This window comes from Neoarius graeffei, chromosome 3 (assembly GCF_027579695.1).
Source record: "Neoarius graeffei isolate fNeoGra1 chromosome 3, fNeoGra1.pri, whole genome shotgun sequence".
Lineage (NCBI taxonomy): Eukaryota > Metazoa > Chordata > Actinopteri > Siluriformes > Ariidae > Neoarius > Neoarius graeffei.
Genome location: NC_083571.1, coordinates 3,160,566 through 3,448,923, shown reverse-complemented (window position 1 = coordinate 3,448,923; position 288,358 = coordinate 3,160,566). Strand labels below are relative to the sequence as shown.

Sequence of the window (288,358 nt, the reverse complement as noted above, 5' to 3'; positions counted from 1 at the left end):
AATACGTAGTGTTACCATGCTTCTATATTTACTGAAAGGCTGTATAAATAAGATGTGCTGAATCTTTATCTGAAGCAGATTCATCAACACTCTTGAGCAGTTACAAGTTTTAAGCCTTTGTCATATATCCCTTAGTCCAGGGGTTCTCAACCTTCTCTACTTTAAGGCCCACCTACTCATACTTGTAACGAGTCAAGGCCCATTAAAAAAAAAGATCCCAATTATTTTGGCTCATCTATTCTATTATAATCTATTGTAAAGTGCATTAATGGGACGCGACATCACTCCCCGTTACAGATGGGAGCCCAGGAATTAAATAACTGCAATAAAAACAAACTGTTATTGTAGGTTTTGTATTTAAAACTGTATGGATGCACCAGAAGCCAAACCCATGCATGCATGCAGGGGATTCTCAGTCAAAAGGGATTAATGATCCAAAAGTGGAGTCTGGTCCATTAACACAAGAACTTACTGCCATGTGTGTGTTCAGCAAACAAACAAGTTATTAAAACCAAGAAGTTCACTCAAAAGAAGTGGATAGAGAAACCACTCAATGGGATGAGATCCTTACACGCTAACAAAGAAGGATTTTTCCTGAGTTGGAAAATTATCCATCCGTTGAGTTCCCTGACATCTCAAACTACCTGGTGCTGCAGACATCATTCTACACGGACACGCAGATGAAAACCTGGAAGAGCATGGAGGAGAACAACTTTGTGTGTGTGTGTGTGTGTGTGTCTGGGCTAAAGATCTGGGGATCACGACGCTACAAGATAAATCCTGGATTGTTTTTGCCTGGGTAAGGAGGACTTTTAGGGCTTTTTGTATGTATCTTTCTGATGGTTGCTAGGACGCTATAATTTTTGAGTATCGGGTGTACACAAACCACAGCGACTCGATTCTCAATCCTCCCTGCTCTTCTCTTCCAACTAAATCATTCATGAAGATCCACAGAAACCCTTTTAAAGACCTGTGGATTACATACGCATTAATTTACAATATGATGATGATCAAACAGTGAACAAAAACCCATCCGAGGACTTAAGCATCTCCTGAACTTCAAAACATCACAAAACGGCGAGAAAAGTGATTTGTGAATCCAAACAAAATAAAATCAGAGGAATTTACAAACCTTTCACGAAGTGATCACTGCAAACTTGAGCGTTCTTCGACTCCGCTCCCTTCCATCACAGCGAAAGGTTCAAGAGCCACATCTCTTGTGTTTTGGTAAAATCCTTTGCTTCTTCACCCTTTTTTATTACTTCATGGGGAACCCCGAAGAAACTTTTCAGTTTCACAGTTTGATTTGAGCCCAAAACAACACAAGCATAGGGCATTTTAACAGCTAGCAAGGCACCCCAGTGATAGCAACGGTGTGTGAACAGTGAGCTCAGCTGACCACCGCTTCACATCTGGAATATCTAATGAGGCGGATGTGATGTCGGATGCAAGCCAGCAATTGTATCCTTCTAAAAATTAGCTTCAACTTGGAAAAAAAAAAATTTTGCAGCCCACTTATGGGCCGCAGCCCAGTGGCTGAGAAACACTGGATAAGGGATGGATGGATGCTTCAGTTTTAAGTAAATAAATAATGAATGTGTTCTCTTTAAATATGTTGTTTTCATATTCACGGCTCGAAACTCGTGGTGGTCCGGTCGCCTGAGGCGACTTAATTTGTCATTTGGCGGGTAATTCCTGTCACTAGCCAGCCCAGCTGGCTAGTTGAAAATAAAAAAATATATATATGAAGCGAAGATTCAGACACACCGTCAACTAAAGCCGCCACATATTAAGCGCGTGCCGTGTCTGTGTTAATCGGCAGGACGGAAAATACCGAAGAATTCCGAATCACATCGTGTACGAGTCAGGCTGTCGGTTTTTTCACTACTGCGCATGCATATAACGCATCTTGTTGAATATCGCGGTAATCACGTTATCAAATTCAACAGATGTGGCCACATTATCACCCATTTAAACATGTGTTTTTGTTGTTGTTTACATCTACATCTGCCAAAGCTACATTGCGATGTGGAATTTTCTGAAAGGCGTACAGAAACCGCCAGAGACGGGGACAAAGCGACCTCGGTCTGAAGAGGAGAAAAAGGCCGCCGATAAAGCGTACGAGAAGGAGGAACGATAAAGGACTTATAAGCAAACGTGGGAGCAGGGTAGGCCTTGGCTGCGATATGATTTTTATGGAATAATTAATTTTTTTCAAGTTGATTCCTAGTCAATATGAAGCTCCGAATGCTTTCTCTCTCATAAATGGTTAAATACAGAAAGCATGTTGGACATATTTTGGGTGCTATAGTCATGATAGTCAGTATATTTATTTTCAATACTCGTACACCAAGTTGCCAAGTTTTCCAGTATATTATTATTTGTTGATATTATATTATGGTGCTCTGTGTTGTTCTCATTTATGTATTTAACAACAGGATCAAAATACTCGGGTCTTGAAATAAATGCGCATTAGTCATGAACAATGGGAACGACTCTCTTTTGTGTTATTTTTGACAGAAGTAAAATTCATACATGAACAAATTTTGGTGAGTTGATTTTCTGTTTGGCGAGTTACTTTGGAAGGGAACGAGTCCGGCTGGCTGGTGAAAAAATATATTAATTTCTAGGCCTGATATGAATATCAATTGTAAGCAACAACATCCTATTAAGAAGAAAATATAATCTAATTATTGTTATTGAGAAAATCCCAGAAAGTATTGAGACATACACTACCGTTCAAAAGTTTGGGGTCACCCAGACAATGTTGTGTTTTCCATGAAAAGTCACACTTTTATTTCCCACCATAAGTTGTAAAATGAATAGAAAATATAGTCGAGACATTTTTCTGGCCATTTTGAGCATTTAATCGACCCCACAAATGTGATGCTCCAGAAACTCAATCTGCTCAAAGGAAGGTCAGTTTTATAGCTTCTCTAAAGAGCTCAACTGTTTTCAGCTGTGCTAACATGATTGTACAAGGGTTTTCTAATCATCCATTAGCCTTCTGAGGCAATGAGCAAACACATTGTACCATTAGAACACTGGAGTGAGAGTTGCTGGAAATGGGCCTCTATACACCTATGGAGATATTGCACCAAAAACCAGACATTTGCAGCTAGAATAGTCATTTACCACATTAGCAATGTATAGAGTGGATTTCTGATTAGTTTAAAGTGATCTGCATTGAAAAGAACAGTGCTTTTCTTTCAAAAATAAGCACATTTCAAAGTGACCCCAAACTTTTGAACAGTAGTGTAATTTTCTGTCAATACCACACAGCCCTAAAACAGACCTGCAGCAGGAGCAATGATGCACTCATGATCAAGTCCAGGTCGCTCAGAGAGCTCATCGTCAGCCTGACATCCTGCCTCAGAGAGCTCGGGCTGAGCGTCATGACCGAGGAGTTCTGTTGCTCGATCCCTTTGTGACCCATCCCAGTTATTCCACCAGAACCGGGCCGGCACTGAACCGAGCTTTAACCGCTTCCGGCCGATGGCTGGAGTGGAGTCAGCTTCATGAAAGCGCTGGCGACAAACAAACCGACTCCCTCGGAGTATCGTGAAGTCCGGACCTTCATCCCGGCGGACCGCTCGAACCCATCCGCTCCGTTCAGAACCGCTGTTCGGGAAGCCATGAAAACTCAGCTGCGGCTGCTTCTGTGTGTTTGTTTGACAGCCAGGTACAGAACAGGGACACTGAGATGTCGCCTCTGTTATTATTATTATTATTATTTCTTGCTGCATTAACCGGAAGTGAGTTTACACAACAACGAGTTTCCGCCTTCTCAAACCCGGAAGTGTGAAAAGAGCGAATCAGGAGAAAGCTGCCTTGGGCTTCATCCTTAGCTGCTAATAAACACTAATAATTTAACAAACACTGTTTAGTGACCATGAAACAAGCTGCACTTTCACACACCTCATCTCCGGCTTTAACACACACCTCATCTCCGGCTTTAACACACACCTCATCTCCGGCTTTAACACACACCTCATCTCCGGCTTTAACACACACCTCATCTCCGGCTTTAACACACAACCTCCAGCACAAACACAAACACACACAACTCTGGGCTTTCACAGGAGTTCAGCTTTTTCTCTGAACTCTATCCGCGTAACCCCGCCCAGGAGGATTTATTCCCACAGAGAGGAGAAGGACGGAAACCCTGCCGGTGAAACACACCAACAGGATCAATAAACCCATAGACATATAAACAGACGCCGCACTGATCTGGTGGCCCGTTGCTGGGATACGTCAGAGTGTCCGCCGTATTGGATGTGGCAAATCTTCCCCGTAAACCAATGCAAGTAAATGGACTGAACTTCATAAAGCCCCTTTCTACAATAATATTTAACTCGATGCCTTTTATTCACCCATTAAGACACACACGTATATATTTGGGAAACAAACAGGCATCAAAACAACACAACTTTTAATGTGATGGTTATAAATAGTGCGCGAAATACCCGTCAATATTAGCTCAGGTAAGCTAATCAGTTAGCATAGCGTAGCAAGCTACCAAAACCTGAGGCCACAATAAATAACCAACCGACAAGACTGAATATGATAAATGATGGAAATAGTGAATGAAAATAAAAATGTACTGTTTTATTTATTGAGTCAGCACACAGACCTGCTCTCGCTGAATAAAGTGAGCTGAATGAGCGCCAAACTGAGTTCGGCCAGGTTCTAACGCCATACCAAAACAAAACACATCACTGATTCCTTCCCATTCAGAAAGGTTAAAAACATTCATCACACGTTCAAAAACGCTCATCATAGTGTGGCGCTGTATTCTCTAATTCTCACCGCTTATAACTCTACACCTACCCGGTGGAGATGAGCTGGGAAACTGAAGACTGAAGGAACAGTTCCCTCTCTGAGCCTGACTGTCTGACCTGTTCGGTCCAAATCCTCCGTTCTGAAGTGTTCACTGCACTTCAGAAAAGCCTTCCCGCCACACAGCTGTCTCTCACTGCTTTTTCATGGCTTCATTTTTGGGAAACCTACATAGTATGTGAAAAGTTAGCTAAGCAACTAACAACAATCAGCGTAGTTACGAAGGAAATACTTCGTTGTTTGGAGACAGGTTTCACCGAGCGGCTATTATGCGCGAGACTTCATATTAGCCACAAAGTCAGAAAAATCTGTTCGTAAAATTACGTTATAATGACCAAATAAAATGAGAAGTATTTTTCCAGTCTCACCTGTGAAAGGTAATCCCATGTGAGCTCGTTTGGACGGTAAACCTGTTGGTGCAGTTAAACGCAGCACATGAATGAGGCATCTTTATTCTCGGCTACTGTCTAGATCAGGGTTTCCCAAAGTGTGGTGCGCGCACCCCCGGGGGTGCGCGAGCTGCCACTAGGGGGTGCGCAAGATAAAAAATGTAATGGCGATTTTTAACTCTTCTTCTACGCCGTAACAGTTCTGCAGTAGTTTGTGGCTTCATTCATTCATTCGCGATGCTCAACTGGTTGAAATCGGCAAAACTAAATGCGCCACCACAAATCAGGGATGAAGGAGGAGAAACCCCAACAGATAGGGAGGAATCGGGGGCAATTGGTGAGGAGGAGAGAAGAGAGGGAAACGGGATTGCAGCAGATATGCTCCTTAATTGTTGTATCTCTTTAAAATGCATATGTTCATAATTATCATTGCTATTTTTACTGTTATTACATGTTAACTTTTTTGCAAATTAAATTCATTCTCAATTCATTTTCATAACCTTGTAATGACAGGGTTGTGTTGCTAGTGTTTTAAACACGGATGAAAATCATATATTTTCCCCGTATCTGGCTGGTAGACGACATGCCTCGATGTGATCTCCCTTTGGAATGAATTTGCGCATTTACCGTGTTGCAACGTTTTAAAACTGTTACATTTCAATCAAATTCTATCTAATTCAAATACGAGAGCGCATAATATGTTAATGTGATTCGATGTTCTCGTTCGAGCACGACGTGCTGCCTTTTTTTTTTTTCACTTTTGTGGTTTCCTGCAGGTGTGGCAAACGATGTTTGTTATCATTTTAGCACAATTAAAGATGCTGCCTTTATAAGAAAGCGTGTGTTTTTTTGAAACTGGGGAACTGGGGGTGCGTCAGCCTGGTTGGAGTATAGAAGGGGGTGTGCGGCCAAAAAAGTTTGGGAACCGCTGGTCTAGACGCTATACCAGAGACGGCTGAAGAATCTCCACTTTGCCACATCCAATATGGCGGCGAGGATGACGTATGATTCTACGCAGAAGACAGCGTCTATGTTTATATGTCTATGAATAAACCCTCCAGCTGCTGCTTCTTCTGTGGTGAGTTTCGGTTTGCCTAAGAGTTCTTGTTCACAGCGCCGCCTACTGGAGACCTCTGTTCATCACAGCACAGACACACAACCCGTCCACTGCTCTCCGGTTCCGAGTCGTGGGTCATGGCGGTGATGATTTATTACATTACACACCCTGCTGGGGGGGGGTGAGATGCGTGACGCGCGCCCTGCTGGGGGGAGGGGGGGGGGGGGCGAGATGCGTGACGCGCGCCCTGCTGGGGGGGGGGGGGGGGGATGCGTGACGCGCGCCCTGCTGGGGGGGGGGGGGGGGGGCAGATGCGTGACGCGCGCCCTGCTGGGGGGGGCCAGATGCGTGACGCGCGCCCTGCTGGGGGGGGCCAGATGCGTGACGCGCGCCCTGCTGGGGGGGGCCAGATGCGTGACGCGCGCCCTGCTTGGGGGGGGGCAGATGCGTGACACGTGCCCTGCTGGGGGGGGCCAGATGCGTGACGCGCGCCCTGCTGGGGGGCGGGCCAGATGGTGGCGGTGTGAGTTTCCTCAGCAGCGCCTCCTGGAAACTGACCGCACCGACAGATGTAAACAGTGCAACCGGAAGCGTGCGGGCGCCAATACTTTTTCCACACCAGAAGCACGAGAGAGCCAATACTTTTTCACACAGGACACCATCTCTTACCCAGTTTAACAAAAATTAGATTACACTCGGAATAATAAATCATAATTGTTAATAATAAAAATGCAAGTATGTATTATTTATAGTATTTATTATAAATCGATATATTATTTATAACAATAGCTAATTTATTATTATTTTCATACTTTCATTTTTTTAAATTCTATTTATTACACTATTTTACTCCTTTTCTTTTTACTAGGAATGAAGGAAACTTTATGTTTGAACATTAACTGAAGATTTGTATCTGCGGGATGTGATGCATCGTGCTGCAGTCGAGGGATCGGCTGATTAGAGAACAACATCAAACTGCTGCAGGTGGATGGAGGGGTGAAAGAAAGAAAGCACAACTTTCACACATCACACACTTGTGAAATTTCCTCTCTGCATTTAACCCATCTGAAGCAGTGAACACATACACACACACACACACGTGAGCAATGAGCACACACACACACACACACACACCCACAGCAGTGGGCAGCCATGCTAACAGCGCCCGGGGAGCAGTCGGGAGTTCGGTGCTGCGCTCAAGCGTACCTCAGCCCAAGGCCGTCCCATATTAACCTAACTGCATGTCTTTGGGGGAAACCGGAGCACCCGGAGGAAACCCACGCGGACACGGGGAGAACATGCAAACTCCACACAGAAAGGCCCTCGCCAGCCCCGGGGCTCGAACCCGGACCTTCTTGCTGTGAGGCGACAGCGCTAACCACTACACCACTGTGGTGTTCCAAATAAAAGTGGCCAGTGAGTGTAGCTTAGATCTGACTGGATCTCTCCGTTTATTTGTCCTGATATATGACCTGTACAGACAAGGGCGTAGGTTTGGTTTTAACATTGGTGGGGACATAAACCCAATGCCTTGGATAAGATGCCATTGTAATGTATTTATTAGCAGTAAGGGGAAACTCTTTTCCTCGAGTGACTTACACTTTGTTTTGAAAAATTGCTGCAAATGTCCAGCTTCTTTTCTTTCCTGACCTCTCGCTCGAAGATCTCTTCGCCATTCACTCTACAACGTTCGCATGAGAAAAGTTTTTCGCCACCGCTTTCAAATGAACCGCCTCGAAAACCAATCAGCTCAGCGGATGTGTGGACTCGGTATGTGATGTTTTCAAAAAAGAGGCGGAGTCACCAAACATTTCTGATCCAGAAGGCGGAGTCTGTTCTGCTTATTACGTGAAAATGTTTGATTTGATTAAAAGGTGTCTGGGCCTCGAACAATGTCCACATCACCATCGGGTTGTTGTTGTTGTTGTTGACACGTGTCATGCTACCCGAACTCGGTCAGGGCTCTGCAGGTCTTAACTTTAGCGGGCTGCTAAAGTTTGCAGGCACTTCACAAGCAAGACTCGGTGCAATATTAGCCAACATTAGCACAATCTGATATGATTTAATAATGTCTTTGTGACCTTAACGAACACCAGTTGTTGTAGTATGAAGTCGGATTGTTATTTACACGCCACACAAACTCAGAAAACAGTCATATTCGAATGTTGTCGTTTTTACAGACTGAATACAAACTGTTGTTAACTGATTCATTTTCCGAGCTAATCTAACACTACATTCCTCAAGGACAGTTTGCTAGTGAGCAGCCGCTCACCACTGCAACCGCACTTGCTAACTGACATGGTAGCCAAAAAGCTTGCCGTTTTCGTGACCACGCCCCCAGAGTGAATATTCATGAGCGAATTTTGCGTGGTGTTTTGCCCAGTGGAAACCTACAGGAACCCTTTGTGTACCGCGCATGGAGCGGGATTTTTTTTTTCTTCAATCAGAAATATTGGTAGGGACACGCCCACACCCAATTCTACGCTTATGTGTACAGATTTTACATTTTATGGTAAATGTGCATAAATCTTTACTGCCAAAATTTTGTACCACGTTAACCAAAATATTTTGTGAAATTTCAAGGTTTGGTTCACAGCTGTTACACACGATACAGTTAATGCGGTCTAATGCTCTCCGATTACGATTTACATAACCGTAATCATAACCATGTGAAATGTGAGGAGTAGACGGGCGTTCATGACTGCTGCTGCTCTTCTTGTGTCTTTTTTTATGTGAATGAAATGTAACGCGATCTTTAATGAGAGGGTTAAAGTGACAGCGTTACCACAAACTGTCGCTGTACAGATGCTGCCTTCATCATCAGACTCTTCCTCTTTCACAAGCATGATTTGAAATTCTTCATTCTGTTCATCCACAGGGCTGCGGTGTACCACAGGGATGGATGTTTCTTCACCTGAAATTCCATCATTTATAGTTAAATATTTCCATTTCAATTCAAGCGCAAAAAGAATAATAAGTGGAGGAAGAAACCGTGCTGTGGTAGCTCAAAAACAACGTCTAATTAAAACTAAATGTGTTCCAGGGATCATACTGTAATACAGACTTTTTTTCTTACAGTGGTAGTCTTCATCTTCAGGTTCTTCCTTTACTACAGGTTTCTGTTCATCCACAGGTGTGATGGCTCCCACAGCGCTTGATGTCTCACCACCTGAATTAAAAAAAACAACAGTCATTTAAAGAAAAATATGGAGTACAAAACACAAGCACAGCTCGATCCATCACTTTACTCATCCCAGAAGGGAATTCATCTATTACAGCAGCACAGAGACTTAGAAGTATACTGAAAGTCATAATGTTATACAACCCCGATTCTAAAAAAGTTGGGACAAAGTACAAATTGTAAATAAAAACGGAATGCAATGATGTGGAAGTTTCAAAATTCCATATTTTATTCAGAATAGAACATAGATGACATATCAAATGTTTAAACTGAGAAAATGTATCATTTAAAGAGAAAAATTAGGTGATTTTAAATTTCGCATCATAAAACGGAAGATACGACAAAAAAGACCTAAGACAGTTGAGCAACTAGAATCCTACATTAGACAAGAATGGGTTAACATTCCTATCCCTAAACTTGAGCAACTTGTCTCCTCAGTCCCCAGACGTTTACAGACTGTTGTAAAGAGAAAAGGGGATGTCTCACAGTGGGAAACATGGCCTTGTCCCAACTTTTTTGAGATGTGTTGTTGTCATGAAATTTAAAATCACCTAATTTTTCTCTTTAAATGATACATTTTCTCAGTTTAAACATTTGATATGTCATCTATGTTCTATTCTGAATAAAATATGGAATTTTGAAACTTCCACATCATTGCATTCCATTTTTATTTACAATTTGTATTTTGTCCCAACTTTTTTGGAATCGGGGTTGTAGAATCCAGAGAAATCTCCATATGTAAGGGGCAAGGATGCAAACCAACCATGAACACCCAATGTGGATGTATTGGTGCCCATGGTAAGAGTAAGTTGAACATCTGTGAAGTCTCTGTTCATGCTGAAAGGTACATCCAGGTTTTTGGAGCAACATATACTGCATCCAGACGACACACCCACTTATTCCAGCAAGACAACATCAAACCACATTCTGCATATGTTACAACAGCGTGGCTTCACTCTAAAAGAGTGCAGGTGCTAAACTGGCCTGCCTGCCTCCCATTGAAAATGTGTGGTGCATCATATGAAGTGCAAAATATGTCAGAGACCCTGACTGTTGAACAAGAATGAGAGAGAATTTCACTTTCAAAACTTCAACAAATTAGTGTCTTCAGTTTCAAAACACTTACTGAATGTTGTTAAAAGAAACTGTGATGTAACACAGTGGTAAACAAGCCCCTGTCCCACCTTTTTTGGAACATGTTGCAGGCATCAAATTCAGAATGAGTGTATACTTACAAAAAAACCAAAGTTTCAGTTTGAACATTAAATATCTTGTTCAATAGAATATCGGTGGAAAAGGATTTGCAAGTGTGGAGGATGTGAATCTCTAGGATTAGCAGTTAATTTGAAGGTGAAATCAGAGTCCGGTGTTTTCAGTCAATGGAATGACAATCCGGTGAGTATTTGCCTTGTTTTATTTAAAGAACAGAGGTCCATCAAAGTCCGATCTTCACAACATGTTTATCCGTAGGCGCTAAAGAAGGCAACTGGACTTGCTTAAAATCCTTGAAGAGATTTCACCTCTCATCCGAAAGGCTTCTTCAGTTCTGTCTGATGAGTGGGGAGTTCCAGGTATTTATCCTCTAGTGGACCAAAAGCAACCCTAAGGAGAGTTGTTGAGGTCACATGGGTCATTAACCCTCTCAGTCATCCTGTAGGTGTTTGGGTCACTGGAGGCCAGGTGTGAACGGTGTTAGCAGCCTCAAGGGTCATTAGGGTGATCTGTGGGTCATTGGCTCTCTCTGCCATCATGTGGGTCATTGAAGTCAGCTGAGTTTTGGTGTGGATGTGTATTCAGTTTTCTGGGACATTTGCCAAGGGCTGCATTGTAGGTGGCTGAGAAGTGGGGTCTCAGATCACCTCCTCTGTTCAGCGATGGTCATTCCAGGTTGATTAAGATGGCTTCTTTTACTCCTCTTTCAAACCACCGGTCTTCTCTGGCTAAAATGCGTACATTGCAGTCCTGAAACAAGCATCCTTTGTTATTGAGATGAAGATTGACTGCAGAGTCCTGGTTTAAGGACCTGGCTCTCCTGTGTTGAGCCATGAAGCAGTTGTTTTGCTTTCCCAATGTACAGGTCTGTGCATTCCTCACTGCAATGAATTGAATACACCATGTTGTCCTGTTTGTGCCTAGGTATTCTGTCCTTAGGGTGGACCAATTTCTGCCTCAGAGTGTTACTGGGTCTGAAGTGTACAAGGATGCTGTGTTTGTAGAAGATCCTCCTGAGTTTCTCAGATAGTCCAGAAATGTAGGGAATGACAATGTTCTTGCGTTTGTTGCCGTTTTCTTCCCTGTCTGTTAGGTTTCTTTTTCCTGGTCTTGACGAAAGCCCAGTTGGGATACCCGCACTTCTGAAGTGCTTCCTTGAGGTGTTTTTGCTCCTTCTCTTTTCCCTCTACCGTTGTAAGAACGTTTGGAGCCTGGTGATGTAAGGCCCTAATGACTCCCAATTTGTGTTCCAGTGCGTGGTGAAAGTCAAACAGTCGGTAGTGGTCTGTGTGTGTGGGTTTCCAGTAGACCTCGATGCGAAGGCTTCTGTCTTGTTCAATGTGCACGCTGTAGTCCAAAAAGTGACAAAATACAAGGCTTTTGCAAAGTTTGTGTGTTACTAATGGCCCTTTTCCACTACCCTTTTTCAGCTCGCTTCAGCTCACTTCAGCCCGACACGGCTCGCGTTTCGACTACCAAAAACCAGCACGACTCAGCTCGCTTCAGCCCTGCTTAGCCCCTAAAACTCGCACCGTTTTGGAGTGGGGCTGAAGCGAGCCAAAGCGAGCCGAGTGAGGCTGGGGGCGTGAGCAGACACTCCCCTGTGCACTGATTGGTGAGGAGGAGTGTCCTCACATGCCCACACACGCCCCGCGAGCGCGCTGGGATCTGTAAACACCGCAAACCCAGAAGGAGAAGAATTACGAATTACGAGAATTTCTGAAGCCTTATGCGCCTCGTCTCATCTATACGCTCTTGCCAGTATCTGTCCGCGTTGTCGGTGACAACAAGCCACAGCACCAAGACCAGCAACACTAACGACTCCATGTCCTCCATGTTTATTGTTTACTATTCGGGTCGTGAGACTACCGCTTAAAAGCTCACTGATGTCACTGTTTGCGCTGCTTAACGACATCACCTGACGTCCACCCACTTTCGCTAACTCCACCCAGTGTGTCCACCCACTTCCAGCCAGCACGGTTCAGCGCGGTTGTAGTCGAAATGCAACTCCAACAGCCCCGCTCAGCCCGACTCAGCACGGCACGGCTCAGCCCGACTCAGCCGCGTTTGTAGTGGAAAAGCGGCATAAGAGTCCTTATATAAATGTCTGCGCTGTGACTGAGCTCTAATCAAGAACAGATGCACGGGGATTAGTCCGAATGGCGCTGCGAGATGTGTGGCCATGACAGATGAAACCAGACACCTGTTTGACGTATGTAGTGTGATATTGTTTGGTAACTCTACAGTAGTGGTGTAAAGTGAAAGTGCTGGTTCACTGCTGTCCCCCAGGCACCCAGCAGAGTCACACCATAATAAATGTGCTGGTGTCGTTTCTGGCACATGGCATGCGGCGTCAAAGAAAGGAATAAATATGTATTCGTAACTGCGATGAGCATCTCATTATTGGTTTCACCGTCACAAGACGGTGCAGTGATTTACTGAGGTGAAAAACATGACACGACAATTCGATGGTTCGTTCATGGTGCTGTAATAATATTCTATTCAGGGTGATTTTGTGCTCATAAACTCAGCAGGAGTTCTGATTTTATCCAGTGACTAAATACCCATCTATATTAGCCCTGTGACAGACTGCCAAAACCCCGCTTCACTCCTGAAGTCAACTGGGATTGGCTCCAGCTTCTCCACGACCCTGACGGATGAGTGGTGTAGATAACAGATGGATGGATGCTTCAGTTTTAAGTAAATAAATCCCTTTAAATATGTTGTTTTCATATTAAAATCATTAGTAAGCAACAATATCCTATTAATAAGAAAATATCGTCTAATTATCGTTATTGAGAAAATCCCAGAAAATATCGAGATACCATTTTCTGTCAGTATCACACAGCCATAAACCATACCTGAAACAGGAGCAATGATGTAGCCATGATCAAGCCAGGTTCGCTCAGACGAGATGCCTTCTGGCCAACATCCTTCCACAGAGAGGTCGGGGTGAGCCTCATGACCGAGGTGTTCTGTTGCTCGATCCCTTTGTGACATGTGGGCTAATTTTGTGACAGTAGATGTTGCTCGTTTTGTTATGGCCATTTCATTCAGGACAGCGTCTCTTTTTTGTTGCAATTTCATCCTTGATAATTTCAGCTCAATGGCAGCCTTCCTCATGAAACAATACTTCTTAAGGAGATTGTTAGCCATCAAGACTTGTACAAGCTTTTTTCTTTTCTTTGAATTAGTCTCAGACATTTTCTTTTGGATAGAATGAGCAAGACAGAAACCTAAAGTCAACCGTCTTCGGACTTCAGTTCTGCTGGCTGACTCAGTAAGTTTCTTGGCTTTTGTAGCTGGGGAATCACTAACCCATAGTTTGGTACATGCATTACTGGTAGCACGAAGGTTAGACTCTTGGATTATCTTTTTATGGCGTCGTTTGTATCTAGCAAATTCATTTTTGAGGTTTTGAACTTGTTGCTGCCATTTTTCAATCATTCGATAGGCCTTTCCGTCTTCACGATACATCTTTCTCCCTGCCCTTCTTTGATGGGATGGGGCTGGGGAACCAATGTTTTGATGGGCATTTCTCACTGGTGTTATAAGCAAAGCTGGTTCAGCATTATTTGCATGCCTCTCTGCTTCTTTCTTGGCCATGCGTTCTTTACGTTTTGACTCGCGCCACTTTTGAAGCTGTTCTCTGTACGAGCAGTCAGATAAGTCATGGACAGTTTTGATCTTACCAGCTGCTTTTCTTTGCCGATACCTGAAAAATGAAGAATATTTTGTAGACCATCCATTTCTCAACATGTCTGCACTTCAGAAGTAAAAGTGCCTTGATTTTGAATATTCCCATACCAAACCAGCTTTTAAAAGCTGCCTATTTTCATAAAGTTCATAGTTTGTAATATTTCTGTAATATTCAGGTTCAGTTTTGAATATACTAACCTTTGCCTTTCTCTTTCTTTGTATAGCTCATGAGCTTCAGGATCTCGGTATAGCCTTGCTCTGCGTTTAGCCATAAGGATCTTTTTTGGAATCCAGTTCTCTTTGCCTTTACCACCAGCCATTGTTTAGGCCTAGATATGAAAAGAATACATCATTAGGCTCAAGCAGATCGATATTTTAAAGCTGTACTGCCTTTCAGATTTTTCAAGCGTAGTTCATAAAAAGAATTTTCCCGACACCCAATTATTTTTGTTTGTGGACCGAAAGCTCGAATCACAGACTTCCAATTTTATTAGTTTTTTCTTTTTTTAATACAATGATTAATGAATTTATCTCTGTGTGGCCCTAAATTCTCCGCTACTTTTTCCTGCTTCACCATGACCCAATTCAACATACTATGTCCTGCATCACGTGGTGGGCTTTCCCCGTTCATGCAAGACATTGCGGGACACAAATTTGAAACAGGAGAGAAAAATGGAGGACGTGAGTGTGCGAATGAAGTGTCAAAGAGCGACTACAGTAACAGAAAGTGAGAAGAAAAGATGTTAATTTTACATACGAAGGAAAGGAAACGCAGGACCAAACTAATAAATATGGGCGCTCAGCGAGCACCTCGGTGTGATCAGCTGTTCGTTTAGCAACAGAATGATGGAACAGTCAGTGCACGCTCAAAGGGAAACCTGTAGATGGCAGTAATGCAACACTGTGGATGCCAGCTGCCGTAAAACCCAAAAGAAGAAGGTAAACCTGCGCATGCGCACACGGACTTCCTCTGTCTGCTTGACTGCGCCAAGTGAGCGATGTCATGCACATTATTTGCTTTAATCCGCTCAAATTAAATAACTTCCCAGCCACAGAATGGTCTGATATTTTGTGATATATTACAGAAATAAACATATCACAATCACCACATTTCAGACGCAACTAAATTTCACCGTCTAGCTTTAACTGAACTTCTGTGACCTATAAACATTAGACCAAGCCATAAGTCTAAAAAAAAAAAAAAAGGCTATTCAGGAATTAAACATTTTGTCTTTACCGTTACCCTACAGAGTAACGGTAAAGACAACACTGGGTAATGGTAAGGACATCTCATGGCATTTTTAGGTTACTGAGTGCAGAATAAATGATAAATTATGCATTTATTATCCCATCTTAGTACTTAGTTAACTAAACTTTTTCAACATGCAGAAGCATTATATTTATCATTCAGGGGTAACAGGAGAGAGAGTTCATTTCCCTGACATCTCAAAATTTCATATTTACCTGATCACTATCCTGGATTCCAACACTCATGCACCAGTGATTTTTTTCAAAATGGCTGCTCAACATCCTGGTCCTTCTTCATGGAGTTGCACTGCCCTCTATCATCAAAGCCCTGAATTACAGCATGATTTTACCAGTTGGGGATCAGGAGAGTGCCCATTCCTGCACGTGTATTTCAGTCTGTACACCAAAATCTGTGGAAGCAAAGATCATGATATTTTCCACAATAAAGAGTGGCGGTATCGAGGTAATATTTCAGAAAGAAAAGTGAAAATTAAAAAAGAGGATTATTTGCATTCAAATTCCACTAATCTTCGTTTAGACACATGGCGGTAATAACATTGTTATATTTAGGCTAAATAACATTTTTGCACTGTTAAATAATAAATGTATAATAGACAGCCAGGATTAATGGTTTTAAAGAAAAAACAAGCTATATGTTTAAAACTGAATTTGTCACATTTTCTGAGAATGACCCATCCCAGCTATTCCACCAGAACCGGGCCGGCACTGAACCGAGCTTTAACCGCTTCCGGCCGATGGCTGGAGTGGAGTCAGCTTCATGAAAGCGCCGGCGACAAACAAACCGACTCCCTCGGAGTATCGTGAAGTCCGGACCTTCATCCCGGCGGACCGCTCGAACCCATCCGCTCCGTTCAGAACCGCTGTTCGGGAAGCCATGAAAACTCAGCTGCGGCTGCTTGTGTGTGTTTGTTTGACAGCCAGGTACAGAACAGGGACACTGAGATGTCGCCTCTGCTGTTATTATTATTATTATTATTATTATTTCTTGCTGCATTAACCGGAAGTGAGTTTACACAACAACGAGTTTCCGCCTTCTCAAACCCGGAAGTGTGAAAAGAGCGAATCAGGAGAAAGCTGCCTTGGGCTTCATCCTTAGCTGCTAATAAACACTAATAATTTAACAAACACTGTTTAGTGACCATGAAACAAGCTGCACTTTCACACACCTCATCTCCGGCTTTAACACACACCTCATCTCCGGCTGTTCTCATAAACTGTCCTACAAAGCCCCACTGCGCATGCGCAGAGCACAAAACGTCATTTCTTGGCATTGTGTGGTTGGTTGAAGAGAGCAACTGGACTTGCTTGAAGATTCTTGAAAACATTTCGCCTCTCATCCTAAAGGCTTCCTCACTTCTGTCTGACTAATAGGGAGAATCTCATCTCATCTCATTATCTGTAGCCGCTTTATCCTTCTACAGGGTCGCAGGCGAGCTGGAGCCTATCCCAGCTGACTACGGGCGAAAGGCGGGGTTCACCCTGGACAAGTCGCCAGGTCATCACAGGGCTGACACGTAGACACAGACAACCATTCACACTCACATTCACACCTATGCTCAATTTAGAGTCACCAGTTAACCTAACCTGCATGTCTTTGGACTGTGGGGGAAACCGGAGCACCCGGAGGAAACCCACGCGGACACGGGGAGAACATGCAAACTCTGCACAGAAAGGCCCTCGCCGGCCACAGGGCTCGAACCCGGACCTTCTTGCTGTGAGGCGACAGCGCTAACCACTACACCACCGTGCTGCCCTTAATAGGGAGAATCTGTGAAGATAATCCGAATCAGAATGCTGATGGCTGATAAAAGATGTCTTAGACCCCCACCTCTGTTCAGTGATGGTCGTTCCAGGTTGACAGAAATGAACGATCCTCTCTGGCTAAGATGTCTGCCAGTTTTCTGGAAGTCCTCTCATAGGGATCTCATCCCAAAGTGCGTAGAAACATATCTGTGACGAATTACATTACAGATTACTATGGACCTGGATGACTGAGATTCGTCACAGATATATTTCTTGGCATTTGAACAGATTTTTGTCCTACATCAGCTGTGCTATAAACGGTGCAGATTAACGGCGTGCATTCAATCTTTACTACTTAATCTAACATAGTGCTGATTTCTAACCATTGCGTGAGTCTTGCAATGGGCAATTCCATGTAAATGTCAACCTCACCATGCAAAAATAAAGCAACATGTAATACATCAAAACCACTCCCAGAGATATCACCTACGCCTGTATTTTACAGATGTGAATAAGTTGAACCAATTTGTAACCAACCTAATACAGTCTTTCTTTCTTATAATGTAAACCCCAAGCTAAAATCAACTTTGATCATGTACAATTCTATATTATTCCCACAAGCCACAGAAATGTATGCTAAAATCCACAAAACAGCAAAACAATAGCCATCCTAAATATTATTTAAGAACTTTGATAGTTTTAGCTGATATTTAGAGAGTTTTTCAAAGGGTTATGGTGGTTAAATTGCTGATTTTCTAAACATACGCCATGTCTATTTCAGACGCGTCACATCCATAACGGAATTTCGTCACATCCATAACGCTGACTTTTCCTTCCGAAACTCTGCATGAAATACAAAATATTTTAAACAAAGATTTTTTAATATTCACCTTGGACCCCTCTATCAAATGGATATCTCCATTTCGACATTAGGTTTACGATTTCACAGAGTTTGATAAAAATGTACAGTCACCCAAGAAAAGTGATACTTTATCTGTCACATCCATAACGCATCTTTTATTAGCATTTTCTGGCATGCCCTAGATGTACTATGGGAATTGTTCTTGTTCTATCACTTCTCCAGTATGGTACAGCCTTAAAATATGCAACACCTGTTTAAATACTGGGAGACAATAAAACATGCACCGGGTCATTTGTTGCCATTTTGAGTTCAAGTGTCACATCCATAACGCTGGAATTGCTCCAATACATCTGAAATATCTCCGCTTCACGATCTTCCACCAAAGCGCTTCAACTTCTGACCTATCTGACCAGCTGTTGGAGTTGTTCTACACCCTACTCGTTCTTCAGAGCCCCACTGCGCACGCGCACAACACAAGTTTTGTAAGATTTGGTGCAAATCCGTAAACCTGTTCAAAACAAATAGTTGGCCATCTTGAAGTGTTCCAATAAAATGAAATCATTCAAAATGAGTTGTGGAAGTTTGTTTTCTGTGTGCTGTTGCGTCGCCAGACAAGGAGAACGGCTGGATGAACAGGAGAAAGGTAAAACTCAGTTATTTAACTCGAGTGGAGGTGGAGAAAATGAGTTTAATTCCAGAAATGGTGGACTGACACTAAGTGGAATGTTATGCTTCTCTGGGTTGGGTGTGTTAAATGAAAGTAAGCTTTAAAAAAGTTATTGACTGAATGAAAACTGTGTTGATGCTCCAATATGTTGTTATGCCGTTTTATGTCTTGCAATAAAAATAACATAACATTTATTGTGTAAGTGAGACATTAATTGTTCAAGTTGCTGATACTTACAAATAAGTAAGGTGTAGATTCTGCAAGTAAACCTTACAATCAGGAATTAGGTTCCATTACACAGCTGAAAGTAAGAGAAACCCATTTAACACCAGTAAACACAACTTTGCTCCAAGTAACCTTTACTAGCTGGTATGAAGTAAACATTACGAGTTGGTTTTAAGCAACCTCAACATTCAAGTTCCAAGTAAGGATAACAAATATTTTCAGTGGAGATTACTTTTAAACGTAAAGATAACTTGAAAGAGAACAAGTTATATTACTTCATTTATTGGAGGCAACGAGTTTCCACCTTTTTTCAAGTAAGCTTAACTTATTCTTTTTTACAGTGAGTGTAGTATATTCTGGTGGGGTCATTTGAATTGTCAAAACTTCCTACATTCATATGTTAATGTAAAGGCGTATCTGATGGTCATTGAGTTGTCAGAAAGTCCTGCATTCATATATTAAAGTAAAAGAATATTCTGACGAGGTCGTTTGAACTGTCAGAACGTCCTACACTCCTATCCTGTAGAAGCATATTCTGACGGGGTCATATGAGTTGTGAGAACGTCCTGCGGTGTCATTTGAATTGTAAGAACGTCCTACACTCATTTTAATAGAGCAAATGGTACTTGTGAATAGTGACAAAAATAAAACCTATTAATTCTACATATTCTGACGGAGTCGTTTGAATTGTCAGGACGTCCTACATTCATATGAATTCTGACAGGGTTGGTGGACGTTGTATCAGTGTAGAAGCTGTTCTTTGCAGAGGGAAAAAACGCGAACTATAACTAAAAGTTAAAGTTGAATCACACTGTAGGATTTCCTGCAATGTAGGACTGCTCGACAGACATGTCTGACATCCCCTCCTACCGTAGGACGCTTCGTGGATGGAGGACCGTTTATCAGAACACCGGCTTAACACAGAACCTCCAACACAAACGCACACAACTCTGGGCTTTCAGAGGAGTTCAGCTTTTTCCCTGGAACTCTATCTGTGTAACCCCGCCCAGGAGGATTAAACCCCGCCCAGGAGGATTTATTCACACACAGAGAGGAGAATGATGGAAACCCCGATGGTGAAAGACACCAACAGGATCAATAAACCCTCCAGCTGCTGCTTCTTCTGTGGTGAGTTTCGGTTTACCTGAGAGTTCGTGTTCACAGCGCCGCCTGCTGGAGACCTCTGTTCATCACAGCACAGACACACAACCCGTCCACTGCTCTCCGGTTCCGAGTCATGGGTCATGGCGGTGATGATTCATTACATTGCACGGCCTGCTGGGGGGCGAGATGTGTGAAGCGCGCCCTGCTGTGGGGCGAGATGTGTGACACGCACCCTGCTGGGGGGCGAGATGTGTGAAGCGCGCCCTGCTGTGGGGCGAGATGTGTGACGCGCGCCCTGCTGTGGGGCGAGATGTGTGAGGTGCGCCTTGCTGTGGGGTGAGATGTGTGACGCGCGCCCTGCTGTGGGGCGAGATGTGTGATGCACGCCCTGCTGTGGGGCGAGATGTGTGACGCGCGCCCTGCTGTGGGGCGAGATGTGTGAGGTGCGCCTTGCTGTGGGGTGAGATGTGTGACGCGCGCCCTGCTGTGGGGCGAGATGTGTGATGCACGCCCTGCTGTGGGGCGAGATGTGTGACGCGCGCCCTGCTGTGGGGCGAGATGTGTGACGCGTGCCTTGCTGTGTGACGAGATGTGTGACGCGTGCCCTGCTGTGGGGCGAGATGTGTGACGCGCGCCCTGCTGGGGGCGAGATGTGTGACGCGTGCCTTGCTGTGTGACGAGATGAGCTCTAGCTGGCATCGTCATTGGACAACGTCACTGTGACATCCACCTTCCTGATTCGCTGGCGTTGGTCATGTGATGCGACTGCTGAAAAATGGTGCGGACTTCCGCCTTGTATCACCTTTCATTAAAGAGTATAAAAGTATGAAAATACTGCAAATACTGATGCAAATACTGCCCATTGTGTAGTTATGATTGTCTTTAGGCTTGCCATCCTTCCACTTGCAAGTGGTAAGTGATATGCGCTGGGATCACACACACAGCGGCTCAGTCCCGAATCACTGCTTGTTCACTTCACTCGCGCGCTCTGTGAGCTGCGCAGGGCCGGAGTGCGCACCCTCCAGAGGGCACTCGCTGTTCAGGGCGGAGTGATTTGGAGCGCAGGATGCCTGTGGAGCCGAGCGTATCCGTGTATTGGCGTTGCTGTGTGCACACTAATCGTTTTAAAAACGTTAATCTGATGATCCGCTGATACGGTCTAATGTAAACCCCACCTAACAGACCAGCCCCTGTGACCTTGTAGAAAATGTACATGCATGAGATCTAACATACATGTAGTGATCTCCGTCTCAATACACAACAGTGAAAATGACAAGTCGAGTATTTTAGTATTTATTATTGTTGTTGTTATTATAAATAAAATCACTGGCATTTGAAACAGCAAGTACAAAACAGTTTTGGAACAGGGAGTGGGAAAAATACACCTCAAGATTTGTGGTTGGAACGATACTATTCTCATGATCTACAAATGATCAAACTATTACAAATTAGCAGTGCTTCAGGTCTACAGATTCTGCTGCTCAATCTACTTCATCTTGAACTAACATCATTATCATTACCGTGCCGTTCCATTGGCTCTCGGCTTCACTCAGTAAGACTCCGACGCTGTAGACGTGTGGGCCTAGCCCCGGTGCTGAACACAGCTGAAGTGAGATCAGAAGAGCGAATACAACAGTGTTCGCTGATTATTTTGTAATGTGGTAGTTTTTCGAACTAAAATCTGCCAGAAATAGGGGTACAGTCGGAGTCCATTTCTGTCCCCCAAGGTACAATCGACACTAAAGTACCCCAGGGATCATTATTGGACCTCAAGGTAACTATGTGTACGTTTTTATATTTGTCTCAGTGTTTTTTTTTTCTTCATGTACTTAAGGTCATGAAATGTTCTCCTGAAGACCAGGGAGACAAACCTGCATGAACACACCACCACATTCATCCGAGTCTGAACACTTCCGGTTTGGTTTCCATGGTAACGGACAGTTACAGAGTTCTCCAGCAGGCGGCGCTGAACATTAACTGCGCTGTAAAATCACAACAGAAGAAGAAGAGCTGCAGCTTTTCTTTTCTTTTCTTTTCGACCTGAGTAAGCAGCTGAGCAGTCTGATGAGGTTCATTGTTCCTCCTGAAGCTCCTCCTGGCTGTGTTTCCCTGTCTGGGAGAGCGCAGGGCTGCAGGGCTGAGAGGAGGAGCAGCACTGCACTGCACTGACAGCCTGAGCTGCTGGGGTTCACACACACACACAGGTACACACACACACACACACTCTCAGCCTGCTTCAGGGAAAACACACACTCTCAACATACACACACTCATTCATGAGTGAAAACTTGCTGAATTATTGTTGTTTATCAGTGAGAGAGTGAGACACTGGTTAATAATAATAATAATAATAATAATAATAATGTAGTTATCCATCACTAACATCAGGCCTCATTTAGGATCTCAATCTTTTCAGAAAGTTGTGTGTAAATGTTTGTGTGAACCAAACTGAACTAAAAGTGTGTATGTATTGATTTTATTTGAGTGATTCCACGCTTATGGGTACTGAAATGGGGACATGAACTTATTTTTAAAAATTCACCTAAAACCATTTCTTTTTTTTACCATCAGGTCACAAAACATGTAATCTTTAATGAATGATATGTTAAAAGATAACTTTAATTTTCTGAGATGTAATAAAAACATATTTATATGCCAAAGTCAGAACGTAACAGAAGTGTTGTGGACATATAGATTCTCAATTTTAACAATGTAGAATTACTTTTTGAAACATAGGAAGGTGATGTTTTAGCAAATATAATTAATAAACATGGGTGCTCCGGTTTCCCCCACAGTCCAAAGACATGCAGGTTAGGTTAACTGGTGACTCTAAATTGAGCGTAGGTGTGAATGTGAGTGTGAATGGTTGTCTGTGTCTATGTGTCAGCCCTGTGATGACCTGGCGACTTGTCCAGGGTGAACCCCGCCTTTCGCCCGTAGTCAGCTGGGATAGGATCCAGCTTGCCTGCGACCCTGTAGAAGGATAAAGCGGCTAGAGATAATGAATGAATGAATTAATTAATAAACATGTGTAGTAGAATAAACATACACATTCTTTCAATAAGATTAACATGGTATATAGCTAGATTGTAATTAATTTGTAACAGACACGAGATGGACAATCGTAACGGAAGTAATGTAACAGACATCATTTTGGAACTCATAGGCTTGACTTTGGCATATAAATATGTTTTTATTACATCTCAGAAAATTAAAGTTATCTTTTAACATATCATTCATTAAAGATTACATGTTTTGTGACCTGATGGTAAAAAAAGAAATGGTTTTAGGTGAATAAGTTCATGTCCCCATTTCAGTACCCATAAGCGTGGAATCATATATATTCCAAAAAAGTTGGGACAAAGTGCAAATTCTAAATAAAAACGGAATGCAATAATTTACAAATCTCAAAAACTGATATTGTATTCACAATAGAACATAGACAACATATCAAATGTCGAAAGTGAGACATTTTGAAATTTCATGCCAAATATTGGCTCATTTGAAATTTCATGACAGCAACACATCTCAAAAAAGTTGGGACAGGGGCAATAAGAGGCTGGAAAAGTTAAAGGTACAAAAAAGGAACAGCTGGAGGACCAAATTGCAACTCATTAGGTCAATTGGCAATAGGTCATTAACATGACTGGGTATAAAAAGAGCATCTTGGAGTGGCAGCGGCTCTCAGAAGTAAAGATGGGAAGAGGATCACCAATCCCCCTAATTCTGCGCCGACAAATAGTGAAGCAATATCAGAAAGGAGTTCGACAGTGTAAAATTGCAAAGAGTTTGAACATATCATCATCTACAGTGCATAATATCATCAAAAGATTCAGAGAATCTGGAAGAATCTCTGTGCGTAAGGGTCAAGGCCGGAAAACCATACTGGGTGCCCGTGATCTTCGGGCCCTTAGACGGCACTGCATCACATACAGACATGCTTCTGTATTGGAAATCACAAAATGGGCTCAGGAATATTTCCAGAGAACATTATCTGTGAACACAATTCACCGTGCCATCCGCCGTTGCCAGCTAAAACTCTATAGTTCAAAGAAGAAGCCGTATCTAAACATGATCCAGAAGCGCAGACGTCTTCTCTGGGCCAAGGCTCATTTAAAATGGACTGTGGCAAAGTGGAAAACTGTTCTGTGGTCAGACGAATCAAAATTTGAAGTTCTTTATGGAAATCAGGGACGCCGTGTCATTCGGACTAAAGAGGAGAAGGACGACCCGAGTTGTTATCAGCGCTCAGTTCAGAAGCCTGCATCTCTGATGGTATGAGGTTGCATTAGTGCGTGTGGCATGGGCAGCTTACACATCTGGAAAGACACCATCAATGCTGAAAGGTATATCCAGGTTCTGGAGCAACATATGCTCCCATCCAGACGACGTCTCTTTCAGGGAAGACCTTGCATTTTCCAATATGACAATGCCAAACCACATACTGCATCAATTACAGCATCATGGCTGCGTAGAAGAAGGGTCCGGGTACTGAACTGGCCAGCCTGCAGTCCAGATCTTTCACCCATAGAAAACATTTGTCGCATCATAAAACGGAAGATACGACAAAAAAGACCTAAGACAGTTGAGCAACTAGAATCCTACATTAGACAAGAATGGGTTAACATTCCTATCCCTAAACTTGAGCAACTTGTCTCCTCAGTCCCCAGACGTTTACAGACTGTTGTAAAGAGAAAAGGGGATGTCTCACAGTGGGAAACATGGCCTTGTCCCAACTTTTTTGAGATGTGTTGTTGTCATGAAATTTAAAATCACCTAATTTTTCTCTTTAAATTATACATTTTCTCAGTTTAAACATTTGATATGTCATCTATGTTCTATTCTGAATAAAATATGGAATTTTGAAACTTCCACATCATTGCATTCCGTTTTTATTTACAATTTGTACTTTGTCCCAACTTTTTTGGAATCAGGGTTGTGTGTGTGTATATATATAATATAGAGATGCACCGATTGACCGGCTGCCAATCAGAATCGGCCAATTTTCACGTGATCAGCCATGACCAGCGACAGGCCGGTCAAAATCAAAATATGGGTTGTTTTACAATCAGGGTCCGCAAGCTAAAAATCACATTTAACACTTATTATCTTCAATATCAAAAGGCTTGACTAAATAAACTTGGTTGTTTATTGTAGCCCTGTGATCGCTCTATTTACCATGCAAAAAAACATTTGGTGATAACGTTATTTTTGGTGAATGTATGGCAATATATGTCATATTTAGCAAAATTACTCGTGTCATTTAGGCCGAATCCCATTTCACCCCTTGGACCAACCCCTTGGCCCTTCCCCTCCATTTTGCGCGTTCACGTGAAGGGGTAGGGGTATCCCAATCCCAGTTAACGCGGAGGGGTAGGGGAAGGGGGAGGGCTTCTGTACCCCTCCAAACGGAGATTTTCCTGGAGCAGACTCAGAACGAAGGGGTTTGAGTGATTTCCCACAATGCCATGCGGATTTCAGCGAGATTTCATGCGGATTTCATAAAGATGGCGGTTCCCGCGGCGAAAGATTGTCATAAATGTATTTTCTCCATTATTTACGTGTTTTAAGTTGTTATCCAGAGGAAACACGCCGCTTGATTCGCTTTCGAGCTGAGAATGAGCAGCGATTTCTGAAATCCAAGCTGCTGCTAAAAAGCTTTGGGAGTGAGTATTGTTTTCGGTTGCTTTACTGCGTACGTTTTGTTCTGTTATTCTCGCTTTTATTGTTTACATGAGTGTTCTGACACCTCATTCTGTCGGATGTGGTGCACGAAGCGCCAAAGATCTCCCATTCAGTGGTGTTAGTTAACAAATCACACCCTGCCAGCAGAGATTTCTGGCTCTGACTGTAGCGGCTGGTCGCAGCCAATGACGCATTTGGTTGCGTTTTGCTAACGTAAACGCTGACGGAGGTACGCGATGACGTATGCGATCATTGAAGGGCTATCCCAATACGTAAGGGTTGAATTTCAAGCCCTATCCCTTGTAGCTCAGTTTCAAGGGGAAGGGCCAAGGGGAAGGCGAAGGGGGAGGGGGAGGGGTAGAAATTAGAATTGGGATTGGGCCTTAGAAAAAGTGCTTTTTTTGCCCACAGGTAGCTCCAAAAGGGATGCACTTAAATCATTCTTTATACCATAAAACACATATTTGGTTCCATATCATTGGAAACATAGTTAAGTTTTAATGTTGAATGCCAGTAAGTTTTCAGACTATTTTGATCAAATTAGTCTGTAATTGTGTCAAAAAAACGTCCTCTCCGAGACAGCTAATTTTTCAATATAAAATAACATATCTAAAATTATTATTTTCATCCTATAATGTGGTCAAGATATTGGGACATAAATATTAGAGACAACTAACACAAAGCTTACAGCCTTATATTTAAAAGCACTATGGAAGTAGTGGATTCTGAATTGTCAAAAAAAAAATGTCCTCTCCGAGAATCACTTCATTTGTTTCTCCCACCTTATAGCAGATTACACAAAACTACCATCAAAAAATTACCTGAAATCTGTTCTTTAACTTGTCCTTCACTTAAACACTGGTACAAGAACCAGTTTGAATCAATTTGAATTTTGGACCCCTGTGACACAAACTTTGTACCCTGATTGTAAAACAACCCATCTGCCAATTTTCTGCCGATCAAAACTTGTGTATCACATGACCACACCACGCGCAATACCAAACTCACACAGCCTAGAACTCACTCGAGTTAACGGTAACCAAGATGTTGGCTATATGGAAGTTCTTTAGTGTGTCTGAAGAAGACAACAACTTTGCAATTTGTGACACCTGCAAATGCCAAGTAAGGCGTGGAGGGACCACGGCAAAAACATTTGGTACAACCAATTTGATCCGGCATTTAAAACGGCATCACCTAGCTGATTTCGCAAAGTTTGAAGATGCTAACAAAGGCTGCCAGACTAAACGTCAAGCTGATATGAGCTCTGAACCAGGTGATGATCCATCCACTAGTCAGCAACCTCTGGTAAATTTTTTTCAGCAGTGAAAAGAGTAAAGCCATAACAAGGAAAATTATGGAGTTCATTGCTCTGGATGATCAGCTGTTTTCCGTGGTTGAAAATATCGGTTTCAGAAGTCTTATTAACCACCTGAGCCCAAGATATGAATGAAATACCAAGCAGACGGTATTTCTCGGATGTTGCGCTTAAGGAGATGTTTGAGAACGTCTCACAGTTCATTCACAGAATCTTGCATGCAAATCCCAAAACTCGTTTTAGTTTTACCATGGACATTTGGACGTCTAATGTAAGCCTGATGTCGATGCTGAGCCTAACTGCACAGTGGGTGGATGACAATTTTCAACTCCACCATTGCCCCTTTTCCACCAAAGCAGTTCCAGGGCTGGTTCGGGGCCAGTGCTTAGTTTGGAACTGGGTTTTCTGATTCCACTGACAAGGAACTGGCTCTGGGGCCAGAAAAACCAGTTCCAGGCTCGCACCAACTCTCTGCTGGGCCAGAGGAAAGAACCGCTTACGTCAGCGGGGGGGCGGAGTTGTTAAGACCAACAACAATAACAAGACCGCGAAAGATCGCCATTTTTAAGCGACGAGAAGCAGCAGCTGTACAAACGCAAAGTCAGCCATTATTATTACTGTTGTTGTTGTTGCTGCTGCTTCTTCCATGTTGTTTTTGCTTCGATATTCACGCTAAGGTTTATGCAAACGTAGTGACGTAACTGACGTATACAGCAACGTAACTGACGTATACAGCAACGTAATGACGTGGCTTCCCTTAGCACCGCGAGCTATGGAAAAGCAAACTGGTTCTCAGCTGGCTCGCAAGTTGAACGAGTTGTGAACCAGCACCCGCACCGGCCCCGAACCAGCCCTGGAACTGATTTGGTGGAAAAGAGGTACATGTCATGCTACAATGTCAAGAGATGACCGGGTCCCACACTGCCGCGAATCTGGTCTTTGCCTTCGAGAGAATGCTACAACATTGGGGAATCGACGAGACAAGGGTTCATGTGGTGTTGCGGGACAATGCGAGGAACATGATTAAAGCAGTGAAAGACGCTGACTTGCCAAGCTTGCCCTGCATGGCACACACGCTGCAGCTGGCAGTGAACGAGTGTCTGCTGTCCCAACGCAGCATCATTGACACGGTGAAAACGGGGAGAAAAATCGTTGGACATTTTAAACACTCACCACTGGCCTCCTCACGTCTGTATACTATCCAAGCAGAGCTCGGTCAACAAAGGAAATGCCTACAACAAGATGTCATTACAAGATGGAATAGCACCTTCTATATGCTACAGTCATTGATTGAGCAGAAATGTGCGCTAGGGGCTTTCGCAGCAGACCACGAACTACCAGCCACTCTAAGTGCGAATCAGTGGGGGTTAATTGAGAACGTGCTCACTCTTCTCGCTCCTTTGGAACAGCTTACAAAGGAGATAAGTTCATCAACTGCATTAGCCTCAGACGTCATTCCATCAATCACTGTACTGAAACGGCTTTTGGAGAGAACAGCTGATACAGGCCATGGAGTGGGTACGGCAAAATCAACCTTGTTGGAGGCAGTTCGGAGAAGGTTTGGTGACATCGAAAAGGAGCCCCTTTACACGTTGGCCACGGTTCTTGACCCAAGGTAAGTTGGTAATGTAGGCCTATGTATGTATGTAATGTAGCCTATTTAAACAAACAACTCATGAAACAATTATTTTTGAATCTTACTATTGTGCAAAAGGTATAAAAATCGTTACTTCTCGAGAGAACTGAAAGATCAAGTGATCCAGGAGCTTCAGACTGCACTGCAGAGGGAGTTCACATGCACACCAGAGGAACCTGCTGAAGAATCCATAGCCTCTGAACCTGACCCAGAGGAAGCATCTGCTGCCAAAAAGCCATGCAGCATACTGCTTTCACTTCATGATGAAATCTTGAAGGAAAATACTGAGGTGGAACAACATCTGGCCAGCCCCTTGTCTGTGCAGGTACAGAGCTACGTGCCTATTGGCAGAGGTGAGAATGCACTGGCCTATTGGAGGATAAACAAAGACCGTTTCCCTGCTCTAGCTCAGCTTGCCCGTGTGCGCCATGCACAAGTGTTGACAGTGAGCGCTTATTTAGCTTGGCTGGACATGTGGTAGATGACAGAAGAAACAGACTCTGGTGACAAGGTAGAAATGCTTCTGTTTTCAAAGAAAAACTTGCCATTAATGCACAAGTAATTACAATAGTCAAGTGTGCATTCACTGGCTAATAGATTAACACTCTTACATGCACTTTTATTTAAGTTTCACCTATTTATTTTTATTTACTTGTTAATTGTATATCCTTATATGGCAAGTGTATCACCTGTTTTCATTGAAAAAGACCAGACAAATACACATTTGTCAAATATGATATAATGGCAGATGGCAGTATGACTGAAAATTATTTTTGTATTTTTTGTTACTGAATGTGGGAAGAAGAAAAGGGCTGTTCCATAAGGGTTAAGTTTTCAGACCTAAATATGAAAGTGTTCCAAAGCAATATATCCAAATCTAATGAATTTTTTTTGTGTGCCAGATATTGGATGTGAAAAGAAGAATATGTTTGTGGTTGTATGAATTTCCCATTACAGGAATTAATACATTAGATTTGTACAAAGAGAGAGAGAAAAAAAATGTCTTTGTTTGTTTTACAGGCTTGGTTGCACTTGATTCCATGGGAAATTACTCTACAAATACACATTTGACAAAGATGATAGAATGGCTATGGTATAAGTATGACTGGAAATTATTTTTGTATTTTGATACTGAATGAAGAAATGGGTTGTTCTATAAGGCAGAAGTTTTCAGATCTAAACAGGCTTATGAAAGTGTGTTCCATTGCAGTAGGCAAATAATATATGAGGGGGAAGTTGTTTTTGTGCCAGATATTGGATGGGAAAAGAAAAAATGTCTGTGTGAATTTCCTATTTCAGGAATTAATATGTTAATATTAAACATGAAGAAAGATTTTACAAAGAACAATGTCTTTTTGTTTGTTTTCAACCTTTGAGGTGTTAAATTTATTACTGAAAATCTGGCAGAATGTTCTATTAAAGAAAAGATAAAAAGAAAATAGTCTGTGTGTGCTGTGAAGTGGTTTGAAAAAATGAAATCGGAATCAGCCAAAATCGGTATCGGCAGGTCACACTCCATGGGAAATCGGAATCAGCCCAAAAAATTGCAATCAGTGCATCTCTAAAATATACACACACACACGGGCAAAAAAGTATTTAGTCAGTCACTAATTGTGCAAGTTCTCCCACTTAAAAAGATGAGAGAGGCCTGTAATTTTCATCATAGGTACACTTCAACTATGAGAGACAAAATGAGAAAAAAAATCCAGAAAATCACATTGTCTGATTTTTAAAGAATTTATTTGCAAATTATGGTGGAAAATAAGTATTTGGTCAATAACAAAAGTTCATCTCAATACTTTGTTGGCAATGACAGAGGTCAAACGTTTTCTGTAAGTCTTCACAAGGTTTTCACACACTGTTGGTATTTTGGCCCATTCCTCCATGCAGATCTCCTCTAGAGCAGTGATGTTTTGGGGCTGTCGCTGGGCAACACAGACTTTCAACTCCCTCCAAAGATTTTCTATGGGGTTGAGATCTGGAGACTGGCTAGGCCACTCCAGGACCTTGAAATGCTTCTTACGAAGCCACTCCTTCGTTGCCCGGGCGGTGTGTTTGGGATCATTGTCATGCTGAAAGACCCAGCCACGTTTCATCTTCAATGCCCTTACTGATGGAAGGAGGTTTTCACTCAAAATCTCACGATACATGGCCCCATTCATTCTTTCCTTTACACGGATCAGTCGTCCTGGTCCCTTTGCAGAAAAACAGCCCCAAAGCATGATGTTTCCACCCCCATGCTTCACAGTAGGTATGGTGTTCTTTGGATGCAACTCAGCATTCTTTCTCCTCCAAACACGACAAGTTGAGTTTTTACCAAAAAGTTCTATTTTGGTTTCATCTGGCCATATGACATTCTCCCAATCCTCTTCTGGATCATCCAAATGCTCTCTAGCAAACTTCAGACGGGCCTGGACATGTACTGGCTTAAGCAGGGGGACACGTCTGGCACTGCAGGATTTGAGTCCCTGGCGGCGTAGTGTGTTACTGATGGTAGCCTTTGTTACTTTGGTCCCAGCTCTCTGCAGGTCATTCACTAGGTCCCCCCGTGTGGTTCTGGGATTTTTGCTCACCGTGCTTGTGATCATTTTGACCCCATGGTGTGAGATCTTGCGTGGAGCCCCAGATCGAGGGAGATTATCAGTGGTCTTGTATGTCTTCCATTTTCTAATAATTGCTCCCATAGTTGATTTCTTCACACCAAGCTGCTTACCTATTGCAGATTCAGTCTTCCCAGCCTGGTGCAGGTCTACAATTTTGTTTCTGGTGTCCTTTGACAGCTCTTTGGTCTTGGCCATAGTGGAGTTTGGAGTGTGACTGTTTGAGGTTGTGGACAGGTGTCTTTTATACTGATAACGAGTTCAAACAGGTGCCATTAATACAGGTAATGAGTGGAGGACAGAGGAGCCTCTTAAAGAAGAAGTGTGGCAGTTCGTATGGGTGGGTGGAGCACAGAGGACGGCAGGACAGAGATCAGGTTTTGGAAATAGGGCTTTTATTGCCACACTTTTCAGTGAACAATATTTATTCTAAGCAGACAGACACACACGACAGGCGTCTTGTTCGGGGATCATTCCCTCTGCTCTCACTCTCCCTCCTTAAATAGGGCGCGGTCACTGGGAAGACACACAAACACAGGTTAATTGCTCTCAGGTGTAGTGATTCTGCCACTTACCTTCCCTGACTCCGCCCTCCTGTCACAGACCGGTGCTTGACCACGCCCCCGCTGCCACATACCCCCACCGCCCGACTCAGGCCGGGCAGCCGTCTGGCCTGCAGCCGACTCCCCCCCCCCCCCCCCCCCCCCCCCCCCTTGACGGGAGAGGAAGTCCACCACGACTATCTGCGCCCCCGGCCTGTGGACCACCTTGAAATTAAAGGGTTGGAGTGCCAGATACCAACGGGTGATCCGCGCGTTGGCATCTTTCATGCGGTGGAGCCACTGGAGGGGCGCGTGGTCCGAACAGAGGGTGTAGGGGCGCCCCAGCAGGTAGTAACGGAGGGCGAGGACCGCCCACTTGATCGCTAGACATTCCTTCTCAATGGTGCTGTAGCGCCCCTCACGCACTGACAGCTTCCTACTGATGTAGAGGACGGGGCGGTCCTCCCCCTCCACCTCCTGGGACAAAACTGCCCCCAGCCCTCTGTCCAACGCATCGGTCTGCAACACAAAGGGGAGAGAAAAGTCAGGGGAGTGTAAAAGTGGCCCCCCACACAGTGCAGCCTTTACCTCTGAAAAAGCCCGCTGGCATTGCTCCGTCCACTGGACCGGATCTGGGCCCCCCTTTTTAGTGAGATCAGTCAGCGGGCTGGTGACGTCCGAATAATTAGGTATAAACCTACGGTAATAGCCAGCCAGCCCCAGGAACTGTCTCACCCCCTTTTTGGTCTTGGGCCTCGGGCAGGCCGCAATCGCGGCCGTCTTATTAATTTGGGGACGCACCTGCCCGTTGCCCAAGTGGAAGCCCAGATACCGTACTTCCACCCGCCCAATCACACACTTCTTTGGGTTGGCTGTGAGCCCCGCTCACCTCAGCGACCTAAGGACAGCCCTCAGATGTTCAAGGTGCCTCGGCCAGTCATTACTATAGATGATTATATCATCTAGATACGCAGCCGCATAAGTGGCGTGGGGGCGGAGGACTCTATCCATCAGCCGCTGAAACGTCGCGGGTGCCCCAAACAGCCCAAACGGAAGTGTGACGAATTGGTGTAAACCAAACGGTGTGGAAAAGGCCATTTTTTCTCGGGATAGTGGAGTCAAGGGGATCTGCCAATATCCCTTCGTCAAATCCAGTGTCGAATAAAAGCGAGCCGTGCCGAGTCGATCGAGCAACTCATCAATACGAGGCATTGGGTACGCATCAAATTTAGACACCGCGTTGACTTTTCTATAGTCCACACAGAACCGGACCGACCCGTGGGCCTTGGGTACCAAGACCACCGGGCTGCTCCAGTCACTGTGGGACTCCTCGACGATGCCCATTTCGAGCATGGTCTCAAGTTCTTCCCGAACTACCTTTTTTTTTTGTGTTCGGGCAGCCTGTAAGGGCGGCTACGCACTACCACCCCCGGGGGCGTCTCTATGTGGTGCTCTATGAGGTTCGTGTGACTGGGCAGGGGCGAGAACACATCCGAAAACTCGGTCTGCAACTGGGCGACCTCCGTGAGTTGGGTCGGGGAGAGGTGGTCTCCACAGGGGACCGGAGAGGTACGGGATGCCAATGCCCCTTTTTGAACCTCCGGCCCCAGCTCCGCCTTCTCCGGAACCACCGACACCAACGCCACAGGGACCTCCTCATTCCAGAGTTTAAGCAGATTGAGGTGGTAAATCTGTAGCGCCCCACCCCTGTCCATTCGCCTCACCTCATAATCGACGTCCCCGACTCGCCGTGTGACCTCAAAGGGTCCTTGCCACTTGGCGATCAATTTGGAGCTCAAAGTGGGCAACAGTACAAGTACTTTATCTCCCTGTGTGAACTCCCTAAGGCGCGTACCCTTGTTGTACAGGCGGGCTTGCCGTTCCTGGGCCTGCCGCAAATTCTCCTGGGTTAGGTGGGTGAGCGTGTGGAGTTTTGCGCGCAGGTCCATAACATATTGAATTTCGTTCTTGCTTGGTGCAGGTCCCTCCTCCCAATTTTCCCGCAGCACGTCTAGGATACCGCGTGGCTTGCGCCCATATAATAACTCGAACGGGGAGAACCCCGTGGAGGATTGTGGAACCTCTCGCACTGAGAACAACAAGGGTTCGAGCCACTTATCCCAATTACGTGCGTCCTCGCTTACGAATTTTTTAATGATATTTTTGAGGGTGCGGTTGAACCGTTCTACTAAACCGTCCGTTTGTGGGTGACGCACACTGGTGCGGATCGGCTTAATCCCCAATAACCCATACAGTTCGCGCAGTGTTCGTGACATAAACGTAGTGCCTTGATCAGTCAGAATCTCTTTTGGGATTCCGACTCGGGAGATGACGCGGAAGAGTGCCTCCGCAATACTGCGTGCTGAGATATTGCGCAGAGGCACTACTTCCGGGTATTGCGTTGCATAGTCCACCAGAACTAATATAAAGCGGTACCCCTGTGCTGACCGATCTAATGGCCCGACGAGATCCATCCCAATTCTCTCAAACGGGGTCTCGATCAATGGAAGAGGGCGCAAAGGCGCTTTTGGAATGGCCGCTGGATTCACTAACTGGCATTCGCAGCATGCCGTACACCACCTACGAACATACGAACATCGCCGCGAATCCCCGGCCAATAGAATTGAGCCATTATTCGGGCTAGTGTCTTATCCTGCCCTAAGTGTCCAGCCATGGGATTAAAGCGAGCCGCCTGGAATACCAATTCCCGGCGGCTCTTCGGAATCAAAAGCTGCGTGACTCGCTCTTTAATTTGAGTGTCCTGCGTCACTCGGTATAACCTATCCTTCATAACGGCGAAGTAGGGGTAGGACGGGGTGGCGTTCGGCTGGAGCGTTTGACCATCAATTACTCTCACTTGGTCAAACGCATGCCGCAGAGTCTCGTCTCGCGATTGTTCTAATGGGAAATCCACGAGGGATTCCCCAATAGAGAAAGGAGGAGCCGGCGGCCCCTCACTCTGATGCGGAGATGACGTAGACGGCTCTGTGACAGCTGCTCCCGCCAAAGCGACACCAGGACCTCCCCCTGTCAAATAGCAGGACCCACTCTTTACTAGGCGTGTCATTAAACCCCGAAATCCCGGCCAATCAGTCCCCAAAATTAAAGAGTGGGTAAGGCGAGGATTAACCGCCACCTTCACTATAAATTTTTCCCCTCTGAAAACAATGTGGACCGACACCAAAGGGTAGCTGTGAACATCCCCGTGCACACACAACACCTTCACCCCCTGTGCTCCCCCCAGTGCCTCATTTTGAACCAGGCTTTGGTGAATTGAGGTCTGGTTACAACCAGAATCCACCAACGCCTGATATGTATCCCCTTGGATACTCACCGGTATGCGATACGCTCCGGCCCGATCGAGGGCGGCCTCTGGCGCGTCGGGGATCCAAACCACCGCGCCCACTTCCATCGCCGTGCACTGCTGTTGAAGGTGGCCCGGCTCCCCGCAGCACCAGCAAACCGGCCCGGGCTTTCCCTCTGCACCGGTGATCTGGGGCTCACTCACCTGAGGTGGGGGAGAGACAGACACAGAAGGGAGAAACGGTAGGACACCGCGGGTCACCGCCTCCGCGGTGGGGGAATGGGGCGAGGACGGGACACAGGAGGAGGGGGAGAGAGAGAGAGAGAGAAGAGGAGAGAAGAGAAGATGCCATCTGCTGTCCTGCCGCCGGGACAGCCGCCAAATGGTCCTCCGCCAGCTCCACTGCCTGATCCAGCGACGCCGGGCGGTGGCACTGGACCCACTCCGCGGTTCCTGCTGGTAAGCGAGCGACGAATTGTTCCAGCACCACCTGATCGATGACTCCCTCGGCGTCGCGGTTGTCGGCCCTCAACCACCACCAGCAGGCATCCCGGAGCTGCTGGCCAAACGCGAACGGCCGGCCGACCTCCTCCAAGCGCAACGCGCGGAAGCGCTGGCGCTGCTGCTCTGGGGTGTGCCCCACGCCCTGGAGGACGGCCCAGCGGAGGTCCGCGTAGGCCAGCCGGCGGCCAGCTGTGCCTCTCCCGTTAGCAGGGGGAGGAGGCGCGCCGCGCGCTGCTCCATCGGCCACCCCGAGGCTTCGGCAACTTGCTCGAAGAGCGTGATGAATGCCTCGGGGTCGTCCTGCGGGCCCATCTTGGTGACGGTGAGGGGAGACGGGCCCGCGGTAGGAGCGCTGGTGGCCCCCGCCGACGCGAGGAGGTGCTGGAACGCCTCTCGATCTTCTTGTTGGGCCAGCACCAGGGCCTCAAAGCGTCGCTCTTGCTCCTTCCGGAGGGTGACGAGCGCCTGGTGCTGGCTTTGCTGGGCTGTGGCGAGGGAGAGAGAGACCAGGTCGGCGAACGGGGAGGACTCCATGGGGCTGCTCGGCTGGTGCTCCACTTTTCCTGGGTTTCAGCACCACTGTGGCAGTTCGTATGGGTGGGTGGAGCACAGAGGACGGCAGGACAGAGATCAGGTTTTGGAAATAGGGCTTTTATTGCCACACTTTTCAGTGAACAATATTTATTCTAAGCAGACAGACACACACCACAGGCGTCTTGTTCGGGGAACATTCCCTCTGCTCTCACTCTCCCTCCTTAAATAGGGCGCGGTCACTGGGAAGACACACAAACACAGGTTAATTGCTCTCAGGTGTCGTGATTCTGCCACTTGCCTTCCCTGACTCCGCCCTCCTGTCACAGACCGGCGCTTGACCACGCCCCCGCTGCCACAAGAAGTTACAGGTCTGTGAGAGCCAGAAATCTTACTTGTTTGTAGGTGACCAAATACTTATTTTACCGAGGAATTTACCAATTAATTCATTAAAAATCCTACAATGTGATTTCCTGGATTCTTTCCCCCCATTCTGTCTCTCATAGTTGAAGTGTACCTATGATGAAAATTACAGGCCTCTCTCATCTTTTTAAGTGGGAGAACTTGCACAATTGGTGTCTGACTAAATACTTTTTTGCCCCACTGTATGAGGGGGAAGTTGTTTTTGTGCCAGATATTGGATGGGAAAAGAAAAAATGTTTGTGTGAATTTCCTATTTCAGGAATTAATATGTTAATACCAAACATGAAGAAAGATTTTACAAAGGACAATGTCTTTTTGTTTGTTTTCAACCTTTGAGGTGTTGAAAATTTATTACTGAAAATCTGGCAGAATGTTCTATTAAAGAAAAGATAAAAAGAAAATAGTCTTTGTGTGTGCTGTGAAGTGGTTTGAAAAACTTAAATCAGAATCGGCCCAAAAATTGCAATTGGTGCATCTCTAAAATATAATATATATAAAAATATACAGGGCTCGAAATTCATATATTTTTTCGCCAGCCAGCCGGACTCGTTCCCTTCCAAAGTAACTCGCCAAACAGAAAATCAACTCGCCAAAATTTGTTCATGCATGAATTTTACTTCTGTCAGAAATAACACAAAAGAGAGTCGTTACCATTGTTCATGACTAATGTGCATTTATTTCAAGACCCGAGTATTTTGATCTTGTTGTTAAATACATAAATGAGAACAACACAGAGCACCATAATATAATATCAACAAATAATATATTGGACTTTTTCCCCACCAGCGGGGGGGGGTCTGCAGGTTGGGATGTCTGTAAACCAATCAGGATGCTCTTTGTCTAGCATGCGCTACATGAACAGGCACACGCGCAGTCTCTCCCTCGCGCACTCCGTCGTATGTGCGATGCAGACGTTAATGTTTCGCGTGCACGCTCTTGCTCGCTTGCGCTAGATTCCGGGAGATATTCTCCAATTTGTGGGCATCAGGGAGCCACTATCAATATGCGGGAGACTCCCGGAACTTCCGGGAGACTTGGGATGTCTGTTATAAGCAGGGGCGATTTCTCAGAGACAACAAGGGAAGCAGAGCTTCCCCTAAAATTCTCTCCCCAAACTGCGGCATCTATGACGTTGAATTCTCATTAAAACAATAACTTGCATAACATAATATATGCCCAAGATTGTATTTACGTTCATAACTATCCTGTAACTTATTTGAGTGATGTCTGACGAACTTGCAGTTCACTACGAGAATCACCTTTGCTGCCAGGCTGTAACCAGCGTTGCCAGATACTGCTGACGTTTTCCAGCCAAAATATGTTCAAAACCCGCCAAAATGCACTTAAAACCGCCCAATCTGGCAACACTGGCTGTAACCTTTCTTATTTCAATGGGCTCTATGCGCTGGCAGCCGGGTTTCCGTTGCAGTCTATGAGAGGGCTCTGAACAGCCAATTTCGGCTAGTTGTTATTGGTTAAAATCGACAAAATCGTCACTTCCAGGGAAGCCGGGCTTCTCTGGGACTAAACGAGACAGTGGGAGGGACAAGAAGCCGGGCTGATAAAGGATTATTGGAGGTAGTGTTTGAAAGACATGAGGAGGGCGGTACTTCGGTGAGGAACACAGAAGTATGATCAGTCAGTCCCTAGCGGATGTCGAGAAAGTGTAGTCGTGTGCCAAAGTGCTGTCCGAATTTCTTTTCATATAAACGTTTCTTCTCATTGATGTCTCTGTACATTACTCTGTAAATAAATGTAAATATTACTCGTTGTGCTCCGTTAACTTTCATCCATTCTATCAGTTTGATCATTCGTGAATTCACTCGTTTATTTCATTTGTAGTTCAATCTGGTTGTAGGCTAGCTTGAGCCTTATTGGGATCTGCAGTGCTAGCTGCTAACAGAAATTGGTGAAGTCTCTGGAAAGCACAACCAGCTGGTATGACAGGGTCACAGACCATTTTCTGGAAAAGGAGCGGAGGGCAGAATTTGTGTATAAATAGTGTTCATGTTCATGAATGTGAAGTGTGTATATTGTTCAGTAATGTTAAGAGAATGGTGGGCTCTGTGTTATAGGTTATACCTGGGTATAATATTCAAGGTTGTGTGTGTTGCATAGCCTACCTGGTTATGAATTTCCAGACTGTGTTGCAGAAGATGTTCAAGGATGTGTTGCACAGCTGGGTGTTGTGTTAAAGACTCTGTGTTGCATATCAGGGTATGATGTTCAAGGCTCTTCGTTGAATAGCCAGTGATTTTTGGATGTTTGATATTTTTGATTAAGGATATGAGGCACTAGCCTGGCAAACCAGACTATAACATGAAATGTACAAGCAAAAATACTTTCTGCCACTAGGTGGGGTTGTCTAGTTCACTCTGCTAATGGGGCACACCTTTCTATGCTTTGATATCCGGCCTACAGGTTTTACGATGAATGCGTAAAATGGGCTTCCCCGTTTTAAAAACCAGCAGCCGCCACTGGTTATAAGCATGCGCAGTAGTGAAAAAACCGACAGCCTGACCGTCCTGCCGATAAACACATCGATTAACACAGACACGGCACGCGCTTAATATGTGGCAGCTTTAGTTGACGGTGTCTGAATCTTCGCTTCATATATCTTTTTTTTTTTTTTTCAACTAGCTAGCCGGGCTGGCTAGTGACAGGAATTACTCGCCAAATGACAAATTAAGTCGCCTCGGGTGACCGGACCACCGCGAATTTTGAGCCCTGATGTGTGTGTGTATGTGTGTACACTGATTGAATACCAATCACCTGTAAAGTGCAAAGGGAGTTCCTGCCGCATCTGATTTGCATATAGCGACGCCCACAAAACTCCATAAAAAGTCACAACTGGGAGCACAAAATGAACAATCAGGGTAAAGGCTGAAAACAGGAGTGTAAGAGGTCGTTCACATTAACAAATATATGCGACTTGTATGTGATCCTCAGTATGAACGAAAAGCGACCTAAAAGTGTTCCGCATGCGCACTGCAGGATACGACGACGTCACACGCAGTGAGCATGGCCAGTGTTTACGGAAGTAAAACCGCCCGGTTGCGGTATGACTCATCCAATCTAGCTTGAATAGCTGCATCCCCCCAAATGGAAATCAGCTCCCTAACCTCTGCGTCCTTCCATTGAGAAGATTCAGAACCTTCACAGCCCGAAGCGTCCCTCGCATTGATGTCATGCGCAGGGGCGCAGATACGTTTTTTGAACTGGGAGGGACAAAAAACTGGGGGGGGACAAAGCTGCCAGCAAACCAACCCCAACCCCGATATGCCTGTCAAACTTGTTGTTAGTAACCATAGCAACCAAGCTCGAGCTCGCAACCTGTGCAGTCTGCGCAGCTCAACCAACCGAATATCAGTCTTTGTTTTGTTTTATGTGAGTTGTTGCAACTATGTATACACTGCTGTGCACCTCAATAAACCGAATGGTAATTAGTCTTTTGATTTTTCCGTGAGGTTTGCCTTATGCAAAGAAAGACAGCATAGACGTTTTTCCTCCCTATAAGTGGGGGGGACCGAACGAGGTGAATTTAAATATGACTCGTCCCCCCCTCTATCTGCGCCCGTGATTATGCGCCATGTTGTTGTAACTTTTTTGAGAGACCCGCCGCCTACTTCAGCGCAGAATAGTGACGTTTGTGGCTTGCTGATGACGTGTAAGTCGGATGAATGCGACCTGGCGGTTCAGACTGAAGTCGCATATGAAAAGAGCGGATAGGAATCGGAATTAGGACCACATATCCAAACGGCCTGGGTCGGATTTGAAAAAATCGGATCTGTGTCGTTCATATTGTCAATAAAAGATCGGATACAGGTCACATATGGGCGAAAAGATCGGATTTGAGTCACTTCAGCCTGCAGTGTGAACGTGGCCTAATTATTTTTCCACTCTTTTGACTGGCTGAGCAAATAATTGCCTACAAATGATATTACAGGCATTTAACACACACTCTTATCCAGAACGACATACAGCGTACAGGGAACAGCCTGGGGAGCAGCCATTCCAAGGAACTGAACCAGCAAACTTCTGGTCCCAAAGCTGCTTCTCTAACCGTTAGCTCAAGACGGCCCCCACAAATAACACTCTGCTCATGCACAGTGACGTCACACTTCTGTATTTTGAGTTGTATGAGATGTAAATAAAACAGTGATTGCATTGTAAATCAGTTAATTTGTAATAATTTTTTTTTATAATCAGTATTTCAAAAAATAATAATAATTGGAATGGGAAAACCATGGCTTAATGGTTGGAGAAGAAGCTTTGGGACCAAAAGGTCATCAGTTTGATTCCCTGGACCAGCAGGAATGGCTGAAATGCCCTTGAGCAAGGCAGCTGACCCTCAGGCCGCTCTGGGTGTGTTGTGTCACTCTGGATAAGAGCTTCTGCTAAATGCCTGGAATGGAATGAGAACTCGGTTTTCACAAAACATCGTGATTTGCTAGTGTTTGCATTCGGCGTTGGTAAATAAATCATTGCTGCTTGCTCACCACTAACGTCACCATATTTTGTTCAACTTTGTCCAATAATTGCTTATTCTTGTAATAATAAACGAGTGCTAAATTGTTCATTAGCCGAGACCTTTGTTTATGGTTTATACTCCTTGTATACAGCTCCACTTCCTTTGTCATAATTGAATGATTAGTTTTATTTCTCGGAATTTACGGATTTGTGTTTGGGCAATTCCATGTAAATGTCAACCTCACCATGCAAAAATAAAGCAACATGTAATACATCAAAACCACTCCCAGAGATATCACCTAGGCCTGTATTTTACAGATGTGAATAAGTTGAACCAATTTGTAACCAACCTAATATGTCACAGTCAGTCTTTCTTTCTTATAATGTAAAACCCAAGCTAAAATCAACTATGATCATGCACAATTCTATATTATTGCCACAAGCCACAGAAATGTATGCTAAAATCCACAAAACAGCAAAACAATAGCCATCCGAAATATTATTTAAGAACTTTGATAGTTTTAGCTGATATTTAGAGAGTTTTTCAAAGGGTTATGGTGGTTAAATTGCTGATTTTCGAAACATACGCCATGTCTATTTCAGACGCGTCACATCCATAACGGAATTTCATCACATCCATAACGCTGACTTTTCCTTCCGAAACTCTGCATGAAATACAAAATATTTTAAACAAAGTTTTTTTAATATTCACCTTGGACCCCTCTATCAAACGGATATCTCCATTTCGACATTAGGTTTACAATTTCACAGAGTTTGATAAAAATGTACAGTCACCCAAGAAAAGTGATACTTTTTCTGTCACATCCATAACACATCTTTTATTGGCATTTTCTGGCATGCCCTAGATGTACTATGGGAATTGTTCTTGTTCTATCACTTCTCCAGTATGGTACAGCCTTAAAATATGCAACACCTGTTTAAATACTGGGAGACAATAAAACATGCACTGGGTCATTTGTTGCCATTTTGAGTTCAAGTGTCACGTCCATAACGCTGGAATTGCTCGTTTGCAAATTAGCATCTCTTTCTTGTACCTTTTCCCCCATCGAAGGCAGTCAGTGTGTGTTAAGGGCCTTGCTAAGGGCTTGAATCCCCAGTATTCCGATCAGTAATCCAAAGCCTTAAGCCACTGAGCTACTACCTAGCAGAGCGCAACGTTAACCTTTTAATTAACTTGTACAGTCGGGAAAGCAGCAAGATGTTTCACTTGTTTATTCCGATGTATTTACTAGCTCAGTGAAAGGAATGTGATGAACAAAGGTTATCAAAAAGCAGGTCTAGTTATGATAATCATTATACTTTTAATGATGTATTATTTTTCAATAAAACTTTAACTGTAACAATAAACAGAAACTATTCAAAGCCCCATTATGGTCTGTATGTGTGTGTTCTAACCCATTACCTGATCCACAGTCTTCAAAGTTAGACTCACCCAAATTCAACGCTTCTGGAGGAAATAAAGTTAAGTCTTTTATTAAGTAAAACCTGCAGTGTAAATTAATTTAAAGAAAATGTGTTGGGCATGATGAGGGAGACAGAATCACGCTGAGGGGGAAAACAAACCGTGAGTTCGCGTTTACTATCGTAAAATTCCTCTGAAATATTTTACCACATTTGTGATGGTTAATGTGAACCGTACAAAAGAAAAATTCACAATGTCCAAATGAAATGAAATGATTCATTACATATGTTTATTTTATTAAGGTATTTGATCACCATTTCTCCGATTTCAATGAAGTCTAATAATCTATAATTAGAGATTGTCGTGGTTATTTTTACACACGCACCTACTGGACTCGGCTTCCCCGGAATTTCGTAAACAGTAACACGGCCAGATCACCGAGGGGATTGAACTCGTTTTGTTGGAACTCTGTTGATATACTGAATAATTACTATAAAAATAGTGGTTTTCAGCAAATATTCGACTCGTCCCATCGGACAGGAAGATGCGGATTTGACTTCTCCAGGCTGAACATTTTGATTGTCCCGGACAGTCGGGCTACTGTTAATGTCAAGCCCTGTTTGGTAAATTAGCATGAGCATGATACGTTTTTGATAGAGGCACCAAAGTGCTTCTGGAAGTTGCTCTGTTACATGCTCTAAACATAATAAAAACAAGCAGTTTAATCTCCACAGTACAATCCAAATATAAAAGTGCAGTAATCCATGTAGATTATACGATCTGAAGTCGAGTTAGTCGTCTTATGCGTAAATGTATATACACGCACGAGTAGGGTACGAACCATTTTCAGAATGTACAGTATTTTCATGAATAGCAAATTTCATAAATCCATTCATGTCCAGCTTGATAAATGAGGCCTGCTGTCCTTTAAGTACTACCGAACACTGAATTCATTTATTCACAATTATTTAAAAACCCACCTCTGTATATGTGGAATTGTGATTCCCTGGTTTTCTTCTCCATGGAGTCTGTTATTCTGCAGTATAGTCCACATTTCTGCTCACAAAGGTTTGAACCTCTTCTTCTTCTCCCAGATCATTGATTTGAACCTCTTATTTCCAGATCATGGAACCAGCAGAAGTACGACTGGGCCGCTCCGGAGAACCTCCACATGCTCCTGCTCACTCACAGGTGAAGGTTTTCCACGTGTTGGTGATAGTTTGGTTGTTATTTGGTTTCATAAAGCTTGGAGCAACAAGTGACAAGCTAGAAACATCTCTATCGCTACGTTCACACTGCAAGGCTTAATGCTCAATTCCGATTTTTTTGTGAAATCCGATTTTTTTGTGAGGTCGTTCACATTAACAAATATATGCGACTTGTATGTGATCCTCAGTATGAACGAAAAGCGACCTAAAAGTGTTCCGCATGCGCATTGCAGGATACGACGACGTCACACGCAGTGAGCATGGCCAGTGTTTACGGAAGTAAAACCGCCCGGTTGCGGTATGACCCATCCAATCTAGCTTGAATAGCTGCATCCCCCCAAATGGAAATCAGCTCCCTAACCTCTGCGTCCTTCCATTGAGAAGATTCAGAACCTTCACAGCCCGAAGCGTCCCTCGCATTGATGTCATGCGCAGGGGCGCAGATACGTTTTTTGAACTGGGGGGGACAAAAAACTGGGGGGGACAAAGCTGCCAGCAAACCAACCCCAACCCCGATATGCCTGTCAAACTTGTTGTTAGTAACCATAGCAACCAAGCTCGAGCTCGCAACCTGTGCAGTCTGCGCAGCTCAACCAACCGAATATCAGTCTTTGTTTTATGTGAGTTGTTGCAACTATGTATACACTGCTGTGCACCTCAATAAACCGAATGGTAATTAGTCTTTTGATTTTTCCGTGAGGTTTGCCTTATGCAAAGAAAGACAGCATAGACGTTTTTTCCTCCCTATAAGTGGGGGGGACCGAACGAGGTGAATTTAAATATGACTCGTCCCACCCTCTATCTGCGCCCGTGATTATGCGCCATGTTGTAACTTTTTTGAGAGACCCGCCGCCTACTTCAGCGCAGAATAGTGACGTTTGTGGCTTGTTGATGACGTGTAAGTCGGATGAATGCGACCTGGCGGTTCAGACTGAAGTCGCATATGAAAAGAGCGGATAGGGATCGGAATTAGCACCACATATCCAAACGGCCTGGGTCGGATTTGAAAAAATCGGATCTGTGTCGTTCATATTGTCAATAAAAGATCGGATACAGGTCACATATGGGCGAAAAGATCGGATTTGAGTCACTTCAGCCTGCAGTGTGAACGTAGCCAGATTTTATGTGGTTTCTTCTGCTTTAGTGAACTGGTTTGGATAACAGTCATCCAGTCTGCATGGCACTATAGGGAACTTATGAGACACATCAAGGAACTCTGTGGTGCATCCTAACTCTCTTTTTGTTGAAATGATCATTAGAATCAGTTCAGTGAGGAAGAGCCTGAAGGGACCATCATCATCATATAGGGGTGATCCTGTGATGGTGTCTTATGGAATTGAGGCAGATTGATATCCATGGCTGCTCTTATAAAAGTCATAAATCTTTGAGTCCTGGTACTGTGGGGCACTGCCATGGCTGGGACATGCATCTTTTACTGTTTGTTTGGAATTGGGAAATGCACCAGATCCAGCTAATGAGATACAAGGAGACCCATCCCTCCCCGGCCACTTTAATAGGAACTTGTTGTTGAGTCTAAGATCCCTGTTCTTGGCTGCAGGAGTGGAACCCAATGTGTTCTGCTGTTGCATGCTGAGATGCTTTTCTGCTCACCACGGTTGTAAAGAGTGATCGTGAGTTGCTATATCCTTCCTGGCAAAAAAGCTCAAACCACCTCAAATCTGTCCATTTTCTGGTCTCTCACCTCTCTTATCAACAAGGCGTTTGTTACCACCCACAGAACTGTCGCTTTCTCACTCACGTGATGTTTGTTTTTGGTTTTTTTGACACCATTCTGTGTAAACCCTAGAGACTGTTGTGTATGAAAGCCCCAGGAGATCAGCAGGTTCTGAAATACTCAAACCTCATACTCATCTGGCTCAAACCAACACCCATACCGCACACAGTGAAAGAAAGTCACACTTTGAGATCAGTTTTTCCCATTCTGATGTTTGAACATTAACTGAAGCTCTGATTGGCTGATTAGAGAACTGTGGATGTCGGGGTGTTCCTAATAAAGTGGCTGGTGAGTGTATAAAGACTGCTGACTTTCTGTGCTAAATAAGCTCTTTTTTCTCTCTCTCTCTCTTTGGTTATTAGCTTTGTGAGGACGTGCAGACAGAAACTTATACAGCTTCACGTGGAGGAACATCAGGCTCTGTGGGACACATCACCCCTGTGGACCATCAGAAACCTCTAAAAAAGGAAGAACCTGATGATGGAGACTACCCCTGTAAAGCAAGACGGCACATTAGTCCATTTTTATTGTTAACTACGCTTAATTTATTACGGAACAAATGATCCAACTGTTACTTTTCACTCATTCTTCTGTTTTTACTTCGCACAACTGTGTTGTAATTTAGCTGATGGATTTTCAGGTGGATGGAAATCAAGCTTCGACAGAGACATCACACCTATTGATGAAGAGAAACATCATAAAGTAATAAAGGAAGAATCTGAAGATGACGATTACTACTGTAAGAGAACAGGGTGTATTTAGAGTCTAATCTCAAGCTCAGTAATCCGTCACTGAATTAACTCAGCCTTATTTGGGACTGAGTAAAGAAAGCTTTCCCACATATTCTTCGTTATTTGTCTTCACAGTTTTGATTGAGATGAAAGTATTTACATGTAAATAACGGAATTTCAGGTGAAGGGACGTCAAGCTGCGTGGGCCACAGCACCCCTGCGGATGAACAGAGTGGTGGAAGTGAGCATATAAAAGAGGAAGAGCCTGATGAAGAAGGCTACATCTGTACAACAACAGTCTGTGGTAATGCTATCACTGTAACACTCAGTTTTCAGTTCACTGACATGTAGAGAATTAACACCATTACCCTCTACCCTTATAAACAACACCCTCCACCTGCGTCTGTGGTCTGCGGAAGTTGGTCAGTTTAGCCGACTTTGGAGCTCTATTTTTGCTACAGAGCTCATTCTCTTTCAGTCGATCGTTTTTCCAGGGTCAGACACTTTGCTTATTCAGTCAAAATTTTGGAGAGAATTTATAAATATATTTATTTTTTAATATACAGTGAACCTGTAGTACATCTTGCTTCCAGCACTTTTTATTTTTGCATTTTGTTATACAGAAATTAAAGTCTTTTCAGTCATTTTTCTTCACTTAAATTTTGTTCAAGTTTTCTGAGAATTAAATAATAAATGCAGTATCGTGAATCAACTCGAGTCGTTAACAGTGTATTGTTACACCCCCACTACCCATGACATCTTTCTTCTAACCATATCATACGTCATACTTGGTTGTAATCACTGTGTCTTCCTGGTGGTCCTTTAGATTAGCTTTTACAGCATGCCGCTGTGCTGATGAACCTCCCATACGTTTGTATGGGAGAACGGCATGGTTTCCTTTGGCCTTTAAAGACGTTTTTGGTCTGTTAATTTCTGATTGAGGTTTTTTCTCATGAATGGAAAATTAAACCAGTGGAAAATCAGTGCTGGTTTGTGACCGGGGCAACGAACAGAAAGGGAAATTTTATAAGACACTAGATTTTCAAATGTTCATAACTTTTTGTTTTTTAAGACATATTTACAAGATTAAAAAACTTTCAATTCAGCTCTTCACACTCATTAATTTGATACGTTACACAACACTATGATAACTACTGTGAAAAAATGGTCTGTCATTTAGGGATGGGCAAAAATATCAATACGCCGATATATCGCGATACTTTGTCTTCCGATTCAATATCGATACTCAAAATTTGAATATCGATATTTTTTCAAATAATAAATCATGTTTCAGACGGGTTGTAAATCCAGTACAACTTCCGCACCTCCGCTCCGCAAGGTGTCGCTGTGCCACTACCTCACTGCAAGGCACTCTTCGTCTTCTCTTTTTTTCCCGGCGGTTGCAGTGAGGGAAAAAAACAAGCAAGCATGGCTGTTAACGTAAACCGAGAGACGCCGCCGAACTTTAAGGCAGATGTTTGGAGGTACTTTGGATTCCAAAGGAAAGGAGAAAAAAAAAAAAAACAGTGAGCTGGACAAAGAGTACGCACTTCGCAAAACCTGTTTCGCTCCAATTAGATATTCAGGTAACACAACAAACTTGCGAACTTACTTAGCACGACACCGCCCTGACATATTAGCTCAGCCGGAGCCGCCGAAACCCGACCCGAAGCAAACTACACTGGACAGCGCCAAAGTCCTCCCGTCTACTTCAGTGATGTGTGACTTACTGTAACTGTGAACTTAATTTTGTCATTTAAGGCCAAAGGCAAGAAGCTGCACTTTATTTTGCATTTTCAATTTTAGTGTGTGTGAGACACTGCATTTTATTTTGAGTATTTACTCTAAGTTCAGAAGAAACATGATTCACTGAGGTTTCAGTGTGTGGACACTGACCCACACTGCACTTCGTTTCATAATTGTGCTCAGGGAGACTAAGATGCCCACTGCACTTTTCAATGTGTTCCAGACAGTGTGTTGTTCCTGCAAATATGTTGCAACTTGCGCTTGTATAGTTACAATAAAATGGCATGGATAATTTGAATTGCATTCTTTTGACTCAGTTTGTCCCATGAATCATCACTATCATCTGATGTACATACAACTCAGATTTTAAGATGCATTTGACATTTTTCAGTGAACTATGTAGAATATCGCAATATATCGGAAAATTTTGATATCGCAATATCATATCGTATCGTGACTCAAGTATCGTGATGCGTATCGTATCGTGACTCAAGTATCGTGATGCGTATCGTATTGTGAGGTCCTTGGCAATACCCACCCCTACTGTCATTGCAGTTTAGATGATTTGATTGATTACTAAGGGTGTACTCACACTAGGCGAACCGTACCACACTCAAGCGTGTTTGATCTCTAAAGTCCAGCTCATCTGTATCAGTAAAGGCAGGTTGATGGGAGGTGGAGATGGCTGTACTTGCTGAAAGAGAGTCTTTATTAGAAAGGAAGCAATAAACGGGCATAAAGTCCAAAACGGCAGGCTGAATCAATTATGATGAACAGGCTAAGGGTCGGGTGAGGCACAGATGGACTAAACTGGACTAAACAAGATCAGAAATGAAACACAGAACAAGAAACAAGGAAGATAATATGAATACAAAGACTGAGTAATGATCAACAACATAATGCTTTGCAAAGTCTAGGTATGTGCAACGTTTTTACGTGTGCACTGATTGGACCGTAATCTGAGGCAGGTGCTAGTCATTACAGGTGTGTGCATGTAAGAGTGAGTCTGTTACACATACCAATGTGGGTGGGTGTGACAGAACCCCCCAACCCAAGAGCTCCAAAAACCCAACTTTGATAGCCCCAGGGATGAGGGCCTGGTGCTGGACACCATGCCATCAGCACTCTGCTCTGGCTCTGGGCAGACATGGCACTGGATTCTTGGCTCAGTTGGGGGTCGGGGCTTGGGTCGGGCCTTGAATAGATGCAAGGACACGGACAGAGGCTTGGGTTCCAGACGAGGCTTGGGGTCTGGACAGGACTTGAGCTCTGGACTGGATGTGGGCTTGGGCTCTGGTGAGGAGTTGGGCTCCAGCCAGGGCATGGATGAGGGCTCAGGTTCTGGACTGGACATGGGCTCTAGACAGGACTTGGGCTTTGGACAGGACATGGGCTTGGGCAGCACTAGGCATGGCCTTGGGCTCAGGACTAGGCATGGACTTCAACATGGGTCAAGCATGGACCTCACCCGACCCTTAGCCTGTTCATCATTATTGATTCAGCCTGCCGTTTTGGACTTTATGCCCATTTATTGCTTCCTTTCTAATAAAGACTCTCTTCTAGCAAGTACAGCCATCTCCACCTCCAATCAACCTGCCTTAACTGACAGAACTGATGTCAGCATGGGCATAAGTGTCAGCATGGGCATAGGTGTCAGCATGGGCTCAGGGACAGACATGGGCCTTGTCTGAGTAATGTTCTTATTTTTGCTGAAGCCGGGTAGTGTGGCGGTGAGGTCTTCCTCTAAGCTTAAGCCAGGTGGTGGGACGATGACATTGTCTTCAAAGCCACGTGGCAGGGTGAAGGGCTCGTCTGCACTGAAATCTGGAACAGAGGCCACCCTGTTGACCTCTGGCTCTGGAGCATAGACTGCCCTCTTGGCTGCTGGTGCTGGCTCTGGAACTGGCAGTGGAGCAGAGGCTGCCCTGTTGGCCTCTGGCGGAGGCACTGGTGCTGGAACTGGCTGTGGAGCAGAGGCTGCCCTGACGGCCTCTGGTGCAGGCTCTGGAACATAGAATGGAGCCAGCATCTGGTGCTGGCTCTGGGACTGCAGCCTCCTTTTCTGCCACTGTGTCAGCCTCTGGAGGGAGTGCTGGAGCGAAGACCTCCTCTTCTGCCACTGTGTCAGCCTCTGGAGGGAGTGCTGGAGCGAAGACCTCCTCTTCTGCCACTGTGTCGGCCTCTGGAGTGAAGGTCTCCTCTTCTGTTGCTATGTCAGCCTCTGGCATCTTAGACCCCCAAAAGATTTTATGGGTGTCCTCCTTCCCTAGAGCCTGACACAGGTGCCTAAGCATAGTACCAAATGACTGGGAGTCTCAGAGGCATGGGTGTTCTACTCGGATCAGGTATTTAGCCCATTGGCGTGCTTGCCCTGTGAGCCAGTAAATTATACAGCCGACCCAGATGTGCTCTGAAGGTTGGGCTCCACCAGGTTAGAATAAAAGGGCGCACAGTGAAGCAGGAACTCATTTGGGGGATGCTCCACCCCATCATAGGGTGCCGGTATGTCCAATCCTAGTCGCTGCAGGAAAATGGTTGATCTGGGTAGAGGCACGGAAACCCGGGCATGGCGTTGCGCAGCATATGGCTCTCTCTGGCCACATCCATGGTACGGTGAAGTATTCTGTCAGTTAAGGCAGGTTGATTGGAGGTGGAGATGGCTGTACTTGCTGGAAGAGAGTCTTTATTAGAAAGGAAGAAATAAATGGGCATAAAGTCCAAAATGGCAGGCTGAATCAATAATGATGAACAGGCTAAGGGTCGGGTGAGGTACAGACGGACTAAATTGGGCTAGACAAGATCAGAAACAGAACAAGAGTCAATAAACCAGGAAGACAATATAAATACAAAGGGTCAGTAAAGGTGATCAACAACACAATACTTCGCAAAGTCTAGGTCTGTGCAGCATCCTTTTATGTGCCCACTGATTGCGCCTTAATCCGAGGCAGGTGCTAGTCATTAGAAGTGTGCGCTGTTCAGAGCACTTGCGAGTGATAGTTCGTTGTGCATGCCATTCAGAGTGCACGTGAGAAGTCTGCTACATGCACCAATGTGTGTGGATGTGACAGTTTGACTAGTGTAATTGTTGCATACTGCGCTTAGGTGTGGTTAACCGGGACCACTTGGAAGAGGTGCATATTAGTTGATCTTGTGCACAGCACGAGTGCTAACCGCATGGAACTCGAACACTATAGTATGCACTTTCAATTCATTGGCGAATATCTGGGTGAATAATGGGTCTAGTTCTCGCCTTATTCATGAACTCCAATTGTAATCAGCAAGTAAAGCTGCATTATGATGTACCGTACGCACACTCAGGACCAGAACGTTAAGTGCAGTGTGAGCACAGGCCAGCGGGGGGCGGGGGGGGGGAATCGCTCTTGGGAGCAAATGTTCCTAGTAAGAGTACACCCTAAGATGTAAGACTAAGTTTACCTTATTAAAATAATTTTCCAGGTAACAAATGTTTACTTTCTCATATTGTATGACTTGCAATAATCTATAATCCATAATCTATCTATAATTAATACTACTGAGATTGTTAAATTCATATTTTATTGCAAAAAATAGTTCAAATTTGCAATAAGTTTATAACACTGTTCATTTTCTGCTCCAGAAATGAACGATCCCCAGTTACAAGTCTTCTCCTGCTCCTGGTGTTCACTTTCCTATCCGTCTCAAATTTACCTCCACAAACACATCAGACAATGGCACTGTGATGAATATCAGAGACCCACAGAATCCGGAGAAATTAAATATGAGGATCTGCCCACAAGAAGCTCCAGTGAAGAGCAGATGACCTCCAGTAGTCTGAACAGAAATGCCTCTTATGAACAAATGCAGAAAGAAATCCATCCCTGCTCAGTGTGCGGGAAGAGTTTTTCCCAGCATAGTAACCTCCAACGACACCAGCTCATTCACACGGGAGAAAAACCACACAACTGCCCAGAGTGTGGGAAGACCTTTGCCCACAAGTGCAACCTGCAACGACACCAGCGCATTCACAATGGAGAGAAGAAATACAACTGCTTGGAGTGTGGGAAGAGTTTTGCCCAACAGAGTTATCTCCAACAGCACCAGGTCGTTCACACAGGACAGAAACCGTATCAGTGCTCAGAGTGCGGGAAGAGTTTTATTCGACAGAGTGACCTCCAGCAACACCAAGTCATTCACACGGGAGAGAAACCACATCACTGCTCGGAGTGCGGGAAAGGTTTTATTCGACAGAGTCATCTCCTCCGACACCAGCGTGTTCACACAGGAGAGAAGCCTTATCACTGCTCGCAGTGTGGGAAGAGATTTGCCCAGCAGAGTTATCTCCAACAACACCAGCGCGTTCACACAGGAGAGAAGCCGTACCACTGCCCGCAATGTGGGAAGAGTTTTATTCGACACGGCAACCTGCAAGATCATCAGCTCATTCACATCCAAGTGAAGCCGTATTGCTGCTCGCAGTGTGGGAAGAGTTTTATTCGACAGAGTGAACTGCAAACGCACCAGCGCATTCACACGGGAGAGAAACCGTATCACTGCTCAGACTGTGGAAAGTGTTTTAGAGGCAAGAGGCACCTCAAAGCACACCAAGTCATTCACACAGCGGAGAAGAATTATTATTGCACAGGGTGTAGGAAGAGTTTTAATCGACAGAGTGATCTCCAGAACCACCTCTGTCTTCACACTGAGGAGAAGCCATATCACTGCTTTACACTGTGGGAAGAGTTTTACTCTGCCGAGTGTCCTTGAACAACACTGGTGTGTTCACACGGGACAGAAGCCACATCACTGCTCACCAGTCATTCTTTCTGATATTCAGATGCATTTAGGATACATGTGCCAACAGGGAGCCATCAGATTCGGCTGCATGACCTCAAAATCATAAATCCAAGTGATCATGTTGGTACGACTTGTTTAAACTACAGTACTGTGCAAAAGTCTTAGGTACCCTATTTTTTTTCCATACAGTCTTTGTTATAGATTTCTGTTTTATGACTTCTACATTGGGGCGGCACAGTGGTGTAGTGGTTAGCGCTGTCGCCTCACAGCAAGAAGGTCCGGGTTCGAGCCCCGTGGCCGGCGAGGGCCTTTCTGTGCGGAGTTTGCATGTTCTCCCCGTGTCCGCATGGGTTTCCTCCGGGTGCTCCGGTTTCCCCCACAGTCCAAAGACATGCAGGTTAGGTTAACTGGTGACTCTAAATTGAGCGTAGGTGTGAATGTGAGTGTGAATGGTTGTCTGTGTCTATGTGTCAGCCCTGTGATGACCTGGCGACTTGTCCAGGGTGTACCCCCCCTTTCGCCCGTAGTCAGCTGGGATAGGCTCCAGCTTGCCTGCGACCCTGTAGAAGGATAAAGCGGCTAGAGATGATGAGATGAGATGAGAGACTTCTACATTATCGAGTCAGTAAAAAAAAAAACATTTTAGAGTTCAAAATGTTTGTTTTCCACCACAAAATGAAATGTTACAGAAAAAAAAAGTTTGAACAGTATATTCCATAAGAGACCACTTTTCAGACTTAATAATAAACTTTTTATTAGGAAAGTCGCACGGTGGTGTAGTGGTTAACACCGTTGCCTCACAGCAAGAAGGTCCGGGTTCGAGCCCAGTAGCCAACAGGTGCCTTTCTGTGTGGAGTTTGCATGTTCTCCCCGTGTCCGCGTGGGTTTCCTCCGGGTGCTCCGGTTTCCCCCACAGTCCAAAGACATGCAGGTTAGGTTAACTGGTGACTCTAAATTGAGCGTAGGTGTGAATGTGAGTGTGAATGGTTGTCTGTGTCTATGTGTGTCGGCCCTGTGATGACCTGGCGACTTATCCAGAGTGTGCCCCGCCTCTCACCCATAATCACCTGGGATAGGCTCCAGCTCGCCTGTGACTCTGCACAGGATAAGCAGTTATGGCTCATCTCATCTCATTATCTGTAGCCGCTTTATCCTGTTCTACAGGGTCGCAGGCAAGCTGGATCCTATCCCAGCTGACTACGGGCGAGAGGCGGGGTTCACCCTGGACAAGTCGCCAGGTCATCACAGGGCTGACACATAGACACAGACAACCATTCACACTCACATTCACACCTACGCTCAATTTAGAGTCACCAGTTAACCTAACCTGCATGTCTTTGGACTGTGGGGGAAACTGGAGCACCCGGAGGAAACCCACGCGGACACGGGGAGAACATGCAAACTCCGCACAGAAAGGCCCTCGCCGGCCACGGGGCTCGAACCCAGGACCTTCTTGCTGTGAGGCGACAGCGCTAACCACTACACCACCGTGCCGCCCCAGTTATGGCTCTTTTAAGAAAAACTTCCATTCCAAACCAAGTGTCATCAGGGCTGTCCAACAGGTGGATAGTGTCCCATGGTTGACTTTGTAGATTTTGAACAAACGCAGAGGAGTTGAATGATTTGAAACTGCATACCTCAATTGCTTTAGGCTTTGGTAAAGAATAAGTCCTATTAGAGTAAACCATGTAATGGTCACTCATCCATATTTCTATGACTCCAGAATCATAAACATGATGGCGTTCGTGAAAACCATATTAATAACCATTGAGTTAGAAGAAAGGCCCAATCCCAATTCTAATTTCTACCCCTCCCCCTCCCCCTTCCCCTTGGCCCTTCCCCTTGAAACTGAGCTACAAGGGATAGGGCTTGAAATTCAACCCTTACGTATTGGGATAGCCCTTCAACGATCGCATACGTCATCGCGTATCTCCGTCAGCGTTTACGTTAGCAAAACGCGACCAAATGCGTCATTATTGGCTGCGACCAGCCGCTACAGTCAGAGCCAGAAATCTCTGCTGGCAGGGTGTGATTTGTTAACTAACACCACTGAATGGGATATCTTTGGCGCTTCGTGCACCACATCCGACAGAATGAGGTGTCAGAACACTCATGTAAACAATAAAAGCGAGAATAACAGAACAAAACGTACGCAGTCAAGCAACCGAAAACAATACTCACTCCCAAAGCTTTTTAGCAGCAGCTTGGATTTCAGAAATCGCTGCTCATTCTCAGCTCGAAAGCGAATCAAGCGGTGTGTTTCCTCTGGATAACAACTTAAAACACGTAAATAATGGAGAAAATACATTTATGACAATCTTTCGCCGCGGGAACCGCCATCTTTCTGAAATCCGCATGAAATCTCGCTGAAATCCGCATGGCATTGTGGGAAATCACTCAAACCCCTTCATTCGGAGTCAGCTCCAGGAAAATCTCCGTTTGGAGGGGTACAGAAGCCCTACGCCTTCCCCTACCCCTCCGCGTTAACTGGGATTGGGATACCCCTACCCCTTCACGTGAACGCGCAAAATGGAGGGGAAGGGCCAAGGGGTTGGGCCAAGGGGTGAAATGGGATTCGGCCTAACTCTGGTAGGACTGTTAAGTTGTGAAAAGCCAATGTGAAACATTAGCTTCACAAAGTTTATCCCATTTGAAGATTTCGCATCCAAGTTGAAATCACCAAGTAGACACATTTCAGAACAATCCAAAGGTAGAGGCTGGAGGTATTTGATGAACATCGATACAAAGTTACTAGCATTGAATGGATGGTACACACTACCAATCTGGATCGGCTGAGAACGAAGAAATTTTAATTGGCAGATGAACAATTCTAACTCTTCGAAGTCAGATGGCAAGAATAGACAATCGTCGGATAGACGCTTGTGTAAATAAATTGCTGTTCCTCCTCCGTTTCTGTATCAGTCACGACATTCCACACAGAAACTTTCAATATGGATTTCTTCATTTGTAATCATTGAATCAAGCCAGCTTTCCGATAGTGTTTTATGACATCTCCTTTGTACGAATAAACTGACGGAGCTCTTCAATATTCTTTAGCAAACTTCTAATATTCATTGTCAGTCCTTTTAAACGCTTGAGCTGAACCAAATGATGCAGAAAGACCAGAGTTTGACTTTAAAATATCATCCGTATTTGTTTCTTCTTTAGACTCAAAGAAAGAATCACTCAGAGGGGGGAGTAAATATTTAGTGCAAAACCAATCACTTCCTGCAGGCGAAGTACCAAACTGAAGTTAAGATGTATGCATTTCTGATGAAATTCATGCGTGCAACCTGAACAAGAAACATGGCACTGATTTCTCCTTCTAATCGAAGTACAGGCTCCACAATAAGGTCTTAGTGCTTTAGGTCCAGGGTTGAGGTGAACATCATTTGATGATAACAGGATGGTAGACGGCAGATACGTGTTTAAGGAGACTGTTTCATGACCAGATGTAAATCATCGATGCTTCAGATTTGAATTTGCTGCCTTGTAATCAATGCAAGTAAACTTTGCAAGGATTTCTTGGCTAAGTAGATGGTTGGGATAGCAAAAGCTCCCATGAAGTGACTGCAGGCAGTTATGTTTTGAGCTAGGAATATCCTTAATGATGCATTTAAGTAACGTCAAAGCAGGAAAACTTTTGAGAGCAAGCAGGAGCCCTTTTACTGCCATGATTGCAGGTCTTATAAAATATTTATATCTATATATGTTTAGATCTGGCTAGTTTGTGCTCGCAGTTTTTAAGCCAGTTAGCTAATAGCTAATCCTTTGCTTTAGCATATGAAGCTGACAATTAAAGATGGCTATTAAACAGCAGTCAGAGCCAGTGTGGTTCAGGTTCCACAGAAGTGTGTTATAAATCACCTTTGGTGAGCGCGACGGTGGAGTTTTCGGTGTCAGTGGTGTGTAATATTCCCTTATAGCGGGTCTGGGTCTTGGAGATCAGGCGGCTTTATGCTGACGATTTAAGAAGTCCGGCCACTCGTGGCGTCCTTGTTATCGAAAAGAAAACATTATGAAGGCTGCTGGGTTTTGGTGTAAAATGAAGAAGTGAGTGTGACAAAGTGCACGGATTAAAGTTTTCCGTCGTGTGACGGATTTCCGTCAACTGAACTCTCCCAAGGCCAAATGTGAGGTCGGTGCTGATCCGAGGAGAATTAAAATGACGGGTGGTTGGGTAGAGATTGGGTTATAACACTGATGTGTTGCAACACCATCAACTATCAGCAGGGTTTATTTAACTTTTTTGTTTTTGAGCCATGCTTTGTGTCGTTCATTTCCTATGTTTGATCATGTTTAAACGTTCGCTGTCTACGGTGCGGCATTAAAAAAACATGCGCTGTCAAAATTGGCAAAATACATTCCCGCGTGCTTGGCGTGCTTGTGTCTGACCATTTCTGTTTTGTATTAAATTAAATCTTGCCAAAATGACTTAATTCAAACCTGGGCATATAGAAATAGAGCATGTTAAAAAAAAAATGAAAAAATAAAGCCCGGAAAGCCCGCTCCTCTGCTTCAGCCAGACTTGAAGACCCGACGGTGCAATGCTTGCAGACTGTCAGAAGTAATTAGACCTAAATTTATAGCTAACAAATCAGCAGACGCCCCAACAATTATTATTTTCGTTAGGCCAGTGTGTAAGGTATGTTAGAACCGTGCCTTATAGCCTACGTTATATCACAATTTAACGGACGTTTGAGGAGTTGGAGGCTGCGAGCGCAATGATGTTCCGACACGCGCTAAACTTTATTCCCTGAAAATCGTACACCAGCGTTCAATGCCCCAAACAGTCAAAATGTCTAGAAGACTACGGTTAAATAATAATCATAGCCTACCAAGTTAAATTACGTCAAAACATCTGTTTCTGGCCTATGAAATGATGGAGGAAAATGAGAACGAACGCAAAGTAGATAGCAGCCAACTTCACGCGATCTTTTAGGTAACTTAACACTCGTGTTGGCCACAATATTTCTCTTAATAAAATCTTGAATTGTTTTTGAAGTCGTATTCAACACAAAGTAAGGTCAAACCCCAATTTTAATTTAAGCGAAGATCCAAACTTTTTTCTATATTGACGTCGAGCACAGAGGAGCATGTCATTCTGCTTTCGGTTTCGGCAGCATGGAGGCGCTTTACATGAAAGAAGGCACTGATGTGTCTGCCATCGATAAAGGTGTAAAAAACAAGTGGAGGTGGGCTTGGCTGTACGAAATAGGTGAAAACGGAAAGCCATTTAGGCCCTGTCCACATGGCAACGGATTCAGGTGACTCCGATACAATTGCTTATCGTTTCGGCCTGGCGTCCACACGGCACCGGCGTTTTGGGTGCCCAAAATGCAATCTTTTTGAGAACGGGTTCCAGAGTGGAAAGATCTGGCAACGTTGCCGTTGTGAAGTCGTCTGGATGAGTAGAACGGATTTGTTTACGATGACGTCACAACCACATGACTGTGAGTGCTTCACGCCGGGTAGAAGTGTAACGAACTCGATGCGAGTTGTCAACAAATCCTATAACTTGGTTCATGAAACACGCTTACAAAATATTTTCACTGTGAATATTTATTGTGTAATGGTGCAAAGTGAGAGAGAGAGACTCTGCCCTTAGGGCAGAGTCAATCCCGCCAGCAAAAATAGGGAAAAAAGGAGCGATCTCACCTCTTCAGATGTTGGTTTACAGTAAGTCCTACAATACATTCCTCAAAAAGGGCGTAGAAGAGCAAATTAATCCATCAACGTGTAGCATTCAATTTATTCCGGACCATTAAAGACGCCGCCTTCCGCGTAGAATCATACGTCATCCTCGCCGCCATATTGGATAGGTCAAAGCGGAGAATAAAGATTAGCTGCGTTTAACTGTACCAACAGGTTTACCGTCCAAACGAGATCACATGGGATTACCTTTCACAGGTGAGACTGGAAAAATACTTTTCATTGTATTTGGTCATTATAATGTAATTTTACGAACAGATTTTCCTGACTTTGTGGCTAATATGAAGTCTCGCGCATAATAGTTTATGCGCATGCATCCTTCTTCTATTCTTCTGGTGTCTCCGAAGGGACCGTCTTACAGCGCCCCTAGAGGTGTGGCATGTGTATTGCATCGTTTTCAGCAAGCGTTGCGTTGCCATATGGACCTGATATTTTACTGATCGTTGCCCATTTGGACGCGATATATTTTTAAATAACATCTCGTTGCCGTTGTCGTGTGGATGTAGCCTTAGTTCATGGTGCAAAAAACTAAACATTCCAGGCGCTTGCATTTGTGTGGTAAACCCACGCCTTCTGGACGAAAACCCCGCCCCCAGAAACGGGCATCAGGTGTCCTGAAGTTAGATGACTTTGGATTCACAGACAGAGGTGTAGCCTCGTCAGTGTTGTTACACTGTTGTGTTTATTGTTTGAATATGGTCAATTCAATACAATTGTGTTGAAAGCACTGTGCAATACAGCAATAAATGTTTGCACTTAAAACTTCAAATGCTTTGTCATTTGTAGGCCATTAACAAGTAGAAGGGCACTCTGACAGTGCACCACAAGGCAGCTGAATTTAACCCCCCAGTGCTTTGTTGTTTTTACAGCTGAATATCTCAAAAACGAACAATGGTGAAGAATCACTCAACAATAAATTGAATATATTAATCCATTAATTAATTGATGATAAAGTTATCAGTTCTAAGTTAACCATTCTCAGAATTTCATCGAAATCCACCCATACACCCCCCCCACCCCCCCACCCCCCGTAAATTTTCAGTCAAATAATTTTTTTTTTGCTTTAATCCATGAAAGTGTTCAGAAGAACTGTGGCTGGTTCTGTAAGGGTGTATTCAGACCAGGATAGTTCGATAGTTCACTTGCTTTGGTCCGAACCAAATGTTTTTTTTATTTTTTCATTTTGGTGCGGTTCGCTTTCACACTGTACATTTTAGTAAGCGGACCAAAATCTGTCAACAAAGCCACGCGCCCTGAGGTCGTTCAGCTATTGGTCAGAGACGACACGCGCACAAAGCGTTAAGTTCAAAAGTAGTCATGGAGGCTTTCCGTGCTGTTATTCTTTTTAATGTCATCAAAGCTATATGTTTTTTCCAGTTTTTACTGTTTTCACAATTGTGCAATTACTATGCTGTTGTACAAGTAATTTATCAACGACGACGGCAAAGGGCAAGGCGGCTACGGAGGATAGCGCTGATGAGCGCACATCATGTTGTGACAGTTCTGGCTCTTCACGCAATAGATGAATTTCTTTTTTGCGTCGCTAGTACCGCCACTTTTTGAAAGAATGTCCCTGATTTTAATGTCGGTCTGACGGAGTTTCTTCACTTTTAGCCGACATTGTTCTGGGGAGCGCGTGAACCCCTTCTCCTTCATTTTCTCACTGAATACAGCAAACACGTCGGCATTTTTGTGTGTTCTCTCCAAAAGCTCAGATATGTGGACATCTGCCCAGATATCCACAAGGGTGCGCGTTTCTTCCTCGGCCCACGTTTGCCCCCTACTCATTTTTTGTACTCTGTAGTCTAGCCTACCACTGGTCTGAATGACTGAACGACTGTTGTAAGGTTCCCTTGACAACCGAAACAGTGTTTGCACTTTGCGGTGGAGTGTCAAGACTCTGTTTCCCATAATGCTCAACAAACGACGGAAGCTCCCGAGGTACAAAAAAGCAAAACTGTCGGATTAGGTCCGGTCTGCTTTCACACCTCCAAAAGATCCGCACCAGGGTTCCTTTGGTCCGGACCGAGTCCGACCTTGCAGCTCGGTCTCGGTCCGCTTGTTTGGTCCGGACCAGAGTTCGGTGGTTTGTATTCAGGCCAACCCAAAAGGTCCGGACCAAGTGAAATTTGGTTCGTTTGGTCCGGACCAAACAACATAGGTGTGAATACGCCATAAGATGCTCAGTAAAACCTACAGCTAATTTCCGCATAAAACTGACCTCATTGGACCCGAGACTACTTTTTTCTGGTCGTCTCGCACCAAATGCTGACTTTTTTTTTTCATTTATTATGGCTTACTGGTTAATTCTTTTTTTTTTAATGTTGAAACATTTCATTACATGCACCTAAGGATTTTGCACAGTACTGTGTGTGTGTGTGTGTGTGTGTGTGTGTGTGTGTGTGTGTGTGTGTGTATAAACACACAATTACTGTATACTTGTTTGTGTATATTATAAAATTATGCATATAAATATAATTATACCATGTATTTGTACTGTTCATGACCTGTGTGTTTGTGTTGGAACTGGACTTCATCAACTGGATGTTTTGTTATTTAGTATAATGTTTTGTATAAAGGAATTAGCGTCTGCTGGAAAAATAGGTTTTGATGACTGGTTCCATTCTCTCCATCCTCAAGCCTGATACACTTTTATGGCAAATCAATCAATCACCATAGCTACACTATATGGTCAAAAGTATGTGAACACCTGTACGTAGCTCTCAGCGTGGGCTGTGTAAATGGGCGAGCTGGGATTAGTCCCCCCAGCTTTCAAAGATAAAATAAGGTGTAATTTTTAGCATCCATGCCAGTTTATTTGTGGTTACTAACCCTCTAAAAAGGATTATTTTTATACCTCAAGTGCAATAGAACCACCACCAGCAGTTACATGCAAATGGTCTGAGGAGAGTGTGTGGGATAGGTATAACCAGCCCAGTCCTGTAGCAGTTAATCAGTGGCAGTTGTGTCACGTGATTACACAGTGACACACCCCTATATAACCTCCACTCGGATAACACCGCGTCCAAGCATTGTAATCCCCCATCTATAACTGGTAAAAACCACAGAGACACCCCCCCCCCCATGTGAAATTTCAACTCATCAAAATGGTGGCACCTTCTCAACTCCCAGTTCCTACCCTGCTTACAGAGTGACCTCAAGTCAACATGGCTTCTCGCACTGTGAAGAGTGTAAAGTAACTCTTTCTCTGTTATTAAATTGGTGTATAGCTGTATTGGGCTTAATCATTTAATATACAGATGCTGCACTTGTCTAGTTAAAGCTAAAAGATTAACCACACTAATCACCATTTTGAGAAGGTAATCATCATTAGCGTTGGGATTAATGTTAGCCACTTGCTAATGGTACCTGCTATTATCTACTTTTGTTGCTTTACTGCACTTTCAGTCCAAAATGGATGAGTGTTTGTAGTTTATTATATGAACCCAGAATTTACTTATTAATTTCCATAAAAGCTGGGATATTTTCTGAAATGCAATAAAAACAAAAATCTGTCATTTGTTAATTTGTTTATTTAACTGACAAAAGTACAAAGAAAAGATTTTCATTACTTTTACTGACCAACTTAATTGTATTTTGTAAATATAAATGAAGTTAAAATTTGATGCCTACAACACACTAAAAAAAAAAGTTGGGACAGAGGCATTATCACCACTGTGCTACATCACCTTTCCTTTTAATAATGTTTTTTAACCGTATGGGATCTGAGGATACTAATTGTTGCAGTTTTGCAATTTGAATTTGCCCATTCTTGCTTGATACAAAACTTGAGCTGCTCAACAATCTGTGGTCAACTTTGTCTAAGTCTTCTCTTCATGATGCGCCACACACTCTCAATAGGAGACGGAGCTGGACTGGCAGCAGGCCAGTCAAGCACATGCACTCTGTCTACGAAGCCACACTGTTGTTGCCTGTGCAGAATGAGGTCTGGCATTGTCCTGCTCAAATAAGCATGGTCTTCCCGGGAAGAGACGTCACCTTGATGAATATGTCTCTCTAAAATCCCAACATATGCACCAATATATGAATGGTATGTTCATATATAATGGCAATTTGGCCAGAAGGACCAAATTTTTACTAAGAGACAGAGTCATAGAGAAGAGAGACAAAAGAGACAGAGAAAACAAGAAAGGGAAAGGGGATAGATAAAAGAATAAAAAAGCAAAAATTACAATAACCGTACCGTATAACTCAGTTTAGTTCACTATGTAGAAACTCTCCGTGCACTCCTCTAACATTATACATACCATTTCGCTCCTGTGGAGGACGGCCCCATATGAACAGTCTAAAGACACACTTAGAAGACGGCTCTGGACACTTACAGTTTTGCCCCGATGGTTTAGGACTACAATCAATCACCACGATAAAGTTCGGACTGCAGTTGTAATGAACAGTTTTACATTCAAGTCTCCATCAATGAAAAGTTGATAACGTTAACAAGACAGACTTCATGTTAAAACTATAATGAATTTCCTGGTTACACAGTTGTACTTTGTGACTCTACAGGACACAGTTATAGAAGTGAGTTATTTATTTATAATCATGCTATCTGTTATCACCTAGATGGGGATGGATTCCCTTTCGAGTCTGGTTCCTCTCCAGGTTTCTTCCTCGTATCGTCTGAGGGAGTTTTTCCTCACCATTGTCACCTCAGGCTTCATCGTTAGGGATAAATTAATATGTTTAAAATCTTTATTTTTCTATAAAGCAGCTTTGTGACAATGTCCATTGTTAAAAACGCTAAACAAATAAAATTGATTTGACTTAACTTTTACAGCTACAAAAAAGCCATTCAAATGTAATACATATGATACGTGTACAGAGTGAGGGTAAAGAAATTTTCAAACACCTCAAATTAACATTAGTACGTTGATGCGAAGTTGTTATTGGCAATTACAGCTTTGAGATAACTACGGCAAGAAGCTATTAGCAACATTTGGGTTCTAGTTTGGGCTATTCCTCTTGGCAAATCGTCTTCAGTTCCGCATGGTTACAAGGGTCCTTCTGATGGAGTCGGTTTCAAAATCTCATCTCATCTCATTATCTCTAGCCGCTTTATCCTTCTACAGGGTCGCAGGCAAGCTGGATCCTATCCCAGCTGACTACGGGCGAAAGGCGGGGTACACCCTGGACAAGTCGCCAGGTCATCACAGGGCTGACACATAGACACAGACAACCATTCACACTCTCATTCACACCTACGCTCAATTTAGAGTCACCAGTTAACCTAACCTGCATGTCTTTGGACTGTGGGGGAAACCGGAGCACCCGGAGGAAACCCACGCGGACACGGGGAGAACATGCAAACTCCGCACAGAAAGGCCCTCGCCGGCCCCGGGGCTCGAACCCAGGACCTTCTTGCTGTGAGGCGACAGCGCTAACCACTACACCACCGTGCCGCCCCCGGTTTCAAAATTCTCCATAAATTTTTAATGCCATTCAAGTCAGGACCAAGCACCTTCACTTTCCATTTTTAGAAACCTGTCTTTAGTTGAGTTGAGAATATTCTCTCAAGTTTAGTTTCAAAACAGATGAGATTAAATTATCTGATAATCTGTACTTATTGACTAGTTTATTCATGTTTCCTTCAATGACATAAATTATCATTTCCATGTCATAATGCTCCCATTTCATTGTGGTTATGGTATTTTTGGAACCATACGCAAAACCCTTCCTTTTCCAAAATCACTGATGTATCATTGTCAAAGAGTTATATTTTTGTTTCACGTGGCCAGAGGATATTGCTGGAAAAGTCTTCTGACTTGTCTAGGTGCTCATGTATAAATTCAGCTTGTCAGGTTCAGAAAAATATCCCGAGAATCCCACACCCACAGTGAAGTACAGAGGTGGAGCAACATGACACGAGGCTGCTTCTGTACAAATGGTCCTGGGGCATGTCATGTCATCAAATGAACAGGAATAGACTGATGTACTGGTACATATTAGAGGAGAATTTAATCGCCCTGGCCAAGACACTCAATCTGGGGGAAAAGATATCAACAAGACAACAATCCCAAACATGCAGTCACAATAACCCAAGACTGACCTGGATATGTTTGTGGTAATAAATACATAGGTTTTGGGTCACGTTTATAGTATAAAGTACAAAGTGTGTAGCTGAAGTGGATATATGTACTGGAGGTATATAAATTACAGAAACAAAAGTCTGTATACTTTCACCTCACTGCATGTACACCCATCAGCCATAATATTATGACCTTTGAGAGGTGAACTGAATAACATACATTGATCATCTCATGGGGCGGCACGGTGGTGTAGTGGTTAGCGCTGTCGCCTCGCAGCAAGAAGGTCCGGGTTCGAGCCCCGTGGCCGGCGAGGGCCTTTCTGTGTGGAGTTTGCATGTTCTCCCCGTGTCCGCGTGGGTTTCCTCTGGGTGCTCCGGTTTCCCCCACAGTCCAAAGACATGCAGGTTAGGTTAACTGGTGACTCTAAATTGAGCGTAGGTGTGAATGTGAGTGTGAATGGTTGTCTGTGTCTATGTGTCAGCCCTGTGATGACCTGGCGACTTGTCCAGGGTGTACCCCGCCTTTCGCCCGTAGTCAGCTGGGATAGGATCCAGCTTGCCTGCGACCCTGTAGAACAGGATAAAGCGGCTACAGATAATGAGATGAGAATGATCATCTCATTACAGTGGCACCTGTCAAGGGGTGGAATATATTAGGCATCAAGAGAACAGTCAGTCCTTGAAGTTGATGTGTTGGAAGCAGGAAAAATGGGTAAGTGTATGGATCTGAGTGACTTTGACAAATAGTGAAGGCTAGATGACTGGGTCTAAGCATCTCCAAACTGGTACATCTTGTGGGGTGTTCCTGGTATGCAGTGGTTAGTACCTACCAAAAGTGGTCCAAGGAAGGACAACTGGTGAACCGTTGACAGGGTCATGGGTGTCAAAGGCTCGTTGATTTGCAAGGGGCATGAAGGGTAGCCCATATGGTCCAATCCCACAGAAGAGCTACTGTAGCAAAAACTGCTGAAAAAGTTAACACTGGCTAAAACAAAAGGTCTCAGCATTAACTTTTTCAGCAGTTTGTGCTACAGTAGCTCTTCTGTGGGATTGGACCATGTGAATCAGTGAACCTTCAACACCCATGAACCTGTTCCCGGTTCATTAGTTGTCCTTCCTTGGACCACTTTTGGTAGGTACTGCACACTGCATACCAGGAACACCCCACAAGATGTGCCATTTTGGAGATGCTCGGATCCAGCCATCACAATTTGGCCCTTGTCAAAGTCACTCAGATCCTTACGGTTGCCCATTTTTCCTGTTTCCAACACATCGACTTCAAGAACTGACTGTTTTCTTGCTGCCTAATATATCCCACCCCTTGACAGTTACCATTGTAATGAGATAAATCAATCAATCAATTTTATTCAATTCACCTCTCAAAGGTCAGAATGTTATGACTGATCGGTGTATACATACCTTAAACAAATCATGCTAGCTCGATAAATTAGCTTTATAGCAACGTTCCTTAATTTACGTTACGCTACACAAGCTGATGGCTCCATTTTGGGGCATTTGTGTACTTTAAATGCACCAGAATAAGTAAATCTCTGTCCACATTGGGAACACTGAATTGGCTTCTCTGCTATGTGAATGCGCTGGTGTTGTTGGAGAGAACTCTGCTGCGAAAAACTTTTCCCACAATCTGTGCAGCAGTATGGTTTTTCTCCTGTGTGAATGCGCCAGTGTATCTGGAGGTTTGACCGTCGAATAAAATTCTTCCCACACTCTGAGCAGTGATACGGCTTCTCTCCCTTGTGAATGACCTGGTGTGCTTTCAGATACCGCTTAGTAATAAAACTCTTTCCACACTGCGAGCACTGAAATGGCTTCTCTCCCGTATGAATGCGCTGATGTTGATGTAAAGTACTCTGTCGACCAAAGCTCTTGCCACACTCTGAGCAGTGGTGTGGCTTCTCTCCTGTGTGAATGTGCTGATGTTGCTGGAGAGTGCTCTGCCGACCAAAACTCTTCCCACACTGCGAGCAGCAATACGGCTTCCCTCCTGCCTGAATGCACTGATGTATTTGGAGATCACTCTGTTGAGCAAAACTCTTTCCACACTGTGAGCAGGGATAGACTTCTTTCTGCACTTCATTAGATGTGTTCCAGTTCAGACTGCCAAAGATTGTTTGCTGAATATTGGAGCTGCTAGTAGGTATCGAATTCTCATGTTTAATCTCTCCTGATTTCATCAGTCTCTCATGTTCCTCATAGTGGTATCTTCTGATGTGTTTGTGGAGGTAAATTTGAGATGTATAGGAACGCGAGCACAAGGAGCAGGTGAAGACTTCTAACTGGGCATCGTTCCATTCTGAAGCAAAAAGAAAAGATAAATATTAGAAAATGACTGTGAAATGGAACACGACCATTTGTAGGAAATTACAAGTGTAACAGTATTCATAAATTATTCATGATCAAAACAAGTAGAAAGCATTACATAACACTCCCACTGAACTTTCACTGATTGACTAACAAGATTATATAGTGCGATACAACAACTAAAAAAAAAAATATTATTCAGATGTCCTCTACTAATCTTTTTGCAGAGCATAATGCCATGGATGAATAATCAAAAGTCAAAGTCCCTCTCATGCTAGGATCTGGTCTTCTCAGGCAGTCTCCTGTCCGAGTACTAACCAGCTCTTTGAGGCACATGGGTGCGGTGCTGATCTCCGTTTCTGTAGCCCTCGGCCTCTCGCCTATACAGCTAGGGTTACAGTGGGGGGCTGGTCCTCTGGTAACCATGAGAGTTTGACTTCCCCACTCACATCTGTATTGCAGTGTGCCTTGCCAGATGGCAGTAGGTACCATTTTTACAATGGTCTTTGGTATGGCCTGACCGCGAATAGAACTCGTGATCTTCCGGTCGAGAGGCGGACACGCTAACCACTAGGCCAGCTCACGGTCATGGATGAATAATAGTACAGTATAAAACAACATACAGACATAAGGCAAAATGGGAATATATTGTACATGAAATTAAAGAAATTTTAAAGCTCAGGGGGATATAGAGATCCATGTTACGGAACTGTTTAGGAAACTTGGTGCAGCCACAAAACACAGCTGTGAAAGACAGATGCTCCATCTGACAGGGGCTGGAAGATCCAGAAGGTGGAGGACAAGAAGAAGCTCTATTGAGAAAGAGGGTCTGGGAACATTACAGGCATTTAGCAGATGCTCTTATCCAGAGCAACAGATAACGTACCCAGAGCAGCCTGGGGTTAGGTGCCCTGCTCAAGGGCACTTCAGCCATTTCTGCTGGTCCAGGGAATCGAACTGGTGACCTTTTGGCCCCAAAGGTGCATCGCTAACTGTTAGGCCATGGCTTCCCCCAAATACTGTTTCTTGAAATGAGTCCAAGAAACAAACTGACCTCAGAAGCAGCAGGAAAGAAAGGTGGAGTGGAGGACACTGACCTCACCTCAGAAGAGGCGGATACCGTCCTGCACCCAGGTGCAGCAGAGGATACCTACATTATCAAAAGCCCCAGTACAGCACATAGTGTCAAGCCATCATGGGCAGCCATACCCTTCTGATCATTCATGGGATGACTAAACACTGGAACACCCCAAACAAGAGCCAAAAAAAGGAAAAGCAACATGCTTGACTTGTGTTTTCTTTCTCCTTCGCAGGGCTAAAACCAAGCAGCCTACTGTGATTCCAATGCAAAGGATTACTCCTGATTTTGTCAAGGAACTTTAGTGATCACATGAGAGGGACAACATCAAAATATCTCAGTTTGCCTACAAACTCAAGGCATGTGAAGATTTAATCCCAGCACCCACTAACAAAACAATGGACGTCATTAACAGACTCGACCAATTCTAGATGTTGAACAGCTCTGGGAAGAGCCCATGGCACCTCCAGGCTTAAGGTCCAATCTGGGATATTTATTACATTATAGGCATTTAGCAGACGCTCCTATTCAGAGCGATGTACAACATACCCAGAGCAGCCCGGGGAACAGTTCAGGGTTAGGCCTTGCTCATTCCTGCTGGACCAGGAAATTGAACCTGTGACTTTTTGGTCCCAAAGCTGCTTCTCTAACCTTCAAGCCATGGCTTCCCCCATAGATATGGCTGCAGCCCTATTACCATCTCACAATCCATCAAATGGAGAGATTAACTCTGAAATTCTAAAATGACCCCCAAGCCCCAGCCCTTATTACCTCCATGTTAGATGTAGTTAGCTTCTCTACCCATGGGAAGAATCCCCATACAACACACAAGCAGGACCTGAGTACAGATCTGAAGAGCCAACTGAATGATCGAAACACACACGCCGAGTCACCTGTTATTCATAACGTTGTTCAAATGCTTTTTTGTGGCTTGGTGTAGCTGTGAAAATATCATGGACATGCACAGAAAGGTGACAGTGTGACGTAAATATCAAAGCCAAACATGCTAAGATCTGGACAGCTTCCAGAGGTGTGCTGTCTGACCTGATCACATTTTTACTTCAGTGTGTGCGGTGTTACACATGGTGTTCGTAGTCTCATGCTGTTCAATCATGATCAAGAGACGTACCTTAAGTTCGATGGGATGGAGATGACTGTAATATAATTTTCTCAAGGATCAACCAAACGTTTTTACATCTCTTCCTATACCTTTTTATTTTTAATAAATTGTGAACTGACATTTAATGTTAAAGTGATGGTGATACTTTACCACAGACTGCTGGTGTACAGATGAAGCCTTCATCTTCAGACTCCTCCTCTTTTATGTGCTTACTTTGAAATCCTTTACTCTGTTGGTCCACAGGGGTAATTTGTCCCACGGTTGTGTCTTCACCTGAAATTCAATCATTTAAATTTTAAATAATTTAATCTCGAGTAAAACTTTAAAAAGTGCAAAAAAGAACAATAATGTGGGCAGGGGGAAATTTTGGCAAAGGTCCAGTCACATTGCCCAGTCAATTATTAATTCTAAAACGTGTTCTTGAGCTCCAGTTTGGACCCCAATACACCATGTGGTCTTACAGAGATTGGGTTCATCTTCAGGTTCTTCCTTTTTTATACGTTTCTGCAGGTCAACAAGGGTGACGTGTCCTACAGGGCTGGACGTCCCAGCACCTGAAAAAATTATATTTAAATGTAAAAAAGTACAAAATATAAAAAGCAGGCCAAGGCAGCGATGTACTTGGCGGCTGGCTCAGTAAAAAACTGGCCCACATTTGAATAAAAATAATTTTTTCAGCATCAGACAGGACTGTAACGTGCCATGTTCTCTTACAGAGGTAGCCTTCATCTTCAGGTTCTTCCTTTTTGACGCGTTTATGATGGTCCCCAGGGGTGATTTCTCCCAAAGAGCTTGAAGTCCCTCCACCTATTTCTGTCTGTGCATCCCCCAAAATCTAATGATCAAAGAGCAATAATATTTATTTAGCAAAGAAAGTCAAGTCTTTATATACAGTTAGGTCCATATAAATTTGGACACTGACACAAATTTTGGTTTTTTTAACTGTTTACTGAAACATATTCAAGTTATAATTATATAATGAACATGGACATAAAGTCCAGACTTTCAGCTTTCATTTGAGGGTATCCACATTAAAATTGGATGAAGGGTTTAGGAGTTTCAGCTCCTTAACATGTGCCACCCTGTTTTTAAAGGGACCAAAAGTAATTGGACAATTGACTCAAAGGCTATTTCATGGGCAGGTGTGGGCAATTCCTTCGTTATGTCATTCTCAATTAAGCAGATTAAAGGCCTGGAGTTGATTTGAGGTGTGGTGCTTGCATTTGGAAGATTTTGCTGTGAAGAAAACATGCAGTCAAAGGAGCTCTCCATGCAGGTGAAACAAGCCATCCTTAAGCTACGAAAACAGAAAAATCCCATCTGAGAAATTGCTACAATATTAGGAGTGGCAAAACCTACAGTTTGGTACATCCTGAGAAAGAAAGAAAGCACTGGTGAACTCATCAATGCAAAAAGACCTGGACGCCCACAGAAGACAACAGTGGTGGATGATCGCAGAATGAAGAGAAACCCCTTCACAACAGCCAACCAAGTGAACAACACTCTCCAGGAGGTAGGCCTATCAATATCCAAATCTACCATAAAGAGAAGACTGCATGAAAGTAAATACAGAGGGTTCACTGCACGGTGCAAGCCACTCATAAGCCTCAAGAATAAAAAGGCTAGATTGGACTTTGCTAAAAGACATCTAAAAAAGCCAGCACAGTTCTGGAAGAACATTCTTTGGACAGATGAAACCAAGATCAACCTTGACTAGAATGATGGAAAGAAAAAAGTATGGCAAAGGCATGGTACAGCTCATGATCCAAAGCATACCACATCATCTGTAAAACACGGCGGAGGCAGTGTGATGGCTTGGGCATGCATGGCTGCCAGTGGCACTGGGTCACTAGTGTTTATTGATGATGTGACACAGGACAGAAGCAGCCGAATGAATTCTGAGATATTCAGAGACATACTGTGTGCTCAAATCCAGCCAAATCCAGCCAAACTGATTGGTCGGTGTTTCATAATACAGATGGACAATGACCCAAAACATAAAGCCAAAGCAACCCAGGAGTTTATTAAAGCAAAGAAGTGGAATATTCTTGAATGGCCAAGTCAGTCACCTGATCACAACCCAATTGAGCATGCATTTCACTTGTTAAAGACTAAACTTCAGACAGAAAGGCCCACAAACAAACAGCAACTGAAAACCGCTGCAGTAAAGGCCTGGCAGAGCATTAAAAAGGAGGAAACACAGCGTCTGGTGATGTCCATGAGTTCAAGACTTCAGGCAGTCATTGCCAACAAAGGGTTTTCAACCAAGTATTAGAAATGAACATTTTATTTACAATTATTTAATTTGTCCAATTACTTTTGAGCCCCTGAAATGAAGGGATTGTTTTTAAAAAATGCTTTAGTTCCTCACATTTTTATGCAATCATTTTTGTTCAATCCACTGAATTAAAACTGAAAGTCTGAACTTCAACTGCATCTGAATTTTGTTCAAAATTCATTGTGGTAATGTACAGAACCAAAATTAGAAAAATGTTGCCTCTGTCCAAATATTTATGTACCTAACTGTATTCAGAGGATACGTTCTCATGAGACAAGAAATAACTGAAAGACCACTCGACACAAAATGGACTAAATTTAGCAGCTACAAGTGATGAGCAAGATGAACTCATCGTCATAGCTTTTATTACCTCAAGACTGGACTATTGTAATGCACTTTACACTGGCATTTGTGAATCATCTCTTGCACGTTTACAGCTAGTCCAAAATGCAGCAGCTAGGCTACTTACTGGAGCCAGGAAAAGAGATCACATCACACCCATATTGGCGGACCTACATTGGCTCCCTGTGAAGTTTAGAATCCAGTACAAAGTAGCACTGACAGTTTTTAAAGCATTACATGGACGTGCTCCAACATATATAGTGGACATGTTAAGTCCATATGTCCCTTTACGGTCACTGAGATCTGCATCCCAGGGACAGCTGATGGTCCCACGTGCACGGCTTTCCATGAAAGGGGACAGGGCCTTTAGTGTCTATGCCCCACGTCTCTGGAATAGTCTACCACAGGAACTGAGATCTGCATCTGAGGTGTCAGTGTTTAAAACCTCTCTCAAAACACACCTGTTTAGACTTGCCTTCAATGACCTTTGAAATTGTGGGATTCTGGGATGGAGACCCTATTACTGTATGTATTGTTGTATTGCTGTGTTGTTGTTTCTTTCCTGTCTTGTTTGCTCTATCTCATCTGTCAGTACTGGTACCTGTATATTTCTGTATATTTTGTATTTATTTCTTTTAATTTATTTTATTCTATTTTATTTTTCTTACTATCTTACATAGCTACTGTAGGTAAGGAAATGTTTAAGCATTAAGGTATTTTTCTAAGAAGTAAAATACAGAAACCAAAAGAAAAAAAAATTTAATATCATTTTAACAATATAGGCATCTGTAAGGAAAAATTTAGATTAAATTAAAGGTGAAATTAAATAGTAACACAGGATTATTCCATAACCTAAACAGGAACTATTCCATCCACTGAAATTAGTCATAAATAGGTGTCTGTAATAAGACTGTAGCAAAACTCCTTTTACTGCGCAATCAAAAAGAGTTCCATTGTAACTTAGGGGAAAGATTAATTTAGTTAAGAGGTTAGGTAACGAACCGCAAGCAACCCAGGAACTGAAATCATGATGAAACAAAACGGTGAATCACAAATCTTTATAAAGACACACGACATTTATTTTTAAAACACAAAAAAATATGAAAGGATTAGATCGATTGTGAAAATTAAATGATTAAAGTTTGACTTGACTATAAGACCAAGTTACTGTCTTAACCAGTTTGAAGCCTGAGACTCAATGCAACACCGTGGCGGTAGATTTAAACGCAGGAAACATCTTATGCTGAGAAGCTTTTAAAGAAAAACATCAAAAAGCACCGAGGTTATCAAAATCACTGGATGGAAGTTTGTTACTTGTGCATTTTCTGTAAATTCTCGTGCTGCTATGAAGATGAGCTCGCCGCTGGACTGTTTAAAGTGTTCCTGAGGTTTTAGTTCTGTGGGTCTTGTGGCTAAAAGTTTCTTGAACATTGCAAAGTTTCTTTGTGTTGCAGCTGGAGCAGTAAGTTCACAGAGGGGAGGTTTCGTCTCGATAGTATGCCCAACAAAGCACTTAGAGTTTCTTGACAGGTGAATCTCTGCATAGTGGAGATTCGTAGAATGGGTCAGCGAGGTTTCCATTAAAATGAAGAGCTTGAAGTTTCTTGGACTCTTTACGTTGCAGCTGGAGCGGCGTGTTTGCAACGTTGGAGGTTTGTGTCGATGTTACACAGTGAAGAGCTCAAAGTTTTGGGCATGCATGGCAGTTTTGTTGTGAGCTAGTCATTTATATTTAATTATACAAAAGAGCCATCTGGCCACTGGGCCTTTGACCTCGCCCCATTGGGAATGGTCTGGGGGAATGTGATCCAGACATTCCAGAGGTGCAATTTTTTCAAAGTAGTTTTATACATGGTTATAAAACTCATTGATAAGCACACACTAATGCCAATTACATATATGTGGGTTATTTGGTCTGGCGGGATGATTCTCGCTTAGGGTGTGAGAGGTCTCCTGTTCAAATCCCGGATGAGCCCTCAATTATGTTACGGCCGACAACACTGGTTGCAACATAAACGAGAAAGTCAGAATAGGCTTGTTTTCTAGGTCGGAGTTTTATTAAATTATAAAACTTAAAGGTCCCATGGCATGAAATTTTCACTTTCTGAGGTTTTTTAACGTTAAAATGAGTTCCTCTGACCTTCTTAAGTCACCCCAGTGGCTAGAAATTTCATAATGTGTAAACCAAACTATGCCCAACATTTGAGAATGGCGCGTCAAAACGGCGCGTTGATAAGCTCTTCCCTTTACTACGTCAGCAAGGGAGATGATCCCCACGCCCCCCCCTCTGGATTCCCACCCACTGTATGGATTGCCCCACCCAGTTGTAGTGAGGAGACCATAGAGGACACAACAACATGGCATCACCTAAGCGAGCGAAACATGGAAATTGCGCTGTACATGGATGTGACAACACAGAAAAGAGTCTGTTTTTACTGCCGACGGGAGAGCCCCTGAAGACGCAGTGGCTTAATTTTATTTACTTCAATAATACGCCGTCGAGTCTACCTAAGACGGTGTATGTTTGTCGGAAGCATTTTCCTGAGGAATGTTTCCACAACTTGGGACAGTACAGGGCAGGTTTTGCACATCAACTGTCACTGAAGCCTGGGTCCGTACCAAGCATCCCTGCCGCATCAGCAACAAACACCGAACAAGTAAGTGTATAACTGGTCGTTTTGCCGTGTTTTAAAATCGGTGCGTTAGCCTAGCAATGGCTACATTAGCTGTGCAGCTAACTGCTTCCTGCAGTTAGCCAGGTAATCTGCGCTACAAAACTAAAGAGCATGCAGCATGCTCTGTTAAACTGAGTTTAGTCTGGAAATTGACTGTAACTTATGAGCTTATGTTTGACTATTGCTCCGCAATGCATGTCTTCTGTTGGATAAGCGATATGTTGTTGTAGTTGCTGCTTCTATCCTCTTTGGTTATGGAGTGCGTGTTCAAGCCTAGGGTATTATACGTTCGTAAACTACCACTCCGAACACTCTCACTCTCTGTTCTCTGTGTCACATTGAGTTTACGAAAGGAGTCCGAGGGAGAACGGGGTTTTGTCTTAGCAGTGTGGCTACAGGCGCTAATAGCAGCGAGTATGTGTGTGCGCAGCTTGGTCAAGCCCCTCCCCCTCCCCCCATGGCCCGCCCCCACCCTCTACCCTTCCCCGCCTCCTGCTTCTCATTAGCAAAACGACGCACTGAGAAAAGCGCTGAAATGGGGCTTTCTCCCAGGAGGCTATATTTACGTGCCGAGGGTTCATTTCGAGAAAGCCTGAGGATATAACATCCGGAAGCCTCCACGAGCCCGTTTAAAGCATCAACAAACCACCATGCCATGGGACCTTTAAACTATAAAAAGAAAAATGGGAAGAAAATGATAAAGTACGTAAAGACAAGCCAACACTGGTGTGGTGGCCATTCAGCTCCAAAAGTTCTCCACCAGATGTCAGAACAGAGGAGGTTTTAAAGACCAGGCTCCACCCACTCCTAATAAGTCTCCCCTGCAAACAATAACAGCAACCAAAAAGGAAAGGATGCCCTCAATATGTGGAAGGGGACATCATAATATCTGACTGAAATCATGAAGAATCAGAGCTTCACAATGAATCAAACACACGTAAATAATCTCTAACTATTCACAAATTATTAGACATAAGCATACTTATTACAACCCCGATTCCAAAAAAGTTGGGACAAAGTACAAATTGTAAATAAAAACAGAATGCAATGATGTGGAAGTTTCAAAATTCCATATTTTATTCAGAGTAGAAAATAGATGGCATATCAAATGTTTAAACTGAGAAAATGTATCATTTAAAGAGAAAAATTAGGTGAGTTTAAATTTCATGACAACAACACATCTCAAAAAAGTTGGGACAAGGCCATGTTTCCCACTGTGAGACATCCCCTTTTCTCTTTACAACAGTCTGTAAACGTCTGGGGACTGAGGAGACAAGTTGCTCAAGTTTAGGGATAGGAATGTTAACCCATTCTTGTCTAATGGAGGATTCTAGTTGCTCAACTGTCTTAGGTCTTTTTTGTCGTATCTTCCATTTTATGATGCGCCAAATGTTTTCTATGGGTGAAAGATCTGGACTGCAGGCTGGCCAGTTCAGTACCCGGACCCTTCTTCTACACAGCCATGATGCTGTAATTGATGCAGTATGTGGTTTGGCATTGTCATGTTGGAAAATGCAAGGTCTTCCCTGAAAGAGACGTCGTCTGGATGGGAGCATATGTTGCTCTAGAACCTGGATATACCTTTCAGCACTGATGATGTCTTTCCAGATGTGTAAGCTGCCCATGCCACACGCACTAATGCAACCCCATACCATCAGAGATGCAGGCTTCTGAACTGAGCGCTGATAACAACTTGGGTCGTTCTTCTCCTCTTTAGTCCGAATGACACGGCGTCCCTGATTTCCATAAAGAACTTCAAATTTTGATTCGTCTGACCACAGAACAGTTTTCCACTTTGCCACAGTCCATTTTAAATGAGCCTTGGCCCAGAGAAGACGTCTGCGCTTCTGGATCATGTTTAGATACGGCTGCTTCTTTGAACTATAGAGTTTTAGCTGGCAACGGCAGATGGCATGGTGAGTTGTGTTCACAGATAATGTTCTCTGGAAATATTCCTGAGCCTATTTTGTGATTTCCAATACAGAAGCATGCCTGTATGTGATGCAGTGCCGTCTAAGGGCCCGAAGATCACGGGCACCCAGTATGGTTTTCCGGCCTTGACCCTTACGCACAGAGATTCTTCCAGATTCTCTGAATCTTTTGATGATATTATGCACTGTAGATGATGATATGTTCAAACTCTTTGCAATTTTACACTGTCGAACTCCTTTCTGATATTGCTCCACTATTTGTCGGCGCAGAATTAGGGAGATTGGTGATCCTCTTCCCATCTTTACTTCTGAGAGCCACTGCCACTCCAAGATGCTCTTTTTATACCCAGTCATGTTAATGACCTATTGCCAATTGACCTAATGAGTTGCAATTTGGTCCTCCAGCTGTTCCTTTTTTGTACCTTTAACTTTTCCAGCCTCTTATTGCCCCTGTCCCAACTTTTTTGAGATGTGTTGCTGTCATGAAATTTCAAATGAGCCAATATTTGGCATGAAATTTCAAAATGTCTCATTTTCGACACTTGATATGTTGTCTATGTTCTATTGTGAATACAATATCAGTTTTTGAGATTTGTAAATTATTGCATTCCGTTTTTATTTACAATTTGTATTTTGTCCCAACTTTTTTGGAATCGGGGTTGTAGATTAAAAATGGGTCAGCTTGAGGTTAGCAGCAGTCGTAAAGTTTGTTGAGCCCATCTGCTGGTAAGGCGCCAGAAAGACTGGGATTTATGACTTCAACTATCTTCACTTAATCTTTAAATATTTTTTTGTTCTTGTTTAGGTCATCTTTTGGTGATGCTGAACAGGCTCTGTTAACAGGGGTATAAACTCCAGATCCCCCTGGTCCTGAGAGCTGTGTGATGCTTAAACAAAGGAAAGTGGGGTTCCCCCCCGACTCAGCAGTTTCGACTATCTGGAAGGGGGGTTTGTGTGAGGAGATTTTCCTGTGTCCTGGCATGTCTGGGGGACATGAATTTGCAAGCTAAAATTGACACTGACAACACTGATATTGGGGCATGGCTAGGTTTATTTTGTTCCTGCATATCCTAGCCCAGGGCGGCACGGTGGTGTAGTGGTTAGCGCTGTTGCCTCACAGCAAGAAGGTTCTGGGTTCGAGCCCTGTGGCCTTTCTGTGCAGAGTTTACATGTTGTCCACGTAGGTTTCCTCCGGGTGCTCCGGCTTCCTCCACAGTCCAAAGACATGCAGGTTAGGTTAACTGGTGACTCTAAATTGACCGTAGGTGTGAGTGTGAATGGTTGTCTATGTGTCAGCCCTGTGATGACCTGGCGACTTGTCCAGGGTGTACCCCGCCTTTCGCCTGTAGTCAGCTGGGATAGGCTCCAGCTTGCCTGCGACCCTGTAGAACAGGATAAAGTGGCTAGAGATAATGAGATGGGTTATTTCTAGCAGTCATTTTATAGAAGGTAAAATACAGCATAAACTTTCCAAACACATGCACCCAGGGCGTAAAAAATTACTGACTGATTCAGATGGGATTAAAATCCCAGATATACTGCCCGATGTAAAACTAATCCAGTCTGAATAGGGCTTTATGCTACTTTACTTCTTTCAGATTTACTGGGGGAGTCAGAACATGAAATCATTTAAACACACACACACACATTACCAGTGAGCGAGCAGGAGTGTGTGGAGATTTTCTCAGCGAGCCCAGGTAGTCCTCTGGTGGTGATTCCATTATAAGAGGTCTAAAGGGTTACAATTCTGGAAACACAAGTGCAGATTATAAAATGATACACCTCATACAATCCAGAAAGTTTGCTGCTGGCAACACCAAAGACACACTCTGTTGAGCTGATCCTGAATAAAGATTAGTACTTTGGAGATCAAGCATTGCATCAGATCCAGTTGATGAGATGCACATAACTTGTGGAACAGCTTCCACTTAAGGGGATCTCAGGCAGGGATCATGTTGGGGGAAAAAAAAAAACTGACAGCAGCACAGCATAACACAACACTCAGACCATAATCAATCTATTACTCAAAAAACGTTCCCTCTCGTTCCTAAGTGATGTGAAGCGCTAACATTCTGTACAATGATAAAAAAAAATTACTTGGAAAATGGATACAAGTAGGTTAGCGCTGTCGCCTCACAGCAAGAAGGTCCTGGGTTCAAGCCCCGGGGCCGGCGAGGGCCTTTCTGTGTGGAGTTTGTATGTTCTCCCCGTGTCCGCGTGGGTTTCCTCCGGGTGCTCCGGTTTCCCCCACAGTCCAAAGACATGCAGGTTAGGTTAACTGGTGACTCTAAATTGAGCGTAGGTGTGAATGTGAGTGTGAATGGTTGTCTGTGTCTATGTGTCAGCCCTGTGATGACCTGGCGACTTGTCCAGGGTGAACCCCGCCTTTCGCCCGTAGTCAGCTGGGATAGGCTCCAGCTTGCCTGCGACCCTGTAGAAGGATAAAGCGGCTAGAGATAATGAGATGAGATGAGATGGATACAAGTAATACGGGTCAGCCAAGATCAGATGGACCTTAAAGGTTCCAAAATAACAAAAAACCCAAGGTTACCCAAAATGGTCAAAACTGTGATATTATGGGCTTGAACATATTGGGGTCCCATACCTAAAATTTCATGTAGCATTCTCTTTCCGTTTTGAAAATATACCTCATTTTATACATGCCCCATTCTGCTAGGTTGTTGACGTTACGGACACTACATTAAAATATATAACGGGACAGATCCACTTAAAACACCTCAAAAGCAAATATTGATGGGGCAACGAACTGTTATGCCATAAAGTGCCCTGTCGAATGTTACAATTGAGTATAGTTACATATATTTGCTGGGTCTTCTAGTTATGTGACACGTTATCAGGGACCCCAATATTAGACAAAGAAACACAAAATTTCACAACACTTTATTAAAGCTCCAATTATTGGGCTCACAAAACATTTTATGCGTAGTATCGGCTTATTATACTAGTTCCTTAATTAATTGACAGTTGGTTGTCCTTTCCATCAAAGATTACATAGCTTATATACTTGTTGAACAATGTTACACATAATGTTACGGACACTACACAATGTGTCTTGGGTTATTCCCAAAGTCACAACATGGGACGTGTTTCAGAGAAATGTTTTTAGTACAATTAGTCATGACACACTGCATCTACTACACATTACACCTTAACGAATTATTAAAAAACAAGGGTGACTACTCGAACATTGCATCATGCAGCAGGGCGAAACCTACCGGGTAATACTAGTATATCAATATCAACACAGGATCAACACCACATGTTATACATACTTAAACACGCTTTTGGAAAATACTAGTAATTGTAATACCTCTCTAGAGAGGTCACTTATGTGAGCAGCCACCTCTTATGAAAGGCCACATTTGGCTGTCTCACGGATGCATTTGGACCTCTCGTGAACAGCCACCTCATTTATAAGGCCACTTTTGGCCGGCAATAGGGGAGGCCACTCAAACGAGGTTCAACTGTACATGAATAGCCGTCTCAAAAACAAAAGTGTTAAAAAGCACATTATGTAAAAAAATATGTTATTAACAAGCCAGGGCTGTATCTTGAATGGTCAAAATATGTCTTGGTAACATCTTGATTATAATAATTTAATGTTCAAATAGTTGGCCTGTGGGGTCTTAATTCAATCAATTACAACTTTGAGAGAAGAATATGATTAATTTGCGTCATTCTCACATGAAGGTTTCATTTAAATTTGTCAAGAAGTCTCAATTAACTGGCTTTACCAAAATATCAATTTGGCGTTACGGACACGACACCCATTACGGACACTACATATTGCAAATATATCTATTAATATAACAACTAAAGACGTATGAATATGTAACTAGAGCCCTACATGAGGCCAACAGGACCAATGCATGTCATAATCACCAAAAATGGTAAAAAATTCTGCAGCATTCTGTTACAGCAAGACCGTTACGGACACTACAGAAAACAACGGAAATGACACGCAAAATTTTTGGCATGTGAATTTTGCAAACATATGCCCCCAGCAACAAGGTTTTTGTATCAAATCATATCACATACTACATAAAATGTCTGTATTTAATTTCAAGTGTTTATTAAAATGCATTAAATAAGATTTCTCAGGCCATTTTCAACTTTGCAGTGACAAAGAAAACAAATTAGGTTCAGCACCCCCCCATTGACAAAACTATTGTGAAAGATTTCATCTTTATCGGAATTCCGTGATTCAGCTGTCAATTTGTTCCTCAAAAATCTGCTGATTTACTAAAACAGTTAGTGTTTGACAAATTATTGCCAAGTTTAAGCAGCAATGATGCATTCTGGGGTATTAAATCAAATGAACATGCGTTACATGGTGAAAATGTGCAATATGAAGAGTTTGTCTGATAAAAAAAAACTGAAACATGGATTCAGTGGTGGTAAATTATGATCTGGCTTTGAAACGTCATACATTGGCAATGATAGTCTACCATTACAACATATGAAATAGTTTAATAAACATAAATAGAAGGCTGTTACATAGTGTTACATGATCTCAAACAAGTAGGTACATCTGACTGTGGCTGACCCGAATAGAGTTTTACCTGATTTTTCAAGATATTTTGATATTTTATTTGTTAGAAGACATGTTGTACAACTTGTGGTGTCCATTGGTGTAAATGGTCTTCTTGTAATTTCAGACATCCCACCCCATGAGGATCTTACCACTTCGATTTGTCAAAATGCCTGAAATGTTCCAAAGAGACACTACACTGATGAGCACTACGTTCTGGCTGCTCTTACTCGATAAACTTGATAACCTCCAAGACTGTGGGTGGTAAAAGAGAGCAACTGGACTTGCTTGAAGATTCTTGAAGACGTTTCACCTCTCATCCGAAAGGCTTCTTCAGTTCTGTCTGACTAATAGGGAGTATCAGGTATTTATCCCCTCATGGATGAAAAGCAATCCTAAGGTGTCGTTGAGTCATCCTGTTGGTGTGGGTCACTGGGGGCTGGGTGTGAATGGCCTAGAGAGTCGTTGGGGTGATCAATGGATTGTTGGTTCTCTCTGTCCTCCTGTGAGTCACTGAAAACAGCTGGGTTTTGGTGCGCATTCAGTTGTCTGGGAAGTGTGCCAGACATTCCTACAATGGTAGAGGGAAAAGAGAAGGAGCAGAATCACATCAAGAAATCACTTCAGAACTGTGGGTATCCCAACTGGGCTTTCTTCAAGAGCAGAAAAAGGAACATAACGGACAAGGAGGATAACAGGAACAACCGCAAGAACATTGTAATTCCCTACATTTCTGGTCTATCTGAGAAACTCAGGAGGATCTTCTATAAACACAACATTCCGGTACATTTCAGACACAGCAACACCCTGAAGCAGAAACTGGTCCACCCTAAGGACAGAATAGCCAGACACAAACCGGACAACATATGGCCCTTTTCCACTACCCTTTTTCAGCTCACTTCGGCTCACTTCAGCCCAACACGGCTCGCGTTTCGACTACCTCAGAACAGCACGACTCAGCTCGCTTCAGCCCTACTCAGCACCCAAAACTCGCACGGTTTTGGAGTGGGGCTGAAGCGAGCCAAACCGAGCCGAGTGGGGCTAGGGGTGTGAGGAGACACTCCCCTGTGCACTGATTGGTGAGGAGGAGTGTCCTCACATGCCCACACACGCCCCGCGAGCACGCTGGGAACCACCATCTGTAAACACCGTAAACCCGGAAGAAGAAGAATTACAAATTAAAGCCGCAAGCGGCCTCGACGGGCCCTCGCGCCAGCGGCCAAGGGGGGCGGGGGCATGCGTCCCCGCGAAAGACCTTCCACAGCTTCTTCGGCAAGAGACATTACTCCCACAATGGCGACAAAGCACAGAAATGGACACAGAGTACACGGTGCGCTGAGATGTTGTCATGGACAGAACATTTTATGCCATGGCTTCCCAACCAAATTAATGTATTTACCTCATAAGTCACCAAGCTAGAGCTACATAGGATTGTCTTCTGTTAGACATCTATTAGTCTGTATGTAACGCTACAACACTTGCTCCCGACTGCCTACCCATTCCCCACAAGTTATGTGTGTTTAAGGCAACCAAAACAACATACTCCTGGTGCCTCATGATTGTAAACACCTGCCCTGCAACTGCTACAGCGCAATGAGCGCCCCCAGTGGTGAAAGTTCACCAAATTTGGTATACATGTCAAGAGACCTATGAAGAGTTGTTGTGTCAAGTTTGATCAAGTTTGACCAATCAGAAGCCGAGATATAAATTGTTGCCTGAAAACAGCGCCCCTAGTGGCAAAAGTTCACAAAATTTGGCACATATGTCAGGTGACCTGTTAAGAGTGTGCGTATCAAGTTTGATCAAGATTGAGTAAATAGAAGATGAGATAGTGATTTTTGAAGAATAAATTTTTTGGTTTTTCCCATGTCAGTAGGTGGCGCTATGCTGTACATGAGCGATTATGAGTTGGAAAAATAAGTGTCTACAACAGCAACGTACTAACACAAGGTAGTGGTGTGAAGGAAAAGCATTATGGAATTATTTACCAAAAACCCGTTTTGGAGCAATTGCGTCGGCCAAAAACAGCGCCCCCCAAGGACGAAAATTCCCAAAATGTGGTATACATGACATGGGAGGTAGTAAGAGGGTGGCCGTGAAGTTTGACCAAATTTGAGGAAAGACTGGATTTTTTGCCCAAAAATAGTGCCCCCAGTGGCGAAATATCACAGAAATTGGGTAACATGTCAGAAGCCCAATGAGTGATTTGCCTGTGAAGTATGAGCAGTTTTGAGCAATTAGAAGATTTGTTATGAATTTTTAAGAACGTAAAATTTTGCATTGAAAATTGATTGACGTATAACTTCTGAACGGTTCATCCTACGTGAAACGAATTCAGTAACTTTTGTCAGCCATGTCTGTAGATGAAGTCTATCAATTTTGGTGACATTCCTATGAACGGCCTAGGAGGAGTTGCGCCGTTTTCGTGGCCATGCATTTCGCACAAAAGTGAAATTACCTCACTTCCTGTTGGGCGTGGCTAATGCATTGGCATTACATTTTTGTCCAGCTTAGTGAGATACATATGCCTACAAAATGGCATGCCACTACTACAAACTACATGGCAACCAGGCACCGTAATGCGGGAGGCCAAAATCACAACGACTTAGGGGGCGCTATAGAGGCCCTGAGGGCCGCCTGGATCTGGGCTTCTGGTTCTCAGTAGCGGTGGCAGTCTAAGAAAAAGGAGCCAAATTTCGTGCGTTGTCGACCATGGCAAGCGCCCCAATAAGGGTCTTGTAAAGAGTTTGCTTGCCAAGTTTGACAAATCAGAAGCTGCAATATCATTTTTGCCATAACCAGCACCCCCAGGGGCGAAAGTGCACAAAATTTGGCGTACATGTCAGGTGAGCTATGAAGAGTTTGCGTATGAAGTTTGATGACAATTGAGTAAATAGAAGATGAGATATAGATTTTTGAAGAATAAATTTTTTGGTTTTTCCCATGTCAGTAGGTGGCGCTAAGCTGTACATGAGCAATTATCAGTTGGAAAAGTAAGTGTCTACAACAGCAACGTACTATCACAAGGTAGTGGTGTGAAGGAAAAGCATTATGGAATTATTTACCAAAAACCCGTTTTGGAGCAATTGCGTCGGCCAAAAACAGCGCCCCCCATGGACGAAAATACCCAAAACGTGGTATACATGACATGGGAGGTAGTAAGAGGGTGGCCGTGAAGTTTGACCAAATTTGAGGAAAGATTGGATTTTTTGCCCAAAAATAGCGCCCCCAGTGGCGAAATATCACAGAAATTGGGTAACATGTCAGAAGCCCAATGAGTGATTAGCGTGTGAAGTATGAGCAGTTTTGAGCAATTAGAAGATTTGTTATGAATTTTTTAGCATGTAAAATTTTGAAGTGAAAATTGATTGACGTATAACTTCTGAACGGTTTATCCTACGTGAAACGTATTTAGTAACTTTTGTCAGCCATGTCTGTAGATTATGTGTATCAATTTTGGTGACATTCCTATGAACGGTCTAGGAGGAGTTGCGCCGTATTCGTGGCCATGCATTTCGCACAAAAGTGAAATTACCTCACTTCCTGTTGGGCGTGGCTAATGCAGTGGCATTACATTTTTGTCCGGCTTAGTGAGATACATATGGGTACCAAATGGCATGCCAGTACTACAAACTATATGGCAACCAGGCACCGTAATGCGGGAGGCCAAAATCACAACGACTTAGGGGGCGCTATAGAGGCCCTGAGCCCCGGCCAAGTTTGGGCTCTTGGTTCTGAGTAGCGGTGGCAATTCTCGGAAGTGGTGCCAAATTTCGTGCGTTTTCGCCCATGGCAAGCGCCCCGAAAATGGCCCAACAGCGGAGAAAAATAAAGAAGAAGAAGAAGAAGAAGAAGAAGAAGACGGAAGAATAATTAAAGCCGCAAGCGGCCTCGACGGGCCCTCGCGCCAGCGGCCAAGGGGGGCGGGGGCATGCGTCCCCGCGAAATACCTTCCACAGCTTCTTCGGCAAGAGACATTACTCCCACAATGGCGACAAAGCACAGAATTGGACACATGGCAACAATAGGGTTTGCCATAACCAGCACCCCCAGGGGCGAAAGTGCACAAAATTTGGCGTATATGTCAGGTGAGCTATGAAGAGTTAGCGTATGAAGTTTGATGACAATTGAGTAATTAGAAGATGAGATATAGATTTTTGAAGAATAAATTTTTTGGTTTTTCCCATGTCAGTAGGTGGCGCTATGCTGTACATGAGCGATTATGAGTTGGAAAAATAAGTGTCTACAACAGCAGCGTACTATCACAAGGAAGTGGTGTGAAGGAAAAGCATAATGGAATTATTAACCAAAAACCCGTTTTGGAGCAATTGCGTCGGCCAAAAACAGCGCCCCCCATGGACAAAAATTCCCAAAATGTGGTATACATGGCATGGGAGGTAGTAAGAGGGTGGCCGTGAAGTTTGACCAAATTTGAGGAAAGATTGGATGTTTTGCCCAAAAATAGCGCCCCCAGTGGCGAAATATCACAGAAATTGGGTAACATGTCAGAAGCCCAATGAGTGATTTGCGTGTGAAGTATGAGCAGTTTTGAGCTATCAGAAGATTTGTTATGAATTTTTAAGCATGGAAAATTTTGCATCGAAAATTGATTGACGTATAACTTCTGAACGGTTTATCCGACGTGAAACATATTTAGAAACTTTTGTCAGCCATGTCAGTAGATGATGTGTATCAATTTTGGTGACATTCCTATGAACGGTCTAGGAGGAGTTGCGCCGTCTTCGTGGCCATGCATTTCGCACAAAAGTGAAATTACCTCACTTCCTGTTGGGCGTGGCTAATGCATTGGCATTACATTTTTGTCCGGCTTAGTGAGATACATATGCGTACCAAATGGCATGCCACTACTACAAACTACATGGCAACCAGGCACCTTAATGCGGGAGGCCAAAATCACAACGAGTTAGGGGGCGCTATAGAGGCCCTGAGGCCCGCCTGGATCTGGGCTTCTGGTTCTCAGTAGCGGTGGCAGTCTAAGAAAACGGAGCCAATTTTCGTGCGTTGTCGACCATGGCAAGCGCCCCAATAAGGGTCTTGTAAAGAGTTTGCTTGCCAAGTTTGACAAATCAGAAGCTGCAATATCATTTCCGCCATAACCAGCACCCCCAGGGGCGAAAGTGCACAAAATTTGGCGTACATGTCAGGTGAGCTATGAAGAGTTTGTGTATGAAGTTTGATGACAATTGAGTAAATAGAAGATGAGATATAGAATTTTGAAGAATAAATTTTTTGGTTTTTCCCATGTCAGTAGGTGGCGCTATGCTGTACATGAGCGATTATGAGTTGGAAAAATAAGTGTCGACAACAGCAACGCACTATCACAAGGTAGTGGTGTGAAGGAAAAGCATTATGGAATTATTTACCAAAAACCCGTTTTGGAGCAATTGCGTCGGCCAAAAACAGCGCCCCCCATGGACGAAAATTCCCAAAATGTGGTATACATGACATGGGCGGTAGGAAGAGGGTGGCCGTGAAGTTTGACCAAATTTGAGGAAAGATTGGAATTTTTGCCCAAAAATAGCGCCCCCAGTGGCGAAATATCACAGAAATTGGGTAACATGTCAGAAGCCCAATGAGTGATTTGCGTGTGAAGTATGAGCAGTTTTGAGCAATAAGAAGATTTGTTATGAATTTTTAAGCATGTAAAATTTTGCATCGAAAATTGATTGACGTATAACTTCTGAACGGTTAATGGTACGTGAAACGTATTTAGTAACTTTTGTCAGCCATGTCTGTAGATGTTGTTTATCAATTTTGGTGACATTCCTATGAACGGTCTAGGAGGAGTTGCGCCGTCTTCGTGGCCATGCATTTCGCACAAAAGTGAAATTACCTCACTTCCTGTTGGGCGTGGCTAATGCATTGGCATTACATTTTTGTCCGGCTTAGCGCGATACATATGCGTACCAAATGGCATGCCACTACTACAAACTACATGGCAACCAGGCACCTTAATGCGGGAGACCAAAATCACAACGACTTAGGGGGCGCTATAGAGGCCCTGAGCCCCGGCCAAGTTTGGGCTTTTGGTTCTGAGTAGCGGTGGCAATTCTCGGAACTGGTGCCAAATTTCGTGCGTTTTCGCCCATGGCAAGTGCCCCGAAAATGGCCCAACAGCGGAGAAAAATAAAGAAGAAGAAGACGGAAGAATAATTAAAGCCGCAAGCGGCCTCGACGGGCCCTCGCACCAGCGGCCAAGGGGGGCAGGGGCATGCGTCCCCGCGAAATACCTTCCACAGCTTCCTCGGCAAGAGACATTACTCCCACAATGGCGACAAAGCACAGAATTGGACACATGGAAACAATAGGGTCCCGCACTGAACGGTGCTCGGGGCCTAATAATAATAATAATTAAAGCCGCAAGCGGCCTCGACGGGCCCTCGCGCCAGCGGCCAAGGGGGGCGGGGGCATGCGTCCCCGCGAAAGACCTTCCACAGCTTCTTCGGCAAGAGACATTACTCCCACAATGGCTACAAAGCACAGAATTGGACACATGGCAACAATAGGGTCTCGCACTGTACGGTGCTCGGGGGGCGCTATAGAGGCCCTGAGGCCCGCCTGGATCTGGGCTTCTGGTTCTCAGTAGCGGTGGCAGTCTAAGAAAAAGGAGCCAAATTTCGTGCGTTGTCGACCATGGCAAGCGCCCCAATAAGGGTCTTGTAAAGAGTTTGCTTGCCAAGTTTGACAAATCAGAAGCTGCAATATCATTTTTGCCATAACCAGCACCCCCAGGGGCGAAAGTGCACAAAATCTGGCGTATATGTCAGGTGAGCTATGAAGAGTTTGCGTATGAAGTTTGATGACAATTGAGTAAATAGAAGATGAGATATAGATTTTTGAAGAATAAATTTATTGGTTTTTCCCATGTCAGTAGGTGGCGCTATGCTGTACATGAGCGATTATGAGTTGGAAAAATAAGTGTCTACAACAGCAACGTACTATCACAAGGTAGTGGTGTGAAGGAAAAGCATTATGGAATTATTTACCAAAAACCCGTTTTGGAGCAATTGCGTCGGCCAAAAACAGCGCCCCCCATGGACGAAAATTCCCAAAATGTGGTAAACATGACATGGGAGGTAGTAAGAGGGTGGCCGTGAAGTTTGACCAAATTTGAGGAAAGATTGGATTTTTTGCCCAAAAATAGCGCCCCCAGTGGCGAAAGTGCACAAAATTTGGCGTATATGTCAGGGGAGCTATGAAGAGTATGCGTATGAAGTTTGATGACAATTGAGTAAATAGAAGATGAGATATAGATTTTTGAAGAATAAATTTTTTGGTTTTTCCCATGTCAGTAGGTGGCGCTATGCTGTACATGAGCGATTATGAGTTGGAAAAATAAGTGTCTACAACAGCAACGTACTATCACAAGGTAGTGGTGTGAAGGAAAAGCGTTATGGAATTATTTACCAAAAACCCGTTTTGGAGCAATATCGTCGGCCAAAAACAGCGCCCCCCATGGACGAAAATTCCCAAAATGTGGTATACATGACATGGGAGGTAGTAAGAGGGTGGCCGTGAAGTTTGACCAAATTTGAGGAAAGATTGTATTTTTTGCCCAAAAATAGCGCCCCCAGTGGCGAAATATCACAGAAATTGGGTAACATGTCAGAAGCCCAATGAGTGATTTGCTTGTGAAGTATGAGCCGTTTTGAGCAATCAGAAGATTTGTTCTGAATTTTTAAGCATGTAAAATTCTGCATCGACAATTGATTGACGTTTAACTTCTGAACGGTTTATCCTACGTGAAATGTATTTAGTAACTTTTGTCAGCCATGTCTGTAGATGATGTGTATCAATTTTGTTGACATTCCTATGAACGGTCTAGGAGGAGTTGCGCCGTCTTCGTGGCCATGCATTGCGCACAAAAGTGAAATTACCTCACTTCCTGTTGGGCGTGGCTAATGCATTGGCATTACATTTTTGTCCGGCTTAGTGAGATACATATGTGTACCAAATGGCATCCCACTACTACAAACTGCATGGCACCCAGGCACCTTAATGCGGGAGGCCAAAATCACAATGACTTAGGGGGCGCTATAGAGGCCCTGAGCCCCGGCCAAGTTTGGGCTTCTGATTCTGAGTAGCGGTGGCAATTCTCGGAACTGGTGCCAAATTTCGTGCGTTTTCGCCCATGGCAAGCGCCCCGAAAATGGCCCAACAGCGGAGAAAAATAAAGAAGAAGAAGAAGACGGAAGAATAATAATAGTGAACTCTTACAAGAACAATAGGGCCTTCGCCCATAGGGCTCGGGCCCTAATAATCCTTCAAAAACAATAGGGTCTTGCACTGGACGGTGCTCGGGCCCTAATAATAATTATAATAACTAGAAACTATATGCCAAGCAGGCACCTTAATGCGAGAGGCAAAAATCACAACACGTTAGGGGGCGCTATAGAGGCCCTGAGGCCCGCCTGGATCTGGGCTTCTGGTTCTCAGTAGCGGTGGCAGTCTAAGAAAAAGGAGCCAAATCTCGTGCGTTGTCGACCATGGCAAGCGCCCCAATAAGGGTCTTGTAAAGAGTTTGCTTGCCAAGTTTGACAAATCAGAAGCTGCAATATCATTTTTGCCATAACCAGCACCCCCAGGGGCGAAAGTGCACAAAATTTGGCGTACATGTCAGGTGAGCTATGAAGAGTTTGCGTATGAAGTTTGATGACAATTGAGTAAATTGAAGATGAGATATAGATTTTTGAAGAATAAATTTTTTGGTTTTTCCCATGTCAGTAGGTGGCGCTATACTGTACATGAGCGATTATGAGTTGGAAAAATAAGTGTCTACAACAGCAACGTACTATCACAAGGTAGTGGTGTGAAGGAAAAGAGGAAAGATTGGATTTTTTGCCCAAAAATAGCGCCCCCAGTGGCGAAATATCACAGAAATTGGGTAACATGTCAGAAGCCCAGTGACTGATTTGCGTGTGAAGTATGAGCAGTTTTGAGCAATTAGAAGATTTGTTATGAATTTTTTAGCATGTAAAATTTTGAAGTGAAAATTGATTGACGTATAACTTCTGCACGGTTTATCCTACGTGAAACGTATTTAGTAACTTTTGTCAGCCATGTCTGTAGATGATGTGTATCAATTTTGGTGACATTCCTATGAACGGTCTAGGAGGAGTTGCGCCGTCTTCGTGGCCATGCATTTCGCACAAAAGTGAAATTACCTCACTTCCTGTTGGGCGTGGCTAATGCATTGGCATTACATTTTTGTCCGGCTTAGTGAGATACATATGCGTACCAAATGGCATGCCACTACTACAAACTATATGGCAACCAGGCACCTTAATGCGGGAGGCCAAAATCACAACGAGTTAGGGGGCGCTATAGAGGCCCTGAGGCCCGCCTGGATCTGGGCTTCTGGTTCTCAGTAGCGGTGGCAGTCTAAGAAAAAGGAGCCAAATTTCGTGCGTTGTCGACCATGGCAAGCGCCCCAATAAGGGTCTTGTAAAGAGTTTGCTTGCCAAGTTTGACAAATCAGAAGCTGCAATATCATTTCTGCCATAACCAGCACCCCCAGGGGCGAAAGTGCACAAAATTTGGCGTACATGTCAGGTGAGCTATGAAGAGTTTGCGTATGAAGTTTGATGACAATTGCGTAAATAGAAGATGAGATATAGATTTTTGAAGAATAAATTTTTTGTTTTTTCCCATGTCAGTAGGTGGCGCTATGCTGTACATGAGCGATTATGAGTTGGAAAAATAAGTGTCTACAACAGCAACGCACTATCACAAGGTAGTGGTGTGAAGGAAAAGCATTATGGAATTATTTACCAAAAACCCGTTATAGAGCAATTGCGTCGGCCAAAAACAGCGCCCCCCATGGACGAAAATTCCCAAAATGTGGTATACATGACATGGGAGGTAGTAAGAGGGTGGCCGTGAAGTTTGACCAAATTTGAGGAAAGATTGGATTTTTTGCCCAAAAATAGCGCCCCCAGTGGCGAAATATCACAGAAATTGGGTAACATGTCAGAAGCCCAATGAGTGATGTGCGTGTGAAGTATGAGCAGTTTTGAGCAATTAGAAGATTTGTTATGAATTTTTAAGCATGTAAAATTTTGCATCGAAAATTGATTGACGTATAACTTCTGAACGGTTTATCCAACGTGAAACGTATTTAGTAACTTTTGTCAGCCATGTCTGTAGATGATGTGTATCAATTTTGGTGACAGTCCTATGAACGGTCTAGGAGGAGTTGCGCCGTCTTCGTGGCCATGCATTTCGCACAAAAGTGAAATTACCTCACTTCCTGTTGGGCGTGGCTAATGCATTGGCATTACATTTTTGTCCGGCTTAGTGAGATACATATGCGTACCAAATGGCATGCCACTACTACAAACTACATGGCAACCAGGCACCTTAATGCGGGAGGCCAAAATCACAACGACTTAGGGGGCGCTATAGAGGCCCTGAGCCCCGGCCAAGTTTGGGCTTTTGGTTCTGAGTAGCGGTGGCGATTCTCGGAACTGGTGCCAAATTTCGTGCGTTTTCGCCCAAGGCAAGCGCCCCGAAAATGGCCCAACAGCGGAGAAAAATAAAGAAGAAGAAGAAGACGGAAGAAGAAGAAGAAGAAGAAGAAGAAGACGGAAGAAGAAGAATAATAATAGTGAACTCTTACAAGAACAATAGGGCCTTCGCCCATAGGGCTCGGGCCCTAATAATAGTGAACTCTTACAAGAACAATAGGGCCTTCGCCCATAGGGCTCGGGCCCTAATAATAGTGAACTCTTACAAGAACAATAGGGCCTTCGCCCATAGGGCTCGGGCCCTAATTACGAGAATTTCTGAAGCCTTATGCGCCTCGCCTCATCTATACGCTCTTGCCAGTATCTGTTGGCGTTGTCGGTGACAACAAGCCACAGCACCAAGACCAGCAACACTAACGACTCCATGTCCTCCATGTTTATTGTTTACTATCCGGGTCATGAGACTACCGCTTGAAAGGTCACTGATGTCACTGTTTGCGCCGCCTAACGACATCACGTGACGTCCACCCACTTTCGCTAACTCCACCCAATGTGTCCACCCACTTCCAGCCAGCACGGTTCAGCACGTTGTAGTCAAAATGCAACTCCAACAGCCCCACTCAGCTCGACTCAGCTCAACTCAGCACCGCATGGCTCAGCCTGACTCAGCCGCGTTGGTAGTGGAAAAGCAGCAATAGTGTATGCAATTCAGTGCAGTGAGGAATGCACGGACTCGTATATTGGAGAAACAAAACAACTGCTTCACAGGCGCATGGCTCAACACAGGAGAGCCAGTTCCTCAGGCCAGGACTCTGCTGTCTACCTTCATCTTAACAACAAAGGACACTCATTTCAGGATTGCAACGTACGCATTTTAGCCAGAGAGGATCGTTGGTATGAGCGAGGAGTTAAAGAAGCCATTTTTGTCAACCTGGAACGACCATCACTGAACAGAGGTGGGGGTCTAAGGCCCTGTCCACACGGCAGCGGATTCAGGTGACTCCGATACAATTGCTTATCGTTTAGGCCTGGCGTCCACACGGCACCGGCGTTTTGGGTGCCCAAAACGCAATCTTTTTGAGAACGGGTTCCAGAGTGGAAAGATCTGGCAACGTTGCCGTTGTGAAGTCGTCTGGATGAGTAAAACGGATTTGTTTACGATGACGTCACAACCACATGACTGTGAGTGCTTCACGCCAGGTAGAAGTGTAACGAATATCACCAGGAAAAAGCCTTACAGAGCACTAGTGAGAGTGAAACACGAGCTTGGATATTATTATTATTATTATTATTATTATTATGTTCAGTGTTAGTTCACAGTAGTAAGGCAAGAAGCAGAATAGTGACAGTAATAGTGAAGCAAAAACATGCAATTGTACAAACACTGCAGCTCTACAGCAAAATATTCATTTATAAAATGGTCTGATTCTTAACACCAGTAGTGCCAATGATCTCATTGCGATGCGATGCGAGTTGTCAAGAAATCCTATAACTTGGTTCATGAAACGCGCTTACAAAATATTTTCACTGTGAATATTTATTGTGTAATGCCTGGTGCAAAGTGAGAGAGAGAGAATAGCCCTTAGGGCAGAGTCAATCCCGCCAGCAAAAATAAGGGGAAAAAAGGAGCGATCTCACCTCTTCAGATGATGGTTTAAGTCCTACAATACATTCCTCAAAAAAGGGCGTAGAAAAGCAAATTAATCCATCAACGTGTATCATTCAATTTATTCCGGACAATTAAAGACGCCGCCTTCCGCGTACGTCATCCTCGTCGCCATTTTGGAAAGGTCAAAGCGGAGAATAAAGATTAGCTGCGTTTAACTGTACCAACAGGTTTACCGTCCAAAGGAGATCACATGGGATTACCTTTCACAGGTGAGAAACAGCAAATTAATCCATCAACGTGTAGTATTCAATTTATTCCGGACCATTAAAGACGCCGCCTTCCGCGTAGAATCATACGTCATCCTCGCCGCCATATTGGAAAGGTCAAAGCGGAGAATAAAGATTAGCTGCGTTTTACTGTACCAACAGGTTTACCGTCCAAATGAGATCACATGGGATTACCTTTCACAGGTGAGACTGGAAAAATACTTTTCATTGTATTTGGTCATTATAATGTAATTTTACGAACAGATTTTCCTGACTTTGTGGCTAATATGAAGTCTCGCGCATAATAGTTTATGCGCATGCGTCCTTACTTCTATTCCCATACGAAAAAGAACAGTAAAGAACTTATAAGAGTTTACCACTGTCTTAGTAGTAAATCCTTATAAATATAAGGATAAATCCTTATAATGATTTATAAATAAATATATATGCCATGTATGATTTACTCCTGAAAGTGGCCCATTTTGCATTTTCCTCATACAAATTTTTTATGAAAATCTAGTATGTATGAAGTGAACATTGTGCATGGTTTTTACAGATAATGTGTATGATGAATTACACCGTCTTTGTATGCTTCATGTAATGTTTGTAGTTTTAAATTATATTTTACAGTTTAAAATGTATATGCCTTTTATATGTAAATCCACATGTTTGTGTTGGATTTACATATAAAAGGCATGTACATTTTAAACTGTAAAATATAATTTAAAACTACAAACATTACATGAAGCATACAAAGACAGTGTAATTCATCATACACATTATCTGTAAAAACCATGCACAATGTTCACTTCATACATACTAGATTTTCATAAAAAATTTGCATGAGGAAAATGCAAAATGGGCCACTTTCAGGAGTAAATCATACATGGCATATATATTTATTTATATTTATAAGGATTTACTACTAAGACAGTGGTAAACTCATAAGTTCTTTACTGTTCTTTTTCGTATGGGTTGTTCTGGTGTGTCCGAAGGGACCGTCTTACAGCGCCCCTAGAGGTGTGGCATGTGTATTGCATCGTTTTCAGCAAGCGTTGCGTTGCCATATGGACCTGATTTCTACTGATCGTTGCCCATTTGGAGGCGATATTTTTTTTAAATAACATCACGTTGCCGTTGTCGTGTGGATGTGGCCTAAGACATCATTTACTGTATCAGCCACCTACAATGCAGTCCTTGGCACACTTCCCAGACAACTGAATGCACACCAAAACCCAGCTGTTTCCAGTGATCCACAGGAGGACAGAGAGAACCAACAACCCATTGATCACCCCAACGACTCTCAAGGCCGTTCACACCCAGCCCCCAGTGACCCACACCAACAGGATGACTCAACGACACCTTAGGATTGCTTTTCATCCATGAGAGGATAAATACCTGATACTCCCTATTAGTCAGACAGAACTGAAGAAGCCTTTCGGATGAGAGGTGAAACGTCTTCAAGAATCTTCAAGCAAGTCCAGTTGCTCTCTTTTACCACCCACAGTTTACTATGACCTGGATGACTGAGAATCTTCACAGACAAACTCCAAGACCAACTTTACTCTTAAAAAAAAAAAGTCAAATGAAAGCTAAATTTATTTACTATTTTTCATTAAAAATTTTGTGAATTATCCTGTTGCATTATATGACACTAATTCAGTTTGAAATATTGGTTTTAATCCAGGGCGGCACGGTGGTGTAGTGGTTAGTGCTGTCACCTCACAGCAAGAAGGTCCGGGTTCAAGCCCTGTGGCCGGCGAGGGCCTTTCTGTGCGGAGTTTGCATGTTCTCCCCGTGTCCGCGTGGGTTTCCTCCGGGTGCTCCGGTTTCCCCCACAGTCCAAAGACATGCAGGTTAGGTTAACTGGTGACTCTAAATTGAGCGTAGGTGTGAATGTGAGTGTGAATGGTTGTCTGTGTCTATGTGTCAGCCCTGTGATGACCTGGCGACTTGTCCAGGGTGAACCCCGCCTTTCGCCTGTAGTCAGCTGGGATAGGCTCCAGCTTGCCTGCGACCCTGTAGAACAGGATAAAGCGGCTACAGATAATGAGATGAGATGAGGTTTTAATCCATTGGGTTTCTGATCCCAAAAGTATTTAAATGTACCAGATTCAGTGAACAACCACTTCTAAAAGTTATCTTTATTTAAATAACTAACTAAATAAAAATAAATAAATGAATGAATCCATTAATAAATAAGTAGCTAATAGTTTCTCCTTCTCCCCCATTATTTGGATATTTACTGTCCAGAATAAATACATTTATTATCAGATGAGATAAATATTAGCTTCTGTTAAACTAATCAGTGTAAATTTTAAAAGTAGAAAGAAAAATGGTTAATTAAACACAATATTTTTCTCTGTCCGTTTCTGACAGTTAGCTTCACCACACAAAACCAAAGCCCAAATATCTCCAGACACACACTTTCACTTCTAAAACCTTCAAATCAAACTTCCAGAACAATCCAGCCAGATGTTTTAGCATGATGATGATGATTACCTCAGCGAGAAAGCGCAACTGTTTCCTCCGGGAAGTGAAACTGCAGCCTGCTTTCTTCTGTGGTGAATTGACGGAGGCGTTAAAGCTCACAGCGCCGCCTGCTGGAGGACTCTGTTTATCACCGGCCCGGTACCAGAGAACCCGAACCGGAACACAGATTCATGGAAAATAAAAAATAGAATACAATGTACGGATCTTTTATTCACGGATATGTGATATTTTCAGTGAAATTAATAAACATCTAAACACAGGCGAGATATTTTAATTATGAACTTCAGCATTCCAAATCTGTTTGAAGGAGCTGAAGTTGAAGACTTTGGTTTAATTTGTTCAGCCTGTCTTCCTGCCTAAAGTTACAATAAGATCCAGAAAAGTTGCAATGAAATGAACAGATCCTTTGTCTTCATATGCAATTACTTGCAAATGTATTAGTGCATCTTTAGTCAGCCTTTCTTCTGTATGTTTTTCCTCTTTGAGGGAATGGATTTGATGTACGTTCCGTTGCATGTCCATGATTTCCGCGGCTACAGGCTCTTTGTCTAATTTATGGGCACTTTTGAACTGTCGGGGAAACTGGAGCACCCGGAGGAAACCCATGCAGACACAGGGAGAACATGCAAACTCTACACCGAAAGGTCAGCCACCGGGCTCAAACCCAGAACCTTCTTGCTGTGAAGAAACAGTGCTAACCAATACACCACCATGCCACCCTTTTTAAATATCTCACTTATTTTTCTCATGCCGCGTGGGTTTCCTCCGGGTGCTCCGGTTTCCCCCACAGTCCAAAGACATGCAGGTTAGGTTAACTGGTGACTCTAAATTGAGCGTAGGTGTGAATGTGAGTGTGAATGGTTGTCTGTGTCTATGTGTCAGCCCTGTGATGACCTGGCGACTTGTCCAGGGTGAACCCCGCCTTTCACCCGTAGTCAGCTGGGATAGGATCCAGCTCGCCTGCGACCCTGTAGAACAGGATAAAGCGGCTAGAGATAATGAGATGAGATTCTTCAGCATATCCAGCATTTACCTTGATGATGCTTTACACACTGTTAGCATTATGCCAAAACCAGCTTCATGAGGGAGTCACCTGGAGTGCTTTTCAGTTAATAGGTGCCTCGGCAAAAGGTAAGAGTTTCTTGCCTTCTGAATGCGTTTGAGATCAAACAGTAAATTGTACAACCCCGATTCTAAAAAAGTTGGGACAAAGTATAAATTGTAAATAAAAACGGAATGCAATGATGTGGAAGTTTCAAAATTCCATATTTTATTCAGAATAGAACATAGATGACATATCAAATGTTTAAACTGAGAAAATGTATCATTTAAAGAGAAAAATTAGGTGATTTTAAATTTCATGACGACAACACATCTCAAAAAAGTTGGGACAAGGCCATGTTTCCCACTGTGAGACATCCCCTTTTCTCTTTACAACAGTCTGTAAACGTCTGGGGACTGAGGAGACAAGTTGCTCAAGTTTAGGGATAGGAGTGTTAACCCATTCTTGTCTAATGTAGGATTCTAGCTGCTCAACTGTCTTAGGTCTTTTTTGTCGTATCTTCCATTTTATGATGCGCCAAATGTTTTCTATGGGTGAAAGATCTGGACTGCAGGCTGGCCAGTTCAGTACCCGGACCCTTCTTCTACGCAGTCATGATGCTGTAATTGATGCAGTATGTGGTTTGGCATTGTCATGTTGGAAAATGCAAGGTCTTCTGTGTCTGTGTCAGCCCTGTGATGACCTGGCGACTTGTCCAGGGTGAACCCAGCCTTTCGCCCGTAGTCAGCTGGGATAGGCTCCAGCTTGCCTGCGACCCTGTAGAACAGGATAAAGCGGCTACACATAATGAGATGAGATTTTTCTCATGCATTTGTTGACAAACTGGAGATCCTCAGCCCATCTTTGCTCCTCAAAGACTCAGCCTTTCCTGGATACTGATTTTGTACCAAATCATGGTTACAGTCACCTGTTGACATCACCTGTTTCAAATCACATCATTAGTTCATTGTTTTACCTCATTACTCGCCCTAAATTGCCCCATAACAACTTTTTTTGGAACGTGTTGCAGGACTGAAACGCAGGAATGGATTTATATTAGCAAATGAAATGAAGTTGACCGACAAAACATGAAATATCGGGTTCATTCTGTCTGTAATGAAATACAAGTTAAAGTACATTTAGAAATCACTGTCGTCTTTTTTTATTTATTTGCATTTTCCACACCATCCCAACTTCTTTTGATTGGGGTCATAGTTTTACAGTTCACTGGGGTCTAGCTCGACCTAATGAATGAGGAAGAATGATACAGAGTCATTCTTTTAAATCTTTTATCTAATTATTGCTTTAGCATAGTCATATAACAGCCAAAAAACGTAAGGCAATTTTACAGTATCACATGCACTCTCTGGTACAAACACACTTTCCTGGTGATAATTCCACACATCAAGAATGGTTTGATGAAATCCAAGATGAAGTCAAGTACATCGCATGACTTTCCAAATCACCACATTTTAAATTAAGTTAAATCTTTATGCGAAATTTGGGAACACAGACTGCAAAAGCAGATCGCCACCTTCTTGTTTCCCCCCAAAAAACATTTTTTTTGTTGTTGAAGAAGGGTCCATCAACCCACCATAAAACATTCAAGACTTGCAGGACAACATTCCAGATGTTCAAAACACTCTGAGATTCCAGAGATCTTTCAGTGTCATTTATCAATCAGCTACACAAGCCCATGCTACATTTCTTTCTTTCTTTCTTTTTTTTTAATGTACATGTGTTAAAGGAACAGTCCACCGTACTTCCATAATGAAATATGCTCTTATCTGAATTGAGACGAGCTGCTCCGTACCTCTCCGAGCTTTGCGCGACCTCCCAGTCAGTCAGACGCAGTCAGACGCGCTGTCACTCCTGTTAGCAATGTAGCTAGGCTCAGTATGACCAATGGTATTTTTTGGGGCTGTAGTTAGATGCGACCAAACTCTTCCGCGTTTTTCCTGTTTACATAGGTTTATATGACCAGTGATATGAAACAAGTTCAGTTACACAAATTGAAACGTAGCGATTTTCTATGCTATGGAAAGTGCGCACTATAATGACAGGCGTACTAACACCTTCTGCGCACTTCGACAGCACATTGATACGGAGCTCAGATATCAATGCGCTGCTGAAGCGCGCAGAAGGTGTTAGTACGCCTGTCATTATAGTGCGCACTTTCCATAGCATAGAAAATCGCTACGTTTCAATTTGTGTAACTGAACTTGTTTCATATCACTGGTCATATAAACCTATGTAAACAGGAAAAACGCGGAAGAGTTTGGTCGCATCTAACTACAGCCCCAAAAAATACCATTGGTCATGCTGAGCCTAGCTACATTGCTAACAGGAGTGACAGCGCGTCTGACTGCGTCTGACTGACTGGGAGGTCGCGCAAAGCTCGGAGAGGTACGGAGCAGCTCGTCTCAATTCAGATAAGAACATATTTCATTATGGAAGTACGGTGGACTGTTCCTTTAAATGATGCATGAACTTGATACACACTGATTTGAACTTTTACTCAGTTTGGGTGTGTAGCCCAAAAATATCCTGTCATTTTTGGCAAGATAGCCCTCTGGACTCTGAGGCGAGGCAAAGTGGTGTACTGGGAACTTACAAGAAGTTTGGTTATGCAAAAAAAAAAATTATTCAAAACAACAAAACATAAAAATGCAAAACACTATGTACAGTAGCTCACTTAAAGTGCTGCATAATTTGTTTAAACAGTAACTACAATACTTAATGTAGAGATCATCCATTACACACTGATAGCTCCATGTAGGTCCACGTGTGTATCTTCAGTTCTAAACAACTGAATCTCTGTCCACACCCAGCACTGAACCGGTTTCTCTGATCTGTGAATGCGCTGGTGTTTTTCAAGTGGACTCCTGTAACTAAAACTCTTCCCACACTCTGAGCACTGATACGGCCTCTCTCCTGTGTGAACGCGCTGGTGCTTTTGCAGCTGATTCTCATGAATAAAATTCTTTCCACACCGTGAACAGCGATGTGGTTTCTCTGCTGTGTGAATGCGCTGATGCCGTTGGAAGTTACTTGTGGTCGTGAAACGTTTCCCACACTCTGAGCAGGTATACGGCCTCTCTCCTGTATGAATGCGCTGGTGTATTTGGAAATCACTCTTGTACATAAAACTCTTCCCACACTCTGAGCACTGATGTGGCTTCTCTCCATTGTGAATGAGCTGGTGTGTTCGGAGACCGCAACTGTTTATAAAGCTCTTCCCACACTGTGAACAGTGATACGGCTTCTTGCCATTATGAATGCGCTGGTGTCGTTGGAGATTACTCTGTTGGGTAAAACGCATCCCACACTGTGAGCAGTAATACGGTTTCTCTCCACTGTGAATGCGTTGGTGACGTTGGAGATTACCCTGCTGGGTGAAACTCTTCCCACACTGTGAGCACTTATACGGCTTCCCTCCACTGTGAATGCGCTGGTGTCGTTGGAGATTGCCATGTTGAGCAAAACTCTTCCCACACTGTGAACAATTATGTGATTTCTCTCCTGTGTGAATGCGCTGGTGTGCTTGAAGTGCGTCCTTCCCAGTGAAGGTCTTTCCACACTGTGAGCAACGATACAGTTTCTCCTGTGTATGAGGGCACTGGTGGTGTTGGAGTTGGCTCTGTTGGGTAAAGTTCTTCCCACACTCTGAGCAGTGATGTAGCATCTCTACTTTGTGAATACATTGGTGTTTTTGGTGAGTACTCTGGTCAGTAAAACTCTTCCCACACTGGGAGCAGTGAACGATTCCTTCTTGCATTTGTTGATGAGTAATATTACAGTCGAGAGGACCAGAGATTGTTTGCCGGCCGACTGATCTTCCTGTAGGCATCGGTTTCTCATATTTCATCTCTCCTGATTTCAGGAGTTGCTTATATTCCTCATAGTGGCATCTTCTGATGTGTTTGTGGAGATCAATGTGAGATATATGGACAAGTGGACACCAGGAGCAGGTGAAGGTTTGTAACTGGGTGTTGTTCATTTCTAGAGCAGAAAATAAATACCATTAGAGCTCAACATGAAACTCATCTCATCTCATCTCATTATCTCTAGCCGCTTTATCCTTCTACAGGGTCGCAGGCAAGCTGGAGCCTATCCCAGCTGACTACGGGCGAAAGGCGGGGTACACCCTGGACAAGTCGCCAGGTCATCACAGGGCTGACACATAGACACAGACAACCATTCACACTCACATTCACACCTACGCTCAATTTAGAGTCACCAGTTAACCTAACCTGCATGTCTTTGGACTGTGGGGGAAACCGGAGCACCCGGAGGAAACCCACGCGGACACGGGGAGAACATGCAAACTCCACACAGAAAGGCCCTCGCCGGCCCCGGGGCTCGAACCCAGGACCTTCTTGCTGTGAGGCGACAGCGCTAACCACTACACCACCGTGCCGCCCAACATGAAACTAAATACAATATTTATTTAATTAATTTAAAAGATTAGCTACTGTATTAGCTAAGGATGATGAAAAGTGGCAAAAAAAATCATGGACACCTCCTGTAAAGCTGAGCAGAGAGATGCTAAATAGAGGGTTCTTCTTCTATCACATATACATTACAGCACAGTGAAATTCTTTGATTTTGCACATACTAGCTCGTTAGGAAGTTGGGGGTCATGATATTAACAAAGTGATACCAAAAATGTCACAAGAAATTGGACTTGTATACAAAATGACCTTGAGGTAAACTCTGGTTACACTACCAAGGTCACGATACCACAAATATGCTATAGAAATGGAATACTGTGCAAGTAGATCAAAAGGCTGCAACACAGATGTCCACCAATCAAACTCCTCTAATCACTGCTCAGGATACATCCATGCTCCAGGTTGCATAACAATCAGCTGGTATCCATGATAAGTCAGTGGATTGTCCACTAACAGGCCCACTGTGAGATGAGAAAGCCCATTGTGTCCTACCTTTATAACAGAACGACAGTTGGATTGAGGATTGGATGGCCATAGGTCCATATACTAAGGCCAAGTTTACATTAGACCGTATCTGTCTCGTTTTCTTCGCGGATGCACTGTCCGTTTACATTAAACCGCCTGGAAACGCCGGGAAACGGGAATCCGCCAGGGTCCACGTATTCAATCTAGATCGTGTCAGCTCCGGTGCTGTGTAAACATTGAGAATACGCGGATACACTGTGCTGAGCTCTAGCTGGCGTCGTCATTGGACAACGTCACTGTGACATCCACCTTCCTGATTTGCTGGTGTTGGTCATGTGACGCGACTGCTGAAAAACGGCGCGGACTTCCGCCTTGTATCACCTTTCATTAAAGAGTATAAAAGTATGAAAATACTGCAAATACTGATGCAAATACTGCCCATTGTGTAGTTATGATTGTCTTTAGGCTTGCCATCCTTCCACTTGCAAGTGGTAAGTGATATGCGCTGGGATCACACACACAGCGGCTCAGTCCCGAATCACTGCTCGTGCGCTTCACTCGCGCGCTCTGTGAGCTGCACAGGGCCGGAGTGCGCACCCTCCAGAGGGCACTCGCTGTTCAGGGTGGAGTGATTTGGAGCGCAGGATGCCTGCGGAGCCGAGCGTATCCGTGTACTGGTGTTGCTGTGTGCACGCGAATCGTGTATTGGTGTTGCTGTGTGCACACTAATCGTTTTAAAAACGTTAATCTGATGATCCGCTGATACGGTCTAATGTAAACCCCACCTAAGGGCACGCACTGGCAAAACAGAGAATGCTCTCCAGGTTGACCTTCATGAAATGCTGCAATATCAAATGGCTTGTTTAACAAATGGCGCTAAATGACCCAGGGGTACCCCAGTTTTTGCCACAAGGTCAATCATCTGGCCACTAACATCTGGAACATGAGCTTATTGTCAAGGAATGAAGCTCTCCCAATTTTTTTCTGAAGTGAAACTAGTGACAGTTAATCATATACTAGACACCACACTCTCAGAAAATAAAGTACATTATTGTAACTTTAGGGGTACAATGGCTTGTCACTTAGGCAGTACCTTCCAAGGTACTTATTTGTACTGTTTATATACTGCTTGGGAACACATATGTACCTTTTTGGCCCTAAAAGACCATGAGTTGGCCAAGTGGTTAGCATGTCCACCTCTCAATCGGGAGATCGTGAGTTGGGTCACACCAAAGACCATTATAAAAATGGTACCTACTACCATCTGGCAAAGCACACTGCAATACAGATGTGAGTGGGGAGTCAAACTCTCGCGGTTACCAGAGGACCAGCCCCCCACTATAACCCTAGCTGAGGGCTATGGAAATAGAGATCGGTGCTGCACCCATGTGCCTCAAAGAGCTGGTTAGTACTGGGACAGGAGACTGCCTGGGAAGACCCGATTCTGGTGTGAGAGGGACTTTGACTTTTGTTGGCCCTAAAAAGATACACATTGTTACCTTGAGGTCCAATAATAAACCCTAAGGGGGTACATTAGTGTAGATTGTACCTTGGGGGACAGAAATGGACTCCTACTGTAATCCTATTTCTGGCAATGCAGATACTAGATAGGTACCATTCAAACTTTGGACACACCTACTCAAATCATAAGGTTTTCTGTAGTCTAATTATTTTTTTTCTGCATTATGGAGCAGTATGGGCGGCACGGTGGTGTAGTGGTTAGCGCTGTCGCCTCACAGCAAGAAGGTCTGGGTTCGAGCCCCGTGGCCGGCGAGGGCCTTTCTGTGTGGAGTTTGCATGTTCTCCCCGTGTCCGCGTGGGTTTCCTCCGGGTGCTCCGGTTTCCCCCACAGTCCAAAGACATGCAGGTTAGGTTAACTGGTGACTCTAAATTGAGCGTAGGTGTGAATGTGAGTGTGAATGGTTGTCTGTGTCTATGTGTCAGCCCTGTGATGACCTGGCGACTTGTCCAGGGTGAACCCTGCCTTTCGCCCGTAGTCAGCTGGGATAGGCTCCAGCTTGCCCGCGACCCTGTAGAACAGGATAAAGCAGCTAGAGATGATGAGATGAGACGTGAAGTGACTTTTAATTCATAAAAATAAAGAAAAAACATTGAATTCGAAGGCGTGTCCAAATTTTTGACTGGTACTGTATGTGTTGCGCTGCCTGGTGCTGCTGTTTGTTCGCTATCTGTTTGGTGTTTGTGTGTTAGATCGCATGGCACTTGTCATTTTTAGCCTTTACCTCCTTTTCACAAGAGGCTTTGCCTTTTGCCAGGCCGCCACTGTAAATATGAATTTTGTTCTTAGTGACTTGCCTTGTTAAATAAAGGTTAAAAAAGAGAAACTAGATACTTAACCACAGACTGTTGTACAAAGGTAGTCATCATCTTTAGACTCTTCCTCTTTTATTTCCTTCTTAAGAACTTCTCCACTGTGTTCGTCCACGTGGGTCACGTGTTCCGCACAGCTTGATGTTCTTCCACCTAAAACGTCAAAGCTTATTTTTAAATACACTCTAGAAACCCTGTTCTATTACAAAGATAGTCTTTATCTTTACGTTCTTCTTTTATTCCATGCTTCTGTTGGTCTGCTAGGGGGAAATGTCCGCTAAAGCTTAATATTTTTAACCTGAAATTCCATCAATTTATGTATCGTACAAAACGGAAAAAAGTCTGAAATCATTGGTTGTGATTGTGCCCAGTCAGCAGAGAAGTCTACGTGAGAGTAAAATAAGTTATTAAACCCCATACAGGACTATAATTCAACCTGATATCTTACTGAAGTAATCTTCATCTTCAGATTCTTCTTTCTTCTGTTGGTCCACAGGGGTCATTCCTTGAGAACCTGATGTCACTTTGCCTGAAAGGCGATAATCAGAATTTAAAGTAAAAAAATGCAACACGTAGAACACAATAAAGTAACGTGGACTGGGACACTTATAACTCACAACCTGATTACTCAGCATCAGTTTGTACTATAGCATGCTGTGCTGACTTACAGACGTAGTCTTCATCTTCAGGTTCTTCCTTTTTTACATGTTCATGATGTTCCACAGAGATGGCGTCTCCCAGAGAGCTCAAGGCCTCTCCAATTAAAGCTGCACACGTTTCTCTCTGCACATCGTCACAAGGCTAATTACCAAACAGTAAGAACATGTACAGTACTGTGCAAAAGTCTTAAGCACCCTGGTTTTTTAATCCAAACTTTGTTATAGATTTCTATTTTATGACTTTTACATCATCAAGACAAAAACATTTTAGAGTCCAAACGTTTGTTTTCCAGCACAAAATTAAATTTTACAGGGGAAAAAAAAGTTTGTATCTGAGCAGCATATTCCATAAGAGAGCACTTTTCAGATGAAAACATAATGAAGGCTGCTGGGTTTTAGTGTAAAATGAAGAAGTGAGTGTGACAGTCTCAGGCCCTGTCCACACGGCAACGGATTCAGGTGAATCTGATAAAATTGTTTATCGTTTCGGCTTGGCGTCCACACGGCACCGGCGTTTTGGGTGCCCCAAAACGAAATCTTTTGAGAACGGGTTCCAGAGTGAAAAAATCTGGCAATGGTGCCGTTGCGAAGTCGTCTGGATGAGTAGAACGGATTTGCTTACGATGACGTTACAACCACATGACTGTCAGTGCTTCATGCTGAGTAGAAGTGTAACGAACTCGATGCGAGTTGTCAACAAATCCTATAACTTGGTTCATGAAACGCGCTTACAAAATATTTTCACTGTGAATATTTATTGTGTAATGGTGCAAAGTGAGAGAGAGAGAGAGAGAGAGAGAGAGAGAGAGAGAATAGCCCTTAGGGCAGCGTCTTTAGTCCAAACACTGCGGAAGCAGTACCAAACCACGCACCGCCCGTGCTCTTTCCAAAAATAAAAACAATCCTGCCAGCAAACATAGGAAAAAAAAAAGGAGCGATCTCACCTCTTCAGATGTTGGTTTAAGTCCAACAATACATTCCTCAAAAAGGGTGTAGAAAAACAAAGTAATCCATCAACGTGTAGCATTCAATTTATTCCGGGCCATTAAAGAATTCTGGAGGATATCAGAATGTTGGCGTACCGGCTTCCATCTACCCCCGTTCATTCCTCTTTCCATGTCTTTCGTTTTACGCTACTGATTAATAATCAAAACTTTATGTGGCTGATGCTACAGAAGAAGGGGTTTATGCGCATGCGTCTACTTCTTCTATTGTTCTGGTGTCTCCGATGGGACCGTCTTACAGCGCACGTAGAGGTGTGGCATGTGTATTGCATCGTTTTCAGCAAGCGTTGTGTTACCATATGTACCTGAAATTTTACTGATCCGTTGCCCATGTGGACGCGATATTTAAAAAAAATTATCTCGTTGCCGTTGTTGTGTGGATGTAGCCAAAGTGTCCAGAAGAACTGCGGCTGGTTCTGTAAGATGCTCAGTAAAACCTACAGATCATTTCCGCATAAAACTGCACTCACTGGACCTCAGACTACTTTTTTTTTTTAAAGCAAAGGGTCGTCTCACACCAAATATTGACTTTGTTTCATTTATTATGGCTCACTGATTACTGTTTATAGTATTTTTTTAAATGTCGAAACATTTCATTTCATTATTTTTTGAGCCAGTTTTGGTTGACAGCATTTTTTTTACATGCGCCGAAGACTTTTGCACAGGACTGTAAGTAGCAAAGAAATCAACAGTGTTTATCCTGAGGCTGGAATCGCATATCTTATCCGTACATTTCAGAATTAGCTTCTACTTTCATGTTTACTTAAGCACATCTTTAAGCTAGCAACAGGAAAACGCATTACCATCGAGTTACACAGCAAGTACAGTAAAATGCGTTTTCATGACTACTGATTATCAGTTCACTCCACAGTAACGAGGTTCATGCAGGATGCATGCTCATCTCATCTCATTATCTCTAGCCGCTTTATCCTTCTACAGGGTCGCAGGCAAGCTGGAGCCTATCCCCAGGATGCATGCTTTTTAATCAAATTCCTTACCATTAAAATCAGTTGCTTTGCACTCAACATTTCCATAAACTTGATTAGTTGTACATTGTAAATAATTACAAGTTTGAATATATGAAAGCTTTCTATATTTCTATATCATGAGTAAAATGAATGTATATATAGTCTTACATTGCTTACACATCTGTACTGAGGGATAGACAGGTTCTATTAGCTTTCTAGCTTATATAATAGCTCATGAGCAGGTTTCTGGTGAACGAAAGACAGTTTGTCTTTCACGGTGGTGTAGTGGTTAGCGCTGTCGCCTCACAGCAAGAAGGTCCGGGTTCGAGCCCCGTGGCCGGCGAGGGCCTTTCTGCGCGGAGTTTGCATGTTCTCCCCATGTCCGCATGGGTTTCCTCCGGGTGCTCCGGTTTCCCCCACAGTCCAAAGACATGCAGGTTAGGATAACATGGGGCGGCCAGGCCTGAAGTGTGCTTGAGCGAGGCACCGAACCCCCAGCTGGTCCCTGGGTATGTGTGTGTGCTCATTGCTCACCTGTGTGTGTTCACTGCTTCAGATGGTTTGAATGCAGAGGACGAATTTCACTGTGCTTGACTGTGCATGTGACAAATAAAGGTTTTTTTTAGTGAAGCCATATGATACTGTCATGTGTAGCTCGCACTGGTAATATGGTGTTTTAGTGCCAACATTGGAACAATTGAAAAATTATGTAAAAACAGATCCTCTTTGGGGGAACTGATCGATACGTTACTCCTATCACTGGGACAACTCTCTGTTTGGTCTCGAAATCTGTGCTCCAATTTAAAATGGATGCTTTACACTTTTTGCTTTAAGACTTTATTGTTCCCATATTTAGTTCTGTGAATCAGCAGGAGGAGTGTTTGACGTTTTTCTGAACGAACATGGTCTAAACTGTTGTGACTATGGAAGAAAGAGCCCAAAGTCTTTATTAGCAGACACTCTAGAATTCTGTAAACTAATACAATTCAAACAAAGAATGATTTAATTTAGAAAGAATAAAGGAGACGCATTATTTCAGTAAAACAATGGCAGCTCAGTCTGAACTATTAAAAACATCTGTATAAAATGTTTTGTTCTCGTATTTATGAATTTGAAAATATTACAGTCATAATCTACAAGAGTAGATGGAGTGATGGGTTACAAATCAAAGCCATAAAGATTTTCCCCGTTCTGTCACTGAGTCGCTTGATTGCTCTTCATTCTCATGTTTCCTGTGAGCATCATCTATACCTGTATCTATCTACAAGATCTATCCAGGTATTTAGCAGACACTCTTATCCAGAACAACATACGACATACCCAGAGCAGCCTGGGGAGGAGTTGGGGGTTAGGTGCTTTCCTGAAGGCATCAGCTTCAGCTATTCCTGGGAACTGAACCAGTCAGTGCGTTTACATGCACATCCAAATCAAGCTACTGTCGGTAATCGAGCTAAGGGTCCCAGCAGGGGTGCCAGAGAAATCCAATCCTACATGCACACAAGGAAATCGAGCTATTGTGTGAGGTACATTGTGCACCCGAGCCACAGGTGGCGCTACACGCCCCATCGTGTTGGTACACTTCCGGTTGTCGTCATGAAGAAGAGCTATTCAAGAGTATAAACAAAGTTATCAGTTCCGTGTTCCGTGTTCTCTTCTGCTGCTCGCTACTACTACTGTTGTCATGCCGACCGAGGCTTTTGTGTTTCCCGCTTGTGGTCTCGTCACTCGTCACTTCCGGAAGGGGCAGTGCTGAAGTAAGTAGCTCGACTACGTAGCTCGATAGGGTTTACATGCACTAAGTAGCTCAGCTACAATCGCATAATCTAGGTCGCGTAGCTCGATTACGAGAAATCCAGTTTGGTTCGATTTCAGCCGAGCTAAGGTGTTTCCATGGCATTTAGAACTTCAATTTCAGTCGAGCTACGGCAGAAATTCGATTTTCTCTATGTGCATGTAAACGCACTGAGTGACCTTTTGGTGCCAAAGCTGCTTCTCTAACCTTCAGGCCACGGCTTCCCTGCATTACATATAGTGCTGTTTACTGTTCTTTATTAATCTAAAGAACAATAAACAGTACAAAAAGGCCAATATTTGGCACGACTATCCTTTGCCTAAAGTAGTCTTGGGTACAATTAATATCATTTTATAAGGAAATTGGTTGGTAAATTTTTCCAAACATCTTGGAGAATCTGTTCTTGTAAGTGGTCTATTATGTAATGCATTATTTTCTTTACTGACACATTTTTTGTGTAGCATTTAATTTTTCTTTTTTTTTTTTAACTGATCCAATAAAGCAGAAGTCATCAAAAAAAACCAACACTCATTCATTCTCTTTCTGTACCGCTTATCCATTTGCGGGGAAGCTGGAACCAATCCCAGGTGACATCAGGTGAGAGGCGGCGTTCACCCTGAATGGGTTGCCAACACAGAGAGACAGACAGCTGTTCACACTCGCATACACATCTATGGGCAATCTAGAGTAGCTAATTGAACTAATCTGCATGTCTTTGGACTATAGATAGTTTTCACTGACGTCACGGCATTCCAGGGAACGCCCTCCAGCCGCCATCTTGTGGGGCAAACAAAACGGACCATCGCCATTACCGGCTACGTTATCTCGGACGAATTTATGAAGTTATATAGTCAGTCTTCTAAAATAAAGATCAATGTCGGCAAAATCAAGCAAACAGAAGTATATAGATACATTAGACAACATCTCACGACAACGGTATGCAGCCAAACTGGCCTTGATTGGGAGAATTGACCCCTATGAAGTGGACAAAGATGCATTTTCAAGTGATTATGCAGGGCTGCCAAAGCCTGAAACTGACTTCATCAAACTTTAAAGGCTGTCTGATATATACAACTTTATATATTCACAGCGCACCTTTTGGCGGATGCCGCCTGAATCGCGCAGATCCGATTTTTTTTTTTTTAGGGGGGTCGTTGGAGTGTCTGATTATAATTTCAAAGTAAATTCTGTATTAAAATAACTAAATAAGCAAATCCATTACAGTCCATGAAACAGGAAGTATAAGGATGAGAAAAAAACAGTTTAAATCGGAAAGCTGCGCACATATGCGCAGTCCTGCACACCGCTCGGGCTGCGCAAATGTGCGCAGCTTTCTGATTTAAACTGATTTTTTCTCATCCTTATACTTCCTGTTTCATGGACTGTAATGGATTTGCTTATTTAGTTATTTTAATACAGAATTTACTTTGAAATTATAATCAGACACTCCAACGACCCCCCTAAAAAAAAAATTGGATCTGCGCGATTCAGGCGGCATCCGCCAAAAGGCGCGCTGTTTGCATCCCAAACACAAATCAAATCATACAGAATAGACCTAAAATGTTTTTCAAAAATGACCCTTGCGTGAGTGAAGTGACAAGTGTCAAATAGAAATGTGACAAACGAGCGATATTAAGTGTACATTACAATGTAAACGTACACAGCGGTTCCAGTTAGGCATTCTCCAGAGATTGTTCACATGATGTTTTGGTTTCCAAAAACAAACTTAAACACAATTGATTGTTTATTTAAACAACTTACCACTTATAAAATGATCGGAGCAGACTTTGCTGTGTTTGGAAGGCTGATAATCCTTGCGGTTGATTCTTGCAAGCCATAGATTTCTCCGTTGTATGCTGAGTTTCTTTGTTTGCTCGCCTTCGTGCTCCTGTACAGTGGGAATTCCATAAAAGCTCCGCTTGACTTCATCATCTGACCTATTACGACAGCCGTGAATACAACAGGTGTGCACCATTGCTAGCTTTAAATAGCCTGCTTGGGTTCTTTTGAAGACTTTGTACTCGTGCGTTACAATGTGTGCTCAGTGACCCGTACGGTAAGCTTGACCCGCAAGATGGCCGCCACTAGGGAATCCCCAACTCTGTGACGTCATGTGAAAACTATCCATAGGAGGAAACCGGTGCACCCGGAGGAAACCCACGCAGGCATGAGGAGAACAAGCAAACTTCACATAGAAATGCCCCTGTCAACTGCGAAGCTCAAACCCAGAACATTCTCGTTCTGAGGCGACAGTGATGACCATTACACCACCATCCGCAAAAAAATAAAACACAGAAGACAACAACATTTTATTTCAAGGAACTATCTCACAAATAAACAAACTGAGCTAAAAGTCAGTCTTTATGTCTGTCCTTTATAAAAAATCTGCATGTTGAACTTAACGATATAAACACTAAAGTGATGAAAATGGACGGGACTATTTTTTTTTGTCAGAGAGGCCGCCATAACTCCATCGTGTGTGATGTCATTTCCCGCGAGCACAGCGGAGGTGTACAAGTGCTATACTAGACTATAGTATAATATTATAGTCTAGCGTGACTTCTCGTTCAATTTGTTTGCATTTCTCCACAAAAAAATATGGCAAAGCAGTATGAGAAAAGGAATCAAAATAAAGTAGTGGCTAGTTTATTGCCTGTTTATTTAAAAATATATATACTTACCTGCTTATCTTCCATCTGTTTGATGCATGACACAGTATGTTGTCGTGCTGTCTGTGCTTTGTGGTGAAACAAAGTCGGGATCGCGTCTGGCTTCAGTTGTCGTTTCTGCCTCGTGTCTCGCTTCTTCCCAGTGATTTTTTCATACAAGTCCTCCACAAAACAATCTTCTGTAAAATGCTCACTGCACAATTTGCTACTTTTTCCAGGAGTAAAGTTTTCTCGCTTTACTTGATGAAGCCACTCGGCCAAACGTCTTGGTTCCTTCAAAGGATAGCCATGCCATGATAGTCCCAGTGTTTTCTTGGGTCCCGAATCATGGTTTTCACACTTGTAAGCGGTGCATTTACCCATCCTTGAGAAGATATAGATGAAGACACTACTTCTTCACAAACCACTAGAATTATATGACTTAAAATGTAACACACAGACAAAATAATGCTTGTGATAATAGCTCTGGCTGCACGCAATGGCAGATCCAGGATGGAATGAGGAAGACGTGCGGAATCCTACGTCACGCAGCATCACCCTTGTTTTCATCTCCTAATACATCCATACATTTGGCTAATCCAGTACGGCCGCACCCAGGGAAAAGGCCCAACGGACTAATGTTACAACGTTAACATGTTTTTTAAGCTCAAGTCCGCATAACTTTTTTTCATCTAGAACATCTTGTATTAATATATAATGATGACATTTCATAACCTCGTAATTTCCAACTTTCCTGGTTAATTGCTTTAAAAAAATCAGGGCACTAAGGCTTTTTACACTAAGGTACTGGTGTGTGTGTGCGTATGAATGTACACAGTATATAATCTATAATGTAAAACTCCTTGCAGTGTTTAAAGAAATACTTACCTCAGTCTTAAAAGCAGAACACAGTGAAAACCTCAAACACAAAAACAGTAAGTTTTTATTTTTAAATCTATCAAATCAGTTACAGTAAAACCCTGTCAGATTTTAACGGAGGCGTGATTAGCGCAATCAAAAATCTCAGCTTTTGACTCCATGAAATAAAAAAAAAACAACAACAACCATTCTGCTTCTTCTTCTTCTTCTACTGTGGTTTATTTGGCAGCTTGAACACTATTCAGCACATTACTGCCTCCTACTGCAAGAAAACAAATCTGAGGGATCTATGGGTGTTTCTTAATGCCAGTGATGTTTACTTTCTTAGGATGGTTCCTCCCAAGTCAGAGCCTTCAAAGGTTAGGCATGACTCATTCCTAGCATTCGAAGCACCCATAATGGAGCCGTGTAGAGAGTGTGCAGGCGTGTGTCTTCTTCTGCTGAACTTTTTAGCAGCTTACAACCTTAGCATGTGGGCGGCACGGTGGTGTAGTGGTTAGCGCTGTCACCTCACAGCAAGAAGGTCCGGGTTCGAGCACCGTGTCCACGTGGGTTTCCTCCGGGTGCTCCGGTTTCCCCCACAGTCCAAAGACATGCAGGTTAGGTTAACTGGTGACTCTAAATTGAGCGTAGGTGTGAATGTGAGTGTGAATGGTTGTCTGTGTCTATGTGTCAGCCCTGTGATGACCTGGCGACTTGTCCAGGGTGTACCCCGCCTTTCACCCGTAGTCAGCTGGGATAGGCTCCAGCTTGCCCTCGACCCTGTAGAACAGGATAAAGCGGCTAGAGATGATGAGATGAGATGAGATGAGAACCTTAGTGCATTAGGGCATCATAGTGGTGCAGTGGTTATCACTGTTACCTCACAGGAGGAAGGTTCTGGGTTCGAACCTCATGGCTGACAGGGGCTTTTCTGTGTGGAGTTTTCACGTTCTTCCCGTGTCTGTGTGGTGCTCTGGTTTCCCCCACAGTTCAAAGACATGCAGACTCGGTAAGATACCCAGCCACTGGGGTTGTACAAGCAAGTGCATTCTTAGTGCCTGTCCCAAGCCCGGATAGATTGAGGAGGGTTGCGTCAGGAAGGGCAGCCGGTGTAAAACCTACACCAAATCAAATCTGCGGATCCAGATGTTCTGCTGTGGTGACCCCAGTGTATTAGTGTGTTACTGCCATCTGTAGGACTGAGGTGTGAATACTTTAAATTGAAAGAAAGAATATTCAGTTGGTATTTGAAAGAATGGTCATTTCTAGAAATATGAAAACCGCTTCAGTTATGGATCATATCCCAGCAGGATATTGAATGCTGACCCACATTTTTGCCACTTTAACGAGATCTCCATTTTTTCCTGCATATTCCCTGCATCCCACAAGTGCACTTCCCCACAGTAAAAACATTTTCCAGACTGATGTTTTCCTATTAACCTTAGACCACAGTTGAGGTTTGTGTCCCCTACATGCAGTCGTGTTGGTGTGCGTCACTGAACAGGTCGCCTCGTACATACGCATAGGATTGTGGGTGATTTAAGAACATTGAGGATCTGCACATGGATCCTTGAAGTATCCTCTGAAAGAAGGATGCAGTCCTTGGTAGAATTCTAAAGATTCTTGACATTGGATCTGTCCTTCAGCAGGATTTGATGACGTGGCATCCATGAAACGCAGCCTTTAAAGGACACATCCTTGACATTGAGAAATACTGTATGTATTACGGTCAAATCCTCGCGCTAAGGCCGAAGGTTGTTAGGAATTCGAGGACAAACTTAATAACTTCACTTTGTTTGTCCTTTGAGCCTAGAAGAGTGGACAGTGAAGATATGGCCACACCTAAAAATAGTACATGTGGCACCGTTTCAGGGACCCTACAGAGTGCACATAAGCCAGGTTTCCATTACACTACTGTGTTTCCTTTTCAATTTTGTGAAATATTGCTTTATCAGATCGGTTCTACTGCAGTACAATAATCTGCACAACAGCAATGGATTCAAATACTTTACAAAAAGAGTTCCAGAAAACCTGGAAAGTGGAGTGAAATCACCGGGCACTGCTAAGGCCCTGGTCACACTACAGCTTGCGATGGGTTTGTGAATACTTGACGACGAAAAATTGGTTGCATCACCATCAATCGTGTGATGCACGCTGAATGTTATCCAAGCTTCGTGAGTTGTTTTTTTGGCATTTCTCCACCTCATGAGTGGCCAAAAATGTTGCAAAAAAAATTAAATGCATGCACTGAAATTGGGTGACGATGTTTTCATTGGCAAACTAAGCAGCAAATACTTGTAGGTACACTACCGTTCAAAAGTTTGGGATCACTTTGAAATGTCCTTATTTTTGAAAGAAAAGCACTGTTCTTTTCAATGAAGATCACTTTAAACTAATCAGAAATCCACTCTATACATTGCTAATGTGGTAAATGACTATTCTAGCTGCAAATGTGTGGTTTTTGGTGCAATATCTCCATAGGTGTATAGAGGCCCATTTCCAGCAACTCTCACTCCAGTGTTCTAATGGTACAATGTGTTTGCTCATTGCCTCAGAAGGCTAATGGATGATTAGAAAACCCTTGTACAATCATGTTAGCACAGCTGAAAACAGTTGAGCTCTTTAGAGAAGCTATAAAACTGACCTTCCTTTGAGCAGATTGAGTTTCTGGAGCATCACATTTGTGGGGTCGATTAAATGCTCAAAATGGCCAGAAAAATGTCTCGACTATATTTTCTATTCATTTTACAACTTATGGTGGGAAATAAAAGTGTGACTTTTCATGGAAAACACAACATTGTCTGGGTGACCCCAAACTTTTGAACGGTAGTGTAGGTTTAGGGAAACAAGGCCACCAAACGCCTCATTTTCATCGATGACCATCGCGAGCTGTAGTGTGACCATAGCCTAACCCATTTATACAAGCTGCCACTGTACACATCCTCTTTATTATACCAACACAAACATAAAATAAGGATAACCACAGCAGCAAAATGAAAACCTGTGTTTGATAAACGTTGGATGGCAAAGCCAGTATATGTTCCTATGTGATTAACATATTGCTCCAGCAGGTGGCGCTTTAACATTAACTCTGCCTTAAAATCACAACACATGAAGAGGAGGTGCAGGTTTTGTTTTTTTTAAGGCTAACAGTTAGCGGCTCAATCCCAAATGTGTGTCTCCTTCCCTGGAAGTGCAGCACACAGAGAATGATCCAGTGGAGGATTCACCCTATGGAGTTCACTACACACTCAAAGAGGAGACATTTGGGATTCGGCCGCAGGACAAACTGGGGGAGCTGGTTCAACTGGAAACACAGTCCCTTTAGCTGATTGTTAGTTTATTTTACATTTTACAACTCAGTTTAATCTTATCTGCATATTTTATCTGATTAAAGGAGATGTGACTTGTGTTTGTTTTCCCTTTAAAGTGAAATCTTAATCATTTGTCTGAAGTGTATTAGTATACAGCTGGTTCTGGATTTATTATAATTTTCTCATGACTTATTTCTAGAATCCCAAAGTGCATATCCTGGACCAAATTTCGGCTACGTTCACACTGCAGGCTGAAGTGACTCAAATCTGATCTTTTCGCCCATATGTGACCTGTACCCGATCTTTTATTGACAATATGAACGACACAGATCCGATTTTTTCAAATCCGACCCAGGCCGTTTGGATATGTGGTCCTAATTCCGATTCCTATCCGCTCTTTTCATATGCGACTTCAGTCTGAACCGCCAGGTCGCAGTCATCCGACTTACACGTCATCAACAAGCCACAAACGTCACTATTCTGCGCTGAAGTAGGCGGCGGGTCTATCAAAAAAGTTACAACAACATGGCGCATAATCACGGGCGCAGATAGAGGGGGGGATTCGTCCCACCCAGATTTAAATTCACCTCGCTCGGTCCCCCCCACTTATAGGGAGGAAAAAACGTCTATGCTGTCTTTCTTTGCATAAGGCAAACCTCACGGAAAAATCAAAAGACTAATTACCATTCGGTTTATTGAGGTGCACAGCAGTGTATACATAGTTGCAACAACTCACATAAAACAAAGACTGATATTCGGTTGGTTGAGCTGCGCAGACTGCACAGGTTGCGAGCTCGAGCTTGGTTGCTATGGTAACCCACAACAAGTTTGACAGGCATATCGGGGTTGGGGTTGGTTTGCTGGCAGCTTGTTCCCCCCCCCCAGTTCAAAAAAACGTATCTGCGCCCCTGTGCATGACATCAATGCGAGGGACGCTTCGGGCTGTGAAGGTTCTGAATCTTCTCAATGGAAGGACGCAGAGGTTAGGGAGCTGATTTCCATTTGGGGGGATGCAGCTATTCAAGCTAGATTGGATGGGTCATACCGCAACCGGGCGGTTTTACTTCCGTAAACACTGGCCATGCTCACTGCGTGTGACATCGTCGTATCCTGCAATGCGCATGCGGAACACTTTTAGGTCGCTTTTCATTCATACTGAGGATCACATACAAGTCGCATATATTTGTTAATGTGAACGACCTCACAAAAAAATCGGATTTCACAAAAAAATCGGAATTGAGCATTAAGCCTTGCAGTGTGAACGTAGCGTTCGTTTTTGGTTTTTTTATATGAAAGAATGTCCCTTTACATACTCATCCAGAAGGGTAATTTTGCACAAGGCCATCTGTCTACAGAAGAAAAAATAAAATAACAAAACGTGTCTGGAAAAATCCCAAGCGAGTCTGGAGCCAGATTCGTGACGTCACGTGCGGAAGCGCCAGCAGGCTGCGCGAGCTTTGCAGGGTTTCAGTGCACAGCCTGTGTAGACCAAGTTTAGCAGCGAGCGATTTTGCATTGAAATTGTCACCTGAGTGCAATGTGACTTCACCTTTGGATGAAGAATGTAATGTTGCTACACCGTCCTACGATACGTCTGTTAACCATTTTAATAATTACGTGATAATTTTTTTCTCTCCGTGCTCTCATGGAAGGTGATTGCATTTCTCTGCTCTCCTCTCCCTTATCTTCCCTGCTTATGCTCCTCGTCTCGTCTTGTCTGTCTACTGTCTATAGTTTTGTGAGACTCTCTCCGCACTGCTCTCCAAACTAAAAAATCATGGAATTGATAAACTGGTCTCTTAACACAATTGACACAATTTCAGCCCTCTCAATCTATTTCTGAGAAAGGGGTAAGTAAGAAAGAGTAGTAGGCAGAGGTTAAGCCAGGGATCCCAGCAGTAATTGAAAAAAATAGAGGACTGTAAGAAACTATCAGCCTTTTGCGGGGTGCAGCGGCAGCGCCCCTGCTGGGGGTACAGGGGGCAAAGCCCCCTGAAGCTGTTGAGATTTTAACATTTAAAGATGCTATAGAACACATTTTTTACATAGATTTAACATAGAAAAGCAACAGAATTTAACAATAATGTGTATCTATTTGATGCCATATTTTGTAATCTATGACGTAAGTGGCAAAAAATTATTTATAAAAATTAGACGAAAATGTAGCTTTGAAGAATATACTTGCCTAAATATTCCACTGATTTTGTTATAACAATAGTATCTATAGTTCATCTCATTTGTTTATTTTTTTTGTTTCGAGTTAATGTCAATACTAGTCTAATATAAGCCACATTCATTTTCCAAAAATCATGAATATGAGCAGAAATCAGTTATTCAGTCATATTAGATATAGACATACGTACAGCAAATATTGGAGATACTTGATTTAAACCTTTCTCTTTTTGAAAGGTTTCACTGCAGAGGAATTTAATGCTCTTTTCTGGGGTGCATTCTGTGAGCTTTCCTCCAGTTTTCTCTGCTTTTGTTTCTCTGATCTTTCCTTCTGCTTTTTCTGATGTTCCTGCAGTGCTCTTTTGGAGAGTTTCTTGGCTGCTCTGTTCGCATGAGCTTTTGTTTCAAGTTCTGTATTCACCACATTCATTAATCTCTTCTTGGATTCAACTTCCTCTCTGGCTAAGCACAACTACGCTTTCCACGACATATTGAATTAAGTTCAACGCATTAGAAACAAAAGCATGAACGGAGTTAAAACACGTTTTCTAGCAAATGGGCGCAGCCATATTGTTTTCTCGTTCCATCACGTACAGTCTCGCGGTATTTACATCAATTTCACTTCCGAGTGTTCCCGAATGTCAACGAGAACAAACAAAGCCAATTAAAACATCGCTAAACAAGCAAACCAAATCAGAACGTATTCTGCTGGTCATTTTACTTAAACAAACATATTTTTAACGGATATACAAGAGATTAAAAAAAAACAACAACACTCTGGCTAGAAAAATAGGGGAATTCTGCTAAATAGCAGACGTCTGGGATCCATGTTAAGCATAAGCTGAGCGGAGGCTGCGTTAGCCGGCGCCACGATGTATAGAAAAGAGGGGGGGTCCGGGGGTCCTCCCCCGGAAAATTTTGAAAATGTAGATGTTAAATGGTGAATTCTGAGTGATCCTGAATGCAAAATTTTATTTTTATGAAGTATAAATTATGAAGTAAAAACTTATGAATTTCAATTCTTTGAAAAACCACTGTGAGTCGCTGGCAATGGAGCGTTTGTAGGCGGCAAAATCGCCGGTTGCTGGCCGTTATTGAGAGGACTGCAATTTTCTCGATGAGAAGCCTGGGTTCAGGGGAACCGGCCTGTCCTGCCGGAACCTTTGCAGCTGGCTACACGATGGACGCGTGGGAGAGGTGGCGGGTCGTGTGCCTGCCGATTCTTTCTGTGGAGGACATTGAAGACCTCGACCTATTTGGAACCATGATTACACGTCTTTTGCTGATTGGATTCAGGCCTAGAAATTCATACTTTTTTTTCACCAGCCAGCCGGACTAGTTCCCTTCCAAAGTAACTCGCCAAACAGAAAATCAACTCGCCAAAATTTGTTCATGTATGAATTTTACTTCTGTCAAAAATACTACAAAAGACAGTAGTTACCGTTGTTCATGACTAATGCGCATTTATTTCAAGACCCGAGTATTTTGATACTGTTGTTAAATACATAAATGAGAACAACACAGAGCACCATAATATAATATCAACAAATAATAATATACTGGAAAACTTGGCAACTTGGTGTATGAGTATTGAAAACAAATATACTGACTATCATGACTATAGCACCCAAAATATGTCCAACATGCTTTCTGTATTTAACCATTTATGAGAGAGAAAGCATTCGGAGCTTCATATTGACTAGGAATCAACTTGAAAAAAATTAATTATTCCATAAAAATCGTATTGCAGCCAAGGCCGACCCTGCTCCCACGTTTGCTTATAAGTCCTTTATCGTTTCTCCTTCTCGTACGCTTTATCGGCGGCCTTTTTCTCCTCTTCAGACCGAGGTCGCTTTGTCCCCGTCTCTGGCGGTTTCTGTACGCCTTTCACAAAATTCCACATCGCAACGTAGCTTTGGCAGATGTAGATGTAAACTACAACAAACGCACGTGTTTAAATGGGCGATAATGTGGCCACATCTATTGAATTTGATAACGTGATTACGGCGATATTCAGCGAGATGCGTTATATGCATGCGCAGTAGTGAAAAAACCGACAGCCTGACTCGTACACAATGTGATTCGGAATTCTTCGGTATTTTCCGTCCTGCCAATAAACACATCAATTAACACAGACACGGCACACGCTTAATATGTGGCGGCTTTAGTTGACGGTGTGTCTGAATTAGGGCTGTGCGATATGGGGAAAAATGAATATCCCGATACATTTTCTCCATTTCACGATATACGGTATATTGAAATCTCCTCTAAAGGACCCCATGAAATCTAACTTTTACTCTTCACTGTTTTCACTACAATCCCTGCAGATTAAATAACATTCTTGGTTAACTTTACAGGTGGTTTTCAACAACACATTTTACATTTTCATGTTAGTGATTAATCACAATTGAGTTGAAATAAGACTATTTTTATTCAACAAAGATGTGGCACAAACTGCAAAAACAATCTTGAAAATTGCAACAAAGGGGCAAAACAATACAGAGCTGCTCAGAGCTCAAACCAATAAAGTGCAGCTCAACACTGAGAGAGACATTTAGCCTAAATAAGAAAAGTGCTCTTTCATTAAATTATTTTCAAAAATAGAGGTAGATCTCCAAGCTATTAACCTGACTACTGAGAACCACTGGAACATTCACAATAGAGAGAGAGATTGAGGGAGAGAAGAGAGAGATCTGCAAAACATCATTTTTCTCTTTGCACACTTTTGAACTGAATGTTTTCTGGCTCCGCCTCTCAGATGTGTAGAATTCCGGTATTGCCTTCTCTGTAAAATGTCTGCGACCAGGCAACTCATATTTGGGATCGAGTGTGTTTAGTAATTTTTGGAAGCCTGGTTTTTCCACTATACTAATTGGGATCATGTCTTTGGCAATGACGTTAGTGATTGCATCCGTTATAGCTCTCCATCTCTGACTCGTTTTCTCATATGGGGGGCTTTGGAGAACGAGGCCGCTGCGGTCATTTGTTTAGCTCGTGGGGGGTTTTAGCTCGTGGGCAAGTAGTTCGGAGTTTAAGAGACTCTTCATACTGTACCGGGTGAGTTTTCAGGTGAGGGAACATATTTGTAGTGCTGCTGCCTTTCGTGATGACAGGTTTTTTTTGCGTACTTTACAAACTGGCATTTGCTGTTCCACGTCCTCCTCGCGATATCCAAAAAAATGCCAGATGACTGATGGGGCTGGGCCGATATGCTTTTGTGCCGATTGGATTCTCCAACGATTTTTGGGTCCCGATTCAATTTAAATTGCGATTCTGATTAAACAAGTATTGCAATTCGATTTTACCAAGTATTGCGATTTTATATTTCAATTATTGTGATTTTCTTTCCTGAAACAAGAACAGGTTGAACCAAACACTTGATAATACATCATAAGTCATATTTACAAAAAACAATACACACATCACATCAGTTTGTGAGATTTATTTGTACAACTGCGCACCTGCCCTCACAAAAAACATTCTCATCCGCCAACATCTTACAATAAACTAAACTGCTACATTAAGCTGGTCTTTAGAAAATAAATTAAATAAAATAAGAAGTCAAAAAGTAACTGAAATAGTTACTGAAATCTTCAGAGCACAAATATGGGCCTTTAAATAAATACAAGTTCCAACTGAGTCAACAAAACATACTTAAAAATATTCAGTTCCTCCTCACTGAGCTCACTGAGTGAGTGTTGAAAGAAAGGTGAGGAATACAAAGAAAAATGCCTGGTGCCTACAGTGAAACATGGTGGTGGCAGTGTCCTTATGTGGGGCTGCATGAGTGCTGCTGGTGTCGGGGAGCTGCATTTCATTGATGGCATCATGAATTCACAGACGTATTGCTCTATACTGAAAGAGAAGATGCTACCATCACTCCGTGCCCTTGGTCGTCGTGCACTTTTCCAACATGACAATGATCCTAAACACACATCTAAGGCCACTGTTGGATTTCTGAAGAAGAACAGGGTGCACAATCCAAAGACATGCAGTTAGGTTGACGTGGGGCAGCCTTGGGCTGAGGTGCCCTTGAGCGAGGTACCGAACCCCTGACTGCTCCCCGGGCGCTCTGGTGTGGCTGCCCACTGCTCTGTGTGTGTGTGTTCACTGCTTCAGATGGGTTAAATGCAGAGGATGAATTTCACTGTGCTTGAAGTGTGCATGTGACGAATAAAGGTTTCTTCTTCTTTCTTCTTCTTCACTTGTACTCTGTGAAGCCACACATTTAGTGTTGCCAAATTCAAGATATCCAGTGTTTATTAACAAAACAACCCTGCCACTATCCATCTGTGGCTTTACTGGATTTCTTCTAGTGGAAGCTGGCAACCCTACACACACATTTAAGGGGGAAAACCATCAGCTGTCACTGGAGAGGCTGCACACAGAAAGCTACTGGGGTCAAGAGAAAACGGGGGTTACTACTGCCTGCTGCAGGGATGGCTACTGGTAGCTGGGTGAAATCAGTCTGTTAACAACCTTGTGTCCTCATGTGGCTCCTGGCACCACAATGTGACAAGGTTGTTTGTTTCTTATTTTATAGGGATAAAATCTGTTTTTGACCTTCTGTCTATCTGATATTTCCTTCCCAACCTCTCACCTAGGTAGACTGTTTATTAGCCTCCTTGCTACCTCCCCAAAATGAACATAAATCTACTTTTACATTAGCTATGACAAACTTTTAACCAATAACAGCGAGCCTTTAGCTATGTTTGCTAGCTAGTTGTTAGTTTGCTTGCTACCTACAAAAAATGAACACATATCTGCCTTTGCCTTGCCATGATAAATTTTTAATTAACACTAGCGAACCTTCAGCCACATTTGCTAGCTAGCAAACACTGTATATGGACTCCACTAGCCTTGCATTTTTCTGATTATTCAAATTTCTTCTGAGATAAAGTGTGTATTACCTCATTCCTTCACCAAATGCCATATAGTCTGCTGACCACCGTTGAATGTCGTCAAACAGCTCCTGTTAGGGGAAAGGTAGAACCTAGGAGTCTAGGGGGAGCATCATCTCTTGCTGAATCATCTCATTATCTCTAGCCACTTTATCCTGTTCTACAGGGTCACAGGCAAGCTGGATCCTATCCCAGCTGACTACGGGTGAAAGGCGGGGTACACCCCGGACAAGTCGCCAGGTCATCACAGGGCTGACACATAGACACAGACAACCATTCACACTCACGGTCAATTTAGAGTCACCAGTTAACCTAACCTGCATGTCTTTGGACCGTGGGGAAAACCGGAGCACCCGGAGGAAACTCACACGGACACGGGGAGAACATGCAAACTCCACACAGAAAGGCCCTCACCAGCCACAGGGCTCGAACCCAGACCTTCTTGCTGTGAGGCGACAGCGCTAACCACTACACCACCGTGCCGCCCCTTGCTGAATCAGACTCTTCTAAATTTCAGACTAGCCACAACTTTTCAGATATATATTTTTTAATTAGTCAAAAACTGGGGTGGCAAGGCATTTCATGCCAGCCTGGTAGATCCTTCCCCATCAGGATGGGACACTAAATGGGTATACAAGGTTCCACCAAGGCTCTACCTCACTGATCATGATGCATATTCAGCATTATACCATATCATGCAATTCAGTGTATTTCCATATATAAGCAATGACCTATAATGCTACTTCTCATCTCATTATCTCTAGCCGCTTTATCCTTCTACAGGGTCGCAGGCAAGCTGGATCCTATCCCAGCTGACTACGGGCGAAAGGTGGGGTACACCCTGGACAAGTTGCCAGGTCATCACAGGGCTGACACATAGACACAGACAACCATTCACACTCACAGTCAATTTAGAGTCACCAGTTAACCTAACCTGCATGTCTTTGGACTGTGAGGGAAACCGGAGCACCCGGAGGAAACTCACACGGACACAGGGAGAACATGCAAACTCCACACAGAAAGGCCCTCACCAGCCACAGGGCTCGAACCCAGGACCTTCTTGCTGTGAGGCGACAGCGCTAACCACTACACCACCGTGCCGCCCCTTGCTGAATCAGACTCTTCTAAATTTCAGACTAGCCACAACTTTTCAGATATATATTTTTTAATTAGTCCAAAACTGGGGTGGCAATGCATTTCATGCCAGCCTGGTAGATCCTTCCCCATCAGGATGGGACACTAAATGGGTATACAAGGTTCCACCAAGGCTCTACCTCACTGATCATGATGCATATTCAGCATTATACCATATCATGCAATTCAGTGTATTTCCATATATAAGCAATGACCTATAGTGCTACTTTCTCTCCTTAAAGGAATGTTCTGCCACTTATGTCAGCAATATTCAGCTAGAAAGGCTGCCAACTCTATGGAGTTGACTATTTAGATAATCATATGATGGTGGAGCACCACAAACAGTGTGTGATGTCACATGCTGTACTGGCACAAGCTGAAGTTCCTTCAATTAGTTATCATAATAGGAAGTTAGTTTAATTGGTAAAAGTGTCTTGGGTATAAGCTGTTTTTGTTGCAGTAACCATCAAAGGTAAGAGATACTCATATGCTTTGCATAGGTTCTTCATTTCTGGTTGCCTTTGACCCAATCGTAATTTTAGAGCATGAGGCAATTGTAGCCCTGGTCACTGCATCCTAGTCATTAATTTAGTTGACCATAGATTATTTGCTAAATAAATGCATACAGTTCATGACACATAGATAAATAGGATTTATGACAAAAATATATTAAATATAGCTATAAATCCAAAAAGAAATAAACCACACTCCGGTTTATTCATATGCACTTCATTTTATCTCAAAAGTGATGAATGTGCTCTTCTTTCATGGGATAAAGACATGGGTGACGTGGAGTTCACATGCGCAATCAGAAGCCGCCGGTGACTTTACGCTGTTAGTTTTCCTCTTTGGGGCCGCTGCTTGCAGATTCTGCTCACTGAGCAATTGAAACTTCGACAATTTACCGTCCTCTTGCTGTCATTGTAAGAGTCAACAACATAAAAATTGTTTTGCCCGCTGGCTGAGCGAGGATTTTGTTTTTTTTGCAACGGACATTAGAAGAAATGTAAGTAAATTGCTGGCTATGCTGCTAGTTTAAACTGTTAGCATACGAACGATGGAAAGTTCCATTTATGAAATTGCACGTTGCTGAACTCCCATGTCCCTTGTGTTTTTGGAAGTTGGATTGGCGTGAGCTATGATGGTAGTGCCACTGTATGTGTGTACAGGATTTTGATCTCTGGTGAGTGACCACTGATATTAACTCGTAAATGACAACAAGTTGTTAATTTCATATGTTGTATTAAAGGAGAAACGTTCATGCTGGGCGGCATGGTGGTGTAGTGGTTAGCGCTGTCGCCTCACAGCAAGAAGGTCCTGGGTTTGCGCCCCATGGCCGGCAAGGGCCTTTCTGTGTGGAGTTTGCATGTTGTCCGCGTGCAGGGCCGTCGACAGGGGGGGACAACCAGGTATTTTGTCCCGGGCCCAGGCATGAGGGGGGGCCCAGAACTGGTCCCTCATGAAGATGCCATTAATCATTCTGTTTCATTTCAAAATGTGTTGATTTGGGGGAGAAAAATGTGCTATATTTTCATTCAATAAATGATTTCTGGTTCTTTTGCCTTTATTGTCTTCGAAAATAGATTCAAGAACCCACCTACCACCCCTAATGCAGAAATGGTTTGGTCTTTGATTAAGGCGCCAAATAACACGGCACTATTCCATCATAACGCTTTGACAATAAGCGTGCGAGCCCGTTTGCCAACATGCACAAGTCAGGATCAAAGAAAAGAAAAGAGAAAAAGAGATGAAGAAGCCAAGAGCCTCAGGGGCTCACTGCATAGATATTTTAGAAAAGATTCAGATGATGCAGCAGGTGGTGAAGGCAGTGGGGCAGCTGAGCCAGGTAAGACACAGATAACTTTTTTCCAGCCCCGTAATGTAACCCCAGCACGCGCGACGTACCATTCATAATTATAAAGTAGGGGATAGCAGGGTACACTGAGTGAACACTGAAATGCACAGGGCATTGAATTATTTCATAAACATATCGGTTTAATAACACTGTGTTGCATATATCTCAATGAAGCAAAGAATAGCACATTGGCCCGCAATCATATCCAAATGTTTTAGGCACGCTTGCTGAGCTGCGCTGAGCTGGACTCCGGTTAGCTGAAAGCCCGTGGAACGCTGCCTCTTGTTAATTAAACCTTATTTTGTTGGAAATCATCCCGTGTAGATACGACGGCATGTGAAATTGCCAGCTAGATAGAGTTTAATGTAACGAATGGGCTATAAATGGGGTGTTTTGAGGTTAGTCTGTTGCAAAACATTAAACTTTCGCTTAGACTGGATACTCTTCAAACAATTCCCTTGCTCAAGTGAAAAATGATAGGCCTGTATGAAAAGCGCAATTAATGAAAGTAGCCTAATAAGCCCTAAATGAATAAAACAACCTCTGTTTTATTGTTGTTGCTTACACGTTAAGATTTTGAAATCTTCTCGGTCCAGTTCTATATCCAGGGAACGTTGTAATCCTTTTGGTTTATCCGTTATAAACGTGTCAGCCCCCAGGTCAGCTAGGCTAATGTTACGTGGTTGGGAGGGTGTCAATTTTTTTTGTAACATTCTAAATCGAGTATGGAAAGGACGTTTATGAAAAACAAGACAAAAAAATACACTGAAAAACTCACTGTACACATCACTAGTGGTGATGCTTCTATGTTCAGATTTTGGGAAAGCCATAACTCCGTTCTCATTGAGGCCCAGTTCCATCCCGTAAACAATCATTTTGGTTTATCAACTACCTGCGCTCAAACATGTCACAGGAGAGGCTCAATGGGCTGGCTATGCTCTCTATAGAGTGCGAACTTGCAAAGAAGCTGGACTTCAATGACCTTATTGACGACTTTGCCACAGCAAAAGTCCGGCGCATTGCATTTCGCACCTGAATAGTTGCAGACTAAGGAAATGTTCAAACTGTAAATATGTTGAAATGTTGAAATAAAATGGTTGACTGTTATAATGGGCTTGGAATACCTGTTATTTAAGGGTTGGAGTGAATGGAGACTGTGAAAAGAGGGGTTGGGTGTGGGTGGTTGCTATGTGGAGATGTGCGTGCGTGCGCGCGTATGTGTGTGTGTGGGGGGGGGCCCACTCAGATTATTTTGTCCCGGGCCCAGCCAAAGCTGTCAACGGCCCTGTCCGCGTGGGTTTCCTCCGGGTGCTCCGGTTTCCCCCACAGTCCAAAGACATGCAGGTTAGGTTAACTGGTGACTCTAAATTGAGCGTAGGTGTGAATGTGAGTGTGAATGGTTGTCTGTGTCTATGTGTCAGCCCTGTGATGACCTGGCGACTTGTCCAGGGTGAACCCCGCCTTTCGCCCGTAGTCAGCTGGGATAGGCTCCAGCTCGCCTGCGACCCTGTAGAACAGGATAAAGCGGCTACAGATAATGAGATGAGATGAGATTTATATTGTTACATGGCTCTCACCTCATATGGTTCTGAGTGAGTGGAGATGAAGAAAGACATGAGACAAAGTTGATGTTTAGCCATATTTTAATTAGTGTAGTGATTGTAATTCTTATGGATATGCAGGTATATGTAGTTATCAAGAACATTATTGTAACCTTGGTTTGGCCTACACAGGCCGGGGTTTTTTTTTTTGTGTCTCTTCTTTTTTATGGTTTTCCTTCTTCTGTGAACCCTGGGAGCGGCGCATGGACTCTTCTGCTGTGATCACTTCCGTACTGTAGAGGTGGAGGTAGCTTCCAGCAGTTGTGGCGAGCCAACCAAATTGGAGATAAGAACTGTGATTTTGTTATCCACCCCGTTGATCTATATATTTCATTTCTGGAGTGATATTGTGACCTTTCATATACTGAAGGACATTCTAATTTTATTATTATTTTTTGTTGTTGTTTGTTTATGTGTTAATACAATACACATAAAACTGACCTGTGAGTGGTGTGCGTCTTTGCTCTTCTACTCAATGCAATTTCTGATACCCCTTTCTCCAGTAGCGAGCCTAATCTTTTGCTGTGCTGGTCCAAAAGGTAACCATATAGTGGTATAGGCATCTGTAACCTCCAGCGGTTACTCTTAATAGTGTAAGCTGAAGTAGGTTACACAATCATGGGGGATGAGGGGTGGTGGGTTCAAATGCCTCTACTACTTAACAAAAAATGAGCAAACATACTCTACAAATTATCCAGCTCTTAATAATCTAGCTGAGTTGCTATGGTGTAACTACTTTAAAAAGCACAAGGTAAATAATTATCATGCTCCTGTGTTATTGTTCATATTTGCATTTCATTGTTGCAAATCAGCTCGCATCAAAATCTCATAATATTCCATCCATACCTTAGCTGCCTTTAAGTTTATTTCTATTTACATAATTATTGATTTATCCATTTGTTTGTGTTAGTGTGCACCTGTGCACAGATGGTGAGGGTGCTCTCTGATGAATTGGTGTGCGTTGCTCATGGCAGGGAGAAGCTCTGTACATTCCTTGCAGATGTGTAGCCTTTGTTTTCAATAATCAAGGGTTATTATAACTCTTGATTATTGCAAACAAAGGCAACAGACTTGTATTTTATTCTAGGTCTGAGAACTCCAGAGGAACTATACTGTGAACAGAAAGCGGACTGAGGTTTCATCAGACAAAAAGAATCAAGTCCTCTTTCAAATTAACTTCTCATCTCATCTCATTATCTCTAGCAGCTTTATCCTTCTACAGGGCCGCAGGCAAGCTGGAGCCTATCCCAGCTGACTACGGGTGAAAGGCGGGGTTCACCCTGGACAAGTCGCCAGGTCATCACAGGGCTGACACATAGACACAGACAACCATTCACACTCACACCTACGGTCAATTTAGAGTCACCAGTTAACCTAACCTGCATGTCTTTGGACTGTGGGGGAAACCGGAGCACCCGGAGGAAACCCACGCGGACACGGGGAGAACATGCAAACTCCGCACAGAAAGGCCCTCGCCGGCCACGGGGCTCGAACCCGGACCTTCTTGCTGTGAGGTGACAGCGCTAACCACTACACCACCGTGCCACCTCAAATGAACTTGCGCTGTGAAAATAAAAAGAACTGAGTCACTTTTCTGTTGGTCCACTTTAAGAGGACCGAGTTTGGTTTGTTTAAAAAAGACTATATGTGAAATCATTCTTAGGGTGTTCTTTCTGTTCACACTTTAGATCCTCTGGAGCTCTCAGACCTTTACTACTTTGGATTATAGGCAGTGGCGGCTCCTGATTTTTTTCGGGGGGGCAATTTTCCCCCGTTATGTCTACACGGACCATAAATGTCCACAGGACTGAAGTAAATTGACCTAGGTAGCAAGTCAATAGTCAACCAAACCCAGAAAAACACCACAGTGACTGGAGCCCTCAGGTTCGTCTTTGCCTCGTAGAGCTAACTCGAACACTCCACAAAATTTCACACATTGGATGAGCCAGTTTAATATGTGCCTGTTCTTGCTCACCTCATCGTTGTGGCGGCGAACTGCTAGCCTGTAGCCCTCATCCGGTTGTGTCGCGATGTTCACTCTCCCAAAAGCCGAAATTTTCAGGCAGCTGCCCATGTGAATCTTTGATGACTCATGTTTTTTTATTTTCTCCGACAAATGATGCATGTCCGAAACTCCAGTGACCGTCCAAGCAGTGTTGTCCGTGGAGCCCCTCCAGGGTGGAAAAGTAAGCAGGGGGAGCAGAAAACCGCTGAGGCGTCCTCGCAGCCAGCTCGCCAGGATTTGCGCTGGGACCATGTTGAAGTAAAACCTCGAGTATATGATTTCCCCCCCTTGTCGAAATTTGTTTTATGTTTAGATTTGGTCGAGGGGGGTCCAGCTTGTTTTGTTGCCAATTTAGCTCGATTTGACCGCTGAGTAAATGCAACTTCTTTTAAGGACCGCACTGAATTGCTTTCCGCATCCATCTCACTTCAGAAACTGAGCGGATCGAACACAACTTTGCCGCGTTTCGCAGTGACGTAAGCACGTTAGGGCACGCCCCCCCACCGGAACCCATAGAGATTGCATTGAAGTGTCAGTCAGGAGAAAAAAAATATATTAACATGGGACTCTATCAGTGAACTCTTGGGCGATTCTCAACGTGACTGAAATCGCCCCAAAAGGGGCGGTACTCTAGAAGCAAGACCACCCTGATTGGACAATGATACCCAGAGACAGATTAAAACGGCCTCGAGCAGCGCTGGTGAAAGTTTGTTTTAAAAAAAGAAAAAAAACTTCACCTCCCAACGTAGTCTCAGTTCATTTCATTTCAGAGGGGTCTGAGTTTATTTGAAGTGTTCGAATATGCACAAAATATGCTGACTAAACACACCAAATTCATTTTGAGGGCTGAATGGGACCAAGTGTGAAAACGTCCTAGTTCCTATACTTTTGCTCACCTAAAAATCGGATGGTCTGCCACCAGATGTGCCAAGTTTTAAGTTCTTTAACACATCTAAATGCAAATACTTTTGGAGGGAACTGTAGAGGGCCAAAGGACTAAACTATATACTTATACTAGACAACAATTGGATGCATCTAGCAGAATAGTTCAAAGGTAATAACGTGGAACTTTGTGTAAAAAAAAAAGTTCTGAAACACTGATTTTTATAGTAGAGCCATGCCCCCTTTTTAAAGCCTCTATATCACAGTAACTAATGTGGTTATAAGCCTGAAATTTTGCACAATATACTAGTATATATATTGGGAATAGTGACATTATTTCCAGAAAGTATGAAGCAAATTTGAGATGGTTCGTTGCAAAGCCTCTAGTGATTGCACATAGCTTTATACTTGAGTGAGGCCTGACTAGTTATATAACTGTATGGTTTTGCAAAGACTTTCTGTAGTTGTTCAGAAAACTGTTATAGAATAAACTAATGCTAATTAAAATCATCTCATCTCATTATCTGTAGCCGCTTTATCCTTCTACAGGGTCGCAGGCGAGCTGGAGCCTATCCCAGCTGACTACAGGCGAAAGGCGGGGTTCACCCTGGACAAGTCGCCAGGTCATCACAGGGCTGACACATAGACACAGACAACCATTCACACTCACATTCACACCTACGCTCAATTTAGAGTCACCAGTTAACCTAACCTGCATGTCTTTGGACTGTGGGGGAAACCGGAGCACCCGGAGGAAACCCACGCGGACACGGGGAGAACATGCAAACTCCGCACAGAAAGGCCCTCGCCGGCCACGGGGCTCGAACCCGGACCTTCTTGCTGTGAGGCGACAGCGCTAACCACTACACCACCGTGCCGCCCATTAATTAAAATCAATTGATTATAATTTCTTATTGTTTTTATTCATCACATTCAGCAACAAAAATAGATTTATTCTGTTTTATGAGTGTAAAGAAATTGAAAATTGGCTTTTGTACATTAAAAATACATTTATACATCTGTATTCCCATACATGAAGAAAATTTTAATAATTTTCTCTTACTTTAATTCCATTGATTGTGAATCATTTAAAAATTAAACATATTTGGGCACCAACTAAATCAGTAAAAAAAAAGTACAAAAACATTTAAACTAAATAGTTATTATATTAAAATATTATATGCACATGTACACTGATCAGCCCTAAAACTATGACCACTGACAGGTGAAGTGAATAACATTGATTATCTCCTTACAGTTGCATCTGTCAAGGGGTGGGATATATTAGGTAGCAAGAAAATAGTCAGTCCTTGAAGCTGATGTGTTGGAAGCAGGAAAAATGGGCAACACCTTTCTGTTTTAACCATTATTAACTCTTTCAGCAGTTTGAGATACAGTAGCTCTTCTGTGGGATTGGACCATATGGGCTAGCCTTCATGCCCCATGCGAATCAATAAGCCTTCAACACCCACGATCCTGTCAACGGTTCACCAGTTGTCCTTCCTTGGACCACTTTTGGTAGGTACTAAAATCACTGCATACCAGGAACACCCCACAAGGTGTGCCAGTTTGGAGATGCTCAGATCCAGTCATCTCACCATCACAATTCAGCCCTTCTCAAAGTCACTCAGATCTTTACGCTTGCCCATTTTTCCTGCTTCCAACACATCGACTTCAAGAATTGACTGTTCTCTTGCTGCCTAGTATATCCCACCCCCTGACAGGTACCACCATAATAAGATAATCAACGTTATTCACTTCACCGATTGGTGGTCATAATGTCATGGCTGATCGGTGTATACGTAAAGCCATTTAGCTCCTCTTCCACTGTGTGTTAACTGCACACAGACAGGAACAAACACACAAAAAATAAAAACGCATCTCATCTTCGGTTGTGAATTTGCAGCAGACTTGATGTTCACAGTCCCACCTGGTGGAGCACTCTGTTAATCACAAGTCCGTTAAGTGCATCAGTATGCAGCTCGCATATTAGTGTTTAGTACAAAATTAACAGGATTAAGTATTATAAAGATAACAGTACATTTATTACTAGCAATGGTAGCTGCTTACATTAACATTTTGTAAACAATTACAATTTGGTCGAAAAAATAAGAAAAATTAGCTAGGTTAGCTTCAGTACACTGATGAAAGCAACCATGGAAACATTCCATTTCTAAAGTTTGTTTGTTCTGTAATGACAAGTATCAGGCCATACTCCATGGAGAGCTTTCCCTTCTGATATAAAGACAAGAATAAAATAAAATAAAATAAATTCCCCTGCTCATTATCACCAATAAAGCCTTGGAAGCAGTAGTACCAATTTGTAGAAATCTAACATACCAGTCATCTACGAAAGATCCTGTCCATAGACACCATGTTTTTTATGTGTGACAGCACATTATTTTAGAAAGGGATTCTGAAATAATTGAAAATATAGACCAAATAATTTTTCACGTTTTGAACTTCATTTACATTTATGGCATTTGGCAGACGCTCTTATCCAGAGTGATGTATGGAAGTGCTCTGCAGTCTCCATTAGAAAGGCATCCTCATGCTAGTTCACCAAGTCAAAAGTCATCCTTAAGCAAATTTAGTTTCAGATTTTAAACTGCTCTGTGCAAAGCCACAAAATTCAATAGTTGTTCAATTTCAGATGGGACGGTACCAATTCAAAATAGCAACATGAAAATGCAAAATTTATATTGCATTTAAAATGCAAAACTACAAATGGCATGAGCCTAAGTTCATCTATCCTGTGTGAATGACCTGATGTGCTTTCAGAGTACTCAGTCGAGTGAAACTCTTCCCACACTGTGAGCAGTGATAGGGCTTCTCTCCTGTGTGAATGACCTGGTGTGTCTGGAGATCACTTTGTTGAATAAAACTCTTCCCACAATCTGAACAATGATATGGCTTCTCTCCTGTGTGAACGCGTTGGTGTCGTTGGAGATTACTGGGATGGGCAAAACTCATTCCACACTGTGAGCAGCGATATGGCTTTTCACCTGTGTGAACGCGCAAGTGGATTTGGAGATCACTCTGTCGAAAAAAACTCTTCCCACACTGTGAGCAGTGATACGACTTCTCGCCTGTGTGAACAAGTTGGTGTCGTTGGAGATTACTGGGATGGGTGAAACGCTTCCCACACTGTGAGCAGTGATACGGCCTCTCTCCTGTGTGAATGCGCTGGTGTGTCTGGAGATCACTCTGTCGAACAAAACTATTCCCACACTGTGAGCAGTGATACGGCCTCTCTCCTGTATGAATGCGCTGATGCGTCTGGAGATGACTCTGTTGCTTAAAACTCTTCCCACACTCTGAGCAGTGATACGGCCTCTCTCCTGTATGACTGCGCAGGTGTATATGGAGATCGCCCTGTCGAACAAAACTCTTTCCACACTGTGAACACTGATATGGCTTTTCACCTGTGTGAACGCGCAAGTGGATTTGGAGATCACTCTGTCGAAAAAACCTCTTCCCACACTCTGAGCAGTGATACGGCCTCTCTCCTGTGTGACTGCGCAGGTGTATATGGAGATCGCCCTGTCGAACAAAACTCTTCCCACACTGTGAACAGTGATATGGTTTTTCTCCTGGGTGAATGTGCTGGTGTCTTCTGAGATTCTTCTGGTCACCAAAACTCTTCCCAGAGTGCAAGCACTGATAAACTTCTTTCTGCATTCGCAGAGAATCAGAGATTGTTTTCTGAATACTGGAGTTTCTTGCCAGCATAAGATTCTGATTCTTTATCACTCCTGATTTCATCAGTCTCTCATATTCTTCAGAGTGGCACCTTGTGAGGTGTTTGAAGAGGTAAGTTTGAGATGTATAGGAACGTGAACACCAGAAGCAGGAGAAGACTTGTAACTGGGCATCTTTTTCTGGAGAAAAAAAATAAAACGTATTACAATATCATTGTGTAATGGAGGTGGTTTGAGTCTTTAAGCACTGAGTCACAAGATCAAACAGCCATCACAAAAGCAGGCCTTTAGGGTTCTGTGGGATCCCAGGAAGAATAGATTTCCCTTCCCCCAGGGCCCTGCTAGTGCTAATTCAATAAGCAGATGGCCTATGACCCCTTTTACACTTGGCATTAACATGCATCTGAGAAAAATGGATCATAAGTGGACAACACTAAGTACACACATACATGGGTGCAAGTATAAAATTTTCAAAAACCTGAAAAGTCTGACAAAGTCAGACGTGCATGGCGCAACCATGCGGGGGGGGGGGGGGGGGGGGGGGGGGGGGTTTACAAAGGGGTGTCAGCCCCCCTTAGGGCTCGAAAAAAATTTAAATTACAAGTTAAAATGGTTGTCTCTAATGCAAACATTTATAATATTAATAGTTATATGATTTGCATATTCACATCAAATGTTTAATACATTTCATCAATTCATCTGAAATAATATTTCAAGTACAAGGCTTGATATTTCAAAACATCTAGCAACTACTAATTTAAATGTTGAAACAACCACTTTTGATATGCTTTTGCTGTGATACCTTTTTTACAATATATACACAGCTTGAGTTAAAATAAGAGGCCACATGTCTTGATGTCCTCAGAAACTCCTGGATTTTAGCAAATAACAAGATTCAGCTTTTTCCATATACAAAAATATCTATACAGGTAGTTGTTGACTTACGACTGCGTTTGGTTACGACTGACCGGTCGTAAACCGATCTGGTCGTAAGTCGGCCTATGTTAAATGAACGTAAGTATATTGTGATGTGTAATGATATTGTAATCATCTTAAAGTCTTATTTTATCAACATTTTCTTATTTCATTACCTTGGCTCATTATTTGGTTTAAGTCAAACACTGCATACTCGGGTGAAAGTAACTTTTATTTCTCATCTCATCTCATTATCTGTAGCCGCTTTATCCTGTTCTACAGGGTCGCAGGCAAGCTGGAGCCTATCCCAGCTGACTACGGGTGAAAGGCGGGGTTCACCCTGGACAAGTCGCCAGGTCATCACAGGGCTGACACATAGACACAGACAACCATTCACACTCACATTCACACCTATGGTCAATTTAGAGTCACCAGTTAACCTAACCTGCATGTCTTTGGACTGTGGGGGAAACCGGAGCACCCGGAGGAAACCCACGCGGACACGGGGAGAACATGCAAACTCCACACAGAAAGGCCCTCGCCGGCCACGGGGCTCGAACCCAGACCTTCTTGCTGTGAGGCGACAGCGCTAACCACTACACCACCGTGCCGCCCATACTGCTCCATAATGCAGAAAAAAAATAATTAGACTACAGAAAACCTTATGATTTGAGTAGGTGTGTCCAAAGTTTGAATGGTACCTATCTAGTATCTGCATTGCCAGAAATAGGATTACAGTAGGAGTCCATTTCTGTCCCCCAAGGTACAATCTACACTAATGTACCCCCTTAGGGTTTATTATGTTTTTTCTTTATTTTTATGAATTAAAAGTCACTTCACGTCTCATCTCATCATCTCTAGCTGCTTTATCCTGTTCTACAGGGTCGCGGGCAAGCTGGAGCCTATCCCAGCTGACTACGGGCGAAAGGCAGGGTTCACCCTGGACAAGTCGCCAGGTCATCACAGGGCTGACACATAGACACAGACAACCATTCACACTCACATTCACACCTACGCTCAATTTAGAGTCACCAGTTAACCTAACCTGCATGTCTTTGGACTGTGGGGGAAACCGGAGCACCCGGAGGAAACCCACGCGGACATGGGGAGAACATGCAAACTCCACACAGAAAGGCCCTCGCCGGCCCCGGGGCTCGAACCCGGACCTTCTTGCTGTGAGGCGACAGCGCTAACCACTAAACCACCGTGCCGCCCTAACTTTAATTTCTTGCCCGTATATTATTTTGAGCCATAGTGCGCGCTTACACCTAATTATTTATTATTGTCTACTTATCAAGCATTCACTAGGACTTCTTATCACTCAGTAGTACTAGTATAGTACTTTATCACACTATCACTCTTTCATCCACCTGTATCAGTTTTTGATTATAAATAAATTGCAAACACATCATTTCAACAACACAATCATTTTAATTACTTTTTTTTAGCTGAACAGTTGAAAACTAACTTTTCATTTTGGACACTGGACACAGAACAGTGTAACAGAACAGAAAAGTGAAAGTTACTTTGATTATCAGCTGCGCACGTTATAGCACAAGATCTGGTTAAGCCGTACATGCGCTGTAGCTCGCTCGTTGTTTGTCCAGCGAAACACTGCACACACAATAGAAGAGGCTGGATGCAGTGTTGCCAGATTGAGCGGTTTTAAGTGCATTTTGGCGGGTTTTGAACATATTTTGGGCTGGAAACCGTCAGCAGTATCTGGCAACACTGGCTGGATGCTGGGCGCTGCCGGGAGCTGGGGTGGAAACTGTCGTACGCTCAGCTAGCTCAGCTGGAAAACACTTGCCAGTCATAACCAGACGGTCATAAAGTCGATCGGTCGTAAGTCACATAGGTCATAAGTCGACGACTACCTGTATTTTATAATCCATTACTGACTACAAATGAGTTTTCAACCTAACAACCACATTAGAAAAGAAAAAAAAAAAAAGCTAACAAACATTTCAAGACCTACCTTGATAGTCTTTGAACAGCAGTCACAATACGCAACTCCCAGGACGTCTGGTTTTCTCAGCCATATTCCCCATTCGTCACTGTTTTTGTCACACTCGCTTAACCATTCCCATTTATTTCTAGACGTCTTTCTAATTCTTTTGTGTTGGAGCCTTCCGATAAAAACTTCATTTTGACATATTTTGATCAGCAACCAGAAGCAAAGCACGTGGATCTGTCGCAAGGGAGGGAAGCGAAATAAGGCTTATTATAAAAGCTGAAGTTTCATTGGACGGCACTTAACGGTGACTCATAGGAAAAGCTGTGTTGATTTGGTCGAACAACGTGCTACGTGCGTGAAACATGATATCACACATGTATAACACCGTGAAACAACGGGCTAGTCAGGACCGCTCGTTGGTGAGCGGTGGATAAATTGAATGAGGTTTGTGGCGAAGACGAGATGAAAAGATTTGTCTCGTGCAGAGACTGTACCGCGGTAACCCGGTAATACACTGAGAGCGAGACAGTGAGAGGGCCACCCCTATACCCCCGAAATCTCAACGGATTTACACGATTTGGAAAAATGACTTTTTCAGAACCGAAAAAAACGGAGCTTCCGGCACATGCCGGAAAACTTGCACCCATGCATACAGGAACATGCATTGTGATCTGATCACTCAAACCACATTCAGAGATGGTCTGGGACACATTTGGGCACATCATATTTGGAGGGTGAATGTGTCTCAGTGTATCCTGGACAACAACAAAGGACCACCTAATTGACTGCATCATTATCCGAACCAGAAAATAAGTAATCATTACGAGACAGTTTGGAAATCACACTGAACAGTAGAGCTCACCACAGTTAGGATAAGGGATACAGAAAATGTTAGAATAGCCGTGGTGAAAGCAGCTGCTTTTCATAACTTCATTCATCATCTCAACTCTCATTCATTTATAAGTTTCATGAACAGACAATACGATTGAAGTCTTTGAAACAGCCCATGCAGGTACACAAGATAGTATTCAAGGGACATTTCTGCTTGAAAATAAATGCAGAGGCAAGGCTGGTGTAACAGATGTACATGACAGTCTTCCTCCAATGGAAACAACAGCCCCTTTTACACAGCTTGTTCAAGGCAGAAATCTTACACCTTTTTTCCACCTTGTGTTCTGAATAAAATGTCTAAATGTGGAACAGGGTGTCTGTGTTGTTCTACCTCTGAGCCAGAATAATTGATGGTAAGAGAGTCAGGATTGACATGATGTAAAAGGGACAGTCGGTACAGTGGGACAGGGTTCCGACATTTTTGACACTGACATTCTTCTTTCTGAGACCAGTGCAAATTCAAACCTCTCCGTTTACAGCATCTACGGTCTGTGTGCCTTTCTGCCTCAAATGGTTTCCTACTTCACTTTGTCCTAACATATTTCTGATCACAAACATGTTGCTTGCATGAGTCTCTCGGTTTGTCTCTTCTTTATACTCTTCCTAGATCCAAATGGCAGCACGCCAAGTTGCAGCAGCCACACCGGTGACAGGAATGATGTAGAAGTGCCGAGTTCACAGTAGCCTGCAAACGTGGCCACTGTGAACTACAGCTCCCAGCAGACACCACTCTGCTCTCCCTCTCCTGAATTCTAATCTGTCACACCTGTTCTGCATTCCCCTAATGACCACTCACACGCCATATAAGCACACTCCCTTAAGTTACTCATTGCAAAGTATCGCTCAGTGTACTACAACCTGATCATATCAAGCCTTGTTTTCTCGTGCTGACTTATCCTGACTCTGACTACTCTTCCATTCATTCCCAACTTTGTTCACTGCCCTGCCTTTGACACTCTGACTGAGCCTCACCTGACCCCTTGTTTTCCCTCAACTACGATTTGGATCACAACTTGGATTTGTCTGCCAGTTTGCGACGCACCTGCTCTCCCCGCTATTGCTTCTGTAAGATTCCTGCAAACCTGACAGAATACTTCGCCTACATAATGGAAGCAGCAGAGGAGCCTGCTCCTTCAGTGCAGGGATGCCTATTAGGAAAACCTCAGCAGACGTTAAGTGATCTGGACATCCGCATTTCACAACTAACTGTTGCTGTCTGACAGGCTAACACATTCCCCACCCACCAGGAGTGTGCCTCTGCTCATGCTCTGACCCTGGGAAGGTTTCTGAGGCTACATCCACACGACAAAGGCAACGAGATGTTATTTAAAAAAATATCGCGTCCAAATGGGCAACGATCAGTAAAATATCAGGTCCATATGGCAACGCAACGCTTGCTGAAAACGATGCAATACACATGCCACACCTCTAGGGGCGCTGTAAGACGGTCCCTTCGGAGACACCAGAACAATAGAAGAAGTAAGGACGCATGCGCATAAACTATTATGCGCGAGACTTCATATTAGCCACAAAGTCAGAAAAATCTGTTCGTAAAATTACATTATAATGACCAAATACAATGAAAAGTACTTTTCCAGTCTCACCTGTGAAAGGTAATCCCATGTGATCTCGTTTGGACGGTAAACCTGTTGGTACAGTTAAACGCAGCACATGAATGAGGCATCTTTATTCTCCGCTTTGACCCATCCAATATGGCAGCGAGGATGACGTATGATTCTACGCAGAAGGCAGCGTCTTTAATGGTCCGGAATAAATTGAATGCTACACGTTGATGGATTAATTTGTTCTTCTACGCCCTTTTTGAGGAATGTATTGTAGGACTTAAACCAACATATGAAGAGGTGAGATCGCTCCTTTTTTTCTCTATTTTTGCTGGCAGGATTGACTCTGCCCTAAGGGTTATTCTCTCTCTCTCTCTCTCTCTGCACCATTACACAAATATTCACAGTGAAAATATTTTGTAAGTGCGTTTCATGAACCAAGTTATAGGATTTGTTGACAACTCGCATCGAGTTTGTTACACTTCTACTCGGCGTGAAGCACTCACAGTCATGTGGTTGTGATGTCATCGTAAACAAATCCGTTCTACTCATCCAGACGACTTCGCAACGGCAACGTTGCCAGATCTTTCCACTCTGGAACCCGTTCTCAAAAGACTGCGTTTTGGGGCACCCAAAATGCCGGTGCCGTGTGGACGCCAGGCCGAAATGATAAACAATTGTATCAGATTCACCTGAATCCGTTGCCGTGTGGACAGGGCCTGAATGTAAAGGCTTCCTGCTTCAATGCTCACTCTTCTTCATGTCATAGACAGTATGAATGATCAGCAGAAAACTGCTCAGTTTATCAACCTCCTCACTGGGAAAGCACTCCATTGGGCAACCACTGTGTGTGTGTGTGTGTGTGGGGGGGGGGGGGAGCCCATTACTTCATATGCATACTTCATTAAACTGTTTAAGAGAGGAGAGAGAGTATTCAACTATTAGGCAGAAGTTGTTGAGGTTGGTGAGAGGCTGTTAGCACTTCAATAAGGGAATAGAAGAGTAGCTGAATATGCTCTGGAGTTCCGTACCCTTGCTGCTGGGAGTGGGTGGAATGAGCCAACCCTGAAGGCAGGATTTCATCACAGACTCGACTGCCTCATTCTGACTGAGTTGGCCTGCCATGATGAGCAGCAAACCCTGGGCTCTCTCATCTACCATATGTAGCCATCAGGCTAGACAACCTCCTCTCAAACAGGCCATCACTTCAAGGTCCCTCAGTCAACGCTCTGGCCACCATTACCCCCACACCCATGGAGATCTCCAGCACTTGTGTGACCCACTCCGAACATGAATGGAGATGCCGAGAGGGTTTGTGTTTCTATGGTGGTGTGGCTACCCATCTGTTAGCTCAGTGTCCCATCTGGCCTGTGGGCCCTAGGAGAGCCGCCGGTAATGAAGGAGCTACAAAACAGCCCTCTCCCCCCCACACTACATCTCCATCACAACAGTTTCTCAAGCAAAAAAAAATGTACTGTTAAACCTCTCAAATGTCCCATATTCTCTCTGCCCTTATATATTCTGGGGCCGCCAATAACTTTATTGACACTGCAGTCATCCAGAAGCTTCAGAAACCCACACAAGAACTCTTGCAACCAGTAAGCATTAAGGCCATTGATGGCAGACCCACTGGGGAGGGGTTCATTACAACCCGCACACAGCCACTGGAGCTTCAGGTCAGGGCATGAAAAAGGAAATGGTTTCCTTATGTAATCACCTGAGCCCAAAACCAGGCCATTCTTCTAGGATTCCCCTGAGTGCAACTCCATGACCCACACATATCCTAGCAAAACAGGGAAATCACCCAATGGTCTCCCGACTACCAGCAGCACTGCCTCCATCTGCCTGAACTCACCCTTGCCTCCACCTCACTGGAAAGCCCTGACTCCATTAACACTGTTTACATCCCACTGTGCTACAACGCATACAAAGAAGTCTTCAGTAAAGGGAAGGCAGGTGGGCTGTGTTAGGTTAAATTTTATTATATGTAGGTTAAATCAAGATACATGTAGGTTATATGTAAGTTTAGTTAAATATTAATTCTTGGCCAAGAATAAAGCAAATTATTCTGTGACAAAATTATATTAGTTGAAACGACCTTATGTCTCGGCTGGACATTGTTTGGGAACATTTTGTTTATTTTTGATATGAATGTGTATTTTGATCAGAGAGGTGTCTGAAAGATTCGCCAAGGTCTGTTTTGATGTCAGATCGACCCCCACACACTCTGAAATGGTAGAATTAAGGTTGCATTAAATACTTCATGTTAGTTAAGACTTAACTGCTTATACTGCTCTATAGCTTTTTAAAAGCTTATAATATACTATGGTAGTGATTTGGATTCCGTGATTAATGAATGCATTCCGTGATTAATGTTAGTTTTATAGTTTTAAGTTAGTTTCATAATGACATTATAATTATAGTTAAGATCTTATGATTCTAAGGGTTTTTAGTTTAAAAGTATTAACCTAATTTAGTTATGAGTTTAATTCTGTTAGTTGTTTAATTGTTCTCTCTTTCAGACATATTCTCATTTTTCTTATGTTTAAGTTGCTTTTATTTTTATGTTTATTTTCTTATAACATTCTTTGTTTTAACATTATTAAAGACATATTGTTATTTTGCTTATGTTGATGAAATCAAAATGTAATTTACTGACTTAACACACATTCATGTGTTAAGGAATTATGTTAGCTATTAGATCCTTTTCTGTGCAAACTAATGTCTTTGACCTTCTCTGAATAGACTCCGTAGACTAGACATTATCTGTGTTTAGAAATTCCATGCTCTATGTAATAGCTGACCATAAGCAGAGACTCTGATATCTATCTGTACTTACCATCATGTCATGTTCAAAAATGTTATTATATTATGATTGATTCAAGATCATTACACACACCTCTACATAGACGCACACACATTACACACTTTTACATAGACACACACACACACACACACACACACACACACACACACACACACAAATGAAGACAAAGCATAAACACAGAGATGCTATAAGATGTTTCCAAGAATGTTTTCATTTCGATGAAGTGACTGTGCGAATAAACTGGCATGTGAAACCTTTCTGGTTCTCCTGTCTGTTTCTCTCGCGTTTTCCATTCGTCCCGGATCCGAGGGGGCCCACGAAGGAATCAGGGGTCTCTGACTGGGTTGAACCCCAACAGGCTGCCACCCCACCAGCCATACGACTGTGTTATTAACCTCCTCCCAGGTACCATGCCCCCGCGCTGTCGGATCTATCCTTTAGCAATTTCAGAACAAAAGGCCATGGAGGAATACATACAAGAGGCACTGCAGCAGGGTTACATGCATTCCTCTGTGTTACCTGCATCAGCTGGGTTCTTCTTTGTGGAGAACAAAGGAGGGGGTCTCTGGCCATGCATCGACTACTGAGGCCTGAACCAGGTCACAGTGAAATACCCTTATCCCCTACCTCTTGTTCTCTCAGCCTTGCAGTAGTTGCGCTCCATGAAAATCTTCAAACTCTCAGAAGCGCCTATAACTTTGTACACATTTGAGAGGGTGAGGAATGGAAAATGGTGTTTAGCACCACCTCGGGCCACTTCAAGTATTGTGTGATGCCATATGAGCTATCCTGCATGCCCAGCATCTTTCAGTACCTTATCAATAATGTGCTCAGGGACATGCTTGAGTGCTATGTCATTGCCTACATAGACAATATCCTCATCTACTCTCATTATAAGGAATGTCATGTAGAGAATGTTAAGTGTGCTTGATTGGCTCCTGGACTACTCCTTGTACATCAAAGCAGAAAAATGTCAATTCCACGTACCTTGGATCACATTTCTAGGCTATGTGATAAATGCTGAAGGAGTCAGCATGGACCAAGATAAGGTATCGGCAGTAAGTACATGGCCGACCCCCACGACAGTTAAGAAACTCCAAAGATTCCTGGGTTTTGCAAACTTTTATTGGCAATTCATCCTGGGCTCCATTATCATCCCCCTCAGGTCCCTACTAAAGAAGGGGCCCAAGCACCTCCAATGGAACCTGGCAGCCAAAGGTGCATTTGCCCAACTCAGATATGCCTTTTCCTCAGCTCCCATTCCAATGAAAACACTGGCTTGAGGGGGCCAAACACCCATTTACCATATACACCAAATCACAAGAACCTTGAATATGTTAAGTTGGCAAAATGTCTGAAACCCCCATCAAGCACAATGGTTGCTCTTCTTCACCAGATTCCAGTTTATAATTGCATACTGACCCAGCTCCAAGAATACAAAAGCAGACACCCTGTCAAGAATACACTCCCCCATGACCAATGTCCTGGAACCCACCTCCAAATGCTTCAACAACACCCTCACATAGAACATTGACAAGGAAATAGTACAGACTCCATCCTGTCAGATTGCAGAGGATTGCCCCCCTGGCCAAAAGTATGGACCTCCATGGCTCTGGAGTCAATTCATCATTTGGGCACACTTCTTGCCAGCCAAAGGACACCCCAGCAGCCAGCGCACCTACCAACTACTCAAGGCAAAGTACTGGTAGCAGAACATGCACACTGACAACTGGTTCATCTCCTTTTGCTCTGCCTGTGCCCAAGCTAGGGTACCCTGCGCACCTCCAGTGGGTAAACTGATGCCACTCCCTACACCCTAGCACCCATAGTCCCACCAAGCAATCGATTTCATCACAGTTCTCCCCAAACCACAGTACAATACCACTATGGTAATCATGGTAATCAGTGAATGATTTTCCAAGTCCCTCAGGTTCATTCCATTACCCAACCGACCTACAGCTCTTGAAAGAGCGGAATTGATTTTTTCTCAAGTCTTCCACTATTTTGGCATTCCAGAGGAAATAGTAAGTGGCCAGGGTCCTCAATTTATGTCCAAGCTATAGTCCAAGTTCATGGATAAACTGGGGGCATCAGGAAGCTTGACCTCTGGTTATCATCCCCAGTCCAACAGCCAGATAGAATGGGCCAATCAAGAAATCAGGTGCTTCTTGAGGGTGTTCTGCCTGGAAAATCAGAAGGATTGGGCTCAGTTCCTACCCTGGGCAGAGTATGTGCAGAACTCATTTGCACATTAAGTCACATTGCTCATGCCGTTTCAGTGCATACTTGGATATCAGCCTCTGCTCTTCCCCTGAAATGACTCACCCAACAACATACCAGCCACTGATCAGTGGTTCCAAAGGAGTGGGCAAGTTTCAGAGAACGTCCACCAATGCCTTGAACAGGCGGCCAAGAGGTATAAGCACTTTGCCGACAGGCACAGAGGAGAAACACCAGTGTACATCCCTGGTGATAGGGTATGGGTACCCACAAGGGACATATGGGACCCCAACACCTGCAAAAAACACAGCACCAAGTACATCAGCCCTTCAAGATTCTCAAAAAAATCAATGAGGTGTCATACAAACTAGAGTTCCCTCAGCACTGCTGCCTATAATCCACTTTCATGTTTCCTGCCTAAAGCCAGCCATCTCAGGACCTTTAGCAACCGACACTCCAGTCACAACATCCCCGGCCCTGCTCAATCGAGAAGGACAATCTGTGTACTTGCTGCACAAGATCTTCAACTCACGCCGTAAACAGGGGAGCATCGAGTACCTGGTGGACTGGGAAGGTTACAGCCTGGAGGAGTGCAGTTGGGTACCAGCCAGGGACATCCTGGACCCATTGCTCAAGCAAGAGTTTCATTCAAGGCACCCCGAGAAACCAGCGTCACAAGCCTGAGGCTGTCCCAAGAAAAGAAGCACTCCCAGAGAGAACCTCAGGGGCGTGTCCATCACGAATGATGCAGAAACCCCGAGTTCACGATGGCCTGCAAATATGGCTGCTGTAAACTACAACTCCCAGAAGATACCGCTCCGCCCTCCTTCTCCTGAATTCTAATCTGTCTCACACCTGTTCCACATTCCCTGAATCACCACTCACACACCATATAAGCACTCTCCCTCAAGTTACTCATTGCAAAGTATCACTCAGTGTGCTGCTACTTGATCATACCAAGCCTTGTTTTCTCATGCTGACTTATCCTGGGCTCTGACCACTCTTCCGTTAATTCCTGACTTTGTTCACTGCCCTGCCTTTGACACACTGATTGCACCTCGCTCAACCACTGGTTTTCCCTTGACTACAATTTGGATCATGACTTCAATTTGTCTACCAGGTTGTAATGCACCCACTCCCCCCTGCGATTATTTCCATAAGTTGCCTGCAAACCTGACAACTGGGTCTCAGTCATGGTGTAATTCTTGTACTTTTCTTGCAGAGACTGTATCTCCAAGTTTAGAATGTCAGTAGGAAAATTTGGTAAACACCTATAACCATCAACAACTTCTAGACATAGGGAAACCACCAGATGGAGACATGCTGGAGAAACTACGCTGCACTGGCATTGTAAGAACTCTGTGCAGCTATGCTGTGGCATCACCTAGGTTCCACGCTCACCTGGAAGTCTGGCGAAAGTGGTGAGAAAACAGAAGCGTGGTAAGCGATCCAAAATCCATGCTAGGCTCAATGTTAACCAGAGCCTTCTGATGCTCCCTTTTCCTCTCCAAGATGTGCTCCATAGACAAGAAACTGGACTGTTTAACACTCTGACATCCTGGGCCTGTCAGACACTCTGTGGCAGTCTGATAAACCTTGACATTTTTAAGTATTTCATCTAACTAAAAACATCCATGCAAAAGTGACACATGGTGAAATTCTGGACACCCTCAGCAATAATAATATGAGAGTAAAGTGAACGTAATGAAATTTGTTTTTATTTAAATTAAGTGCAAACACAACCTTACAAAAAAGTATTTTCAGAGTCTTCAAACCTTGTAAAAAAAAAAAAACACAATATATCTGCACAAGACTTTTGAAGTCTGAACCTTGTAAACATAGGTGTTGGCTACATAAAAGTAAGAACGGCATTCAGAAACGTTCTGTAGTTTCAATACTAACTGTAGAAACTTCAGACTACCTTTATTTTCTCCAAAGTCAGTTGGCCTTTCAAATGAATATTGATGAGGTAGGTGTAATCCCCCCTCCCCCCGTTACTGTCAATAGTCCATTTGTCAAAGACAAAAGGCCCTGGCCCCTGTACCTCCCTGCCCCCACACCTCTCTGCTTGGAAAGTTACTGCAAAGAAAAGAAGCCAAAACTACATTTCACAATCTTATGCATAGACTTATACACGGACTATAATAAATCTAAAGTTCGCAATGAAGATAAACTATGACTATGCGGGGCATGCTGACTTAGGTAACTAATTACTATAAATCAGTAAATCAGTGAAACATAGTTTGGCAACAGAAAAATGTTTTCAAAACTTGACGAAAATAACAGCACGTTTCAATCAACTAGTTCTTTCTATTCAAAAAGCACCTCCTATCCTAACAACCCACTAACGATCTAACATGCACACTCTTCTTCTTACTCTATGATTTCCTATGTTTTACTGTAGCTTGATTGTTTTTCTCAATTGCAAGACGCTTTGGATAAAAGCGTCTGCTAAGTGTAATGTAATGTTCTCCCTATAGACTCTTTTCAGTCACGTGACCTTCGTAAACGCGACCACCATTTTGGACATGTAGCGGACTTCGGCTCGAATCAGTTTGAATGCGAGGAAGGCGACAAACGGAGAACATACAAGAAAAAGGAGCGAGATGCAGAAAATACCTTCACTATCCAGCGACGTAGGGCATTTACAGGGCAAGCAGGGGGAGAGGTATTTGCAAAAATTGAGGTTAGCAGGCTTAGAGAACGACGTTTACCTGCTTCCACCAGGATTGTTCACTGACGTACGGAAGTACACGAAGCCCTCGTCTTTACCTGACTTCGGCCCACATGATCTGTATACCTATGTCGTTAAAAACCCATCGCCATACACATACACGCCAATGTCCGAGGTTCCGGAGCGCGCTCCGGCTTGCTCCCGGAGTGCTCCGGCCGAGGTTCCCCTCAAATTAAGCAGCGCGCGCCGGCTTGCTCCAGGAGTGCTCCGGCCGAGGTCACGGAGCGTGCTCCGGCTTGCTCCGGAGCAAGCCGGAGCGCGCTGCTTAATTTGAGGGGAACTTCGGCCGGAGTGTGCTCCGGAACCTCGGCCGGAGCACTCCGGGAGCAAGCCGGCGCGCGCTGCTTAATTTGAGGGGAACCTCGGCTGGAGCACTCCGGGAGCAAGCCGGAGCGCGCTCCGGAACCTCGGACGTTGGCTCCAGCAGCTATTTATACTGGATCCGGTGTAAATAGCTGCCGGATCATTATTACAGTAAACTAGTAAATACAGTAAAGGAAAAACTTGAGACTGAAAGGTTTTAACAGTCATCCAAATGACTGAACGTAAACATTGCTACAGTAACATACCAGCTACTTGTTGACATTAGCTAGTCAACAATAGCTACTACAGAAGAACAAAGAAGTTACAATGGGTTATTTTAACCTATTTGGTTACACACTCGCCGCCACAGAATGTTAACACCAATGTAATGCCTTTTCTGGCTAATTTTATTTGTCTTACCTCCAACAAAGTGGTCACTACACAAGCGTTGGTATGCCGCTATCCATCTTCTCCGTCGGTCAGCATCTACCGGGATCCGATAAAATGATAACCCTTGCCTTGTTTGTTGATGGTTACTCCATCCAGGTGCACAACAATATAGTGGCATGATGGAAGTCTTGCTGAAAGTAAAAACTTTCTTTGCTGCCATTCCTCAATGTTGGCTGTGGTAAACTACTGGTAGTACACGTCCAAAATGGCGGCCGCGTTTGTCGTGACGTCACGTGAAAAGGGTCCATACACTAATCGAAAAAGCATGACAACAACCGCTAGTGAGACATCTTCCTTGCATCGGCCATCCCTCAAAGTTTCTCAGTTGGTATGGAAGCAAGTGAACATGTGCACTTGTTTATACCAGTGAAATGGGGCGTGTTCTCACCTCCCTTTGCTACACAATCAGTGCGTTTACATGCACATAGAGAAAATTGAATTTCTGCCGTTGCTCGACTGAAATCGAAGTTCTAAATGCCATGGAAACACCTTAGCTAGGCTGAAATTGAACCGAACTTGATTTCTCGTAATCGAGCTACACGACCTAGATTATGCGATTTTTGCCGAGCTACTTAGTGCACGTAAACCCTATCGAGCTACGTAGTCGAGCTACTTACTTCAGCACTGCCCCTTCCGGAAGTGACGAGTGACGAGACCACAAGCGGGAAACACAACAGCCTCGGTCGGCATGACAACAGTAGTAGCGAGCAGCAGAAGAGGTCAGGAGGAACAAACGAAGAAGAGAAAATGGCGAGCAGAAACATGCACTTCTGGAGCAACGAGGAGACAGAGTTCATGCTCATTCAGCTTAAGGAGTTGAATATATTAAAATTCATGGACGGGAGAAAAATGCGCAATGGAGAACACGGAACTGATAACTTTGTTTACACTCTTGAATAGCTCTTCTTCATGACGACAACCGGAAGTGTACCAACACGATGGGGCGTGTAGCGCCACCTGTGGCTCGGGTGCACAATGTACCTCACACAATAGCTCGATTTCCTTGTGTGCATGTAGGATTGGATTTCTCTGGCACCCCTGCTGGGACCCTTTGCTCGATTACCGACAGCAGCTCGATTTGGATGTGCATGTAAACGCACTGACTGAGCGAATGACGACACTGATGTTCCATGCGCTTAACATGTGAATAGCTGAAGGGTGTGTCGTTAAGAGGTTGTTCCTGGCTGAAGTACTGAAATGTGTAAGAGTTGTTTTTATTCTCTTTACAAAGTGCTAAAGATAAAGTTTGTTTTATATATTTGAAAACTAGAAGATTCAAGGTTTCTAGTGGTGTTACTTGAGTGTTTCTAGCACAAAAACTCACGGAGCTTTAGATGCATGTTTACTAACAGTCCTAAAAGTCCCCTGTGTGTGTGTGTGTGTGTGTGGGGGGGGGGTCGGTGACCTGAGAGTGTTTAGCCCATGTTTACATTAGACCGTATCAGCGGATCATCAGATTAACGTTTTTAAAACGATTAGTGTGCACACAGCAACACCAATACACGATTCGCGTGCACACAACAATACCAATACGCGGATACGCTCGGCTCCGCAGGCATCCTGCGCTCCAAATCACTCCGCCCTGAACAGCGAGTGCCCTCTGGAGGGTGCGCACTCCGGCCCTGCGCAGCTCACAGAGCGCGCGAGTGAAGCACACTAGCAGTGTTTTCGGGACTGAGCCGCTGTGTGTGTGATCCCAGCGCATATCACTTACCACTTGCAAGTGGAAGGATGGCAAGCCTAAAGACAATCATAACTACACAATGGGCAGTATTTGCATCAGTATTTGCAGTATTTTCATACTTTTATACTCTTTAATGAAAGGTGATACAAGGCGGAAGTCCGCGCCGTTTTTCAGCAGTCGCGTCACATGACCAACGCCAGCGAATCAGGAAGGTGGATGTCACAGTGACGTTGTCCAATGAGGACGCCAGCTAGAGCTCAGCACAGCGTATTCGTGTATCTCAATGTTTACACAGCACCGGACCAGATACGATCTAGATTGAATACGTGGACGCTGGTGGATTCCTGTTTCCCGGCGTTTCCAGGTGGTTTAATGTAAACGGACAGTGCATCCGCAAAGGAAACGAGACAGATACGGTCTAATTTAAACGTAGCCTTAGACTGCTTCTGACCTCCTGGAATGAGATAGGACACTGCTGTGCACTCACCTTCACCAAGATACGGCTGCATGAAGGCACTGCTGACTCTGTGATCGAGCTGAATCAGCAGTTAGATGCAGACCTTTCTATTTTCCTAGAGAGCTCACTACAGTTAACATCATTGCTGTTTATACCTTGCTTAGTGCCAATGCTAAATCTAATGGTGCCCTGAGCAAACTCTATGGGATAAATCAGTGAGCTTCAGACGGCTCACCCCGATGGCTTCTCCATCGTCACTGGGGATTTAAAAAAGTGAAATCAGTTCTATCCAGAGTTTATCAAACCACTGACTTTGCTACACAAGGGGATAACATGCTAGATCTTGTACACACAAACATCCAGCATGCATACAAGGCTGCACCCCTCCCCCACCTTGAACAATCAGACCATATTTCCATACTTCTCACCCCTGCCTACAGACCCATTAACAAATGAATCAAACCAGCTGTGAGAGAGATGAGAACTTGGCCACAAGGTGCCATATCTGCCCTACAAGTCTGTTTTGACTATTGAGGTATTTCACCCACGTGACCAAGTCATGTGATGCTGCCATTTTGGACGGCACGGCTCGAATCAGTTTGAATGCGAGGAAGGCGACAAACGAAAAACATAAAAGAAAAAGGAGCGAGATGCAGAAAACACCTTCACTATCCAGCGACGTAGGGCATTTACAGGGCGAGCAGAGGGAGAGGTATTTGCAAAAATTGAGGTTAGCAGGCTTAGAGAACGACGTTTACCTGCTTCCACCAGGATTGCTCACTGACGTACGGAAGTACACGAAGCCCTCGTCTTTACCTGACTTCGGCCCACATGATCTGTATACCTATGTCGTTAAAAACCCATCGCCATACACAGGTATTGATCTGAAAGCGTATAAGAGTTTGGATGCCTACAAATATTTTGTGTCAGGCTGGGTACCATGCCTACATCAGCGGGTCGTCCCTGGAGCCGGTGGTCGCCATCTTATTACAGCGAAGGTTTGTTCACATTTTCATTTACTTTCGGTCCTCAGGATAAACAAAATGTTATTAAATGTCATTGAAATAACTTCTTAGTCTGTTGAGACATGGCCCGTTATAAATTTGCTGTTACCAGGCAATGACCAAGAACTGTATTATTAGGGTCGGTGTAGTTGTAGCAGTGTATTAGCAACTAGCTGTTAGCACTAGCTAATGTCAACAACATCATAGCTGGTATGTTACTTTAGCAATGTTTATGTTCAGTCATTTGGATGACTGTTAAAACCTTTCAGTCTCAAGTTTTTCCTTTACTGGATTTACTAGTTTACTGAGCTAGCGCGCTCGGGCAAGCTGGGAGCCGGCGCGCGCTAGCCTGCCGGCCGCGCGCTAGCCTGCCGGCCGCTGGGAGCCGACGCGCGCTAGCCTGCCGGCCGCTGGGAGCCGGCGCGCTAGCTCAGTAAACTAGTAAATCCAGTAAAGGAAAAACTTGAGACTGAAAGGTTTTAACAGTCATCCAAATGACTGAATGTAAACATTGCTACAGTAACATACCAGCTACTATGTTGACATTAGCTAGCTTGACGTTCAAAATGGCGGACACCGGGGCGTCACGTGACCCTGTGACGTCAGGTGAAATACCTCAATACAGACTGGAACATGTTCAGGGAAGCGAACACCTATGATATTACAGGCATTTAGCAGACACTCTTCTACAGAACAACGTACAAGTGCAAAAGTCAGGTACAAGAAGTGCTGAACTTCTAGACAAGAACTTCTTAGCACTTCCATTAAGTCTACAGTACATGTGGTACAATTAGGGTAACAGCCAGAGATACACTGCAGCACTCACAGGAGAGAGGAAAGTGAAATACACAGATAAGACTGCCTCAAAGAGAAGCACTTATGAATATATTGTAAATCAGTGCTCCTATTTGAAGTCATCTAACTGTACTTCATTTTGAAAGTAATGAATTTTGTCCCACTTCACATTAATTTAATAAACTGTAAAATGCATCTTTAGTTGCTTGAATCACCCAAAACCACTCCAATGAACATTCAGTGGACTTGGAGGAATGTACTGCCTTAATGACTCGCTACATCAGCAAGTACATTGAGGAGGTCACTCTCTCCAAAATGGTTATCTTTCATGCAAACCATAAACCCTGGTTCTCTGCAGAGCTACACACCCTGGTGAAAATCAGGGATTCTGCCTTCAAGTCCAAAGACAGAGAGGCTTATACAACCCCAATTCCAAAAAAGTTGGGACAAAGTACAAGTTGTAAATAAAAACGGAATGCAATAATTTACAAATCTCAAAAACTGATATTGTATTCACAATAGAACATAGACAACATATCAAATGTCAAAAGTGAGACATTTTGAAATTTCATGCCAAATATTGGCTCATTTGAAATTTCATGACAGCAACACATCTCAAAAAAGTTGTGACAGGGGCAATAAGAGGCTGGAAAAGTTAAAGGTACAAAAAAGGAACAGCTGGAGGACCAAATTGCAATTCATTACGTCAATTGGCAATAGGTCATTGTGGCAGCGGGGGCGTGGTCAAGCGCCGGTCTGTGACAGGAGGGCGGAGTCAGGGAAGGTAAGTGGCAGAATCACTACACCTGAGAGCAATTAACCTGTTTGTGTGTCTTCCCAGTGACCACGCCCTATATGAGGAGGGACAGCGAGAGCAGAAGTGGCCCATCCCTTACGGTACTTGTTTGCTCTCGCGCTCCCTCCTCATATAGGGCGCGGTCACTGGGAAGACACACAAACACAGGTTAATTGCTCTCAGGTGTAGTGATTCTGCCACTTACCTTCCCTGACTCCGCCCTCCTGTCACAGACCGGCGCTTGACCACGCCCCCACTGCCACAGTCATTAACATGACTGGGTATAAAAAGAGCATCTTGGAGTGGCAGCGGCTCTCAGAAGTAAAGATGGGAAGAGGATCACCAATCCCCCTAATTCTGCGCCGACAAATAGTGGAGCAATATCAGAAAGGAGTTCGACAGTGTAAAATTGCAAAGAGTTTGAACATATCATCTACAGTGCATATCATCATCAAAAGATTCAGAGAATCTGGAAGAATCTCTGTGCGCAAGGGTCAAGGCCGGAAACCATACCGGGTGCCCGTGATCTTCGGGCCCTTAGACGGCACTGCATCACATACAGGCATGCTTCTGTATTGGAAATCACAAAATGGGCTCAGGAATATTTCCAGAGAACATTATCTGTGAACACAATTCACCGTGCCATCCGCCGTTGCCAGCTAAAACTCTATAGTTCAAAGAAGAAGCCGTATCTAAACATGATCCAGAAGCGCAGACGTCTTCTCTGGGCCAAGGCTCATTTAAAATGGACTGTGGCAAAGTGGAAAACTGTTCTGTGGTCAGACGAATCAAAATTTGAAGTTCTTTATGGAAATCAGGGACGCCGTGTCATTCGGACTAAAGAGGAGAAGGATGACCCAAGTTGTTATCAGCGCTCAGTTCAGAAGCCTGCATCTCTGATGGTATGGGGTTGTATTAGTGCATGTGGCATGGGCAGCTTACACATCTGGAAAGACACCATCAATGCTGAAAGGTATATCCAGGTTCTAGAGCAACATATGCTCCCATCCAGACGACGTCTCTTTCAGGGAAGACCTTGCATTTTCCAACATGACAATGCCAAACCACATACTGCATCAATTACAGCATCATGGCTGCGTAGAAGAAGGGTCCGGGTACTGAACAGGCCAGTCTGCAGTCCAGATCTTTCACCCATAGAAAACATTTGTCGCATCATAAAACGGAAGATACGACAAAAAAAAGACCCAAGACAGTTGAGCAACTAGAATCCTACATTAGACAAGAATGGGTTAACATTCCTATCCCTAAACTTGAGCAACTTGTCTCCTCAGTCCCCAGACGTTTACAGACTGTTGTAAAGAGAAAAGGGGATGTCTCACAGTGGGAAACATGGCCTTGTCCCAACTTTGAGATGTGTTGTTGTCATGAAATTTAAAATCATCTAATTTTTCTCTTTAAATGATACATTTTCTCAGTTTAAACATTTGATATGTCATCTATGTTCTATTCTGAATAAAATATGGAATTTTGAAACTTCCACATCATTGCATTCCGTTTTTATTTACAATTTGTACTTTGTTCCAACTTTTTTGGAATCAGGGTTGTAGTTAGATAGCTAGAACTAGTTATTTATCTCTCTTATTTTGTAATCTTTTATTTTCTCTATAAATGCACAATGGGGAGCCTCAGGGAAATGGTATTTCAATGCACTATATACTTGTATATGGACACATTGACAGTAGAGCTCTCTTGAATCTTGCTCCCTCCCCCCTGCAAGTTCAGTTTTCTATGACAGACTTTTTTCCCCAAAAAAAGCTGGCTTGGCTAAAGGGGCACAAGTTATAGCCTACATGTTGAGGCTATTACTTCCCTGATCGGGGCATTTATATTTCTGACGTAAATACGTCACCCTAGACCACTGTGATGTATCATACCTTTGTCCAGCTCGTGAAATAGCCTCTATGACACGTTATGCCTGTGGCCAGCTCGCAACACCAGCTTGTAATCTAAAAGCATACACTGGCACAACTTTCTGCCAGCTTTACTGGGTTGAGGGGAAATCACCAAAGCCAGAATACTGAGGTGCCTTCTTTACGCTAATATTACAGAATATCTGTGTAAAAAGGGCTAATGTATGAAATTCAAAATACAAGTGATCACAGGAGACAAGTTCAAAAAGCCAGGTGTGAACAGCTATGTGATTCTGCTGTCCATTTGTGATCAGATCACTTGACACAGAAATTAATATGATGTTAATACACCAAATCAGCCATGCCATTAAAACCACCTAATATTGTGTAGGTCCCACTCGTGCCACCAAAACAGCTCTGAGCTTTTGAGGCATGGACTCAACAAGACCTCTGAAGGTGTACTCTGGGATCCGACACCAAGACATTAGCCGCAGGTCCTTCAAATCCTGCAAGTTGCTCCACTGCTCCATGGTCTGGTTCTGATACTCATGCATGTGCCCATTTATAGGTGTTTTCAGCAGTGGACAAGGTCAGCATGGGCACTCTGGCTGGTATGCAGCTATGCAGCCCCATCCACTGTGTGTTCTGACTCCTTTTTATCATTGCCTGCATTAACTTTTTTTTTTTAATCAATTTGTGCAACTGTAGTTCTTCTGTAGGATCAGACCAGACAGGCTAGCCTTCACCTCCAACTAAATGGACTGTGGGCACCCATGACCCTGTCACTAGTTCACCAGTTGTCCTCTCTTGGACCAATTGTGGGTGGTACTAACCACTACAAACCAGGAACTCTCCACAAGACCTGCTGGTTTGGAGATGTTCCAACCCAGTCATCTAGCTATCACAATTTGGCCCTTGTCAAAGTTCCTCAGTTCCTTATTCTTGCCCAGTTTTCCTGCTTCCAGCACATCAACTTTGAAAATCACTTGACACACCTTGACAGGTGCCACTGTAACAAGACAATGTTATTCACTTGTCAGCAGTTTTAATGGTATGGATGATTAGTGTATGTATGCATAATTGAAATCACAGTGATACGTACCTACACATACAATATCTAGCCTCTTGCTTACAGCGTCATAGTAATTACAGCTAAGAACAGTGTGTGGCGTTTCCAAATTTATGTGAAATGGAAGCCTGGAATAAATCACTCAGCCCTGCGATAACTTGGTGACTTGTCCAGGGTGTACCCCGCCTCTTGCCCATAGTCAGCTGGGATAGGCTCCAGCTTGCCTGCGACCCTGTAGAACAGGATAAAGCAGCTACAGATAATGGATGGATGGATGGAATAAATCACATAGTCCGTCAGTCTGTGTTCTGAACATACGGCCCAAAGATTTGAGCAGATATGACACCAGACAGTACAACAACCAAAAACATACAACTCACCTCTTCCTAGATGTTTTCTTTATAATGAGATGTATAGAAATAGATTGCATAGAATGAGTGCTACAGTGTCAGTGATACTTAACCCAAGACTTTTGTTGTACAGAGGTAATCTTCATCTTGAAACAACTCCTCTTTTACATGTTTGCTCTGAAATCCTCCCTGTTGGTTAACATTTTCCACAGAGTCTGATGTTCCTCCATCTGAAATTCCACCAATTACATTTAAATAATTTAATCTCAAGTAAATCTCTGGAGAACAGTGGGGGAATGGGGGAACAAATGTAGCCAAATAAAATTTACGAGGTACAATCTGGACCAGAATAGACCCTGTTGTCTTACAGAGATAATCTTCATCTTCCGGTTCTTCCTTTTTTATACATTTCAGTTCATCCACAGGTGTGGCATGTCCCACAGGGTCTGGCATTGCTTCACCTGAAATTTCATCAACATAAATTAAAAATGCACAAAAAAAAAAGAGTACCAGTCAGTGATATGAGGCTGATTTACTGTACCATGACCATGATAAGCAGTTACTGAAAGTTAGTGGCAATGCACTGTACTGTGTCTTTTTAACTTACAGATATAGCCTTCATCCTCAGGTTCATCCTTCTCAACATATTTCTGCTGGTCCACAGGGCTGTTGTGTCCCTCAGTGTATCCCCACACCTGTCTAACTGTTACCTGTGAGGCAGCAGGAGCAGGACTGTGTGGAGGTTCTCTCAGAGAGCATGGTCTCGCCTCTGCTGAGTCCATTAGAAGGTTTGGGCTTAAAGGTCGGGATTCTAGAAAAGGAGCCCAAATAAGTATTAAAAATAATAAATCAATCTAATGCATACTAATACATTTCATACAAATGATTAAGACTTCATTTAAAAGGTAACAGAAAATACAGCTTCAACGATACAAGTACTGAAATAAGGAACTTTAAAATGATTTCATGTTGAGCTTTTTGTTTTCAACGTTTCTGGTTTTGTGTTGGCTTTAAGGCCGAGGGCTATTGTGGTGTAAAAGTTTGTGTAACATCAACTGTTTTGGCCTGTGGACTTAAGCCAGCACTCAGCTTACTTTTCTGATTTATATATTTGAAAAGCAAGCTGAGTATCTGTAGCCCATATGCTCCAATCCCACAGAAGAGCTACTGGAGCACTAACTGCTGAAAAAAATTAATGTTGGCTAAAACAGAAAGGGGTCACCATTAACTGTTTCAGCAGTTTGTTCTACAATAGCTCTTCTGTGGGACTGGACCATATGGGCTAACCATCGTGCTCCATGCAAAATCACTGAGCCTTCGACACTCATGACCCTGTCGAGGGTTCACTGGTTGTCCTTTCTTGGACCACTTTTGGTAGGTACTAACCACTACATACCAGTAACACCCCACAAGATGTGCCATTTTGGAGATGCTCAGACCCAGTCATCTGGCCATCACAATTTAGCCCTCGTCAAAGTCGCTCAGATCCTTACACTTGTCCATTTTCCCTGCTTCCAACGCATCAACTTCGAGAACTGACTGTTCTTTTGCTGCCTAATATGCCCTGGCCTAATCCCACCCCTTGATAGGTGCACTGTAACATGATTAATGTAATTTACTTTACGTGTCAGTGTTTTTCATTTTATGACTGATAGGTGTATGACTGAGTGGCTTTTTGAACCATCTGTATTTCCTTGTGTTGAACATGAGAGGGCATATTGTGTATATTATACAGAACAAGATCAACTGTGAGCTACTGCTCACTTGCGTATACCCCCGCTCATATCAGAATGCAAGTAATCGAAGGAATAGGACACTTATTATGAATGTTGACTTCAACAAATCATTAACCCTGAAACAAATAAGTAAAGAGCAGTGTTCTCCTCAGGGATTTCAAATAGTATCCTGGTAAACTGTCATTTTGAAATAGCATCAAAATCCACGCTACATGTTTCATAAATAAATTGTCAGTAAACAAGAAGTCAATGTGGGACAGACCTGAAAATAGTATACATGGTGTAGAACCCCAAGCTGAAGCTCAGTACCAAATATCAAGCAGTTGTGATTTGTAGTTGCTGAGAAAAAGGTTAAAAAATATTTGTAAATCCACCCTATATGTTTTATAAATGCATTCAATCGGTAAACAGGAATTCGATGTGCGACAGACCTGAAAACGGTATACACGGTATAGAACTCCAAACTGAAGTTTTGTACCAAGTGGCTATGATTTGTGGTTGCTGAGAAAAAGGGTGTTTCGGACAGACGGAGATATGGATGGATGGACAGAGGTGAACCAGTATCCCCCCTCCTTTGGAGTAGGGGTATAATAAATATAAACACCAAACAAAATCATGTTGACACAAGGCATTAGGGTGCATGCAATCAGATGGATCACTCATGCACCACGGTGATCCCGACCATAGCAAAGGTAGTTGCAGACTCAACCAACACTTCCTACAGAGATGATGATCTGCTGGGGTTGCACCAGCATCAGACAGTAACGGAATCTCCTACCCCAACACCAGGATAGATCAACATGGGCCTTATGCTCGCAAAAATGTAATTCTAGAGGTTGACAGCAAGGACTTACTTCCAGAGACATCAGGATTTAACTTGGGAGCTAACTCAAGTTTCTTGCCTCCTCAACCTCAGAGAAAACACACCTTTATTTAAAGCCTCTTATGTCTCCAAAATGAATGCAGCTATAAGCCTGAAATTTTGCACAAATTAGTGGGAATAGTGACATCATTTTCTGAAGGAACTGAGCAAATTTGAGGTGGTTAGTCCCAAGGCGTTTGGTGATTGCACATGGCTCGACCCTTAAGTGTCACCTGATTAGTTCTGTAATTTTATGCAATCTAGTTTTATAAAAAAGACTATGTACAGTGCCTTGCAAAAGTATTCATATCCCTTGAACTTTCACATTTTTCCACCTTACAACCACGAACTTAAAAGTTTTTTATTGAGATTTTATGTGATAGACCAACGCAGAGTAGCACAGAATTGTGAAGTGAAATGAGAATGATAAATGGTCTTCAAAATTTGAAACAAATAAAAATCTGAAAAATGTGGTGTGCATTAGTATTCAGCCCCCTGTCCTCTGATACCTCTAAATACAATCCAGTGCAATCAATTGCCTTCAGAAGTCGTCTAATTAGTTAATAGAGTCCTACTGTGTGTAATTTACTCTCAGCATAAATACACTTGTTCTGTGAAGCCCTCAGTGGTTTGTTAGAGAACACTGAAGAACAAACAGCATCATGAAGACCAAAGAACTCACCAGACAGGTCAGGGATAAAGTTCTGGAGAAGTTTAAAGCAGGGTTAGGTTATAAAAAAATATCCCAAGCTCTGAACATCTCAAGAAGCACTGTTCAATCCCTCATTCAAAAATGGAAAAAGTATGGCACAACTGCAAACCTACCAAGACATGGCCGTCCACCTAAACTGACAGAGCGAGCAAGGAGAGCACTGGTCAGAGAAGCAGCCAAGAGGCCCATGATCACTCTGGAGGAGCTGCAGAAATCCACAGCTCAGGTGGGAGAATCTGTGCACAGGACAACTATAAGTCGTACACTCCACAAATCTGGCCGAAGAAAGCCATTGTTGAAAGACAGGCATAAGAAGCCATGTAGGGGACACAGCAAACATGTGGAAGAAGGTGCTTTGGTCAGATGAGACCAAAGTTGAACTTTTTGGCCTAAATGCAAAGCGCTATGTGTGGCAGAAAACTAACACTGCTCATCACCCTGCACACACCATCCCCACTGTGAAACATGGTGGTGGCAGCATCATGCTATGGGGATGCTTTTCTTCAGCAGGGACAGGGAAGCTGGTCAGAGTTGATGGGAAGATGGATGGAGCTAAATACAGGGCAATCCTGGAAGAAAACCTGTTGGAGGCTGCAAAAGACTTGAGACTGGGAAGGAGATTCACCTTCCAGCAAGACAATGACCCTAAACATACAGCCAGAGCTACAATGGAACGGTTTAGATCAAAGAATATTCATGTGTTCGAATGGCCCAGTCAAAGTCCAGACCTAAATCCCATTGAGCATCTGTGGCAAGACTTGAAAATTGCTGTTCACAGACGCTCTCCATCCAATCTGGCTGAGCTTGAGCTATTTTGCAAAGAAGAATGGGCAAAAATTTCAGTGTCTAGATGTGCAAAGCTGGTAGAGACATACCACAAAAGACTTGCAGCTGTAATTGCAGCAAAAGGTGGCTCTACAAAGTATTGACGCAGGGGGGCTGAATACTAATGCACACCACATTTTTCAGATTTTTATTTGTTTAAAATTTTGAAGACCATTTATCATTTTCGTTTCACTTCACAATTCTGTGCTACTCTGTGTTGGTCTATCACATAAAATCTCAATAAAAAACTTTTAAGTTCGTGGTTGTAAGGTGGAAAAATGTGAAAAAGTTCAAGGGGTATGAATACTTTTGCAAGGCACTGTAGGTGTTCAGAAATCTAGATCCTTGAATAAACCAATGCTAAGTTAAATTTCAGTTACAAAGTTTTCATTTACCACAAAAACGCAGCAACAAAATAGCTTTATTCTGCTTCCTGAGTTTAAATGAATTGAAACATGGTCTTTTGTACATTAAAATTGTATATTTATGGGTTGTTGACGTGACATAGCAATTATGCTGTCCAACGATCTAAAATGTATTTTAATTCATTCTTTCAAAATTTAAAATGTTGTAAATGGTTAAACTTCTATCTATTTAATAAAACAAAGTAACTTTAAGAAATCCATACTTAAAATAAAAAACTAAAAAATTGAGCGAAACGTTGAAATTGTCCTATGGTGTGACTGTCCCAAGCTCAATTTAACAGGTAGTAACTTAAATAATTAAATAATAAGAAGGTCAGGCCTTTCTATAAAAACCCTGGCATAATTGTGAAAGTGTCTATTTTAGTAAGTGTTAATGCATTTTTCTATACATACTTTTCAAAAAATGTAGGGATTTGTGAAATGTTGTCACTAAAAATGACGTCCTATGGTGTAACACCGAATTCCTATTTTTACACGGGCAATTTCATAGACAACTATATCTTGTTGAAGCTCCGCCTTGAAATGTATGTTTCTGAAGACCCCAAAGAAGCCCATGACATGTTCACATGGTAAGTTTTTCTGTCAGACTTGATCAAATATTCAATAATGTTTTCACATCAGTGAAAGTGTTAAGTTTTGTTGTCCTTTGGTGTGACACCCTTAAATTACATTTTTTGATAAAAAAATTGTGTTTTTATTAACCTTGTTGTGTTGAAATATGCAAATGTGTTTCACTAAATGCTAATGGAGAACTAAGCTAGCAATGACAGGGGTTTCAACTGAAGCTAAATGCTAAATGTCCTTTGGTGTGACGGAAAATATCCTATGGTGTGACAGATTGGACTGTCACGCCAAAGGACAAATGTGTCACACAAAAGGACTGCATCTCTGAGAATGTGCTTTGAAAACAAGTAATTTTAGTTAATTTATAGTTGAATTTTGTATTTATAGTTTCTTATTTATTCTTTTCATTGTTTATTGACAGGCATTGTTTTTATGGATGATGGATATTTGCTGTTGATTACAGAGACTGTCTAGTGTTCTTTAATTAAAAGCTTTATTGATGAGATTTCATAACAATATTGATGAATTGTGACCTTTTTTAGAACAGTAAGATTTGAGGGCGAGATGAGTGGGAGAGAAAGGACGAGAAAGTATAGAGACCGAATCAACAGTGATCCACAGAGAAGGGAGGCGATCCTTGCAGAGCGACGGAGAAAGTAAAGGAAACTACTGCAGCACAACACATGATTTACACACATTTTAGAATTCCTTCAGCACAGAGTTTTTGAGGTCATACTGAATGAAAACCAATCATAATGTGTTAGGACGGGCAGGTAATACAGGTCATGGCCTTATAATTATATCTCATAATGACTGTAATATTACGTGTTTTTCCCCAAAATAATGCTAAAACATTTTGCAATAATACAAATATGTGAGATATTAATAGGGATATAATGTTTGAACACAAGTTCCTGATTATTATCTGTTACATTAATATTAATCTACGTCTCTCATCTCATCTCATTATCTGTAGCCGCTTCATCCTTCTACAGGGTCGCAGGCAAGCTGGATCCTATCCCAGCTGACTACGGGCGAAAGGCGGGGTACACCCTGGACAAGTCGCCAGGTCATCACAGGGCTGACACATAGACACAGACAACCATTCACACTCACATTCACACCTACGCTCAATTTAGAGTCACCAGTTAACCTAACCTGCATGTCTTTGGACTGTGGGGGAAACCGGAGCACCCGGAGGAAACCCACGCGGACACGGGGAGAACATGCAAACTCCGCACAGAAAGGCCCTCGCCGGCCCCGGGGCTCGAACCCAGGACCTTCTTGCTGTGAGGCGACAGTGATAACCACTACACCACCGTGCCGCCCATTAATCTACGTATTTTACAAATTTATTTTCTACTTTCTTTTAAAACAGATATCAACAAAGGAAGGCTGAAGGAAAACTGTGTGCCTTTGATATCAAATCAGTACCAAAAAGGAAGCAAGAACATTTGCGAAAGATATGGAAGGAATCCAAAAAAGATGCAGAGCCAGGGAAGAAGCATTGAATGCTATTCTGGACACCACCCCACAGTCTCCTGAAAGCATACTGGTGGAGCCAGTGGTGGAACCAGAACGTCCTCCAGAAGAGCCCTATTGTTTATTAAAATGAAAACCTGATCAGATTTTAAAATAAACAAGTTCAAAATCTATTATCTCTCCAAGTCTTGTATTTGTTTTTCTCTCCATCCTTTAGTGTGACTTGGATGTCCTATGGTGTGACATTTTTAAAACCTGCATAATTTTGTTTAATGTTATCAATGTCTTTATAAAACATTATATATTGTATGTGGGGACACAAAATAATCACCTCTGAAAATTTTGTACAGTTTCCAACAAAATTGTACAATTGACAAGAAAGTTATCTGAGCATTTCCAGGAAAAGTCTCATCAGTCCCATCTGTAAGTAGGAAAAATGTCTTTAATGGTGATTTCATGTGAAATAAAAACTTAGAAATGCATAATAAGGGTGTGAATATGAACATAAAACTTTCTCAAGCCATTTCTGTATTCTTTGCATGTCACACCAAAGGACATATTTGCCATGCATTGAATTACAAATGTAAAAAAATAGGTAATTAGTTGTCTTAAGATTGTGACCACTTGTATTTTTTGAAAGATCAGTTCTTATACTACATAAATGTAATTTTTATCTTTATTAATGATGTTTCACAAAAAAAACTTTTTGGGGGGTCTGTCATCTACCCTTATACATTCTTATTCCCATACATGGAGAAATGTTGAATAAGTTCCTCTTCCTTTAATCACATTGAGTGATTGTTAATTATTTAAATGCAACACACAGATACATTTGAAGCCCAACTCAATCAGTAAAAACAAACAAAGAAAAACCCACCACTCAGACATTTAAACCACATCAACACTGAGCATGTGCTTTATTATATTCTGTAATAATGTTGGATGCATGTGTTCACCATTAGCTCTTTTCTCACAGGATGAATACGCCACTGGATCATTCTCTCTGTATTTAGACTTTGAAGGGAGGAGAGAACCACTATCTGTTAACTAAACAGCTTTAACTTAACTTACCTCAGGTTTTAGTAGAACGCAGTAAACATCATCACAGAGAAAGACAAGAACAAGCTTTTGTTTTAAAATCCATCCAATCAGACTGTCAAATACATTTAGGACTAGTTTAAGGTAAAGATCATCATCTCAGTGAGAAACCACAGTTCATCCAGCACAGGAACACAAAAAATATCCTGTAGCTCATCTTCTTCTGTTATGAGATTACAGAGGAATTCATCTTCACAGCGCCACCTGCTGGAGCACACGTGCATCTCCAGATAGCAAGACAACATTGAAAGGAAAAAAATTACTGTATTGATTTTCTATCTGAAGCATCATGATGGTTGAGACAAGAACCTCAATGCTAAATAAAATGTTGTATCATCATTACAATACTGATGAAACCCAACAGCACAGTAATGTTGATGACAGAGATGTTGGAATAACATTGATTAATAGTTGTCCTAATCATAATTGATTGGGCATTGATTTATACTTGACCAGGAAATTATGATGTGATGATATTGAAAAGTCATAGAATTCTTAGTTGACTGGGACACCATTGTGTGGTAGACCAGCATTACTGAACCTGTCGTAGAAAGTTGCCCACAAAAGAGAATAAAAGGTGAAGGCACTGCAGAAAAAAAAAACAGACTTTTATTGACTCAAACAGCAAAAACTGAGTCAGTCTGCAGAGTAATCTCCCAATCACAGGGTTTCTCATTTCATACAGTTCCAAATGTCACAGTTTATGCCTTTTTTTTTTTTTTAAAGGCAGTTATCTCCTCATTGGTTAATATGTCTCACCATACCTCACCAACATTTTCTATTGGGCAATACATCAATGCCTCTCATACTTTGTATCAACCAAACATGTAGACACGATCGATACAGGAATCCACGATTCATTATGAACAATCCATGATTCAAGATGACGTGTAAAATCAACGCAACACATGATAAAGTAATGCAGAATGAACAATACATGATTCAGAAAGATGCGATTCAGAATGACTTAGAAAATATTTGGCAGTAACAGCTTTTTAGTAAAATCAATCTCTAATTTACTGTATTTACTTGTTTACTGTAATTATGATCATTCATACACTACCGTTCAAAAGTTTGGGGACACTTTGAAATGTCCTTATTTTTGAAAGAAAAGCACTGTTCTTTTCAATGATGATCACTTTAAACTAATCAGAAATCCACTCTATACATTGCTAATGTGGTAAATGACTATTCTAGCTGCAAATGTGTGTTTTTTGGTGCAATATCTCCATAGGTGTATAGAGGCCCATTTCCAGCAACTCTCACTCCAGTGTTCTAATGGTACAATGTGTTTGCTCATTGCCTCAGAAGGCTAATGGATGATTAGAAAACCCTTGTACAATCATGTTAGCACAGCTGAAAACAGTTGAGCTCTTTAGAGAAGCTATAAAACTGACCTTCCTTTGAGCAGATTGAGTTTCTGGAGCATCACATTTGTGGGGTCGATTAAATGCTCAAAATGGCCAGAAAAATGTCTCGACTATATTTTCTATTCATTTTACAACTTATGGTGCGAAATAAAAGTGTGACTTTTCATGGAAAACACAAAATTGTCTGGGTGACCCCAAACTTTTGAACGGTAGTGTAAATTAATGTATTAACCCCATTCCCAGAAAAAATGGGATATATTCCAAAATGCAATAAAAACAAAACATCTGATTTGCTATTTCACATGAGCCTTTATTTAACTGACAAAAGTACAAAGAAAAGATTTTCAAAAGTTTTACTGACCAACTTATTTGTATTTTGTAAATATAAATGAAGTTAGAGAATTTGATACCTGCAACACACTCAAGAAAAGTTGCCACAGAAGCAAAATAAGACTGAAAAGTTTATAGGATATTCAAGTGCCTAAAATGGTTAGAGAAGCAGCTTTGGGACCAAAAGGTCGCCGGTTCAATTCCCTGGACCAGCAGTCATGGCTGAAGTGTCCTTAAGCAAAGCACTTAACTGCTCCCCAGGCCGCACTGGGTGTGTTGTACATCGCTCTGGATAAGAGCATCTGCTAAATACCATTAATGTAATACATCAAAGGATAGGTCGTGGCTCAGTCATTTGTGTCAAAATTCATGAGAGAATTATTAGTTAGTTCAAAAAGAACATCTCAGTACAAGATTTTTAGGTCTAGCTAATGTGAGAAATATAACCATGTGGGCTCGGGAGTACTTCAGGAAGCTGTTGTAATACAGTCTGCTGCTGCATCCAGAAATGCAACCTGAAACTGTATTACACAAGGAGGAAGCAATTAATCGCCACCGATTTCTCTGGGCCCGAATTCATCTCAGATGGACCAAAAGACAGTGGAAACGTGTGCTGTGGTCAAATGAGTCCATATTTCAGCTTGTTTTGAGGAAAACTGGACGTCAAGTTCTCAGTGCCAAAGGTGAACACGACCATCCAATTTGTTATCAGAGAAAGGTGAAAAAGCCAGCATCTGTGATGTGATCTGTGAGTCATGTATGTGAAAGTACCAGTGATACATTGGGATTTTAGAGAGACATATTAAATCAGGGCAATGTCTGCTTATTTGAGCAGGACAATGCCAGGCCTCATTCTGAACTGACAACAGCACGGCTTCGTAGACACAGAGTGTGTGTGCTTGACTGGCCTGCTGCCAGTCCACATCTGTCTCCTATTGAGAATGTATGGTGCATCATGAAGAGAAGAATCAGACAATGGCAACCACGGACTGTTGAGCAGCTGAAGCCCTGAATCAAGCAAGAATGGACAAAAATTGCAATTGCAAAACACCAACCATTAATATCCTCAGTTTCCATATGATTAAAAAAAAGTGTTAATAAAGGGAAGGTGATGTTACACAATGGTAATAATCAGAGGAAGACATTAACGAAGTACATTTACTTGAGTACTGTACTTAAGTACACTGAGTATCTGTACTTTGAGTATTTTTTTTTTAAACTTATGACTAACTTCACTACATTTGAAAGCCAAATATCATACTTTTCACTCCACTACATTTCTATCAAGGTCCTCGTGACTCAATACTACGAAACAGCTTTGAAAGTGGATGCTTTTTTCTTTTCCTTTCTAAAACGTGATTGTTTTTTCACAGGTGACACTGAGACAGTCTATCAGTAATCACCAGGGTCACATCACATCACATCCATAGACTGTATAAAATCAAGATCAATGATTTCTCAGCAGCATTATTTAAAGACGATCAGTTGAGGGCAGAATGGAAGGAGGCAGTTCTTCTGGGGAAAACGCGCACCCATGGTCATACCGAGAACCCATGTTTCAGTTTTCTGAAAGGATTAAAGATTTTTGTCTTAAATGTTTGCTTTGTTTGCCTAAAATGAACCACATCACAGCCTACAAAAACTCGACGTCCAACTGGCGGAAGCATATAGAGATCTTGCAGTCACATGACCGGAAAGTACACAGCTGCCATCTTGTCGGTCAACAGCACAGCTGAATACTGCTGCACTCGTGTACAGAATGGATCAATTTCAACCGACGGACTACACGGCTCATTTTTCTAATGAACAGATAACTAGATACATGTCTAAAATAAACGATCTACAGATTAGTGACCCTTATCGATTACCAGACGGAGTTTTCACGACCGTGTCAGTGGATATTGAACTGCCAGAGGTGGAATACCCAGACGTGTATAATTACCTCATTAACTTTCCCTCGCTGTTCAGTGGTGAAGCACTGCGTGCTTATAAATCTCTGGACAGTTATCTTTACAGAAATTCAGGATTTGTCAGCGACTCAGATGTGGCATCTTGTAAACAAGAAAATGATCTTCACTGGACGGGTAAGTCACTTAAGTATTACTAGTACTGCACTGACCAGCCGATTATAGAATAGAATAAGGTAATTCCAGCTGTAATTCCAAATCGTCCGTTTTGTTTACCTGGCATTGGAGAGATAGAGGCTTAGCAGTGGAGGTTTGAGTGGCTGTTTTCTGAGCTTAGTCAACAGGCCGGCTCTGCAGCCTCGCTTTTGCTTCCTCTCCCAGAGCCGCCTCCTTAGCTTTGCTTCTGATAACAATCCACGGAGACCCCGCTGGTCTTGCTATCTCGTCCGGAATGTTTTTTTTTCTTGTCCGGAATGTTGTGCATGCGATGGAAATCGCTACAAACCGTCATTTTCTGCTGGAAACCAATGTCCAGTAAGTCCATATGGTTGTAGTGGATATTGAAGTCCGGTACAGACGAACAACATGCAAAAATACACACAAAAAACATAAAAAACGTGCACAGGTAGGGAGAGCTTGTAGCCGCAGCCGTTGTAGTAGAATTGTATATAGTAGGGTTTTCCAGAAGAAAAGGTAGAAGTAGAAGCAGAAGGCGGAAATATGGCGTTTGACCGACAAGATGGCGTCTGTCACAATCTGGATCGGCTGTGACGTCACATGCAAGTGCTCCATTGAGGTATGTAAACATTTTATTCCAAGAAAAAGCTGGCAATGTAGTTGTCTGTGGTTTTAAAGCTAGTGATAACGTTACAATAGCTATGCAGTCTGGTTAGTCAAATGACTTTCTATGGATTTGCCTGCCAAGTTGCTGTAGCCTTGTCCACAGCTAACATTAACACATAGCTAGTTAACTTGGACACTGTTAGTTAGCATGTAAAAATGGAGTTACGCTAACATGAATAATGTTAACTTAACTGAAGTCCTTTCAGAAATATGTTTTAGCATAATCTTGCCAAATAAACAGAATGTAGAAATCTTTCTTTTCTAGTAATGTTAGCTACCCAATATGATTTCAAGTTTGAAAAGCATTTGCCAGCATTTCAGGTGGAGCTTCACTGACTAGCTAGCTTAATGTTAAACCACCATGATGGCACAGCACGTGTTCTCATCTCATTGTCTCTAGCCGCTTTAAGCCTAGGTCACAACCGGACGTACAATTTTTTGGCCGTGCGATTTTTGGCGTTTCCCAAATCGCTGCGTTTTTTTTGTTCATGGAGAAAGACGCATGTTGGCCGTAAGTTTGTCTTGCAACCTGAAAAAAAACGTAAGCACCCGTAGAGTTTGTTTGACATGACAAAGAACCTCTGTGGCTGGTCTGCGGCCAGTCTACAGCTCGAAAATCAGCACGTCACACGCGCGCCCTCCGTGCGTTTCTTGCGTTTTTTGCACATAGACCGGCCGTAGGAGCACGTATGGCCGGTTGTGACCAAGGCTTTATCCTGTTCTACAGGGTCGCAGGCAAGCTGGAGCCTATCCCAGCGGACTATGGGCAAAAGGCGGGGTACACCCTGGACAAGTCGCCAGGTCATCACAGGGCTGACACACAGACAACCATTCACACTCACATTCACACCTACGGTCAATTTAGAGTCACCAGTTAACCTAACCTGCATGTCTTTGGACTGTGGGGGAAACCGGAGCACCCGGAGGAAACCCACACGGACACGGGGAGAACATGCAAACTCCACACAGAAAGGCCCTCGCCGGCCACAGGGCTTGAACCCGGACCTTCTACAGCACGTGTTCATTTTGTAAATCCAGTCGGTTGCTTCAGAGGCATTTGGTATTGTAAACGTTGTGGCAATAATACAGCAATGCACTGACAGAAAAATATAATTTTAATATTTAAGTATTTTTAAAAGCAAGTACTTCAGTACTTAAGTTAAAGTAAAAAATTTTTACTGTACAACTTTCACTTGTATCAGAGTAACATTTGACCAGTGGGATCTGTACTTTGACTTAAGTAATGAAATTGGGTACTTTGTCCACCTCTGGTAATAATGCCTCTGTCCCAACGTTGTTTTTTTTTTTTTTGAGTGTGTTGCAAGCATCAAATTCTAACTTAGTTTATATTTACAAAATACAATTAAAGTTGATTAGTAAAACTACTAAAAATTCTCTTTCTACTTTTGTGAGTTAAATAAAGCTTCACTTGAATTCACAAAAATCACAGATTTTTATTTTTACTGAATTTTGGAAAATATCCCAAGTGAGAATTTGATGTCTGTAACATTTAAATGGGAAGCATGTTTCCCAACTTTTGAGTTGACTGGAGTGTGTAGGAACTTTCATGCTATAATCCATGACTTCCTGATTAACTGGCATCAAATGAGGTGGCACAGAGGCCAAATTCCCTTATTCATCCATAAACATGGAAACAATAAGAATATGCACAAACAGGATGAGGGAGAAGTGTGTTGACCTTCATAAATCAGGGAATGGTTTTACGGTGGTGTAAGTGGTTAGCACGGTCGCCTCACAGCAAGAAGGTTCTGAGTTCGCGGCCAGCGAGGGCCTTTCTGTGTGGAGTTTCCATGTTCTCCCCGTGTCTGCGTGGGTTTCCTCCGGGTGCTCCATTTTCCCCCACACTCCAAAAGACATGCAGTTAGGTTAATATGGGACAGCCTTGGGCTGAGGTGCCCTTGAGCGGTTGCTTCAGAGGCATTCGGTATTGTAAGCCTTGGGCTGGGGAGCGAGGCACCTAACTCCCAACTGCTCCCTGGGCGCTGTTAGCATGGCTGCCCACTGCTCTGGGTGTGTGTGTTCACTGCTTCAGATGGGTTAAATGCAGAGAGGAAATTTCACAAGTGTGTGATGAATAAAGTTGTGCTTTCTTCTTTTCTTTCTAAAAACGGCTACTTGCCTGAAAATGTCCATTTCTACTGTTAGAGCAATAATAAAAAGTGGACACTAACTGGAACGGTTACAAACTTGCCTGGAAGAGGATCCAAGCTTATTTTGTCCTCAGGTACAGTGAGGAGGAGGATAAGCGATGCAAATAAAATCCCCAAGGAATACTGTTGGTGAATTACAAGAAAAGGTAAAACCTTGGGATTTTCAAGTCTCCAAAACACCATCAGACACCACCTCTTTGCCAACAAATTAAACCTGTTCTGTCAGTTAACCACAAACATAAGTGCCTGAAGTTTTCGCTACAACAACGGTGTTCTTTGGTCCGATGCAACAAAAATCGAGCTTTTTGACAAACAAAAAGGTGGGTTTGGGGTAAAAAGAAGGATGGCTATAATGAAACGAACCCTATCCGAACTGTAAAACACAGTTGTGGTCAGAAGTTTACATACAGTGACATGAATGTCATCTTGGATATGAATGTCGTGGCAATATTTGGGCTTTCAATGATTTCTCTGAACTGTTCCTTTTCTGTGGCAGAATGATTGTTTTTAAATATGTATGCTGTACAAAAAAACAAAAAAAAACCCGGAATTCGGTGCACAATTTTCTTTGGGTTTTCTGAAATCAACACCGGGTCAAAAATTTACACATACTCAGATTATTAATCCAGAGGTGTTGAGACTTCCAAAATGTCTCTCATATTGCCAAGGCCTCTTAACTTCCTGTTCATGAATTATGATTGACTACAGCTGGTAGCTTTTCTGTGCCTTCATAAAAATGGTTTGTTTACAGCACTCATTGGATTGATCAACACACAGTAAAAGGGGAAAGTCCACAGAGCTCAGTGCAGATTTGAGAAAGAGGATCGCAGATGTACACAACTCAGGAATCTCTCTTAGAGCAATTTCTAAAACAACTGCAGATCCCAAGATCAGTTCAAACAGTTGTATGTAAGTTACTGGGAGGTGTAGTCACTTTGCTTCAAGAAAACCCAGACTGTCACTCTCAGCTGAAAGGAAATTGGTTCTGATGGTCAGGAACAACCCAGGAACCACCATGGCAAAGCCCTGCCATGAACTGGAAGCTGATGGATCACTGTCTACAGTTCAGATCACCATGGACTAAGAGGCTGCTATCCAAGAAATAACCCCCTGCTCCAAAATTGACACCATCAAGCTTAAAGTTTGCAACTGACCACATGGACAGAAAAAGCCTTCTAGAGAAAAGCTTTATGGTCACATGAGACAAAGATTGAGTTGTTTGGCCACAGTGACCATGATGTATAGAGGAACACTGTACCAGCTGGTGGTGGTGGTAGGATCATCATGCTCTGGGGCTGTTTTACAGCCAATGGAACTGGTTCATTGCACAAAGTGAATGGAATAATGAAAAAGGAGGACTACCTCAGAATTCTTCAGCATAACCTTAAACCATTGTAAACTTGAACATGATTGGGAGTCACAACAGGACAATGAACCCAAACACGCATCAGAGCTGGTTGTGGAGGATAAAGCAGGCTAACATTAAGCTTAAAACAAGCCCTGACTTCAACCCTATTGAAAATATATGGACCGTGCTTATAAGTCAAGTCCATGCCAAGCAAAAAAAAAAAACAACAACAACAAAAAAAAACACCTAATAAAATTGGAAGTCTGTGACTGGAATTCAGTAGCTTTCAGTCCACTAAACAAAAATAATTGGGTGTCAGGGAAAATTCTTTATGACCCAAACTTGAGAAATCTGAAAGGCAGTCTACCTTTAAGAATGGAAAAGTACGGGAAGGAAAATGCAACATTAGGCCATTTGACGCTTGGTCAAATGCATGCCTCAGAGTCTTGTCTCATAGCTGCTCCAGTGGGAAATCTCTGGAAGGTTTTCCCAAAGAGGGAGGATAGCAATGCGCTACCCCCTCTCCATGTCATCATGATGCAGAGCTGACACGGATGGCCCTGGGACCACTTCCCCAGCAAACGTCGCCGCAGGATTCCCCCATGACGTGCTACTGCAAGGCCCACTGTAAGACTAACTTTTCATTACTGTTCTAAACCCTGGCCAATCTGTCCCCAGGATAAGTGTATGGGTAAGGCTTGGACAAACCACCACCTCCACACTATGCTTTTCTCCCCAGAAATGAATAGTGATGGGCATTAGTAGATATTTGTGAACATCCACATGTACACACCTCACCTTCACCAATCGTGCATTTCTTTGTGCCCAGCACTAAATCAGGCTTTGATACCTGGGAGGTCCAATTACAACCAGAATCCACCAAAGCCTGATGTGTTCCCCCTTACATTCTCACAAAGACATGGTATGTTCCTGCTCATTCAATGGAAGCCCGCAGCATGTCAGGAATGTCAAATCAGAATTCCCACCACTTTGCGGAAATGCTGATTCAGGGAAATCCCAGCCTTCCTGTTGCACTGACAGACCTGCCCGGACTTGCTCCCAAATTTGGTGGCCATGGATGGGTCCATGTGTGTGTGTGTGTGTGTGTGTGTGTGTGTGGGGGGGGGGGGGGGGGGGGGGGGGGGCAACGGCAGCACAGACATATAAGGAGAAAGGGATGAGGAGATGCAAGGAAAGACATGAGTACTGACAGCGGGTTTCGGAGGAATTGGTCCCCATCTCCACGGGGCTGGGGAAGGGATGGGACAAGGAGAGAGGGCAAAAGAAAGAGAAACTATAGGAGCAGCTGCTCCCAAAAACACCATCAAGTGGTCCTTTGCCAGCTGGACTGCCTCCTCTATTGATGCCGCACAGTGGATCCACCTTGATGTCTTGCTCAGCAGTTGTGTGATGAACTGCTCCAGTATCACTTGATTGATGATGTCGTTGATGTTGCACTCACCTACCAGCAACCACTGTTGGCAGACTTCTTGGAGCTGTTACACGAAAGGAAATGGGTGGCCGACTTCGCTGTATGCCAGTGTGCGGAAGCACTGTCGATGCCCTTCTGGGCCGTGGCCAACCCCCTGCAGTATAGCCCACTTCAGTTCTGGGTACTCCTGAAATCTGGTGGCCAGGAGCTGCCAAGACATGAGCTGGGCTTCCCCCGACAAGAGCGGCAATGGACAGGCCACCCACTGTGAGGTTGACCATGACATCACCTCTGCAACAAGCTCGAACAGCTCATCGAAGGTTTTGGGGTCATCCAGCAGCCCCATTTTGACCAACCAAATAGGCACACTGGCAGCAGGAGCAACCTCTGGAGGACCCCTGAGTGGACCAGACTCCAAAATCACCTGCTGGTCCTCTGCCTGGGCCTTGAGCACGATGAGGTCTTGGTGCTGAAGGTCATTGGCGAGTGTCTAGAGGAGCTCCCTGACTGGTTCAGACTCCATGGAGGCATTTGTTCTTCACTGCTGGGTTTTGGCACCAGTGTAACAGCTCTTTATGCTGGAGCAATGAGGAACTGGGAGACGGGTGTGACAGTTCAAGGTTAACAGCTCAACGACTCCTAGCCACTCACAGCTGACGCTCGACCACACCCTCGCTACCACAGGGATGTTGCACAAAGTATTAAATGCAGGGGTTACAAGAATATTGATGTTTTTGTTGAGAATAATTATTTCTTGATGAATAATGTTTTTCTCTGAATAAATTCATTTCAATTAAAAGGTTGTATTTCTCTCATTTTTTCAGTGTCAGATGAAGCTATTTCACCAAAATGTGTATTTTTTTAAACTAATTTTTACAAGCAGTGCCAATAATCAGGGAAAGCACTGCATTTTAAAAAATGAAATGAAGTTGACCAGACAAAACAAAAATATTTTGAGTTCTTACTGTCTGCTGTGAAATCCAAGTTAAAGTACATTGAGAAAGCACTGCTTTCTTTTTTATTTATTTGCATTTTCCCTACCATCCCAACTTTTTCTGATTTGGCATTGTAGATTGCTGCAATTCTTTGAAGTCAGAATTAAGGAATGAATGAATGAATGAATGAATGAATAAAAATCACCCTTACACCTTCACAGTTGGTACAAAATGCAGCTGTTAGACTTGTATCTAATACTAGAAGATTAGATCACATCAGCTCCATTTTAGACTCCACTGGTTACCACCAAGTTCTAGAATTGATTTTAAGGTTTTACTGATGACTTTTAAATGCACTTCAATGGTTTAGCTCCCAGATACACACCTCTATGAGCCAGCACACAGCCTCAGATCCTCAAGCAGGGCTCTACTTGCTGTTCCCTAGTCCTGCCTCATGACTAAAGGTGACCGAGATTTTGCAGTCAGGACCCCTCAGCTATGGAACGCCTTGCCTCAGAATCTGAGACTTGAAGGATCAGTGACATCTTTTCAATCACTTTTAATACAACTCTTTAAGAAAGTGTTTTATTAAATTACAGCACAGTTTTATTTCCAGAATGTCTTACCCATCTTATTATTACTGTTGCTGTCCTGCATTTCCATTTCATTATAATTGAGTTTGTTTTAATGCTTGTAAAGCACTTAGTTTTGAAAAGTGCTTGATTATATTTTTTATAATCATAAAGCCTTGGAAGCTGAACAAATGGCAATGTATAGAAATATAACATACCAATAATCTACATAAGCTCCTGTCCATAGACTCAGCCAAAGTTGTGTGTGACAGCACGTTATTTAAAAAAAAAAGTAAATATGAAATTATTGAAGATACAGACTGTTTGAATAAATTTTTCAGTTAATTTCAATCATTTACTTTCACATTCCTAGCATTTGGCAGACACCCTTATCCAGAGCAATGTATGGACGTGCTCTGCAATCTCTATAAAAACACATCCTTATGCTAGATCACTAGGTCAAAAGTCACCCTGAAGCAAATTTGGTTTCAGACTTTTAAATTGCTCTTTGCAAAATCACAAAATTCAATAGCTGTTCAATTTCAGATGGAATGGTACAAATTCAGAATAGCAACATAGAACATGTGAAATCTATATTGCCTTTATTAAAATTCAAATTGCAAAATGGCATGAGCCCAACTTCATAAGTCTATCCTGTGTGAATGACCTGATGTGCTTTCAGAGTACTCAGTCGAGTAAAACTCTTCCCACACTGTGAGCAGTGATACGGCTTCTCTCCTGTGTGAATGACCTGGTGTGTCTGGAGATCACTTTGTTGAATAAAACTCTTCCCACAATCTGAACAGTGATATGGCTTCTCTCCTGTGTGAACGCGTTGGTGTCGTTGGAGATTACTGTGTTGTGCAAAACTCTTCCCACAATCTGAGCAGCGATATGGCTTTTCACCTGTGTGAACGCGCAAGTGGATTTGGAGATCACCCTGTCGAACAAAACTCTTCACACACTGTGAGCAGTGATACGACTTCTCGCCTGTGTGAACAAGTTGGTGTCGTTGGAGATTACTGGGATGGGCGAAACTCTTCCCACACTGTGAGCAGTGATACGGCCTCTCTCCTGTATGAATGCGCTGGTGTGTCTGGAGATCACTCTGTCGAACAAAACTATTCCCACACTGTGAGCAGTGATACGGCCTCTCTCCTGTGTGAATGCGCTGATGTGTCTGGAGATGACTCTGTTGCTTAAAACTCTTCCCACACTCTGAGCAGTGGTATGGCTTTTCTCCATTATGAATACGCTGATGTTGATGGAGACTACCATGTTGAGTGAAACTCTTCCCACACTGTGAGCAGCGATACGGCCTCTCTCCTGTGTGACTGCGCAGGTGTATTTGGAGATCACCCTGTCGAACAAAACTCTTCCCACACTGTGAGCAGTGGTGTGGTTTGTCTCCTGTGTGAATGTGCTGGTGTCTGAGATTCTTCTGATCAGTAAAACTCTTCCCACATTGCAAGCACTGATAAACTTCCTTGTGCATTCGCAGAGAACCAGAGATTGTTTGCTGAATGCTGGAGTTTCTTGCCAGAATAAGATTCTGATTAATCATCTCTCCTGATTTTATCAGTCTCTCATATTCTTCAGAGTGGCACCTTGTGATGTGTTTGCAGAGGTAAATTTGAGATGTATAGGAAAGGGAACACCAGAAGCAGGAGAAGACTTGTAACTGGGCATCATCTTTTTCTGGAGAAGAAAATAAAAGGTATTACAATATCATTGAGTAACGGAGGGGGATTGAGTCTTTAAGCACTCTGATCAAAAGATTCTCCAAGATCAAACAGCCATCACAAAAGCAGGCCCTTAGGGTTCTGTGGGATCCCAGGAAGAATAGATTTCCCTTCCCCCAGGGGACTGCTAGTGCTAATTCAATAAGCAGATGGCCTATGGCCCTGTTCACACTTGGCATTAACATGCATCCTAGAAAAACGGATCATAAGTGGACAGCACTAAGTACAGGTGTGAACAGGGAAGACACAGTGCAATCTGATCACTCAAACTACATTCAGAAATGTTCTGGGACACATTTAGGCACACGATATTTGTAGGGTGAACGTGCCTCGATGCATCCTGGACAACAACAAAGGAGCCAGGAAGTAATCATTATGATACAGTTTGGAATTCACACTGAACAGTAGAGCTCATCACAATTAGGATAAGGGATGAAAGCAACACTATGAATGTTGGTCTACCATAGATTAGACCCGTTTGTCCAGAACATCCAATAGATGCTGGAACAGATCAAGATCTGGGGAATTTGGAAGCCAAATCAGCACCTTTAATGCTTTACTATGCTCCTCAAACCATTCATCTTCTATACCACTTATCCATTGCAGGTAACTGGTGAGCTGAAACCAATCCCAGCTGACATTCAGGGAGAAGCAGGGAACACCCCAGACAGGTTACCAGTCTCCCGCAAAGTTAACAAAGCAAGTTAGCCAGCCATTCACATGCACATCTATGGTCAATTTACAGTCGCTAGTGGACCAAATAGACTGTGGGAGCAATGTGAAAGCACCCAGAGAGAACCCATGCAGGTACAAGGAGAAAATGCAAACCCCACACAGAAAGGCCCTAATCAACAAGCACGTTCAAACACAGAACCCGTTTGTTGTGAGGCAACAGTGCCAACCATGGCACCACTGTGCCACCTTTCCTCAAACCATTCCTGAGCAATTTTTGCAGTGTGGCAGGGCAAAATATCCTGCTAAAAGAAGCCACTGCCATTAAGGAATACCATTGCCAGAATGGGTATATTTGGTCTGCAACGATATTTAGGTTGGTAGGTACATGTCAAAGTAACACCCACATGAATGCCTGGACCCACAGTTTCCCAGGAGAACATGGGGCATCCTCACGCTCACACACAAAAGCTGGCTTGCCTTCTACCCATAGTGTATCCCAGTGCCGTCTCTTCCCCATGTAAGTAACATGAACCAGGCTGTCCACATGATGGAAAAGAAAATGTAATTTATCAGACCAGAATACCTTCTTCCACTACTCCATGGTCTGGTTCTGATGCTCATGTATGTGCCCATTGTAGGAGTTTTCGGCAGTGGGCAAGGTCAGCATGGGCACTCTGGCTGGTATGCAGCCCCATCCACTGTGTGTTCTGACTCCTTTCTCCCATCGTCTGCATTAAATTTATCAATATGTGCTACTGTAGTTCTTCCATGGGATCAGACCAGACAGGCTAGCCTTCACCTCCAGGTAAATGGGCTGTGGGCACCCTTGACCCTGTCGCTAGTTCACCGGTTATCCTTCCTTGGACCAATTGTGGGTGGTGCTAACCACTGTATACCATGAAATCTCCACAAGACCTGCTGGTTTGGAGATGCTGCAACCCAGTCATCTAGCCATCACAATTTGGCCCTTGTTACTCAAATCCTTATTCTTGCCCATTTTTCCTGCTTCCAGCACATCAACTTTGAAAATCACTTGACACACCTTGACAGGTGCCACTGTCACAAGACAATTAAATGTTATTCACTTCATGTGTCAGCAGTTTTAATTGGTATGGATGACTGGTGTATGTACGTACGACTGAAATCACTGTATGTGTAGCATGGGCACATCACTATTATCTAGCCTCTTGCTTACAACGTCATGGTAATTACAGCTAAGAACAGTGTGTGGTGTTTCCAAAATTATGTGAAATTGGAGCGTGGAATAAATCAGATAGTCTGGCAGTCTGTGTGCTGAACATACGGTGCAGAGGTTCAAGCAGATATGACACCAGACAGTGCAACAACCAAAAACATTCAACTCACCTCTTCCTAGATGTTTTCTTTATAATGAGATGTATAGAAATAGATTGCATAGAATGAGTGCTACAGTGTCAGTCATACTTAACCCAAGACTTTTGTTGTACAGATGTAATCATCTTGAGACTCCTCCTCTTTTACATGTTTGCTCTGAAATCCTCCCTGTTGGTTAACATTTTCCACAGAGTCTGATGTTCCTCCACCTGAAATTCCACCAATTACATTTAAATAATTTCACCTCAAGTAAATCTCTGGAGAACATTGGGGGAATGGGGGAACAAATGTAGCCTTATAAAATTTACGAGGTACAATCTGGACCAGAATAGACCCTGTTGTCTTACAGAGATAATGTTCATCTTCAGGTTCTTCCTTTTTTATACATTTCAGTTCATCCACAGGTGTGGCATGTCCCACTGGGCCTGGCGTTGCTCCACCTGAAATTTCATCAACTTAAATTAAAAAAATATACAACACAGAGGAGTACATGTCAGTGATATGAGGGTGATGTGCTGTACCATGACCGTGACCAGGATAAGCCGTTACTGAAAGTTAGTGACAATGGGCTGTATTATGCCTTTTTAACTTACAGACATAACCATCATCTTCAGGTTCATCCTTTACATGTTTCTGTTGGTCCATAGGGCTGATGTGTCCCTCAGAGTCTGATGTCCCTCCACTGAAATTTGTACACACTTCTGTTTGAACACTCCTACAAAGCTGACCAATGAATCATAATTAATTAACAAAGAAAGTCAACCCTAGCTTCTCAGCATACTGTCTGAGGAGTCAATGATAACTTTGGTTTGCTTGGTTAGCAGGATCGCATGCAAGCTACCAGGAACATAAAATTATTAACAGAACAACCATCACAAAGCCAGGAAAATACGTTAATTAATAGGCGTGTAACAATATATTGTGCAATGATCATCCATAGTACCTATTTATGATGATTCAAATTGTGGAAATAAAAAATGAACCACGATTATTATTAGGCGGTTTAACCTCACGGCACGATGGTGTAGTGGTTAGCACGGTCGCCTCACAGCAAGAAGGTTCCGGGTTCGAACCCAGCGGCCGGTGAGGGCCTTTCTGTGTGGAGTTTGCATGTTCTCCCCGTGTCTGCATGGGTTTCCTCCGGGTGCTCCGGTTTCCCCCACAATCCAAAGACATGCAGTTAGGTTAACGTGGGGCGGCCTTGGGCTGAGGTGCCCTTTCCTAGCCATAATTGCACTGCTTAGACAGCAGATGGTGTCATAAACAACAGAGGTTATGCACGTGACGTCACAGTAGGCAGAAGTCAGTGTGGTTACACTGAGAGGCAGAGTTAGTGTTCAGCCTGAAAGCTGCAAAAACTCAAAAAAAAACAAAACCCCAGATCTAAAATGGGAAAGCGTGGCAGTGCGATTCACTGTACAAATGGATTCAACAAGAAATCAGAGTGCTCTCTTTACAGACTGCTAAAATCGAAAGAAAAAAAAAAAGTCAACCAAATGGAGCTAGCCGTTTTATTTTTAAGCCTGACTATAGACCCCTTCACAGTAAACATCATTCATACGTAAGCGGAAATTGCGCGCGCAGCCTGGACCCAAAAAAGACTCACCGATGCCTAGTTGTTGTGTTGTCGGGTGTCAGAATCGTAGCAGTGATGGGGTTAAAATGTACAGAATTCCAGCAGGATCTCACCCATTCCAAAAAAAAATTACCGACATCTATGACTACAAGCCATCAAACGTGTAGACTGGGATGAAAGCACCATCAAAAATGCGCGGGTTTGCAGCGCCCACTTCATCACAGGTAAGATCAGGCTATTTATTAAATCTTTCTTTTTTTATTCTTTCTAGTCTTCGTTTATTAATGTAGCAAAATACTTTGGTAACGTTTGTCTGATTAGCTGGGTCATAGTTACACAATGTAATGAATATTGTTAGCATGTTAACTTAGCTTTGCATGCAATTTTGTTTGTAGGAGAGGTCTCGCTTGACTCAAGCAGTCCAGATTTTGTGCCGTCATTATTTGTGTCTGCCGAAAATCACAATTTTAAATCAAGGATGGAAAGGTAAAATTGTGTGCCCTCACTCTAAATGCCAACTTACGCTGACTGCTCTAACCTAGCTCCCGCCCCGTTCAGTTTCATTTCTGCTCTCTGCCTCTCGCTTTTTACGCAGCTCTGATTTCTCTTAGCTGCACTCTTTACACTATCATTCCTTTCATGCCATCACCTCCTGCAAATTGCTGTTTAGTGTTGGTATTTGCTGTTGTAGCTAAAGCCACATTGCCGTCACATCACTGGCATAATTTGATTAAAACAAAATGAATATGAATGTCCCATTGTTAATCAAGTTGTACATGCCCGCACATAACATAATCATATGCGTCTAAAGACTTGTAGGCACGAAGTTTTTCGTGGGTGTACACTGAAGTCTTGTCAATAAGGTACGAGTATATATCTGGTCATTGTATACCAGGGAACTTACTAACATCGTCTGTCCACTCTTTAATTAAATACGGATCCGGTAGGCGATGTCCACTTGTTAACTTATTTATGTAGCATTCTCGATCTTGTAATGACAATTGTTTTGCATAATCTGACAGCTCATAATGCCGGTCTATGGGCAGCGCCATTGTTTCTGGGTCCAGGCTGCGCACGCATCCTGGCAACGGTCGGTTTGTTTACAAACATGCAAAGGGGTCTATAGGGGCCTTTCACATATCATCGTAACTGTGAATTTGTTTATGCAGCCACATTGCCAGGCAAGCTGTTTTTGACAATGACTGGCACAAGTGTATGCGAGTGACTGTCAGCCCAATTCAGTAAATATCTACAGATAAACTTGTAAAAGTTCCATCTAAAAGAAAAATGCCAGAGACCTGTAGTGCTTTTGGATGTAATAACAGACGTGGAGATAAGCCTGGTTTAACTTCCCACTACTTCCCGGCGAACTCGGAAAGACAAGAAAAATGGCGAGCTGCAGTTAAACTGGAAGACAAAAAACATTCCTGTGTGTGTGTGGAGAAAACTTTATAATCAGATTAGTATGAAAGCTCTGTGCAATGTTAAAATGTAGATCTGGATGGGGGCGTCGTGGCTCAGGTGGATAAGGCGCCATACCATAAATCCGGGGACCCGGGTTCGATTCCGACCTGAGGTCATTTCCCGATCCCTCCCCATCTCTCTCTCCCGCTCATTTCCTGTCTCTACACGGTCCTATCCAATAAAGGTGAAAAAAGCCCCAAAAAAATCTTAAAAAAAAAAAATGTAGATCTGGATGTGGGCTTTGGACACAATATATTTTATTAGACCTAATGCTTGGTGAGACTAATAGCATGTTAGTTAGGTACTGATAATGTAGACTCGGCTAAACACCATAAAATGGTGTTAGATCTCAGCCCTGGCTTGTTTATTACTATTAGAAGCCTATGTTTGAGCTTACCTTTGTCATTATAAAAGGTATTTATCAGGAATTTCCCATAACATTCTGGCATGCATGAAACCTGCCTCAAAATATTGGTAGGCATCTCCACCTTCGTATGCCTCTAGCATCTCCGGCATATTTAGAAATCCCAAAGACCAAACTGTTCAGGACATCATAAGAGGCTTTTCCACTCCCAACGCGGCTGAGTTGGGCTGAGTCGAGCTGAGTGGGGCTGTTGGGGTTGCATTTCGACTACAACCGCGCTGAACCGTGCTGGCCGGAAGTGGGTGGACACATTGGGTGGAGTTAGCGAAAGTGGGTGGACGTCACGTGATGTCGTTAGGCGGCGCAAACAGTGACATCAGTGACCTTTTAAGCGGTAGTCTCACGACCCGGATAGTAAACAATAAACATGGAGGACATGGAGTCGTTAGTGTTGCTGGTCTTAGTGCTGCTCAGCCACAACACAGAGAAACGTCTGTGTCTCCATGATGGACTACTGGCTGGCCTTTCCTCGCTTGGGTTGGTCTTCCATCTTCTAGTTTTCTGATCATCATCATCTTTGTCGTAATTCTTCTTCTTCCGGGTTTACGGTGTTTACAGATCCCAGCGTGCTCGCGGGGCGTGTGTGGGCATGTGAGGACACTCCTCCTCACCAATCAGTGCACAGGGGAGTGCCTCCTCACGCCCCTAGCCCCACTCGGCTCGGATGGGCTCACTTCAGCCCCACTCCAAAACCGTGCGAGTTTTGGGTGCTGAGTAGGGCTGAAGTGAGCTCAGTCGTGCTGCTCTGAGGTAGTCGAAATGCAAGCCGTGTTGGGCTGAAGTGAGCTGAAAAAGGGTAGTGGAAAAGGCCCAATAGTGTCTCAAATCTGGTAGCTAGTTTGCCGTACACTTTTCAAGTGGAATAAATACATTTGTGCGTAAAGTAAGAAGAAGCCTTGATTTGTGTCACATGTACACTCAAGCACAGCAAAATTCCTCCTCTGCATTTAAACGCATCTGAAGCGGTGAACATGCGCGCGCGCACACCCGGCATGCAGGGGACAGAATAAATAATAAATACGTTTATGGGTAAATTATATGGATCTATGATGCTCGCATGTTTCAGCTTTTGGATGTAAAGCGATCTGCTGGTATAATCTAAATTCTGAATTTTTTCAGAGAGATTATACTGACAGCAGTCATCTCGATTTTCATTATGAACTGTCCCAACTGTGTCTTTTTTTTTGGTCTGGCAATATAGCAGACACTGCGTGAAAAACAAAAATCTATGACGTTGGTGAAAGGCCCCTATAGACCTCTTGCAGTCACGTGACCGGAATGTAAACAGCCGCCATCTTGTCGGTCAACAATACCGCTGAATACTGCTGCACTCGTGTACAAAATGGATCAATTTCAACCGACGGACAACACGGCTCATTTTTCTAATGAACAGATAACTAGATATATGTCTAAAATAAACGACCTACAGATTAGTGCCCTTATCGATTACCGGACGTAGTTTTCACGACCGTGTCAGTGGATATGGAACTGCTAGAGGTGGAATACCCAGACGTGTATAATTACCTCATTAACTTTCCCTCGCTGTTCAGTGGTGAAGCACTGCGTGCTTATAAATCTCTGGACAGTTATCTTTACAGAAATTCAGGATTTGTCAGCGACTCAGATGTGGCATCTTGTAAACAAGAAAATAACAATCCTCATTGGACGGGTAAGTCACTTAAGTATTGAGTACTAGTACTGATACTAGATATATCAGTAGTGTCTAGTATAGCACTGACCAGCCGATTATAGAATAGAATAAGGTAATTCCAGCTGTAATTCCAAATCGTCCATCTTGTTTACCATGGATCTGGTGTTGGAGAGGTAGAGGCTTGGCAGTGGAGATTTGAGTGGCTGTTTTCTGAGCTTAGTCAACAGGCCAGCTCTGCCTGCAGCCTCGCTTTTGCTTCTGCTCCCGACGCCGCCTCCTTCACCTGCCAGACCCGATAACAATTCACGGAGACCCCGCTGGTCTCGCTATCTCGTCCGGAATGTTGTGCATGCGATGGAAATCGCTACAAACCATCATTTTCTGCTGGAAACCAATGTCCAGTAAGTCCATACGATTGTAGTGGATATTGAAGTCCGGTACAGACAAACACCACGCAAAAATACACACAAAAAACAAAAAACTTGCACAGGTAGGGAGAGCTTGTAGTCGCAGCATCCCCATCATGAGCCACCATATCCACTATTATGGTTGAATATTTTATATTATCAGTTAGATCAAGTATCAGTAGTCTATCACTATTACTGTATATATGGTATACCTGATAGCAGCAATCCATTTTGCACGCCTGTCAGGGTCCCGTGGCAGCCTACTGTCAAGTGTATGTGAGCATCATGGGTTTCCCACACTTGAAAGGGAAGGACTCGGACACATTATTCCACTCGTCTTATGTTTTATTGATTTTCAGTGGCGTTGACGTTGTAGTAGAATTGTATATGGTAGGGTTTTCCAGAAGAAAAGGTAGAAGTAGAACCAGAAGTAGAAGGCGGAAATATGGCGTTTGACCGACAAGATGGCGTCTGTTTACAATCTGGATCGGCTGTGACGTCACATGCAAGTGGTCCATCGCCTCCACTAAAGTTCATAAATGGCTAAATGGAATATTTCAGTCAATAGACTATTAGATTTTACTCCAACCTTTACAAATGTTTTCAAATAATTGTTGGTTATTAAAAAACAAAAGTATTTTAATAGGAACATTTAAGTAATTAAAGAGGAGGAAAATATACTGTGATGACCTGGCGACTGTGATGACCTGGCGACTTGTCCAGGGTGTACCCCGCCTTTCGCCCGTAGTCAGCTGGGATAGGCTCCAGCTTGCCTGCGACCCTGTAGAAGGATAAAGCGGCTAGAGATAATGAGATGAGAATGAGAAAATATACTGCCTGGCCAAAAACCAAGTCTCCATTTGGATTTAAATATACAAATAATTAAGCCTTTGATTGTATCATTACTACAGTCATCTCATCTCATTATCTGTAGCCACTTTATCCTGTTCTACAGGGTCGCAGGCAAGCTGGAGCCTATCCCAGCTGACTACGGGCGAAAGGCGGGGTTCACCCTGGACAAGTCGCCAGGTCATCACAGGGCTGACACATAGACACAGACAACCATTCACACCTACGCTCAATTTAGAGTCACCAGTTACCCTAACCTGCATGTCTTTGGACTGTGGGGGAAACCGGAGCACCCGGAGGAAACCCACGCGGACACGGGGAGAACATGCAAACTCCACACAGAAAGGCCCTCGCCGGCCACGGGGCTCGAACCCGGACCTTCTTGCTTACTACAGTCATTAACATGATAAAACACTTTAAGTTGAATAACGTTTAAAATAAATAAATAAATAAATAAATAAACTGGAATTCCAACACAAGCACTCCTCATTTTACTTAATGAGGTACCAATTAGGTGATCACCTGAACCCGATCTTATTTAACGAGGAAAAATATAAAAACCAATGCTGTGGTCATCACTATCCTCTTGCAATAGGACCAGTTTGAATGGCAAAAACATTGCTAGTAGTACTTTAAATTTAATCAGAATACAAAAAGTCAGAGTTCAGTGTCTTCCATATCACTTATATTCGTCAAACTTTTTATGAAGAGAAATATGCTGCTTTTAATAAGAAGTCAAAAACATCATTTTTGGCCACCCCAAACCCTAGATTTTACTGTTTTGTTTTTTTTTTTAGCTCAGATTTCTTTCTAAAGGGAATCAGCCTCCTAGCCCTGAATTCCAATAATCAACTGTTCAAAGCTTTCAAAATCAAACAGATCAGACAATTCCCCACACACACACCTGTCTAACTGTTACCTGTGAGGCAGCAGGAGCAGGGCTGTGTGGAGGTTCTCTCAGAGAGCATGGGCCCACCTCCGCCGAGTCCATTAGAAGGTTTGGGCTTAAAAGTCGGGATTCTAGAAAAGGAGCACAAATAAGTATTAAAGAAAGAATGATCAATCAATCAGATCAATCTACTGATGTACACTAATACACTTCAAACAATTGATTAAGACTTCATGTAAACAGTAACGGAAAAGGCAGCTTAAATAAGCGCTGAAATGAGGAACTTTAAAACGATTTAAAAAGTTGAGCTTTTTGTTTTCAACATTTCTGGTTTTATGTTGGCTTTAAGGCCGAAGGCTATCGTGTTATAAAATCATGTGGAACATCAACTGTTTTGGCCCGTGGACTTAAGCCAGCACTCAGCTTACTTTTCTGATATTTATATGTGTAGATGTGTTAAACGATTTGGAAAATGCCACCTTTTGTTTGAACCCACCCATTTTTCAAGTGATCATGTGACTGATGGGTAATTCTTATTGCCCACATATGTCCTGTTAGACTGAGTGTTAAAACATTAAAGCTCAAAGGCAACGGTTTTAATTTTATGCACATTTGAAACTTTATATGTTAAAAAATCCTCTGTAATTTTCTTCTGGTCCCAAGAAGTATTGTTAATAAGTAATAATTAAAATAAGTTAGCACAGATCGCGGCGAATTTCTATTTTCGTGACCACTTGGCGCGTGAAATCATTTAAGACAAACAAACCGCTTGAGTTGAGTCCACTTCCGTTTACTTACACTGCCGTTCAGCTTGAGTGCAGACGTGCGTTCAGGAATTTCCAAAGAAAAAAACCCATGCCTTATTGTTGTGCAGTGAACTGTAACAACGGAACTGGTTCAGGAAGAAGTTTTTACCTTTTTCCGAGAGAGGAGACGAGGCAGAGAAAGTGGATTGGCTTTTTCCAAAAGAGGAGAAGAGGCGGAGACAGGGGATTGTGCGCAGGAAGCCAGAGGGTTGGTTTTTTTTTCTGGAAGAGGAGACGAGGCGGAGAGAGTGGGTTGTGTGCGTGAAACAAAATCAAGCAGTCAAAGAAGAAACGGACCAGCAACGCTCAAGCAAAAAGGAGAAGATTGGAGGTAAACATTTTTACTTTTGCTTGCAATTGACAAGTCAAGAATCCTGAGGGATCCTGTACAATCATTGTGGAAATGAGACAAAGGGATATTTCCTCGCTTAGAGTCGGCTATAAATAGTATAATGCCGCGGATGGCAGGCTAATGTGGCCTACCGGCGCGCTGTCCAGTAATCGTTCCCTATATCCACTAGGGAGGCGGTTTAATTATTCTTCAAAAGGGCTCTTATTTAGTATTACGACGAAAGTAGGAATTTATCATAACTACCAGGATAAATCATTTGGGTGCAAGTCTTGTTGAGGTCCAGGGTCACCGCGATCAGAGTCGGCCGAGTCGCTGTCTGATTCCGAGGCCGCACGGTCAAACCAATGAGCCACATTCACCGATTGCTTCACAACGGCCATAGGTTCATACATATATGGTTTCACCTCTCGATATTCAATTTGGAGGAGTTCCTACTTCAAAATCGCTATCAGACATTCTACACAACTTCTCATGACCAAAGTCCGTACACATGTGCTCGGTTTGCAGGTAAACACAAAACTGCTCCCGGTCTGTTTGGCTTAAATGACGTCATGACGACGGTCCCCTGGCGGTGAAAGTGCGCATAAGTGAGATGTAAACAAACCTTCGGAAATTGGGCAAAACAGTATATTTTAACCGTTTTATTCAATTTTAGGGTGCAAATTAGAAACCAGGAAGATTGAATTCACTTTTTGGGTCGTTCTTCTAGACAATAAAGTTGATATTCTACATTTCACCTCCGACCCTTGCCTATGACCTTTAATAGCTCTGAATGACTTCTCTTGGTTTGAGGCCAAAGTTTTGCCTGTGATGCATGTATTTGTTGTTAAAAAGATAAACCAACATGAAGACCAGAGAGTTGTCTTTGGGAGAAAACCAAGCCATTTTGAAGCTGAGAAAAGATGGAAAATTTAAAATTTGGAATGTCCTGAAAGAATCCACTGGTATGCCCAACAACCAGACAAAATACAGGTCAGGAAACAAAAGCAGTTGAGGAAATGAGAGATTTGTGAAGAAAAACTAATAAATAACAGTCAGTGACATCAACAACTTCCACAGGGCAAGGGTGAAAGCAACACAAAACACCATTCAAAAAAAAAAAAAAAAAAAAAAAAAAAAAAGACTTTGAGAGCAGAAATATAGAAGCCATACCCCAAAATGCAAACCACTAATCAGCTGTAAGAATCAGAAGGCCTGTTTGGAAATTGCAAAGAAATACAGAGATAAGCCACAAAAGTACTGCAACCAAGGTTAACCTCTCCCAAAATGACAGAAAGCTAAGAGTGTGGAGAAAGAAGAGATCTGTTCATGATCACACGGGCAGCGTTTTCGGGAGAAACAATCAGAACTTCCTTCTTATCTGCATTAAACTGTAAGGAAATTTTGCACTGTCCAGTCCCTGATAGGGTGCATGCAGTCGGATGGATCACTCATGCACCACAGTGATCCCGACCATAGCAAAGGTAGTTGCAGACCCATCAACACATCCCGCAGATAAGATGATCTGTTGGGGTTGCACCAGAGTCAGTCAGTAACCGAATCTCCTACCCCAACACCAGGGTAGATCAACATGGGCCTTATGCTCGCAAGGACATAATTCTAGAGGTTGACAGCAAGGACTTGCTTCCAGAGACATCAGGATTTAACTTGGGAGCTAACTCAAGTTCCTCGCTTCCTCAACCTCATAGAAACACCCCTTTATTTAAAGCCTCGAGATCTCAGAAATGAATGCAGCTATAAGCCTGAAATTTTGCACACGAATTAGTGGGAATAGTGACATCATTTTCTGAAGGAACTGAGCAAATTTGAGGTGGTTAGTCCCAAGGCCTTTGGTGATTGCACATGGCTTGACCCTTAAATGTCACCTGATTAGTTCTGTAATTTTATGCAATCTAGTTTTATAAAAAGACTTTATGTAGGTGTTCATAAATCTAGATCCTTGAATAAACCAATGCCAAGTTAAATTTCAGTTACAAAGTTTTCATTTACCACAAAAACGCAGAAACAACATAGCTTTATTCTGCTTTGAGTTTAAATAAATTGAAACATGGTCTTCTGTACATTAAAATTGTATATTTATACATTCTTATTCCCATACATGGAGAAATGTTGAATAAGTTCCTCTTCCTTTAATCACATTGAGTGATTGTTAATTATTTAAATGCAACACACAGATGCATTTGAAGCCCAACTCAATCAGTAAAAACAAACAAAGAAAAACCCACCACTCAGACATTTAAACCACATCAACACTGAGCATGTGCTTTATTATATTCTGTAATAATGTTGGATGCATGTGTTCACCATTAGCTCTTTTCTCACAGGATGAATACGCCACTGGATCATTCTCTCTGTATTTAGACTTTGAAGGGAGGAGAGAGCCACTATCTGTTAACTAAACAGCTTTAACTTAACTTACCTCAGGTTTTAGTAGAACGCAGTAAACATCATCACAGAGAAAGACAAGAACAAGCTTTTGTTTTAAAATCCATCCAATCAGACTGTCAAATACATTTAGGACTAGTTTAAGGTAAAGATCATCATCTCAGTGAGAAACCACAGTTCATCCAGCACAGGAACACAAAAAATATCCTGTAGCTCATCTTCTTCTGTTATGAGATTACAGAGGAATTCATCTTCACAGCGCCACCTGCTGGAGCACAAGTGCATCTCCAGATAGCAAGACAACATTGTACCTCACCAACATTTTCTATTACGCAGTACATCAATGCTTCTCATACTTTGTATCGACCAAATATGTATATGAGCAATACAGGAATTCATGATTCATAATGAACAATACATGATTCAAGATGACTTACAAAAACACATGATGATAAATAATGCATAATGCAGAACGAACAATACATGATGATTCACAGGGCTCGAAATTGATATATTTTTTCACCAGCCAGCCGGACTAGTTACCTTCCAAAGTAACTCGCCAAACAGAAAATCAACTAGCCAAAATTTGTTCATGTATGAATTTTACTTCAGTCAAAAATAACACAAAAGAGAGTAGTTACCATTGTTCATGATTAATGTAAATTTATTTCAAGACCCAAGTATTTTGATCCTGGTTTTTTTTTTGCACACTTTACAAACTGGCATTTGCTGTTCCACGTCCTCCTCACAATATCCAAAAAAATGCTGGATGACTGACCCCTTACAAGTTCTTTTAGGAACCAATTCGTCCGCTTCTATTTTTAATTTGTCGCTGAAATTGATAGAGCTTACACGGTAGCCTATGCAACACCAGCGATTGCACGAACTGAGTCAGCGCTGTAAACCGAAACTAGAAAATCTTCCCGCAAGTTCCTTTCAGCACCGAGATGTCGCCCGGGATTGGTTGGCAAGTGCGTGACGTTATTGTTTTTTTTACCCTTAGGCAGCCTCTCACGTTACTGCCTGAGGGACAAGGAGAAAACCACCGGAAAATGTTTTAAACAAACGGAACAAACAAGTCGGCAGATGACCATAAAATATTCTATAGTTACGATATAATAATTATACGTATCTCACACAGAATTTGAGATGTATCGAGTATATTCGATATATCGCACAGCCCTAGTCTGAATCTTTGCTTCATATATATTTTTTATTTTCAACTAGCCAGCCGGGCTGGCTAGTGACAGGAATTACCCGCCAAATGACAAATTAAGTCGCCTCGGGCGACCGGACCACCGCGAATTTCAAGCCCTGATTCAGAAAGATGTGATTCAGAATGACTTAGAAAATATTTGGCAATAACAACTTTTCAGTAAACCCAATCAATCTCTCTCAAATTCTTTACTGTATTTACTTGTTTACTGTAATTATGATCATTTGTAAATGAAATGTACTCACCCCATTTCCAGAAAAAGTTGGGATATTTTCCAATATGCAATAAAAACAAAAAACTGTGGTTTGTTAATTTATGTGAAACTTTATTTAACTGACAAAAGTAAAAAGACTTTCAGTAGTTTTACTGACCAACGTAATTCTGTTTTATAAATACAAAGGAAGTTAGAAGGTGGTGCCTGCAACACACTTTAAAAAAATTAAACAAACAAATAAATAAATAATTGGGACAGAGGCATTATTGCCATTGTATTACATCACCTTTCCTTTTAATAATGCTGTTTAAATCATATGGGGCCTGAGGGTATTAAAATCACTGCAGCTTTGCAATAAGAATTTTTGTTCATTCTTGTTTGATACAAGACTTCAGCTGCTCAACAGTCCCTGGGATGCCGTTGTTTGATTTTCCTCAGGTGAATGGTTCACTGAGCACAGAATCAAGTTCCTGCCATGGCCATCTCAGTCCCCTGACCTGAACCCCATTGAAAACCTGTGGTGTGAGCTGAAGAGGAGAGAGCACAAGAAAGGCCTGAGCACCCTGGATAATCTGGAGAAAATTGTGTAAAAAGAAATGGTCTCAGATGCCCTGCTCTCTATCTCCACCCTTATATCATGTTATAGAAGAAGATTCAGTGCTGTTTTACTGGCGGGGCGGGGGGGCTCTTCATGCTAGGGCAATGAGGAATTCTACGACAGGTATGACAGTTCAAGCTGCATTTTATTATTTTTCTATTTTCCGTGACTTCATATGCACATGCACACACCTCTCTCTTGTTACTGGCCATCTGAGACACACACCAACATACAGCCAGTAATTAGATACAGATGTAACTTATCACATCTTATACCTGCTGGTTCAACCTGACTCCTCTCTGTTCACAGCCGACGCTTGGCCACATACCCCCCACCACCCAAATCGGGCCGGGGCACCATCTGGCCTGCAGCTGACCCCCCAGTGGCAGAGGTAATCTACCACCACCACCTGCACCAATGGCATGTGGACTACTTCAAATTTAAATGACTGAAGAGTTAAATACCAACGTGTGATCCGCACGTTGGCATTCTTCATGCAGTGGAGCCACTGAAGCAGGACATGGTTAGAACAGAGGATGAAAGGGTGTCCAAGCAGGTAGTACCAGAGCATGTGGACCACCCACGTGATGGCCAAAAATGCTCCTTCTCGATGGTGCTGGACTTGGACTCTTGCAATGAGAGCTTGCGGCTGATGTACAAGTGTTCCTCCCCCTCCACCACCTGGAACAAAACTGCCCCCAGCCCTCTGTCTGGCACATCGGTCAACAAAAAAAGGGAGAGAAAAGTCAAGAGAATGCAACAGCAGGCCTCCCCACACAAAACCGCTTTAGCCGGTGCCAAAGCCAGGACAAACTGCTCCATCCACTCGACCAGATCTGGTGTCCCCTTTTTATTGAGGTCAGATAGCAGGGTTGGTGACATCCGAAAAGTTAGGCACAAACCACCTATAATAGCCAGCCAGCCCCAGGAACTCCCGTTTTGATCTTGGGTCTCAGGCAGGCCACAATTGCTGCAGTCTTATCAATTTGGAGACGCACCTGCCCATGATCCAAGTGGAAGCCCAGATAACTGTATTTCCACCCACCCAACTGCGCACTTCGTTGAATTTTCCGTAAGCCCCATGTGCTTCAGCAACCTCAGAACAGCCCTTAGATGGTGTAAATGCTGCTGCCAATTATTACTATAAAAAAATAATGTCCTCTAAATAAGCAGCAGCATACACACTGTTGGGACAGAGGATTCTGTCCATAAGATGTTGAAACAAACATCGCTGGGGCCCCCAAACATTGTGGGGTCCTCCGTCAGGAAATGGGTTCTGGGCATGAACAGCTGCCTTTACACACAGAGATTTGCTGGCTTTCCAGAGGGAGAGTGTTACAGCACTTGTATAAGCTGCGAGAAGAGGTAAAATTGTTTTTGACCGAAAGCAATTCGGAACTGGCCAAGCACCTCCATGATTCCCTGTGGCTAGCTTCCTTGTCGTATTTGGTTAACATATTTGACAGACTGAATAGTTTGAATCTGTTTTTGCAAGGCCGAGATTCCAATGTGTTAGTCCTTGCTGACAGTGTGGATGCTTTCATCCAAAAACTTATCCTTTGGCATGACTGCATAATTGTCGGAAATCGTGACACGTTTCCCAGCCTTGCAGACTTCATCACTGAGACACACGGCAGTGATTTCTCCTCTATTTTTCAAATCAGCTGCAGATCACCTGTCTGGACTTAAGCAGCAGTTAGTTTCTTATTTCAAGGAGGACTACCAGTCATTTTCATGGGTTTGGGACCCATTTGTTTGCACCGCAAACGATTTGTCACTGCAAATGCAAGAGCAGCTTATTGAGCTAAAAAGAGTGACAGCAGGCTGAAGCACCTTTTTAGCACCTGTTCTCTTACATCCTTCTGGGTAACACTGATGCAGGAGCAGCCCCAGCTCTGTGACATTGCCTTAAAAATTCTCCTACCTTTTGTGTCAACATATTTGTGTGAGGCAGGCTTTCCAAAACTGACCGCGCTCAAAAACTCAGCACCATAATCGCACAAAGATTGAAGATGACCTGAGGCTGCGTTTAACTAAAATTGAGCCAAGAATTCGAGAACTCTGCCAAACAAAGCAGACTCATGTGTCACACAGACATTCGTTAACACTACCTCTGGTACTCCGGTAGAGTTTGTTTGTTCGTTCATGTATGTGTTCATTAGCAACTTTGCAGGAATGAATGAATGAATGAATGTCCAGATGGATCACCTCCAAAATTTAAGTTCTTCATTGGGCCAAGACATGTATCTAGTAAAATTTTCATGAAAATTTCATGTATGTCTTGGCCCAATGAAGAACTTAAATTTTGGAGGTGATCCGGAACCACGTCTGGATCCAGAAATTTTTAAAAGGATATAGTGCAAAATTTAACATTTTCAGTTTCGAACTGTGCTGTCTAACGCTGTAATAATACATAACAATAAAAAACAGCCCAATAATAATAATAATAATAATAATAAAGTAATTGCTTATCTATCTTTTTTCGGGGAGGGCCCCTCAAAGTACACTTGCTAAAGTCGGGGGGGGGGGGGGGGGGGGGGGAAGCAGATCACAAATGTTTGAGAACCCCTGGTGTAAACCAAATGGAGTGGAAAAGGCCATCTTTTCACTGGATAAAGGAATCAAGGGGATCTGCCAATATCCCTTTGTTAAATCCAGTGTCGAATAAAAGCAAGCCGTACTTAATCGATTGAGGCGTTCATCAATGCGAGGTCTTGGATATGCATCAAATTTAAGACACAGCACTGACTTTTCTAACATCCACATAGAACCAGACCATCCTGTCAGTCTTGGGAACTAAGACCACTGGGCTGCTCCAGTCGCTTTTCAAAGTCTTGGTTACCCCCATGCCAAGCATGGATTTCAGTTAATCCCAAACCACATTTTTCTTGCACTCCAGGAGCTGATATAGGCAGCTGCACACCACCACCCCTAGGGGAGTCTCTACGTGGTGCTCTATGAAGTCAGTGTAACCAGGAAAGGGTGAGAACACATTGCAGAATTCCTACTAGAAATTTACAATCTGTGCTCTCTGGAACAGTGAGAGGTGGTCTCCACAGGGGACCGGGATGCGTTGGGCCACACCTTTCTGACTTACCTCTGGGCCAAGCTCTGCCCTCTCAGGAACCTCCTCTCTCCACAGTTTCAGGAGATTGAGGCGGTAAATTTGACATTCATTCATCACCCCTATCTGTGCTCCTGACCTCATAGTCAACTTCGCCAATTCACCATGTGACCTCAAAGGGCCCTTGCCACTTGGCAAGTAATTTTGAGCTCAACGTGGGCAATAAAATGAGCACTTTATCTCCAGATGCAAATTCCCTTAGCTGTGTCCCTCTGTTGTACAGGCGGGATTGACGTTCTTGCACCATTTCTACCAGTGCATCATACAAAAAGTGTTCTGAACTATGGATGCACAGCGTGGTTCTCCAGCTGCACCTCAGAGAAGAGGAAAGACCTGCAGCGGATCATCAGGACTGCATCTAAAATCATTGGTACCCTTCTCCAATCCCTGGAACAGATCTACTCTGCCAGGCTGAGAAACAGAGCCACAAAGATTAGGACTGATTGCACCCACCCCGGACAATGTCTTTTTGACATCCTTCCCTCTGGCAGGCTTAGGGTCATAAAGTCACGAACAGCAAGACACCAAAATAGCTTTTCCCCAGGGCTGTAAAAGCTCTGCTAGAGGCCTGATCCGGACTTGGACTCACACTCTACATCTTACTGTGTTTGGCTACATTGTATAATTACATACTGCAATTTATACTACTGCTTTTTAAAAGGTTATGCATATTACTTATTTATTTTATTAATATGCTGCTGTGATTTGAGCCCTCAAACAGTGTTTCATTGTATAGTAAATGTGCAATGACAAAGAATCTATATCTGTAACAAGTTCTCCTAGGTTAGGTGACTCATTGCATGGAGATTTGCTCTCAGGTCAAGAACATACTGAATTTCAATTTTTGCTTTGAGAAGGTCCCTCCTCCCAATTTGCTCTAATGATGTCCAAGATGCCACAGGACTTGTGCCCATATTAAATTCAAATGGGGAAAACCTGGTGGAGATTTGTGGGACCTCACACACTGAAAACGGAGGGTCTAGCCACATGTCCCAGTTTCTAGCATCTCCATGAACAAATGAATCATGTTTTTAAGCATTTGATTAAATAGTTTGACCGGTCCATCCCCTTGTGGATGGTAAAACACACTGGTACAAATCAATTTAATCTCCAATTTGTACAGTTTGTACAGTGTACATGACATGAAAGTAATGCCTTGATCAGACAGGATTTCTTTCAGAATCCTTACTCAGGAGAAACTATAGAAAGAGAGTGCCTCTGCAACACTATGGGCAGAGATATTGCGAAGAGGCAATGCTTCTGGTCATCACGTTGCATAATTCACCTGTTTTAAATGATTTTTTCTTTTTTCTTTAGACTTTTGTAAATTGTAATTTTAATTTTGTAACTTGTGCTGCCTCTTGGCCAGGACGCCCTTGTAAAAGAGATTATTAATCTCAATGGGTCTTCTTTCCTGGTAAAATAAAGGTTTAATAATAAAAAAAAAATGACTAATACAAAGCGATATTGTTGTGCAGATTGAACTAATGGCTCGACGAGATCCATCCCAATTCGTTCAAAGGGGAGCTTGATTAATGTTAATGGGCACAACGGCACCTTTGGCATGGCTGCTGAATTTATCAGATGGTATTCTTGACAAGCTGCACACCACATGTGGACATCAGCATGAATCCCTGGCCAATAGAAGTGGGCCATGGGACGATTGTGTTTTTCCCCCTGACCAAAATGCCCATGGTTTATGATGAGCTGCATGGAATAAAAGTTCCCTACAGTTCTTTAGAACCAACAACTGTGTTGTCTCTTCTTTAGTTTGAGTGTCCCGCATCAATTGATCTAGCCCATCCTTAATAATGGGAAAATGCAGGAAGGAAAGTGCAATGTTAGGCTGGAGGTTCTGGCCATTGATGTTCTCACTCGGTCAAAAGCATGCCTCAGAATCTCATCTCAGGGCTGCTCCAACGGGAAGTCCCCAGAAGGATTTCCCAAAGAGGGAGGAGGAGCAATGCCCTACGCCCTCTGTCTCATCATGATGCGGAGCTGACAAGGACAGCCCTGGGAACACTTTCCCAACCAATGTTGCTGTGGGATTCCACCATGACATGCTACTGCAGGATCCCTCCAATACTAATTGTTTTATTAGGTGTCCTAAACCCTGGCCAATCTGTCCACAGGATCAGTGGATGGGGGAGGCTTGGGCTAACCGCCACCTCCACACTATGTTTTTCTCTCCAGAAATGAACAGTGACAGGCTTTAGCAGGTATTTGTGAACATGCTCGTGTACGTACCTCACTAGTCGTGTATTTCCTAATGCCCCACATTAAATCAGGCTTTGATGCATGGAGATCTAATTACAAACAGAATCCAAAACAACCAGATGTGTACCCCCTTGCATACTCACAGAGATGCGGTATGTTCCTGCTTGATCGGGGAAGCCCGTGGTGCATCAGAAATGCGAATCAGAATCCCCACCCTTTTATAGAAATGCTGATTCAGGGAAATCCAAGCCTTCCTGCTGCACCGACAGACCTGCCTGGACTTGCTCCTGCTTCCAGTGGGCACAGATGGGTTCACCTGTGGGCACAGAGGGGGTTAACAGCAGTACAGACACAGAAGGAGAAAGGGGTGAGAAGATACAAGGAAAGACAAGTGTGGGGAGTGGGTTTCGGGGGAAACTGGCCCCCATCTCCATGGGGCTGGGGTAGAGGAGGGGCGAGGGAGACAGATACCAAGAGCACTGGCTCCTGGAAACACCATCATGTGGTCCTCTGCCATCAGACTGCCTCCTCCAGTGATGCCATATGGTGACACTGGATCCACGACAATGTCTCAGTTGGCAGCTACGCGACAAACTGCTCCAGTGTCCCTCAATTGATAAAGGCTTCAATGTTGCACTCACCTGCCAGTAACCACCATAGGCAGGAGTCTCAGAGCTGTTGTGTGAAAGCAAACAGGTGGCCAACCTCACCGTATACCAGTGCATGGAAGCACTGGTGATGGTCTTCCAGGTTGCGGCTAACCCACTACAGCATACCCAGCTTTAGGTCCAGGTAATCCAGTATGCTGGTGGGCCATGAGCTAGGTTTCCCCCAACAGGAACGGCAATGTGCAGGCCGCCCACCGTGAGGTTGACCATGCCCTCACCTCTGCAACGTGTTAGCTCAATGAAGTCTTCGGTGAACAGGCATGCTGGCCACAGGAGTGACCGCTGGACTACCCGCTGACTAGAAAAGGCTCTGGATCACCTGCCAGTCCTCTGCCTGGGCCTCAAACAGGGCCTGGAAGCGCCACCCCTGTTCAACAGACAGTGCCATGAGGTCTTGGTCCTCGCACTGGAGCTCATTGACAAGTATCTGGAGGAGCTTCCTTACTGTTTCGGACTCCATGGACGCGTTTGTTCCTCACTCCCAGGTTTTGGCACCAGTGTAACAGCTCTGTATGCTGGGACAATGATGAACCAGGAGACAGGCGCAACAGTTCAGTTTGACTCCTTGCCGTTCACAGCTGATGCTCAACAACACCCTCGCTACCACAGAGGGGTTGTACAATGTATCAAATGCAGGGGTTCCAATAATAGTTGCATGTGTGTTTTTGTTGAAAATAAATTATTTCTTGATGAGGGATTTTGTTTTTCTCTGAATAAGTTTTTTCAATTAAAGGTTGGATTTTTCTCATGTTTTCAGTGTCAGATGAAACCACTTCAACAAAATGTAGTCCCCCCCTCCTTTTACTAATCTTTACAAGCAGTGCCAATAATCATGGAGAGCAATGTATTTTAAAAAATGAAATGAAGTTGACTTGACAAAACATGAAATGTCTTGAGTTCATACTGTCTGCAATGAAATACAAGTTAAAAGTACATTTAGAAAGTACTGCTTTCTTTTTTTTTTCTACCATCCCTACATTTTCTGATTGGCGGTTGTAGATTGCTGCAATTCTTTGGAGTCAGAGTTAAGCAAAATAAATAAATAAATAAATCTTACACCTTCAGTTGGTACAAAACACAGCTGCTACACTTGTAACTAATATTAGATCAGATCACAGCAGCTCCATTTTAGACTCCTCACTGGTTACCACCAACTTTTAGAATTGATTTTAAAGATCTTACTGATGACTTTTAAAAGCACTTCATGGTTTAGCTCCCAGATACACTCCTCTATGAGCCAGCACACAGCCTCAGATCCTCAGGCAGGGCTCGACTTGCTGTTCCCAAGTCCTACCTCATGATTAAAGGTGACTGGACTTTTGCAGTCAGGGCCCCTCAGCTATGGAGCTCCCTGCCTTGTGAGGAGTACTATAGCTGGCTTTATGATGGTAATCCTAAGAGGCTTGCAGGATCAGTGACATCTTTTCAATCACTTAAAACATCTCTTTAAGAAAACATTTTAATGATAGCACACAGCTTTATTTCCAAAACATCTTACCCATTTTATTATTACTGCTGCTATCTTGATTTTCCATTTATTTATTTTTATTCTAATTGCCTGATTTTATTCCCTCATTTTTGTCATTTTAATCCTTGTAAAGCACTTAGTAACTCTGTTTTGAAAAATGCTCTATAAATAAACATTACCATGATAAAGCCTTGGAAACTGAACAAATGGCAATTTGTAGAAATATAACATCGATAATCTACATAATGTCGCTGTCAGGTCAAAACCTGCTATGTGACATTTTTCCTTTTTTTTACAGGAGACGTAAAAAACTGGGGGCGGCACGGTGGTGTAGTGGTTAGCGCTGTCGCCTCACAGCAAGAAGGTCCTGGGTTCGAGCCCCGGGGCCGGCGAGGGCCTTTCTGTGTGGAGTTTGCATGTTCTCCCCATGTCCGCGTGGGTTTCCTCCGGGTGCTCCGGTTTCCCCCACAGTCCAAAGACATGCAGGTTAGGTTAACTGGTGACTCTAAATTGACCGTAGGTGTGAATGTGAGTGTGAATGGTTGTCTGTGTCTATGTGTCAGCCCTGTGATGACCTGGCAACTTGTCCAGGGTGTACCCCGCCTTTCGCCCGTAGTCAGCTGGGATAGGCTCCAGCTTGCCTGCGACCCTGTAGAAGGATAAAGCGGCTAGAGATAATGAGATGAGACGTAAAAAACTGAATAAAACTCTGAAATAAGCTAAGAAGTCAGTAAAAGTTTACTTGTTCTATTATTAGCTTGGTCAGTTAAATATCCATCAAAATAGCTAATTGCAGCATTATACTGGCGTAAATTGCAAAAAAAAAAAAAATCATCCTTGAGAACACATAAGAGGTTCTGCATGTCAGATATTTGCACATATAAGGTTTTAGACATGCAAAACCTCCCATGTGCAATCTGAGTGACTAAGAGTATTGTGTGCAGAATCTGCTGTGCGCGCCACTAGATACACATAGTTGACAGCGCACACAGTTTATTTGGACCCATCACATGAAAGGGATTGAATCTAGTCTCTTCTGGATTACCCATTGGTCCTTCCATTTTCTAATTAGCATAAATGGAAGCACGAGGTCAAAATTGACCAATCAGTATAGAGAACCCAATTTGACCTAAATTGTCACATAGCAGGTTTTGAACTGACAGCGACGATAAACTCCTGTCCATAGACTCAGCCACAGAGGGTTTTTTTTTTTTTTTGTGACAACACATTTTTAAAAAAGTGAATATAAAATGATTGGATTATTATTTCATTTAATATCGAACAAACATTTACATTTCATGGCATTTGGCAGACACCCTTATCCAGAGCGATATATGGAAGTGCTCTGCAGTCTCTGTAAAAACACGTCCTCATGCTAGTTCACAACATCAAAAGTCACCTTTAAGCAAATTTAGTCTGATTTTAGATTGCAAAGTCACAAAAATTCAATATCAGTTGCATTTCAGATGAGATGGTAAAAATTCAAAATGTCAAGATGAAAATGCAGATTTTTTTTTTTACATTTAAATTCAGATTTTAAATGGCATGAGCCTAAGTTCATAAGTCTATCCTGTGTGAATGTGCTGGTGTGCTTTCAGAGTACTCTGTCGAGTAAAACTCTTCCCACACTGTAAGCAGTGATACGGCTTCTCTCTTGTGTGAATGACCTGGTGTGTCTGGAGATCACTTTGTTGAATAAAACTCTTCCCACAACCTGAACAATGATATGGCTTCTGTTCTGTCTGAACACACTGGTGTCGCTGAAGATTACTGGGATGGGCAAAATTTATTCCACACTGCACGCAGCAATGTGGCTTTTCTCCTGTGTGAACGCGCTGGTGTACTTTGAAATTACTCTGTCGATTAAAACTCTTCCCACACTGTAAGCAGTGGTACGGCTTCTCGCCCGTGTGAATGCGCAGGTGTGCTTGGAGATCGCTTTGTTGAATAAAACTCTTCCCACATTGTGAGCAGTAATACGGCCTCTCTCCTGTATGGATCCGCTGATGTGTCTGAAGATTATTCTGCTGATTAAAACTCTTCCCACACTCTGAGCAGTGGTATGGCTTTTCTCCATTATGAATGCGCTGATGCCTTTGGAGATTACTGTGTTGGGCAAAACTCTTCCCACACTGTGAGCAGGGATACGGCCTCTCTCCTGTGTGACTGCGCAGGTGTATTTGGAGATCACTCTGTCGAACAAAACTCTTCCCACATTTTGAACAGCGATACGGCCTCTCTCCTGTATGGATCCGCTGATGTGTCTGAAGATTATTCAGCTGATTAAAACTCTTCCCACACTCTGAGCAGTGGTATGGCTTTTCTCCATTATGGATGCGATGATGCCTTTGGAGACTGCGGTGTTGGGCAAAACTCTTCCCACACTGTGAGCAGTGATACGGCCTCGCTCCCGTGTGACTGCGCAGGTGTCTTCGGAGAGTATTCTGGTCAGTAAAACTTTTCCCACACTGCAAGCACTGATAAACTTCTTCCTGCATTTGCAGAGGACCAGAAATTGTTTGCTGAATACTGGAGTTTCTTGCCGGCATCAGATTCTGAATAATCATCTCTCCTGATTTGATCAGTCTCTCATATTCCTCAGAGTGGCACCTTGCGAGGTGTTCGCAGAGATGAATTTCAGATGCATAGGAACGTGAACACCAGAAGCAGGAGAAGACTTGTAACTGGGCATCATCTTTTTCTGGAGAAAAAAGAAGACATTATAATGTAATGTAACGTGTAATGGGGGAGTTTGAGTCTTTAAAAACACTCTGATGCACAAGATCAAACAGCCAACACAAACGAAAAGCAGGTCCTTAGGGCAGTGATGGATCCCCAGGCAGAACAGATTTCTCTTCCCCCAGGGCCCCGTTAGTGCTAATTCATTAATGAGCAGAAGGCCTATGGCCCCTTTCACACTTGACATTAACAAGCATCCAGGATAAATGGATCATAAATGAACAGCATTAAGCACGTGTGTGAATGGGGTCAAATGCATCTTGAAGACACATTGTGATCCCATCACTCAAACCACAATCAGAGGTGATCTAGGACACATACAGCTATATTACATTTGTAGTGTGAACTTGAATGTGTTTCAGTGCTTCTTAGACAACAAGGAAGGACTGCCTAATTGAATATCATTACTTTATTCTCCAGCTAGGGCAATCATTGTGAGGTTGTTTGGGGGCTTAAAAACAAACAAACAAAACCCTGAACATTGGAGAACACCACAGTTAGGATAAAGGATAAAAGGTGATCTATACAACAATAACAGCAGGAAGGACAACCGGTGACAGGGTCATGGGCAGCCAAGGTTCACCGATTTGCAAGGGGCACGAAGGCTAGCCCAGATGGTCCAATCCCACAGAAGAGTTACTGTAGCAGAAACTGCTGAAAAAGTTAATGTTGTCAAAAATGGTGTCAGCATTAACTTTTTCAGTAGTTTGAGCTACAGTAGCTCTTCTGTGGGACTGGACCATCTGGGAAAGCCTTCGTGCCCCAAGTGAATCAATGAGCCTTCAACACTCACGAACCTGTTCCCGGTTCTTCTTTGGACCACCTTTGGTAGGTACTAACCACTGCATACTGGGAACAATCCACAAGATGTGCCATTCTAGAGATGCTTGGACCCAGTCATTGAGCAATCACAATTTGGCCCTTTTCAAAGTCCTTGTCCTTACACTTGCCCATCTTTCCTGCTTCAAAAACACATCGAGTACTGACTGTTCTCTTGCTGCCTAATATATCCCACCCCTTGACAGGTGCCACTGTAACATCATTAATGTAATTCACTTTATCTGCCATAAGGGTTTTGGTGAACTGCTCTTGGTCTGGCCTGTCACCTAGGACCTGTCTGCCTTGGGAGACCCTAACAGGGGCGTAATGCCCCTGACAACATAGCTCCTAGGATCATTCAAGCACACAAACCCCTCCACAACAATAAGGTGACAGTTCTAAGAGGGAGTTCACCAAAACCCTTATGGATAATAAAAGATCAAGGACCGTGACATCACCCGGTATGGCGCAGCCGGGGCCCCACCCTGGAGCCAGGCCCGGGGTTGGGGCTCGTATGCGAGCGCTTGGTGGCCGGGCCTTTGCCCACGGGGCCTGGCCGGGCTCAGCCCAAAGCGGTGATGTGGGCCCGACCTCCTGTGGGTTCACCACCCACAGAGGTAGCCGTAGGGGGCTGGTGCACTGTGGATTGGGCGGCAGTCGAAGGCAGGGGCCTCGATGACCTGATCCCCAAACACAGCAGCTAGCTGTTGGGACATGGAATGTCACTTTGCTGGGGGGGGAACCTGAGCTTGTGTGGGAGGTTGAGAGGTACTGGCTAGAGATAGTCGGGCTCACCTCCACACACAGCCTGGGCTCCAGAACCCAGCTCCTCAAGAGGGGCTGGACTCTCCACTTCCCTAGAGTTGCCCATGGTAAGTGGCGGCGGGCTGGTGTGGGCTTGCTTATAGCTCCCCAGCTCAGCCGCCATGTGTTGGAGTTTACCCCAGTGGACGAGAGAGTCGCCTCTCTGTGCCTTCGGATCAGGGAGAGGGCTCTTGCTGTTTGTGCCTACGGGACGAATAGCAGTATAGAGTATCCGGCCTTTTTGGAGTCCCTGGGAGAGGTACTGAGAGGTGCTCAGACTGGGGACTTCAACGCTCATGTGGGCAACGACAGTGACACTTGGAGGGGCGTGATTGGGAGGAACGGCCTCCCCGATCTGAACCCAAGTGGTGTTTTGTTAATGGACTTCTGTGCTAGTCACGGTTTGTCCATAACGAACACCATGTTCGAGCATAGGGGTGTCCATAAGTGCACGTGGCACCAGGACACCTTAGGTCGGAGGTCGATGATCGACTTTGTAGTCGTTTCATCTGATCTCCGGCCCCATGTCTTGGACACTCTGGTGAAGAGAAGGGCTGAGCTGTCAAATGATCACCATCTGGTGGTGAGTTGGATCCACTGGCGGAGGAGGAAGCCAGACAGACCTGGCAGGCCCAAAAGTATGGTGAGGGTCTGCTGGGAACATCTGGCCGAGCAGTCTGTTGGGGAGGTCTTTAACTCCCACCTCCGGGAGAGCTTCTCCCAGCTTCCGAGGGAGGCAGGGGACATGGAGTCTGAGTGGACCATGTTCTCTACCTCCATTGTAGATGCGGCTGTTCGGAGCTGTGGCCGCAAGGTCTCCGGTGCCTGTCGTGGCGGCAATCCCTGAACCCGGTGGTGGACACCGGAAGTAAGGGATGCCGTCAAGCTGAAGGAGTCCTAATCGGGCCATGTTGGCCTCCGGAACTCCTGAGGCAGTTGATGGGTATCGGCAGGCCAGGCGTGCCACAGCTCGGGCAGTTGCGGAGGCAAAAACTCGGAACTGGGAGGAGTTCAGTGAGGCCATGGAGGAGGACTATCGGTCGGCCTCGAAGAAATTCTGGCAAACCGTCTGGCACCTCAGGAGGGGGAAGCAGTACTCTGCCAACACTGTTTACAGTGCGGGTGGGGAGCCGTTGACCTCGACTGGGGACATTGTCGGGCGGTGGAAGGAATACTTCAAGGATCTCCTCAATCCCACAGTCACGTCTTCCATTGAGGAAGTGGAGGCTGATGACTCAGAGGTGAACTCATCCATTACCCAAGCCGAAGTCACGGAGGTGGTTTGCAAGCTCCTCAGTGGCAAGGCACTGGGGGTGGATGAGATCCGCCCTGAGTATCTCAAGTCTCTGGATGTTGTGGAGCTGTCTTGTCTGACACGCCTCTGCAACATCGCGTGGCGGTCGGGGACAGTGCCTCTGGAGTGGCAGACTGGGGTGGTGGTCCCGCTTTATAAGAAAGGGGACCAGAGTGTGTGCTCCAATTATAGGGGAATCACACTTCTCAGCCTCCCCAGGAAGGTTTACTCCAGGGTACTGGAGAGGAGAATTCGGCCAACAGTCGAACCTCGGACTCAGGAGGAACAATGCGGTTTTCGTCCTGGTCGTGGAACACCGGACCAGCTCTATACCCTTCATAGGGTGCTCGAGGGTTCATGGGAGTTTGCCCAACCAGTCCACATGTGCTTTGTGGATCTGGAGAAGGCATTCAACCGTGTCCCTCATGGTATTCTGTGGGGGGTGCTTCAGGAGTATGGGGTTTGGGGCTTTTTGCTAAGGGCTGTCCGGTCCCTGTACGAACAGAGCAGGAGTCAGGTTCGCATTGCTGGCAGTAAGTCAGACCTGTTCCCAGTGCATGTTGGACTCCAGCAGGGCTGCCCTTTGTCACCGGTTCTGTTCATAATTTTTATGGACAGAATTTCTAGGCGCAGCCAGGGGCCGGAGGGAATCCTGTTTGGGAACCACAGGATTTCATCTCTGCTTTTTGCGGATGATGTTGTCCTGTTGGCTTCTTCAAACCAGGACCTTCAGCATGCACTGGGGCGGTTTGCAGTCTAGTGTGAAGAGGCTGGGATGAGAATCAGCACCTCCAAGTCTGAGGCCATGGTTCTCGACCGGAAAAGGGTGGCTTGCCCTCTTCACGTTGGTGGAGAAGTCCTGCCTCAAGTGGAGGAGTTTAAATATCTCGGGATCTTGTTCACGAATGAAGGAAGGATAGAGTGTGAGATCGACAGGCAGATCGGTGCAGCCTCCGCAGTGATGCGGTTGCTTTACCAGTCCGTCATGATGAAGGAGCTGAGCCAAAAGGCGAAGCTCTCGATTTACTGGTCGATCTACGTTCTGACTCTCACCTATGGTTATGAGCTTTGGGTAATGACCGAAAGAACAAGATCGCAGATACAAGCGGCCGAAATGAGTTTCCTTCGCAGGGTAGCTGGGCGCTCCCTTAGAGATAGGGTGAGAAGCACAGTCACTCGGGAGGAGCTCAGAGTAGAGCCGCTGCTCCTCCATATCGAGAGGAATCAGCTGAGGTGGCTCGGGCATCTCTTTTGGATGCCTCCTGGACACCTCCCTGGGAAGGAGGCCCTGGGGAAGACCCAGTACACGCTGAAGGGACTATGTCTCTTGGCTGGCCTGGGAACGCCTCAGTGTTCTTCCCAAGGAGCTGGCAGAGGTGTCTGGGGAAAGGGAAGTTTAGGCTTCCATGCTCAGACTGCTGCCTCCGCGACCTGGCCCCAGATAAGTGGATGAAGATGAGATGAGACTTTATCTGCCAGCATTTCTTGTTTTATGGCTGATTGGTGAAAAGCCATCTCCACTCCAGCGCTTGGTAAGTCAAACCATGCTGCTATTTCACTATGCTGAGGTATGAACAAAGGCCGAGGAGGGAAGAGTCATGACGCGCGATGTCCGGCGCTAAACTGCCTGATCACCATCTACCTCTATGTTTCCATCAGGCTTTTGAACCATTGATTATAATCACCATCTACCTCTATATTTGCAATTTTTCACAAGATATTGCACATTTTGCATATTGTTTGATTTTTTAAAATTGTTTATTTTCATTTACTTTCATATTTTGCATTGCATATGCACTTTATATTTTATATACATTTCCTTTTATATTAGTAAGCATAGTTTTGGTCAGGTAGTTGCAAAATAAGAATTTCATTACCCAATAATAAACCGTTGTGTCTGTTATTGTGTATATGACAAATAAACATCTTGAATCTTGATCAGAGGCTACAGGCCACTCTGGATGATGCAGACTGGGAGACATTCCAGCACAGCTCTGGCCACGACATCATTCTGTTTACGGAAAACAGTCTACATGCCGTTCCTGATGGGGGAAACTGTTAGCATCACCATAGTCAAAGTTTTCCCTAACCAGAAGCCATGGGTGGATCAATCCATCTGCAAGGCTTTTAATGCACACTTCCTACAACCAGAGACATGTATGCTTATAAGGCAGCTTCCAACAATCTATGCAAGGCAGTGAAGGAAACCAAAGCCAAGAGGAAGTACAAAGAAAAGATGGAAGCCCAATTTGAGCAGTTGGACAGCTGTCTGTCTGTGGCAGAGCATGCACACCGTTACAGGTTATAAAGGGAAACTCCTCCCCCCAGCACATGCTGATGCCTAACAGGCTGGAAATGTTTGCTGATGACATGGGTGCTAGCGGGCCTTATAAGCAACAATGACGAGAAGCCCGACCTGGGTGAGGTGGAGAACCTGGCTTTATGGTGTCAGACCAACAATCTCTCCCTGAATGTTGAAAAGACAGATAGCTGTGGACTTTGAGAGGTTATCCCATCAGTGGATTTTTTTCCCCCAGATGGTACAGGCATAAAATTAGGGCTCAAATTGTGAAAGAGTGGTTCAGGGAGTATGAGTAATCATTTTTACACATGAATTGGCCACAACAGAGTCTTGATCTTACCCCCACTGAAAGTCTTTGGGATGTGCTGGAGGAGACTTGACACAGTGGTTTGACTCTCCTGTAGTCAATATATGATCTTGGCAAAATTAAAGTAACTCCAGATTGAAATGAATCTTATGATACCGCATAAGGTTGTTGAAACAATGCCACAGCAAAGTGTATGAGACAATCATATCTCAAGGCACTCCAACGAAATATTATAATATTAATGTGCGCAACTTTTCTTTTGGCCAGGCAGTGTAGTTAAATTTTTTTTGCACATTTAGGCCTGCTTGAGTTTTTTTTTTTTTACTATTCACAATATTTTAATGCATTTCTATTTGAATAAATTTTTTTTTGAGGGGTGGGTATTGGCCGATAATATCCATCAGAAATCAAAGACCGTTTTTTTTTAAATTAGTATCAAAAAAACCCTTCCTTCCAATTTCCAGAAGGAAGCAATTTTGATCGTTACATTGATGATGACGAGCACAAAGACCCGTATCCTCCAGCTGAATGTTGAAGGACTTACAAGAACTAAAAGAGACCTTATCCACCATCTTGCAGACGAAAACACCACCAGTGTGATTCTCCTGCAAGAGACCCATGCTGACAGCGAAGACAAACTCACAATTGAAGGCTACAGCACTATAGCCTATATACTCAACAAGTACCATGGTACCTTTGTGCGTGAAGGCGTCCACATGAAATCCATCCAAAAATCCCCAGAGGGCAGCCAAATCCAGTGGACCTGTGCCACCATCAAGAATGTATCCATAATGAACATATATAAGCCCCCGCCAAATGCAGCCAACATCCAAAGCCTACCCCCTGTAAGCACTACCACCATTGACTGTGGGGACTTCAACAGCAGAAAACACTTTATGGGGCTATCTGGACACTAATGAGAATGGTGAGATAGTTGCCCAGTGGGCTGAAATATCTGACCTACATCTTCTTTATGATGCTAAAGACAACAAATCGTTCTTTTCAGGCCATCACAAGACATGGACTAATCCTGATTTGTGCTTTGTCTCTAACTCAATCGCTCAATCCTGCAAACGACATGTACTGGACAAGTTTCCATGATCTGGACACTGTCCCATTGTCATCGAAGTTGGAATGAAGACCAACAGTCTTGGCAAAAAGAGGTGGAATTTTCGTAAGGCTAACTAGAGTAAATTTGCTGGCCTTACTGATTTATTCTCCTGCGACCTCCCGGATTCATCATGGCCAGCCACAGACACCAACATGGCCTTTAAATCCCTGCTCTCATCTGCTGCTAAAGCATCCATTCCCCAAGGCAGATGTGATGCGTATATCCCCTGCTGGGACGAAGAGTGCAAGGCAGCCTTCCAAATCTACAATGCAGCAAGCATAGATTAGAAGCCCATCAAGGGCGCCCAGCTAATGCATATTCTTGGAAAAAAGCGACAGGCGCGGTGGGAGGAAACGGTCACCTCAATTGATTTCACCCATTCAGGCCGAAAGGCGAGGGCTACAATCAACCACCTTTCAGGGCACAGTAGCAAACCCAAGGCATGCCTCGCTACGGCCAATCCTATTGCGTCGGTCCTCGTGGATAATGGCAAATGGAAAAACAAGAGCAAAGAATCCAAGCTGCATACTCATGAAGTCAACAGGAAGATCAAAGAGACCACCGCCAGCCAACCCGTCTCAACTAATCTCTCCAGACCAGTTACTCTAGAACAGCTAATGGACGCCATCCTATGCCTGAAAAAGGGCAAAGCCCCTGGCATCGACTTGGTTCATGCATAATTCTTCTGCTACCTGGGAACCCATGCTCTTGAATGGCTACACCAGTTCCTCTCCAATCACTTGGCCACCCTATCCATCCCTGCTGTATGGCAGCAAGCCCAAGTGGTTGCCATTCTCAAACCCAAGAAACCAGCAGATGATCCCCAAGAGCTACAGGCCACTCTCATTGTTCTGTATTACATACAAGCTGATGGAGAGAATAATCCTGGCACACATCAACGATATCGTTGAAATACACCTTCCACGAGAGCAGGCTGGCTTCCGTAAAAGTAGATCTACCACAGACCAAACAGCCCGTCTTGTCAATGACATTGAAGCCACCTTCCAGAGAAAAGAAAAGGTTGGAGTAGTCTACATCGATCTAACGGCTGCATACGACACTGTAGAGCACCATGTACTTTACCTGAAGCTCCTTCAACTGATACCCGATGTGAAGCTTGTGAAGTTCATCATGCTCATGCTTCAAAACCGTTCCTTCTATGTGGTTAATTCTTGTGGCGAACGAAGTAGGAAACGGCACCTCCAAAACGGTTTGCCGCAAGGCTCAGTCCTTGCCCCATCCTCTTCAATGTCTATATAGCAGACTATCCTGTCACAACATCAACCAAGTACCTGTACGCAGATGACAGGGCAATCGGCTACGCAGCTGACAGGGCAATCGGCTATGCAGCTGAAACCTACGAGGAGATCCAGTCCATTCTTGAAGCAGGCGTCTCTACTCTCTACAACTACTTCAGCCTCTGGCACCTGAAATTATGTGAGTCCAAAACGGTTTGCTCAATTTACCATCTGGCTAATTGACTTGCAAAAAAGGAACTGGAGATAAAGATGCAGGACAAGAAGCTGAGATCCGACACACAGCCTGTATACCTCGGTGTGACCCTGGACCGTAGCCTTACATTTGGCTCTCACCTGAAGAACGTGACTAACAAAACATCCAAACTCGTTATCATCAAGAAGCTCAGTAGACTACAGTGGGGAGCCAATTTCACCACTTTACGAACATCAGTCCTCACCCTTGGCATTCCACTGCTGAATACGCCGCAGCTGTCTGGTCTCACAGCATCCATACCAAGGCTGTCGATGTGGTTCTCAATGAAGCAATGCGCCTTATCTCTGGGACCCTGAAACCTACACTGACTGAGATGCTCCACATAGCATCAGGAATTCCTCCTGCAAGCATCCAGCAAGACCATCAAGTCCTCAAGCTAGCAGAGAAGGCACTCAAGGAGAATAGCCTCATTCCACCAACTCAGGATGACAACACCCCTCAATGGCCATCAAGGCAGCACTTTGCCATCAAAGCTGCAGGGCTCATGAGAGCTGGACCAGCCTCCGACTCCTGGGTGGAGCAGAGATGGCAAGAACAATGGAGCCGCTCACACACTACCTTGCACTCTTTCATTGATTTCCCCTCTGCAGAGCCCTGCAGTTACCATCTCACCTGCAAGGCGTGGACCCACCTCAACCGTCTCTGCACTGGATAGGGCAGGACCCAGTCCTTCCTCAAGACGATTGGAGCTAGTGAGGATGACGCCTGCCAGTGCGGTCGCATGTAGACAATCCTCCACATCCTTCAGGAGCGCCCAGTCTTCAGGCCACCCCATGGGCCTGACCGTCTCATCAAACTGGATGCGGACACAGCCAGCTGGCTGGCGAATGCTAACATCTCAGTGTAACTCCCAAGGAAATTACACAAATGGACGAAAAAAAAACCCTCATCAGTTGGGTCCTAGTTGAGAATGACAACACCCCTCAAGGGCCCTTGTTCAAGGGCCCAGCAGGGGCAGTTTGGTAGTGACCCTTCTGATCAGTCGTGCAATGCCTTAAATAATGACTTACCACAGTCCCATATGGCACCACAAAAGTCAGTGAAGCACTATAAATATCATCGTTATGATAAATCAGATGAACAAGATGAAGATGTACTGACAATCCTAGACTTCCTACACGAGTGTCATGTTGTTCTGGGAAGGGCTACAGGGATGGAGTTCATGTTTAAGAGCAATTCAAGCTAATGTTGAGCTGTGGAATCAGCCTTAACCACTGCCATGGACCACAGAGTCACAGTCATAAGTGCCTGTGCTACATAACATTTTCATCATGAACAGCCTTGTAAAACTCTACGCAGCTCCAGAGCTGCTGAACATCACTAAGAGAGCAAACCTATAGGTTTTCTTTATAATGAGATGTATAGAAATAGACTGCATAGAAGGAGTGCTACAGGGATACTTAACCCAAGACTGTTGTTGTACAGAGGTACGGTATGGATGATTGGTGTATGTATGACTGAAATCACAGTGATGTGCCTATGCTACACATACAATTACGATTATCTAGCTTCTTGCTTACAATGTCATGGCAATTACAGCTAAGAACAGTGTGTGATGTTTCCAAAATTATGTGAAATGGAAGAGTGGAATAAATCAGATAGTCTGGTAGTCTGTGTGCTGAACATATGGCCCAAAGATTTGAGCAGATATAACACCTGACAGTGCAACAACCAAAAACATTCAACTCACTTCTTCCTAGATGTTTTCTTTATAATGAGATGTATAGAAATAGATTGCATAGAATGAGTGCTACAGTGTCAGTCATACTTAACCCAAGACTGTTGTTGTACAGAGGTAATCTTCATCTTCAGACTCCTCCTCTTTTACACACTTTCTCTGAAATCCTCTCTGTTGGTCAACATTTTCCACAGAGTCTGATGTTCCTCCGCCTGAAATTCCACCAATTACATTTAAACAATTTCACCTCAAGTAAATCTCTGGAGAACAGTGGGGGAATGCGGTAACAAATGTAGCCTTATAAAATTTATGAGGAACAATCTGGACCATAATACACCCTGCTGTCTTACAGAGATAATCTTCATCTTCTTCCTTTTTTATACATTTCTGTTCAGCCACAGATGTGACGTGTCCCACAGGGCCTGGCGTTGCTTCACCTGAAATTTCATCACCTGAAATAAAAAATATGTACAAAAACACAAACAGGGTACAAGTCAGTGACATGAGGCTGATCTGCTGTACCGAGGTTTGAATACCTGTGTGAATTGTGTTCCTGCGATAACCTTCATCCACAGGTTCATCCTTCTTTACATGTTTCTGTTGGTCCATGGGGTTGATGTGTTCCTCAGAGCCTGATGTCTCTCCACCTGAATCTGTACAAGTTTCCATCGGCACATCCCTACAAAGCTAATGACCAATCAGCAATAATTATTCATCAGCAAAGAAAGTCAACACCAGATTCCGACCATACTGTCTGAGGAGTCAATAATAACTTTGGTTTGCTTGATTAGCAGGATAATGTGCAAGCTATCAGGAACAGAATTTGATTCATAGAACAACAATCACAGAGCCAGGAATATCTGTTACTGATTAAACGTTTAAACTAACTCATGCCCAGATCTCAAAGAAATGTTTCTTATTCTATCATTCTATTATTGCAGTTACAACAGCACTGAAATTACACTCAGGCTTTCAGGTTGGGCAGTAGATAATTACGATTACATTTTTGAAAATGCCCAAGTTATGCTTAAATGAAGCGTCAAAAATAACCCTATTTACAATTATTTATAAGATACCGTGGACAAGAAACTCATAATGGAGAATAACAACTCAACTACAGTAATCAATAAGATGCAGCAAGACAAAGGTTTTTCTAACTTCCAGTTATTAAATGGGTATTTTCTTACCTTCATAATTGTGTATTTAGAACAAAATAAATAAATCGTTTAACACACACATTACAATACAGTGTAGTCCTTCAGCCCTGGAGCACAGCAGGTTAAGGGTCTTATTCAAAGGTCCAGCCATGGTGGCTTGGCAGTTTTGAGTGCTTGAATCCCTGACCAATTCTCTTTACCAAAGATGGGGCTCAAACCCAGACCCTGAGATTAAGAGTAGCATGTTCTCCTGACTAAGCTTGTCACGTATTTCATTTATGACAAGGCACACAGTTTGAAGTTTGTCTTGAGCTTGCCAGAAAGTACTCTGTATACAGTGCATGTGCCATAATGGAACCAAATGCACATGAAAACGTAAGAACGTTGACATGTTTTGTCCAATGAGCCAAAAAACAAAAGGTTTGCATTTTTCTCTTTGTTGCATAGTTGTCCAGTTATACAGGAGAAGAGTTATTTAAAAAAAAAAAAGAGAGAGGTCAAGAATTTATCGTTTTTGGCCACCTCAGATTTCTTTTGATGGGGAAATCAGCCTGCCAGTGACTCAACCTTGTAATTAAAACCATGAATTCTAATCATCAGTTGTTCAAAGCTTTAAAATCAGACAGACAGACAGATCAGATAATTCCCCACACACTTGTCTAACTGTTACCTGTGAGGCAGCAGGAGCAGGGCTGTGTGGAGGTTCTCTCAAAGAGGATGGGCCCACCTTTGCGGAGTCCATTAGAAGATCTGGGCTTAAAGGTCAGGATTCTAGAAATAAGTCATGAGAAAATAATAATAATAATAATAATAATAATAATAATAAATCCAGAACCAGCTGTATACTAATACACTTCATACAAATGATTAAAGTGCATATCACGGGTAAATTCAGGAGCAAGATCAGTGTAATTCTCCTATTTTATAGGAAACTTTGGTCAAATATTTGTCACTTTTTTTTTAAAGATTTTTTTGGGCTTTTTTCACCTTTATTGGACAGGCCAGTGCAGAGACAGGAAATGAGCGGGAGAGAGAGACAGGGAGGGATCGGGAAATGACTCCGGGCCGGAACTGAACCCGGGTCCCCGGATCCACGGCACAGCACTCAATCCACCCGAGCCACGATGCCCCCAATATGTGTCACATTTTGTGCAATTTTTTTTTTACCTTGCGCAATACCAGACAAATTCAGTTGAAATCAAGCCATGAGAGGCGAATTCGTCCGCCTCTGAAAAAAATTGGCATTTGGATTTCCTGGCAAACATTGATTTTCGTGACGTCGCGTGCAAGACGCCTCCCTCTGAATCCTACGTCAGTGCTGGTTTGTTTATGAGAAAACAACCTGGTGGTTTTCTTCAACGTTATCGTATTAAAATGGTTAACAGATGTATCGTAGGAGGGTGTAGCAACACCAATCATGATGGGATTAGTACTCATCGTTTCCCAAAAGACCGGACAGTGAGAGAGAAATGGGAGCGCTTGGTCTACACAGGCTGTGCACTGAAACCCTGCAAAGCTCGCGCAGCCTGCTGGCGCTTCCGCACGTGACGTCACGAATCTGGCTCCAGACTCGCTTGGGATTTTTCCAGACGCGTTTTGTTATTTTATTTTTTCTGCTGTAGACAGACGGCCTTGTGCAAAATTACCCTTCTGGATGAGTGTGTAAAGGGACAGACTTTCATATTAAAAAAAAAACGAAATTTGGTCCAGGATATGCACTTTGGGATTCTAGAAATAAGTCATGAGAAAATTATAATAAATCCAGAACCAGCTGTATACTAATACACTTCAGACAAATGATTAAGATTTCACTTTAAAGGAAAAACAAACATAAGTCACATCTCCTTTAATCAGATAAAATATGCAGAGAAGATTAAACTGAGTTGTAAAATGTAAAATAAACTAACAATCAGCTAAAGGGACTGTGTTTCCAGTTGAACCAGCTCCCCCAGTTTGTCCTGCGGCCGAATCCCAAATGTCTCCTCTTTGAGTGTGTAGTGAACTCCATAGGGTGAATCCTCCACTGGATCATTCTCTGTGTGCTGCACTTCCAGGGAAGGAGACACACATTTGGGATTGAGCCGCTAACTGTTAGCCGCTCAGCTCAGCTAGTTTAACTTACCTCAGGAATCAGAGGGGGCGGAGTAAACATCCTCTCACACACACAGGAGAGACAATCTGCCCGCCTCCGCTCGATCACAAACCAATAAAGGTTTCCCGAATCAACATGTCAGCAGCTTCAGATCAATATTAGTGTCCCCTCACACCGAGCTCCTCAACCGAGCCGAAAAGTTCGCCTCCTCCACCGGCGCCGCCATGATTGAGAATCACGTGATTGAAGTCCTGCGCGCTGATTGGCCAAAACTCCAAACGGTGTCCATGAGCCTCCCGCGCCGTGCTGTTTTACTGACAGGCTTTGTGAGCTACTTGTTTAATTTCCAACCCTTCCATACCGTGGCGGTGTGCTGTGAGCCTTTAGTCCCGGTTTTGTTACTCATTTTAACACTTCACATTCAAAACACAGTGCTGCGCGGTTTATTGTAGACGAAGTCACCGTCACTCCCCTTTCAACCAATCAGCGCGCAGCAGTCCATCACATGATTCCCAAAATGGCAGCTCTGCTGGAGTCGAAGAAGCAGCAGCTTTTATTTATCACCTGCACACTGACATTCATCCTCACAAAACACACTCAGAAAGAATAAAAATAGTTGGGACAGAAACAAAATAAGACTGAAAAGTTTATAGGATATTCAAGTAACACCATTTTCACAATAAGAAGTTTAACTGGGAACATGGTTGGGTATAAAAGGAGCAGCACCAAAGGCTCAGTGTTTGCAAGCAAGTCATGGCTCACTGCCTGTGACAGAATTTGTGACAGAATTGTTAGTTAAGTCAAAAAGAATTTGTCTCTGAAGATTCTCAGTTATCCAGGTCATAGTAAACTGTGGGTGGTAAAAGAGAGCAACTGGACTTGCTTGAAGATTCTTGAAGACGTTTCACCTCTCATCCGAAAGGCTTCTTCAGTTCTGTCTGACTGAAGCCTAGGTCACAACCGGACGTACGATTTTTTGGCCGTGCGATTTTTAGCGTTTCCCAAATCGCTGCGTTTTTTTTGTTCGTGGAGAAAGACGCACATTGGCCGTAAGTTTGTCTTGCAACCTGAAAAAAACGTAAGCGCCCGTACAGTTTGTTTGACATGACAAAGAACCTCTGCGGCCGGTCTACGGCTCGAAAATCAGCACATCACCCGCGCACCCTCCGTGCGTTTCTTGCGTTTTTTGCACGTAGACCGGCCATAGGAGCACGTACAGCCGGTTGTGGCCTAGGCTTAATAGGGAGTATCAGGTATTTATCCTCTCATGGATGAAAAGCAATCCGAAGGCGTGGTTGAGTCATCCTGTTGGTGTGGGTCACTGGAGGCTGGGTGTGAATGGCCTAGAGAGTTGTTGGGGTGATCAGTGGGTTGTTGGTTCTCTCTGTCCTCCTGTGAGTCACTGGAAACAGCTGGGTTTTGGTGTGCATTCAGTTGTCTGGGAAGTGTGCCAAGGACTGCATTGTAGATGGCTGATAAATAGTGGCTTAGACCACCACCTCTGTTCAGTGATGGCCGTTCCAGGTTGACAAAAATGGCTTCTTTAACTCCTCGCTCATACCAGGTTAAACTCACCGCTTCCTACATATGAATATTTTATAATGAGCTGTATAGGAATAGATTGCATAGAATGAGTGTTACAGTGTCACACTGCCAGTGATACTTAATCCAAGACTGTTGTTGTACAGATATAATCTTCATCTTTAAAGTCTTCCTCTTTTACGTTTGCTCTGAAATCCTGTCTTTTGGTCAACATTTCCGACAGAGTCTGTTTCTCCACCTGAAATTATTTAAATGTAATCGGTGGTATTTTACCTTAAGTAAATCTCTCGAAAAAAGTGGAGGAATGAGAGGGAAAAAAATATAGTCTAATAAAATTTATGAGGTACAATCTGGACCAGATTTCAGGTCATCCACAGTTGTGACATGTCCCACGGGACTTAGCCTTGCTTCACCTGAAATTAAAAATGGACAAAACAAAACAGAGTGCAAGTTAGTGATATGGAGCTGGTTTGTTCTAACTAGGATTGAAGTGTGTGAACGTGTCTGTGCATAATGTTCCTGGGACAGGTTTCAAATCTACCCTGACCTTGACCAGGATAAGCAAAGTTAGTGACAATGGGCTGCATTGTGTCTTAACTTAAAAGACACAGCCTTCATCCTTCTTTACATGTTTCTGTTGGTCCACGGTGCTGATATGTCCCTCAGCGCCTGATGTGCCGCCCCCTGAATCTGTACAAGTTTCCATCGGCCCATCCCTCCAAAGCTAATGACCAATGAGTAAGAATTATTAGTCAACACTAGATTGTGACCAAACTGTCCGAGAAGTCAGTGATAACTTTGGCTTGCTTGGTTAGCAGAATAGTGTGCAAACTACCAAAAAAAGAAACTGATTAATAAAACAACAATCACAGAGCCATGAATATGTGTTACTGATTAAACATTTAAACTAACTTGTGCCCAGATCTCAAAGAACTTTTTTTTTTAATTTTGTCAATTCATTATTGTAACAGTTACAACAGCACTGAAATTACAGTTAGGCTTTCAGGGTGGGAGTTGGAGGGTTGGTAGATGATTGTTTAATTTTGGAAAATGCCCAAGTTATGCTTCAATGAATGGTCAAAAATAACCCTGTTCACATTATAAGTTACGTTCATTATATAATTTATTGATAAGGTACCATAGACAAGCAACTCATGATGGGGAGTAGCTCAACTGTAGCAATCAATAAAATAAAACAAGAGAAAGTGTCTCTTTACTTGTTTGTAGATTTGGCACCCAAAACAGTGAGAGAACATCCTGCAGGTTTTTCTAACTACTGGTTTTCTATTTATAAAAAAGGTTATATGAGTATGGCAGTGGGGGTGTGATTGAGCGTTGGCTGTGGGTGGCAAGGAAACAGGTACAACTAGCGGGTAACATGAGGAGCTTCACCTGTATCTGATTACTGGTAATTTGTACAGGTGTCATATTCCTGCAGAGAGAAACCAGTAACTGGAGAGCTAAGCAAACCAACATGTGTGCGCGCGCATGCGCCTAGATAAAGTCCCTGAAAAAGTCAAAGAAAACTAAGAATAAATGCACCTTGTGTTATTGCAAGCTGGTCTCCCAGGCCCTTATTGCCAAGTTACCAGCGTACTACATGGGTGCTGAAACGCAAGAGTGAGAAGTAAGCCAGTTAAGAAACTCATCAGCAACTATGAAATCTGACATCAGCTCCTCATCACAGTCACTACGTTTACATGCACATAGAGAGAATCGAATTTCTGCCGTTGCTCGACTGAAATCAAAGTTCAAAATGCCATGTATACACCTTAATTCGGCTGAAATTGAACCGAACTTGATTTCTCGGAATCGAGCTACACGACCTAGTTTATGCGATTTCTGCCGAGCTACTTTGTGCATGTATACCCTATCGAGCTAGTTGTTGAGCTACTTCCGGAAGTGACGAGACCACAAGCGGGAAACACAACAGCCTCGGTCGGCATGACAACAGTAGTAGCGAGCAGCAGAAGGGGTCAGGAGGAACAAACGAAGAAGAGAAAATGGCGATGTAGAGCTCTCTGAAGTGTGGGTGGAGCACAGAGGACGGCAGGACAAAGCTTCTGGTACTAATAGGCTTTTTATTGTCAGACTTTTCAGTTTAACAGCCTACTTTTATTCTTGAGAGAAGCGCGCGTGCTGTGTTCTAGTCCCGGGATGAGCTCTCCCCTCTGCCTCCTTAAATAGGGCGCGGTTACTGGGAAGACACACAAACACAGGTTAATTACCGTCAGGTGTACCGTCGTTCTGCCACTCACCTTCCCTGGCTCCGCCCTCCTGTCACAGACCGGCGCTTGACCACGCCCCCACTGCCACAGGCAAGCAGAAACGTGCACTTCTGGAGCAATGAGGAGAAAGAGTTCATGCTCATTCAGCTTAAGGAGTTGAATATATTAAAATTCATGGACGGGAGAAAAACGCGCAATGGAGAACACGGAACTGATAACTTTGTTTACACTCTTGAATAGCTCTTCTTCATGACGACAACCGGAAGTGTACCAACACGATGGGGCGTGTAGCGCCACCTGTGGCTCGGGTGCACAATGCACCTCACACAATAGCCCGATTTCATTGTGTGCATGTAGGATTGGATTTCTCTGGCACCCTGCTGGGACCTTCAGCTCGATTACCGACAGCAGCTCGATTTGGATGTGCATGTAAACGTAGTCACTGTGTGCAGAATAGGAGCAGCACTTCTGAGCTCTGCTTCAGGACCAACCAGAGGACTGGCAGGTGATCCAGAGCTAGTGGGTATTCCAGCAGTTACTCCTACAGATGCAGTGGCCAAATCCTACATTCTACTGCTCAAGATGGGTCTGCAGGATGACCCGAAGGCCTTTGTGGATCTGTTTGAGCATGTTGCCAAAGCAACCTTGCAGTGAGTGTTCTGCCTATTGCCGTTCCTTTCTGGGGAAGCCTAGCTCCAAGACGCCTGCTGGTAGTTGCTTCTAACAGAACAGTGTTATACCAATGACATAAATCAAATGAGTGGTACTGGAGCAGTTCATCATTTGGCTGCTGGAAGGCGCATTGGCCTGGGTCCAGAGCTACTAACTGGCGTTGTTGGAGGAGGCGGTCCATCTAGCAGCATTTCCAGGAGCAAGTGCCCCATCCTTTCTCTCTCTCCCTGCTCCTGGGTCTTCTCACCCCTCCCCTATCAATGCATTGTATAAATGAGAGCAAATTCTCCAAAGCCTGCCCCCAAACCGGTGTCACTCCTTGTTTGCTCTCACCCCTTTGTGCCTCTGTGCCAATGCTGCCACTGACGTTCTCTCTCTCTCTCTCTCTCTCTCTACAGGTGGAAGCGCCTGTGCTTACCAACGTCTGCAGGTGTGACGGGAAGGCTGGGCGGAGAGAATGAGGGAGACAGAAACTGTAAGGGCACCTGCTCCTGGAAACGCCATCATGTGGTCCTCTGCCATTGGACTGCCTCCTCCAGTGATGCCACACGGTGACACTGGATCCATGACCATGTCTCGGTCGGCAGTTGTGCAACCAACTGCTCTAGTGTACAATTGATGAGGTCCTCAATGTCGCACTTGTCTGCTATTAACCACCATAGGCAGGAGTCTCAGAGCTGTTGCATGAAAGCAATCGGGTGGCCAACTTCAACCGTATGCCAGTGCGTGGAAGTGCTGGCGATGCTCTTCGGGGCTGCGGCTAACTCACTAGAGGATAGCCAGCTTTAGGTCCAGGTACTCCAGCATGTGGGTGGCAGGGAACTGGTGGGCCATGAGCTGGGTTTCCCCCAACAGGAGTGGCAATGGGCAGGCTGCCCACTGTGAAGCTGACCATGACCTCGCCTCTGCAACATGTTCGAACAGTTCAACGAAGGCTTCAGTGAACAGGCACGCTGGCCACAGGAGCGACCGCTGGACTACCCGCTGACTAGAAAAGGCTCCGGATCACCTGCCATTCCTCTGCCTGGGCCTCAAGCAGGGCCTGGAAGCGCCACCCCTGTTCGACAGACAGTGCCATGAGGTCTTGGTCCTGGCCCTGGAGGTCATTGACAAGTATTTGGAGGAGCTCCCTGACTGTTTCAGACTCCATGGAGGTGTCTGTTCTTCACTCCCGGGTTTCAGCACCAGTGTAACAGCTCTTTATGCTGGGGCAATGAGGAACCAGGTGACAGGTGCAACAGTCCAGCTCAACTCCTTGCTGTTCACAGCCGATGCTCGACAACACCCTCGCTACCACAGGGGGGTTGTATAATGTATCAAATGCAGGGGCTCCAATAATAATGGCTTGTGTGTTTTTGTTGAAAATAATTATTTTTTGATGAGGGATTTTTTTTTCTCTGAATAAGTTTTTCAATTAAAGTTTGGATTTTTCTCATTTTTTCCAGTGTCAGATGAAGCCACTTCAAAATTGTAGTTTCCCCCCCACCCCTTTTTACTAATCTTTACAAGTAGTGCCAATAATCATAAAGGGCACTGTATTTTAAAAAATGAAATGAAGTTGACTTGATAAAACATGAAATGTCGAGTTCATACTGTCTGCAATGAAATACAAGTTAAAAGTACTGCTTTCTTTTTTTTATTTGCATTTTTTCTACCGTCCCGACATTTTCTGATTGGCGGTTGTAGATTGCTGCAATTCTTTGGAGTCAGAGTTAAGCAAAATAAATAAATCTTACACCTTCAGTTGGTACAAAACAGCTGCTACACTTGTAACTAATATTAGATCAGATCACAGCAGCTCTATTTTAGACTCCTCACTGGTTACCACCAACTTTTAGAATTGATTTTAAAGATCTTACTGATGATTTTTAAAAGCACTTCATGGTTTAGCTCCCAGATACACTCCTCTATGAGCCAGCACACAGCCTCAGATCCTCAGGCAGGGCTCGACTTGCTGTTCCCAAGTCCTACCTCATGATTAAAGGTGACTGGATTTTTGCAGTCAGGGCCCCTCAGCTATGGAACTCCCTGCCTCAGAACCTGAGGTTTGCAGGATCAGTGACATCTTTTCAGTGCCTTTTAATACATCTATTTAAGAAAGCATTTTATTAAATTATCACACACAGTTATTTCCAAAACATCTTACTCATTTTATTATTACTGCTATTATCATGATTTTCCATCTAATTTATTATAATTGCCTGATTATATTTCCCTCATGTTTTAATCCTTGTAAAGCACTTAGTAACTCTGTTTTGAAAAATGCTCTATAAATAAACATTACCATCATAAAGCCTTGGAAGCTGAACAAATGGCAATTTGTAGAAATATAACCCCGATAATCTACATAAACTCCTGTCCATAAACTCCGCCAAAAGGTTTTTGTAACAGCATGTTAATTTTTTTTAAAAAGTGAATATGAAATGATTGAAGATATAGACTGAATTATTTTTTCATTTAATTTCAAGGCATTTGGCAGACACCCTTATCCAGAGCGATATATGGAAGTGCTCTGTAGTCTCTGTAAAAACACGACCTCATGCTAGTTCACGACATCAAAAGTCACCCTTAAGCAAATTTAGTCTGATTTTAGATTGCTCTTTGTAAAATCACAAAAATTCAATATTGTCAGTTCTATTTCAGATGAGATAGTAAAAATTAAAAAATGTCAAGATGGATGTAAATGTAAATTCAGATTTTAAATGGCATGAGCCTAATGCCTCGGTCACAACCGGCCGTACGTGCTCCTACGGCCGGTCTACGTGCAAAAAACGCAAGAAACGCACGGAGGGCACGCGTGCGACATGCTGATTTTCGAGCCGTAGACTGGCCGCAGAGGTTCTTTGTCATGTCAAACAAACTCTACGGGCGCTTACGGTTTTTTCAGGTTGCAAGACAAAACTTACGGCCAACGTGCGTCTTTCTCCACAAACAAAAGAAACGCAGCGATTTGGGAAACGCCAAAAATTGCACGGCCAAAAAATCGTACGTCCGGTTGTGACCTAGGCTTAAGTTCATATGTCTATCCTGTGTGAATGTGCTGGTGTGCTTTCAGAGTACTCTGTCGAGTAAAACTCTTCAGACACTGTGAGCAGTGATACGGCTTCTCTCTTGTGTGAATGACCTGGTGTGTCTGGAGATCACTTTGTTGAATAAAACTCTTCCCACAACCTGAACAATGATATGGCTTCTGTTCTGTGTGAACACGTTGGTGTCGCTGAAGATTACTGGGATGGGCAAAACTTATTCCACACTGCGAACAGCAATGTGGCTTTTCTCCTGTGTGAACGCGCTGGTGTGCTTTGAAATTACTCTGTCGATTAAAACTCTTCCCACACTGTAAGCAGTGATACGGCTTCTCGCCCGTGTGAATGCGCAGGTGTGCTTTGAAAGTACTATGTTGATTAAAACTCTTCCAACAATCTGAGCAGCAATACGGCTTCTCTCCTGTGTGAACGCTTTGGTGTTGTTGGAGACTATTGGGATAAGCAAAACTCTTCCCACACTGTAAGCAGTGGTACGGCTTCTCGCCCGTGTGAATGCGCAGGTGTGCTTGGAGATCGCTTTGTTGAATAAAACTCTTCCCACATTGTGAGCAGTAATACGGCCTCTCTCCTGTATGGATCCGCTGATGTGTCTGAAGATTATTCTGCTGATTAAAACTCTTCCCACACTCTGAGCAGTGGTATGGCTTTTCTCCATTATGAATGCGCTGATGCCTTTGGAGATTACTGTGTTGGGCAAAACTCTTCCCACACTGTGAGCAGGGATACGGCCTCTCTCCTGTGTGACTGCGCAGGTGTATTTGGAGATCACTCTGTCGAACAAAACTCTTCCCACATTTTGAACAGCGATACGGCCTCTCTCCTGTATGGATCCGCTGATGTGTCTGAAGATTATTCTGCTGATTAAAACTCTTCCCACACTCTGAGCAGTGGTATGGCTTTTCTCCATTATGGATGCGATGATGCCTTTGGAGACTGCGGTGTTGGGCAAAACTCTTCCCACACTGTGAGCAGTGATACGGCCTCGCTCCCGTGTGACTGCGCAGGTGTCTTCGGAGAGTATTCTGGTCAGTAAAACTTTTCCCACACTGCAAGCACTGATAAACTTCTTCCTGCATTTGCAGAGGACCAGAAATTGTTTGCTGAATACTGGAGTTTCTTGCCGGCATCAGATTCTGAATAATCATCTCTCCTGACTTGATCAGTCTCTCATATTCCTCGGAGTGGCACCTTGCGAGGTGTTCGCAGAGATGAATTTCAGATGCATAGGAACGTGAACACCAGAAGCAGGAGAAGACTTGTAACTGGGCATCATCTTTTTCTGGAGAAAAAAATAAGACATTATAATGTAATGTAACGTGTAATGGGGGAGTTTGAGTCTTTAAAAACACTCTGATGCACAAGATCAAACAGCCAACACAAACGAAAAGCAGGTCCTTAGGGCAGTGATGGATCCCCAGGCAGAACAGATTTCTCTTCCCCCAGGGCCCCGTTAGTGCTAATTCATTAATGAGCAGAAGGCCTATGGCCCCTTTCACACTTGACATTAACAAGCATCCAGGATAAATGGATCATAAATGAACAGCATTAAGCACGTGTGAATGGGGTCAAATGAATCTTGAAGACACATTGTGATCCCATCACTCAAACCACAATCAGAGGTGATCTAGGACACATACAGCTATATTACATTTGTAGTGTGAACTTGAATGTGTTTCAGTGCTTCCTGGACGACAAGGATGGACTGCCTAATTGAACATCATTACTTTATTCTCCAGCTAGGGCAATCATTGTGAGGTTGTTTGGAAAAAAACACACTTAACATTAGAGATCACCACAGTTAGGATAAGGGATAAAAGGTGATCTATAGAGATCTTGCAGTCACGTGACCGTAAAGTACACAACCGCCATCGTGTCGGTCAAAAACACCGCTGAATATTGCTGCACTCGTGTACAGAATGGATCAATTTCAACCGACGGACTCCACGGCTCATTTTTCTAATGAACAGATAACTAGATATATGTCTAAAATAAACGATCTACAGATTTGTGACCCTTATGGCTTTCCGGACGGAGTTTTCACGACCGGATTTTGAACTGCCAGCGGAATACCCGGACGTGTATGATTACCTCATCAACTTTCCCTCGCTGTTCAGTGGTGAAGCACTGCGTGCTTAGAAATCTCTGGACAGTTATCTTTACAGAAATTCAGGATTTGTCAGCGACTCAGATGTGGCATCTTGTAAACAAGAAAATGATCCTCACTGGATGGGTAAGTCACTTAAGTATTGAGTATAGCACTGACCAGCCGATTATAGAATAAGGTAATTCCAAATCGTCCGTGTTGTTTACATGGATCTGGCATTGGAGAGGTAGAGGCTTGGCAGTGGAGGTTTGAGTAGCTGTTTTCTGAGCTTAGTCAACAGGCCAGCTCTGCCTGTAGCCTCGCTTTTGCTTCGGCTCCCGACGCCGCCTCCTTCGCTTTGCTTCCGATAACAATCCACGGAGACCCCGCTGGTCTCGCAATCTGGTCTTGTCCGGAATGTTTTTTTTTTTTTCTCGTCCGGAATGTTGTGCATGCGATGGAAATCGCTACAAACCGTCATTTTCTGCTGGAAACCAATGTCCAGTAAGTCCATACGGTTGTAGTGGATATTGAAGTCCGGTACAGATGAACAACACGCAAAAATACACACAAAAAACATAAAAACCGTGCACAGGTAGGGAGAGCTTGTAGCTGCAGCCGTTGTAGTAGAATTGTATATAGTAGGGTTTTCCAGAAGAAAAGGTAGAAGTAAAAGCAGAAGTAGAACTAGAAGGCGGAATATGGCGTTTGACCGACACGATGGCGTCTGTCACAATCTGGATCGGCTGTGACGTCACATGCAAGATCTCTATACAACAATAACAGCAGGAAAGACCAGGAAGGACAACCGGTGAACCGGCGACAGGGTCATGGGCAGCCAAGGTTCACCGATTTGCAGGGGCATGAAGGCTAGCCCATATGTTCCAATCCCACAGAAGAGTTACTGTAGCAGAAACTGCTGAAAAAGTTAATCCTGTCAAAAACGGTGTCAGCATTAACTTTTGCAATTGTTTGTGCTACAGTAACTCTTCTATGGGACTGGACCATCTAGGAAAGCCTTCGTACCCCAAGTGAATCAGTGAGCCTTCAACACTCACAAACCTGTTCCCAGTTCACTGGTTGTCCTTCCTTGGACCACCTTTGGTAGGTACTAACCACTACATACTGGGAACACTCCACAAAATGTGCCATGCTGGAGATGCTTGGACCCAGTCATCTAGCAATCACAATTTGGCCCTTATCAAACTTGCGCAGATCCTTACACTTGCCCATTTTTCCTACTTCCAACACATCAACTTCGAGTACTGACTGTTCTCTTGCTGCCTAATACATCCCACCCCTTGACAGGTGCCACTGGAATATCATTAATGTAATTCACTTTACCTGCCAGTAATTTTTTGTTTTATGGCTGATTGGTGAAAAGCCATCTCCACTCCGGCACTTGGTAAGTCAAACCATGCTGCCATTTCACTACGCTGACACATGAACAAAGGCTGAGGAAGGAAGAGCCGGTGATGCACGAAGTCAGGCGCTAAACTGCCTGATCAGAGGCTACAGGCCGCTCTGGATGATCCAGACTGGGAAATGTTCCAACACAGCTCTGACCACGACATCATTCTGTTTACGGAAACAGTCTACATGCCGTTCCTGATGGAGGAGACTGTAACCATCACCATAGTCAAAGTTTTCCATAACCAGAGGCCATGGGTGGATCAATCCATCTGCAAGGCTTTTAATGGACACTTCCTACAACTTTGGGTTCCTGCAACACAGGGCTTACAACCAGAGACATGTACTATAAAGCGGCTTCCAACAATCTACACAAAGCAGTGAAGGAAACCAAAGCCAAGAGGAAGTCTAAAGAAAATATGGAAGCCCAGTTTGAGCAGTTGGACAGCAGATGTCTGTGGCAGAGTATGCACACTGTTACGGCTTAGAAAGGGAAACCCTTCCCCCGGCACACGCTGTCTCCCTGGCAAGTTAACTAAATTCATTTTATGCTCATTGTGATGCTAATTCTACCACCATTAGCCCTGCAAACAGCATGAATGGTGACCCTCCTAGGCAGCATCCTCACCATCACCGAGCATGACATGAGATGGGTGTGTAAAGGAGTACATTCAAAAAAGGCATGTGGCAAAGGCCATCCCAGGGCATGTCCTAAGATCATGTGCTGACCAGCTTCCTCCAGTCTTTGCCACCATATTCAACCACTCACCAGCTTGCTTGACTCACCAATAACACTCACCTCTTCCTAGATGTTTTCTTTATAATGAGATGTATAGAAATAGATTGCATAGAATGAGTGCTACAGTGTCAGTCATACTTAACCCAAGACTGTTGTTGTACAGAGGTAACCTTCATCTTCAGACTCCTCCTCTTTTACACGTTTTCTCTGAAATCCTCTCTGTTGGTCAACATTTTCCACAGAGTCTGATGTTTCTCCGCCTGAAAATCCACCAATTACATTTAAATAATTTCACCTCAAGTAAATCTCTGGAGAACAGTGGGGGAATGCGGTAACAAATGTAGCCTAATAAAATTTATGAGGAACAATCTGGACCGGGCGGCACGGTGGTGTAGTGGTTAGCGCTGTCGCCTCACAGCAAGAAGGTCCTGGGTTCGAGCCCCGGGGCCGGCGAGGGCCTTTCTGTGTGGAGTTTGCATGTTCTCCCCGTGTCCGCGTGGGTTTCCTCCGGGTGCTCCGGTTTCCCCCACAGTCCAAAGACATGCAGGTTAGGTTAACTGGTGACTCTAAATTGACCGTAGGTGTGAATGTGAGTGTGAATGGTTGTCTGTGTCTATGTGTCAGCCCTGTGATGACCTGGCGACTTGTCCAGGGTGTACCCCGCCTTTCGCCCGTAGTCAGCTGGGATAGGCTCCAGCTTGCCTGCGACCCTGTAGAAGGATAAAGCGGCTAGAGATAATGAGATGAATGAGACAATCTGGACCATAATACACCCTGTTGCCTTACAGAGATAATCTTCATCTTCTTCCTTTTTTATACATTTCTGTTCAGCCACAGGTGTGACGTGTCCCACAGGGCCTGGCGCTGCTTCACCTGAAATTTCATCACCTGAAATAAAATAAAATAAAATAAATAAATAAATAATAGTACACAAACAGGGTACAAGTCCGTGATTATGGGGCTGATCTGCTGTACCGAGGTTTGAATACCTGTGTGAATTGTGTTCCTGCGATAACCTTCATCCACAGGTTCATCCTTCTTTACATGTTTCTGTTGGTCCATGGGGTTGATGTGTTCCTCAGAGCCTGATGTCTCTCCACCTGAATCTGTACAAGTTTCCGTCGGCACATCCCTACAAAGCTAATGACCAATCAGTAATAATTATTCATCAGCAAAGAAAGTCAACACCAGATTCCAACCATCCTGTCTGAGGAGTCAATGATAACTTTGGTTTGCTTGATTAGCAGGATAATGTGCAAGCTATCAGGAACAGAATCTGATTCACAGAACAACAATCACAGAGCCAGGAATATCTGTTACTGATTAAACATTTAAACTAACTCATGCCCAGATCTCAAAGAAATGTTTCTTATTCTATCATTCTATTATTGCAGTTACAACAGCACTGAAATTACACTCAGGCTTTCAGGTTGGGCAGTAGATAATTACGATTAAATTTTTGAAAATGCCCAAGTTATGCTTAAATGAAGCGTCAAAAATAACCCTGTTTACATTTATTTATAAGGTGCCGTGGACAAGAAACTCATGACAGAGAGTAGCTCAACTACAGTAATCAATAAGATACAGCAAGATGGAGAGAGTGTCTTTACTTGTTTGTAGATTTGGCATTCAAATAGCGAGACAGCATCCTTCAGGTTTTTCTAACTTACAGTTGTATATTTATAGAAAGGTTTACACACACACACACACACACACTGGATGCGAAGTCTAAACACCCCTGTTAAATTGCAAAATTTGAGACTGTTAAAAAATGAAACCAAGAGCATCCATCCATCCATTATCCGTAACTCCTTTATTATCCCCACCACACACACACACCTGTCTAACTGTTACCTGTGAGGCAGCAGGAGCAGGGCTGTGTGGAGGTTCTCTCAAAGAGCATGGACCCACCTCTGTTGAATCCATTAGAAGGTCTGGGCTTAAAGGTCGGGATTCTAGAAATAAGTCATGAGAAAATTAGAATAATAATAATAATAAAAAATCCAGAACCAGCTGTATACTAATACACTTCAGACAAATGATTAAAGTGCATATCACGGGTAAATTCAGGAGCAAGATCAGTGTAATTCTCCTATTTTATAGGAAACTTTGGTCGAATATCTGTCACATTTTGTGCAATTTTTTTCCCTTGCGCAATACCAGACAAATTCAGTTGAAATCAAGCCATTTGAGGCGAATTGGTCCGCCTCTGAAAAAACTTGGCATTTTGGATTTCCCGGCAAACATTGATTTTCGTGACGTCGCGTGCGGGACGCCTCCCTCTGAATCCTACATCAGCGCTGGTTTGTTTATGAGAAAACGACCTGGTGGTTTTCTGCAAATTTATTCAACATTATGAATGAATGAACCCTTTGTCACTAGTCACAAGTACCAGCGAAATTGACCATCAACCCGTCCTTACATATACACATACAATTGACAGAGTGGGAGTAGACAGGACAGGGATGAAAAGAAAAAATACAGAGTAACATGAGGAGTGGGGAGGAGAAAAAAAGCAACCCCCACACTATGCTCCTGTGGAGGAGTACAGTGTGGGAACATTAAAAAAAAAAACACCTCAGTACAAAATAACACAAGTACACTTTACAACATGAAAACTCAGGACTTTGGGGGTGGGGGGGTGGAGATAAAGGTAACCCAACGCAAGCAAGCAGCCATCCGTTCCTGCAGCCATGACGGCGCTGGTCGCGCACCCGCTGGTCACACTGGGGGTAAAAGCGGCGGCCACGAGAAGTGGGGGAAGGAATGCGAGAGCGTCCCACTGCAGTGATCTTCAGGGGGAGTTGTTGTTCCAGCAACGGCCTTGGCCGAGGCCAGTGCTGTCTGAGGGAGCCGAAAGCAGATAAGATTGGGATTGTTTGGTCTTGGGGCGAGTAGACGCATTCCTTTACACGACTACTCTGTTTGTCCATTCTGGTCTCCGAATCAATCCATTTCCTTTGCAAAGCCAAAAGCTTCTCCATGATGTTATCCATGTTGCGGTTCAAGTTCTGAATAGCCACAGTCTGAGTGCTGACAGCTCTGCCCACTGCTTCAATCATGTCAGGCAGCTTTATGGGGCTTTGGACAGTTGTCACCGTTTTCTGATTTCCTTGATAAACCAGGGCAGTGCCTAATCCCACAGCTCGAAATTCGCGGTGGTCCGGTTGCCCGAGGCGACTTAATTTGTCATTTGGCGGGTAATTCCTGTCACTAGCCAGCCCGACTAGCTAGTTGAAAATAAAAAAAATATATATACACCATAAAATACCAAATAATAGCCGAGTTCCAATTAACCGCCGAGTTCCCTTTAACGGCCGGGTGTACGCGTGTGTTGTGACAAATAAAGGCCGGTTCTGAATACTCGCCGGGGTCTTAAAAAAAAAAAAAAAAAGCGTCCGAACGTTCTATCTAGAATCTTGAGGCCCAGCACTTTTCTGGTTTTCTGGTGTTTAAACGATTTTGCATTGCATAGTTTTCTACCGAAACAATATGAATGAATGAATGAAATTATTTCTATAATACTGTTTACAACATTTTGTTACGTGATAATAAACATGCCATTTCAATGTTATAATCTTGGTCTACCGTAATATTTCTTGAGGAATGCAACTCCGTAACTTTTGACAGATGTCTTAGCCACCCCTTTGGGTATACCCAACGAAAGCCAGCGTGTGTGGTGACATTGAGGACTGCGGGTTTCCAAAGTTGGACTGCTGCTTCTGTTAAACGACCTAAATTGCCGAATGCATGCGTCAAAGCACACACTGAGTTTTATTAAAGACCTTATACCATTTCACTTGCCCTTACCCATTCGGATCTGGAAGACGCTTTACAAAAAAGGTGAGAGCGTTCTAACATGCATTTCAGTCTGCTCGCGGCCAATCTAATCCAAGGGGCCTTTTCAACAAGTAATCTGTCGTGCAAGTTGGGCAGAAGCACGCGTCAGGCAGGCAACATGTAGGCCTACAAGTCAGTAACCTATTCAACTAACTTTCATCCGAACTTTAAGTTTTCTACGGGGTCGAGCCACCGTACCAACTCACTCGGGGAATAGGCTCATATCGGCCAAATAGGGAGACGTCTTGGAGAGAAACGTGATGCAAGATGACAGTATGTAGCCACTGCAGGTCACTTATTTTTCAGCATAAGAAAAAACCCTTTGGTTTGACACTTCGCACCCTAATTATGTTGCTTCAACGTCGCGCCCTCCATGCAATTTCAGATTGACAGACATCGCGAAGCGCAAAGGGTGGAGGCTGCATGGGTGAGGGTGATAGCAAGTGACCATAACTTTGCAGAGTAATTAAATCACAGTGCTGCGCACAGACAATGGTGTGGTTTCTTGATTATTTTGTAAAGCATGCGCTTAACTAGTCATTAACAGGAAAAGGTGTGTGATTTATCCTTTATCCACCCCGACTGTGCCATGCGAAGATGCATTCTGCGTCTTCAAAATTCCCCAAAGTCGGCACCGTGCTATCTGTAATCTAACTCTAAACAAACTGTAAGTTATACTGGTTAAAAGTAGGCCTATCTGAGAATGATTTTTTTTCCCCGTTTTGAGGTAGATTTTGGGGAAGGTGTTTGTGAAGAAGGAATTAATCGCCTGTTCCAAATAGCCGCCTAGTCTCTAATACGCGCCGGGTCTCTTACGTGATTGAGACAAATAATCGCCCGGGCTATTATTTGGTATTTTACGGTATATATATATATATATATATATATATATATATATATATATATATATATGAAGTGAAGATTCAGACTAGGGCTGTGCGATATATCGAATATACTTGATATATCTCCGAAAATTCTGTGCGAGATACATAAAAATTATTATATCGTAACTATCAAGTATTTCATGGTCATCTGCCGACTTGCGTTTGTTTCATGTTTGTTGCGTTTGTTTAAAACCTTTTCCGGTGGTTTTCTCCCTGTCCCTCAGGCAGTAATGTGAGAGGCTGCCTAAGGGTAGAAAAAACAATAACATCACACACTCGCCAACCAACCCCGGGCGACATCTCGGTGCTGAAAGGAACTTGCGGGAAGATTTCCTAGTTTCGGTTTACAGCACTGACTCAGTTCGTGCAGTCGCTGGTGTTGCATAGGCTACCGTGTAAGCTCTGTCAATTTCAGCGACAAATTAAAAATGGAAGCGGACGAATTGGCTCCTAAAAGAACAAGTAAGGGGTCAGTCATTAGGCCTGGGCCAAAAAATTGATTTTTATATTAATCGCGATTTTTTTCTGGCGATTTTTTATTTTATTTTATTTTTTTTTGACGACCAGTCTTTATTGTACGACCATGTATTCTGTGCCATTACACTCGACAGTCAAAGTCAAACCAGCCTGTTGTGTTCGTTTGTTCACACTGGTCTGTCTCTTTATTTTCGTCATCTGCATTCTGCTTCCGGAAATAGAAGCACATGGGTCACCATAGTAACCCTAATGCGAGCAAATGCATACAACAAAATGGCGGAGCGCAGCGAGCCGAGTACTTCCACAGAGCCACCTGAACTCTCTTTCCCCCACCGTCCCACTTCAAATCCAACACATGGAGTCTATTTGGTTTTTATAAAATGCAGGGAACAGGAGAGCTCGACATGAAGAAAGCCGTTTGTAAACTTTGTCGCGGTCAAGTCGCTTACTGCGGTAACACCACGAATATGACGGCGCACATTGCTCGCCACCACCCTGAGAAAAAAAACAATCTGGGGAAGGCTACACATCAGACAAAAGCACAGTAGGCTACACATTATTCTTGTTAAATGTTGAAGATTCTACCTCAAGTTCATGGTTTTAAAGACAGCTCATGTGCACTCGTTACTCCTCACATTAAAGCTGTGTGCTGTTCTCAGCAATACACTGTCATTGTTCATTTTGGGCAAGCACTTTTCTTTAACACTCACTCAGTGAGCTCAGTGAGGAGGAACTGAATATTTTTAAGTATGTTTTGTTGACTCAGTTGGAACTTGTATTTATTTAAAGGCCCATATTTGTGCTCTGAAGATTTCAGTAACTATTTCAGTTACTTTTTGACTTATTTTATTTAATTTATTTTCTAAAGACCAGCTTAATGTAGCAGTTTAGTTTATTGTAAGATGTTGGTGGATGAGAATGTTTTTTGTGAGGGCAGGTGCACAGTTGTACAAATAAATCTCACAAACTGATGTGATGTGTGTATTGTTTTTTGTAAATATGACTTATGATGTATTATCAAGTGTTTGGTTCAACCTGTTCTTGTTTCAGGAAAGAAAAATCACAATAACTGAAATATAAAATCACAATACTTGATAAAATCGAATTGCAATACTTGTTTAATCAGAATCGCAATTTAAATTGAATCGGGACCCAAAAATCGTTGGAGAATCCAATCGGCACAAAAGCATATCCGCCCAGCCCCATCAGTCATCTGGCATTTTTTTGGATATCGCGAGGAGGACGTGGAACAGCAAATGCCAGTTTGTAAAGTACGCAAAAAAAACCTGTCATCACTAAAGGCAGCAGCACTACAAATATGTTCCATCACTTGAAAACTCACCCGGTACAGTATGAAGAGTCTCTTAAACTCCGAACTACTTGCCCACGAGCTAAAACCCCCCACGAGCTAAACAAATGACCGCAGCGGCCTCGTTCTCCAAAGCCCCCCATATGAGAAAACGAGTCAGAGATGGAGAGCTATAACGGATGCAATCACTAACGTCATTGCCGAAGACATGATCCCAATTAGTATAGTGGAAAAACCAGGCTTCCAAAAATTACTAAACACACTCGATCCCAAATATGAGTTGCCTGGTCGCAGACATTTTACAGAGAAGGCAGTACCGGAATTATACACATCTGAGAGGCAGAGCCAGAAAACATTCAGTTCAAAAGTGTCCAAAGAGAAAAATTATGTTTTGCAGATCTCTCTCTTCTCTCCCTCAATCTCTCTCTCTATTGTGAATGTTCCAGTGGTTCTCAGTAGTCAGGTTAATAGCTTGGAGATCTATTTTTTTTAAATAATTTAATGAAGGAGCACTTTTCTTATTTAGGTTAAATGTCTCAGTGTTGAGCTTGCACTTTATTGGTTTGAGCTCTGAGCAGCTCTGTATTGTTTTGCCCCTTTGTTGAAATTTTCAAGATTGTTTTTGCAGTTTGTGCCACATCTTTGTTGAATAAAAATAGTCTTATTTCAATTCAATTGTGATTAATCACTAACATGAAAATGTAAAATGTGTTGTTGAAAACCACCTGTAAAGTTAACCAAGAATGTTATTTAATCTGCAGGGATTATAGTGAAAACAGTAAAGAGTAAAAAAGTTAGATTTCATGGGGTCCTTTAGAGGAGATTTCAATATATCGTATATCGTGAAATGGAGAAAATGTATCAGGATATTCATTTTTTCCCCATATCGCACAGGGGTCATTCCATGTCAATTCACACAAATACCCAAAACCTCCCCAGTGACACCTCTTCAATTTGCCTTATTTTTATTTTCTTAGTGCCTTATGATGTCAAATGAAAGAATCCAAAATTTTAGCGTCCTAGCTCGAATGTTTTTTGAGTTATGGCCCTTCAAAATTTGGGTGCCACGCCCACTTTTGGGGTCCAGGAATTGCGCACTTAATTTGCAAGCATTTTTGGAGGCCCATATCTTTTGTTCTAAGGGGAATATAGACCTGTAAATTGCTATAGCTATGTATTTTGGCCCTGTCTATTAGATTCTGCACCTAAAAATAGCACAGGTTTACTAACTTTATAGCTATTAACCCCTTAAAAGTGGATTTTTTAATGACAATTTTTTTTTTTACATTTTGGGGGTCCATATCTTGGAAAGTTTTTATGTTGATGGGGTTTCAACTGATTTATCATCATATTTGGGAACTCTACTGTGTACTTAGAGAGTTTCAGGGCACTCAGAGCTTTGGTGGGGGTACAGGAGGGCCCCAAATATGGCTTCGGGACAAAATTACCATTTGGTACGCCATACTTCAGGCCATTAGTTGGCCATGTGGGCACATGATGACTGGAATGAACCTTTAACCCTATCAACAGACATCTTTTATCAAACTTTTAAGCCAATAAAAACTTTGATTATCCAACTCCTTCAATATAAACTAAGCATTTGTATATGGTACTGTTTTCGCATATTTTCTGAAATCCCCCAGTTTGTCCTGCGGCCGAATCCCAAATGTCTCCTCTTTGAGTGTGTAGTGAACTCCATAGGGTGAATCCTCCACTGGATCATTCTCTGTGTGCTGCACTTCCAGGGAAGGAGACACACATTTGGGATTGAGCCGCTAACTGTTAGCCGCTCAGCTCAGCTAGTTTAACTTACCTCAGGAATCAGAGGGGGCGGAGTAAACATCCTCTCACACACACAGGAGAGACAATCTGCCCGCCTCCGCTCGATCACAAACCAATAAAGGTTTCCCGAATCAACATGTCAGCAGCTTCAGATCAATATTAGTGTCCCCTCACACCGAGCTCCTCAACCGAGCCGAAAAGTTCGCCTCCTCCACCGGCGCCGCCATGATTGAGAATCACGTGATTGAAGTCCTGCGCGCTGATTGGCCAAAACTCCAAACGGTGTCCATGAGCCTCCCGCGCCGTGCTGTTTTACTGACAGGCTTTGTGAGCTACTTGTTTAATTTCCAACCCTTCCATACCGTGGCGGTGTGCTGTGAGCCTTTAGTCCCGGTTTTGTTACTCATTTTAACACTTCACATTCAAAACACAGTGCTGCGCGGTTTATTGTAGACGAAGTCACCGTCACTCCCCTTTCAACCAATCAGCGCGCAGCAGTCCATCACATGATTCCCAAAATGGCAGCTCTGCTGGAGTCGAAGAAGCAGCAGCTTTTATTTATCACCTGCACACTGACATTCATCCTCACAAAACACACTCAGAAAGAATAAAAATAGTTGGGACAGAAACAAAATAAGACTGAAAAGTTTATAGGATATTCAAGTAACACCATTTTCACAATAAGCAGGTTAACTGGGAACATGGTTGGGTATAAAAGGAGCAGCACCAAAGGCTCAGTGTTTGCAAGCAAGTCATGACTCACTGCTTGTCCCAAAACTGTTAGTTAACTCAAAAAGAACATTTCTCAAGGCAAGAATTTAGGTCTTTCAAAATCATAATATTGTGAAAAGATTCAGGGAATTCAGAGACATCTCAGTACGTAAAGGGTGAGGTCGGAAACCACTATTCAATGTGTGTGACCTTTGAACCCTCAGGCAGCACTGCCTGAGAAACTCATTCTAACGTGACAAATATAGCCATTTGGGTGTATTTCGGAAAACCGTTGTCATTTAAAACAGTTCTCTACTGCATCCAGAAACGCAAGGAGGAAGTCTTCCATCAATTATACACAGAAACGCTACTGATATGTCTGAGCCCAAACACATCACAGATGGACTGAAAGACAGTGGAAACATGTACTGTGGTCAGATGAGTCCGCATTTCACCTCGTTTTTGGGAAAATTGGACCTCGTGTTCAGGGCTCGAAATTAACTTTTTTTCTTTGTGTCCCCCAGTGGTCCCGAATTCTGTGTTGTATTGTCCCGAATGGAAGCAATAGTGTCCCCATTTTTTTCCTCTCTGAAATAACCAGTGGTTAATATTATCATATGAAGTCTCATCTCATCTCATTATCTCTAGCCGCTTTATCCTGCCCTACAGGGTCGCAGGCAAGCCGGAGCCCATCCCAGCTGACCACGGGCGAAAGGCGGGGTACACCCTGGACAAGTCGCCAGGTCATCACAGGGCTGACACATAGACACAGACAACCATTCACACTCACATTCACACCTACGCTCAATTTAGAGTCACCAGTTAACCTAACCTGCATGTCTTTGGACTGTGGGGGAAACCGGAGCACCCGGAGGAAACCCACGCGGACACGGGGAGAACATGCAAACTCCGCATAGAAGGGCCCTCGCCGGCCCCGGGGCTCGAACCCAGGACCTTCTTGCTGTGAGGCGACAGCGCTAACCACTACACCACCGTGCCGCCCATCATATGAAGTTACTATTATATTTGTAACTATGCGATTTTGAACCCCTTATATCATTTTTACAATAAGTCACAAGACACAAGCGACACATGTCCTATACATCATCTACTTCAAAATTACAGTTATTGCATTTTCAGTTTATTAAACTTTGGCGATCTCACTGTATGAATAGATACCCGTTTATTTAAAGGGGCCAACTAGCTCATTCAGAAAATGTTTCAACTCCCTACATCTGCAGTACACTTTAGTTGAAAATAAGACCCCTTTTATGTTCATTTCATCTACTTATACCTTGAATATCTGTTGGTACTTATAAAGCCAACTTATAATTTTCACCATTACCGTTATCCATTTTTATGAACTTTCCGTTATCCATTACCGTTATCCATTTTTATGAACTTTCCGTTATCCATTTTTATGAACTTTCCGTTATCCATTTTTATGAACTTTCGCTGCCGAAACGTGGGTGCAAATGTTAGCAACATCAACATAGTGCCAGGTCCGAGCCTAGTTGTGCTGCTGACTGACTAAACTTTCTGAACTAGAAAGACACCAAGAAAACTCACTTATTCTGTTGAACGGTATCTTCCGTCAATATCATCCACATCATTCCTGTTGTATTTTATAACGTGTCTAACAGTGTTCATTAAGTTCATTCAGTTGCTAGCGTTGCCTGCAGACCAGGCGATGACACTTTGGATCCTGAAGGTCCCGGAGACGTTATGTCTGGGCTTTCAGTTTCTTCCCCGCGGTCGGTCCGCTTCAACCACTTAAGCATTTTTGTTCTGGCAAGAGTCGGCGCAGCGTGTGCGGTAGCAATTCCATTCCAAGTCCATATAATGCGGACTCCGGCCGAAGATTCTAGAACAGAATGCGCCGCTCTGTAGCCTACGGATGCAGGTGCATCGAAAGTGTAGCTACTATGTATTTTTCGCTGTTAACGTTTTAAAATTAAAATTGACAAATTAGGTGAATGTCTACGTATGTGTTACGGCTTTGTAAATAATATTAATGTAGAACTTTTTTCTAGATCTGTTTTTTTTCCATTGTCCCGGGATTGTCCCAGATATGATAATTTTGGGTCCCGATGACATTTTTTATGGTCCCCGGGACATCGGGACACCGTTAGTTTCGAGCGCTGCTCGTGTTCTCAGTGCCAAAGGTGAACACAACTATCCAGTTTGTTATCAGAGAAAGGTGTAAAAACCAGCATCTGTGATGGTATGGGGGCATCAGTGTCCACAGCATGGGTGAGTTACATGTGTATGAAAGTACCATTGACACAAAGGTGTTTATTGGGATTTTAGAGAGACATATGTTGCCGTCAAGATGACATCTCTTCCCAGGAAATCCATACTTATTTGAGCAGTACAATGCCAAGTCTCTTTCTGCACAGGCTACAACACCGTGGCTTCACAGACATAGTGCATATGCTTGACTGACCTGCTGCCAGTCCAGATCTGTCTCCTACTGAGGATGTGTGGGACATCATGAAGAGGAGAATCAGACAATGGTGACTACAGACTGTTGAGCAGCTGAAGTCTTGTATCAAGCAAGAATGGACAAAAATGCCATGTGTTTGATTCCAAATTCCAACTGCAAAATTAGACCAATTAGTATCCTCAGTTCCCATATGATTAAAAAGTGCTTTTAAAGGAAAGGTGATGTAACACACTGGTAATAACACCTCTGTCCCAACTTTTGAATGTGTTACAGGCATCAAATTCTCAGAATACAATTAAGTTGGTCAGTAAAACTATTGAAAAACTTTTCTTTGTACTTTTGTCAGTTAACTAAAGGTTCACATGAATTAACAAATCACAGATTTTTGTTTTGAATTGCATTTTGGAAAGTATCCCAATGTTTCCGGAAATGGGATTTGTACATGTCAAATGTGTATGTATATACAACCCCGATTCCAAAATAGTTGGGAGAAAGTACAAATTGTAAATAAAAACAGAATGCAATAATTTACAAAATCTCAAAAACTGATATTGTATTCACAACAGAACACAGACAACATATCAAATGTCGAAAGTGAGACATTTTGAAATTTCATGCCAAATATTGGCTCATTTGAAATTTCATGACAGCAACACATCTCAAAAAAGTTGGGACAGGGGCAATAAGAGGCTGGAAAAGTTAAAGGTACAAAAAAGGAACAGCTGGAGGACCAAATTGCAACTCATTAGGTCAATTGGCAATAGGTCATTAACATGACTGGGTATAAAAAGAGCATCTTGGAGTGGCAGCGGCTCTCAGAAGTAAAGATGGGAAGAGGATCACCAATCCCCCTAATTCTGTGCCAACAAATAGTGGAGCAATATCAGAAAGGAGTTCGACAGTGTAAAATTGCAAAGAGTTTGAACATATCATCATCTACAGTGCATAATATCATCATAAGATTCAGAGAATCTGGAAGAATCTCTGTGCGTAAGGGTCAAGGCCGGAAAATCATACTGGGTGCCTGTGATCTTCGGGCCCTTAGACGGCACTGCATCACATACAGGCATGCTTCTGTATTGGAAATCACAAAATGGGCTCAGGAATATTTCCAGAGAACATTATCTGTGAACACAATTCACCGTGCCATCCGCCGTTGCCAGCTAAAACTCTATAGTTCAAAGAAGCCGCCGTATCTAAACACGATCCAGAAGCGCAGACGTCTTCTCTGGGCCAAGGCTCATTTAAAATGGACTGTGGCAAAGTGGAAAACTGTTCTGTGGTCAGACAAATCAAAATGTGAAGTTCTTTATGGAAATCAGGGACGCCGTGTCATTCGGACTAAAGAGGAGAAGGATGACCCAAGTTGTTATCAGCGCTCAGTTCAGAAGCCTGCATCTCTGATGGTATGGGGTTGCATTAGTGCGTATGGCATGGGCAGCTTACACATCTGGAAAGACACCATCAATGCTGAAAGGTATATCCAGGTTCTAGAGCAACATATGCTCCCATCCAGACGACGTCTCTTTCAGGGAAGACCTTGCATTTTCCAACATGACAATGCCAAACCACATACTGCATCAATTACAGCATCATGGCTGCGTAGAAGAAGGGTCCGGGTACTGAACTGGCCAGCCTGCAGTCCAGATCTTTCACCCATAGAAAACATTTGGCGCATCATAAAACGGAAGATACGACAAAAAAGACCTAAGACAGTTGAGCAACTAGAATCCTCCATTAGACAAGAATGGGTTAACATTCCTATCCCTAAACTTGAGCAACTTGTCTCCTCAGTCCCCAGACGTTTACAGACTGTTGTAAAGAGAAAAGGGGATGTCTCACAGTGGTAAACATGGCCTTGTCCCAACTTTTTTGAGATGTGTTATGAAATTTAAAATCACCTAACTTTTCTCTTTAAATGATACATTTTCTCAGTTTAAACATTTGATATGTCATCTATGTTCTATTCTGAATAAAATATGGAATTTTGAAACTTCCACATCATTGCATTCCGTTTTTATTTACAATTTGTACTTTGTCCCAACCTTTTTGGAATCGGGGTTGTATGTCAAAGAAGACTATTTACAGTATTTTTATTATTTACTATTTGACAATCTCAAAGCATTAAGGCAAGAAATTCCACTAATTAACTTTTGATAAGGCACACCTGTTAATTGAAAAGCATTGCAGGTGACTACCTCATGAAGCTGGTTAAGATAATGCCAGTAGTGTGCAAAGTGTCATCAAGGTAAATGGATGCCATTTTGAAGCATCTAAAATATCAAACATTGTTTTTTGAACACACTTTTTGTTTACAGCATAATTCCACCACACAATGTGTTATTTCATAGATTTAATGTCTTTAGGCTTGTTCTACAATGTATAAAATAAAGACAGACCTATGAATTACAGGGACATACAAGTACACACACACACACACATATATTGTATAGATTTTTCCAGGGTGATATACAGAAGTGCTCTGCAGTCTCTCTAAAAACACATCCTCATGCTAGTTCACTTGGTAAGAGGGCACCCTTAAGCCAGTTTATTTTGAGATTTTAGATTGAATTTTGTGGTTTTGCAAACAGCAATCAAGTGTATTGGCAGCATGGTGGTGTAGTGATTTGTACTGTCGCCTCACAGCAAGAAGGTTCTGGGTTCGAGCCCAGCAGCTGGTGAGAGCCTTTGTGTGTGGAGCTTGCATGTTCTCCCAGTCTGTGTTGGTTTCCTCCGGGTGCTCCGATTTCCCCCACAGTCCAAAGACGTGCAGGTTACGTTAATTAGTGGCTCTAAATTGACCGTAGGTGTGAATGGTTGTTTGTCTCTATGTGTCAGCCCTGCGATAACCTGGCGACTTGTCCAGGGTGAACCCCGCCTCTCACCCATAGTCAACTGGGATAGGATCCAGCTTGCCTGTAACCCTGTAGAACAGGATAAGCAGCTACAGATAATGGATGGATGGATGGATAAGTCAAGTGCAGAGGGGATGGTAAAATTGAAAACATGAACATTCAAATGCAGACTTAAAAAAATATATAATTTAAATTTCAAAACGGCATGATCCTAACTTCACATGTCCGTCCTGTGTGAATGTGCTCGTGTGCTTTCAGAGTACTCTGGCGCGTAAAACACTTCCCACACTGTGAGCAGTGATAGGGCTTCTCTCGTGTGTGAATGACCTGGTGTGTCTGGAGATCAATTTGTTGAATAAAACTCTTCCCACAATCTGAACAGTGAAACAGCTTTGCTCCTGTGTGAACATGCTGGTGTCGTTGAAGATTACTGGGATGGGCAAAACTCATTCCACACTGTGAGCACTGATGTGGCTTTTCTCCTGTGTGAATGACCTGGTGTGTCTGGAGATGACTCGGTTGAATAAAACTCTTCCCACAATCTGAGCAGTGATACAGCTTCTCTCCTGCGTGAATGCGTTGGTGTCGTTGGAGACTACTTTGATGGGCAAAACTCTTCCTACACTGTGAGCACTGATGAGGCTTTTCTCCTGTGTGAATGAACTGGTGTGCTTTGAAAGTACTCTGTCGATTAAAACTCTTCCCACACTGTGAGCAGTGATACGGCTTCTCTCCTGTGTGAACAAGCTGGTGTTGCTGGAGATTACTGTGAGAGGCGAAACTCCTCCCACACTGCAAGCAGTGATACGGCCTCTCTCCTGTATGAATGCGCTGGTGTGTCTGGAGATGAATCTGTTGTTTAAAACTCTTCCCACACTCTGAGCAGTGATATGGCTTTTCTCCATTATGAATGCGCTGATGCTGTTGGAGATTACTGTGTTGGGTGAAACTCTTCCCACACTGTGAGCAGCGATACGGCCTCTCTCCTGCGTGAATGTGCTGGTGTCGCTTGAAATTTTTCTGGTCAGTAAAATTCTTCCCACAGTGCAAGCACTGATAAACTTCTTTCTGCCTTTGCAGAGAACCAGAAATTGTTTGCTGATTACTGGAGCTTCTTGCCGGCATCAGATTCATTATCTCTCCTGATTTTATCAGTTTATCGTATTCCTTGGAGTGGCACCTTGTGAGGTGTTTGCAGAGATAAATTTGAGATGTATATGAAAGTGAACACAAGAAGCAGGAGAAGACTTGTAACTGCAAATCATCTTTTTCTGGAGAAGAAAAGAAAAAAAAGTTATTACAAACTCATTGTGTCATGGAGGGAGTTTGAGTCTTTAAGCGTTCTGATTCACAAGATCAAATAGCCTACACAGATGAAAAGCAGGCCCTTAAGGCCCACATATACTTCCATGGATATGGCTTCACACAACGCAGACACAGATGTCTGCATGGGTGCCTCCAAAGTATATTCAATTTTGCAGACACATCAGCACACAAGCTGAACACATGGGCACTACCAGTACAGAATGGGCATTTTACTGCGCACTCAGTTTTGCATATGCACAGGTCAACACATGTAAGTGTGCACATGACAAAATTTGCGTCATGCTTGTACTTTAGAGCTATGATGGCTCCCCAGGCAGAACAGATTTCCCTTCCCCCAGGGCCACTGTAGTGCAAATTCAGCAATGAGAACAGGTGTGAATGAGTTCAACTGCGAATCAAAGGCACGTTGTGATCAAATCACTCAAACTACATTTGGAGATGGTCTGGGATGTATTTGGCCACATTGCATTTCTAGTGCAAAGGCAAATGTGGCACTTGATGTGTTCTGGACAACAACAAAAGGACCGCCTAACTGACTGCATCTTTCCCCTATCCAGAGAATAGCCTACCAACCAATAGGCCCCGACACTGAAGGCAGTTTGGACTTCAGTCAAGAAAGTCATTTGGAAGTTAATGCCGCTTTTCCACTACAAACGCGGCTGAGTCGGGCTGAGCCGTGCCGTGCTGAGTCGGGCTGAGCAGGGCTGTTGGAGTTGCATTTCGACTACAACCGTGCCGAACCGTGCTGGCTGGAAGTGGGTGGACACAATGGGTGGAGTTAGCGAAAGTGGGTGGACGTCAGGTGATGTCGTTAAGCAGCGCAAACAGTGACATCAGTGATCTTTTAAGCGGTAGTCTCACGACCCGAATAGTAAACAATAAACATGGAGGACATGGAGTCGTTAGTGTTGCTGGTCTTGGTGCTGTGGCTTGTTGTCACCGACAACGCGGACAGATACTGGCAAGAGCGTATAGATGAGGCGAGGCGCATAAGGCTTCAGAAATTCTCGTAATTCGTAATTCTTCTCCTTCCGGGTTTGCGGTGTTTACAGATCCCAGCGCGCTCGCGGGGCGTGTGTGGGCATGTGAGGACACTCCTCCTCACCAATCAGTGCACAGGGGAGTGTCTGCTCACGCCCCCAGCCTCACTCGGCTCGGTTTGGCTCGCTTCAGCCCCACTCCAAAACGGTGCGAGTTTTAGGGGCTAAGCAGGGCTGAAGCGAGCTGAGTCGTGCTGGTTTTTGGTAGTCGAAACGCGAGCCGTGTCGGGCTGAAGTGAGCTGAAAAAGGGAAGTGGAAAAGGGCCATAAGACAACCAGAAAAATTGCTACTGGAGAAACATGGTGCCTGGTCTCAAGACAAAAGGTAATTGTGGAAGTTTACAGATACAACCAGTGACATTCACAGGTCAAGTTCCTCTTAATACAAATTATCCCCATTGCAAAACACCAATGGAATTCACCATCAGTGGGTTACTGTGATTCACACGGCACATTGTTTCTGGTCTGGTCCATTGTCTGAAGACCTTCAGCTGTGGCCCACATTCAATGTGCATGGAGAACGGTACACCTGTTCCAAACTGCCCCAAGGTCTTCACAACAGCCCCATAGGCTGGAGGAAGATGCCCATATCCAGAGCAATTTACAAAAAAGTGAAAGAACATTGCATTTTACATTTATCTAATTTTAACTACTGGAGCAGTTAAGGGGTAATGCTGGTTAAAGCTGGTTCTACAGTGTCGTGGCCATCATGTCTGCTTTACACCAGAAGTTCCTGTGTTTAATCCCCAGTAGAACAATAGATTTCTTACATTTACGTCAACTAACGCACAAAGTTTTATCAATAGCTTCCCAGAGTTATCAACTTTGACTCGATCACCGTCAGACCCCTCAGAAACTGATCAGACAACTGAGTGCTCAAAGTCAGTGTTTCACTGTACTTTAGATCATGTAGTTCCACTTAAAAGAAAAAAAAAAGAGAAAAAAATTGGCACCCTGGTATAACGATTACATTCGCACCTTAAAACGGACCACTCGAAAATTAAAATGTAAATGGCATCAAACAAAATTGGCAGCATGGAAGGACAGCCTCCTGCAGTATAGCGATATGCACCTACAATATGCTACACACACCATTATCCTCATGAACAGGGTATCACAAGTCACAGCCTTGTAAACTTTAGCAGTTCCAGAGCTGCTGAACATCATTATTGAGAGGGCAAACCTCGTCAAATCAAGCTACACTGCTGTCCGAGTCGCTGACTGAAAAAGTTGACCACAACTGTGTTGAGAGAATTCAGATGACGAAAAAAACAAACAGATTTATAGAAACATCTTTCACATTAATGCTGTAATGAAGCAATTGCCTCCCAATATTTTTGTAAGTTTGGAACAGGTAAGCATTGGTATAGATGTTTCTTATTTACTGATTATTGTTATTATTTTATCCGATGATCTAACTTCTTGCTGCCAGTGACATGGTAATTCCAGGTAAAAGCAGTTTGTGGCATTTCCAAAATTATGTGAAATTGGCAAGTGGAATAAATCAGATAGTCTGGCAGTCTGCATGCTGAACATATGGCGCAGAGGCTTGAGCAGGTATGACACCAGACAGAGCAACAACCAAAAACATTCAACTCGCCTCTTCCTACATATGTATATTTTATAATGAGATGTATAGGAATAGACTGCATAGAATGAGTGCTAAAGTGTCAGTGATACTTAACCCAAAACTGTCGTTGTACAGATGTAATCTTCATCTTTAAAGTCTTCCTCTTTTACACGTTTGCTCTGAAATCCTGTCTTTTGGTCTACATTTTCCACAGAGTCTGATGTTTCTCCACCTGCAATTATTTAAATGTAATTGGTGGAATTTCACCTTAAGTAAATCTCTTGAAAAAAGTGGAGGAATGAGAGGAAAAAATATAGTCTAATAAAATTTGAGGTACAATCTGGACCAGAATACACCCTGTTGTCTTACAGAGATAATCTTCATCTTCAGGTTCTTCCTTTTTTATACATTTCAGTTCATCCACAATTGTGATGTGTCCCACGGGACCTGGTGTTGCTTCACCTAAAATTAAAAATATATAAAACAAAACAAAAAACAGAGTACAAGTCAGTGATATGGGGCTGGTTTGTTATAACTAGGGCTGAATAAGTGTGTGTGAACATGTGTCTGTGCATAGTATTCCTGGGATAGGTTTCAAATCCACCCTGAACTTGACCAGGCTAAGCAAAGTTAGTGACAATGGGCTGTATTATGTCTTAACTTACAGACATAGCCTTCATCCTCAGGTTCATCCTTCTTTACATGTTTCTGTTGGTCCACTGGGCTGATGTGTCCCTCAGAGCCTGATGTCCCTCCACCTGAATCTGTACACGTTTCTTTTGGCACATCCCTACAAAGCTAATGACCAATGAGTAATAATTATTAATTAGCAAAAAGAACATCAACACTAGATTCTGACCAAACTGTCCTAGAAGTCAATGATAACTTCGGCTTGCTTGATTAGGAGAACAATGTGCAAACTACCAGGGAGAGAAACTGATTCACAGAACAATCAATCACAGAGCCAGGAATATCTGTTACTAATTAAACATTTAAACCAACTCATGCCCAGATCTCAAAGAACTTTGTTATTCTATCAATCCATTATTGTAGCAGTTACAACAGCACTGAAATTACACTTAGGCTTTCAGGTTGGGGGGTTGGTAGATGATTGTGTTTAAATTTTTGAAAATGCCCAAGTTATGGTTAGGAGTATGGCAGCAGGGGTGTGATCGAGCGTTGGCTGTGGGTGGCAAGGAGCCAGGTAGAACTAGCAGGCAACATGTGAGGAGTTTCACCTATGTCTGATTACTAGCTATGTGTGTGTGTGTGTGTGTGTGTGTGTGTGTGTGTGCGCGCGCGCGCGTGCGTGCGCTCTTACAGACAGAAGCCAGTAACTGGAGAGAGAGAGAGAGAGAGAGAGAGAGAGCGCGAGAGCGAGCTGTGCAAACCAGCACCATGTGTGCGCACACTTGGATACAGTCCCTGAAAAAGTCAAAGAAAAACTAAGAATAAGTGCACCTTGTGTTATTGCAAGCCTATCTCCCAGGCCCTTATTGCCCGAGTTACTAAAGTACTACACTTGGTGCTGAAACCAAGGAGTAAGGAGTAAGCCAGTTAAGTGAGATCCTCCATAAACTCATCAACAACCATGAAACCTGACACCAGGTCCTCATTACACTGTGTGCAGAGCAGGAGCAGCACTTCTGAGTTCTGCTCCAGGTCCAGGCAGAGAGCTGGCAGGTGATCCAGAGCCTGGTTCAGCTAGTGGGTATTCCAGCAGTTACTCCCACAGATGCTGCGGCCAAATCCCACATTCTGCTGGTCAAGATGGGTCTGCAGGACGACCCTGAGGCCTTTGTGGATCTGTTTGAGCATGTTGCCGAAGCAACCTCAGTGGGTGTTCTGACTATTGCTGCTCCTTTCTGGGGAAGCCCAGCTCCAAGACGCCTGCTGATAGTTGCTTCTGACAGAAGAGTGTGATACTACAGCAGTTCATCATTCGGCTGCCAGAAGGAGCATCGACCTGGGTCCAGAGCCACTGGATGGTAGTGTTGGAGGAGGTGGTCCATCTGGCAGCATTTCCAGGAGCAAGTGCCCCTGTCCCTTCTCTCTCTCCCTACTCCTGTGTCTTCTTGCCCCTCCCCAAATCAATGCACTGCATAAATGAGAGCAAATTCCCCAAAGCCTGCCCCCAAACCGGTGTCCCTCCTCATTTTCCCCTCACCCCATTTGTGCCTCTGTGCCAATGCTGCCACTAACTCCCCCCCCCGTGCTCCCTAGTGTCTGCAGGTGTGGTGGGAAGGCTGGGCTTAGCATCCCCTTCAGGAGACAGTCTCAGGCCTCCCCCGATAGAGCAGGAGTGAGCATCGAGTCACATGAGTATTCAAGGGGGTACACAGGTGGTGGACTCAGGGTGTAATCAGACCTCAGGTCATCAAAGCCTGATTCAATATGTGGCATTGGGAAATGCAAAATTGCTGAAGGCGAGGTGTGTACACAGCGATGATGTCTGGGGTGAAAAAGCATAGTGGTGAGGCTGCGGTTAGGTCGTGCTTCATCCATCTACTAATCTTGGGAACCAATTGGCCAGGGTTTCAAGCCTTCATCAAGCATTTATTATTGGCACTCAGGAGGATTCCAATGCAGGGTCATTCTGGGGATGTGGTCATAGGGCTGACTGCATCAGCTCCATGTCAGGGGGACATAGAGAGTTGGGAGGGCTCTGACCTTCCATTTGCCACAGGGATTTCCCAATGCAGCAGTTGCAACACAAACCCTGACGCAGACTTTAGACCAAGTCTAAGTGTTGAACTCTCCTACCTGTATCTTTCTGTGATTAAAGTTATATTTAGTGACGCAGGAAACGGGCGGCACGGTGGTGTAGTGGTTAGTGCTGTCGCCTCACAGCAAGAAGGTCCTGGGTTCGAGCCCTGGGGCCGGCGAGGGCCTTTCTGTGCGGAGTTTGCATGTTCTCCCCGTGTCCGCGTGGGTTTCCTCCGGGTGCTCCGGTTTCCCCCACAGTCCAAAGACATGCAGGTTAGGTTAACTGGTGACTCTAAATTGAGCGTAGGTGTGAATGTGAGTGTGAATGGTTGTCTGTGTCTATGTGTCAGCCCTGTGATGACCTGGCGACTTGTCCAGGGTGAACCCCGCCTTTCGCCCATAGTCAGCTGGGATAGGCTCCAGCTTGCCTGCGACCCTGTAGAAGGATAAAGCGGCTAGAGATAATGAGATGAGATGAGACGCAGGAAACTTGGACAAGAGAAGAAACCACCCAATCATTGGTCCCAAAGAGCTGTAGAGAACTTTTAATCCATGCGGCTTATCATAACTCCAATGCAGGGCATTAGGTCCAAGGCAGGACATTTAATCCCCGACTATACTACTGTGGTGGCCTCAGCCAAGTTTCACGCCTGGATGACCAGTCTTCCCAGTTGGCAATGCATTCTGCTAGCTCAGCAGTGGATGATGCGTTGACGTCCCTCCTGAGGGTGTCAATGAGGGTTGTAGGAGGGCGTCCCCGATTTCTGTGGCCATGGAGGGGTTCCCAAAGCAGAAGCTCCCCCACAGGCAGATTTTATGCCTAAAACAATGGCCAGTGAGTCCAAGTCTCCGCCAGGCCACCTTGTCCGATATTTTTGGTAAAGTACCATAAAGTTCCTCGTTTGGCACAAAGCTCTGCCAACTGATGTCAAGGGCTGTACGGAGCATCCGAGTATGGACCCTTTTCACGTGACGTCACGACAAACACAGCCGCCATTTTGGACATGTACTACCAGTAGTTTACCACAGCCAGCATTGAGGAACGGCAGCAAAGAAAGTGTTTATTTTCAGCAAGACTTCCATCATGCCACTATATTGTTGTGCACCTGGATGTAGTAACCATCAACAAACAAAGCAAGAGTTATCATTTTATCGGATCCCGGTAGATGCTGACCGACGGAGAAGATGGATAGCGGCCATAAACAGGAAAGATTGGCAGCCCTCGGCATACCAGCGCTTGTGCAGTGACCACTTTGTTGGAGGTAAGACGAATAAAATTAGCCAGAAAAGGCATTACATTGCTGTTAACATTCTGTGGCGGCGAGTGTGTAACCAAATAGGCTAAAATAACCCATTGTAACCTCTTTGTTCTTCTGTAGTAGCTATTAGCTAACGACATTAGCTAGTGTTGTGTTCCTTTGCTGTTGGTAGACTGTAGGACAGATCAGAGGCAGTGTCCTACAAACAGCGCTTAATTTGAGGGGGAGCAAGCCGAAGCGCGCTCCGGAACCTCGGGCGTTGGCTCCGGCAGCTATTTACACTGGATCCGGTGATCCGACACCTCTTTTGACTATGTAACAAAAAAAAAAAAAAACAAATAATTAAATAAAAAATGCAAGTTTATTTAGTGTTAATGTCTGATTTTGATATCGGTCTTCTTGGTGATTTCTCTCATGAAACGACATCCACAAAATATCTGCAGATGAACTTAATTTGCAGTGTTATTACAAAACATGCCCAGAAGCGCAGCGCCGCGCCCCCCTCCCCCCCTCTTTTTTTCCGCACCGGAGCCGCTCATCCTCTGCGCTCCAGGACCTCCCACTTTACAAATTAAGCACTGCCTACAAATAAGTGTTCAAAACAAGAGGAACATGTATTTGTCTCTTAAATCCAGGCCGTTCCCTGTAATCTGTAACAACGGTTGGAGAAAGTAATGGCAAATAGTGAGTGCACAAACCATAGAAGGTAAACTCTACACAGCGCCAGGGCAGTGTGATGGTAAACGTCGCTCTCTAAGCCTGCTAACCTCAATTTTTGAAAATACCTCTCCGTCTGCTCGCCCTGTAAATGCCCTACGTCGCTGGATAGCGAAGGTGTTTTCTGCATCTCGCTCCTTTTTCTTGTATGTTCTCCGTTTGTCGCCTTCCTCGCATTCAAACCAATTCGAGCCAAAGTCCGCTACATGTCCAAAATGGTGGTCGCGTTTACAAAGGTCACGTGACTGAAAAGGGTCTATAGGCACCATCAAGTGATCTTTCAAGGGTCAATGTTAATGACCAGCACTCACACCCATAAAGTAGCACAGACTCCACAGTTGCCGCAAGGAGCCTGATCTTAAGCTCACGGGAGACACTAGATTTCCAAACTCTACTTTAGTCATTTAACGCTTTCCAGGCAAGAGCCTTTCTCACCTTAATATCCTGGTTGGTGGAATTAACCCATGAGCCGAGATACTTAATCTCATTAACCTCCTCAATTGTACTACCGTCGTTTATAAACAGAGGCCCAGGAAATGACACCACGCAACATCACCTTGGTCTTCTGGTCATTGAGAGCTAGGCCGATACGGTTGCATTCCTTCTCGACACTGTACAGGAATCTTTGTGCCCGACTGACATCGTTGGATAGCAGTGCAATGTCGTCAGCAAAGTCCAAGTCAGTGATGTTCTTTTCTGGATATCTGCACGAACGCCTGGGAGTTATTGTAAAGCCAAATTCATGATCCCGTCCATCGATGTCTTTTCGAAGAGCATAATCAAGGGCTATCACAAAGAGGTAGGGGGCTAGTGTGTCGCCCTGCAGAACACCAGCAGAGATTTCAAAATCTCTAGTCTCACCATCAGGGGTCATCACCTTTGCTCGGGTACCAGTGTACATCGCGTCAATTGCTCTTAGAAGCCTTGGGGGAATTCCATAAGCCTTGAGGATCTTTATCATTTTACCCTGATGGATTGAATCAAAGGCTTTCCTGAAATCCAGAAACGTAAGAACAGCGGATAAGTTGTTCTTTTTAGCCTCCTCAAGAATTCTCCACGGAGCCAAGATGTGACTTATTGTAGACCTATTTCCTCGGAATCCATTTTGATTTTTCTGAAGGTGAGGGTCGATATGGTCACGGATACGGTTGAGAATCATACGGTTATAAATCTTCGCAATGACACAGGTTAAACTAATACCTCGGTAGTTATCAGTGTTTGATAAGTTTCCCGATTTTGGAACTGGATAGATGTTTGAAAGGGACCACTGTTGCAGTTTACCTCCAGACACAAGCGCCTGGTTACAAAAGTCCAGTATAATGTCATCAAGATCACAGTGCTTCACGACTTCAGGAGGAATATTGTCTGGTCCAGCGCTCTTTCCTTCCTTAAGAGAATTCTTGACACTGATGTACTCTTCGATTGTGAATGAGCCATCGTTGATGTCTAGATTGTCTATAACAAATGGGGATGTCTTCATCGGGGTCATCCACAGATGGTGCATTCCCAAGCAAATTCTTGAAGTGAGAAAACCAAGTGGCTACCCTCTCCTCTGGATTTGCCCCGGCCACATGACCATGCAATGATTTCTTCTTGTGGCCACTTATTTCATTTATGACTTCCCATGCCTCGCTATACTGCCTATTAGCATTTACAGACTCCACCCTTTTCGCCATCTCCTCTAGAGCTTCAGTTTGCAAGCGATCATACACTTCATACAAAGATTTCCTGGCGAGGTCCAGAAAATGGCTAACCTGTTCCTGGTCCTCAAGGCTAGTAGAATGGCTCTCAGCCTTGATCTTATGAAGCCTGTCTCTGGCCATTACGACCTCAGGATGCATGGATCTTAGTGGCTTTTTCAACTTCATCTTTTGAGGAATACAGACTTTGGCAGCCTCATGATTGGCATCAATAAATTTTTGGTACCTTATAGTAGGACCATCATCAACATCTTCCAGATAGTGAAAGCTATTTCTAACTTGAACACTATACTGTTCCTGCATTTCGGATTTCGCGGCAAGGGATTTCCAATCGTAGCAGACACGACGTGATTTCTGCTTGGGCACTCAAAAACTGAGGCGATATCTCATGGACACAACTCGATGGTCCGATCCCAAACTATGAAAGCTGTTGTATGCCTCAGCATTGAGAACGCTATTGAGCTGTTGTATGCCTCAGCATTGAGAACGACTATGGTAGGGGATTAAATTGATTTGTGGCAGTGTTTAACATCTGCAAACGGATGGCCTGGTCGAACAATTTAATCAAATGCTTAAAAACATGATTCATAAAGTTAATTCACAAGGATGCAAGACCTTGAGGCAGGTGGCTGGAACCTCTTATTTGCTGTACGAGAAGCCCAGCAAGCTTCCATAAGGGTCTCCCCATTTGAATTATTGTGTGGTCACAAGGTTTTCCCTAATGACATCCAAGACACCACAAGGCTTGGTCACCTTGGGAGGCCTGGGAGGAGGGACCTACTAGCAAAAATAAAATTCAGTATGTTCTTAACCTGAGCATAAAACTCCACACACACTGACTCAGCAAACACTGGAGAATTTGCTACAGGCACAAGAACAACAAATCCCACCTGTATAATAGGGAGGCTTGGCTATGGGAATTTGCACTGGGAGATAAACTGCTGGGGCGGCACAGTGGTGTAGTGGTTAGCGCTGTTGCCTCACAGCAAGAAGGTCCGGGTTCAAGTCCTGTGGCCGGCGAGGGCCTTTCTGTGTGGAGTTTGCATGTTCTCCCCGTGTCCGCGTGGGTTTCCTCCGGGTGCTCCGGTTTCCCCCACAGTCCAAAGACATGCAGGTTAGGTTAACTGGTGACTCTAAATTGACCGTAGGTGTGAATGTGAGTGTGAATGGTTGTCTGTGTCCATGTGTCAGCCCTGTGATGACCTGGCGACTTGTCCAGGGTGTACCCCGCCTTTCGCCTGTAGTCAGCTGGGATAGGCTCCAGCTTGCCTGCAACCCTGTAGAACAGGATAAAGCGGCTAGAGATAATGAGATGAGAAAGTGCTCATTTTGCTACCCACATCAAGCTCTAAATTATTTGCAAAGTGGCAAGGACCCTTTGAAGTCACACGGCAAGTCCAAGAAATTACCTTTGAGGTCAGGCAAACGGGTAGAGGTGATGCACTTCAAATATACCACCTCAAATCTCCTGAAACCGTGAAGAGAGGAGGTTCCTGTGGCTCTAACAATGGTGGTTCCTGAGAAGGATCAGAGGTAAGTCTTAACAGTGTGGCCCAATTCACCTTGGTCCCCTGTGGAAACCACCTCTTGCCATTCATCAGGTTTCTCTGCCTGGATGCACTAACCTGATAGCACACCACATTAAGACTCCTCCAGGGGTGGTGGTATGCAGCTGCCTGTATCAGCTACCCAAACACCAACCTCCCCCCCCCAAAAAAAAAAAAAAGACAAACAAACCCATGGTACGGGATGAACTCAAGGTTATGCTCGACCTGGGGGTAATCAAAGAGTCACACAGTGATTGGAGCAGCCCAGTGGTTCTGGTTCCCAAAACCAACAGGTCAGTCTGGTTCGGTGTTGACTTCAGAAAAAAAAAAAGTCAGTCAGTCAATGTGATGTCTAAATTTGACACATACAAGATGTCTCACATTGATGAGCTGCTTGATCAGTTAGGCACAGCTCACTTTTATTAGACAATGGATTTGACTAAGGGATATTGCCAGAGAAACTTGAGTTCAATATCCGGGAGGGGCAACTGCCTTTTCCACTCCATTTGAGTTACATCAGTTTGTCACACTTCTGTTTGGGTTATTTGGAGCCCCAGCAACATTTAAACAACTCATGGACAGAATTCTCTGTCCACACAGTGCATATGCTGTGGCATTTACAACATCTGAGTAGTACCCCGAGATCATTAAGACATGCGGGACTCACAGCAAACACAAGGAAGTGTGTAACTGGGCGAGTAGAAGTACAGTATCTGAGCTTCCTCTTGGGTAATGGGCAAGCATGTCCTTAAATTGATAAAGACTGCAGCAGTTGCGGCCTGCCCAAGACCCAAAACAAGGAGCAAGTCAGTTTTACCCGTGTCTGATTCCTGGGAATTTGTGTCTCTCTCTCTCTCGTGTTCTTACAGAGAGAAGCAAGCCAGCGCTGTGTGTGGACTAGGGCTGTAATGATGCACCCAACTCACGATTCGAATCGCGATTTTTGACCCACGATTCGATACACCCACGATTTTTTTAAAATGTTTTTTTAAAGTAGTAAATTTGACTTAACATTTACTTACTTACATTAACTATTTAATAACAAATAATTCAGACCACTGCAGAGAATGAGTAATATGTATGCAAAAATGAACAAATGTATATCCAAAGACTGTTTTATTTCTCAAAATAATACTGTTGAGCCGGAAGCTCTTTTTTTTGGTTCTGAAAAAGTCATTTTTCCAAATCGTGTAAATCCATTAAGATTTTTTTGGGGGGGTGGCTCTCTCACTGTCTCACTCTCATAGGGCCAATGATTTTCTGTGATCGCGGAAAACAGATGGAAATTACGGAATTTTTATGGTGAAACATTGCTCGCGTGTCAAAATGTAACTGCCGCAGAAGACTTCCGCCCAAGCAGACATGCCTTCAGTGTTGCCAGATATTGCTAACGTTTTCCACCCCAAAATATGTTCAAAACCAGCCAAAAAGCACCTAAACCCGCCCAATCTGGCAACACTGCATGCCTTTCCGGTCAAGTGATTGTGATTGGCTTGTGGCACACCTAGCCAGCCAATGAGCTGCTTGTTTACAGATTCGCTCCCTGTGTCGCAACCAGAATGGCGACCGCTTAAAAGAAATGAATGCTCTGCCAGTAGCGAGTGTGGACGTTGCGTGACTCGCAGAAGATTGTCGCAGGTCGGCGAAAAAACGACTTACTAATAGATATAAAAAAATAAAAGTAATTTAAGTAAGTTTAAAATGTAATTTAAATAAAAAGTCAAGTATTCATAAATTGAAGTTTGGAAGCGCCTCTGTTTTTGGGCTGAGGAGAAGTTTGAAAGGGTGTACCGCGATTCTGCCTTCTTGTATCGCGACACGGATCGTGGCTCTGCGTATCGCGATTTCGATACGCATATTGTTACAGCCCTAGTGTGGACACATGTGTGTGCCCAGATAAAGTCGCTGAAAAAGCAAATGTAAATTGAGAATAAAATGCACCTTGTTTTGTCACAAGCCTGTCTGTCAGTTCCTCATTCCCTGAGCTGCTAGAGTGCTATGATGAGTTATCCATAGAATAAGCATTTCTTACCTTTCATAGCTGTGTATTTAGAAGAAAAAAAAATCCAACATTTATCACATACACAACAGTGAAATTATTTTCTCAAGCCCCAGGGCCTGAATCCCCAACCAAATCTCTTTGCCAAATATGGGGCTCAAACCTACTACTTAATTCTGAACAAAGTTCAGAGTTCAGGGATTTCTCCAGAATGAATAAATAAATAAATAAATAAATAGAGTGTGGCGCTATTGATGCAGAGCCAAGCCCATAAGGCTGCGAGGGGGGTCCAGGGACATGTGCCTCCAAGAAAATTTTGAAATTAGAGACTTCAAATGGTGCATTCTGGTGGCACCTAGGGCTGATTTAGGCACGATTCAACATTATTAAATTTGCTGTTTTTTTACCTTCTCAAATATGCAGGGGCCAAATTTAAAGGGCAAATTAGATTTGAAATGAAAACACTGGAAACAATCAATTCAGAAAAATATTTAATTTACTGTACAATGAAAAGAAAAATGCATAACACTGAACAATGTAGCTGCTGAAATTAGAATATTAGCAATATGGCTGTCAACTACAGACCTGCAACATAACAGGCAAAAGTCACAAAAGCCTGCAGTATAGTGCCAGGAACAGAATCAAGGTCAAATAATGCAACAGTGCCATCTAGCAACCAGCACCAAGAACATGGTTTTATGTATGGTTGCGAATGGCATTCAGTGCATGGAGTGAAACCCTTTATTTTCATTTCTGGGTGGAGTACCAAGAAGGTCTAGACCTATATATTACAATATCTTCCTATTTCTATAGTTATTACTCATTTTCAGAGAGAAATAGGAGATACTTAGGTGTGGATAGTACTCTGCATTGTTCAACTTACTGTATGGTATTTATTTATTTTTTGGGGTGTGCAAGTGACAGCACGGTGCTGACATCACACAGCACAGCGGAGTGCCATGTATCCATGCTTTGGGGAAAGCCCTGGAGTTTCAAGCTTTTCTTCAGCTTGCCAGAAGGGGCTTTGTATACATTGCATGCGCCACGATAGACGTGAAAGTACAGTGGGGCAAAAAAGTATTTAGTCAGTCACTAATTGTGCAAGTTCTCCCACTTAAAAAGATGAGAGAGGCCTGTAATTTTCATCATAGGTACACTTCAACTATGAGAGACAGAATGGGGGGAAAGAATCCAGGAAATCACATTGTAGGATTTTTAATGAATTAATTGGTAAAGTCCTCAGTAAAATAAGTATTTGGTCACCTACAAGCAAGCAAGATTTCTGGCTCTCACAGACCTGTAATTTCTTCTTTAAGAGGCTCCTCTGTCCTCCACTCATTACCTGTATTAATGGCACCTGTTTGAACTCGTTATCAGTATAAAAGACACCTGTCCACAACCTCAGTCAGTCACACTCCAAACTCCACTATGGCCAAGACCAAAGAGCTGTCAAAGGACACCAGAAACAAAATTGTAGACCTGCACCAGGCTGGGAAGACTGAATCTGCAATAGGTAAGCAGCTTGGTGTGAAGAAATCAACTGTGGGAGCAATTATTAGGAAATGGAAGACATACAAGACCACTGATAATCTCCCTCGATCTGGGGCTCCACGCAAGATCTCACCCCGTGGGGTCAAAATGATCACAAGAACGGTGAGCAAAAATCCCAGAACCACACGGGGGGACCTAGTGAATGACTTGCAGAGAGCTGGGACCAAAGTAACAAAGGCTACCATCAGTAACACACTACGCCGCCAGGGACTCAAATCCTGCTGTGCCAGACGTGTCCAGGCCCATCTGAAGTTTGCTAGAGAGCATTTGGATGATCCAGAAGAGGATTGGGAGAATGTCATATGGTCAGATGAAACCAAAATAGAACTTTTTGGTAAAAACTCAACTTGTCATGTTTGGAGGAGAAAGAATGCTGAGTTGCATCCAAAGAACACCATACCTACTGTGAAGCATGGGGATGGAAACATCATGCTTTGGGGCTGTTTTTCTGCAAAGGGACCAGGACGACTGATCCGTGTAAACGAAAGAATGAATGGGGCCATGTATCGTGAGATTTTGAGTGAAAACCTCTTTCCATCAGCAAGGGCATTAAAGATGAAACATGGCTGGGTCTTTCAGCATGACAATGATCCCAAACACACCGCCCGGGCAACGAAGGAGTGGCTGCGCAAGAAGCATTTCAAGGTCCTGGAGTGGCCTAGCCAGTCTCCAGATCTCAACCCCATAGAAAATCTTTGGAGGGAGTTGAAAGTCCGTGTTGCCCAGCGACAGCCCCAAAACATCACTGCTCTAGAGGAGATCTGCATGGAGGAATGGTCCAAAATGCCAGCAACAGTGTCTGAAAACCTTGTGAAGACTTACAGAAAACGTTTGACCTCTGTCATTGCCAACAAAGGGTATATAACAAAGTATTGAGATGAACTTTTGTTATTGACCAAATACTTATTTTCCACCATAATTTGCAAATAAATTCTTTAAAAATCAGACAATGTGATTTTCTGGATTTTTTTTTCTCATTCTGTCTCTCATAGTTGAAGTGTACCTATGATGAAAATTACAGGCCTCTCTCATCTGTTTAAGTGGGAGAACTTGCACAATTGGTGGCTGACTAAATACTTTTTTGCCCCACTGTATGTGAAAACGATAAGAATGTTGAAGTGTTTTGTCCAATGAGCCCACAGCCAAAGATTTGTATTTTTCTCCGTGTTGCACAGTAATCCAGTTATGCAGGAAATTAGTTGCTGATACAACCATTGACATATTGCACGCTTGCTCTCCACGGTTCTGCAATGGTGACAGGCTGGGGGCAATACGTCACTAACGTAGTCACTGCTGTCCCTCGAGGTAACACTAGTAATGCTAGCACCACAAACCTCAACTTGTACTGCTTTTTTCTGCTCAGATTTCTTTCGAAGACGGAATCAGCCCAGCTCAGTGATTCCAAAGCTACTTTTCAATAATCAGTTGTTTAAAGCTTTAAAATTCAAACGGATCAGACCATGGACTATATAAAAATGGACAATGCACTCCCATTCACTCCTGTTTGGTAGAAATGAAGCCAAAATATCTCTGCCATGTTGTCAAATTTGCAGACAGAATCTGTGCAGTAGAGACTTTCTCCTTCTTGAATTTGCACAGTAGAGAGGAGAGGCGCAAAGTGAGGTACACCCCAATCCTTTGGTTAGACCTGCACCCTTCCAGCGTATTGCAGGTGTTCATGGTGGTAATCAATCTTATGCCTATCCAGAGAGCTTACATCTCCAGCTGAAACTATTTTTCATTAATATGGGTGTGTCTAAAAGCACATTCATCACTTGGACATTTGTTGAAAGATTAACCGCAGTTTCAGGAAGCGCAGCTGGTTTAGACCACAGTTGGCAGTGCACAGCAAGTTAAAAACTTATTATTTGGGAGACAAACTTATAAAATCCATCCTTATGTTATTGGTAGTGTATGTGTTCACTGAAAAACAAATGGCTTTTGTGCAAATTTTGATAGCTGGCTGGCTGTTGTTAATGCAGAAATAATATTGTTATCCTGGTGGTTATATGCTCTAGCACAATTAAACAAGTGTGGTTAAACTACCTTTTTCCTATTAAATCTCTCAATATTTAAAATGTTTTTAACAGAAATGACTAACAGTTTTTGAGTGTATGTGTCCAGAAAATTTCAAATAAGCAAGTTTTTTTTTTCGTGGTCCAGTTTCCATCAAATCCTGCACTCTGATTGGCTGGCGAGCGGGTCCGTGTCCTACAATACAGACCCCGGTTACGGACCTCTGGCGATTCGCTCGTTCACAACAAACATAGTAGCATTTTTTGTCAACATTTCTCTTTTTTTTTTATAAGATTTATTTATAAGATTATCAAAAATCTTATAAATTTTTGCCAGCATTTCTCAGGAGAATAGCATTAATTTTACAGCATGGATAGCGATAACGGCAGTGTTCACAGTGAAAGCGAGTTTTACTACCCTGAGCAAGAAGAAATAAAAGAAAACATTTCAGGAGAAAGCTAAAAACCTGTAACTGTTGCTAATGCCGAGCAAAAACATGGCTGAATCCTGAATGACTCCTATTTGTATAAATAGGGGACTACATAGGCAGCAAAATGTAGTTTTTTTCCTGCCATGGAAGTGCACTTGTATACCAAGGAGGAAGCCATTTGCATTGCAGCCGTGAATGAGGATTCAAAATGGCGGCTCGGCTCAGTTTTCCCTTTCGGGCGCTCTCGTTTTCTGTTAGAATTTGGTAAATATATATTATTTACCAGCTTAAGGTCGGTCCGTATGGTGAAATACCGTGACCTCGGCCTTGAATACCGACCTCCGCCCAGAGGGCCTCGCTCAGTACTTTCAAGACCTCGGTCACGGTATTTCACCATACGGACCTCCCAGCTGGTAAATAACACATATATATTATGGTAAATTCTGTGGTGAAGTTGGATGGCTACAACTGGTCTCTTCTAGGTGAAGGTTGTCCATCACTTAATTCCCTAAGTGTAGTCATGCCTTCTTATTTTATAGAAGAATAAAGTGTTTTAAAAACTAATTATTTCTTTTAAATAAAAAACGTGCAGATATCAGCAAAGGGAAAAGTAACTGTTTGAATTAGACACTGTACACGGAAGGCCAGTTTAGACAAGAAAAGTGACGCGGGGGCTGTTTTATCACCGAAACTCATGGGAATGGGCGTGGCTAAAGACCTGTAATGGCTTCACTTTTTCAGATGATGTACTGTCAGTGTTTTATACAGTGGATGGATCAGACAATTCCCCCCCCACACACCTGTCTAACTGTTGTTACCTGTGAGGCAGCAGGAGCAGGGCTGTGTGGAGGTTCTCTCAGACAGCATGGGCCCACCTCTGCCGAGTCCATTAGAAGGTCTGGATTCTAGAAATAAGTCATGAGAAAATTATAATAAATCCAGAACCAGCTGTATACTAATACACTTCAGACAAATGATTAAGATTTCACTTTAAAGGGAAAACAAACAAGTCACATCTCCTTTAATCAGATAAAATATGCAGATAAGATTAAACTGAGTTGTAAAATGTAAAATAAACTAACAATCAGCTAAAGGGACTGTGTTTCCAGTTGAACCAGCTCCCCCAGTTTGTCCTGCGGCCGAATCCCAAATGTCTCCTCTTTGAGTGTGTAGTGAACTCCATAGGGTGAATCCTCCACTGGATCATTCTCTGTGTGCTGCACTTCCAGGGAAGGAGACACACATTTGGGATTGAGCCGCTAACTGTTAGCCGCTCAGCTAGTTTAACTTACCTCAGGAATCAAAGGGGAGCGGAGTAAACATCCTCTCACACACACAGGAGAGACAATCTGCCCGTGTAAAACCCACTCAGGAAGAGTTTCACACTGAGAATGGCCACCTCTGTTGTAAGTTAATGTTAAAGCGCCACCTGCTGGACCATTCTTCTTCTTCTTCTATGTTTATTGACGGTTGGCAAACAACGAATTGCTGAATTACCGCCACCAACTGGTCTGGAGTGTAGCTCAATGTATTTACAGTCTTAAAAAACAACGAATTATCTATTCAAAGACAGTGGACTAGATTTCGATAACACTCATTTCTTGAATTGTTTTGGAGAATATCTTTTAGACAGAGGTGGACAAAGTATCCAACTTCATTACTTAAGTCAAAGTACAGATCCCATTGGTCAAATGTTACTCCAATACAAGTGAAAGTTAATCTCATCTCTCATCTCATTATCTGTAGCCGCTTTATCCTTCTACAGGGTCGCAGGCAAGCTGGAGCCTATCCCAGCTGACTACAGGCGAAAGGCGGGGTTCACCCTGGACAAGTCGCCAGGTCATCACAGGGCTGACACATAGACACAGACAACCATTCACACTCACATTCACACCTACGCTCAATTTAGAGTCACCAGTTAACCTAACCTGCATGTCTTTGGACTGTGGGGGAAACCGGAGCACCCGGAGGAAACCCACGCGGACACGGGGAGAACATGCAAACTCCACACAGAAAGGCCCTCGCCGGCCCCGGGGCTCGAACCCAGGACCTTCTTGCTGTGAGGCGACAGCGCTAACCACTACACCACCGTGCCGCCCCAAGTGAAAGTTGTCCAGTCAAATTTTTACTTAAGTTAAAGTACTGAAGTATTTGCTTTTAAAAATACTTAAGTATTAAAAGTACATTTTCTGTCAACGCATTGTTGTATTATTGCCACAAAGCTTATAATACCTCATGCCTCTGAAGCAACCGAATGGATTATTTTGTGAATTCTCAAAATGGACGCATGCTGTGCCATCATGGTGGTTTAACGTTGAACAAGCTAGTCAGTGAAGCGCCACCTGACATGCTAGCAAACTCTTTTCAAACTCAAAATCATATTGGGTAGCTAACGTTACTAGAAAAGAAAGATTTCTCCATTTTGCTTATTTGGCAAGATTATGCTAAAACATATTTCTGAAAGGACTTCAGATAAGATAATGTTATTCATGTTAGCGTAACTCTGTGTGTACATGCTAACTAACGGTGTAGTTAACTAGCTATGTGTTAACGTTAGCTGTGGACAAGGGTACAGCAACTTGGCAGGCAAATCCATAGAAAGTCATTTGACTAACCAGACTGCATAGCTATTGCAATGTTACCACTAGCTCTAAAAGCACAGACAACTTCATTACGAGCTTTCTCTTGGAATAAAATTTTTACAGACCTCAATATGCTTCCACAAGTCAGACAGCAAGTTTTTGAAGGCCTTAATATGGTTTGTTTTAGGTAAACAAAGCAAACATTTAAAACGAAATGAATCTTTAATCCTTGCAGAAAACTGAAACATGGCTTCTAGGTATGGTCATGAGTGCGTGCTTTCCCCAAAAAAACCGCCTCCTTCCGTTCTGCCATCAACTGATCATGTTCAAATAATGCTGCTGAGAAATCATTGATGTTGATTTTATCCAGTCTATGGGCGTGACGTGATCCTCGTGATTACTGATAGGCTCTCAGTGTCACCTGCGAAAAAACCATCATGTTTTAGGAAGAAAAGAAAAAACATGCACTTTCAAAGCTGCTTCATAATCACGAGTAACGAGGACCTTGATAGAAATGTAATGGAGTAAAAAGTACGATATTTGTCTTTCAAATGTAGTGAAGTTAAAGTCACAAGTTATCAAAAAAATAATACTGAAGTAAAGTACAGATACTCAAAAAGTGTACTTAAGTACAGTACTCAAGTAAATGTACTTCATTACTGTCCACCTCTGCTTTTAGATTAAAGTGTACATTTATCTTTCTGAGGTTTTGAATCAAAGGTCTCCTTTCTTGCCCATATTCATCGCTTCTGCCTGTATAACCTTTATTCAAGTTCAAGTCAGCTTTATTGTCAGTTTCTTCATATGCGCAGGTCATACAAGGAAATTGAAATTACGTTTCTCTCTATCCCATGTAAAGACAGACAAACATAGGACTGACATTAACAAGACAAACATTAAAGCGCAAGACAGGACCAATAACAGTGTAACAAGCAATAAGTAATAATAAAGTAATGATTTAAAAAAAATTGAGACATTTAACATTTAGAAAAATAATCTAGGCTAAAGACAGGAAGATAAGAACAAGACTAGTATACAAGACACACAGTACAGTACAGCACAGTCCAGGGCAGTCCAGTTGAGGTTATCACAGTAGCAGCATTATGTAGAATAATGTGTTAAATAATAATGTGTTAATAATGTGTAGCAGCATTCAGAAGCAGCATATGGTAATTTGTTATATTGCAGGGCCCAAGGCAGTTCTTATGAGATAGTTCAGGTAAGGTGCAAAGTCACATGTGTAGTTCCATAGAGAAGTCTTTTCCGTGGAGGGCAGCAGCAACAAGAAACAGTGTATGGTGTGTAAAAAAAAAAGCGAGGTAGTGCAGGTAAAGGTGCAAAAGTCACATAGTGCAGTTCCATAGTCAGAGTCCTTCCTGAGTTCGAGTCTTTCCGTGTGTGTGTGGGGGGGGGGGGGGGGGGCTTCCTGAGTCAGAGTCTTTCCGTGTGTGTGTGGGGGGGGGGGGGGGGGGGGGGGGGTCCTGAGTCAGAGTCTTTCCGTGTGTGTGTGTGGGGGGGGGGTCCTGAGTCAGAGTCTTTCCCATGCGGGGGGGGGGGGGCAAGATCCTAACTTCTTGGCTGTCTGGAGGGTGGAGCTGTCAGTGATGGGAGAGAGGGGAGGGAGTTCAACATCCTGACGGCCTGGTGGATGAAGCTGTTGGTGAGTCTGGTGGTTCTGGACCGTAGGCTCCTGCACCTCTTTCCAGAGGGCAGGAGGCTAAACAGGTTGTGTGCTGGGTGAGTCTCATCTCTCACGATTGTGAGAGCTTTGCGGGTGAGGCGGGTGGTGTATATGTCTTGCAGGGAGGGGAGGGGTGCATTGATGAGCTTCCCAGTTGTGTTCACTATACGCTGCAGGGCTTTCCTGTTGTGGTCAGTGCAGCTCCCGCCCCATACAGTGATGCAGCTGGAGAGGATGCTCTCAATGGTCCCTCTGTAGAACGTAGTCATGATGGGTGGTGGGGCACTGGCGTGCTTCAGTTTGCGCAGGAAGTAGAGGCGCTGTTGGGCTTTCTTGGCCAGTGCTGCGGTGTTGTTGGTCCAGGAGAGGTCCTCGCTGATGTGCACTCCAAGGAATTTTGTGCTTCTCACTCTCTCCACAGCAGCACCATCGATGGTCAGTGGCAGGTGTTGGCTGTGGCCTCTCTGGAAGTTGACAACAATCTCCTTTGTCTTACTGACGTTCAGCAGGAGGTTGTTGTCTCTGCACCACTTGGCCAGAAGGTCCACCTCAGTCCTGTAGTGCGTCTCGTCGCCGTTGGTGATGAGACCCACCAGAGTTGTGTCGTCTGCAAACTTCACCAGGTGGTTGGTACTGTAGGTTGTTTTGCAGTCGTGTGTCAGCAGGGTGAAGAGCAGAGGACTGAGCACACAGCCTTGTGGAGCTCCTGTGCTTAGCATGATGGTGCTTGAGGTGTTGTTGCCGACACTTACTGCTTGTGGTCTCTTGCTGAGGAAGTCTAGTAGCCAGTTGCAGAGGGAGGTACTGAGGCCCAGCTTGTCCAGTTTGCAGATCAGCTGTTGGGGTATTATGGTATTGAATGCTGAGCTGAAGTCAATGAACAGCATTCTCACATATGAATCTTTTTCCTCCAGGTGAGTGAGGGCTGGGTGAAGAGCAGAGCAGATTGCGTCCTCTGTGGAGCGTCGGGCCCTGTATGCGAACTGGAAGGGGTCCAGGGTGGGTGGGAGGGTGGATTTTATGTGTGCCATGACCAGTCGTTCGAAGCACTTCATAATAATGGGTGTCAGTGCTACAGGACGGTAGTCGTTGAAGCAGGATGGTGATGGCTTCTTTGGCACGGGTATGATGGTGGCGGCTTTGAAGCAGGAGGGGACGATGACTTGTTCCAGTGAGGTGTTAAAGATGTCAGTGAAGACATGCTTTAGTTCCTCAGCGCAGTCCTTCAGTACCCGACCAGGGATGTTGTCTGGGCCTGTTGCTTTGCGTGGGTTGATGTTGGTGAGTGCTCTCTTCACGCTAGCGACAGACAGAAACAGTGTCTGGTCGTGAGGTGGGGGTGGTGTTTTCTGTGGATGGGTGTTGTTTTGTTCCTCGAAACGTGCGAAGAAGCTGTTCAGGTCGTTCAGCAGAGGTGTGTTGCTTTCGCAGCTTCGTGGCACAGGCTTGTAGTCAGTGATAGCTTGGATGCTCTGTGCATCTTTGATATCTCTGAAGTGGGAGGTTATTTTCTGTATGTAGTCCTTTTTTGCTTTCCTAATGCCTCGTGACAGGTTGGCTCTTGCTATTTTCAGGCCCGCTTCATCCCCAGCTCTGAAAGCTTTATCTCTAGCCCTCAGCAGCCTGTGGACATCCCCTGTCAGCCATAGCTTCTTGTTGGCCCGAGTGATGATGGTTTTTGTGTGCGTCACATCATCAATGCACTTGATGATGTAGGAGGTCACGGTGTCTGTGTACTCCTCAGTGTCTGTTTGGTTGTTGTAGGTGGCTGCTTGTCTGAAAATGTCCCAATCAGTTATTTCAAAGCAGTGCTGGAGAGCAGCTTGGGTGCCGTCTGGCCATACTCTCACCTCTTTTGGAACCGGTTTGGCGAGTTTCGCCTTTTGTCTGTATGCGGGCAGTAGCAGGACAGTTTCATGGTCTGATAGTCCGATTTGGGGGAGGTGTGCTGCTCTTTATGGGAAGTGTATAGACCCTTCCCGCATGACGTCATTGCGCCGCGAGATTTCGGTAGTCGCCATATTGGAAGACCAAGTACACATCTATGCAAGTACATACATACATAAAACAAACTACACCTGAAATGTAGCCAGGGCCGGTTCTGCCCTAATCTGGACCCGGGTGCAACATCGCGCAACCCCCCCCCCAAAAAAAAAACACACCAGTCTAAATCAGGACCACCAGTGTTCGAACTATGGGAGTACTCGGGGGATCCGAGATCCCCTGAAACAGACATGAGATCCCTTGAAAACATGATTTGGGAAATGTTGGGGGGTCTCTAAAATATTGGCAAAATGATGTTTATTGACATAGCAATCGTGTGTAACAGGAAGCATTTGCATATCCGAAGTGTTGTGTTTACATCAAAGATAAAATAAACCAATATGACAATGACTGCTGGTGCCAGGTTGGTTGTTGAGTAGCCTGACTGTTTTTTTTTCTTGCGTGTGGTATCATTGTTGATGCGAGGTTGTTTTTTGAACATGCCAATGCGGACACGATTTCCCCTGATGAGTTATGACTTCAGATGCGATGCGTGTGTGGAGTCCGTGTGATGTGTGCGTAAGATAGGCTTCTCATGTGTTTGGAGATCCGCGCTCCGAGACAAGCGCAAGCACCCCCCAGGGAAAAAAAGGGACCCCCCGAAAATATCGGCATAGTTCGAACACTGAGGACAACCATCACATAACTATAACTATAAACATTTTAGATCAACTATTTTAACTAAATGGGCTATAATCAATAAGCCTGCAGGCAGCCACGGCGGGCTGCCTCAGAAAAGTAACCATTCAATGACACAACTGAAAGCCTGCAGCCACAGCGGGCTGCCTCAGAAAAGTAACCATTTGTCCTACCTTAAAACTCGTTTTGGATTTTCTGCCTCCTTTTTTGTATTTTCGACCCTGCGTTTATTTTCTTTCCTTTTCTGAAAACCCGATTTGTGTCCAGACATTTTGTTCTGCTACCAACGATCTAACTCGTCAGGTCTCGTCTCTCGAGTCCGCGATGAAGGGCAACAATTGATACATTTTTACAAACAGCCAATAAACAGCCAATAGGGAGGTTGCAACGTTCAGGCTCTCCTTTGCTCACAGACACTCAGTAATGCACTTATTCTCTGTCTCCTGGCAGAAAGCTCCTTAGTTTGCTCCCCTTGTGTCTCAATCACAGCTGGTATTCTGAAGAACGACTTCTTTTCACCTTTCTCATCAGCTTTGTTGGAACACCCTAACACAGCACAAAAGTTTACCATTGTAGGTTTATGAAGAATCAAGTGCCTCGTGGGTTTAAATTCCGCGCGCTGCCGTTATTTCCCCCTGATCACGAGTTTGTTGGTCTTCCAATATGGCGCAGGGTCTGTTTACTTCCGGTTTCCGGTGACGTCAGTGGGAAGGGTCTATACCATGTCCAGTGTGTTTTTTCCCCTTGTTGGAAAATCCACGTGCTGGTGGTATTTTGGAAGGACAGTTTTTAGATCAGCATGATTGAAATCCCCGGCAAGAACGATGAAACCATCTGGGTGTGTTGTCTGTTGTTTGCTGATGGCGTGGTAGAGTTCGTTTAGTGCTGCATTTCTCTCGCTGTTGTTGTTGGTTGGTGGAATGTAAACTGCGACGAGCAGAATCGCGGTAAACTCTCTCGGCAAGTAGAATGGACGGCACTTAATGATCATGAACTCAGCCAGTGGTGAACAGTGTCTATAAACTACCTTAGCGTCTCTGCACCATTCATCTCGGATGTAAACACACGCCCCCGCCACGACTTTTACCTCCTTCCGAGAGCGCTCTGTCTGCTCGGTAGCATGTTAGCTGCTCCAGTTGTATGGCTGAGTCAGGGATGTTGTCGTTTAGCCATGTTTCAGTGAAAATGAACACACAACAACTGCTTACTGTCCGGTTCGCTGATCTTAGAAGTCGAATGTGGTCCATTTTGTTGTCCAGTGATCTGACGTTTGCTAGAAGGATAGATGGTATGGCCGGCCGAGTAGGGTTAGCTGCTAGCCTGTTCCGGATGCCTCCGCGTTTCCCCCGCTTCCTAGTTCACGAGCACCGCGGTCGATGCCTCTTTCCTGGGGTCGACGTGCTAGGCGAGTCCGCAGGTCTGCACAGGATTCCCAGCTCCTGTAGCGTCCATGTTTCAATGTCCAAAACATCGCATATCTTGCTGTTCCGAATTTGTAACAATTCCTGTCGGCTGTATTTGTGTTCTGACATACATTGATGAGAAAGACACTCCGAAAGACACATTTTACAAAGAAAACAAACAAAACACAGGAGAGAGAGGGGCTGCTGCATCTGTGCTGCACTACCACCAGAAGTTTTGAATAGTGTTTTGCTTACTCAACTGTCTCCAAATCTAAGTCTTGATATTAATATCTCATTTCTCACATTTTCCTTTTCACTCTCTAAAACCATCATCCTTTCCTTCGGTCCCTGCTTCATAATGCTCTTGATTTCTGTTCTGCTGAAGATAATTGCCAGATCAGTGTGATTTATTTTTGTGGCTTTCCTTGCAGTCTTATCTGCCATTTCACTTCTTTTGATACCAATATGTGCCAGTACCCATAAAAATATTACAAATTCCCATAATTTGAGTTCTGTATAATATTTTATTTTTTACGTGGTCCGGTTTCCATCAAATCCTGCACTCTGATTGGCTGGCGAGCGGGTCTGTATCCTACCGTACGGACCCCAGTTACGGACCTCTGGCGATTCGCTCGTTCACAACAACAAACATAGTAGCATTTTTTGTCAACCTTTATCTTTTTTCTAAGATTTATTTATAAGATTTTTGTCAAGAATCTTATAAATTTTTGCCAGCATTTCTCAGGAGAACAGCATTAATTTTACAGCATGGATAGCAATAACGACAGTGTTCACAGCGAAAGCGAGTTTTACTACCCTGAGGAAGAAGAAATAAAAGAAAACATTTCAGGAGAAAGCTAAAACCTGTAACTTGCTAACGCCGAGCAAAAACATGGCTGAATCCTGAATGACTCCTATTTGTATAAATAGGGGACTACATAGGCGGCAAAATGTAGTTGTTTTCCTGCCATGGAAGTGCACTTGTATACCGAGGAGGAAGCCATTTGCATTACAGCCGTGAATGAGGATTCAAAATGGCGGCTCAGCTCGACTTGGTTTTCCCTTTTGGGCACTCTCGTTTTCTGTTAGAATTTGGTAAAGAAAAAAATAAATGTATTATTTACCAGCTTAAGGTCGGTCCGTATGGTGAAATACCGTGACCTTGGCCTTGAATACTGACCTCGGCCCAGAGGGCCTCGGTCAGTACTTTCAAGACCTCGGTCACGGTATTTCACCATACAGACCTCCCAGCTAGTAAATAACATATATTTCTTTTGCATTTCGATCAACATATCCGGTCTGCTGTCTGAATGACTATTATAAACTGGCTGGTGATGAACTTGAATCTGAACAAATGATGCAAACATTGCTCCTGTGTCAAGTGATAATCCCTCACTGATGCTTTTCTCTACTTTGAGATGAAACTATTGGACTGTCGGAGGAAACTAGAGCGCCCAGAGGAAACCCACACAGACAAAAGAAGAGCATGCAAACTCCATACAGAAAGGCCCTAAGAACCCAGACCCCTCTTGCTGTGAGGCAAGCTGTCTGAGTAATTTACTGATGTAATAAATCATCATATGATGTATTACATTCAAATGTATCAGAATATCAGGTATGCCCAAATTAAAAAAAAAAATTAAAGGACACTGTCAGAGAAAACCAAACAAAATGACCAATAGCTTAGAAAATGGTATCTCACATATTTTCATCATATTTTACCAAAAGACAGTACCTGGGCATTTGTTATATGTGGTACAGTATCAGATCCCAGGGTCCAGTGGTTGCCATGGTAACTACGGTAGAAACATTTGGGTCTTTGGGCCTCAAAACAGTGGAAAATGCCATTTTTAAAAACACTTTTACACAGTTTCTACCCACAGATGGCTTTCATTGAAAATAAAACATATTGCCCTGATAATACCAGCAACCCTTCCTTTTGCAAATAAGAGATGGATTTCTTGCCTCCTCTGTGGCTGAGTTGGTTTAATGTGACCATGAAGCGATGACCTTTACAGCCATTGGCACCATACACAAAATTGGCTAACTTCAGGATCAAATATCTTGGATGGAATCACACATAGAGATTAATTTGCACATGCACAGGTCTAACTGGACTTATGTCAATACAGATCTAAACTGTGCGTTCCCACACAGGCGCAAATGTTCCACGGTCACCGGTCTTGTGCCTTGAAAATAGACTGTTGAAACAGGTCTGTACGGTGACTCAGCAGTGTGTTTCACCATTTTTGCTCAGACGCTCAGGTTTGTGCCAGACAAAATGTTGTTTTTCTTTGTAATTAATCATGACACTAACAGACCCAGGACTGATCTCAAAAGAATTTATTTGCATTTTATCACGGTAATAACCTATTACCAGGGTCATATTATATCCCGAGAGAACTGAATTGAACAGGTAGATCTTCTCAACTTCTGACAGTCAGGTCACTTTCATTAGCCTATGGTTTCAGCCTCGCAGAGAGTGAGGCTTATCATAGTAGCCGATACTGCTCAGAAGTTGAATTTTCAAAAAAGCTGGAGCTATGGTAAAAACACAAATCACCAACAAAAAACCTACTGAAGTGATCATTCCCATAAATCTGACTTGGTGCAACTTGCCTTGGAGGCAGAAATGATTATTTATCCTGAGCCAGTATATCTCTCTACACGGCCACCATATTGGCCATTTTTTCACATCGGCATCGTCCATCTCTATAGTCGAGACAGACACTCTGTCTACACTTTCATGCACTTTTTCTTTGACTTGAGTTTGACATAAATCAATAGATCTGTCATGCCTTCACCGGGTTCATGGTATGTCTTATTGCGATATCTGTATAGACTATTATTGTACTAGTCTATGTCGCTACTAACATTAGCATTGTTTATGATTTTTTTACTTGCACAGAAGACTTGGTATGTTGGTAGTGAACACAAATGGGCCTTTTCCACTACCCTTTTTCAGCTCACTTCAGCCCAACACGGCTCGCGTTTTGACTACCTCAGAGCAGCACGACTGAGCTCACTTCAGCCTTACTCAGCACCCAAAACTCGCACAGTTTTGGAGTGGGGCTGAAGTGAGCCAAACCGAGCCGAGTGGGGCTAGGGGCGTGAGGAGACACTCCCCTGTGCACTGATTGGTAAGGAGGAGTGTCCTCACATGCCCACACGCCCCGCGAGCACGCTGGGAACCACCATCTGTAAACACCGTAAACCCGGAAGAAGAAGAATTACGACAAATTATGCGCCTCGCCTCATCTATACGCTATTGCCAGTATCTGTTGGCGTTGTCGGTGACAACAAGCCACAGCACCAAGACCAGCAACACTAACAACTCCATGTCCTCCATGTTTATTGTTTACTATCCGGGTCGTGAGACTACCGCTTAAAAGGTCACTGATGTCACTGTTTGCGCCGCCTAACGACATCACGTGACGTCCACCCACTTTCGCTAACTCCACCCAATGTGTCTACCCACTTCCAGCCAGCACGGTTCAGCGCAGTTGTAGTCGAAATGCAACCCCAACAGCCCCACTCAGCTCAACTCAGCCCAACTCAGCACCGCACGGCTCAGCCCAACTCAGCCGCGTTGGTAGTGGAAAAGCCCCAAAAGTTGACCAATTATGGAGGCCTCTGAAAGTGACGAGGTCAAGAAGCTCCGGCAAATGAAATTCAGAAGAAGGGAGCTGGACTTCCTTCGAGCCGGTTGGCCAAGTAGATCACAGTTGCTTAGTCGTTAGAAGATTCAGTTTTTAGTTATTGAGAACTGTATGCTCACAGGGCATGGCTAAGTCTCCTGTCCAATATCTTGTTACCGTCATGTTTACTTACCATGTTTATTGCCCGTACACTTACAGCATATTCAACTACCATAACTACAGATGAAACCAAGTTCAATGTGTTAAGGGACAAAAACCAAGATGAAAGAAATTTCAGTGAGTAGATACTACAAATTTGATTGATCTATCAGGGCATGCCAATTTGATGCTTATGGGCAGATGATTGATTGTTGGATTCTTTCGCTCTCATATTGATTAGGGGCGCACATTAGGGATGAGCGAGTACAGCATTATCTGTATGTGTATACCATATGAATTATCTGTATCTGTATCCATACTCGGAGTGGGCGGGGCCTAACCCGGAAGTGGGCGGGATTTAACCAGGAAGTGGGTCTGGTTGTCTTGAAATGGGCGGGGCTAACCATAACCAGTATGTTATTTTAAGCATGCAATTGATATGGGTTGATCAGAAATTGTTATATTTATTGCTGATTAGAAAACTATTTACAGAACAGCATCAGCATTGAGCTTCAGATCAATGGTTTTGATCACGATAGCAAACGAACTATTTACAGAACAAGTTTTGCAACAATGAATACAACACATGCGGTTGCAATTATGAAATGAAATGTAACGAACAAGAGTTTTCATACTCAACATAACTTTCTTTTTTTAACTTTTAATTTTTTTATGATCAGTGTGATTTTTTTTTTGTTCTTTTTTATTTTTTTTATTTCCACACCAGGTGTGTGTGTGTGTGTGTGTGTGTGTGTGTGTGTGTGTGAGTGAGTAAGAGAGAGACAGAGAGAGAGATAGAGAGGGGGGTCAGGGGCGGGGGGGGGGCCTGTGTTCTACGGATCAAATAGTCCGATGCTGTTTTTCAGATCTGCATTGACTTTAATGAAGATCAGTTGTCCCACATGGCTAGGGTCTAAGTTTGCACGCTGTGGATTTCCAGCTGTGCTAAAAACACGCTCAGACTGGACACTTGTAGGTGGACAACTGAAAAGCTGCAGTGCAAAGCCTGTAAGATTGGGCCAGTACTGAAGCTTGCCTGACCAGTATTTCACTGGGTCATCGGTAAGGCTGATGTCCCCATCTGCCAGGTAGGCCTCCACATGGTAAATGTGGAGGTACCATCCACATCCTGATGGTAAATGTGTCCTCATTGGAATAGCCGATTTCTTTTTCTGCAGGAAAGACAAGACTGAAGTGCTGCTGGTGGCAGGTGTCTCTTCTGTGTTTCTTGCAGGTGTAGCCACAGGGTCACAGAGCTCCATCCTGAGGAGTAATGTCCTCTTCAGTGCCTCCACATCAACATTGTTTGGAAAACAACTGGCCTTATATCTGGGGTCAAGGAGAGTGGCTAGCAGAAATGTGGAGTTTGCAAAAATTGGTTTGAAACGCCATTCTAGTTCTTTGCTCAGATTGGCTGCCAGTCTCCTTGCTGCTGTGCCTAACTTTTCCCTGGACTCAGCTGCAACATTTTGGCCCAGCCTCACTGTGGCATCCTGATCATCATCACCAGCCATGAACTGATCAGATTCATCCTCAGATTCCTCACCAGCTGCAAGACCTCCCACATGCAGTGACCTGATGGTGGAGCACAGGCCATGCAGGAGGGGGATGACCTCAGAGATGGAGGCGCTGTGTTTTGAGAGCGCCCGTGTGACCACCTCAAAAGGACTAAGAACAGTGAGCATGTCTGATGCTAACCTCCACTCATTTGGATAGATGATTGTTGGAGCTCGACCCATGTTAGACTCCTGTGTCATAATCTGCACAGCTCTGCGCTGCTCCACCAGCCGCTGGAGCATGTAGAACGTATAGTTCCACCTTGTTTTTATATCTGTTATGAGCGTGTGCTGGGGGAGGTTCAACTGTGTTTGCAGCTCATGTAGTCTGTTGCTGGCTTTGCTTGAGCGATGAACATGGCCAGATATGATCCTGGCTTTGGAGAGAAGGGATGTCACAACCCTGTCCTTCTCCAGTGCTTTGATCACCACCAAGTGAAGCGTATGGGACATGCAATGGATGTGCCCATATTCAGTCAAAGCTTTCACCATGTTGGCTGCATTATCTGAAACAACAAACTGTATTGTGACAGACTGACCAACAGACTCTTCCCACTCTCTCATCTTTTCCTTAAGGCAGCACAGAATGTTGTTTGATGTGTGCTCAATGTCCAGCACACCAACATTTAGCAGCCCTGCTTTCCTCTGTACTGATGCTTCCCCTACACGTTCACACCAGTGCCCAGTAAGACAGAGATATGCATGTGCATTGTGATTACTGGTCCAGAGATCTGTAGTGAGGTTGATGACACCTCCTTCAGCTGCCTTAAGTGACTGGACCAACTCCCCTCTCATTGCCTCATACAGCTCAGGCACTACAGTTCGACTGAAATAGTGCCTCGATGGGATCTTATACTTGGGCTCTAAAAAGCCAACAAGTGTCTTGAAGCCTCTCCTCTCCACCACAGAGAAAGGTTCAAGATCAGTGCAGATCATTTTACCAATCATCTCTGTAATTTGTTTTGACTGGGGATGGTTTGCTGAGAATGGCTGCTTTGCTGCAAATGCAGTGAATATTGGTGAAGAGGAAGATGAATGTGAGCCCTTAGCAGCACTCAGCTGAACACCAGTGACCTGAGAAGGAAGAGGAGAGGAGGAGGAGGTGGCTGATACAGTGGGCTTTCTAATGTGATGGGCATATAGCAGATGGTTATGTAGAGATGTTGTGTTGTAATGTTTTGCATCTTTACCTCTGCTTAGCTTGGACTTGCAAAGCTTGCAAATGGCTTTGGAGGGATCATTTTCAGAAACAGTGAAAGAGTCTCATACTGCAGAAGTCCTCTTGGTCTTTGGTGGAGGAGGACCTCCATCACCAGATGCAATATTGGTCTCAGTGGGGGAAAGGTGGGTGCTACTGGCACTGTTTTCATTGTCACTGATTTGACCCTCACTGTCCTGCAAGGTTAAGCAAACTCTGACTGGTGGTTCAGTGTCAGCTGAAGTACTCTCTATATCACTCATTATTCTGTATCACTGATCATGGGGGGGGAGTGTGTGTGTGTAGCTTAATTTGTAATATTATTTATACTACTACTACCTAGAAAGTGTCAGACACTCAGTGTGTGAAGTAAAATAAAACTGGTTAGAGCCAACTGACGGCTTAAAAAAAACCCTCCGACGACCGGCAGAGAGAGGGAGAGAGAGTGTGTGTGTGTGTGTGTGTGTGTGTGTGTGTGTAGCTTAATTTGTAATACTTATACCACTACTACCTTTATTTTTAAATGAATTACAGCAAGAAAGTGTCAGACACTCAATGCGTGAAGTCAAAAAAACTGTTTTTAACCGACAGTTAAAAAAAGAAAAAAAAATCTCTGACAGGCAGAGACGCAACGCGAGTCGCTTTCTAACAAGCACCACGTCTGAACGAACCCACGTTTACCAGAACTCTACTGGTTATAAGTACAAACTGAAATAAAAACAAACTTGAAGCTGAAGAAACCCGAAACGTTAACGGAAAAGAGCCGCGAACCTGAGTGACTGAGGGAGAGACAGAGAGCTGTTCTCTGTGTGAGTGAGCAGAGCGGTGTGTGTAGGGGAGGGGTGCTGTGATGCTGTGTGAGGATTTTCATTTAGTCTGAGCACAGATATTGACTCGTATTACTTTTATAATACTCGTACTCGGCAAAAGTGCTTTATCCGTACGGGATACTCGTTTCAGCCAAGTATCCGGCTCAACTCTAGCGCACATCTTCAAGAAAAAATAAATTACCACACCAAATGAAGAAAGCACTGTTCTACTGGTATCATTTCCAGTGAAACTACCTAGCTCTGCCAGCCTTTTTCAAGTCACAGGGAAGTGTGTGGCATGCCAAAAGGAGCAATGCTGTAAATAATGCTGTAAATCCTGCTGTTCTCAGGGTTTCCTGGTTCACAATACCAGGATCTCTCATTATGAGCCTTGAGGAGACCCTGTAAAAATTGCTTTTTAGCTCATCTGGCCATAAGGCCAATGAGCTATTGCCATGGCGCAGCATTCGTCATCCATCCGTCCGTCGTTCACAGTTCAGTTAAATCATATCTCCTCCATCAGTTCTCCGTGGATTTCCATTCTGATTGTTTTGTTTGAAAGAACTAGGCACTCTGCACAAAACATGGTTGTTGTTTTGTCAAATTTTTAGTAATTAGGCCAAATGAACAAATTTTTCATGCTTCTCACTAGAATTGTATCTCTTCTCTCATTTCTCATTCGATTGCAGCACTGATCACAATTTTGAATAGATCTCCCCTTCTGCACAAACTTTGGTCATTCCTTGGTCACTTTTTTGTTAACGAACTGGTAATTAGGTCTACTCTGGAGTTAGGAGGTGGTGTTGCCGTTGGGGAGGTTGGTGAATGTAAAATTGTGTGTTCTCTCTCACATTGTCATATTTCAGTTCTGTTTGACATTTTGGTAGACATGGTTACTTTGGTTGAATTATGGCAGGCTAGATGAGCTACTACATCCTTGATGTTCTTGTTAGGAGACCCAGTGAAGTAGTTTTGAAGATAGACATTGAGCGTGGAATACCAACAACTAAATTTAAACTGTTCAATCATGTCTATGGTTTTTGATATAAATCTTTTTTTTCACATTGAAGGGAGGAAAAGAAGGCAGTCGTATACTGCAAATCCTGCAGGGAGGACTGGGTTACGAGAGTCTACTGTATCCTTGGTGATGAGAAGCATTTTTTTGCGAAACGCAAATAATCTTACATATGTAATATGTTTGCAGCTAGTTGTGAAAAACATTTAGATTAGGTTTTGAAGGTCAACTCTTGGCAAGGCAGTGCCCTTTTGAGGCAAAGGGTTCTCATTTAATTCCATGTTATACCACTTCCTTGATTACTTTGACCTCAGCTGACATGAGTCCTGAAGACATTTACAAGAAATGGCAGGAAGAATGCAACTGGCACATCTGGAAGCTTTCATCCCAAGAAAATTGAATTTGGTGTTGTGAATTTGTATCGGTACCCGCTGCATTTTGCATCTTATTTCTTCAACTGGCAGCTACAATTTTAAATTTTCCGTGCAGTCTCAAACTTTAGGCCAGATTGCATAGCGGAGGTCTTTCTGTGAGCAAAGCAACTGAGCCGAGAATAAAATCTTTGTACTGATGTTGATGATGTATACCAGTATTTATTTCTTCAGCAGTATTACTTGTCTAAGGATTTGATCTTTGGATTGGACCTTTCAAGGTCACCAATTTCAGATGGGTGGCCACCAATCAAAGATGTGATTAATGTGGCCACAGGGCACTCAAACTCAGGGGAGGAATAGAAAATTGCTGTGTAAGGCTTCTAGGAAGCTAGAATTTTAGAGAATCAAGATTAGCAACATTGCACTTCCTCACTGCTGGCATGACGAAAAGGCGTACAAAACCTCTCCAGCTAAAACAGATTGTGCTGCTGCCCACATACTCCTAGTAGTTATTGAAATGTCCTCAACCTTGAGATCGCACACACAGAGACATGGAAAACTGTCAAATATGTCACCAGTGTGACATTTTATTCAATAATATCATGCCAACTGAAGCCAGTCTTAAGTGCTAAAGGTAGATTCTCATGAACACATACCCAGAAAAAAACAACAGATGTCATTATTATCTCCATAATAGTTTGGGCCAATGGGCAAAATAACAAACTACAGGAAGCCCCATCACACCAGGAGACTGAAGCTGACAGAAGCAAATAATAGTATGATTATTACTAGTCTAGCACATTCAGTTACTCAGGCAGTCTTCCATCATTCTCTGGACCCCTCTATACAGGAATACAACTGTCACACTGTGAGTTGAAGATGCAACAACAGTTATATCCTTCTCTATTTGCTCAGTGGGAGTACCATCTTGAGGTGAAATGTTTTATGTAGATATGGCACTCAAAGATTCAGAAATGGTTTGGTTCTGTCTGCTAAGACCTAACAACATTGCTGTTGAGAGGATTGTCAATACAAGTTACCTTATTTTACTTACTTACTTAATCCTGTTACACCCGGTGGTGCGTAGGGCAGCAACTAGACTACTCCATCTCTGGCGATCTTTGGCCACTAATTGTACGCTGGCCCAGGTGTGACCCATCTCTTTCAATTCCATCTCTACAGTCCTCCTCCACGTGGTCTTGGGATATCAGAGCTTCCTCTTCCCTTCCAGTGTCCAATGCAGAGCGATCTTGGTAATTGTGGCGTCTTGCCAAAGCACGTGGCTGATCCACCTCCAGCGCTTTATCTTCAGGATGTCAGGAAGAGAGTCTGTGCGCCTTCTTTCCAGGAGGTCTTGATTGCTGATGGTTGCAGGCCAGAAGATCTTTTGAATTCTTCAGAGGCACTTGGTGTGGAAGGTTGCGAGTTTGTTGACGTCTTTCTCAGTAAGGCACCAACATTCAGCTCCATACAAGAGAATTGGCAAAACACTGCTGTGGTAGCGCTTCATCTTCGTGTGAATGCTGTAGCTCGAGGATCGCCACACTTTGTTCATCATGTTCATTGCACCTCTTGCTTTGTTCAGCCTGCGTTGGACGTCTAAGTCTGCTCCTCCGTCCTGGCTAATGACAGACCCCAGGTACATAAACTCTTCTGTTGTTGGTAGGTCTTTGCTATCCAGTCTTTTGCTAGACAGGTCTTCTGTCTGTGGTTTTCAGAGCCATGACCTCCGTCTTCTTACTGCTGATGTTCAAACCCACTGTCTTAGCAACTGAGTTGAGCTGACTTGTCTTCTCTTGAATGTGGGCATGCGTATGAGAGAGGAGTACTATGTCATCAGCATAATCTAGGTCTTCAAGCTGAGTGAAGGGGGTCCATCTGATTCCTCGTCGCTGATCTTTAGTTGTACAGCACATGATCCAGTCCACGACTAAGCTGAATAGCAGTGCTGACATACTAACACAGTCTTGCCTCACTCCAGTCTCAACTTCAAAAGTGATATCACCACTGTCCACATTGCAGGTAAAGTTCAAATAGAAGCTTTTAATGAGTTCAACGATTTCAAAGGGTATGCCGTAGTGTCAGAGAATCTTCCAGAGACTACTTCGGTGCACACTATCAAAAGCTTTGGCAAAGTCAACAAAGTCCACATGAAGAGTTCTTTGCCATTCATGACATTGCTCAATGATGTTTCTGAGCGTGAAAATATGGTTGATGCTGCTCCTCCCCTTTCGGAATCCTGCTTGCTCCTCTCTGAGTTTGCTGTTGAAAGCGTGAGATAGGTGCTTTATGATGATCTTGGCCATGATCTTGCTGCAGGGATTTTTCTCGAAAAATTTAGTATGAGGGCACTCACCATGGCGAAGGAGCGAAGCGACCGGGGGGTAATGGTGTGGGGGGGTTGTCCGTCCCCCCCTCCGCCGTGCGAAGCCTTTGAAAAATTGAGGCTGCAATGGGACATTCTGAGGCTATCTGAGAGGGAAATTGTAACAAATTGTTTGTCAACATTGAAAAAGAAAGAAGTAATCATCTTCTGCCCCGGACAGTCTTTGGCTTTCTTCCATTTCGTGCCATGGGATGACATCTTTAAATGCCCAAGTGTCAACAAAAACAACTCGCGAACTACTTCTGTCAAAAGCTCCCGCGCCGGTGGGTGAAAGGTCATTCAGTCTCGAGAAATCTCGCTCTACAAGTCAGCTGACCTTGTATGTAACCCATGTCAAATCTCGCGAGAGCAGCCGCGACAAGTAAACAACATGGCGCCTCAGTCTGGAAAACGCCAATTTGGATTGTTTTTGCACCATCTGGCAGTGTATCTACTATGATTGGAATATTTTTGGAGTAATTATAACGTATTTGATGATCAGACACATTGTCACATGGTGTTGCTGGGATGTTTTCATGGAGAAAAGATCGTTTTGAGAAAGATTGCATGTTGTGCGGTAGCATATAAGTGCATGGCCTAAGTGTGACTTGGGGTTCAATTGGCATTTTGGTAATAGGGCGCAGCGCCCCGTTCCCCGGTTTAGACGAAAGCCTGTTGCTGGGTATGGAGAGAAGCGTGATTCCTCTCCAGTTTCCACAATCGGATAATGCTTTTTTTTTTTTTAGATTTCTCTCTTCACCTTTCCTAGCAGCTTCCTCTACTTCAGCGGCAAGGCCCTCAATGTACACCCTTTTATCACTCTTGATCATCTGTTTGATACACTTGTTGACCTCCTTGTACTCTTCCTTGTGACGCTCAAGTAATCATGGAGATTTGGTGTCCATGATCTTTTTCTTCAAATGGCACCTCACTTTTATGAGGTCCCAAGTCTCAGATTTTATCCGTTCCTTTTGTTTCTCTTTTCCGCAGACTCCGAGGTTCTTCTTGCTGGCTTCCTCATAGATGACTTTGACCTGCTTCCAAGCTCTAGCCATGGGATCTGCTTCTTCCTCTTCATCGCTCTCATTAAGGTTGCGCAGTGCTTGGAACCTGTTCTTGATCTGCAGACAGAAAGCGCTCTTAACTTTTGTGTCTCCCAGTTTCCTGATGTCGTATCTCTCTGCCTTCTTCCTGACTCCCCATCTCCTGAGCTTCAGTTGCACCTTGGCTACCACGAGGTGATGATCACTGTCAATGTCTGCTCCCCTCCTCACTTTCACGTCCATGAGAGAGCGTCGCCACATGCAGTTGATCAATATGTGGTCAATCTGGTTTTCATCTGTGCCATTTGGGGATGTCCATGTCAGCTTGTGTATGTTTCAGTGTGGGAACAAAGTTCCACCAATGACAAAGTTGTTGAAATCACACCACTCAACCAGCCTCTCGCCATTTTCATTCCTTGTTCCACAGCCTTCTCTTCCCATCACTCTCTGCAAATTCGAGTTGTCTTGGCCAACTTTCATATTCAGATCTCCCATGATGAGAAGGACATCTCTTCTGTGTGCGGTCTTAACAGTAAAAGGTATCTTTATCTGTGTCATCACTGTCATTCGTGGGTGCATAGCATTGTATGATGCTCAGGTTGTTCTGCCTCCCTCTGAAACGTGCTAACATAATTCTGCTGCTCACTGGTCTCCACTCCGTCAGGCTCTTCTCTATCTTCTTAGACAAAATAACTGCCACTCCTTCAAAGTGAAGATCATCATCCCTCCCAGAGTAAAGGACAGTTTCACCAGAGCTGGTCTTCAGTCTTCCATGACCGGTCCACCGACTTTCGCTTACTCCAAGAATGTGCAGGTTGTACCTCCTCATTTCCTGGATGACTTGCGCCATCTTGCCTTGTTCATACATGATTCTTACATTCCAGAATCCTATGAGGATAGTAGATTTTGCACTAATGGCTACCCAGTTCATGTCAGAAGTGCCCTGTTGGCTTTGACCTCTGCCAGTCATACTGATCCTCCTGGTGACAGCATCCCCATTGGCATCACTGTCTCCATACTGGGATCCAGAGAGTCCACTTTGCACAGATGTAGATTGGTCTGTTGCTGTTTCCGTAACAAGTAAGTTTTTTTACGTAAGAAGGTTGTTAGCCCCCTGTACAACCCCCGACTGACCTGGAGGGCCGGGTGACTGCTCTCTGTCTGTCCCCTATCCTTCGACCTGTCTGGCAAGAGTGACCCTACCAGGACCCGAAGCCCCAGCCAGCATAACTCTTAGGGTCACTGGGGCTCGCAACCCTCCCCACCACATCAAGGTGGTAGTCACGGGGAGGAAGTTACCTTATGGTGGTTGTACAATAGAAGGCTTTGTGCTGGTAATAATGCAACTGCCTGCACAATATAATGATGATAGCCTTATATTATTCACTAAAATGCTCATAGTAATACAGGAGGTGCTACTGTCCACACAAAATCTGATACTGTAAGACCAATCAAGCAACCATGATTTTCTCACAAAATATCATCAAAATACAAGAAAATTTCCAACTCCTAAATGGAAGGTTTTACAATGTCAGTGTATTGATGGCATAATGTACAGCTGACAGTTACTATAAAGTGTACACATACAAGCTTACAGTGAACATTTGCTCATGTGCAGAACACAGAGTGCAGGATTACAACCGGCAACTACAAATTGTACTATGATATGTCTGTGAAGATTCTCAGTCATTCAGGTCATTGTGAACTGTAGGCGCTAAAGAAGGCAACTGGACTTGTTTAAAATCCTTGAAGAGATCTGACCTCTCATCCGAAAGGCTTCTTCAGTTCTGTCTGATGAGTGGGGAGTTCCAGGTATTTATGCTCTAGTGGACCAAAAGCAACCTGAAGGAGAGCTGTTGAGGTCACATGGGTCGTTAACCCTCTCAGTAATCCTGGAGGTGTTAGGGTCACTGGAGGCCGGGTGTGAATGGTGTTAGCAGCCAAGAGGGTCATTAGGGTGATCTGTGGGTCATTGGCTTGCTCTGCCATCATGTGAGTCATTGAAGTCAGCCGAGTCTTGGTGTGGATGTGTATTCAGTTTTCTGGGACGTGTGCCAAGGACTTGTACAACCCCGATTCCAAAAAAGTTGGGACAAAGTACAAATTGTAAATAAAAACGGAATGCAATAATTTACAAATCTCAAAAACTGATATTGTATTCACAATAGAACATAGACAACATATCAAATGTCAAAAGTGAGACATTTTGAAATTTCATGCCAAATATTGGCTCATTTGAAATTTCATGACAGCAACACATCTCAAAAAAGTTGGGACAGGGGCAATAAGAGGCTGGAAAAGTTAAAGGTACAAAAAAGGAACAGCTGGAGGACCAAATTGCAACTCATTAGGTCAACTGGCAATAGGTCATTAACATGACTGGGTATAAAAAGAGCATCTTGGAGTGTCAGCGGCTCTCAGAAGTAAAGATGGGAAGAGGATCACCAATCCCCCTAATTCTGCGCTGACAAATAGTGGAGCAATATCAGAAAGGAGTTTGACAGTGTAAAATTGCAAAGAGTTTGAACATATCATCATCTACAGTGCATAATATCATCAAAAGATTCAGAGAATCTGGAAGAATCTCTGTGCGTAAGGGTCAAGGCTGGAAAACCATACTGGGTGCCTGTGATCTTCGGGCCCTTAGACGGCACTGCATCACATACAGGCATGCTTCTGTATTGGAAATCACAAAATGGGCTCAGGAATATTTCCAGAGAACATTATCTGTGAACACAATTCACCGTGCCATCCGCTGTTGCCAGCTAAAACTCTGTAGTTCAAAGAAGAAGCCGTATCTAAACATGATCCAGAAGCGCAGATGTCTTCTCTGGGCCAAGACTCATTTAAAATGGACTGTGGCAAAGTGGAAAACTGTTCTGTGGTCAGACGAATCAAAATTTGAAGTTCTTTATAGAAATCAGGGACATCGTGTCATTCGGACTAAGGAGGAGAAGGATGACCCGAGTTGTTATCAGCGCTCAGTTCAGAAGCCTGCATCTCTGATGGTATGGGGTTGCATTAGTGCGTGTGGCATGGGCAGCTTACACATCTGGAAAGACACCATCAATGCTGAAAGGTATATCCAGGTTCTAGAGCAACATATGCTCCCATCCAGACGACGTCTCTTTCAGGGAAGACCTTGCATTTTCCAACATGACAATGCCAAACCACATACTGCATCAATTACAGCATCATGGCTGCGTAGAAGAAGGGTCCGGGTACTGAACTGGCCAGCCTGCAGTCCAGATCTTTCACCCATAGAAAACATTTGGTGCATCATAAAACGGAAGATACGACAAAAAATACCTAAGACAGTTGAGCAACTAGAATCCTACATTAGACAAGAATGGGTTAACATTCCTGTCCCTAAACTTGAGCAACTTGTCTCCTCAGTCCCCAGACGTTTACAGACTGTTGTAAAGAGAAAAGGGGATGTCTCACAGTGGTAAACATGGCCTTGTCCCAACTTTTTTGAGATGTGTTGTTGTCATGAAATTTAAAATCACCTAATTTTTCTCTTTAAATGATGCATTTTCTCAGTTTAAACATTTGATATGTCATCTATGTTCTATTCTGAATAAAATATGGAATTTTGAAACTTCCACATCATTGCATTCCATTTTTATTTACAATTTGTACTTTGTCCCAACTTTTTTGGAATCGGGGTTGTAGGTGGCTGATAAGTGGTGTCTCAGACCACCTCCTTTGTTCAACGATGGTTGTTCCAGGTTGGCAAAGATGGCTTCTTTTACTCCTCTTTCAAACCACCTGTCTTCTCTGGCTAAAATGTGTACATTGCAGTCCTAAAACGAGTGTACTTTGTTATTGAAATGAAGGTAGACTGCAGAGTCCTGGCCTGAGGAACTGGCTCTCCTGTGTTGAGCCATGCGCTTGTGAAGTGGTTGTTTTGTTTCCCCAGTGTACAGATCTGTGCATTCCTCAATGCATTGATCCTAACAATCTACAGGATGACTGAGAGGGTAAAAGACCCATGTGACCTCAATGACTCTCCTTAGAGTTGCTTTTGGTCCACTAGAGGATAAATACCTGGAACTCCCCACTAGTCAGACAGAACTGAAGAAGCTTTTCGGATGAGAGGTGAAACGCCTTCAAGGATTTCATCATTTCCATCTGATCCTGTCGTCAACATTATCAATTATGCCAAGCACCTGCATGTCCTCTCTCACCACATCCATAAAACTCTTTGGGCTTCCTGTTCAGCATCCTTCTGCCAATATGCTCAGCCTCTCTCCTTTGAGAATGTTTGGACACATCCAATCTCATCTCTCTTGCTTTGTCTCCAAACCTTCCAACCACAGTTGTCCCTCTAATATACTCATTCCTAATCCTGTCCATCTTCATCACTCCCAATGCAAATCTTAGTATGCTTAACTCTGCTGCCTCCAGTTCCACCTCTTCCCTTTTCGTCAATGCCACAGTTTCCAATCCATATAGCATGGCTGGTCTCACTACCATCTTGTACACCTTCCCTTTCACTCTTGCTGGTACCCTTCTGCTGCAAACCACTCTTGACACTCTTTCCACCCACTCCACTCTGTCTGGACTCCCCATTACTTTGAACAGTTGACCCCAAGTATTTAAACTCATCCACTTTTGTCACCTCCACTGCTTGCATCCTCACTATTCCACCGTCATCCCTCTCATTCTCACACTCACATACACACACATGTATTCCTTCTCTCCAGTGAATCCAATCCCACAGAAGAGCTACTGTAGCACAAACTGCTGAAAAAATTAATGCTGGCTAAAACAAAAAGGTGCCAGCATTAACTTTTTCAGCAGTTTGTGTTACAGTTACTCTTCTATGGGATTGGACCATATGGGCTAGCCTTCGTGCCCTATGCGAATCAGTGAGCCCTCAACACCCATGACGCTGTTGCCGGTTCACCAGTTGTCTTTCCTTGGATCACTTTTGGTAGGTACTAACCACTGAATACCAGGAACACCCCATGAGACCTGCTAGTTCAGTTATCTAGCCACCAGTTTGGCCCTTATCAAAGTCACTCAGATCCTTACGCTTGCACATTTTTGCTGCTTCCAACACATCAACCTTGAGAACTGACTGTTCTAATATATTCCACACCTTGACAGGTGCCACTGTAATGAGATAATGTTTTTCACTTCACCTGTCAGTGGTCATAATTTGACGGTTGATCAGTATCTACAGAATAAGGATATCCTTATTCTTTCAGGATAACCCCTACTCCATTTCTGCTCCCATCTACACCATTGTAAAACAGTTTAAACCTATATCTCCACTGCTCCTGGCCTTTCTCCCCTTCCACCTGGGCTCTTGCATACACAGTACATCTACCAGCTCTATCACTTTAAAAGTCTTAGGGCCTCTGCATGCTCTTGCGACAAGGCTTTCGCAGATAGCTTTTCACAGACAGTTGTAATTTATCGTTGAGCAGGGAGTAATAGGCGTGCGCGATATTATTCACCGCCACAACGCAAGGGGGCGCGAAATCGCGAAATCGCTAGGAGTAGTTGGTGGGTGTGGTTAGTGGAGTGTTTATCCTCCGGTTACTTATAATGACTAGAACTGGAGTCATATAGATGTACGTACTTCCTCACTTCCTCGATCAACCGCTCTTCATGCTGCTCCATCTTCGCTCGTGTTTTTAAAAATGGCGGTAGTGAAAACAAACCAAACCGGGAAAGTAGGGAAGCGGAAGTGCGTGTACAGTGGATGTAGAGTGGACCAATCAGAGCCCTCTTGTCTGCGACGCTGTCTGCGAGGCTTCTGCGGTGGTCACAATTTTTGGGAGGTGCGCGCAGAGCGTCTGCGAAGGGGGGGGGGGGGGGCTACGCAGACGCCATCTGCGAGGACTGCGTTGTCAGCATAAATTGGCCTTTAGTGTCAACATTCAAAGTTGACTGACTCATCTCCACACTCCTACCATTCCTCCTCCCCCTATACCTTGCACAACTATGCTACAGCTTTCAGTAGCACCCTGTTGGCCCACAGTCCCGGTGGTCATTGGTAACCCATGCTTTGACTGATCTGGTATGGAAATCTGATTTATGATCCACATACTTGATTTGGCATAAGCTTTACGCCAGATGCCCTTCCTAACGCAACCCTCCCCAATGTGTCCAGGTTGGGACTGGCACTAACAATGGACAAAACTCATTCCACACTGTGCAACCCCATTGGCTGGGCTTTTTTTTAATGTAGATATAATAATTTCAAATTTATATATAATTATAGATATGGGGGCGGCACGATGGTGTAGTGGTTAGTGCTGTCGCCTCACAGCAAGAAGGTCCGGGTTCGAGCCCTGTGGCCGGCGAGGGCCTTTCTGTGCGGAGTTTGCATGTTCTCCCCGTGTCCACGTGGGTTTCCTCCACAGCCCAAAGACATGCAGGTTAGGTTAACTGGTGACTCTAAATTGAGCGTAGGTGTGAGTGTGAATGGTTGTCTGTGTCTATGTGTCAGCCCTGTGATGACCTGGCGACTTGTCCAGGGTGTACCCCGCCTTTCGCCCATAGTCAGCTGGGATAGGCTCCAGCTTGCCTGCGACCCTGTAGAACAGGATAAAGCGGCTACAGATAATGAGATGAGATTATAGATATGGGTTAAGAATGTAGCCTAATGTAATAGAGTATATCTTTTAAATCATGAATGTACCCGAGTATGAAGGAAAAGTATTATGCATTAAAAAGGTCCACTATGTAGGATTCAGTTGACTGCAACCAGGTGAACACCCCTGCCTGACACCTCCCATTCCAAGCACATACTGGAGTGTACAGAGGCCGTCAGATGCCAGTAGCATACTTCCAATACTTACATTCACACTCCCTTGGTTTTTCTCAGGCTAAAAAATATGTATGAGCTTCCTTTTTTCAAAATCTGGGTTCTCAAACTCGTTAGCCAACACAGATTCCTCTTCTTCCTTCCTTCCTTCCTTCTTCCTTGTGGTGCTTTTTTCCAGATTCATGTTGCCACTTGTAAAACCGCGAAACAAGGAAGGCTCACTCTTGAGATTTGTCCGTTCTAGACCACTGTAACAGTGCCACACGGCAGCTCTGTGGAAGTGGACCTGTGCCCTATGTAGAAATGAGGGCTAATTCTAAGCTTATAAAAGGCACAAGGATGCGTAGTTACAGGTAATTGTATACTAATGAAAACATACTTATGAATACCATATTCCATTTCTGCTAATAGATTCCCCCTAAATTCTTAATGTGTATTTTTAAAACTACTCAAGCAGAATTTATTGGGAAAAAAGTTAAGTACACATAATGGAGTAAGCATAGTGAGTTACGACCCACATCTGAATAAAACATTTTTGAGGTTTCGCCCGTCTTCAACTTGGAGTCTTTTCTTTTTATTGGCGAAATGGTCGCCTGCTGTTGATGCTGCTGTAGGACCTGTAGCAGCACTAGAGCCCCCCTCCAAATGTGCAGTGTCACCCTCCCTCTATCCCTACATGGAGACCAGCGTCCCTGTGGTAAGAGAAGCGCTACTCCACTTGCATCTGTAAACCTCCCGAGAGACTGAGAGAATAGCTGCTTATTGAAATGTTTCTCTAAATGTAATTGTTTATTAAATGTTCATTTAACAACAGTGTAGTGTTTATTACAATCAATATCAAGGTGCTCAAAGTTACTGTAGTAGCAATACATTTGTGTTAACTGTATTTCTTGAGAAAATTATTAGTTCATAGCCGGGAAGGAGGAATTATAGAGTACTGAGCATTCACATGGCATCATGTGATCAGTAATACCTGTACAGGATGATGGCCATCTACTGACTGGTTTTATCTGGATTGTTTTCACCCACCTTGTTTTGTTTAAAAGAAAAAAAAGGCTTTCATGTTAACTAGTGCAGTTTGTGTGCTTTGTACAAATTAAGGAAAAGTTACAACAGTGGAGATTTTTCGTTCTCACATACAAACAGCATTAAAGGGTGAAAGGGAAGCTGCTTACATGAAAATGGCAACATGAATTTAAGCCTTGAAATACTTTCACTGGAGTTAGCACTGATAAAACAAATAGAACACAAGTAATTTACCTGAATATGACAAAAGTTTAACTGATTTAAGGAAAAACAAATTCCCCTACTCATTGTCATGAATAAAGCCTTGAAAGCTGAACTAGTGGCAATTTGTAGAAATGTAACACACCAATAATCTGCATAAACTCCTGTCCATAGACTCAGCCAATGTTTATGTGACAGTACGTTATTTTAAAAAGTGAAGTGACTGAAGATACAGACTGAATTATTTTTTTCTTTTTGAATTTCCAACAATCATGTACATTTATGGCAGTTGGCAGACACCCTTATCCAGAGCAATGAACAGAAGTACTTTACAATCTCCATGAAAACACATCCTCATGCCAGTTCACCAGGTCAAAAGTCAATTGAGTTTACAAAAAAAAAGTACGAAAGTAAAATTTAGTTTCAGATCGAGATTGCTCTTTCCAAAAATACAAAATTCAAACTCAATTACAGATGAGATATCTGTTCACATTTAGATTCAAATTTCAAATGACATCCTAATTTCATATGTGTCCCCTGTATGAAGGACAAGGTGTGCTTTCAGAGTACTCGGAGAAAAACTCCTCCCACACCATGAGCAAAGATAGGGATTATATCCCGTGTGAATGACCTGGTGTGTCTGGAGATCACCTTGTTGAATAAAACTCTTCACACAGTCATACTGTCTTCTCTCCTTTGTGAATGCGTTGATGTCGTTGGAGATTACTGGAATGGGCAAAACTCATTCCACACTGTGAGCAGTGATGAGGCTTTTCTCCTGTATGAATGACCTGGTGTGCTTTGAAAGTACTCTGTCGATTAAAACTCTTCCCACACTGTGAGCATTGATAAGGCTTTTCTCCTGTGTGAACGCGTTGGTGTTGTTGGAGATTACTGGGATGGGCAAAATTCTTCCCACACTGTAAACAGTGATATGGTTTCTCTCCTGTGTGAATGTGCTGGTGTGTCTGGAGATGACCGTGTTGCTTAAAGCTCTTCCCACAATCTGTACAGTGATACAGTTTCTCTCCTGTGTGAACACGTTGGTGTCGTTGGAGACTACTATGATGGGCAAAACTCATTCCACACTGTGAACAGTGATACGGCTTCTCGCCTGTGTGAATGCGTTGGTGTTGTTGGAGACTACTGTGATGGGCAAAACTCATTCCACACTGTGAGCAGTGATAGGGCTTCTCTCCTGTGTGAACGCGTTGGTGTGTCCGGAGATGACTCTGTCGATTAAAACTCTTCCCACACTGTGAGCAGTGATATGGCCTCTCTCCTGTGTGAATGCGCTGGTGTACTTGGAGATCGCTTTGTTGAATAAAACTCTTCCCACACTCTAAGCAATGATACGGCCTCTCTCCTGTATGAATGCATTGATGTGTCTGGAGTTGACTGTGTTGCTTAAAACGCTTCCCACACTGTGAGCGGTGATCTTGCGTTTCTCCATTATGAATGCACTGATGTCTCTCATATTCCTCAGAGTGGCACCTTGTGATGTGTTCGCAGAGGTAAATTTGAGATGGATAAGAAAGTGAACACCAGAAGCAGGAGAAGACTTGCAACTTGGCATCATCTTTTTCTGGAGAAGAAAATAAAACATATTACAAACTCATTGTGTAATGGAGGGTGTTTGAATCTTTAGGTACTCTTATTCATTACTGCATTACATTACATTACATTACATGGCATTTAGCAAATGCTCTTATCCAGAGTGATGTACAACGAGCGCAAAAGTCAGGTACATGAAATGCTGAATTTCTAGAAAAAGAAGTTCTAGTGCCAACTGAACAAGTGACAGCAATACCTAATGCAAAATGCTGTTGGAGTACCAATACTCAAACAGTCAAGGAAACAAACCAAGCATATAAAGTACAACTAAATACAGAACTCAAAACGGCTAACCTCAGGCTAGACCGTACACAGCCTGGGTTGGTCTAGACCAAAATGCAGTTACACAGTGGGGAGGGAAGCAGGGGAGAGGTGCAGC

General features: G+C 43.5%; 5 protein-coding genes across 8 annotated transcripts in view; 1 reads left to right on the top strand and 4 right to left on the bottom strand.

Annotated features, from left to right (window-relative positions):
• Nucleotides 1–16,866, bottom strand: part of LOC132883068 (zinc finger protein 239-like) — a 39,066-nt gene extending 22,200 nt beyond the window's left edge. The window contains exons 1-6 of one of the 3 annotated variants that reach the window (XM_060916226.1): nucleotides 16,813–16,866; nucleotides 15,842–16,035; nucleotides 14,576–14,706; nucleotides 13,540–14,393; nucleotides 9,362–9,454; nucleotides 9,071–9,199 (exon numbers count right to left, since the gene is read on the bottom strand). In XM_060916226.1, coding sequence (XP_060772209.1) covers nucleotides 9,071–9,199; nucleotides 9,362–9,454; nucleotides 13,540–14,393; nucleotides 14,576–14,697 — 1,198 coding nt within the window. In that variant the 5' untranslated portion in view covers nucleotides 14,698–14,706; nucleotides 15,842–16,035; nucleotides 16,813–16,866. Of the gene's footprint in view, nucleotides 1–9,070; nucleotides 9,200–9,361; nucleotides 9,455–13,539; nucleotides 14,394–14,575; nucleotides 14,707–15,841; nucleotides 16,036–16,301; nucleotides 16,764–16,812 lie in introns of those variants that run through there. The other 2 variants (XM_060916225.1, XM_060916227.1) reach the window with 2 other exon arrangements.
• Nucleotides 16,867–22,291: 5,425 nt separating this feature from the next.
• LOC132883073 (zinc finger protein 436-like) lies at nucleotides 22,292–53,110 on the top strand. Of its 2 annotated transcripts, none has more exons than XM_060916237.1 (6): nucleotides 22,292–22,451; nucleotides 43,803–43,871; nucleotides 45,986–46,118; nucleotides 46,264–46,362; nucleotides 46,536–46,658; nucleotides 51,717–53,110. In XM_060916237.1, exons 2-6 carry the CDS (start codon nucleotides 43,806–43,808, stop codon nucleotides 52,841–52,843), a joined length of 1,548 nt encoding a protein of 515 aa, XP_060772220.1. In that variant the 5' UTR covers nucleotides 22,292–22,451; nucleotides 43,803–43,805; the 3' UTR covers nucleotides 52,844–53,110. The 2 variants fall into 2 exon arrangements, with proteins under 2 accessions (XP_060772220.1, XP_060772219.1); XM_060916236.1 differs by lacking the exon at nucleotides 22,292–22,451 and adding an exon at nucleotides 29,923–29,976.
• A 12,829-nt stretch (nucleotides 53,111–65,939) lies between these two features.
• On the bottom strand, nucleotides 65,940–188,855 carry LOC132882484 (zinc finger protein 850-like). Its single transcript, XM_060915600.1, has 20 exons — nucleotides 188,678–188,855; nucleotides 186,016–186,128; nucleotides 185,131–185,231; nucleotides 178,434–178,563; nucleotides 178,188–178,280; nucleotides 177,936–178,049; nucleotides 156,066–156,269; nucleotides 155,827–155,919; nucleotides 155,572–155,688; nucleotides 132,622–133,753; nucleotides 111,181–111,559; nucleotides 104,745–104,859; nucleotides 104,525–104,605; nucleotides 104,104–104,229; nucleotides 99,590–100,828; nucleotides 78,030–78,115; nucleotides 69,866–69,986; nucleotides 69,613–69,705; nucleotides 69,302–69,424; nucleotides 65,940–66,945 (listed from the first exon to the last, which is right to left on the bottom strand). Exons 3-20 carry the CDS (start codon nucleotides 185,200–185,202, stop codon nucleotides 66,110–66,112), a joined length of 5,154 nt encoding a protein of 1,717 aa, XP_060771583.1. The 5' UTR covers nucleotides 185,203–185,231; nucleotides 186,016–186,128; nucleotides 188,678–188,855; the 3' UTR covers nucleotides 65,940–66,109.
• Nucleotides 173,692–177,997, bottom strand: LOC132883080 (zinc finger protein 239-like). The gene has a single exon (XM_060916267.1). It carries the CDS (start codon nucleotides 175,632–175,634, stop codon nucleotides 174,720–174,722), a length of 915 nt encoding a protein of 304 aa, XP_060772250.1. The 5' UTR covers nucleotides 175,635–177,997; the 3' UTR covers nucleotides 173,692–174,719.
• Nucleotides 188,856–199,402: 10,547 nt separating the features above from the next.
• Nucleotides 199,403–234,644, bottom strand: LOC132883082 (zinc finger protein 665-like). The gene is made up of 7 exons (XM_060916269.1): nucleotides 234,008–234,644; nucleotides 227,539–227,639; nucleotides 226,674–226,824; nucleotides 226,471–226,572; nucleotides 225,828–225,944; nucleotides 221,510–222,731; nucleotides 199,403–200,551 (listed from the first exon to the last, which is right to left on the bottom strand). Exons 2-7 carry the CDS (start codon nucleotides 227,608–227,610, stop codon nucleotides 199,714–199,716), a joined length of 2,502 nt encoding a protein of 833 aa, XP_060772252.1. The 5' UTR covers nucleotides 227,611–227,639; nucleotides 234,008–234,644; the 3' UTR covers nucleotides 199,403–199,713.
• Nucleotides 234,645–288,358: the final 53,714 nt, after the last annotated feature.

Excerpts from the sequence above, each read along its gene's own strand:
- LOC132883073 (XM_060916236.1), top strand. Across the intron at positions 43,872-45,985 it reads ATGCTCCTGCTCACTCACAG|CTTTGTGAGGACGTGCAGAC; the intron begins GTGAAGGTTTTC and ends TTTGGTTATTAG. Across the intron at positions 46,363-46,535 it reads TGAAGATGACGATTACTACT|GTGAAGGGACGTCAAGCTGC; the intron begins GTAAGAGAACAG and ends ACGGAATTTCAG.
- LOC132883080 (XM_060916267.1), bottom strand. The coding sequence starts at position 175,634 with ATGATTAATCAGAATCTTATTCTGGCAAGAAACTCCAGCATTCAGCAA.
- LOC132882484 (XM_060915600.1), bottom strand. The coding sequence starts at position 185,202 with ATGGACTCGGCGGAGGTGGGCCCATGCTCTCTGAGAGAACCTCCACAC. Across the intron at positions 104,860-111,180 it reads AACAGATGGAAGATAAGCAG|AGAGAAACGTGTGCAGCTTT; the intron begins GTAAGTATATAT and ends GACGATGTGCAG. Across the intron at positions 104,606-104,744 it reads TGAAGATGAAGACTACGTCT|GCAAAGTGACATCAGGTTCT; the intron begins GTAAGTCAGCAC and ends ATCGCCTTTCAG.
- LOC132883082 (XM_060916269.1), bottom strand. The coding sequence starts at position 227,610 with ATGGATTCAACAGAGGTGGGTCCATGCTCTTTGAGAGAACCTCCACAC. Across the intron at positions 225,945-226,470 it reads AGAAGATGAAGATTATCTCT|GCGGAGAAACATCAGACTCT; the intron begins GTAAGGCAACAG and ends GTGGATTTTCAG. Across the intron at positions 200,552-221,509 it reads GTCATTCACACAAGAGAGAA|GCCGTATCACTGCTCACAGT; the intron begins GCCGTATCACTG and ends CACGGGAGCGAG.